The 288358-nt window shown below is 46.5% G+C and overlaps 2 protein-coding genes across 2 annotated transcripts; one reads left to right on the top strand and one right to left on the bottom strand.

Annotated features, from left to right (window-relative positions):
• The first annotated feature begins 87742 nt into the window (after window positions 1-87742).
• LOC135050295 (trefoil factor 3-like) lies at window positions 87743-92289 on the top strand. Its single transcript, XM_063956690.1, has 3 exons — window positions 87743-87871; window positions 89581-89817; window positions 92160-92289. Exons 1-3 carry the CDS (start codon window positions 87790-87792, stop codon window positions 92165-92167), a joined length of 327 nt encoding a protein of 108 aa, XP_063812760.1. The 5' UTR covers window positions 87743-87789; the 3' UTR covers window positions 92168-92289.
• A 12162-nt stretch (window positions 92290-104451) lies between these two features.
• ABCG1 (ATP binding cassette subfamily G member 1) lies at window positions 104452-272604 on the bottom strand. Its single transcript, XM_063956688.1, has 15 exons — window positions 272498-272604; window positions 244237-244480; window positions 148213-148330; window positions 136219-136351; window positions 135866-135916; window positions 134440-134585; window positions 133052-133175; window positions 131541-131655; window positions 128979-129124; window positions 125648-125749; window positions 124057-124225; window positions 122694-122794; window positions 113735-113893; window positions 111538-111656; window positions 104452-109674 (listed from the first exon to the last, which is right to left on the bottom strand). The coding sequence occupies exons 1-15, from the start codon at window positions 272537-272539 to the stop codon at window positions 109446-109448; spliced, it is 1998 nt and encodes a 665-aa protein (XP_063812758.1). The 5' UTR covers window positions 272540-272604; the 3' UTR covers window positions 104452-109445.
• Between the last annotated feature and the right edge of the window lie 15754 nt (window positions 272605-288358).

Here is a 288358-nt window from a genome sequence, read left to right as displayed (position 1 = left end):
CTGTGTCAGCAAACTGCAAAACTAAAATGCACCACAGGTATAGAATGTAGATGGATAGTATACTTAATGAATGACGACACAGAGGTAGGTACAGCAGTGGCCTTCCGTACTGCTATATATAGTATACTGGTGGTCACTGTGTCAGCAAACTGCAAAACTAAAATGCACCACAGGTATAGAATGTAGATGGATAGTATACTTAATGAATGACGACACAGAGGTAGGTACAGCAGTGGCCTTCCGTACCGTACTGCTATATATAGTATACTGGTGGTCACTGTGTCAGAAAACTGCAAAACTAAAATGCACCACAGGTATAGAATGTAGATGGATAGTATACTTAATGAATGACGACACAGAGGTAGGTACAGCAGTGGCCTACCGTACTGCTATATATAGTATACTGGTGGTCACTGTGTCAGCAAACTGCAAAACTGAAATGCACCACAGGTATAGAATGTAGATGGATAGTATACTTAATGAATGACGACACAGAGGTAGGTACAGCAGTGGCCTACCGTACTGCTATATATAGTATACTGGTGGTCACTGTGTCAGCAAACTGCAAAACTAAAATGCACCACAGGTATAGAATGTAGATGGATAGTATACTTAATGAATGACGACACAGAGGTAGGTACAGCAGTGGCCTACCGTACTGCTATATATAGTATACTGGTGGTCACTGTGTCAGCAAACTGCAAAACTAAAATGCACCACAGGTATAGAATGTAGATGGATAGTATACTTAATGAATGACGACACAGAGGTAGGTACAGCAGTGGCCTTCCGTACTGCTATATATAGTATACTGGTGGTCACTGTGTCAGCAAACTGCAAAACTAAAATGCACCACAGGTGTTATGAACCACAGGTAGTGGTTCATTCCTATTTTATGTTATAAAGTTGTCTTGCATGCCAGGATTTCCTGTTGCTCTGTTTTAGAATACTCTTGTCTGCTGCCGCTGGTGAGTCTGTGTAATTGCAGCTTGTTCCCTTGTGTTCAGCCTCACCTGGCTGCTAATTGCATCTGGTCAGTTTGGAATCATGCAACAAGGCAGCTGCATGGGATTATTAATTAGGCCTCTCTGTTATATGCTGGCTGTTTGCAATTTACAGATGCTGGTGATATTCCTGGGTTTTCAGTCTGCTTGAGTTCTGAGCTTGGTTCCTGCTAGTTCCTGAGCTTCCTGTGTCGATTCCTGTGTCAGTCCCTGTGTCGATTCCTATGTCTGATCCCGTGTCCTGCCATGAGGCGTTCCTGTCCTGAGGTCCAGTACCTTTGCCTGTGCAAGTTTCTGGCTTCTTGGTGTCCACCGGTCTGTCGTTTGGGATTCTGCCTGTCCTCCAGTTCTGAGAGTCTGTGTCAGCAGCATTGGGAGTTCCTGTCCATTTGCCAGTATTCGTACCGGTTCCGTGAGTAGCGGCACGGCCGCGTCCGTTGGCTTAGGCCGCTGTATTCCCTTATTATTTCTGTCACTGGTGTTTTACAGAGGGTTCTGCTTATGCTGTCACCGCCGGTACACAAAAGTATTGTGTCGGCGTGTGGTCAGCATTTCCTTTGTTGTTCTTTTCCTTTGGCGGCAAGCCGCACATACTTTGGTTTTAGGTTTGTTAGTAGCCCCTGGCCTTGTTGTTTAGTCAGAGGGCCCCTTGTTATCACCCTGTCTCGGTTCACTCTTTGTCTCTCATTAAGACCTGAGGGGGCATCGAAGTTGGGCAGACGTAATCCGCCCTTCAAACGCGGCTGCCATGGGCTCAAGCAACCATAGTCTCGCAAGAGTGTACTGACAGCACGGGTGAGACAACGGAGATAGGGCGCCAGGGGCTATTCCCTTTCCACTCCCCTTTCCCAGCATTACATCCTGGTGCTCTGGACTCGCTTCATAACATCTCCCTTGTTCTGTGCACCAGGAACCTAACATTATCACCAGCCATACCACAAAAAAGAAATAAAACTTTTTTTTCTTTTTTGGCCCAGTCCAGTGTCTAGTCTAGAATCCAGTCCTGTCTAGATTTCAGTGTGTTAGAATCCAGTCCGGTGTTAGAATCCAGTCCGGTGTTTAGAATCCAGTCTGGTGTTTAGAATCCAGTCCGGTGTTTAGAATCCAGTCCGGTGTTTAGAATCCAGTCCGGTGTTAAAAAAAAAAAAAAAAGTCTTGTTTTGTTTAGCAAAATTTAGCCTTGCCTTGCCTTGCCTTGCCTTGCCTTGTCTTGTCTTGTCTTGTCTAGTTTTAAATCCTCCTATGTCTACTATGCAAGCCCTGCAGGCATCTCTCGCAGCCCTGAACTCTGTATTCAGTGCTTTGAGACCAGAGCGACTAGAAGTTTTGCAGCAATCCCTAAAGCAACTGCAAAACCTTCTGACTAAAATCTTGCTCATTTTGCCAGAAGTCGTTGAGAGTACATCTATCTCTAAAGAGACTCTTGTTCACAGTATGGTGACAAGAGAATCCTCTGGTTTAATTGAAGAGAAAAGGTTTAAAAGTTTTCTGCGGCCCAGGCTCTCAGAAGAGGAGCGTCTGCGTCGCAGAAACTTAAACTTATGCCTATATTGTGGGGGTTTAGGCCATTATCTGCAGACCTGTGAGTTGCGCAAGCCAAAGTGTGGTGACGAGTCTTGCCCTCTGGCCAAGTTGAGTCATGATACAAGACCTACTCCTGTCTCTACTGTGGCAGAGGTACTTGTCACACAACCCACACAAAAAGGCTCTCTGTCCTATAATTGGGGTCCTTGGGCAAGGGAGCCCCATTATAGATTCAGGAATCAAAAGAGAATGTTTCTCTCCTCTCTTGAGGTTCCTGTGGAAGCGGAGTTGCAAGTCCCTGGAGTGGTGCCCGATGCCCAGGGTCCTGGAGTGGTGCCCGATGCCCAGGGTCCTGGAGTGGTGCCCGATGCCCAGGGTCCTGGAGTGGTGCCCGATGCCCAGGGTCCTGGAGTGGTGCCCGATGCCCAGGGTCCTGGAGTGTTGCCCGATGCCCAGGGTCCTGGAGTGGTGCCCGATGCCCAGGGTCCTGGAGTGGTGCCCGTAGCCCAGGGTCCTGGAGTGGTGCCCGTAGCCCAGGTTCCTGGAGCGGTGCCCGTAGCCCAGGTTCCTGGAGCGGTGCCCGATGCCCAGAGTGCTGGAGCGGTACCCGATGCCCAGAGTGCTGGAGCGGTACCCGATGCCCAGAGTGCTGGAGCGGTACCCGATGCCCTAGCTTATAGAGGGACATCAAATATTATAGTTCAGGTGTCCATACCGGAAGGGGTCTCAGAAGCTGTTACCCCAGGTAGGAACTTTAAAAGCGCAACCCTAGAAAGGGTCTCAAAAACCATAGTTCTTGAGGGGAACTCGAGAAGCAAAACCCCAGAAGGGATCTTTGAAGTAATATCCCCAAGTGGGGTCTCGAGAGACGCAGCCCCAAAGAAGGGTCTAGAAGTCGCTTCCCCAGGAAAGAACTTAAGAAGCATAGCATTAGTGGAGGATCTGAACGTTATTGCTTCAGCAAAAGTCCCGGAAGTCATAGTCCCGGGAGAACTTTTGATAATTATCGACTCAGAGAGGGAGGCCGATGGCCCGATCCCAGTCAGGGAGGCCAACGGCCCAGTCCCAGTAAAAGAATCCGAGGTGCTGGCCCCAGCGGGGTTCCCGGAGGCCACTGCCCCAGCGGGGTTCCCGGAGGCCACTGCCCCAGCGGGGTTCCCGGAGGCCACTGCCCCAGCGGGGTTCCCGGAGGCCACTGCCCCGGGTGGGGTTCAGAAAGTCACTGCCCCGGGTGGGGTTCAGAAAGTCACTGCCCCGGGTGGGGTTCAGAAAGTCACTGCCCCGGGTGGGGTTCAGAAAGTCTCAGCCCCGGGTGGGGTTCAGAGAGTCTCAGCCTCGAGTAAGGTCAATAGTGACCAGGTCCTAGCAAAGCACTCCAGTCAGTCAGATGAGAAGGAAACAGATCCTGACTCTGATATCTCAACATCCATAACCTTTGATGGGGACTTCGCCCAATTTCTGGCGCTTTTCAAACACTATTACACTATTATGTTGTCTAGACCATTTCTGGGCATCACTTCAGAAAACCTTGGGCTCTATCTGATTTATTCTTTTAGAGGAGAGCCTTCTGAGTGGGCGACCAGTCTAATGAAAGCTGAAGATCCCATTCTTCAGGATCCCCTAGCATTCTGTGATGCAATTGTTAAAAGATACGGTTCCAAAGAAATTGGTTCAGATTCCTCTAAGTCACCCGTCTTGTCTGCTGAGAGTCCACCAAATACTGTAAACTCTGCACAAGAGTCCCAGCCCGTTGTTTTGACTGCAGGATGTGCTTTTTTGACTTCTTCTTCTAATAATAGTACTTTACCAGAAAGTTCAGCTCCCAAGGGTAAGAGACCTGTCTCTGATTTGAACGCAGCCTTGCTGGGTGGTACCATCAGTTCAGACAATGTTTGGGGAATTACCTTGGTCAGACCTAAAGAGCTTTGTAAAAAGAAGAAGAAGAAAAAGAAATAATTTTTGACTCTTGCCTTGATAAAAAAAAAAAAAAAAAAGATTTTTTTTTTTCTCCCTTGTCTTGTGTCCAGTGGCCACCATCAAGGGGAGGGCACTGTTACAAGTTGTTGCTACAACTTGTTTTTTTTTTTGTTTTCTTGTCTGTTAGACCAGTGTGTCAGGTTTTTTTTTTTTTTTATCCCTTGTTCTGGATAGTCTGAATTTTGGGGTCTTTTGACCCCTCCTCAAGGGGGGGGGGTGATGTTATGAGCCACGGCTGTGGCTCATTCCTGTTTTGCAGTTTTGTTCTGTATTTCATGTTATACTTCTGTTTATGTTCCTCGTAGGTGTCATGGGGTGCTCGGAGCTCACCCTTAAGGAGGGGATACTGTTATGAACCACAGGTAGTGGTTCATTCCTATTTTATGTTATAAAGTTGTCTTGCATGCCAGGATTTCCTGTTGCTCTGTTTTAGAATACTCTTGTCTGCTGCCGCTGGTGAGTCTGTGTAATTGCAGCTTGTTCCCTTGTGTTCAGCCTCACCTGGCTGCTAATTGCATCTGGTCAGTTTGGAATCATGCAACAAGGCAGCTGCATGGGATTATTAATTAGGCCTCTCTGTTATATGCTGGCTGTTTGCAATTTACAGATGCTGGTGATATTCCTGGGTTTTCAGTCTGCTTGAGTTCTGAGCTTGGTTCCTGCTAGTTCCTGAGCTTCCTGTGTCGATTCCTGTGTCAGTCCCTGTGTCGATTCCTATGTCTGATCCCGTGTCCTGCCATGAGGCGTTCCTGTCCTGAGGTCCAGTACCTTTGCCTGTGCAAGTTTCTGGCTTCTTGGTGTCCACCGGTCTGTCGTTTGGGATTCTGCCTGTCCTCCAGTTCTGAGAGTCTGTGTCAGCAGCATTGGGAGTTCCTGTCCGTTTGCCAGTATTCGTACCGGTTCCGTGAGTAGCGGCACGGCCGCGTCCGTTGGCTTAGGCCGCTGTATTCCCTTATTATTTCTGTCACTGGTGTTTTGCAGAGGGTTCTGCTTATGCTGTCACCGCCGGTACACAAAAGTATTGTGTCGGCGTGTGGTCAGCATTTCCTTTGTTGTTCTTTTCCTTTGGCGGCAAGCCGCACATACTTTGGTTTTAGGTTTGTTAGTAGCCCCTGGCCTTGTTGTTTAGTCAGAGGGCCCCTTGTTATCACCCTGTCTCGGTTCACTCTTTGTCTCTCATTAAGACCTGAGGGGGCATCGAAGTTGGGCAGACGTAATCCGCCCTTCAAACGCGGCTGCCATGGGCTCAAGCAACCATAGTCTCGCAAGAGTGTACTGACAGCACGGGTGAGACAACGGAGATAGGGCGCCAGGGGCTATTCCCTTTCCACTCCCCTTTCCCAGCATTACGTCCTGGTGCTCTGGACTCGCTTCATAACATCTCCCTTGTTCTGAGCACCAGGAACCTAACAACAGGTATAGAATGTATATGGATAGTATACTTAATGAATGACGACACAGAGGTAGGTACAGCAGTGGCCTTCCGTACTGTACTGCTATATATAGTATACTGGTGGTCACTGTGTCAGCAAACTGCAAAACTAAAATGCACCACAGGTATAGAATGTAGATGGATAGTATACTTAATGAATGACGACACAGAGGTAGGTACAGCAGTGGCCTACCATACTGCTATATATAGTATACTGGTGGTCACTGTGTCAGCAAACTGCAAAACTAAAATGTACCACAGGTATAGAATGTAGATGGATAGTATACTTAATGAATGACGACACAGAGGTAAGTACAGCAGTGGCCTACCGTACTGCTATATATAGTATACTGGTGGTCACTGTGTCAGAAAACTGCAAAACTAAAATGCACCACAGGTATAGAATGTAGATGGATAGTATACTTAATGAATGACGACACAGAGGTAGGTACAGCAGTGGCCTACCGTACTGCTATATATAGTATACTGGTGGTCACTGTGTCAGCAAACTGCAAAACTAAAATGCACCACAGGTATAGAATGTAGATGGATAGTATACTTAATGAATGACGACACAGAGGTAGGTACAGCAGTGGCCTACCGTACTGCTATATATAGTATACTGGTGGTCACTGTGTCAGCAAACTGCAAACCTAAAATGCACCACAGGTATAGAATGTAGATGGATAGTATACTTAATGAATGACGACACAGAGGTAGGTACAGCAGTGGCCTACCGTACTGCTATATATAGTATACTGGTGGTCACTGTGTCAGCAAACTGCAAAACTAAAATGCACCACAGGTATAGAATGTAAATGGATAGTATACTTAATGAATGACGACACAGAGGTAGGTACAGCAGTGGCCTACTGTACTGCTATATATAGTATACTGGTGGTCACTGTGTCAGCAAACTGCAAAACTAAAATGCACCACAGGTATAGATCGTAGATGGATAGTATACGTAATGAATGACGACACAGAGGTAGGTACAGCAGTGGCCTACCGTACTGCTATATATAGTATACTGGTGGTCACTGTGTCAGCAAACTGCAAAACTAAAATTCACCACAGGTATAGAATGTAGATGGATAGTATACATAATGAATGACGACACAGAGGTAGGTACAGCAGTGGCCTTCCGTACTGCTATATATAGTATACTGGTGGTCACTGTGTCAGCAAACTGCAAAACTAAAATGCACCACAGGTATAGAATGTAGATGGATAGTATACTTAATGAATGACGACACAGAGGTAGGTACAGCAGTGGCCTACCGTACTGCTATATATAGTATACTGGTGGTCACTGTGTCAGAAAACTGCAAAACTAAAATGCACCACAGGTATAGAATGTAGATGGATAGTATACTTAATGAATGACGACACAGAGGTAGGTACAGCAGTGGCCTACCGTACTGCTATATATAGTATACTGGTGGTCACTGTGTCAGCAAACTGCAAAACTAAAATGCACCACAGGTATAGAATGTAGATGGATAGTATACTTAATGAATGACGACACAGAGGTAGGTACAGCAGTGGCCTACTGTACTGCTATATATAGTATACTGGTGGTCACTGTGTCAGCAAACTGCAAAACCTTAAATGCACCACAGGTATAGAATGTAGATGGATAGTATACTTAATGAATGACGACACAGAGGTAGGTACAGCAGTGGCCTACCGTACTGCTATATATAGTATACTGGTGGTCACTGTGTCAGCAAACTGCAAAACTAAAATGCACCACAGGTATAGAATGTAGATGGATAGTATACTTAATGAATGACGACACAGAGGTAGGTACAGCAGTGGCCTTCCGTACTGCTATATATATTATACTGGTGGTCACTGTGTCAGCAAACTGCAAAACTAAAATGCACCACAGGTATAGAATGTATATGGATAGTATACTTAATGAATGACGACACAGAGGTAGGTACAGCAGTGGCCATCCGTACCGTACTGCTATATATAGTATACTGGTGGTCACTGTGTCAGCAAACTGCAAAACTAAATTGCACCACAGGTATAGAATGTAGATGGATAGTATACTTAATGAATGACGACACAGAGGTAGGTACAGCAGTGGCCTACCATACTGCTATATATAGTATACTGGTGGTCACTGTGTCAGCAAACTGCAAAACTAAAATGCACCACAGGTATAGAATGTAGATGGATAGTATACTTAATGAATGACGACACAGAGGTAGGTACAGCAGTGGCCTACCATACTGCTATATATAGTATACTGGTGGTCACTGTGTCAGCAAACTGCAAAACTAAAATGTACCACAGGTATAGAATGTAGATGGATAGTATACTTAATGAATGACGACACAGAGGTAAGTACAGCAGTGGCCTACCGTACTGCTATATATAGTATACTGGTGGTCACTGTGTCAGAAAACTGCAAAACTAAAATGCACCACAGGTATAGAATGTAGATGGATAGTATACTTAATGAATGACGACACAGAGGTAGGTACAGCAGTGGCCTACCGTACTGCTATATATAGTATACTGGTGGTCACTGTGTCAGCAAACTGCAAAACTAAAATGCACCACAGGTATAGAATGTAGATGGATAGTATACTTAATGAATGACGACACAGAGGTAGGTACAGCAGTGGCCTACCGTACTGCTATATATAGTATACTGGTGGTCACTGTGTCAGCAAACTGCAAACCTAAAATGCACCACAGGTATAGAATGTAGATGGATAGTATACTTAATGAATGACGACACAGAGGTAGGTACAGCAGTGGCCTACCGTACTGCTATATATAGTATACTGGTGGTCACTGTGTCAGCAAACTGCAAAACTAAAATGCACCACAGGTATAGAATGTAAATGGATAGTATACTTAATGAATGACGACACAGAGGTAGGTACAGCAGTGGCCTACTGTACTGCTATATATAGTATACTGGTGGTCACTGTGTCAGCAAACTGCAAAACTAAAATGCACCACAGGTATAGATCGTAGATGGATAGTATACGTAATGAATGACGACACAGAGGTAGGTACAGCAGTGGCCTACCGTACTGCTATATATAGTATACTGGTGGTCACTGTGTCAGCAAACTGCAAAACTAAAATTCACCACAGGTATAGAATGTAGATGGATAGTATACATAATGAATGACGACACAGAGGTAGGTACAGCAGTGGCCTACCGTACTGCTATATATAGTATACTGGTGGTCACTGTGTCAGCAAACTGCAAAACTAAAATGCACCACAGGTATAGAATGTAGATGGATAGTATACTTAATGAATGACGACACAGAGGTAGGTACAGCAGTGGCCTACCGTACTGCTATATATAGTATACTGGTGGTCACTGTGTCAGAAAACTGCAAAACTAAAATGCACCACAGGTATAGAATGTAGATGGATAGTATACTTAATGAATGACGACACAGAGGTAGGTACAGCAGTGGCCTACCGTACTGCTATATATAGTATACTGGTGGTCACTGTGTCAGCAAACTGCAAAACTAAAATGCACCACAGGTATAGAATGTAGATGGATAGTATACTTAATGAATGACGACACAGAGGTAGGTACAGCAGTGGCCTACTGTACTGCTATATATAGTATACTGGTGGTCACTGTGTCAGCAAACTGCAAAACCTTAAATGCACCACAGGTATAGAATGTAGATGGATAGTATACTTAATGAATGACGACACAGAGGTAGGTACAGCAGTGGCCTACCGTACTGCTATATATAGTATACTGGTGGTCACTGTGTCAGCAAACTGCAAAACTAAAATGCACCACAGGTATAGAATGTAGATGGATAGTATACTTAATGAATGACGACACAGAGGTAGGTACAGCAGTGGCCTTCCGTACTGCTATATATATTATACTGGTGGTCACTGTGTCAGCAAACTGCAAAACTAAAATGCACCACAGGTATAGAATGTATATGGATAGTATACTTAATGAATGACGACACAGAGGTAGGTACAGCAGTGGCCATCCGTACCGTACTGCTATATATAGTATACTGGTGGTCACTGTGTCAGCAAACTGCAAAACTAAATTGCACCACAGGTATAGAATGTAGATGGATAGTATACTTAATGAATGACGACACAGAGGTAGGTACAGCAGTGGCCTACCATACTGCTATATATAGTATACTGGTGGTCACTGTGTCAGCAAACTGCAAAACTAAAATGCACCACAGGTATAGAATGTAGATGGATAGTATACTTAATGAATGACGACACAGAGGTAGGTACAGCAGTGGCCTACCGTACTGCTATATATAGTATACTGGTGGTCACTGTGTCAGCAAACTGCAAAACTAAAATGCACCACAGGTATAGAATGTAGATGGATAGTATACTTAATGAATGACGACACAGAGGTAGGTACAGCAGTGGCCTTCCGTACTGCTATATATAGTATACTGGTGGTCATTGTGTCAGCAAACTGCAAAACTAAAATGCACCACAGGTATAGAATGTAGATGGATAGTATACTTAATGAATGACGACACAGAGGTAGGTACAGCAGTTGCCTACCGTACTGCTATATATAGTATACTGGTGGTCACTGTGTCAGCAAACTGCAAACCTAAAATGCACCACAGGTATAGAATGTAGATGGATAGTATACTTAATGAATGACGACACAGAGGTAGGTACAGCAGTGGCCTACCGTACTGCTATATATAGTATACTGGTGGTCACTGTGTCAGCAAAACTCTGCACTGTACTCCTCCTATATAATATTAATTATACTGGTGGTCCCCAGTCCCCACAATAAAGCAGCACACTGAGCACAGATATGGAGTGTTTTTCAGGCAGACAACGTATACTGGTGGTCACTGTCAGCAAAACTCTGCACTGTTCTCCTGCTATATAATACAGCTGCTCCCCAGTCCCCACAATTAAGCAGTGTGAGCACAGATATATTATGCAGCACAGATATGGTATGGAGCATTTTTTTCAGGCAGAGAAAGGATAAAACTGGTGGTCACTTATCAGCAAAACTCTGCACTGTTCTCCTCCTAACAGCTGCTCCCCAGTCCTCCCCACAATTAATAATAGATTCAAGGATAAGGGGAAAGGGATATAATCCTCTGCACTGGACTTGTATTTGAGTTGGTAGTACTGATAATCAAATAACAAGAAAAGCCCTTCCATATTATTAATTAATTTATAATATTTTGTGGGGGTGCCGCCATAGACAACTAGTTGAAGAAGAGATACTGAAAGGAAAAGGATTGTCTCTTTGTTGGCGCACCTTATGAGAGAAAGATATGTATACTTAAAATATAACTTTTAATTACGATTTATTAAAAATGCCTGAGAACGTGAAAAATTATAAGACAACAATCACACACAATACATACATTGAAACAAAATGTAATAAAAAATAAGAATATTATCCAATCTTGCCTATGTGTCCATATTATGTTTATACCTTTAATAATTACTTGAATATATCTCACTGCAGTTTAAGATAAACCACAAATTGTCAGTTGCTCAAAACAATTCTTAATTTATTAGAATACTTTTATCAATTCGAATCATGAGCAAGTATGGTTTTATAACCAGTAATCATACCGTGGTTAAATCTTTATTTGGTTTTGCACATATCATGGGACCAAACTGCATCTATCCTGCACCCAGGATCAATGAGCATTCATTGCCACATGTAATTTGACAAATATGGCTCATTAATGGCCCTTTTCTTTCTGGCACACGGGATGCTATAATCTATAATTGTTACAGTACAATCATAAGTGCATAATGATTGTTGGTATTGAAAATTAAAGATTGCTCGTTCTGCACTCCTGTTATTATGTACACTATAACAGTTGTGACTGGAGCTAAGGAGTTCTATAACGTTTGGTAAAAATAAAGTATTATGCCCATTACATTATATTGTGTAGATCTCCGTCCACCAATCATATGCACCATTGAAATGTGTCTATATATTATGCTGATTTAATGGCACAGTATTTATTCGCATATAAAATGTCACTATGCTTATCTCATTGCATTAAACCTTGTGCACACTCCTCTTGTAAATTTTACCTACAGATTATTTTACAGAGGGCATGTGTAAAATGTCCACGGCCTGAATATTATGCTGTTTCAGTGGCGCAGATTAGCTTAATTGTGTCTATCTCATCAACCAGCTGCTCTATTGCTGACTTATAAATAGAGAGCATATGTATTCTAAGCTTTCCGCAACGTATATTCTTTTTGCAAAGCACGTTCAGTCTAAATACTGTGCTGGTTTAATACAGCAAGAATAGCTCATTCACGTCTCCCTCTTGTAACTGTTAAGTTACTTTTTTACAAGTTGCAACCATTCATAGCTTTTATGATGTTGCTACAATCATTGCAACAATTACAACTAGGAGCTGTGGATTCTTCTTTCCCTGATTAGAGATGGACTACTGGGTTCATACTTCATATAAGAAATCCTACAGAGAATGACTATGTATTATTGATTAATTGAATGCTATTCCACCTAATGAGTTTACTGATAATTAGGTAGAAGTGTGCTGTATTACCATATACGTTTTGTTACACATTAATACTACAGTCTGCATTAATTGTGCCTGTGCACTGTGCCGATTTAAATGGACAACAAATGCCAGTAGGCTATATCTGCATAATAAACTGGCTCAATTGATTCAAGTGTGCTGGTACTGATATACTGAGCTACTAGCTATTATTAAGCATGCGAATCCCACTGCAGAACTAATTGATTAAATGCTATTCCACCTAATGAGTTTACTAATAATTAGGAAGAAATAAGCTGTTACCATATACGTTTGTTGCACATTGATACTACAGCCTGCATTAATTGTGCATGTGCACTGTGCCGATTTGGATGGACAAACAGATATCAGTAGGCTATATCTGCATAATGAACTGGCTCAATTGATTCGAGTGTGCTGGTACTGATATACTGAGCTACTAGCTCTAACACATTTTAAGCATGCAAGTCCCACTGCTGAACTAATCTCAATCAGTGCGTTTTATCGCATTGGACCATGGTCTTATTCAACACCCTTAACTGTGGTCATATCCCATGTATTGTGCACGATTTTCACCCAACTACAGTAAGTATAAAACACATTATCATTTGTTCATTTGTTATTGCGGACACATAGTGAATGAGCCGGCGTGCTAACGCCGCTCTAAAACGCCCACGTGCACGTTTCACGTAAGCTTCGTCAGGGCAAACTTTGCCCTGACGAAGCTTACGTGAAACGTGCACGTGGGCGTTTTAGAGCGGCGTTAGCACGCCGGCTCATTCACTATGTGTCCGCAATAACAAATGAACAAATGATAATGTGTTTTATACTTACTGTAGTTGGGTGAAAATCGTGCACAATACATGGGATATGACCACAGTTAAGGGTGTTGAATAAGACCATGGTCCAATGCGATAAAACGCACTGATTGAGATTAGTTCAGCAGTGGGACTTGCATGCTTAAAATGTGTTAGAGCTAGTAGCTCAGTATATCAGTACCAGTACACTCGAATCAATTGAGCCAGTTCATTATGCAGATATAGCCTACTGATATCTGTTTGTCCATCCAAATCGGCACAGTGCACATGCACAATTAATGCAGGCTGTAGTATCAATGTGCAACAAACGTATATGGTAACAGCTTATTTCTTCCTAATTATTAGTAAACTCATTAGGTGGAATAGCATTTAATCAATTAGTTCTGCAGTGGGATTCGCATGCTTAAAAAGAGCTAGTAGCTCAGTATATCAGTACCAGCACACTTGAATCAATTGAGCCAGTTTATTATGCAGATATAGCCTACTGGCATTTGTTGTCCATTTAAATCGGCACAGTGCACAGGCACAATTAATGCAGACTGTAGTATTAATGTGAAACAAAACGTATATGGTAATACATCACACTTCTACCTAATTATCAGTAAACTCATTAGGTGGAATAGCATTCAATTAATCAATAATACATAGTCATTCTCTGTAGGATTTCTTATATGAAGTATGAACCCAGTAGTCCATCTCTAATCAGGGAAAGAAGAATCCACAGCTCCTAGTTGTAATTGTTGCAATGATTGTAGCAACATCATAAAAGCTATGAATGGTTGCAACTTGTAAAAAAGTAACTTAACAGTTACAAGAGGGAGATGTGAATGAGCTATTCTTGCTGTATTAAACCAGCACAGTATTTAGACTGAACGTGCTTTGCAAAAAGAATATACGTTGCGGAAAGCTTAGAATACATATGCTCTCTATTTATAAGTCAGCAATAGAGCAGCTGGTTGATGAGATAGACACAATTAAGCTAATCTGCGCCACTGAAACAGCATAATATTCAGGCCGTGGACATTTTACACATGCCCTCTGTAAAATAATCTGTAGGTAAAATTTACAAGAGGAGTGTGCACAAGGTTTAATGCAATGAGATAAGCATAGTGACATTTTATATGCGAATAAATACTGTGCCATTAAATCAGCATAATATATAGACACATTTCAATGGTGCATATGATTGGTGGACGGAGATCTACACAATATAATGTAATGGGCATAATACTTTATTTTTACCAAACGTTATAGAACTCCTTAGCTCCAGTCACAACTGTTATAGTGTACATAATAACAGGAGTGCAGAACGAGCAATCTTTAATTTTCAATACCAACAATCATTATGCACTTATGATTGTACTGTAACAATTATAGATTATAGCATCCCGTGTGCCAGAAAGAAAAGGGCCATTAATGAGCCATATTTGTCAAATTACATGTGGCAATGAATGCTCATTGATCCTGGGTGCAGGATAGATGCAGTTTGGTCCCATGATATGTGCAAAACCAAATAAAGATTTAACCACGGTATGATTACTGGTTATAAAACCATACTTGCTCATGATTCGAATTGATAAAAGTATTCTAATAAATTAAGAATTGTTTTGAGCAACTGACAATTTGTGGTTTATCTTAAACTGCAGTGAGATATATTCAAGTAATTATTAAAGGTATAAACATAATATGGACACATAGGCAAGATTGGATAATATTCTTATTTTTTATTACATTTTGTTTCAATGTATGTATTGTGTGTGATTGTTGTCTTATAATTTTTCACGTTCTCAGGCATTTTTAATAAATCGTAATTAAAAGTTATATTTTAAGTATACATATCTTTCTCTCATAAGGTGCGCCAACAAAGAGACAATCCTTTTCCTTTCAGTATCTCCTCCCCACAATTAAACAATAAAGCAATCAAGTTCAACAATAAACGGAGAGGACGCCAGCCACGTCCTCTCCCTATCATCTCCAATGCACAAGTGAAAATGGCGGCGACGCGCGGCTGCTTATATAGAATCCGAATCTCGCGAGAATCCGACAGCGGGATGATGACGTTCGGGCGCGCTCGGGTTAGCCGAGCAAGGCGGGACGGTTCGAACCTGCCTCGGACCTGTGTAAAACGGGTGAAGTTCGGGGGGGTTCGGTTTCCGAGAAACCGAACCCGCTCATCACCCCTTCACAACATTTGCCCAGATCAAGAACACTCTCCAGGAGGTAAGTGTATATGTGTCAAAGTCAACAATCAAGAGAAGACTTCAGTCTTGTGAATATAGAGGGTTCACCACAAGATGTAAACCATTGGTGAGCCACAAAAACAGGACGTCCAGATTAGATTTTGCCAAACAACATCTAAAAAAGTCTTTACAGTTCTGGAACAACATCCTATAGACAGATGAGACAAAGATCAACTTGTACCAGAGTGATGGGAAGAGAAGAGTATGGAGAAGGAAAGGAACTGCTGATGATCCAAAACATACCACCTCATCAGAGAAGCATGGTGGTGGTAGTGTCATGGCGTGGGCATGTATGGCTGCCAATGGAACTGGTTCCCTTGTATTTATTGATAATGTGACTGCTGACAAAAGCAGCAGGATGAATTCTGAAGTGTTTCGTGCAATATTATCTGCTCATATTCAGTCAAATGCTTCATAACTCATTGGACGGCGCTTCACAGTACAGATAGACAATGACCCGAAGCATACTGCGAAAGCAACCAAAGAGTTTTTTAAGGCAAATAAGTGGAATGTTATGCAATGGCCAAGTCAATCACATGACCTGAATCCGATTGAACATGCATTTCACTTGGGTGTGGTATGGAAGGTAGATAGTAACTAGGTCGACAGTGTCTTGGTCGACCACTATTGGTCGACAGTAACTAGGTCGACAGGGTCTCTAGGTCGACAGGGTCTTTAGGTTGACATGGTCTAGGTCAACAGGTCAAAAGGTCGACATGAGTTTTTTATGTTTTTTTGGTGTCGTTTTCTTCGTAGAGTGACCGGGAACCCCAATTAGTGAACCGTGTCCCCTCGCATGGCTCGCTTCGCTTGCCATGCTTTGGGCAAGGTGCCTCACTCTGCTACCGCTTCGCTCGGCACAGAATACCGTTCTAATCGTAGTCCACGTGGATCGTTAAGTATGAAAAGGTTCAAAAAAAGAAAAAAAATCGTGAAAAACTCATGTCGACCTTTTGACATGTCGACCTAGAACATGTCGACCTAGAGATCCTGTCGACCTAGAAACCCTGTCGACCTAGTTACTGTCGACCAATAGTGGTCGACCTAGACTAGAGACTGGATTACATTTCACTTGATGAAGACAAAACTGAAGGGAAAATGACCCAAGAACAGGCAGAACTGAAGACATTTGCAGTAGAGGCCTGGCAGAGCATCACCAGGGATGAAACCCAGCGTCTGGTGATGGCTATGCGTTCCAGACTTCAGGCTGTAATTGACTGCAAAGGATTTTCAACAAAGTATTAAAAAGTGAAAGTTTGATTTAGGATTGTTTAGTTTGTTCCATTACTTTTGGTCCCTTAAAAAGTGGGGGGCACATATAGAAACCGTTGTAATTCCTACACCGTTCACCTGATTTGGATGTAAATACCCTCAAATTAAAGCGGAAAGTCTGCAGTTAAAGCACATCTTGTTTGTTTCATTTCAAATCCATTGTGGTGGTGTATAGAGCCCAAAATATGAGAATTGTGTCGATGTCCCAATACTTATGGACCTGACTGTATGTCATACTGTATATAGCTCTAGAACGTTTTTAGACCCTGATGACAATGAACCTACATAAAAGTCCTATCTTTGCTGCTTGGCCACAGGTTACTATTTGGAATGGAACAATGATCACATCTCTTCTTCCTCCAGAGAATCACTGATGGCGAATAAGTAATATTGGTGGTCATTCCGAGTTGTTCGCTCGCAAGCTGCTTTTAGCAGCTTTGCACACGCTAAGCCGCCGCCTACTGGGAGTGAATCTTAGCTTATCAAAATTGCGAACGAAAGATTCGCAATATTGCGAAAAGACTTCTCTGTGCAGTTTCTGAGTAGCTCGAGACTTACTCTGCCAGTGCGATCAGTTCAGTGCTTGTCGTTCCTGGTTTGACGTCACAAACACACCCAGCGTTCGCCCAGACACTCCTCCATTTCTCCAGCCACTCCCGCGTTTTTCCCAGAAACGGTAGCGTTTTTTCACACACTCCCATAAAACGGCCAGTTTCCGCCCAGAAACACCCACTTCCTGTCAATCACACTCCGATCACCAGAACGAAGAAAAAACCTCGTAATGCCGTGAGTAAAATACCTAACTGCATAGCAAATTTACTTGGCGCAGTCGCACTGCGGACATTGCGCATGCGCATTAGCGAATAATCGCTCCGTTGCGAGAAAAAAATAACGAGCGAACAACTCGAAATGACCCCCATTACACGTAGGTGCAATTTGCCAACTCCATACGGTGTAAGCGTTCTAGAGAATGTTGAACAATTACAGCAAATCTTTGATGGTTGATACAGTATCTGGCAAATGTGCTTCTTAATGCAAGTTTAGTAACTACTAACTAATCATCACTGAGGGACTCACCGGACATCTAATGAAGGACTTACTGTATGTAGGACTTTGGTCCTGATTCAGTGTTTGTGCAGTGATTGCGCAGTTGAGTATTTTGTTTTGGTACGGCGCATTCGTGAAAAGTCTAAGAAACCCTTACTGCGCACGTGCTAACCGGTGTGTGCCATGGTGTGAGCATTTGTGTACATCACTATGACATGAGACAGCATCTGAGAGCCATGGGCATTTGAGGCTGGAGACTGGGAGGTGACCTAAAGTCATCGCAAAATGAGGAGGTGTCATGGGCGTGTTAGGGGAGTTTCATGGCTGGGTTTAGTGGAGTGGGATGGACGTGTTTCTGCATGCAGCCGAATCGTGACCGGATTCACAAGTACAGTTGAGCATTGCTCCGATATGCAAAGTGGGTATCGAAGGTTTTGCTTAGTCCGTCGTACTGAAGTACAGTAGATAAACACTGAAGCTGATATTTGCATATTTTCCTACTTGAGAATCCTTGAGAAATTACAGCCACGCATGATGTGCCTCCACTTCTGAATCATGTCCATAAAATGTCTATCATAGACTGTTCTTCATTCATGTGCATACACCAACATCCATAAAGAAATAACTGACACTGACACCAGAATAATGTTTGCCAATAGAATTGTCAGCTTTTATTAAAACAAATGGTATGGTGGCAAGGAGGGACGGCCTATTTAAATAACATCCCTATTTATTCTAACCTTTTAAACCTTTTAACTGTGGCTGACCAAAACACAAGAGGAGGTAAGGGTCCAACTTCAGCCCGGCCTCCATCGCATAACAAGGGGGGTTTTAAGGGCCCAATTTCAGCCCAGCCCCCATCACATCACAAGGGGAGGCTTTTAAGGGGCACAATTTCAGCCCAGCCCCCCACTCATCACAAGGGGCCATAATGGGCCATTTGCCACCCCTTGTGTTACTTGCTCTTTATCGGGAATACCGTGGCCAACTCTCCACTCAAGGTATTCCCCAACTCCCAACCAAAGGTGCTCAGGTGTGTACCAACTCCACAGGAGACCGAAGCCCACCTGGTCCGATGGAACTCCGGCCCCGTAATGTATCAAACTCCACCACCTTCACATCTCCTGAGCACCTATAAAACTCTTTAAATTACAGCCACAATTTCAGGCCGTCCCAACCCGCCACAGTTTCAACGAAACCGCCGCCACCATACCTCTACCTTAAAACTATTCTTACTACTCCTAAAATTCTCCAACCTATCAATAAAATTCCTGAGTAAAAACCGCGAACAACAAATCCTCCATAAAAATTTCCATACCCCTCAAATTCAGATGGACACCATCGGCCATGTAAAGATGAGGTGCAGAAACTGAAATTGAGGGATGTGGGACCACAAACCACCAATTTTCGCTAACAGCTCTGCCCACCACAGAATTGATCCGGCGCCGGATCAACTCTATGGCAGCCGGTCTGTCCGCACCTCTCCACACCAAACGAGGGATAATGTCCGACCATCCCACACTCAGAAAGCACAACCTTTTCTGCAAACTAACTAAGGGCCTAATTCTGAGTTGATTGCAGCATCAAGTGTGTTAACAACTGGGCAAAACCATGAGCACTGCAGGGGGGACAGATATAACATGTGCAGAGAGAGATAGATTTGGGTGGGGTGTATTCAAACTGAAATCTAAATTGCAGTGTAAAAATAAAGCAGCCAGTATTTACCCTGCACAGAAACGAAATAACCCACCCAAATCTAACTCTCTCTGCACATGTTATATCTGCCCCCCTGCAGTGCACATGGTTTTGCCCAATTGCTAACAAACTTGATGCTGCGATCAACTCAGAATTAGGCCCTAAGTCCCTAACTACAGTTTTACGAAGAGCCAGACCAGACCTTCTGGTCAAATCATTTCCAGCAACATGGAACACCACCCTCAGCAGGTATCCCGACCTCTCCAACTGTTGCCAAAAAAGGGGAATGACTCGCTCCCAGCGAAGTCCCCTCACACCGATCCATCTGACCAGATTAGCTTCAGGGGACTGAAGGCACTCCACACCAGATCTTTCACCATAGTAAACGTATGAGTGCCCCATAATCCAAATCGGACACTCATCCAAGCGCAAATCTGAAAATACAAAAGCATTCACAGAAACTTATCGAACAAAAACCCCTAACACAAAAAATCTTGCAACAACATTACCCAAAAACATCCCATTATAAACTTACTAAAATGGTTTTATTTATTTATTTATTAAATAGTTTAATTTGGCCTCTAAGGTGAGAATTTTTGAAGCGGGGATGACTTTTCTTTAAAAGGGGTTGGGTAAGGTGGATCAGACTTGACGAGAGGCGAAAAACACACCTGCCAAGCGGGTATGAACCCCAAGGCTTAAGGCACTTGACAGGATAAAAAATTCCTCAAGACCCCCAAATATGTCGAGTGGCTGAAACCTCAAGTCTGATTTTTTTTTATTTTTTTTAAAAACAGGTCAAAACCTGATATGTTTCCGAAATACATCAGACTTCCACCTTCCCAGAGCTCTAATTTGCCCGCTCGAACAGCCTTTAGCGGCTGCTGCTGTCGCCGCACCTATCCAAAACGAATGGGTACCGTTTCTCGATACCGGCAAACCCAACGTGCAAATACAACGTTCCAACACCCATCTAAATTGAAATTGACTCACCGGCATACCATCCAAATGCTGCAACCATGGACCTGGCATATCAACCCTTGTTCTCACATAAACCCTCGCCAAGGACACAGGACAAATCTCTTTGTCGTCCGCACATCTCAAAACGACCCAACAACCTTTGCCCAATTGGTCCATTTTGGAACATAGTACTTTGCACCATAAGCCTCCATCTTCCAGTGACACATGTTCACGAAGCATAGGTGACATCGCTATTTTCGAAGCTGACACCAGTTTACTGACTCTAAAGGCCCCAAAAAAGGCCATGACGAAACACAATGTAAATAAGAGTGCTTCGTAATCAGATGCACAGACATCATGCAACACGACCGCCATGCGCCGCAATATTGAAATGGTTATTGGCCTTCGTGCATCTTGTACAGGGGGCATAATTCGAGCCCACCCTTTAAGAATCTTTGCTAGAAAGAAAGACTTAGTAAAATCATGCCGGCCATCAAGTCTCAAGAAATAAGAAAGAGCAGACAGTAAACGTGTTACAAACCCTCTTGACCTGCCTGCTCTAAAACATTCCCAAACGTAATCCAATAACATTGCATAATCGGTCTTACCTTGTTCCTGATGCAAACGAACATATCTTTCCCACTCTCCCATAGCATTTCTGTACCCTCGGAGGGTGGAAGGAGCCAAGGATCGCAGAGCTAAGCCCTCCAATCCGGGCGTATCACCTGCCAGGCATAAGACGGGCAAGGGTCACCAGATACATTCGCATCTGGAGCTAGCACCCTAAACCTGCGCCACTCGAAACGCGATAGCGCATCTGCCACACCGTTTTCAATGCCTGGAACATGCTTAGCGCAAAAACTTATATTTGATTGAAGGCAGCGCAACACTATCTGACCCAACAATCACAGTACAGGAAGGCCGGAAGCTCTCTGACTATTAACCGCGTGAACCACACCCAAGTTATCACACCAAAAAACTACTGACAAGTTGGTCAAGACCTCATGCCATAACTCCAGAGCAACCACGATAGGGAATAATTCTAATAGTAACAGGTTGCTAGTGAGTCCCTCTTCAAACCAAGTTTTTGGCCATGGGGAAGCACACCACCTACCCTCCAAGAATGCTCGAAAACCCATAGAACCTGCTGCATCGGTGAATAATTGCAACTCAACATTGGAAATGGGTACGGACTGCCAAATGAGAACACCATTAAAGGTGGCCAGGAACTCTTCCCAAATGTGTAGATCCCTATGAATTTCTTTGGATAATCTTATAAAATGACTGGGTTTTTTAACACCCGCTGTGGCTCTCTCCAACTTCCTGCTGAAAACTTTACCCATGGGTATAACTCGGCAAGCAAAATTGAGAGACCCCAATAATGATTGAGCTTGTTTCAGCATCAACTTGCCGTTTGCCAATGCCACAATTATCTCTCCCTTCAATTTGTCTATTTTTTCCTTGGGTAAACGACAGCAACCCTTCATGGTATCAATTTCGATTCCCAAGAACGTCAACACAGATGTGGGACCTACAGTCTTCTCCTCAGCTACTGGGACCCCAAATTCCTTCAACAATGACAAAGCATTTAATAAAATATTGCCACATATGTCTGATCCGGCTGGACCCATGAACAAAAAATCGTCTAAATAATGAACAATTCCAAACTGACCTGAATTTTTGGAAATGCACCAATGCAAAAAACTGCTGAATTTTTCAAAATATGAACAAGATATGGAGCAACCCATTGGGAGACATCTATCAACATAAAAACCGTCATTCAGACGGAAACCTAGATAACGAAAAAATTCCGGATCAATGGGCAACAGCCGAAAGGCCGACTCTATATCAATTTTACTCATCAAGGCCCCTCTACCGAATGATCTCACCTTGGCTAAAGCATCCTCAAAAGACTGATAAATTACCATGGACAAACTCTCAGGAATTGCATCATTCACTGAAGACCCTCTTGGAAATGATAAGTGCTGAATTAGTCTGAATTTACCCGGAGTCTTTTTTGGAACAACCCCAACTGGGGACAAAATTAAATCAGGCAATGGGGGGCAACTAAAAGAACCTACCATCCTACCCAAAGCAACCTCCTTATCAACTTTTTCTTTTAAAATAACTGGGAACTCTTGAGCCGAACGTAAATTGCAAACCTGACCACATTTAACTTGGCCTTTAATAGGCAACGGAAAACCCTTTGAAAAACATAACCTTATCAACTCGGAATCGTCTCTATTTGGATAATGATCCAACCAATGCAATAATTTGTCCAATTTAACTGGAGTAGGTGCCCTACTTAGGCCCAGCAGTTGCTGGGATTCGTTGTTGCTGCTTGCGCAAACTACCTCTCCCACTAGCCGTTTGCTGGCAGTTTTTAATGGGGTGGGTTCCTTCACAGCGGATACAAACATGCCGAAAACGACACCTGAACCCTAGGGTACATTGACTATTATTGAAGGCATAACATTTGCCTGAACGATTCTTACCCACCATCCATCTGTTACTGAAATTACCTCGCTTCTCAGCCAGACCCTCTGAACCACTTTTAAGAGGTTGAGTAACATCTACAAATATCTCCACATCTTTTTTACCAAAATCTATGATTTCATTGCCATTCTGGTTTCTACGAAACTCCTCATCATAGGACCTCCATGCTGTTCCCCGCCCAGATCTGGCCAATTCGTGGAGCAAATACATATATTTAATTATATTCATGTGCTCCTGAGGCCTGGATTCCAAATAACAAGCTGCAAAGATAAGCATGCCCTTCTGCCAATTAGAGTAAGACTTATAAGCCTCCTCACCTATACCTGATTTCTTTCTAGCCGCCTTTAATGCTTTTTTCCCTTTACTAGTTAAAGCAAACATATTCACAAATTTTCCCTGTCTAATCCGCTCCCTAATTCTGGGCCGTATTCCTCTCAACACTGCAGTATTGGCGCATTGCAGAGAATCCTCGGGACCCTCCTCCGAGGACATGCTGGAGCTACTGTGTCTGCGCCTTCTTTTATGTCTTTCTTTGCAACCACTGCACCTGCTATCAAATGAACATGAGGACTCGGAGGAAGAAGTAGATGAATCCCTATGACTTCTGCGCCTATGCTTTCGCTTTTGTGACGCTTTTTTCTTGCATGATTTTTCTTTAACTGCGCCCATGTTACCTGAGCTAACCACTGCATCATTTTGGCGAGCTGCAGGGTGCACATCCGACTCACCATAAAGACATCCCTCGTCCAGGGCAGACTCTACCACAGCCGCCGATTCCCCAGAATCCTCCTGCACTTCAGGGGCTGCAAAGGACTCCTCTGTAGAAATGCAAGGAGAAACATCTACCAGAAACTCATTAGTATTCATATTGCCCCTATTACTTCCACCCGTTCTGGCCTGTAAAACAGCAGCCCCTAAATCACAAACGCCATTCCTCTGCAAACCGGACGGATTCTGTTCTCCCAAAAAATTCCTTTCAGTGTTATTAGCGGTCAGCACCGGGACCAGTGCTGATATAACCGAGGTGCATATAGACGCTACCCCAGACGAGTTGAACCCAGCGCCATTACGTCCAAAACGCACTGCATCAGCGTATGACCTCCCCGGCACTGTGTCCCTCATACTATGTACCTCAGGGGCTCCTTTTTTACCCCTAATATTACAAGTGGCGGGCCTTCCTTGCTGCCTTCCAGCATTTCTAATACCCGCTGTGCCCGCACCCTGGCCCGCTACAACCGTGTCAACTCCATTATCTATTGCACTAACCGGACCCCTGTTAATTCCTCTGTTAGGTGCTCCCGCTCCTTGCACCAACTCTTGTACCCTTGTTACTCTTCCATTTTGCTCACCTCTAGAAAGAACAGTACTGCGTCGACCACCTCTGGCAGCCACGGACCCCCGCGGGCCCACAGGGCGACCGCGGCGTACCTCCGGCACATGCACTCCTGAGGTAACTCCCCGGGATGTTACTATTCTCCTCAACACCCTGCTCCGCGACTCCACCATAGCCCCGACACTTCGCGACATAGTATTAACGGTAACTGGTTCCGTAGAATCGTTTCCCAAAGCTCGAGTTAAACCGACAGCTCGTGACACAGACGCGCTGCTGACCCAGCCTCTGCGTGACGCAGCTTCACCCGCCAAAAGCCTCTCAGGCGGTCGAGCCCGACCCCTGGCGGCGGCATTACCAACATTGGGGCAGATGTATTAACCTGGAGAATGCATAAGGAAGTGATAAACCAGTGATATGTGAAAGGTGATACACGCACCAGCCAATCAGCTCCTACCTGTTAATTTACATATTGGAGCTGATTGGCTGGTGCATGTATCACCTTGCATTTATCACTGGTTTATCACTTCCTTATGCCTTCTCCAGGTTAATACATCTGCCCCATTATTCCTAGCCTGACTCCGTGTTTGTGCTGACAGCTGCTGCCCCCTCCCTGACACTAAAACAGCAGCGTCCCTTTCCCCGCTTTCAATCAAACGAACAGGGGGGCGCACTGCACGACTAGGCCTCGGCATGTTAGAAGATAGGAAAGATAGATAAGAAAAGTCAAAGAATAAAAGGGGGGTTGAAAAGATTAAAGATTAGTAAAGAGTGAAAGGAAATAAGAAGAAAAATACCACAAATTCACAAATAATACACAGTTCAATACAAAACAAATGCAGAGCACTTCACTGTTCAATTTTCACTGAGGAAAAGAGGGAGAACCTATTCAGTCCTCTCCTTATAAGGGCTAAGCCCCTCCCATCACCAGATTCCTCAGTCAACTCATAGGCCCACTGTTACCATGGATACCTCCACTTATCCAGCTGCTTCATTCAGCCTGCTATTCAGAATTTTATGTCACTACAGCCAGTGGCGGATTTAGGGGTGGGGGGCACCAAGGCACGTGCCCCCCCTGTCATTTTTTGTTGATTTTTGTATTTTTTTTAGTGCGCACGGCGCACCCACCCGACATGAGGCTGCTGCTGCTGGTCCTGGAGGATGATCGTTCATGCTCTGCTCCACTCCAGTGTGTTCCTCCTCCTGATTGGCTCCCTGGAGAAACGTGACATGCAGTCAGTGCATGTCACGTTTCTGTGCAGAGGAGCCGATCAGGAGGAGGAACTTCCTAGCTTCAGGCCGCCGCCGCCGCCGCTGAGGGACAAGGACAACACCCAGCCAGTCACACAGCGCTGCGCATCGGCAACGCACAGCACCAGTGTGACCAGCAGCGCCAGCAGCCCTCCCGTTACCCAGCCGCACATAGCAGAGCAACTAGGGTCCGGGACAGCAGCCGCCGGCGCCGCCAACGAGGGACAGCGCACCCACCAGCCCACCGAGTTACACCGCCGCTGAGGGTCCGGGACATCGCGCGTACTCCCAGCCTGCCAGCCACCAGAGAAAGAAGACACGCTGGTGCTGCGGACCGGACGCCCAGGCCAGCAAGCAAGAAGACGCCAGGCCCTGCTTTCTTCACTGGTGGTCAGGTTAGTCAGTGTCTGGTGAGCGGTGTTTTGCTGGGTGACCAGGGTGAGGGTAGAAGGCCCAGGAATTTAGGAGCCTGCTGCTGAGGTGGGGGCCTGGGGGGTCTCAAGTGGTGAGGCCTGGTGCTGCTGCTTATAGTGCCCCCCCTGTAATTTTTTTCTGGATCCGCCCCTGACTACAGCCATATAAAATGTCCTCCGTTCTCTTTATCTGAAGACTCTAATTAACTTATTCATCGATGTTGAAAAAGACACAGGGGGTCATTCCGACCTGATCGCACACTAGGGTTTTTCGCTGTGGTGCGATCAGGTCAAAATTCTGCAAAACTGCGCATGCGTATGCACCGCAATGCGCAGGCATGTCGTACTGGTACAAAGCGGATCGTTGCTGAGAGATGGATTCAACGAAGAATCCATTTGCACAGCCGATCGCAAGGAGATTGACAGGAAAAGGGTGTTCGTGGGTGGGAACTGACCATTTTCAGGGAGTGTTTGGAAAAACGTAGGCGCGTCCAAGCGTTTGCAGGGCGGGTGTCTGACGTCAATTCCAGGACCGGACAGGCTGAAGTGATCGCAGCGGCTGAGTAAGTTCTGGACAACTCAGAAACTGCAAAAAACTTTTTTGTACCGCTCGGCTGCAAAAGCGTTTGCACACTTGTAAAGCTAAAATACACTCCCCCATAGGCGCTGACTATCTGATCGCAGCGCTGCAAAAAGTAGCTATCGAGCGATCAACTCGGAATGACCCCCACAATCCATTGAGTGTAACTGTTCAGCACCCTGCTCCTGTCACAGTGTCACAAAGGAGTTCGGTCCATAAGGCCATGCCTACTACCCATGAGGCCACACCCTCACCCACGAGACCATGCCCCTTTTCGCCAACGCATGCCTTCGGCATGTGAACATGTCCTTCATGTCAGGTATCACAGAAGGTAGTGGCGCCACTGCATTTAAGCAAGGCGGCCGTAGGCCCAGAAGTGACCCTTCAAGACTTTATTTGCAGTCCAACGTAGAGGAGAAAAAGAGGTATATCGATTGCACTGGGAAGTAATGCTCTAGCTGTATATATTAACCAGGGCCAGTTCTAGCTTCATACAGTGGCGTGGTCAGTTATGCCCCCATTTGTGCCCCCTGTAGAGTTGTGCCCCCATTTGTGCCCCCTGTAGAGTTGTGCCCCCATTTGTGCCCCCAGTAGAGTTGTGCCCCCGTTTGTGCCCCCAGTTGAGTAGCGCCGCTTACAAAAAAAATAAAAAAATAAAAATAATAATAATTAATACTTACTATCCCCGCTCCTGTTTCCCGACCACTGCTGACCTCCGCCGGCGCCACTCCTCGGATCTATGGGAGATCCGCTACTCATATTAACCACTGACCCCCTCAAACATACATATTTTTTTCTGAGATACAGTATCAGAGATGCAGAGGTGCAACCACAGAGGCGTCACTAATTTATGGAGAGAGAAGTCTGTATAGGGCGCACACAAAATGAGTCAAATTGAACTTTTACGAACACATTCAAAAACATTATTTTTATAAAGTGAAACAAAGTACAGTCAAATGTTTCATAAAATAGAATAGAGATACTGGGCGGTATTCAATTCTTTTCACCCGTTCTGTTTCTGCTGATGGGGGTGGTATCATTATTTCAGCTCCCCCCAGGGTAGCAAGGGCATCCAACCCTTTACGCAGCGAAACTTGATTACTATGGGCGTGATATGCGCAATAACGGGGATCACTTTAAAAAGGAGATTGGGTGTGATATATCATTTGAATACCACCCATAAAGTGCTAAAATGTAATAAATAAGTGAGATAAAATTATATTCGGTTTATGGGGGTCATTCTGACCCATTTGCACGCAGCGGTTGTTCGCTGCAGTGCGAACGGGTCAGAACTGCGCGTGCGCATTGCACATGCGTGCTGTTGCCCAGCGACAGATGTCGCCAGGCAATGGAGCGCCTAACGAAAAGAAAAGACGCAGCGCTGGACGGAAAGAAGATTGACAACAGAGAGGCGGTCCAGGGCGGAAACTCACCGTTGGAGGCCGTTTTCGGGGAGTGGTAAGAAGAACGCAGGCAGGTCCAGGCGAACAAAGGGCGGATGTCTGACGTCAGGACCGGGACCTTCATCGCTGGATCTGTCGCACAGGGTAAGTATGTCCAGGACTGGTCTTCTTTTGCAGGAACATTTTTAAGCATAGCAAGGCTGCACAAGCGATCGCAGCCCTGCTATGCTAAAATACACTCCCCCATAGGCGGGGATTAGTTGATCGCAGCAGCAGCAAAAAGTTGCTGGCTGCGATCAACTCGGAATGACCCCCCATATGCGATCTCCTTTGAGGTGTAGTGTGTACTATTTGTTCTAAGGCAACACTTGTATCCAACTGTAACACACAGCAGTGACTGCGAGCTGATTATTACATTATTAATAACTGATCGTTCATTACCTGTTTGCTCAGAGCTGATCTAGCCGTTTACATTGCACACATTCATGTGTATTTAGGCAGCCCAATAACTCCACAGGTCATTTACACGGGTGTGGTTCATCAAATCGACAGTGTCTAGGTCGACAATGTTTAGGTCGACCACTATAGGTCGACAGTCACTAGGTCGACATGGATGGAAGGTCAACAGGGTTTCTAGGTTGACATGTGCTAGGTCGACAGGTCTAAAGGTCGACATGAGGATTTTTTTTTTTTTGGTGTCGTTTTCTTCGTAGAGTGACCGGGATCCCAAATTAGTGCACCGCGTCCCCTCGCATGGCTCGCTTCGCTCGCCATGCTTCGGGCATGGTGCCTTCGCTCCGCTACCGCTTCGCTCGGCACACTTTACCGTTCCAATCGTAGTCCACGTGGATCGTTAAGTATGAAAAAAATCAAAAAAAGAAAAATTTTTTGAAAAACTCATGTCGACCTTTAGACCTGTCGACCTAGCACATGTCGACCTAGAAACCCTGTCGACCTTCCATCCATGTCGACCTAGTGACTGTCGACCCATAGTGGTCGACCTAAACATTGTCGACCTAGACACTGTCGATCTTCAGACCGGATCCCCATTTACACAGTCTCCGTTAATGTATTGGATCTCCTTTAGCTTGGATCGCTAATGAGATAAATTTCACATAATTGCGATGCATATACAGAATTCCGGTTGACCCATGCATACGCAGGCAATATGTGGCTGTAGTCGAAATGGCGCCATTTTTTTTATCACAGCAATTGCAGGTGATGTCAGACACACGCCCCAAATATGGCCATGCCTATGTTTCCCCTATCACTCTCCACAAACACCAAGTTACCTCCCACAAACAATTACTTCCTGGCAAATGCTATGTGGTCGCACCTGGCATGCCCTGCAATTGCATTGCGAGCGCATTTTGGCCTTTGTGAGATGCAGTCGCATCACATGCGCAGTCGTCTGGTAATTGGCCGATTTGCAATTTTGCAAATGAAGTTGAATAAGGCTCATTATACAGAATGTAAATAAATGTAAGGTATGGAGTCAGAAGTTAATCGCTCACTGGGAAGATTCCCTCTACTCGGCAGTCGGGATCCCGGCACTCAGAAAAGTGACACCGGAATCCCTAGGCACCACCGGGGAGGGTTAGGGTTAGGCTGTGGGACCAGTGGGGGAAGGTAAATATACTTTCTCTAGCATCCATAAAGGATAATGGGGACAGATTAGTACAATGGGGTATGGACGGGTCCAAAGGAGTCAGTGCACTTTACATTTCTTCCAGTGGGTGTGCTGGCTCCTCCCCTCTATGCCCCCTCCCACAGGCAGTTTAGAATAAAGTGCCCTCAGGAGAGGATGCACACTCTGCTAGCTCCAGAGTTTTTCTTCAATTTCTTTTAAACTTTTATTTCTTTCAGTATGCTGTTTGGGCAACAGCATACCTGCACTGTGGGAGTTAGGGGAATAGGGGTGGGGCGGTCACCGGCCTCTTGAGGTGCAGAGCCGCTTCCCCGCTGCAGGACCACTGTCCTGAGGGGCTGTTTGTTCAGTGGGGCATGGCGCCTTGGTTGTCACAGCCGCAGCATGCCGCACACCCCTATCGCTGCCTGAAGGTGATCATCCGTAGTGAGTACACAGCGGGGACACCGCTAGGGGGTCCCCAGGTTCACTCTGTGTCCTGGGGGGGACCCGCTGTAGCCCTTGCGTGAGACTGGCTAAATATTCTTGTACCAAGCATTCATGTGAGGCTACAAACACATAGGGAGACATGGCTAGTATAAATATTACACAGTAGCTCCGTTGCCATTACGGTGGGGGGGGGGGGGGGGCAGAGCTACATCAGAGCGGGCTCAGCGGCATTTTGGTGCCTTCCTCTGCATAAGCAGCAGCCTCATACAGCTCCTCCATAACGGTCACACGCTGGATCACTGGTACTGGGTGTAGAGGGGGTGAGACGCTATATTGTGCACAAATATCATTCCTCTGAGGGAATTTTCATAAGACAATCTCACTGTTGGTTATGTATATGTAAAACGCTGACAGCCTCACTGTCGCTGGGTGCGGTGGTGTCCTCTCTCCTGTGTCTCCTCTCACATGGAATAGGCAGGCTTGTCTTGTATTTCAGGCTGTGTTGTATGTGTATTGTACCTGTTTTTCTTCTTCACAATGGTAAAACAGAAGTCTTGCAGTGTATGTAATGCTAAATTCTCCCCTATCTCATCTGGCTCAATATCATGTGATCAGTGTAGTCAGTCATCACAGAATGCCGATAACAAGGGCCCTCATTCCGAGTTGTTCGCTCGGTAAAAATCTTCGCATCGCAGCGATTTTCCGCTTAATGCGCATGCGCAATGTCCGCACTGCGACTGCGCCAAGTAAATTTGCTATGCACTTAGTAATTTTACTCACGGCTTTTTCATCGTTCTGGCGATCGTAATGTGATTGACAGGAAATGGGTGTTACTGGGCGGAAACAGGCCGTTTTATGGGCGTGTGGGAAAAAACGCTACCGTTTCCGGAAAAAACGCAGGAGTGGCCGGAGAAACGGAGGAGTGTCTGGGCGAACGCTGGGAGTGTTTGTGACGTCAAACCAGGAACGACAAGCACTGAACTGATCGCAGATGCCGAGTAAGTCTGAAGCTACTCAGAAACTGCTACGAGGTGTGTAATCGCAATATTGCGAATACATCGTTCGCAATTTTAAGATGCTAAGATTCACTCCCAGTAGGCGGCGGCTTAGCGTGTGCAATACTGCTAAAATCGCCTTGCGAGGGACAACTCGGAATGAGGGCCAATGTGAGGGAGAGTCAAGAGCCCTTCTGGCTGGGGGCTTTCAAAACTATGATGTCATCTCAACTCACTGCAAATGCCAGTAAAACTCATGCAGTGGCAAATCTAGCTGCTAAACATCTCCCCCCCCCCCCCCCCCCCCCTGTCTACTACAGGTGCACAGAAACGTAATTTACCTGCACTACTGTCAGATACTGATGATGATATACGGGATGATGGGGATGATGTGGATCCCATAACCACCCCTGCTCAGGGTATTGAACCCCTCATATTGGCTATTCAGGATGTGTTAAAGCTTTCTCTGGAGGATGCTACTAATCAGTAGAGATGTGCAGCGGGCATTTTTTGGGTTTTGTGTTTTGGTTTTGGATTCAGTTCCGCAGTCGTGTTTTGGATTCGGAAGCGTTTTGGCAAAACCACACTTTCCAATTTTTGTCGGATTCGGATGCATTTTGGATTCGGGTGTTTTTTTTCCAAAAAATCCTCAAAAACAGCATAAATCATAGAATTTGGGGGTAATTTTGATCCTATAGTATTATTAACCTCAATAACCATCATTTCCACTCATTTCCAGTCTATTCTGAATACCTCACACCTCACAATATTATTTTTAGTCCTAAAATTTGCACCAAGGTCGCTGGATGACTAAGCTAAGCGACCAAAGTGGGCGGCACAAACACCTGGCCCATCTAGGAGTGGCACTGCAGTGTCAGACAGGATGGCACTTAAAAAAATAGTCCCCAAACAGCACATGATGCAAAGATAAATAAAAAAAGGTGCAAGATGGAATTGTCCTTGGGCCCTCCCACCCACCCTTATGTTGTATAAACAGGACATGCACACTTTAACCAACCCATCATTTCAGCGACAGGGTCTGCCACACGACTGTGACTGAAATGATGGTTTGGGCCCCCACCAAAAAAGAAGCAATCAATCTCTCCTTGCACAAACTGGCTCTACAGAGGCAAGATGTCCACCTCATCATCATCCTCCGATATATCACCACTTTCACTGTGTACACTCCCCTCCTCACAGAGTATTAATTCGTCCCCACTGGAATCCACCATCTCAGATCCCTGTGTACTATCTGGAGGCAATTGCTGGTAAATGTCTCTACGGAGGAATTTATAATTCATTTTGATGAACATCATCTTCTCCACATTTTCTGGAAGTAACCTTGTACGCCGATTGCTGACAAGGTGAGCGGCTGCACTAAACACTCTTTCGGAGTACACACTTGTGGGAGGGCAACTTAGGTAGAATAAAGCCAGTTTGTGCAAGGGCCTCCAAATTGCCTCTTTTTCCTGCCAGTATACGTACGGACTGTCTGACATGCCTACAATGATGTTGTCCATAGGCGTGCGCACAGGGGGTGCCTGGTGCACACAGACACCCCTAATGACTGGCACCCCCTCACATATGCGGCATGCTTACAGCAACAGTGATGCTGGTCCATCCTCATCCTCTGCCTCCCCCCCCACCCGTGCACTGCAGCCGGAGCAGCTGTGAGGTCCTCCAAACGAAGGGGATGTAGTACCACTGCGGAGGCTGGAGCTCACTCCTTCTGTTTTCCAGCTCCAGCAGTGTGTGAAGGGAGAGACGTCATGACGTTGTGATGTCTCTCACTTGACACACTTACTACTAAGCGCGAGGAGCTGTGGGCGGCGGACAGCGTTGGGGCGGGTCTCATGTAATTATTGTGCTGCAGTGTCGGGATTTGGGACTGTGGGAATGTGTTAGGGGCACTAATACTATTGGTGGGGGGATTGTGTAACTGGCACTACTACTATGGGCATGTGTAACTGGCACTACTACTATGGGCATGTCATGTGTAACTGGCACTACTACAATGGGCATGTCATGTGTAACTGGCACTACTACAATGGGCATGTTTAACGTACTACTACTATGGTCATGTGTAACTGGCATTACTACTATGGGCATTGTGTAACTCGCACTACTACTATGGTCATGTGTAACTGGCACTACTACTATGGTCATGTGTAACTGGCATTACTACTATGGGCATGTGTAACTGGCATTACTACTATGGGCATGTGTAACTGGCACTACTACTGTGGGCATGTGTAACTGGCACTACTACTATGGTCATGTGTAACTGGCATTACTACTATGGGCATGTGTAACTGGCACTACTACTATGGGCATTGTGTAACTGGTACTACTACTATTGGGCATTGTGTAACTGGCACTACTACTATTGGGCATTGTGTAGGGGGCACTACTACTACTGGTTATTGTGTAAGGGGCACAACTACCATGGGCATTGTGTAAGGGGCACCACTACTATGGGCATTGTGTAACTGGCACTACTACTATAGGTATTGTGTAAAGGTCACTACTACTATGGGCATTGTGTAAGGGTCACTACTACTATGGGCATTGTGTAAGGGTCACTACTACTATGGGTGTCATTCTGACCCGTTCGCACACAGCGGTTCTTCGCTGCGGTGCGAACGGGTCAGAAATACTCATGCGTGGCAGACGCATTGCTGCAACCATGCTGCAACGCCGCCAGCAAGAAAAGTGATCGCAGCGGCGATCTCAAGTAGACGGACAGGCGTGAGGCGTTCCAGATGCGGATACTCACCGTTTTCTGGGAGTGGTGAGTCCAACGCAGGCGTGTCCAGGCGTTTGCAGGGCGTGTGTCTGATGTCAACTCCGGGACCAGAAGACATCGCAGCCAGTGAGTATGTCAGGACCTACTTAGAAACTGCACAAACTCTTTTTGCATAGCAGGGCTGCACAAGCATTTGCAGCCTTGCTATGCAAAAAATCCCTCCCCCATAGGCGGCGACTAGTCGATCGCATGGGCTGCAAAAAACAGCTTTGTGCGATTAACTCGCAATGAGGGCCAATGGGCATTGTGAGTGACACTACTACAGGCATTGTGTAAGGGCACTACTACCATGGGCATTGTGTAAGGGGCGCTACCACTGTGGGCATTGTGCAAGGGGCACTACTACTGTGGGCATTGTGTAAGGGGCACTACCACTGGGGGCATTGTGTAAGGGGCACTACTACTATGGGCATTGTGTAAGGGGCACTACCACTGTGGGCGTTGTGCAAGGGGCACTACTACTGTGGGCATTGTGTAAGGGGCACTACCACTGGGGGCATTGTGTAAGGGGCACTACTACTATGGGCATTGTGTAAGGGGCACTACTACTATGGGCATTGTGTAAGGGGCACTACTACTATGGGCATTGTGTAAGGGGCACTACTACTATGGGCATTGTGTAAGGGGCACTACTACTATGGGCATTGTGTAAGGGGCACTACTACTGGGGGCATTTTGTAATAGGCACTACTATTGTGGGCATTGTGTAAGGGGCACTACTACTGTGGGCATTTTGTAATAGGCACTACTATTGTGGGCATTGTGTAAGGGGCACTACTACTGTGGGCATTGAGTAAGGGGCACTACCACTGGGGGCATTGTGTAAGGGGCACTACTACTGGGGGCATTTTGTAATAGGCACTACTATTGTGGGCATTGTGTAAGGGGCACTACTACTGTGGGCATTGAGTAAGGGGCACTACCACTGTGGGCATTGTGTAAGGGGCACTACTACTGTGGGCATTGTGTAAGGGGCACTACTACTGTGGGCATTGTGTAAGTGGCACAACTGCTGTGGGAGTTGTGTAAGGGGCACAACTACTGTGGGCACTGTCAGTAAGCGGCATTAGACACAGAATGAAGGGAGGTGGAGGATGAAAGACAAAGTGAAGGGGGCAGGCTGAGAGACAGTGAAGGGTGGGAGGCTGAGAGGCACACAGTGAAGGGGGCAGACTCAGACACAAAGTGAGGTGGATTGCGAGAGATTCGTGGCAGGGAAATGCAGGCAGATGATGGTGTGGATGAGAGATAACGCAGGGAGGCGATGATGGTTGGGGTGAGAGACGATGCAGGGAGGGGAGGAGATGGTGTGGCTGAGAGATGCAGGTGGGAGATAAGGGTCTGGCTGAGAGACACAGGGCTTAGATGATGGTGTGGCTGAGAAACAGGGAGGAGATGATGGTGTGGCTGAGAGACACAGGGAGGAGGTGATGGTGTGGCCGAGAGACACAGGGAGGAGATGATGGTGTGGCTGAGAGATGCAGAGGGCAGTAGGTGACACAAGTCTGATTGAACCTCTGTGACATGATGATGATATTGGTTATATTCCTACAGAAACAGGCCTCTTCTGGACCATGTGATATCCTACATGAATAGTGATTACCGACTGAAGACGCTGTCTGCCCAGGCAGGACATTTCTTCAGAGGATCCCTATTCTGAGAAACCACCATATAGGTAAGGTCCATATGGAATGGTAGGGAACGCTACCAGAGTGATTAGAAACAGTTGGCGTGTCATGTTGACATGCCCCTGTTTGCAGTGGACACGCCCCTTGTGGTATGTGATTTATATTACATTAAGTGCCAGAAGGTGATGCTAGACACGCCCAATAGGTGGTGCTAGATACGCCCAATAGGTGGTGCCAGACATGCCCAATAGACGGTGCTAGACACGCCCACTAGGTGGCGCTAAACACCCCTTCGATGGTGCACCCCCTAATAAAATGTTCTGCGCGCGCCTATGATGCTGTCACTCATATAATCCTCCACCATTCTTTCAGTGGTGACAGAATCATATGCAGTGACAGTAGACGACATGTCAGTCATCGTTGGCAGGTCCTTCAGTCCGGACCAGATGTCAGCATTTGCTCCTGACTGCCCTGCATCACCACCAGCAGGTGGTTTGGGAAATGTTATCCTTTTCCTGGTAGCTCCAGTGGCGGTACAAAATGAAGGAGGAGCTGTTGGCGGGTCAGGTTCCGCTTGACTTGACAATTGTCTCACCAGCAGGTCTTTGAACATCTGCAGACTTGTGTCTGCTGGAAAGAGAGATTCAACGTAGGCTTCAAACCTAGGATCGAGCACGGTGGCCAAAATGTAGTGCTCTGATTTCAACAGATTGACCAACCGTGAATCCTGGTTAAGCGAATGAAGGGCTCCATCCACAAGTCCCACATGCCTAGCGGAATCGCTCCGTTTTAGCTCCTCCTTCAATCTCTCCAGCTGCTTCTGCAAAAGCCTGATGAGGGGAATCACCGGACTTAGGCTGGCAGTGTCTGAACTAACTTCACGTGTGGCAAGTTCAAAGGGTTGGAGAACCTTGCACAACATAGAAATCATTCTCCACTGCGCTTGAGTCAGGTGCATTCCCCCTCCTTTGCCTATATCGTAGGCAGATGTATAGGCTTGAATGATCTTTTGTTGCTCCTCCATCCTCTGAAGCATATAGAGGGTTGAATTCTACCTCGTTACCACCTCTTGCTTCAGCTGATGGCAGGGTATGTCCATGAGTGTTTGCTGGCGCTCCAGTCTTCGGCACGCGGTGGCTGAATGCCGAAAGTGGCCCGCAATTCTTTGGGCCACCGACAGCATCTCCTGCACGCCCCTGTCCTTTTAAAAAAAATGATGCACCACCAAATTAATTGTATGTGCAAAACAAGGGATGTGCTGGAATTTGCCCACATGTAATGCACGCACAATATTGGTGGCGTTGTCCGATATCACAAATCCCCAGGAGAGTCCAATTAGGGTAAGCCAATCTGCGATGATATTCCTCAGTTTCCGTAAGAGGCTGTCAGCTGTGTTCCTTTTATGGAAAGCGGTGATACAAAACATAGCCTGCCTAAGAACGAGTTGGCGTTTGCGAGATGCTGCTACTGGTGCCGCCGCTGTTGTTGCTGCGGGAGGCAATACATCTACCCAGTGGGCTGTCACAGTCATATAGTCTTTAGTCTGCCCTGCTCCACTTGTCCACATGTCCGTGGTTAAGTGGACATTGGGTACAACTGCATTTTTTAGGACACTGGTGACTCTTTTTCTGACGTCTGTGTACATTCTCGGCATCGCCTGCCTAGAGAAGTGGAACCTAGATGGTATTTGGTACCGAGGACACACTACCTCAAGCAATTCTCTAAGTCCCTGTGAACTAACGGTGGATACCGGACACACGTCTAACACCAACATAGTTGTCAAGGCCTGAGTTATCCGCTTTGCAGCAGGATGACTGTTGTGATGTTTCATCTTCCTCGCAAAGGACTGTTGGACAGTCAATTGCTTACTGGAAGTAGTAGAAGTGGTCTTCTGACTTCCCCTCTGGGATGACGATCGACTCCCAGCAGCAACAACAGCAGCACCAGCAGCAGTAGGCATTCCACTCAAGGATCTGATAAAGCTGATTATCTTTACAGGAATGAAAGCTATACCTTAAACATACCTTAAATACACTTTAAACCTTTAGCCGCTGTGGCTGCTATACTTAATTCACACTCTACGCACCTTTTACGCTATTAGTGTACAGAGTCCCGTACAGTGTACAAAGTACTCACAGCGTGTACAAAGTACTCACAGCGCATACACACCCAGAGATACACTTTAAACCTTTACACTAATGCAATGCAATGCTATTACACTTTAAACCTTATGCAGCAATGCAGTGTGATGCTATTACACTTTAAACATTAGTAGGGAAAGAAATACACCACACCAATTGTGATTTTACCGCTGGGTTCCGACACCACAGTGGATTATTTCTGAAAGGGGGTTTACAATACAAATCATACACTACAATACAAGACAATATAACAGAATAATGGCTACAGTCAATGCACATACGTGAGTATATTCGCGTGCGCTTCCCGGTCCGGTCCTCCGTCATCAAATAGATAACGTTGTGAGTCTTGTGCCTGGCCAGGCTGCAGCAGGCTTTATTTATACAATTCTTCCAAAAGTAATACAGTGGATACTGTAATCCCTTTGTCCATTGGACACAGGAATGCACTTTTATAGCACAGAAGAGGTCATAGGTTGATTTGAAAAGGTAGGCGATGTCTTTCTCAACTGCTCTTGTGGGTGGTCTCCTCTGGATTCTCGCCGCATACATAATATACAGTAAATACAGTTTATCTCTGTATTCTGCTTCTGCACATAACTATCCGCAGGAACATGCGATCTTCCGCAGACCAACACCGGAATGTTACCCTTAAAATACCCTACAGCTGGATACCAAACACCACCTTATAACCTTAGTCTGTCCCCTATTATCCTGTAAAGGTGAATCCCTTTGTTCTGCAACCATTTAAACAGCTATAACTTTCTGATGTGGTGCAAGGAGACTATGTGTACATTGTGCACTATTTGGATTAAATATGTAATGTGTTCTGATGGCCCTCCATGCGCGCACAAACTCTGCCGTAAATACCCATACCACGAGCCGATGCGCAGGACCGCGGGAGCGAACATACGCAAATTGCAGATATGTGCACGCACGGCAGAACAAGTGCACGCGCAGTGGGCATGTGTGTGCAGTTTGTACGTGATGTGTGTTCTGCAATATTTTTCGACTTTGACAGTCCACCCTTTGGCAGTCACAAATAACTGCCACTATCTAATCACTAAACAGAAAAATATCAATACAATACTTACAGAAAATTGGATGGTTGGAGGAGAGTTGTAGGCGGGAAATGTATGACCTAGTGGGATAGTGAAAAGCATGTATGTATGAATCCATGTCTGAGGGGCATGTATCATTGTGCCGTATATGTTCTAGATAAGCTTCGAGGTATTGCGAAGTATACATTAAATCCTTCTTATCCCGTATTAAGGGTCTGTAAGTGGGCCAACAAACACTACCGAGCTCTTTTCGGATTCTTGTTCCAACAAATGGGGTGCACATTTAGTTGATGATACATGGAGGGGGAACATATGTGAGTGCTAGTATATGTGGATATCACCTGTCTACTATGTGTGTCATTAACTGAAGGTTGTAGAGATGAAGATAAGACACATATCTAAAATACATTCACATAACATTTTCATAAACATTCTTGGGTAGGGTTGATGTCTTTTCCGGATGGGTGTATCTGGGCAGAGGGGGAGACAAAGGAAAAACGGGTGAAAGAAACAGGCCATGGAATTCATTTGCAGTCCTTATCATAACACTGTCTCTATGGATGGGTCGTAAATTAAATCTGATGCTATGACAATGCCCTCGCTCCTTAAACTCATCAAATTTGTGCCGTGCTTGCGCCGCGTTAGAATTCGAACACACCTAAATATCAAGCCAATAATTATGACGACTCCCAGGATACAAAGGAGAAACTTCCCTATACTCATAATAACATTTTGAGCCCACTCTCCTAATCCTGAGAACCAATTTCGTGGGTTCAACCATGAGACCCAGCCGGTCAGCTCATTGCCCACAGCAGTCAGGGTAAGGTTGTGTCTCCTCCGGAACTCCCACTTCAACTGCAATATATCATCCATCTTTTGATCGATAATCTCTGTGGGGTCGTCAGTGCTGTTTGTAATATATGTACAGCACTTCACACCATACTGATTTGCCAAAGTGACACAGTACCCACCCGTCACGGCTGTGATATAATTAAGGACCATCCTGTGCTGTATCAGTTCCGTCTTGTAAGCTTGTAACTCCCTTCCCGTATACCTGAAGGTGTCGTCATACATCTCAGTGATATTATCTATCAAGTTCGCTAGCGCATGGATATACCTATAATTTATAATTCCTTTGGCAGTACGGGTGATGTCTAATGCGAGAAGGAATTGAATCCCAGTGGATTTGTGGATCAAATCAGAGGCTACATGCTCTGTCCTCTCTATGAGGTGTCTCTTGACGATGTGTTCATAGTGAGTATGAGTATAAGGAGCCTGAGCACTGCGGTGAACATCTTTCATCTTATCATGGGTTATGGTCATGACCTCTGGCAACACTCTTCCAATATAACACAATCCCTCTGAGCTCGGGGAAAGCCACTTGTACGCCTTCCTCCCACATATGAAATAGGCATCATCGGGGAGAACATAGGGGACAGAATATGACATTACCATATTACAAACTTTCCAAGTGAAAAACCCAATCCCTAGTTCTCCCATCTGCTCAGTACAAGTATTGGGCTGGATGATATGAGCACAGTACCCTGGTGATACTTCTCCAACCCACATGGTCTTGCTTCCTCGAGTATACCTATACCGGAAATACCTTCCACTGTTGGCTATTTGGCGTACAAGTTCAGAGTCTATGGGTATCCTATCAGCTCTGTGCGAAAAGGTCATTGTCTGGTTATTCCACGTCACTTCCCAATTTCCTGGTTTTTGGTAATTGGAAATATTGAAACATAATAAGGATCTATCTATATGATACTGGTGGAGCTTCAAACTAGGGGGCCTAGAAATATTAAATTTCTTGTCCACCGGTCTCCCACCCCGTAATTCGAGTACCTCATCCATTGCTAAAGGGTACGGTACTAATCCTGACTTGCTCTGACCTTGAGGTACTTGTGAGCACACCCAGCATTCTGTCTGGTTTAAAACCTTACCCACTAGTGAGTGGTAATCACTCAACGGATGACGGTCCATGTCGATATTAAGGCTGGACTAACATCTCTGGATGCACCCATCCTCGACTATGTTCTCACAATTCCTACAAATTCAATTTTCCTCAGACAATAACCCTTCACAGTGCCTCCGAGCTCCTTGACTACCAGAGCGCTTTCTGATACTCGCCTTTGCTCGATTAGTGTGTTGCTCTTGAGATTCTACAAATCCATCCTCGCCATCAGAACCCATTCCAGATCCTTTCTCGACCTCTCTGGGACCCTCACCGAAACAGACTGTCCTGGTCAACAACAGGATTAATAGGAAAACCCGGAACGCAGTCTCTTGGGGTAAGTCCATTTTGTTTAAGGGAAGAGAAGGGAAACAAGAAGGGGGAGAAAGAGAAGGAGAGAAGGAGGGTAGTGGGAGATGGAGAAAATAATTAAAAAAAAACTGGTGCGACAACCGCCTCTGGTCTTGTTGTTCTCCGCGCTCAGGTGCCGTCTCAATAGTCCTGCCTCTCAACCTTCCCGGAACAGACACTCCAGTGATACGATTTTCTTTACACTCTACTCTTTGTCACGGGTTCTCTACGGGTCAGCGACCTTTCTGTAGGGAACATAAATCTTACATTTCAATGTGTTTAACTGTTGTGTATTATCAGTTGTGTGAAGTAAACCATCTGTGGAAAGTGAAAAAAGAGGGGAAATAATAAAAAGAAAATTTGTCAGATTTGCGTTCACCATCAGGCTGTCACACCATCATGTATATCGGTATCTATGCACAGTCTCCCTTCACCAGTATTCCCATTCTCCACCCTTTGTGCATGACCAGGCACACTGATACTGGTGTCCCTATGCTGGTGAGATATACTGGGTTTGGGCAGAACTCTGAAAAGACAGAGTAGGCATGTGACGTTTGAACTGTAATCCTGTCGGTGAACGTAAGAGATGAAGAGGAAACTTTGAAGACAAATCACAGAGCTTAGTATCAGATAAGTTTGTAAAGGCAAAGAAGATTTTACAAAGTTTGACATCTGGGTTGGGCACTACGGGGAATGATTCCCTAATCGGTCTGTTCCCCTTAAAAAAAATTCTATGTGTGTGTTATATCTCTACTGGGACTATCCCAGCCATCAATCCAGTGTCCTGTCCATTCTAAGTTCATAGGGAACCCGGTATCTTTGAGATAATTTCCTCTACCTGTGATGGACATGCATCTAAAACAGTGAAATGCATCATTAGTCTTCGTGGGTATCTAACATATTTTGTGCTTCCTGGGTGGGAGCACTCTATATTTATACCATCTCTAACAAAACTCCTGTTAAGTTACTTAGAGGTCACTTCTGCTAGAGAGAGAAGCAGAAGTTTAGAGGCCTCCTCCTAACCCCAGTAAGTTCTGTCAAAAGGGTAAAGTTGCATTTATTCTGTTCTTCACATTAACCGAATCTGTGTTTTTCTATACTGTATCGTGATTCCTTACTATATGTCCCTTGATCCCGTCTATGTGTTTAATAACGTGGCTTGTTTTCTCTGTCTAGGGGTCTAAATTGGCTGTGTGTTCTACTATACCTACAATCTCTGGCAAAATGCCCTTCCTTTTTACAAATTTAACATATTCTCGGCCTTTTCCAAACAGCAGGGGTCTGGGGTTTAGGCTGAGACTTTGGTGTAAGAGCCTGTATACTTTCAATCCTCAGCCTCTCCTCCTCTTGTTTTCTACGCCTAATAATATTCTTGTGGTGTACAATTGCGCACTCTCTAAGGCAAGCTACTGTGACCCCTCTCCAATTAGGCAAAGATGTTTGTACTCTGTCCCTTACTGTCTTATCGAGTCCGTCCATTAGCACAGAGACAGCCACCTCCCTGTAATTCGTATCGTTCCCTGTATCTGATACCCCAATGTATTTTACGCAAAAGCTCGTAAAAAGGATATCACGTTGCGCTATATATCGCACCCACTAACGCGCGGTCCAATCGCACAGCGTATAGGTACTTGTTACTTATCTGCCGTACGACCACTGGAATCGATTTTTCAGGCTGCGAAACCTCAGCCGGAGCATATAAAAAAAAAACTACATGGGTCACACAGTTCATAATTCACAATTCCCTACCACGCTCCTGTGTAAGTCTCCTCACGACTTATGTATTAAACCTTATACTAACGTGAGTCAGCCGCCTCACGCCACCAAGTCTCCACTCACTTGATGTACCACACAACGAGATTCCAAATTCCGGGGTTCAAATTTCCACTCGCTCCTACGTTCGCTCACTCAAATACACTTTGGTTTTTCTGTACAGAAAATTATCATTCATTCAGACAAGCAGCTTTACTCCCAGAGGCAATACAGTAAACAAGAGTTTTATACTAAACTTTGGAAACTGGGCAATTTTGTGCTATTGTAGCGTGGCTACTGTCCCACCTTTAAACTAAATGAACTATCGTGTGGTTTTATTATGCGCACACAACGATACGCAAGCTTGCGTAATTACGCAACCGTGCGTACCTCTATGCCACGTGTGCGGCCTTGCGCTACGTGCACATTTTTGTACGCTGTCCTCACGTTCCGTACCATGTATACCAATATGCGTATGCAATAAAACAGATCACACAACTTCTATAAATGTGAGCAATATTAACTATAATCGCTCACTTAACACGCCACACAGTTTCTTTCTGTATAAACCTTTATGCAGAACTGCATTTGTGTCTTTACGCTTACTTACTCTAGCAATAATTAATAATTTAAATGATATGATTCAGATTGGAGAGCTATCTTGCAGAACATACACTGATATAAATATACACATATTTATAATAATTATATATATACCATTCACTGGTCTCCTGAGACTCTTTTACCCATTCAGTGCTTCTAATTTGCATATGAAAGCTATGTGCTTTTGGCTGCCTGTAAACGTGGTTTTCACTGCTAAGAAAAAGCAGTTACACAGGTTAATTTGCATTTCAATGGCTATCTTATAGCAAGCAGAGTTAACTGAATCCTAGAGGTAGAAGGGAAAAAAACTTTGTTTTTATCTGTGTGTAATTCTTACATCAAGTATTCATCTTACTATTAACTTTTACTAGGCCCCATTGAAACTATTAGTAATTGACTATGGAATGGGTTAAATAATGCATTGGTAACTCATAAATCGTGTTTCACGTGACCAAGGAAAGCTGATTATTCTTGAGCAGACTGAAAATCAGCCATTTAGAAAAATGACCTTGCCAAAATGGCCGCTGCTCCTCCCCCTTCCACATCCATGAGGGTTACACAAAATGGTGGACAGGCCATGTGGAAAGTCCAAAATGGAGGACAGACCATGCGGCTTCCTTTGTCACAAAGAAATCACACACCATGCAAGCACCTGAAGTTATTTTAGGCCTGAGTTAAACATAAAAACTATATCAGTGCTATGCAGCAACTTTTAAATGTACTTTTAACCCTACTTAACAGATAAGCAATCCAGTCTGAATCAAACACAATATGACTTATTTGAACCTTGTTTTGCAACAATGTGAGAGAGTATGCAAAAAGTATGGATGCTGTGTACGCTTTTTTTGGCGCCAAAAAAAATTTCACAGATTTTAAATAGCTTTTTTCCTGCTTACCGTACGAGTTCTACCAGCATCTCTACAAACCATACAGAGCAGACTCCATCTAATCAGCAATTAAGTAGGGTTTTCAGTGCATCCACCGACCAAGAAAAGGATACGTAGGATCCCTGTCCACCCGTATGCTGATAGATTAAGTCTGCTTGTGACCTGTTAAGCAGTGAAAATGTGGAAAACCGAATGATGCCCCCAATTGATAAAGCTGATTATCTTTACAGGAATGAAAGCTATACCTTAAACATACCTTAAATACATTTTAAACCTTTAGCCGCTGCGGCTGCTATACTTAATTCACACTCTACGCACCTTTTACGCTATTAGCGTACAGAGTCCCGTACAGTGTACGGACTTTGCGTACACACGCCGTGCTGACGGTACAAAGTACTCACAGCGCGTACACACCCAGAGATACACTTTAAACCTTTACACTAATGCAATGCAATGCTATTACACTTTAAACCTTATGCAGCAATGCAGTGTGATGCTATTACACTTTAAACCTTAGCAGGGAAAGAAATACACCACACCAATTGTGATTTTACCGCTGGGTTCCGACACCACAGTGGATTATTTCTGAAAGGGGGTTTACAATACAAATCATACACTACAATACAAGACAATATAACAGAATAATGGCTACAGTCAATGTACATACGTGAGTATATTCGCGTGCGCTTCCCGGTCCGGTCCTCCATCATCAAATAGATAACGTTGTGAGTCTTGTGCCTGGCCAGGCTGCAGCAGGCTTTATTTATACAATTCTTCCAAAAGCAATACAATGGATACTGTAATCCCTTTGTCCATTGGACACAGGAATGCACTTTTACAGTACAGGAGAGGTCATAGGTTGATTTGAAAAGGTAGGCGATGTCTTTCTCAACTGCTCTTGTAGGTGGTCTCCCCTGGATTCCCGCCGCATACATAATATACAGTAAATACAGTTTATCTCTATATTCTGCTTCTGCACATAACTATCTGCAGGAACATGCAATCTTCCACAGACCAACACCGGAATGTTACCCTTAAAATACCCTACAGCTGGATACCAAACACCACCTTATAACCTTAGTCTGTCCCCTCTTATACTGTAAAGGTGAGTCCCTTTGTTCTGCAACCATTTAAACAGCTATAACTTTCTGATGTGGTGCAAGGAGACTACAGTATGTGTACATTGTGCACTATTTGGATTAAATATGTAATGTGTTCTGATGGCCCTCCATGTGTGCACAAACTCTGCCGTAAATACCCATACCACGCGCCGATGCGCAGGACCGCGGGAGCGAACATACGCAAATTGCGGATATGTGCACGCACGGCAGAACAAGTGCACGCGCAGTGGGCATGTGTGTGCAGTTTGTACGTGATGTGTGTTCTGCAATATTTTTCGACTTTGACAGATCCATCGGAGGAATCCCAGTTAGTAGAGGACTTGTCGACTTGCCATTGACATGGCCTGCAGGACTATTGGCGTTCCTGTCTAAGGAGGAAATTGACATTGAGGGAGTTGGTGGTGTGGTTTGCAGGAGCTTGGGTACAAGAGGAAGAAGGGATTTAGTTGTCAGTGGACTGCTTCCGCTGTTACCCAAAGTTCTTGAACTTGTCAATGATTTCTGATGAATGCGCTCTAGGTGACGTATAAGGGAGGATGTTCCTAGGTGGTTAACATCCTTACCCCTACTTATTACAGCTTGACAAAGGCAACACACGACTTGACACCTGTTGTCCGCATTTCTGTTGAAATAATTCCACACCGAAGAGGTGATTTTTTTTTTGTATTTTGACCAGGCATGTCAATGGCCTTAATCATCCCACGGACAATAGGTGTCTCTCTGGGTGCCTGACTTAAACAAACCACTTCACCATCAGAATCCTCCTCAGCGCCAGGAACATCCATATCCTTATCCTGGTCTACTTCAACAGTGACATCTTCCATTTGAATATCAGGAACTGGACTGTGGGTGATCCTACCAGCACTTGCAGGGGGCGTGCAAATGGTGGAAGGCGCCACCTCTTCCCGTCCAGTGTTGGGAAGGTCAGGCATCGCACCCGCTGACACATTTGGACTCTCCTTGGGGATTTGTGATTTAGAAGAACGCACAATTCTTTGCTGTGCTTTTGCCATCTTAACTCTTTTCATTTTTCTAGTGGGAGGATGAGTGCTTCCATCGTCATGTGAAGCTGAACCACTAGTCATGAGGAACATAGGAGAGGGCCTTAGCCGTTCCTTGCCACTCCGTGTCGTAAATGGCACATTGGCAAGTTTGCACTTCTCCTCAGATGATTTTAATTTAGATTTTTGGGTAATTTTACTGAACTTTTGCTTTTTGGATTTTACATGCTCTCTACTATGACATTGGGCATCGGCCTTGGCAGACAACGTTGATGACATTTCATCGTCTCTGCCATGACTAGTGGCAGCAGCTTCAGCGCTAAGTGGAAGTGGATCTTGATCTTTCCCTATTTTACCCTCCACATTTTTGTTCTCCATTTTTTAATGTGTGGAATTATATGCCATTAATATATCTGGAATTAGACGGCGGTAATGTCTGGAATTAGATAACACTAGATAGATATCAGATATCACTGTGACTGGAATGATGATGATCTATGCACAGTGACAGGACACTACCACAGCACCCTACAGCAGCAAGATGCAGCACAAGACACTGGACTAATATATTAGTAATGTACTGTAGTATACTGAGCACCACAATGCAGCACAAGACAATGAGCAGTGGTACTGAGCACTGATGATGATAATACTGAGAACTGACACTGAGCAGCAAGATGCAGCACAAGACACTGGACTAGTATATTAGTAATGTACTGTAGTATTACTGAGCACCACAGTGCAGCACAAGACAATGAGCAGTGATACTGAGCACTGATGAGGATAATACTGAGAACTGACACTGAGCAGCAAGATGCAGCACAAGACACTGGACTATTAGTAATGTACTGTAGCAGGGCCGGACTGGGACTAAAAATAGGCCCTGGCATTTTTGAAGCACACAGGCCCACCTCTGTGACTCCTCCCCTTACTATTCCTGACTCCTCCCACTTATTAGTCTATGTTCTTACAAATATAATTAATATTCTAACAACATACAGGCGTACATCATTCTCTATTAAAATATACTCAACCAGTGGTTGAAGTGGAAATTTTTAAGTGGGGGTATGGAAATGTGAGGTTTGTAATTAAGTGCGCGCCGAAGGCGCGCGCGCTCCGGAAAAGGGGGCGTGGTCACTCAAAAGGGCGTGGTCACTCAAAAGGGGGCGTGGTCTTCAGTGTAGTTTACCACACTATACACCCCTTATACGCATTATGCACCACAATAGTAGGACCCCTTATACTATCTAGTACTGCTGCCCCTTTCACATTATACCACACAGTATGAGCCAAAATTCACATTACAGCACCCGGTATGAGCCGAAATTTACATTATATGCCCCCGATAGTGCAGTGCCAGGTATACAAATGCCCCCACAGTGCCAGGTAAACAATTGCCCCCACAGTGCCAGGTAAACAATTGCCCCCACAGTGCCAGGTAAAGAATTGCCCCCACAGTGCCAAGTATACAAATGCCCCCACAGTGCCAGGTATACAAATGCCCCCACAGTGCCAGGTATACAAATGCCCCCACAGTGCCAGATATACAGATGCCCCCACAGTGCCAGGTATACAAATGCCCCCACAGTGCCAGATCCACAAATGCCCCCACAGTGCCAGGTATACAAATGCCCCCACAGTGCAAGGTATACAAGTGCCCCCACAGTGCCAGATATACAGATGCCCCCACAGTGCCAGGTATACAGATGCCCCCACAGTGCCATGTATACAGATGCCCCCACAGTGCCAGGTAAACAATTGCCCCCACAGTGCCAGGTATGCAAATGCCCCACAGTGCCAGCCAATTGCCCCCACAGTGCCAGGTATACAAATGCCCCCACAGTGCCAGGTAAACAATTGCCCCCACAGTGCCAGGTAAACAATTGCCCCCACAGTGCCAGGTATACAAATGCCCCCACAGTGCCAGGTATACAAATGCCCCCACAGTGCAAGGTATACAAATTCCCCCACAGTGCAAGGTATACAAATGCCCCCACAGTGCAAGGTATACAAATGCCCCCACAGTGCCAGATATACAGATGCCCCCACAGTGCAAGGTATACAGATGCCCCCACAGTGCCATGTATACAGATGCCCCCACAGTGCCAGGTAAACAATTGCCCCCACAGTGCCAGGTATACAAATGCCCCACAGTGCCAGCCAATTGCCCTCACAGTGCCAGGTATACAATTGCCCCCACAGCAGCCAGTGCTGCAGCTACTTACCGCTGCTGCACTGCTGGTGCTGCTGCTGCTCCTCCTCCTCCGGGCTGTGAGGGACGGGGGTGAGAGCGCCGGGCGTCCGCCAGCTGCCCGCTGTGTCTGGCGCGGCAGCGTATAGCGTTCAAACCACCCGCCGGTTCGTGAGCCAATCAGAGCTCGCGGACTGGCGGCTTCTGATTGGCTGCCGGTCCGCGAGCTCTGATTGGCTCACGAACCGGCGGCTGCTTTGAAGTCCGCTATACGCGCCACGCCAGACACAGCCGTGCTGGCGGGCGCCCGGCGCTCTCACCCCAGTCCTCACAGCTCTCCAATCCTGACAGCTGAGACGCACTGCCGCCGGACTGAGCGGCAGCGCGTCTCAGTGACCGCTGGACCGGCCCACGTGGCCATCGGCCCTTCTGGCATTTGCCAGAAGTGCCAGATGGCCAGTCCGGCCCTGGGTGTAGCTCAAAGACCGGTCATTGCAGGCTGCTGGATGACAAATGCAATTCATTCCTGGGCTACTCAAATCAGGAAGGTCTCTCGGGTGATATGACCCTAGTTACTACTGTCACTTTCCTAAAACACATTCAGGACATGGCAAGAGTCCTCTGTGACTCCCTTAAAGAGATTGGCAATATTAATACTAGGACCACGTCTATGGCTGTGTCAGATTTTGATATAGAGCCAGGGGGGCCTCCAACACTGCTAGAGGCTCCAGAGGTGAACCTAAGAAACCAGCCGTTGCCCGATCTCAGGACCAGAGCACCAGTTCTGCTTCCACAAAGACTTCAGCATGACGGTGCCCACCCACCCCGAGGGGATCTCGTGGTGGGAGCTCGGTTACGTCACTACAGCCACATCTGGGACGGTTCCTGCCAAAATGCTTTGGTAAGGGACCTTATCTCTCAGTATTACACGCTGGAGTTCGACGGTGCTCCTCCCCAATGATTTTTCAAATCAGGCTTAACAGCTTTCTAAAATATGCGTGGTATGCTACTACTGGCCATAAACAAGTTGGTCCTGTCCCAGGTCATTGTTCCTGTACCCCTACAACAACGAGGACAGAGTTAATACTCCAGCCTGTTCGTAGTACCAAAACCAGACGGGTCTGTGAGACCCATTCTGAATCTGAAGTCCTTGAATTCTTACCTAATGGTTTTCAATTTCAATATGGAATCTTTGAGAGCAGTGATCACAGGCCTGGAACAACAGAAATTGCTAGTGTCCCTCCATATCAAGGACGCTTACCTCCATATCCCAATCTGCGGTTCGCCTTACTGAACGATCGCTACCAGTTTCAGGCATTACCCTTTGGTCTGTCTACAGCTCCGAGGGTGTTCACAAAGGTGATGGCGGAAATAATGTTTCAGCTCAGGGTCCAGGGGGTCAACGTGATTCCATACCTGGACGATCTCCTAATAAAAGTGAGTTCCAGGGAGCTTCTATTGGTCCATATATATCGCACTATCCAACTTCTGTCTCACCACAGGTGGATCCTCAATCTGCAGAAGTCCCAGCTGGAACTGCCTCAGCGGCTCCTGTTTCTGGTGATGCTCCTGGATACTGTAGCACAGAAAGTGTTCCTCCCAGAGGAAAAAGTGAGAACACTTCAAGAAATGATTCGCATGGTGCTGGGACCTGCTTGAGTATCCATTCATCTTTGCATAAAATTGTTGGGAAAGATGGTGGCCTCGTACGAGGTGATACAGTTCGGAAGGTATCATGCCAGACCGTTCCAATTGGATATCCTGAACAAGTGGTCCGGTTCCCATCTTCAGATGCACCAGGTGATTCAGTTGTCACCCCAGGCCAGGATTTCACTCCAACATGCAGGAACGTCGACGCTTTGGGATTCAGGATTGAATCCTCCACACGACGGATGCGAGGCTGAGAGGATGGGGAGCTGTCACCTAGGGGGGCGCAGTTCCAGGGCAGGTGGTCTGCCCAAGAGGCCCTCCTTCTGATCAACTTCCTGGATTTTCAGGCCATCTACAATGCTCTGATTCAGGCCTCCCCGCTACTCCGGGATCGGGCAATCCAGGTTCAATCGGACAACGCCACGGCTGTGCCATACATCAATCGACAAGGAGGGACAAAGAGCAGAGCCTGCATGCGTGAAGTGTCAAGAATACGCTTCTGGGCAGAAAGAAATGCAAGAGCACTGTCTGCAATCTTCATTCCGGGAGTGGACAACTGGGAAGCGGTCTTACTCAGTCGCCACGATCTCCACCCAGGGGAGTGTGGACTACACCCTCAGGTGTTTCAACAGATCATCAACAGATGGGCTGCCCACAGATCGACATGATGGCCTCTCATCTCAACAAGAAGCTTCGTTGCTATTGCTCACGAACCAGAGACCCTCAGGCGAGCGCAGTTGATGCGCTGATAACGCCTTGGCCTTACCAGCTGGTCTACCTATTTCCTCCGATTCCGTTGATCCCCAGGGTACTCAAGAGGATCAGGCATCAAGTAGTGCAGACAATCCTGATTGCCCTGGTTGGGGAAGAACACCTTTGTGAAGTTCTACAAATTTGATACCCTGGCCAAAGAGGATACCCAATTTGGGCAGGCGGTGCTGCAGATGTGTCTGCACGTTCCCGCCCATTCTGGAAGCTTTGGGACATCCCCATCATACTAATCTGTCCCCAATATCCCTAGAGAAAATAGGATTTTAAATACCTACTGGTAAATCCTTTTCTCAAAGTCCATAAGGGATATTGGGCGCCCGCCTCTGTGCAGTGACTTTCTGCAGGTTCTCTGTTAGGTGTTACCTGTTCAGCTGTTGCTGTTAATGTTGCCAGTCATCGCTGGGCTGGTAATGTTATGGTGTGCTGGTGTGTAAATCTCACCACACTTCTCGTTGTTATGTTCCTTCTCTCAAGTATGTCATTCCTCATTTGGGCACTGTTTTACCTATAACTGCCTGTAGGGGGAGGCATAGAGGGGAGGAGCCAGCACACCCAGTTGAAGAAATTTAAAGTGCGCTGGCTCCTTTGGACCCGTCTATACCCCATCGTACTAATCTGTCCCCAATATCTCTTATGGACTACGAGAAAAGGTTTTACCGGTAGGTATTTAAAATCCTATTTACCTTTCCCTGTCGGTATTCTGCTCATCGGTATGCCGCGGTCAGTATTTCAATCCCATCCCGTCACAACAATAGGTATAAACAAAAAACATAATTGATGCTAACTGTGGGTTTTCAATGGTAGTAAAGTTCTTTAAACTGCAGGGGTTAGTGATACATATACAGTATGTTACAAATGTATCATAATATGTTACCATCTTCCCTGCATGTTGATACAAATATACAGTAACAAGGCTGTAGTGGTACCAATTACCAGTTAGAACCCCATAACGGTAATTTCTATAGATCTGTCCCATAATAATTAGTGGGATTCAATCATATGTAGCCCTATTACCATGGCTCAAATGTAATAGGTTGCAATTTGTAACATGCAATAGTTCCACAATACACATGCGAGTTTGCATTCATCGTCTGTAATAGGCTTCGAGAACACGTAAACTCACAGCAAACCACTCTCGCACCAGATGTTGCCCATGTAAAACATACACCTTGCCCTACGTAATAGGGTGTGAGTTGTAAATCTGCACAAAATTATTATAAAAATAGACTAATTTAAGGCTAGCAAGTTAGGGAGGGTACACATCAGGACGATGTCTAGGTCAGTTACTATACCCAATCCTAGTCCACATGAATGGTAAAAAAAATGAAAAAGGTATTAAAAAATGCAAAAAAAACCTTAAAAATGTGTGTCAACATGTGTTGACCATTGCTGTGTTGACCGTTTGAACCTGTAACCATTTTGTACCTGTTGACCTATTTCAGGGTCGACCAATTGGCTGTCAACGTAGACATTGTCTGTCTATACATTGTAACCCAATTAATCAGGCGTATGCCCTTAAGTAAGTATGCAGTTCTAGCATTTCATATGAAAATAATTTTTGGGGGCATAAATGCAATGTACATAACATAATTTCCCCTCCTGATAGGTTCCTTCACACAACGTACAAGTCAGCTGTTACTCCTATTAATGTATGGAGGAACTCTGCAGTTATAATGAATGGGAGACTTGCATGTAATCGGTTCACCTTACTCTGACGCATTTTCTCCCTGACTGATACATATTATGCGCTGAACAGATTTACTGACACAAGGTAGTTTTTACAAATTCATGTCATTATTACAGGTCCATGATGTCAATTGAGCACCAGAAGGGGGTCACGCCAGTCTGAGCGTTGAACCCTATAAATGTTTGATGCACGTTTCATTGAGCTTTTTCAAAAGTATTAAAGCTGTTTTACCTGTAAGTGTACACCATCATTAAACATTAATGTATCTATGTCATTGTGTGTTACTAGGACGAATGCTGTGGTAAAGCCGTGTTGTAAACCTTACCTCTTAAATAACATTGCACTATTAGAGGTAAAATGTAATAAATGTCATAATAAAGTATATTCTGTGTTAGGAACCAAAACACGCATCATTGTATTACAAACACCTTCCAAAAAGTGGAGACCAGATTACACTACTTTTACTGGTTGTCCCATAATTTACTCGAAGACTTAGTCTTACATCTATAGTGGGGAAAGTATTGGAAGGTATTCTAAGAGATAGTATTCAGAAGTTCCTTGAAGTCAATAAGGTCATTAAAAGGAATCAACATGGGTTTATGAAGGACAGATCCTGTCAAACCAACTTACTTGGCTTTTATGAAACAGTAAGCACAAACCTAGATCAGGGTAAAGACGTGGATGTAATCTTTTTAGACTTTGCCAAAGCGTTCAATACTGTACCACACATGAGACTTATCTACAAGCTACAAAAATCAGGGCTAGGAAGCACAATATGCACTTGGGTCAAAAACTGGTTAGATAATAGGGAGCAGCGCGTTGTGGTTAATGGATCTTTTTCAACTTGGACTGAAGTGCTAAGTGGTGTGCCGCAAGGCTCAGTATTAGGACCGCTATTGTTCAATATTTTCATTAACGACCTAACAGAAGGTCTAGAGAGCATGGTGTCAATTTTTGCAGATGATACCAAATTGTGTAAGGCTATAAATACAGAGGAGGATGCCGAGTCTCTACAGAATGACTTAGTTAAATTAGAAGCATGGGCAGCCAAATGGCGAATGCGCTTCAACACAGACAAGTGTAAGGTAATGCACTGTGGTAACAAGAACAAAAATTACACCTACCTACTAAATGGGGTAAAATTAGGGGATTCTGTACTGGAAAAGGACTTAGGTGTCCTCATAGATAGCAAACTAAGCAGTAGTCCCCAAAGTAGGACTGCAGCAAAGAAGGCTAATAAGATATTAGCATGCATAAAACGGGGTATTGATGCTAGGGACGAGAGTATTATACTCCCGTTATATAAATCACTAGTGAGGCCACACCTTGAATACTGTGTACAATTCTGGGCACCGTACTACAAAAAGGATATCCTGGAGCTAGAAAAGGTTCAGAGGAGGGCGACCAAACTAATTAAGGGAATGGAGACGATGGAATACAAGGAAAGGCTTGCAAGACTAGGCATGTTTACACTGGAAAAGCGGAGACTAAGAGGGGATATGATCAACATCTACAAATATATAAGGAGACAATACAAAGAGCTTGCGCAGGACCTGTTTTTGGTTAGATCAACACAGAGGACTCGTGGACACTCGCTCAGGTTAGAGGAGAAGAGATTCCGCACAATATGGCGTAAAGGCTTTTTCACGGTAAGGACAATACGTGTTTGGAATTCCCTGCCTGAGGGAGTTGTAATGGCGGAATCTGTCAACACCTTTAAGAATGGGTTAGATAAATTCCTAATGGATAAGGATATCCAGGGGTATGGTGCATAGTCATGCATTATAGTTACTATAAATAGGGATAAAATGCAACGACTGACAGCAGCATCAGTCAGAAATTTTAGTCAAATCATCATGCATAGGAGACCACAAATAGGTTGAACTCGATGGACAATTGTCTTTTTTCAACCTCAGATACTATGTTACTATGTTACTATGTATAATGCCTAAAAACTATTTTTATATAAGTGTAATACATGGTTTTTGTGTATGGAAACATTACCTTTACAGACAGAAATAACCATTGGTTTTTGCAAAATTGTATTTATGTCAAAAAATCAATGTCTTCATTTTGCTGTACATTGGGGCTGATTCAGACCTGATCACTGGGCTGCAAAGTTTGCAGTCCTGCGTACAGATAGTCACCGCCTCCAGGGGGAGTGTAAATTCGCTGTTGAAGTGTCCAATCCCATGTGTACGCAGAGCTGCAAAAATCCACTTTGTGCAGTCTCTGCGCAGCCCAGGACTTACTCCTACAGTGCAATGTGGTGAAGAGGCTGATCGGGGGACGGAGCTGACGTCAGACCCCCTCCCTGAAAATGCTTGGACACGCCTGCATTTTTACGGACACTCCCTGTAAACAGTCAGTTGCCACCCACACATGGCCTCTTCCTGTCAATCACCTTGCGAACGCCCGTGCGATTGGATTTTTCACACCATCCCATCGCTGACCGGCGATGCGCATTGTTGTTGTCCAACATGTGTGCGCATTGCGGTCCATATGCATTCGCAGTTAGGAACTAATCACCCGCTGAGAAGTGATCAGGTCTGAATCAACCCCATAGTACTGTACATGGTGCAATTTACACGGTACAGCCATAACGACATTTGCCAAATAAACCTTATGTAGAATAATTATCCTAAAAGTGTAATGAACGATACCAGAATTGCGCAGCCAAAAGAACAAGCTTCCTTGGTACACCTCTATATGGGGGAGATCCATTCTTGAAAGAGGTCAATACAAAGACCGAAACGCGTAGCCTGGACGGAGGAGCTGTACATGCAAAGACCTGAGTGACTGTCTGCAGATCAAACAGGTTGCGGTGGTGCCAGGCTAATCAACCTGGGACCATATTTGCTAATCTTACCAGCTAGCCCACCGCATGGATGGAATATGGTGAGAGACATTTTTCCATTTGATGTCACTTTATTTGGAACCGTAGATTTTATTGTGCATAGGATCTATGGAACACTAGCTTTGTGTGATTTTTATTGTGATGTTTTAATAAAATATATTCCCTTTTACCATTTGATTGGCATATGTATTTCTAAGGGATATCCTCTAACCCATGTAAATATGGGTCATCTGTAAGAATTTAGCGCCAGTGGTACCCTCTATCCTTTTGTTGTTTCTATTGAAAGAGAATAATTATGCTAATAACCAAACAGATTTTGCATATTCAAGTCATAAAAATCACTATTTCACTTTTAGCAGGCTGATTAATAAGGGGACCAGCAGGGCTTAGGCCCCTCTTGGTCAGAGGTCATGCCTGGGTTATGTTGTGGCTGCGGATGTAGTGTGTTGATTGCTTGCCAAGGAGGAACTAGCCTGTGTTTCAGGTAAGTGCGTTAATAATTGGCTACCAAGAAAGAACATTACTATTTAGATCACAAATAGCATTACTTTATGGTTCATACAGCCTAAGGCAGGATTCATATATTGGAATCATGCATGCAATTTATGCTTATATTTACTGTACCAACACTTGCACTGAGCCTATTCAGTGCAGTATTTACACCAGAGTGTGACTGTATCCTTATATTTGTGTTAATTTGTTAAAGCTGTGTGATATGTGTGGACATTAGAGATGTGTGGTTCGATTTCCATGGAAACCAAACACACCCAAACTTCCTCATTACGAGTAGATCTGCGTTACGGCTCGGGTCTTCCCACCAGGCTCAGATCCATCAACAAGTCAATACGTCGTCTTCCCGGTGTTGGAAATCACGTGTTTTGGAGTGCATGAAAGTCCCTCCCTCTTGATTCGTGCGCCATTTCCCACAGAGTGCCGGAGGGAAAGGGTGTGGGAAGTGAACTGGGAAGCACTTTCTAAAACCAGTAATGACAGGAGCACTGTGTCATTTAAGAAGGCCATTGGTTACACTGATTAACTTAAAGGTGTACTGTGTCATGAAAAGTAAAATAAACCAACAGAGGCACTGTGGACTGTGGGCTGCAGCACAGTGTTAGAAAATAATGTCCATTAGATGCCACCATTACTACTGTAGATGTGCTGTAAGTCGCAGTGTGTAAAAAAATAAAATGAAACTTGTGTGTGTTCAGGTTCAGGCACTGTGTTTCAAAAAATAACGTTCATTAGGTGCCACCCTAATAAAAGCGCTGTGAGTCAATATGGATCAGTCGATAGAAGAGCAGGAGCAGCAAACCAGTACTAGTGCTGCTGCCAGTCATGCCAGTCAAAGTTTAATAAAGGGCACCTGAAATCTAAATATTTCACAATGTTAAACAAAAATCACCTCTAAAGGGAACATTTACTTCTGAAAACGTTAAAATTGGCAATATATCATACAACACATTCAGTGGCAAGAAACGGCTCAGGCTATGGCGTTGGTTTGTGAGAGGTGCTCTTGCTAGTGCTACTGCTGTTTCTTGCACCAGAAGCATGCCAGAGCTAAATACAGTCAGGCCTCTTCTTCTGTAACCTCATATGATGATACATCACCTGCGCACTCTAGTACAGTTGTTATCTGTAAAACAGGCAAATCAGTGCCCCCCCCCCCGCCCCAAAAAAATAAAAAATCCACGAACAATGAAGAACAAACTGTGGAGAGTCTGGGCGTGTCCAGAAGTGCTATGTGTATCTGATATTTCTGACACTGTACTTGTAGAGAAGCCTCTTTCCACAATTTTCTAGGATGCTATTGTGGAAGTGCAAAGTGGATATTTGTGTTGCTGATGCTAATGAGGTTGTTGAGGATGAGGATGTTGATGATCGGGACAAGGGTAGAGTAAGAACTTTGTGGGCCCCATTGCAACATTATGAAGTGGCTCCTGTTCCAATGTTCTAGAGAGACACCACTCCGCAGCGATTGTTAATTTCATGCCCCATAATACTATTCTCTGCCTTTTTCTGAACTATTGAAGTGCCTTAGTCAATGTTATGCCCCATACTAGCATCATAGTTTATTTCATGAACCATAGTAGCGCCCTTGTTTACATGAGGTCACATTGTAGGGCCACCAGTACACATTATGCCACACTGTACACCCAATTCACATTATGACATACAATGTCCCCAGTTCATATTATGTCACTTTACAGTGCCCACAGTTAATATTTTGTAACATTATAATTAGTGATGAGCGGGTTCGGATCCTCGGAATCCGACCCGCCCGAACTTCACCTTTTTTTTACACGGGTCCAAGCGACTCGGATCCTCCCGCCTTGCTCGGTTAACCCGAGCGCGCCCGAACATCATCATCCCGCTGTCGGATTCTCGCGAGACTCGGATTCTATATAAGGAGCCGCGCGTCGCCGCCATTTTCACACGTGCATTGAGATTGATAGGGAGAGGACGTGGCTGGCGTCCTCTCTGTTATAGTAGAACACAGAGTGACTTAGTTAGTTATAATTGTGGGGAGGATTGGGGACGGGGAGCAGCTGTTAGGGAGTACAGTGCAGGGTTTTGATCATACCACCAGTGAGTTTAATCCTTTGTTTCTCTGCCTGAAAAAAACGCTCCGACCACCATATCTGTGCTCACTCAGTGTGTTGCACTGCTGCATGATATATCTGCGCTGAGTGCACTGCTCTGCTCACACTGCCTAATTGTGGGGACTGGGGAGCAGTTATAGCAGGAGTACAGTGCACAGTTTTGCTGACAGTGACCACCAGTCCAGTATACGTTTGTCTGCCTGAAAAACACTCCTGTGTTTTTTTTTCTTCTTCATACTAGTTTAGCTGTCTGCTGACAGTGTCCACCAGGTCCGTTATACAGTATATTATATATATAAGCAGCAGTACGGTAGGCCACGGCTGTACCTACCTCTGTGTCGTCAGTGCACTCGTCGTCCATAAGTAATATAATACTATACTATCCATCCATCTACATTGTATACCTGTGGTGTTTTTTTTTTCTTCATACTAGTTTAGCGGTCTGCTGACAGTGTCCACCAGGTCCGTTATACAGTATATTATATATACAAGCAGCAGTACGGTAGGCCACGGCTGTACCTACCTCTGTGTCGTCAGTGCACTCGTCGTCCATAAGTAATATAATACTATACTATCCATCCATCTACATTGTATACCTTTGTTGTTGTTTTTTTCTTCATACTAGTTTAGCAGTCTGCTGACAGTGTCCACCAGGTCCGTTATACAGTATATTATATATATAAGCAGCAGTACGGTAGGCCACGGCTGTACCTACCTCTGTGTCGTCACTTGTCGTCCATAAGTAATATAATATAATACTATACTATCCATCCATCTACATTGTATACCTGTGGTGTTTTTTTTTTCTTCATCCTAGTTTAGCAGTCTGCTGACAGTGTCCACCAGGTCCGTTATACAGTATATTATATATATAAGCAGCAGTACGGTAGGCCACGGCTGTACCTACCTCTGTGTCGTCAGTCACTCATCGTCCATAAGTAATATAATACTATACTATCCATCCATCTACATTGTATACCTGTGGTGTTTTTTTTCTTCATACTAGTTTAGCAGTCTGCTGACAGTGTCCACCAGGTCCGTTATACAGTATATTATATATATAAGCAGCAGTACGGTAGGCCACGGCTGTACCTACCTCTGTGTCGTCAGTGCACTAGTCGTCCATAAGTAATATAATACTATACTATCCATCCATCTACATTGTATACCTGTGTTGTTGTTTTTTTTCTTCATACTAGTTTAGCAGTCTGCTGACAGTGTCCACCAGGTCCGTTATACAGTATATTATATATATAAGCAGCAGTACGGTAGGCCACGGCTGTACCTACCTCTGTGTCGTCACTCGTCGTCCATAAGTAATATAATACTATACTATCCATCCATCTACATTGTATACCTGTGGTGTTTTTTTTCCTTCATACTAGTTTAGCAGTCTGCTGACAGTGTCCACCAGGTCCGTTATACAGTATATTATATATATAAGCAGCAGTACGGTAGGCCACGGCTGTACCTACCTCTGTGTCGTCAGTGCACTCGTCGTCCATAAGTAATATAATACTATACTATCCATCCATCTACATTGTATACCTGTGGTGTTTTTTTTTCTTCATACTAGTTTAGCAGTCTGCTGACAGTGTCCACCAGGTCCGTTATACAGTATATTATATATATAAGCAGCAGTACGGTAGGCCACGGCTGTACCTACCTCTGTGTCGTCAGTGCACTCGTCGTCCATAAGTAATATAATACTATACTATCCATCCATCTACATTGTATACCTGTGTTGTTGTTTTTTTCTTCATACTAGTTTAGCAGTCTGCTGACAGTGTCCACCAGGTCCGTTATACCATATATTATATATATAAGCAGCAGTACGGTAGGCCACGGCTGTACCTACCTCTGTGTCGTCAGTGCACTCGTCGTCCATAAGTAATATAATACTATACTATCCATCCATCTACATTGTATACCTGTGTTGTTGTTTTTTTCTTCATACTAGTTTAGCAGTCTGCTGACAGTGTCCACCAGGTCCTTTATACAGTATATTATATATATAAGCAGCAGTACGGTAGGCCACGGCTGTACCTACCTCTGTGTCGTCACTCGTCGTCCATAAGTAATATAATACTATACTATCCACCCATCTACATTGTATACCTGTGGTGGCTTTTAGTTGTGCGCAAAATATGGAGAACAAAAATGTGGAGGTTAAAAAAATAGGGAAAGATCAAGATCCACTTCCACCTCGTGCTGAAGCTGCTGCCACTAGTCATGGCCGAGACGATGAAATGCCATCAACGTCGTCTGCCAAGGCCGATGCCCAATGTCATAGTACAGAGCATGTAAAATCCAAAACACAAAAGATCAGTAAAAAAATGACCCAAAAATCAAAATTAAAAGCGTCTGAGGAGAAGCGTAAACTTGCCAATATGCCATTTACGACACGGAGTGGCAAGGAACGGCTGAGGCCCTGGCCTATGTTCATGGCTAGTGGTTCAGCTTCACATGAGGATGGAAGCACTCATCCTCTCGCTAGAAAAAAGAAAAGACTTGCTGCAAAAGCACAGCAAAGAACTGTGCGTTCTTCGAAATCCCAAATCCCAAAGGAGAGTCCAATTGTGTCGGTTGCGATGCCTGACCTTCCCAAACTGGACGGGAAGAGCTTGCGCCTTCCACCATTTGCACGCCCCCTGCTAGTGTTGAAAGGAGCACCCGCAGTCCAGTTCCTGATAGTGAAATTGAAGATGTCAGTGTTGAAGTACACCAGGATGAGGATATGGGTGTTGCTGGCGCTGGGGAGGAAATTGACAAGGAGGATTCTGATGGTGAGGTGGTTTGTTTAAGTCAGGCACCCGGGGAGACACCTGTTGTCCGTGGGATGAATATGGCCATTGACATGCCTGGTGACAATACCAATAAAATCAGCTCTTCAGTGTGGAAGTATTTCAACAGAAATGCGGACAACAGGTGTCAAGCCGTGTGTTGCCTTTGTCAAGCTGTAATAAGTAGGGGTAAGGACGTTAACCACCTCGGAACATCCTCCCTTATACGTCACCTGCAGCGCATTCATAATAAGTCAGTGACAAGTTCAAAAACTTTGGGCGACAGCAGAAGCAGTCCACTGACCAGTAAATCCCTTCCTCTTGTAACCAAGCTCGCGCAAACCACACCACCAACTCCCTCAGTGTCAATTTCCTCCTTACCCAGGAAAGCCAATAGTCCTGCAGGCCATGTCACTGGCAAGTATGACGAGTCCTCTCCTGCCTGGGATTCCTCCGATGCATCCTTGAGTGTAATGCCTACTGCTGCTGGCGCTGCTGTTGTTGCTGCTGGGAGTCGATCGTCATCCCAGAGGGGAAGTTGGAAGACCACTTGTACTACTTCCAGTAAGCAATTGACTGTCCAACAGTCCTTTGCGAGGAAGATGAAATATCACAGCAGTCATCCTGTTGCAAAGCGGATAACTGAGGCCTTGACAACTATGTTGGTGTTAGACGTGCGTCCGGTATCCACCGTTAGTTCACAGGGAACTAGACAATTTCTTGAGGTAGTGTGCCCCCGTTACCAAATACCATCTAGGTTCCACTTCTCTAGGCAGGCGATACCGAGAATGTACACGGACGTCAGAAAAAGACTCACCAGTGTCCTAAAAAATGCAGTTGTACCCAATGTCCACTTAACCACGGACATGTGGACAAGTGGAGCAGGGCAGACTCAGGACTACATGACTGTGACAGCCCACTGGGTAGATGTATTGCCTCCCGCTGCAAGAACAGCAGCGGCGGCACCAGTAGCAGCATCTCGCAAACGCCAACTCGTTCCTAGGCAGGCTACGCTTTGTATCACCGCTTTCCAGAATAGGCAAAAAGCTGAAAACCTCTTACGGCAACTGAGGAAGATCATCGCAGAATGGCTTACCCCAATTGGACTCTCCTGGGGATTTGTGACATCGGACAACGCCAGCAATATTGTGAGTGCATTACATCTTGCCAAATTCCAGCACGTCCCATGTTTTGCACATACCTTGAATTTGGTGGTGCAGAATTATTTAAAAAACGACAGGGGCATGCAAGAGATGCTGTCGGTGGCCAGAAGAATTGCGGGCCACTTTCGGCGTACAGGCACCGCGTACAGAAGACTGGAGCACCACCAAAAACACCTGAACCTGCCCTGCCATCATCTGAAGCAAGAGGTGGTAACGAGGTGGAATTCAACCCTCTATATGCTTCAGAGAATGGAGGAGCAGCAAAAGGCCATTCAAGCCTATACATCTGGCCACGATATAGGCAAAGGAGGTGGAATGCACCTGTCTCAAGCACAGTGGAGAATGATTTCAACGTTGTGCAAGGTTCTGCAACCTTTTGAACTTGCCACACGTGAAGTCAGTTCAGACACTGCCAGCCTGAGTCAGGTCATTCCCCTCATCAGGCTTTTGCAGAAGAAGCTGGAGGCATTGAAGGAGGAGCTAAAACAGAGCGATTCCGCTAGGCATGTGGGACTTGTGGATAGAGCCCTTCATTCGCTTAACAAGGATTCACGGGTGGTCAATCTGTTGAAATCAGAGCACTACATTTTGGCCACCGTGCTCGATCCTAGATTTAAAACCTACCTTGGATCTCTCTTCACGGCAGACACAAGTCTGCAGAGGTTCAAAGACCTGCTGGTGACAAAATTGTCAAGTCAAGCGGAACGCGACCCGTCAACATCTCCTCCTTCACATTCTCCCGCAACTGGGGGTGCGAGGAAAAGGCTACGAATTCCGAGCCCACCCGCTGGCGGTGATGCAGGGCAGTCTGGAGCGACTGCTGATGCTGACATCTGGTCCGGACTGAAGGACCTGCCAACGATTACTGACAAGTCGTCTACTGTCACTGCATATGATTCTCTCACCTTTGAAAGAATGGTGGAGGATTATATGAGTGACCGCATCAAGTAGGCACGTCAGACAGTCCGTACGTATACTGGCAGGAAAAAGAGGCAATTTGGAGGCCCTTGCACAAACTGGCTTTATTCTACCTAAGTTGCCCTCCCTCCAGTGTGTACTCCGAAAGAGTGTTTAGTGCCGCCGCTCACCTTGTCAGCAATCGGCGTACGAGGTTACTTCCAGAAAATGTGGAGAAGATGATGTTCATTAAAATGAATTATAATCAATTCCTCCATGGAGACATTCACCAGCAGCAATTGCCTCCAGAAAGTACACGGGGACCTGAGATGGTGGATTCCAGTGGGGACGAATTAATAATCTGTGAGGAGGGGGATGTACACAGTGAAAGGGGTGATGAATCGGACGATGATGACGAGAGATTGCTTCTTTTTTGGTGGGGGCCCAAACCAACCAGTCATTTCAGTCACAGTCGTGTGGCAGACCCTGTCGCTGAAATGATGGGTTGGTTAAAGTGTGCATGTCCTGTTTATACAACATAAGGGTGGGTGGGTGGGAGGGCCCAAGGACAATTCCATCTTGCACCTCTTTTTTCTTTCATTTTTCTTTGCGTCATGTGCTGTTTTTGGAGTATTTTTTGGAAGGGCCATCCTGCGTGACACTGCAGTACCACTCCTAGATGGGCCAGGTGTTTGTGTCGGCCACTAGGGTCGCTTAGCTTACTCACACAGCTACCTCATTGCGCCTCTTTTTTTCTTTGCGTCATGTGCTGTTTGGGGAGTATTTTTTGGAAGGGCCATCCTGCCTGACACTGCAGTGCCACTCCTAGATGGGCCAGGTGTTTGTGTCGGCCACTAGGGTCGCTTAGCTTACTCACACAGCTACCTCATTGCGCCTCTTTTTTTCTTTGCGTCATGTGCTGTTTGGGGAGTATTTTTTGGAAGGGCCATCCTGCCTAACACTGCAGTGCCACTCCTAGATGGGCCAGGTGTTTGTGTCGGCCACTAGGGTCGCTTAGCTTACTCACACAGCTACCTCATTGCGCCTCTTTTATTCTTTGCGTCATGTGCTGTTTGGGGAGTATTTTTTGGAAGGGCCATCCTGCGTGACACTGCAGTGCCACTCCTAGATGGGCCAGGTGTTTGTGTCGGCCACTAGGGTCGCTTAGCTTACTCACACAGCTACCTCATGCGCCTCTTTATTTCTTTGCGTCATGTGCTGTTTGGGGAGTATTTTTTGGAAGGGCCATCCTGCCTGACACTGCAGTGCCACTCCTAGATGGGCCAGGTGTTTGTGTCGGCCACTAGGGTCGCTTAGCTTACTCACACAGCTACCTCATTGCGCCTCTTTTTTTCTTTGCGTCATGTGCTGTTTGGGGAGTATTTTTTGGAAGGGCCATCCTGCCTGACACTGCAGTGCCACTCCTAGATGGGCCAGGTGTTTGTGTCGGCCACTTGTGTCGCTTAGCTTAGCCATCCAGCGACCTCGGTGCAAATTTTAGGACTAAAAATAATATTGTCAGGTGTGAGGTGTTCAGAATAGACTGGAAATTAGTGTAAATTATGGTTATTGAGGTTAATAATACTATGGGATCAAAATGACCCCCAAATTCAATGATTTAAGCTGTTTTTAGGGTTTTTTGAAAAAAACACCCGAATCCAAAACACACCCGAATCCGACAAAAAAAAATCGGTGAGGTTTTGCCAAAACGCGTTCGAACCCAAAACACGGCCGCGGAACCGAACCCAAAACCAAAACACAAAACCCGAAAAATTTCCGGTGCACATCACTAATTATAATGGCTCCCAGTTCCTTTTATACCACATTAAAATAAGCAGGTCCAGGGACATACCTAGATATATTATAGGCCCTAAGACAAAAGTTTGTGAGGGTCCCTATGTGCCACCTAAAGTGGGCCCCTCTCAGCTCTGGGCCCCATATCAGCTGGACTCCCTGCACATACGGTAGCTACGCCCTTTGATGAGGATGTTGTTTGTTTCAAAGTAACAAAGTAGTTCTTGCCCGTGATAAAAAGAAGCCATTGTCATTAGTTTAGCCGGCCAGCTGTTGACCAATATTGGTGAACAATATTATGAGCTGTGAGGTGGTCAGAATTGACAGCAAATAACTGGAAATTAATGTTATTGAGGTTAATAATACCGTAGGAACAAAAAAATTGGGCGCTGTGTCGGAGCCACAGCCAGGGCTGGATTAAGACTTGGGGGGGCCCGGGGCACTTAAGACAGGGGGACCCGATGGATGGTGGGGGATGTATATTAAATTGTGCATACCTTCCAACATGTTCCATTCCAGGAGGGATAAAATGCTCTCTATCTGGCCTTCTCACTTAATATATGATTGGTGTCCCTTGTGTTGAACTATTTAATTGATTAGAAAGGTACTTCAACACAGGTGATTGCAATCACAACTTAACCATCAAATACACATAGAAAAAGAAAATAATTTATCTTGTCACATGCAAGAATAGCAGCAGCCTCTGTACTACTTACACACTGGGACAGGACTCAGGAGGACTCTCTGTGTGTGTCTCTATCTCTAGAACCAAATGGTTTAGTTGCATAACAGTTTACACAGGACTCAGACACCCAGGCGGGGAGGAGGAGAAGCCTGCACAAAGGAAGTGATGTCAGCGTGCTCTGGCCGGGGGGCCCCCTGACAAAGGGGGTCTGGGGTACAGTATGCCCTGCATCCCCCCTTAATCTGGCTATGGCCACAGCCGCAGGTCTTTTGGGCGTAGAATATGGTGCGTGGTTGTTAGGTGTTGGGTGGATGTTAGACATGAGTGAATGTGCGTGAACATGAGTTTAGATTTATAATGATTTATTAATTTTTTTGCTGTGTAGAGAAATCTTGTGCATAGAGTGTTCTGAGAGAATGGCTTACTTATTCTAGGCTAATAGGCCCTACAAACTGGCCAATTTTTTTGAAAGATATGAACGATCTCGTTCATAAATGAACGAGAACTCGTTCATATCTTTCAGTGTGGAGGCTCCAGCGATGAACGATGCGCGGCCCTGCGCTCGTTCATCGCTGGTCCCCCGTCGGCTGTGCATGCAGGCCAATATGGACGATCTCGTCCATATTTGTCTGCCACTTCAATGGGGCCGCGTGACGGGGGGAGTGAAGAAACTTCACTCCCCCCGTCACTGCCCCCCCCCCGCCCCCCCGCCGCCGGGTCGCCCGTCGGCCATATCCGCTGTTGGGCAGCTCGGCGGCGGATCGGCCAGTGTGTAGGGCCCCTTAGAGGGGTTGTTGCCGATGGGCAGATGTTACGAGAAGTAGCTCACGTATGGCATGAGATTGACGTTGGTATTTCTCATGAAAGTCAAGTCGATGTACGTGTTTCTACTTCATTCTTTTCTGTATCTATATCCATAGGCTCGACAGGAGCAGTAGACGTACTCGCTTGGCTACTATCTTACGTTGTCTAGAGGCTCTCTTATGCCCAGCCTCGAACATTTTGGGCGTGTTCGATTAATTTTGACTCATTATTTCTTCTTGTTTTGGTTTCAGTAGGTTTGAACCTTCCTTAAATTAAATTATTCAGACATTTCGGAAATTTTCACAAATTTCTCAACTACTTCACAGTTTTTCACACACCTCATCAAGTTTTCTCACAAATATTATTACAGATATCGATAGATCTCGCGTAGATGAAACAAATGACACCTCGCGAAACGTGCTATCACGTGACTGTCCCGAGTTATACTAACTTTACTGCTCTGCCCAGGCCACTCCTGGGTGCTCCCTCTGAAGACAGGTCACCCTAGGCAAGTGCCTAAGTAGCCTATGCTGAGGGATGGCTCTGGCTACCAGCTACCATATTACGAACACCTGTGTATCACATAGATAATATTATCTCCAGCTTAGCATCTTACATTAAGGGGGGAATTCAAATGTTTGAAAAGTCGGTTGGGGGTCTGTTTGTTCCTGTCTATTAGATAGGAAGAAACAGATACCCAACTGACTTTTCAAACAATTGAATTCCCCCATAAGGGTCTTGCTTTGAGTTGTACGTAAACACAAGTTGATGCTTTTTGTCACCTTTCACTTTATTTGTTGTGCGTCTTTTCACATTGCACGTCTGTTTCCACATGCCAGTTGGACTTGTGACTGTGCACAACAAGGGTTCGGACAGTGGTTGGAGTGAGCATTATCTAACATGGTGGAAACATCAGTTGGGAGGTGAATGTTTTTAGCCTGTGTCTGCAGGGATATTTCTACCACACTAACAGGCCTTAATTTGCTACAGGAATGATCTGAATGGATGTACTGTAGCTCAGCAGTGATTCTGCTGGTCGGTCCTCTAAATATTATTATTAATGTATTAGTGTAATACTCAATTCTGCCACAAGATGGAACAATTGTACACAAAAAAGACATTCTAATCTAGACCATCGTCACTATAACAGACGTGTAATATTGTCATTTCAGCCTGTAATATTAAAGTTATTAAACATCAAATTCAATTGCTGTTAGCGAACTGAGGGCTTTATTCAGGTTTTGTTAGCAAACCAAAAAAGTATGCAATTGGGCAAAACTATGTGCACTGCAAGTGGGGCAGATGTAACATGTGCAGAGAGAGTTAGATTTGGGTGGGTTATATTGTTTCTGTGCAGGGTTAATACTGGGGTTCAGTATGATATACCTACAATCAAAATATCGATGGTCAAAATACCGTCAACAATTAACCGATGGTCAAAATAACGACAAGGTCAAAATCCCGACAAGGTCAGAATACAGACATTTTAAATGTCGACAGGTCAAAAATTCTACACGAGTTTGACTGTCGGAATTTTGATTGTAGGTAAATTGACCGCATCCCAAATACTGGCTGCTTTATTTCCGCACTGCAATTTAGATTTCATTGTGAACACAACCCCACGCAAATCTAACGCTCTCTGCACATGTTACATCTGCCCCACCTGCAGTGCATATGGTTTTGCCCAATTGCTTACTCTTTAGGTTTGCTAACAAATGTGAACAACCCTCTGATTTAGGGGCTTATTCAGATTGGATCGCAGTGCGCGATCCAATCGGAATTTTTGCTGAAAAGATGCGGGCGCATGCACCCGCACTTTCTGCAGGGGGGCCACAGAAAAAGCGATCGCCTCTGCCAGGGGCGGTCGCAGGGTGGGGGGGGCGGCAACGCTCCATCTCCATGGAGGAGACGGAGAATTGCGGGGGCGGGGTGACGTGAACTGTGGGTGGGGTGATGTGAATGGGGGCGTGTTGGGGTGTGATTGCGGCGGCTGCGTGACGTCACTCGCAGCTGCCACGATGGGTAAGATGGCACCGGGACCCCTGCGGACGCAGTTAAGCTGTGTCGGCAGGAGCCATCCTTAGTTTCTGCTGACAAGCAGAAATTGCGCAGCGATCATAATTTCTGCTTGTTGAAGGAAGGGAGGCGCCGGTCAGTATGCGATGGGCGGCCCCCAGCATGCGACAAAAAGGATAGCAAATTCTGCTGATTACCACTGCAGACTACGCTATCATTACTGAATTAGCCCCTTAGTTAAGATGAGTGCAGTCATTTAGAAAACGTCACAGTAAGTAGGTCACTGGCACATTCTTACAACAGAACGAGACATATTTTTCCAAATACTACAACATATGTTGTGTGAAACTGCAAATAATCAAACATTGCAATTTTGTTATAAATTATTGATAAATTACTATTATATTTGGGGTTTGTTCTAATGCTTCTGTTATGGCACATTGCAATGTATGAAAACAGTTTAGTCATGGATAATAGATGACAATGTGAAAACAACCGAGCATTAATTATTTAATAAGGTAAGAATACACAAAATCCAGTAGTGCGCAAATATTTTACTATCTAATCAGAATCATAAAGAATAATTAAAAAAAAAAAATGGGCATAGAAATATACAAGCAGTAATAGATTTCCTAATGCGCTCATCTCATATAATGTGCTGTAATGTAACTGGAGACAGCTCCTGTATAACATGTCATATTACAAATAAATGTTTAAAAATAGCCACAACCGTAAATGTGATGATTACAGTAAGTGCCGCCACTGAGATTCCATATGTGCGAATAACATGGAATTATTTCTGTACTGTGTGTCTATGGATGCTCCTGGAAAGGGGTTTGGACGGAATGTTTGCATTGTAGCAGTCACAACACTCAGTGGGGGTAATTCAGACCTGATCGTAGATGTGCTAAATTTAGCACCTCTACAATCAGCCACCCTGACATGCGGGGGCACGCCCAGCACAGGGCTAGTCTGCCCCACATGTCAGGCCTGACACCCTTCCCCCCCCCCCCTCCGCATTGGTACAAAAGCATCGCACAGTGGCAATGATTTTGTACTTGAAGAGTAGCTCCCTACCAGCGCAGCTCCTGCATGTGACATCACGCAGCCGCCGCAGCCTGCCCCCTCCCCCCCAACGGTCTGGGCAAACCTGTGTTGCCCAGACCGTGCCCCTCAATCGGCGGCCAAACGCCGCCAGCCCGCCCCCACCCACCCAGCGACCGCCTCTGCCTGTCAATCAGCAGAGGCGATTGCAGGCCTAAGACAGCAGTCAGCTGTCTGGCATGCGCCGGCTCACTGCGGTGCCGCCACATGCTCAGTTGAGACCTGATCGCTCCTGTGCAAAAACGCACAGCAGCGATCAGCTCTGAAGTAGCCCCAATATCAATGAGTGTTAAAAATCTTTGTGAATGATAACACTCTTTGCTTATGATAAATGGAGTTCCTGCCAATCAGCTCCTAACTGTCATGTGTTCAGCTCCTAACTGTCAAATGTGTTTGAAAAATGACAGTTAGGAACTGATTGGCTACCGCACCAGCACCAGTTTTATCACTTCTTGATAAATAGCCCTATTAATAATATGTAGATCCTCTTCTGCGCTACAGGACCGATATATAGATAGTAGATACTGTATCCTTGTTTTCATGGTCCACTGTAAGGACGGAGACCCGGAATGGTGGAAAATCATTAAAGGCGCTGTGATAGGCGTCAAGCCGGAAAGCGCTCCCTGATGTTGATTGCTTATTCCACGTGTTGTGCAACCGGCAGCAACGTAACAGCAGCTCCCCGGCATGGAATGAGTCCAGAAGCCAGAGTGGACTGATGATTGTCGGCAGAGACAAAACCACTTTTACTAGTTGTGCTGTATTAGGGAAGGATGTATAAATGTTCTAATGAAAATCACAATACATTCCGCCCTCTTCCGTCTGCATACCAGCATCCGTGGTCGCCAATATGCAAGTAGACTTACCTGAAAGTACAGCTCTTCTGATAAAAGCCGTCCCTTGTCATGTGAAGACTTCCAGATTTATGACTCGGGAGTCCTGTTTCACATGCATGACCATCAATCTGCAGAGGTTAGGAGAGGGAGCCCTCAGAGCTCTCTATAGATGGCGATGCCTATCATGCAGAAGCTCCATACTTGGTGCAGAAGATCCCACTAAAATTGGATGGAAGTCTGCATACACACAATAACCCACAGCTCCCTCTCCATGCCCATGGGAAGCTTTGTCTATGTGTGAACCCCCCATTTCCACACAGTAATGGCAATTTGTGTGAAAGGCGAATCGCACAAAATCGCATTAGACTGCATAAGTGGGCTGCAATGCATGCACAGTTTGCTTTAAAAAAATGCAAGAACTGCATTAATAATTGTGTACAACCCCCGAATCTGGTCCATACTGTAGGTGTTGGGTGTGTGAGCAGGCAGGGTACGGAATACTGGCAGTCAGGATGCCAGCAATCAGAAACCTGGAAGCGGCATCCCAACTGCCAAAACCCGACAAGTGGCTGCAACTAAACTAACTGCCCCTCTCTTCCCGCAGCCTACCCCTACCCCTCTCTTACCGCAGCCTAACCCTGCCCCTCTCTTCCCACAGCCTAACCCTACCCATCTCTTACCGCAGCCTAACCCTGCCCCTCTCTTCCCACAGCCTAACCCTACCTCTCCCTTCCATAGCCTAACCCTACCCCTCTCTTTCCACAGCATAACCCTGCCCCTCTCTTCCCCCAGCATAACCCTGCCCCTCTCTTCCCGCAGCCAACCCCTACCCCTCTCTTACCGCAGCCTAACCCTGCCCCTCTCTTCCCACAGCCTAACCCTACCCATCTCTTACCGCAGCCTAACTCTGCCCCTCTCTTCCCACAGCCTAACCCTACCCATCTCTTCCCACAGCCTAACCCTACCCCTCTCTTTCCACAGCATAACCCTGCCCCTCTCTTCCCACAGCCTAACCCTACCCATCTCTTCCCACATCCTAACCCTATCTCTCCCTTCCATAGCCTAACCCTACCCCTCTCTTTCCACAGCATAACCCTGCCCCTCTCTTCCCACAGCCTAACCCTACCCATCTCTTCCCACAGCCTAACCCTACCCCTCTCTTCCCACAGCCTAACCCTACCTCTCCCTTCCATAGCCTAACCCTACCCCTCTCTTTCCACAGCATAACCCTGCCCCTCTCTTCCCACAGCCTAACCCTACCCATCTCTTCCCACAGCCTAACCCTACCTCTCCATTCCATAGCCTAACCCTACCCCTCTCTTTCCACAGCATAACCCTGCCCCTCTCTTCCCACAGCCTAACCCTGCCCCAATCATCCCGCAGCCTAATCCTACCCCTCTCTTACCGCAGCCTAACCCTGCCCCTCTCTTCCCACAGCCTAACCCTACCCTTCTCTTCCCACAGCCTAACCCTACCTCTCCCTTCCATAGCCTAACCCTGCCCCTCTCTTTCCACAGCATAACCCTGCCCCTCTCTTCCCACAGCCTAACCCTGCCCCAATCATCCCGCAGCCTAACCCTACCCCTCTCTTACCGCAGCCTAACCCTACCCCTCTCTTACCGCAGCCTAACCCTACACCTCTCTTACCGCAGCCTAACCCTACCCCTCTCTTACCGCAGCCTAACCCTACCCCTCTCTTACCGCAGCCTAACCCTGCCCCTCTCTTCCCACAGCCTAACCCTGCCCCAATCTTCCCGCAGCCTAACCCTACCCCTCTCTTACCGCAGCCTAACCCTACCCCTCTCTTACCGCAGCCAAACCCTACCCCTCTCTTTCCACAGCCTAACCCTGCCCCAATCTTCCTGCAGCCTAACCCTACCCCTCTCTTCCCGCAGCATAACCCTGCCCATCTCTTCCCACATCCTAACCCTGCCCCTCCCTTCCTGCAGCCTACCCCTACCCCTCTCTTACCGCAGCCTTACCCTGCCCCTCTCTTCCCACAGCCTAACCATGCCCCAATCTTCCCACAGCCTAACCATGCCCCAATCTTCCCGCAGCCTAACCCTACCCCTCTCTTCCCGCAGCATAACCCTGCCCCTACCTTCCCGCAGCCTACCCCTACCCCTCTCTTACCGCAGCCTAACCCTATCCCTCCCTTCCCACAGCCTAACCCTACCTCTCCCTTCCATAGCCTAACCCTGCCCCTCTCTTTCCACAGCATAACCCTGCCCCTCTCTTCCCACAGCCTAACCCTGCCCCAATCATCCCGCAGCCTAACCCTACCCCTCTCTTACCGCAGCCTAACCCTACCTCTCTCTTACCGCAGCCTAACCCTACCCCTCTCTTACCGCAGCCTAACCCTACACCTCTCTTACCGCAGCCTAACCCTACCCCTCTCTTACCGCAGCCTAACCCTGCCCCTCTCTTCCCACAGCCTAACCCTGCCCCAATCTTCCCGCAGCCTAACCCTACCCCTCTCTTACCGCAGCCTAACCCTACCCCTCTCTTACTGCAGCCAAACCCTACCCCTCTCTTCCCACAGCCTAACCCTGCCCCAATCTTCCCGCAGCCTAACCCTACCCCTCTCTTCCCGCAGCATAACCCTGCCCATCTCTTCCCACATCCTAACCCTGCCCCTCCCTTCCCGCAGCCTACCCCTACTCCTCTCTTACCGCAGCCTTACCCTGCCCCTCTCTTCCCACAGCCTAACCATGCCCCAATCTTCCCACAGCCTAACCATGCCCCAATCTTCCCGCAGCCTAACCCTACCCCTCTCTTCCCGCAGCATAACCCTGCCCCTACCTTCCCGCAGCCTACCCCTACCCCTCTCTTACCGCAGCCTAACCCTACCCCTCCCTTCCCACAGCCTAACCATGCCCCAATCTTCCCGCAGTCTAACTCTGCCCCTCTCTTAACGCAGCCTAACCCTACCCCTCTCTTCCCACAGCCTAACCCTACCCCTCTCTTCCTGCAGCCTAAACCTGCCCCAATCTTCCCGCAGCCTAACCCTACCCCTCTCTTCCCGCAGTGTAACCCTACCCCTCTCTTCCCACAGCCTAACCCTGCCCCAATCTTCCCGCAGCCTAACCCTGCCCCTCTCTTCCCACAGCCTAAGCCTAACCTACCCCTCTCTTCCCACAGCATAACCATGCCCCTCTCTTCCTGCAGCCTAACCCTACCCCTCTCTTACCGCAGCCTAACTCTACCCCACTCTTCCCGCAGCCTAACCCTGCCCCAATCTTCCCGCAGCCTAGCCCTGCCCCTCTCTTCCCGCAGCCTAACCCTACCCCTCTCTTCCCGCAGCTTAAACCTACCTCTCTCTTCCCACAGCCTAACACTGCCCCGGCCTTCCCACAGCCTAACCCTACCACTCCCTTCTTGCAGCCTAACCCTGCCCTCTCTTCCAGCAGCCTAACCTTACCCCTCTCTTCCCGCAGCCTACCCCTCTCTTCCCACAGACTAACCCTACCACTCTCTTCCCGCAGCCTAACCTTACCCCTCTCTTCCCCCAGCCTAACCCTACCCCTCTCTTCCCACAGAGTAACCCTACCCCTCTCTTCCCACAGCCTAACCCTGCCCCTCCCTTATTGCAGCCTAACCCCACCTCTCCTTTACCGCAGCCTAACCCTACCCCACTCTTCCCTCAGCCTAAACCTACCCCTCTCTTCCCGTAGTCTAACCCTGCCCCTCCCTTCCCACAGCCTAACCCTACCACTCCCTTCCCGCAGCCTTAACGTGCCCCTCTCTTCCAGCAGCCTAACCCTACCCCTCTCTTACTGCAGCCTAAGCCTACCCCTCTCTTCCCGCAGCCTAACCCTACCCCTCTCTTCCCGCAGCCTACTCCTACCCCTCTCTTCCCGCAGCCTAACCCTCTCTTCCCATAGCCTAACCCTACCCCTCTCTTCCCGCAGCCAAACCCTGCCCCTCTCTACCCGCAGCCTAACCCTACCCCTCTCTTCCCCCATCCTAACCCTTCCCCTCCCTTCCTGTAGCCTAACCCTACCCCTCTTTTCCTGCAGCCTAACTCTACCCCTCTCTTTCCGCAGCCTAACCCTACCCCTCTCTTCCCACAGCCTAACCCTACCCTTCTCTTCCCGCATCCTAAACCTACCCCTCTCTTCCCACAGCCTAACCCTACCCCTCTCTTCTCGCAGCCTAACCCTACCCCTTTCTTCCTGCATCCTAACCCTGCCCCTCCTCCCTGCAGCCTAAGCCTGCCCCTCCCTTCCCGCAGCCTAACCCTGCCCCTCTCTTCCCGCATCCTAACCGTGCCCCTTTCTTCTCGCAGACTAACCCTACCCCTCTCTTCCTGGAGCCTAGCCCTACCCCTCTCTTCCCGCATCCTAACCCTGCCCCTCTCTTCCCGCATCCTAACCCTATCCCTCTCTTCCCACAGCCTAACCCTGCCCCAATCTTCCCGCAGCCTAACCCTACCCCTCTCTTCCCACAGCCTAAGCCTAACCCTACCCCTCTCTTCCCACAGCATAACCATGCCCCTCTCTTCCTGCAGCCTAACCCTACCCCTCTCTTACCGCAGCCTAACCCTACCCCTCTCTTCCCACAGCCTAACCCTGCCCCAATCATCCCGCAGCCTAACCCTACCCCTCTCTTACCGCAGCCTAACCCTACCCCTCTCTTACCGCAGCCTAACCCTACCCCTCTCTTACCGCAGCCTAACCCTACACCTCTATTACCGCAGCCTAACCCTACCCCTCTCTTACCGCAGCCTAACCCTGCCCCTCTCTTCCCACAGCCTAACCCTGCCCCAATCTTCCCGCAGCCTAACCCTACCCCTCTCTTACCGCAGCCTAACCCTACCCCTCTCTTACCGCAGCCAAACCCTACCCCTCTCTTCCCACAGCCTAACCCTGCCCCAATCTTCCCGCAGCCTAACCCTACCCCTCTCTTCCCGCAGCATAACCCTGCCCATCTCTTCCCACATCCTAACCCTGCCCCTCCCTTCCCGCAGCCTACCCCTACCCCTCTCTTACCGCAGCCTTACCCTGCCCCTCTCTTCCCACAGCCTAACCATGCCCCAATCTTCCCACAGCCTAACCATGCCCCAATCTTCCCGCAGCCTAACCCTACCCCTCTCTTCCCGCAGCATAACCCTGCCCCTACCTTCCCGCAGCCTAACCCTACCCCTCTCTTACCGCAGCCTAACCCTACCCCTCCCTTCCCACAGCCTAACCATGCCCCAATCTTCCCGCAGTCTAACTCTGCCCCTCTCTTAACGCAGCCTAACCCTACCCCTCTCTTCCCACAGCCTAACCCTACCCCTCTCTTCCTGCAGCCTAAACCTGCCCCAATCTTCCTGCAGCCTAACCCTACCCTTCTCTTCCCGCAGTGTAACCCTACCCCTCTCTTCCCACAGCCTAACCCTGCCCCAATCTTCCCGCAGCCTAACCCTGCCCCTCTCTTCCCACAGCCTAAGCCTAACCTACCCCTCTCTTCCCACAGCATAACCATGCCCCTCTCTTCCTGCAGCCTAACCCTACCCCTCTCTTACCGCAGCCTAACCCTACCCCACTCTTCCCGCAGCCTAACCCTGCCCCAATCTTCCCGCAGCCTAACCCTGCCCCTCTCTTCCCGCAGCCTAACCCTACCCCTCTCTTCCCGCAGCTTAAACCTACCCCTCTCTTCCCACAGCCTAACACTGCCCCGGCCTTCCCACAGCCTAACCCTACCACTCCCTTCTTGCAGCCTAACCCTGCCCCTCTCTTCCAGCAGCCTAACCTTACCCCTCTCTTCCCGCAGCCTACCCCTCTCTTCCCACAGACTAACCCTACCACTCTCTTCCCGCAGCCTAACCTTACCCCTCTCTTCCCCCAGCCTAACCCTACCCTCTCTTCCCACAGAGTAACCCTACCCCTCTCTTCCCACAGCCTAACCCTGCCCCTCCCTTCCTGCAGCCTAACCCCACCTCTCCCTTACCGCAGCCTAACCCTACCCCACTCTTCCCTCAGCCTAAACCTACCCCTCTCTTCCCGTAGTCTAACCCTGCCCCTCCCTTCCCACAGCCTAACCCTACCACTCCCTTCCCGCAGCCTTAACGTGCCCCTCTCTTCCAGCAGCCTAACCCTACCCCTCTCTTACTGCAGCCTAAGCCTACCCCTCTCTTCCCGCAGCCTAACCCTACCCCTCTCTTCCCGCAGCCTACTCCTACCCCTCTCTTCCCGCAGCCTAACCCTCTCTTCCCATAGCCTAACCCTACCCCTCTCTTCCCGCAGCCTAACCCTGCCCCTCTCTACCCGCAGCCTAACCCTACCCCTCTCTTCCCCCATCCTAACCCTTCCCCTCCCTTCCTGTAGCCTAACCCTACCCCTCTTTTCCTGCAGCCTAACTCTACCCCTCTCTTTCCGCAGCCTAACCCTACCCCTCTCTTCCCGCAGCCTAACCCTACCCTTCTCTTCCCGCATCCTAAACCTACCCCTCTCTTCCCACAGCCTAACCCTACCCCTCTCTTCTCGCAGCCTAACCCTACCCCTTTCTTCCTGCATCCTAACCCTGCCCCTCTCTTCCCGCATCCTAACCGTGCCCCTTTCTTCTCGCAGACTAACCCTACCCCTCTCTTCCTGGAGCCTAGCCCTACCCCTCTCTTCCCGCATCCTAACCCTGCCCCTCTCTTCCCGCATCCTAACCCTATCCCTCTCTTCCCACAGTCTAACCCTACCCCTCTCTTCCCGCAGCCTACTCCTACCCCTCTCTTCCCGCAGCCTAACCCTCTCTTCCCATAGCCTAACCCTACCCCTCTCTTCCCGCAGCCTAACCCTGCCCCTCTCTTCCCGCAGCCTAACCCTACCCCTCTCTTCCCCCATCCTAACCCTTCCCCTCCCTTCCTGTAGCCTAACCCTACCCCTCTTTTCCTGCAGCCTAACTCTACCCCTCTCTTTCCGCAGCCTAACCCTACCCCTCTCTTCCCGCAGCCTAACCCTACCCTTCTCTTCCCGCATCCTAAACCTACCCCTCTCTTCCCACAGCCTAACCCTACCCCTCTCTTCTCGCAGCCTAACCCTACCCCTTTCTTCCTGCATCCTAACCCTGCCCCTCTCTTCCCGCATCCTAACCGTGCCCCTTTCTTCTCGCAGACTAACCCTACCCCTCTCTTCCTGGAGCCTACCCCTACCCCTCTCTTCCCGCATCCTAACCCTGCCCCTCTCTTCCCGCATCCTAACCCTATCCCTCTCTTCCCACAGCCTAACCCTGCCCCAATCTTCCCGCAGCCTAACCCTACCCCTCTCTTCCCACAGCCTAAGCCTAACCCTACCCCTCTCTTCCCACAGCATAACCATGCCCCTCTCTTCCTGCAGCCTAACCCTACCCCTCTCTTACCGCAGCCTAACCCTACCCCTCTCTTCCCGCAGCCTAACCCTGCCCCAATCTTCCCGCAGCCTAACCCTGCCCCTTTCTTCCCGCAGCCTAACCCTACCCCTCTCTTCCCGCAGCTTAAACCTACCCTTCTCTTCCCACAGCCTAACACTGCCCCGGCCTTCCCACAGCCTAACCCTACCCCTGTCTACCCGCAGCTTAACCCTGCCCCTCTCTTCCCACAGCCTAACCCTACCCCTCTCTTCCCACAGACTAACCCTGCCCCTCTCTTCCCACAGCCTAACCCTACCCCTCCTTTCCCGCAGCCTAACCCTGCCCCTCTCTTCCCGCATCCTAACCGTGCTCCTTTCTTCTCGCAGACTAACCCTACCCCTCTCTTCCTGGAGCCTAGCCCTACCCCTCTCTTCCCGCATCCTAACCCTGCCCCTCTCTTCCCGCATCCTAACCCTATCCCTCTCTTCCCACAGCCTAACCCTGCCCCAATCTTCCCGCAGCCTAACCCTACCCCTCTCTTCCCACAGCCTAAGCCTAACCCTACCCCTCTCTTCCCACAGCATAACCATGCCCCTCTCTTCCTGCAGCCTAACCCTACCCCTCTCTTACCGCAGCCTAACCCTACCCCTCTCTTCCCGCAGCCTAACCCTGCCCCAATCTTCCCGCAGCCTAACCCTACCCCTTTCTTCCGGCATCCTAACCCTGCCCCTCCTCCCTTCAGCCTAAGCCTGCCCCTCCCTTCCCGCAGCCTAGCCCTACCCCTCTCTTCCCGCATCCTAACCCTGCCCCTCTCTTCCCGCATCCTAACCCTATCCCTCTCTTCCCGCAGCCTAACCCTACACCTCTCTTCCCGCAGCCTAACCCTACCCCTCTCTTCTCACAGCCTAACCCTGCCCCTCTCTTCCCGCAGCCTAACCCTGCCCCTCTCTTCCTGCAGCCTAAACCTACCCCCCTCTTCTTGCAGCCTAACCCCCACCACCATGGTATTATTACATTTGGGATTCCAGTTGTTAGGATTCGGGTGTCTGTAAAACAGCTGTAGGGATTCCAGTGCCGGTCTTCTGCCCACCGGAATCCCGTACGTCAGGGTGCCAACTACATCCTGTGTGAGCAAGCACAGATGTTAGGTAGACAATTGGATTGCCATTGTTGTAGCTGTGTGACCTAACATTGCGCAAATGGCAAGAACAAGTGGTGATTTCCAATATGTCATGTGTATTAAAATTTGGAAGTGTGGCTGTGAAAAATGATAGCATGCGCTCCTATAGTGAGGGACTGCAGTGCACACACAGATTGTGAAACAGTGAGAGCTCAGAGGAACCACAACAGATAGAGGGTGTGACGTTCTGGATATGTCACATGGAGAAACAGTAAAGAAATTAATATGATGAGCCAGGAGAAAACAGTTCTGCAGAGGCCAAAGCAAAGGGTATGGGACTCAGGGTCGACAGTGTCTAGGTCGACACACATTAGGTCGACACCTATTGGTTGATAGTGAGTAGGTCGACACAGGAAACGGGTCGACATGACCGTTAGGTCGACATGAGTTTATGTTTTTTTGGGTGTCGTTTTCTTCGTAAAGTGATGAGGAACCCCAATTAGTGCACCGTGTCCCCTCGCAAGGCGAGCTTCGCTCGCCATGCTTCGGGTAGCTGTTCCCAAATGTAGACCACGTAGATCGTAAAGTATGAAAATGTAAAAAAAAATTAAGAAGAGCGAAAAACTCACGTCGACCTTGTTGACGTCGACCAAATGGACGTGTTGACCTATTTCCTGTGTCGACCTAATGTGTGTCAACCAATAGGTGTCGACCTAATGTGTGTCATCCTAGACACTGCCGACCTAGAGTCCAGATAACCAAAGCAATGGAGGGTCTTAGAAACATTGTCACCAGATATACACGCCGTGTGTCTGTATATAGGTGAAGAATGCTGTGACCTGTGAAGTGGTCAAAATTGGTTGGAAATGACTGGTAATGAATGTTATCTGGGTTAATAATACCGTAGGAACAAAAAATAAGAATTTACTCACCGGTAATTCTATTTCTCGTAGTTCGTAGTGGATGCTGGGAACTCCGTAAGGACCATTGGGAATAGCGGGCTCCGAAGGAGACTGGGCACTCTAAGAAAGAATTAGGACTACCTGGTGTGCACTGGCTCCTCCCTCTATGCCCCTCCTCCAGACCTCAGTTAGGGAAACTGTGCCCGGAAGAGCTGACACAATAAGGAAAGGATTTGGAATCCCGGGTAAGACTCATACCAGCCACACCAATCACACCGTACAACTCGTGATACTATACCCAGTGAACAGTATGAACAACAACTGAGCCTCTCGAATAGATGGCTCCAAACAATAACCCTTTAGTTAGGCAATAACTATATACAAGTATTGCAGACAATCCGCACTTGGGATGAGCGCCCAGCATCCACTACGGACTACGAGAAATAGAATTACCGGTGAGTAAATTCTTATTTTCTCTGACGTCCTAGTGGATGCTGGGAACTCCGTAAGGACCATGGGGATTATACCAAAGCTCCCAAACGGGCGGGAGAGTGCGGATGACTCTGCAGCACCGAATGAGCAAACTCAAGGTCCTCCTCAGCCAGGGTATCAAACTTGTAGAATATTGCAAACGTGTTTGAACCCGACCAAGTAGCAGCTCGGCAAAGTTGTAATGCCAAGACCACCCGGGCAGCCGCCCAAGAAGAGCCCACCTTCCTTGTGGAATGGGCTTTTACAGATTTAGGATGCGGCAGTCCAGCCGCCGAATGTGCAAGTTGAATCGTGCTACAGATCCAGCGAGCAATAGTCTGCTTTGAAGCAGGAGCACCCAGCTTGTTGGGTGCATACAGGATAAATAGCGAGTCAGTTTTTCTGACTCTAGCCGTCCTGGAAACATATATTTTCAGGGCCCTGACTACGTCCAGCAACTTGGAATCCTCCAAGTCCCAAGTAGCCACAGGCACCACAATAGGTTGGTTCACATGAAAAGCTGATACCACCTTAGGAAGGAATTGGGAACGAGTCCTCAATTCCGCCCTATCCATATGAAAAATCAGATAAGGGCTTTTACATAACAAAACCGCCAATTCTGATACACGCCTGGCCGACGCCAAGGCCAACAGCATGACCACCTTCCACGTGAGGTACTTTATCTCCACGGTTTTAAGTGGCTCAAACCAATGCGACTTTAGGAAATCCAACACCACGTTGAGATCCCAAGGTGCCACTGGGGGCACAAAAGGGGGCTGAATATGCAGCACTCCCTTTACAAAAGTCTGAACTTCAGGCAGTGAAACCAGTTCTTTTTGGAAGAAAATCGACAGAGCCGAAATCTGGACCTTAATGGAACCCAATTTTAGGCCCATAGTCACCCCTGACTGTAGGAAGTGCAGAAATCGACCTAGCTGAAATTCCTCCGTTGGGGCCTTCATGGCCTCACACCAAGCAACATATTTCCGCCATATGCGGTGATAATGTTTTGCGGTCACATCTTTCCTAGCTTTAATCAGTGTAGGAATGACTTCCTCCGGAATGCCCTTTTCTTTTAGTATCCGGTGTTCAACCGCCATGCCGTCAAACGCAGCCGCGGTAAGTCTTGGAACAGACAGGGCCCCTGCTGCAGCAGGTCCTGTCTGAGCGGCAGAGACCATGGGTTCTCTGAGATCATTTCTTGAAGTTCTAGGTACCAAGCCCTTCTTGGCCAATCCGGAACCACAAGTATAGTTCTTACTCCTCTCCTTCTTATTATTCTAAGTACCTTGGGTATGAGAGGCAGAGGAGGGAACACATAAACCGACTGGTACACCCACTGTGTCACTAGAGCGTCCACAGCTATCGCCTGAGGGTCCCTTGACCTGGCGCAATATCTTTTTAGTTTTTTGTTGAGGCGGGACGCCATCATGTCCACCTGTGGCCTTTCCCAACGGTTTACAATCATTTTGCAGACTTCTGGATGAAGTCCCTACTCTCCCGGGTGGAGGTCGTGTCTGCTGAGGAAGTCTGCTTCCCAGTTGTCCACTCCCGGAATGAACACTGCTGACAGTGCTATCACGTGATTTTCCGCCCATCGGAGAATCCTTGTGGCTTCTGCCATCGCCAAACTGCTTCTTGTGCCGCCCTGTCGGTTTACATGGGCTACCGCCGTGATGTTGTCTGACTGGATCAGCACCGGCTGTTGTTGAAGCAGGGGTCTTGCCTGACTTAGGGCATTGTAAATGGCCCTTAGTTCCAGAATATTTATGTGTAGGGAAGTCTCCTGGCTTGACCATAGTCCTTGGAAGTTTCTTCCCTGTGTGACTGCCCCCCAGCCTCGAAGGCTGGCATCCGTGGTCACCAGGACCCAGTCCTGTATGCCAAATCTGCGGCCCTCTAGAAGATGAGCACTCTGCAGCCACCACAGCAGAGACACCCTGGTCCTTGGAGACAGGGTTATCAGCCGATGCATCTGAAGATGCGATCCGGACCACTTGTCCAACAGATCCCACTGAAAGATCCTTGCATGGAACCTGCCAAATGGAATTGCTTCGTAGGAAGCTACCATCTTTCCCAGGACTCGCGTGCAGTGATGCACCGACACCTGTTTTGGTTTCAGGAGGTCTCTGACTAGAGATGACAACTCCTTGGCTTTCTCCTGCAGGAGAAACACTTTTTTCTGGTCTGTGTCCAGAACCATCCCCAGGAACAGTAGACGCGTTGTAGGAACCAGCTGCGACTTTGGAATATTCAGAATCCAGCCGTGCTGTTGTAGCACTTCCCGGGATAGTGCTACGCCGACCAACAACTGCTCCCTGGACCTCGCCTTTATAAGGAGATCGTCCAAGTACGGGATAATTAAAACTCCCTTTTTCCAAAGGAGTATCATAATTTCGGCCATTACCTTGGTAAATACCCTCTGTGCCGTGGACAGACCAAACGGCAACGTCTGGAATTGGTAATGACAGTCCTGTACCACAAATCTGAGGTACTCCTGGTGAGGAGGGTAAATGGGGACATGCAGGTAAGCATCCTTGATGTCCAGTGATACCATGTAATCCCCTTCGTCCAGGCTAGCAATAACCGCCCTGAGCGATTCCATTTTGAACTTGAACCTTCTTATACAAGTGTTCAAGGATTTCAAATTTAAAATGGGTCTCACCGAACCATCCGGTTTCGGTACCACAAACATTGTGGAATAGTAACCCCGTCCTTGTTGAAGGAGGGGTACCTTGATTATCACCTGCTGAGAATACAGCTTGTGAATCGCCTCCAGCACTGCCTCCCTGTCTGGGGGAGCTGTTGGCAAGGCTGATTTGAGGAAACGGCGAGGGGGAGACGTCTCGAATTCCAACTTGTACCCCTGAGATACCACTTGTAGAATCCAGGGATCCACCCGTGAGCGAGCCCACTGGTCGCTGAAGTTCCGGAGATGGGCCCCCACCGCACCTGGCTCCGCCTGTGGAGCCCCAGCGTCATGCGGTGGACTTAGAGGAAGCGGGAGAGGACTTTTGTTCTTGGGAAGTGGCTGTATGGTGCAGCTTTTTCCCTCTACCTCTGCCTCTGGGCAGAAAGGACGCGCCTTTAACCCGCTTGCCTTTCTGGGGCCGAAAGGACTGTACCTGATAATACGGTGCTGTCTTTGGCTGTGAGGGAACATGGGGTAAAAATGTCGACTTCCCAGCTGTTGCCGTGGAAACGAGGTCCGAGAGACCGTCCCCAAACAAGTCCTCACCTTTGTAAGGCAAAACCTCCATGTGCCTTTTAGAATCTGCATCACCTGTCCACTGCCGAGTCCACAATCCTCTCCTGGCAGAAATGGACATTGCATTAATTCTAGATGCCAGCCGGCAAATATCCCTCTGTGCATCTCTCATGTATAAGACTGCGTCTTTAATATGCTCTATGGTTAGCAATATAGTGTCCCTGTCGAGGGTATCAATGTTATCAGACAGGGAATCTGACCATGCAGCAGCAGCACTGCACATCCATGCTGAAGCAATAGCCGGTCTCAGTATAATACCTGAGTGTGTATATACAGACTTCAGGATAGCCTCCTGCTTTCTATCCGCAGGCTCCTTTAAGGCGGCCGTATCCTGAGACGGTAGTGCCACCTTCTTTGACAAGCGTGTGAGCGCTTTATCCACCCTAGGGGATGTCTCCCAACGTATCCTGTCCTCTGGCGGGAAAGGGTACGCCATTAGTAACTTTTTAGAAATCACTAATTTCTTATCGGGGGAAGCCCACGCTTCTTCACACACATCATTCAACTCATCAGATGGGGGAAAAACCACTGGTTGCTTTTTCTCCCCAAACATAATACCCTTTTTTGTGGTACCTGGGTTAATGTCAGAAATGTGCAACACATTTTTCATTGCCGTAATCATGTAACGGGTGGCTCTGTTGGAATGTACACTAGTCTCATCGTCGTCGACACTGGAGTCAGTATCCGTGTCGACATCTGTGTTAGCCATCTGAGGTAGTGGGCGTTTTTGAGCCCCTGATGGCTTTTGAGACGCCTGGGCAGGCACGGGCTGAGAAGCCGGCTGTCCCACATCTGCTATGTCGTCAAACCTTTTATGTAAGGAGTTGACACTGTCGCGTAATTCCTTCCACATATCCATCCACTCAGGTGTCGACCCCGCAGGGGGTGACATCACATTTATCGGCACCTGCTCCGCCTCCACATAAGCCTCCTCATCAAACATGTCGACACAGCCGTACCGACACACCGCACACACACAGGGAATGCTCTGACTAAGGACAGAACCCCACAAAGTCCTTTGGGGAGACAGAGAGAGAGTATGCCAGCACACACCACAGCGCTATATAATGCAGGGAGTTACACTACACAAGTGATTTACCCTATAGCCGCTATATATATAGTATTTGCGCCTAAATTTAGTGCCCCCCCTCTCTTTTTTACCCTATTGAGCCTGGAAACTGCAGGGGAGAGCCTGGGGAGCGTCCTTCCAGCGGAGCTGTGAGAGGAAATGGCGCCAGTGTGCTGAGGGAGATAGCCCCGCCCCTTTTTTGGCGGACTTCTCCCGCTTTTATAATAATAATGTGGCAGGGGTATTTTACACATATATAGCTTCTTAGGCTATATTATGTGTGATTAGCCACTTTAAGGTACTCTAATTGCTGCCCAGGGCGCCCCCCCCCCCCCCCCCCCCCCCCCCCCCCCAGCGCCCTGCACCCATCAGTGACCGGAGTGTGAGGTGTGTACAGGAAGCAATGGCGCACAGCTGCAGTGCTGTGCGCTACCTTAATGAAGACCGGAGTCTTCAGCCGCCGATTTCCGTGAAGATCTTCTTGCTTCTAGCTCTGCAAGGGGGACGGCGGCGTGGCTCCGGGACCAGACGACCGAGGCTGGGCCTGTGTTCGATCCCTCTGGAGCTAATGGTGTCCAGTAGCCTAAGAAGCCCAAGCTAGCTGCAAGCAGGTAGGTTCGCTTCTCTCCCCTTAGTCCCTCGTAGCAGTGAGTCTGTTGCCAGCAGATCTCACTGAAAATAAAAAACCTAATAAATACTTTCTGTACTAGAAGCTCAGGAGAGCCCCTAGTGTGCATCCAGCTCTGGCCGGGCACAGATACTAACTGAGGTCTGGAGGAGGGGCATAGAGGGAGGAGCCAGTGCACACGAGGTAGTCCTAATTCTTTCTTAGAGTGCCCAGTCTCCTTCGGAGCCCGCTATTCCCCATGGTCCTTACGGAGTTCCCAGCATCCACTAGGATGTCAGAGAAACAGGTCCTAATTACATGTTTTGGGCAGTTTTTAGCATTTTGTAAAAAAATACGTATCCAAAACCAAAACACAAAATGATTACAGATCCAAAACCAAAACAGGGGTCGGCGCTCATCTCTAGTTTAAATTACACTGTTGGGATACTGATTGCATTTGTAAGTACATATGCATTTAGTTTGTAGGCAGTAAGTGGTGGGATGCACCACATGAGGATTCAATGCTTAGTACATCCCACCCAAATTCTGTAGCAAGGCATGCTGGGACTGTATTTGCAGTTCCACAGCAGATGGAATCCCTCAGGTCGCCTACCCCTGTTCTAGGCATGTCTTGTTATGACAATTAGGCGCATCAGAGAATGTTTGGTGCTACCTTGTGCATTTATCCATTATGAATTGTCAGCAGTATACCGGTATATTATATATTTTTTTAATTGTCAACATTTTGGCTGTGTAGACATTTTACCTGTTGACCTAATGACCCTGTTGACCTCATGTACATGCCAAATCTTTGGTTGCCTGTATTTCGACAAAGGTCAATATTTGGGGGTCTATTCATGAAGCAGTGAAAAGAATGGAGAAGTGAGCCAGTGGAGAAGTTGCCCATGGCAACCAATCAGTGTTGAGGTAACAAGTGCATTCTATAAAATTATACAGAGTAGCTGATTGGTTGCCATGGGCAATTTCTCCACTGGCTCACTTCTCCACACTTATCACTGCTTCACGAATAAACCCACCTATGTTTGTTGACATTTGGAGTTGAACTTATGATTGTCTAGAATTTGTTGTCTAGATTTTTTGATTACATTCTATTCCAGACACCGGGCCATGATCATATGTGGTATCAGTCACCCTGTTCTCGGACCTTCCCAGGTGGTCACAGTTTCTCAGCTAGTATATACTGTACGTCTCACCTGTACCCTGTTCCAATCTGTTCCTACTGTATAAGCAAAAGCAAACGTTAAATAAGTCTAAACCAGAGCCGTAACTAGGGAGGGCTAAGGGGGCATGTGCCCCTGGTGCAGGATTTGAGGGGGCGCCAAGGAATTACAGAGGAGCAGGGTTTTTAGTTTTTTTTTTTTACCGGCAGTGCTGTGCTGCTCCAGTGAGACAGTAGACAGCTCCCGGGGAAATGTCTCTGACCCACCTGTCTGCCCGCAGCTGGCTCAGTCGCTGTGCGGGTGATCTCCAGTACCTGGGATCTCTCCTATGTCGACTACTGTCTTAAACTCTCTCTTCTTTTCCGTGCAGTGCTGCGACTAGCGCGCAGTGCACTGTACAAGCTATAGAAACGCACTGTGCTCCCAGTTAGCAGTATCAACCTCCGCTTTGCCTCCCAGATGGGGGGATTTGGTGTATCTTATAGGGGGGTGTAGTGCAGTGTTGTAGTGTACTATATAGGGTATGTAGTGTAGTAATTTATTGCAGTATATAGGAACATGTAGTGCACTGATTTGGTGTAGCATATAAGGGCATGTAGTGTAGCATATAGAGTATATAGGCCCTCATTCCGAGTTGTTCGCTCGGTATTTTTCATCGCATCGCAGTGAAAATCCGCTTAGTACGCATGCGCAATGTTCGCACTGCGACTGCGCCAAGTAACTTTACTATGAAGAAAGTATTTTTACTCACGGCTTTTTCTTCGCTCCGGCGATCGTAATGTGATTGACAGGAAATGGGTGTTACTGGGCGGATACACGGCGTTTCAGGGGCGTGTGGCTGAAAACGCTACCGTTTCCGGAAAAAACGCAGGAGTGGCCGGGGAAACGGTGGGAGTGCCTGGGCGAACGCTGGGTGTGTTTGTGACGTCAACCAGGAACGACAAGCACTGAAATGATCGCACAGGCAGAGTAAGTCTGGAGCTACTCTGAAACTGCTAACTCGTTTGTAATCGCAATATTGCGCGTACGTCGGTCGCAATTTTAAGAAGCTAAGATTCACTCCCAGTAGGCGGCGGCTTAGCGTGTGTAACTCTGCTACATTCGCCTTGCGAGCGAACAACTCGGAATGAGGGCCATAGTGCAGTGTATAGGGGCATGTAGTGTAGTGATGTAGTTCAGCATGTAGAAGATGTAGTATAGTTATGTAGTGCAGTGGATATGGGAATGTAGTGCAGTGATATAGTGCAATGTATGGGGGCATGTAGTTGAACACACTGGCGGGGCATTTGAGGCACCTAGGGGAATATTGTCCAATAGTATCCCCTTTTTTCAAAAATTTTGATAATCTGATTATTTTAGTCTGACAGAGTTTGTTTTTTGTTGGTTTTCTTTCTTTTCTTTTTTTTTTCTGGGGGGAGGGGGGGGGGGTTTCGAGCGCCAAATTACTGCCTTTCCACGGGTGACGAAAATCCTGGTTTCAGCCCTGTCTAAACACTGTTTGTAAATACACTAATCTATCTGAAAAGTCTGTGGTTGAAAATCTCAGACAATTTAAGATGAGGATTAGTTGGGAAAATAACATCTCCCTAGGTAAATAGATGCAAATGTCTCGTGTATATATAAAAGCGTGGTGCAGCCAGGAATAACACGGTTTTATTGCAGTGGCCAGAATATCGGACACAATGGCTCTCCGAGTGCTGGCGATCGTCACTTTCATCCTGGCTTCCATGCAGTTCCTGGAGACTGAAGCTAGCCCCGTAATATGTGAGTACAGTATAGGCATTGTATATACTTGTGTGATGGGGTACTTTTATTGATGAATTTGCATACAGAGCATTGTGAATTTGATATGGATATTAGAAGTTCCAGATGTATCAAACCTTGGGGAGAGATAAAGTGGAGAAAGAAAGAGTACCATCCAATCAGCTTCTGTCATTTTACAGACTTAGGGGACTATTTGTCAACGTGTTTTAGCTATTTAAAACTCATTGCATACACTGTCAACTTAATGGATAGGCACACTGGGCAGATGCCTACGTCCCCTCAATTCTAGAACCTTCGAGCAGAGCTGGGCTGGGCCGGGCCAGAGACCATCTGCCTCTTGGGCTGGTGCCTCTGTAGCTTCTTGGGAGGCAGGTAGAGAAGCTGCCAATCCACTTTAATTGTGAATTACAACCAATCGGAGCCACCAGAGCCACCACACAGTAATGTCCCTTGCACCATATGCCCTGCACAGTAAATGCCCCTTGCAACATATACCCCACACAGTAAATGCCCCTTGCACCTTATTATGTCCCACTCTGTAATACCTCTTGCACCATATTATGCCCCTTGTACCATATGCCCCTCACAGTAATGCTCCTTGCACCATATGCCCCTCACAGTAATGCCCCTTACACCACATGCCCCACACAGTAATGCGCCTTGCAAAATATGTCCCACAAAGTAATACCCTTGCACCATGTCCCACACAGTAAATGCCCCTTGCACTGTTGCCAGCCCCACTACCTGCTCGTTGTCAAGGGTTTCACATCACCGCTGCCGCCAACTCCTCCCTCTAGCTTCCTGCAGCTGCAGCCGTCAATTGGTCCTGGCCGGCACATCAGGGGAGCAATGTTCCTCCCAAAATGGCCGCCACCACCTCTAGCATCCTTTAAAACTGTCTCCTCTGTGGCGCTGGCCATTTTGGGATGGACATTTTCAACAGTATTTCATGCAGACGACTAGATCAGCTGCCAACTGCCATGTGTTTGAAATAGCTAAAACTCGTTGATAAATGTGCCCGAGTGAAGCTCAGAAGCTGATTTGTATTTTATCTCTCTCCAAGCTTTGATAAATCCCACCCACCCCACCTAGGATGGTGACGGCAACTTTAATGACCTCCAGCTTTTGGGGAGGACCATAGATTGCCTCTGATGTAAGGGAACAATGCTGCAGGTGACTTCTAATATCCATATACTCAACAGCAGATTGTATCCTAGTACTTATAACTAGAGGTATTCAGTATATTTAGACACTTTGAGATTTTTTGCCAATATTTCCAGCGCTGGCTATTTCCATAGATAAGTGAATACATATGGGTTTGAGCAAAGTACAGCACTTTACCTCTGTTTTACTTCCAACTTCACATCATCAAGCACATTGTATTAAATTAAATTGAATACTAGTTCCCTTGTTAGCCAGTATTGGAAGCAGCCGTGATGTTATCATTTAATCATCTTGATGCCATCAATAAATACTTTATCTCAGTGTTAGAAAGAAAAAGGTAATTTTCTAAAAGTAATAATAGTAGTGGGTAAAATTGTAGGAAAGATTTTTTTTGCATTTTTCAAATAAGTAACTTGTTATATAGGACACTACAGTAATTCTATTTTAGTTTTTAAACAATTCCGCAAATGTAACAGATGACTGATGGTAATAACTAGTGTCAAACACATATTGTGCTGTAAAATAAGACTTATTTCATTTCCCAGCTACGGCCCAGTGCACCCTGACCCCACGCCAGAGGACAGACTGTGGATTCCCGGGGATCAGTAGGGGTGACTGTACCAGCAGAGGCTGCTGCTTTGACTCAAGTATACCAGGAGTAATCTGGTGTTATAATGTTCCAGAACCTGCTGCGGCTCCAGAAATTCAGGTCCAGAAGGCCAAGGCTGTGGATCCCGTGCAAGTAGCAATACAAGAGGCTCAAACGCTACAAGGAGAGGAAGGTCAATAGATACTGCACCTTTATTATCATCTCACTGTCCGCTTACGTTCATTTTCTCTGGTTCCAGATGGTAGCGCAAATCACTTTTTAATGCTACGATTACATAATAAATGCAAAAATATCATACAGCATACTAGACGCCTGTCACTGAGGGGCTAATTAATCATTCATTATGGGCCCGTTATACATGCCTGATCTCACCCGTTATTAGGGGCTCAATAGGGTCACCTAATATCCAGCCAAGGGCGTAGCTACCATAGGTGCAGGGAGTGCAGCTGCTATGGGGCCCAGAGCTGAGTGGGGCCACCTTCCCTGTCACAGTTACATGTGTTATATACAGGGTGTAGCTACCATAGGTGCAGGGAGTGCAGCTGCTATGGAGCCCAGAGCTGAGAGGGGCCACCTTCCCTGTCACAGTTACATGTGTTATATACAGGGTGTAGCTACCATAGGTGCAGGGAGTGCAGCTGCTATGGGGCCCAGAGCTGAGAGGGCCACCTTCCCTGTCACAGTTACATGTGTTATATACAGGGGTGTAGCTACCATAGGTGCAGCGAGTGCAGCTGCTATGGTGCCCAGAGCTGAGAGGGGCCACCTTCCCTGTTACAGTTACATGTGTTATATACAGGGCGTAGCTACCATAGGTGCAGGCAGTGCAGCTGCTATGGGGCCCAGAGCTGAGGGGGGCCACCTTCCCTGTCACAGTTACATATGTTATATACAGGGTGTAGCTACCATAGGTGCAGGGAGTGAAGCTGCTATGGGGCCCAGAGCTGAGAGGGGCCACCTTCTCTGTCACAGTTACATGTGTTATGTACAGGGCGTAGCTACCATAGGTGCAGGCAGTGCAGCTGCTATGGGGCCCAGAGCTGAGAGGGGCCACCTTCCCTGTCAAAGTTACATGTGTTATATACAGGGTGTAGATACCATAGGTGCAGGGAGTGCAGCTGCTATGGGGCCCAGAGCTGAGAGGGGCCACCTTCCCTGTCAAAGTTACATGTGTTATACACATTTTTCGCCATTGGGTGGTACATAGGGATCCTTTCAAACTTTTTCCTTGGGGCCTGCAATATATCTAGGTATGCCCTTGGACCTGCTCATTGTAGTGTGGGTTAAAATGAACTGGAGGGCATTTTAATGCTATATAATATGAACCGGGCCACTGTAATGAGGCACAATATGAATGGGGAGCACTATATATAATAATGTGAATTGGGGGTACTGTACGGCACACTGTGTACTGGCAGCTCTGAAATGTGACATAGAGTGAACTGAAGCACTACTACCATTCATAAAAGAAACTAGGGCACTACTATGGGGCATAACATTAAATAAGACTCTGCTATGGTTCAGAAAATGAACTAGGGCACTATTATAGGGCATACAATTAACGACTGCTGCAGAGAGGTGTCTCTCTAGAAGCATTGGGACGGGGGCCCCTTCAAAATGTTGCTATGGGGCCCACATCTCTGGCTACGCCCCTGTATCCAGCAAATTCTTAACACTGTAAATGTTCACAGTTTGCTTGCCAGAATCAATGTTATCTTCAGATGGCGTTGATTCCAGGAGCCCTGCTCCTTCTTATGGGAAGGAGTTCTGAGGTCACGAAAAGAAGATCCCTCTGCCACTACTAAACAGAGCTGAGATGGCAATACTACTACCAAAGCAAGAGGGATGGGGGGAGGGGGGGGGGGGTATATAATCCATTCTAAACTCCTCTCTCCTGACCCACGGTGCATGAAAAATGTAGACACTGCTAGGGCAATCCTATGTGTGTTCATTGCCATGGGAGATTTCCCATATACAGTTATATCAGCTGCAATACATAAGAGCTAGAAAAGGATTCAACCCCGCTTCAAATAACAATGCACCACCCTTTGTGAATTATAAGTATATAATAAGTAATTGCAGAATCCCATATATACATATATAACAGCAGGAAGCTGCAGAGTTCTTTTATATTTGCCCCAGAACTCCAAGATGACTTCTGGTATCCTTACGTGCCTCACTAATAGGTGCACTATTCTTTATAAAATAATTATTAGGTCTTTAATTACCACTGTTTTAGATTTTGGTATACTGTAAAGCATAGAGTATATTCCGACATGGATGAGAGCTGTTATAACAGTGATAGCTATAGTACAGTATTACTGTATCATCACTGAGGACCAGTGATGTCAAGTTAACATGCGTGTATTATAAACTACTCATGGGTATTCACATATTAGGCAGAGTCATAAATGTGTTTGTTTTAGATATAAATATGTTTCATGTGTTTGCTTTTAAATCGTTCTAGAATCACTTACCTGCAACTAATTTTTCTTGTCTCATTTTTTTTTATAGATTGTTAAATCACACGCAGGACCAAAATTGTAGTGAACGCCCCCGCCCACTGCTAGTTCTTCTTCCACCTATTCTCCACCGCCGGTTCTCTTCCGATTCTAATAAAATCTGACTGTGTTGAATACGCTGATTGTAGAATCTCCTGAATTCTTTTCCTAAATGTTGTCAATAACGATGTTAATTGCAATTATCATCTACATAAGTAAAGGGCAGGTGCAACAATTATACACAGGCGTGATTAGCAGCTGTCCTTTTTACTTGTCACTGCACCTGGGTAATTAACACCTAATCTTGTCTATGAGCACACGTGTCCCTCTTGTGCAGGAAAATGGGAAAGGGGTTGAACTGAGAGGTTGCTGTCATTTGGTGCCTTCCTCAGACCACGGTGATCATGTTGAAGTTTCTGAAACAATATGCTAATTGGGGTTAAACAAATTAATTTATCTAGTAACATAAGAAGAGTAAAGGCGTGATGGAATAACATGAGAATCCTTCAAGTGCATTAAACATAAATTTAATTTCTTGGAGTACACGCTTGGGTGACTACCGTAAAACAAACAAGTACTTAAAATCTGTACCTAGAACAAAAGAAGTGTGGTAGGTAGCCTTGACCTTTATTACACAGCTTATACCCTATATGGGTGCTAACAATAATTTGCGCTGTAGTGTTACACTGTTGCTGTTCTCAAATGAACGTCGTTGTTGGTGACTAGGAGTGTGCTCAGATAAAAGGAACAGCCATGGGGGTAAGACTTGCACTTTTCTCAGCAGTAAGAATAAAACTAGGAATTGTCACCAAGCATAAGAAGGGGACATTTCTATAGGGCCCAAAACATATACTGTTCTCTTATAGCTTTTGCCATTATATGCTGGACTATAACTGAACTTTCTTATTTCACGTTCTCTCATTTTACCATATTACACCGTTCTGCTTATACCAAGAAACAATGGTGGTCATTCCGAGTTGATCAGTCGCTAGCTGTTTTTAGCAGCTGTGCAAACACTTTGCTGCCTCCCACTGGGAGTGTATTTTAGCTTAGCAGAAGTGCGAACGAAAGGATCGCAGAGCGGCTACAAAAACTTTTTGCGCAGTTTTAGAGTAGCTCAATACCTACTCAGCGCTTGCGATGACTACAGACTATTCAGTTCCTGTTTTGATGTCACTAACACGCCCTGCGTTCACCCAGCCATGCCTGCATTTTTCCTGGCACGCCTACGTTTTTTCGAACACTCCCTGAAAACAGTCACTTGACACCCAGAAACGCCCACTTCCTGTCAATCACTCTGCGGCCAGCAGTGCGACTGAAAAGCTTTGCTAGACCCTGTGTGAAACTACATCGGCCGTTGTGAAAGTACGTCGCGTGTGCGCATTGCGCCGCATATGCAGAAGTGCCTTTTTTGGCATCATCGCTGCGCAGCGAACATTTTCATCTCGTGATCAACTCGAAATGACTTGTGTGAGACAAAATGATAACACATGTGCATATATTGTCTTCCGTAAGCTAGTGTACCCTTGGTAAAAGCCATATGGGAGCCCCTTCTGTTACTTTACTTTTCCTGCTTGAATACTTAAACAGAGACCTGTAAGATGATAGAGAGATGTAACCACTGAGTGAGTTCCGTCAGCAAAACGTGTGTACACTGAAGTGGTTTGAGAGTGTAGCTTTGTCATATTTGTCAGTGTCTTTGCAATGTTGTTCTATTGAGTAAACACTCAGACACACCCATGAATGTCAATAAGGGAAACATCCTTTATTGAAATGCCCCACATCCTAACAATTAAATGTACAGTACATTGTTCCAATGAATGGAGAGCAATTACATACATTAACCCATGTTATCTAGAGCAGTGCAAATCTATTACGGCGTGCAAGGAGCAGAAATCCTATATGCCCCCAATGAAACAGTGCAAAGCACTTCACACATAGAAACAAGCTATATATGATCCACTTCTACAATATACAGAAATGCACATTGCCGCACGCTGATTAAAAGTTTCTTGCATTGATTCTTGCTTTGTTAAAAAAAGAGAGAATTCTGAGACATGTTAATATAACATTAAATATCTTACAAGTTTAAAACCTTTTTTTTCCATTGTGACTAAAGGTTAGTTACAGTAGGTTAAAATATAGTTATAAAAAAGCAATCCGTTACTTCCCAAGAGAACTGTACAAACATAGTATATATATTTTTTTTTTTCCATTTGCAATATTTCCATTTATGCTGTGATTAAAAAAATAACTATTTATTTTCATTTTTGGGAAACAATAAAATGGAATATTGTATTTGAAATACAACCTTGGTTTACACATTTACCAAAATGTGCACACTATTCTCTAGGCAAAATATTTATTTCTTAAACTTTTTATGCCCCATACAGGGCAGTAATACTTTCACACATCAGTATTTCAATAGGAATGTCTGTCCAGTAATACAATGCTGTGCTAACACAGAAATTGGGTATGACTGTTATGACTGTGTGGGGAAATGTATCAAGACTTAGGGGGACATGTACTAAGCAGTGATAAAAGTGGAAAAGTGAGCCAGTGGAGAAGTTGCCCATGGCACCCAAGCAGCTACTCTGTATATGTTTATAGTATGCAAATTATAAATGTTATGTCAATGCTGATTGGTTGCCATGGGCAACTTCTCCACTAGCTCACTTCTCCACTTTTATCACTGCTTAGTAAATGTCCCCCTTAGAGTAGAGAAGTTTCCCATAGCAACTAATCAACTTCTAACTTTCATCCTATATAAAGTACTTGGTAAATGCTACCTCAAAACTAATGGGTTGTTATGGGCAACTTCTCCGCTCTTTAGAATTCTTGATACATATCCTCCTTTAAGAATATAAAAATCCCAACCACCAGAAATTTGGTACATGTCCCAATCATTGCTGTTCTGTACATTAGCACAAGGGTGTTTGCAGTAAAGATGTTCAGAGAACCCTATAATTCCAAAGAGGCTAGACACATCCCCATGGACGTACCCAAATCTCCATCATGATGCAGTCACATCCCAGTCCCCATTATAACAATTAGAAAGGTGGAAGGTATGCTATCTTACTAAACAATTCAGGCGAAATACTTCAATAAAAAAAATATATGGCCTAAAAAAGTAATAATGCCTAATAGTCCCTAAACATTTTTGGGATTATTATGTATAGATACATAGGCTTGCAGATACATTAAAATGTGTTTGCATTGTATGTGCGTGTGTTTTGCATGTATAGAAAATGCAACATGTGTAATGAAACAGCTTCCATGTACAACATGTTTTCAGTTCAAGCTTTCAGTTTTTTCTTATCATTGTTTCCTTCAAATAATATACCTTTATGCAAGAAGGAGATTACAAACAAATTTACACTTATTGCACGTACAAAGAAAGAGACAATAGGGATCAGGGTGGTATGAGCATTAAATAATTCAAACTAGCACCAGGTTTTATGCAGGTCATAGTCCCTACTGGCAGATCCACTCTTCTCAACCCAAAATCAGTAGAATGAATAATAATTATCTCTTCAATAGACAGAATGAAATGCATGATGGATAATCACTGTCCTGACACATGGATTTAATGAGCTATTAGGACTATGCATCTATTTGTGTAATTCTGAGAGGCTGGCCTGACAGTCAACCTATCAGAATCCCCAGTTGATGCAGCGGTCTAGTAATATGGTTAAAGTCATTCCAGCATACAGATGGGTCCACGGTTATCTTGACTAGTTTTCTGCGCCTAGGCACAACATGATTTATTAGCGTAAACCATTCATCTATTGTTCTCAGCTGCAATACAATACAGCAGAGGATTAAGTCCTTACAGCAGGGGATTAAGTTCGATTGGCTAGTCTCAGTTAATCCTATTAAAGGTCAAGATAAATGTGGACCCATCTGTATCTCCATATTTGCCAACGGTTTCCAGGGACACTTTCATTTTGTCTCTGTGAATGCTGGAGAACTACAATTCCCATCCTATCATGTTTGCGGAAATGATCACAACATCATTTCAGCATTTTGAAATATACCTCTGTAATAAATATGCATTTATAAAATCCCAGAAAATAATAGCAGATGATAGGAATAGCACCTAAAGCGGCTAAATAAAATGTTATCGTGCAGTTGAGCAATTACTGTTGAGAACTAGGGACATTCCAAGAGAGAATTGTCTAATGCATGGCAGTGTGTTGGAACGAGTGACAGTTGGAGACTATTCCACAACCTCAAATTATATTCCTGGTATTAAAAGTAATGTATTAATAGCTTATACTGAGAATCAGCAGCAGAAGTCATACTGTAACTGTACTATGGACAGGTAAATGTTACTGGGGCTAGAGGAACAAATTGTCGCCGTTGTTGTGAAGGCGCTGTGTAAGACATTTGGGAGTAACATACTTATAGATACAGTGGCCTAACTTCCGACAGTGTGCCTGGAGGCATGGTCTCTAGGTGCCGCCTACTTGCAACCTCATTATGGTCCCCCAGAAACCCAGTCACTCCGTATGTGGAGGAGAAAGATGCGGTGGGGAGCCATGCATGCGCAGAAGGCAAAGGTCGAAGGTCAAGCCTCTGAAAAGCCACTCCAGAGCCTTGCACAGACTGTGCCACCTTCAGTCTGAATGCAGCTGTCTCTTGTTTCTCTCTCCTTGGCAACCCCTATGAAAGCTGGCGGTCAAAGGCCAATGCTTCCATTGCCTCTGGCAGTTACCCCACTGCATAGATACATGCATGTCTAAATAATGCCGCATACCTAGGGTAGTAGCTACAGTGTGTCCCCTCTCCAGAACAGTGATGGATCTTGAATGCTGGTGCCCAGTGATCTCCTAGGCCTCCACTGCCACATGTACCTTTGCCACCGTGGCTTACGTACTAAATTGTAGCGTGGGAAATGGTGAAGCCTGGAGTTGAAGTGCTGGAGGGAGTGGGGTAGAATGACCGCTCACTGTGCCAAGTCTCTAACGCTACAGACCCAGACTTCAGAGACAGTGGATACGGGCCCCCAGTATTCTGTAGGGGTCCTCCTCTCTGCTGGTGCTCCCCCACCAGTGCCCAGGAGGGAACGTTTCTGTTGTCTACAGGAGTTACGCCACTGGTCCTGTACTATACTACACTTGTGAATGTCCCTGATCCACCTCTCAAGATGGCCGCCAGTGTGAAAGATGTCCGGCTGCTAAACTGCCACAAGTTGGGCACATGTACTATAAATGTGGCACATCTGGTGCATAATAACGTTGCACAAATGCACTAGGTCTAAATCAGGCCCATAGTGAGCTTAAGGTGTATATATCACTGGCTTTGCAAATAGGCCCTTTGATTTTTCTGTGTAAATGCATGCGTGTTGCAATCTGACACATGCATTTATATAATATAGATGTCTTTGCTGTACTGTATTAGAAAATAACAGCTATGCTACATTATATTATCAGGCGCAACTAAAGTTATAGCGCGTAATGGCGAAAAAATAAGTTATATCGAGCAGAACATTCTGCACAGTGTGAATTTTACATGGATACAACTAATGTTTGGTAGAACTACAAGTCTCAGCATGTTGTGACTTATAGTTCCAGAACAGATAAAGAGCCACAGGTTGCCTATCCCTGTTGTAACAAGTCAGGAAGTTTTGTCTAATAGTCATTAGTCTAATATATTACTTACCTGGAGGGTCCCCAGTGCCCAGCAATGGTCTCCTCATTTCCACCATGGCAGGATTATATACAGTACAGGCAGAATGTTGCCGATACACAACACTTGCACAGCCAGTAGTGAGTGAGAATAGTATGGCTGGAACATGGGGACTTCAAGCACCCCACAGCCAGAATTCAATGGCCCGGCAGGATCAGGGGGGACAATGGACGATAGGATTCAAATTCAGCTTTACTGCAAAGTTTGCTTTTAGTTTTCTACAGGTGCATGAGTCAAGAGCTTCGAGAGGGTGAGAGACATCAACACTGTGTTCTTGCAGAGCATGTGTACACATTACATTGTGTAATGTGCTACAGGGCCAGATCACCCACTAGGCAAACATAGGGGGGGGGGGGGGGGGTTCCAGTTGCCCGCTAACCGCTTCCCCACAGCCTGGCAAGCATCCATTACATGCAGTATAAATGGTGGATTAGAGTAGCTGAACATGCTCAGTGGCATCAGATTTTCCTACAAATCCGCTGTATATGTGTGTGTCTGTGTATCTGAGTGCTTAATCATCGCACCAGAGAGAATCTGGTAAGTGGCTTACTGTGATCATTGGGCCTGCATATGTCTGATATACTGTATTACATACACTGCACTTTGTTCGTGGGCTGGTAACAATCGCTGTAAAACCAAACATTTGGAAACCCCCCTCCATAAATCCTGCATTTGTCCCTGGTATGTGGGTGATTCGGACGTAGAAAAGGGCCCTAGCTATAAATGGGGCAGCCCCAATGGTACTTTACACCCAGGACCACCCACCAATGTGCTACAGACAGACAGAAGTATACCATAAAGACAGCTAGTGACTATGCAACTGAGACAACTAGGAGGAGTGAAATAGAGACAGCTTGGGGTATGTTACTGACACAGTTAGAGGACACTCCATAGTGACAAACATGGAGGAATGCCATAGAGACACGTCGGAGGAAAGCCAAAGTGACAGACAAGCTTAATGTCAGACAGATAGCTAGGAGGAATGAGACAGACAGCTAGGAATTGTCACTGAGCTGACTCACAAGAATCCCACAGAGAAAGACTGGAAGAATGCCATAGAGACAGCTCGGAGGAAAACTATAGCAACAGGTAAGATCAATTTCACAGAGACAGCTCGGAGGAAAGCCATAGCAACAGGTAGGATTAATACCACAGAGTCAGCTTGGAGGAAAGCCATAGCAACAGGTAAGATTAATACCACAGAGACAGCTTGGTGGAAAGTCATAGTAACAGGTAGGATTAATGCCACAGAGACAGCTCAAAGGAAAGCCATAGTAACAGGTAGGATTAATATCACAGAGAGAGCTTGGAGGAAACCATAGTAACAGGTAGGATTAATGCCACAGAGACAGCTTGGATGAAAGTCATGGTAACAGGTAGAATCAACGCCATAGAGACAGCTCGGAGGAAAGCCATAGCAACATGTAGAATTAATGCCACAGAGGCAGCTTGGAGGAAAGTCATGGTAACAGGTAGAATTAATACCATAGAGACAGCTCGGAGGAAAGCCATAGCAACATGTAGGATTAATGCCACAGAGACATCTTGGAGGAAAGCCATAGCAACAGGTAGGAATAATACCACAGAGATAGCTTGGAGGAAACCCATAGGAGCAGGTAGAAATAATGCCACAGAGACAGCTTGGAGGAAAGTCATGGTAACAGGTAGAATTAACGCCATAGAGACAGCTCGGAGGAAAGCCATAGCAACATGTAGGATTAATGCCACAGAGAGAGCTTGGAGGAAAGCCATAGTAACAGGTAGGATTAATACCACAGAGAGAGCTTGGAGGAAAGCCATAGTAACAGATAGGATTAATACCACAGAGAGAGCTTGGAGGAAAGTCACAGTAACAGGTAGAATAATGGCCACAGAGAGAGCATGGAGGATGAAACAGAGACAGCTTAGAGGAATTCCACAGAGACAGTTTGGAGGATTGTCATAGAGAGACAGAGACACAGCTCGGGGGAATGTATAGAGACAGCTCAGGAGAAAGCCATATAAGTATCTGGAAAGAGAACCATATAGACATCTGGGATAGATGTATAGAGACAGCTTGGAGGAATGTAGAGACAGCTCATTGGGATTTATAGAGACAGCTCGAGTAGTGTATATACAGACTGCTTGAAGGAAAACCTCATAGACACCTGAGTGGTAATGCCAGACAGCTTAGAGAAATTCCACAGAAACAGCTCAGAGGATCGCCATAGAGAGGATTAATACTATAGACACAGCTCTGGGGAATGTATAGAGAGACAGATAGGACTAATGCCACAGACACAGCTCAGGGGAATGTATAGAGAGACAGATAGGACTAATGCCATAGACACAGCTCGGGGAAATGTATAGAGTGACAGCTAGGACTAATGCCACAGATACAGCTCGGAGGAATGTCATTGAGAGACCGATAGGACTAATGCTACAGACACAGCTCGGAGGAATGCCATAAAGATACAGATAGGACTAATGCCACAGACACAGCTCAGAAGAATGTATAGAGAGACAGATAGGACTAACGCCACAGACACAGCTCAGAAGAAGAATGTATAGTAGAGAGTAAGATAGGACTAATGCCACAAACACAGCTCAGAGGAATGTCATAGAGAGACAGATAGGACTAATGCTACAGACACAGCTCGGAGGAATGCCATAAAGAGACAGATAGGACTAATGCTACAGACACAGCTCGGAGGAATGCCATAAAGAGACAGATAGGACTAATGCTACAGACACAGCTCGGAGGAATGCCATAAAGAGACAGATAGGACTAACGCCACAGACACAGCTCAGAAGAAGAATGTATAGTAGAGAGTAAGATAGGACTAATGCCACAAACACAGCTCAGAGGAATGTCATAGAGAGACAGATAGGACTAATGCTACAGACACAGCTCGGAGGAATGCCATAAAGAGACAGATAGGACTAATGCTACAGACACAGCTCGGAGGAATGCCATAAAGAGACAGATAGGACTAATGCCACAGACACAGCTCAGAAGAATGTATAGAGACGGCTAAGCCACAAAGACTGAGGAGGGATGAATCAATCCCTGCAGTCAGATAAAGTTGGGCAACCAGTTAACGTCTAACTTTCACTTCAAATACTGTGCCAGATAAATTACAGACGCTGATTAGCTGCTATCTCTCTCCAAGGCTTGGTACATCTCTCCCTTATAGACATAAAGGACAAATGCTGTATTTTCGTATCATTAACTCATTTTTGTCCTTCTTTTAATAGTTATCAGAATAGTTGCATAGGAGAACGGGGGAAATATATATATATATATATATATATATATATATATATATATAGGAAAGCAAATATGTAGCCAAACATGACTGTACCATCAGCGTGCAGCGTGTTATATTTAGTTTCACACCCATTCTGTGTGCAGAATACGCCGGACCCTGTATATAAACACTCTCCTCTGCACCCTGTGTAACCAGTGGCAGTTCTGGCATGGCGCTGCGTCACACCCTTCAGTGTAAAGATTAGGGAATGCCAGATTTGTGCTCCTTGGGTTATAGCCCTTGGATCACAGCAGCTGACTGATAACAAGCCAACACTTGTGTCACATACCGGGCCGCTGCCTCTACATTTGGCATTAACCCCACAGATGATCATAGTAAATCCTGCACTTGCTCATATAAAGCTAAGTATACAGAATAAATGCCACATACTGTAGCATTCTCAACATAGACAAAACATAGGTTTAAAATGGACAGTAATAGTTACAGTGGTTGCCAACCATGCTGTACATATACATCCTGCATTATATACAGCAGTCTATAACTGTAGTGCGAGTTCTGCTCTAGTATACTCTATCAGTGGGTAAGAGAAAAGCAGCGAGTGCATCGCCACCTGTTGGCAACAAGTGGTACTGCAATCACTATATTTTCACAGCTTGGGTATCTCAGACAAAATGTAACCGTACTAGTTACCAGCCCGTCAAAATGATGGAACAACATAACAGTAATGTCAGCGCCGCCAGCTGTGTGCGCCCGAACGGAGCAACAGTTGAATTTCTCCGTTGGGCCCCATCTAGGGGCAGGGACTTTTTTTTCATATAGGCTCAATGGGCAGTTGCCCAAGGGCCCCAAAAGTTTAAGGGCCCTAGGCTGATAGCTGATGGTCCCCTTTTTCCAGGGGTACCACATTTTTGAAAATCATTCCTGGGGAACCTGAGATATCCGACTTCTAAGCAGTGGTCCCCATCCGAGCCTGTTAATTGTTCTTCCCAGCCAGATATCTCGGGTTCTTTTCGTGGACACTGGCAGCTTGTCTCTACCATGCCCAGAACCAGAGATATCAGCCTTCCAGCAGTTGGTCTCTGCTCCAGCTCCACAAGCCTGGTATGCAGTTTTATATGTTCGTCGGTGGATTGCTCTAGCTCATGAACTGTGATCCCCAAGTCCCCAAGAACCTCCTGAAAGGTGGGACTCTATAGTTTTTCTTCCCATTGAAAGGTAAGAAATCTATTTCCAGGAACTGGAGATAACTGCAGTCAAGAAAGCTGCCCTCCCACCGGAAAATTATGAATATTAAGCCCACTCCACTATCCACCGCTCCCCTGTGTATTAAACCCTACTCTACCACCCTGGAAGTCATGTACCAGGGCCCCTTCATTCTGCCCAATGCCCCCCTCTACAGTTTAATGTTCTCCCTCCCGCCCCATCTGCCACTATCTGTGCAGTAAAGGAGTAATTAGCAGAAATTACTGCTCCAGGTCCTACATGCTGAGCGGAAGCTGGAACACCCCCTACCGCCCGCGGGATATCAAAGCTGCCGCTGATAGCACCTCCCACCCCTACCGATGAAAGATGGGTAGGGACCCAGTGCATTGCTCTGCCCAGGGGCATACACTGCTGTTAAGACGTCCCTGTCTAGTGGCCGCCTTCGCGCAAAACACTTGAATTTCCCCCATAGAGGCGAGGAGCAGCATTAGCTTTTTATTATATAGGATAGCTATATGCAGAGTGCATCATTTTCTATCCATTTGTCGTACAGGAAGTGTTTGTTACACAAGAAGTTTTGTTATGCAGGAAGTGCTCATGCAGCCATTGTTCTGTATATGCCTTGCAGATATTAATTACATATGAAGTTGTACAGCGCACACAGAGAACTTTACAATTACATCTCCCAAAAACACCTAATCTGCAAGCAACGATCGAAACCGGACGTCCAGATGACATGACAAATAAGCTTTATAAAACTTTTACTTATAAGCTTGAATGCTGCAACATCATTAGCAGGGGCTGAGTGCGGGTTCCCCGCACTTAGAATGATGGTGGTCACATGACCGACACCGGCATCCAACACTTTTAGGGTAAGTATTCTAACCTTTCCCCTTCATCACTCCCCCTAACCCACCCTTCCACCCTAACTCTCACCCCTCCTCACGTGCCTAGTGGAATATTCACCACTGAGCCTAACCCTAACCTCCTGTTGATACTTACGTTCGGGATGTCGACGGCTGTCGGGATTCCGGCGCCGCTGGCATCCCGTCCGTCGGAATGCCAACTACTACCCCATTAGCAGACCATTTTGTTGAATATGCATCTACTCAAGTCTTTTTATGGCAGCTGAAAGCCGATACCTACTGTACATGTGCAGATTTGTTTGCTTGGAGTCGGACTGACAGGATTCATGTACAGTTGTAGCGCACATGTAGGAGATCTGGCATAACAGCCATGCTTGGATGTTCAGTTTCACTGAGGTAATAACTTGGGACTCAGTCAGTAAGCCCTAAGTCGTTAGACGTAGTGCGAGATGCATCATCGCTTGGAGGGTGATAAAATGGAGAGAGAAAAGTACCAGCCAATCAGCTCCTAACTGTCATGTTACGGGCTGTGTTTGAAAAATGACAGTTAGGAACTGATGGGCTGGTACTTTTTCTCTCTCCATTTTATCACTCTCCAAGCGATGATGCATATCGCCTTTAGGGAGTCATTCTGACCCGATCGCATGTTGCCGTTTTTTGCAGCATAACGATCAGGTCAGAACCGCGCATGCCTCGCAGTGCGCCGGCGCATGGCCGCCCATTGCTGCGCTACGATCACCTCAGCCTGATTGACAGGCAGAGGCGGTCGATGGGCGGGAGGGGGCGAAACGGCGCAGTTTGGCCGCCGTTTCGTGGGCGTGGTCCGGCCAACGAAGGCGTGGCCGGACCTGCGGGGAGTGGCCCGCAGCGGCTGCATGACGTCACACGCAGCCACTGCGGGCCGGGGAGCAATGAGTAGCTCCCAGCCAGCACGCTAAAAGCGGGAGCTACTCTTGAAGTGCAAAGGCATCGCCGCTGTGTGATGCCTTTGCACTTCTGCGGGGGGCCGGCACAGACAAGCGGGGTGGGATAGCCCTGTGCTGGGCGTCCCCCCGCATGTCAGTGTGAATGATCGTAGCTGTGCTAAATTTAGCACAGCTACGATCACCTCGGAATGACCCCCTTAGTGTTTTCGGCTATCAGATTGTTCAGCCAAGTACACTTACCTTCCCCCACTAACCCCCTAACCCTAATCCTGCCTTCTAGCAGCCTAAACCTAACCCTTCCACCCCTGCAGCTTAACCCTAACCCCGTCCCGCTGGTGCCTATACTTAACCCCCCCCCCCCTGCTGCCTAAACCTAGACCTGCAGCTGGCAGCCCTATGACTGTGCATTGGATGCTAACACATGTGTCTCGTGCTCCCCAGACAAGCACAGGATTAATATGACAAACATTGACTTTTCCCATCCAGAATTTTCCCTTCCTGCTTTAGGCATGAGATTAGCAAAGTGTTCTTTGGACACCTGTCTAGTTACCGCTCACTGTAAAATTCATCTGTCCATCTGCGTTTGCTTATTTTCAAGGTGGTTACAAGAATAATAACCACTCCCGGGTGAGCAGGAACAGGGAGGCAGCTGCCCTTATGCAAAGCACTGGGCAGAAAAGGGAATTACTGTATCTACTCTGAGCAAATGCTGGCAATGGTGAGTCACCTAAACACAGAGGTAGGCAACCTGTGGCACACAGGCTGGCATGACACCAAGTCCCAGCACGCCCATGTGGCATACACAAGGGACTTCTTAAGGACCCGACTTCCCTCTTGTCATTACTACTGTCCCTTTCTATTAGCACCATGTACGGTATGTAAACACATCCTCAATGGTTACATTGTTTGTCTGGATTAATAAATTCAGTATAATGCTATAACTCCATCCCTCCTACATCTCTGACCTCATTCCTTTCCACTCTCCCTACTGCCCTCTCTGCTCCTCCACTGACTGCTGCCACACTCTCACTCAGATCCCCTCTTCTCATTCCTGCACACACGATTTCTCCTGTGCTGCCCCTTTTCTCTGGAACTCACTCCCTTGGTGTTTTAAACTTTCTGCCAACCTCCACTCCTTCAAATGAGCCCTCAATTCTCACTACATCATACAAGTCTATCAGCCCTCATAACTATCAACTCATCCTCTCTAACCAGTGGTGTATCTAATATGGGTGCAGCGGGAGCCGGACACCATGCAGCATCCCCCCTTTCATGTGATCAGTCGGAAAGATGGTGCCAGTGCAGGTAATTGTAGACTCTGGCACTAAGCCAGAGACTTCTCTATCTTCTTTGCATGCGCCGTTTTCCGATCATATCACATGGAACATCTCAGGTGGCACCGCCATCAGACGTAGGAAGGGGGACCGCAGCACAAATAGTGGAGGTGCTGCACATGGACCCCCCTAGACATGGGCCTCTAACCACAGGCCCCACCCTCTTCCTCAATCCACCTTCTGGCTACTTCAATCCCTCTAGACTGTAAGCCCTCAAGGCATGCTTAACTACTCTCCCAGAACAATCCTTGAAAACCTCTCCTAATTCTCAGAGAGTCCCCTCGGGCTCTCGGAAGAGTGGGCAGTCCTCCCGCATACCACCAAATTAATAGTAAAGTGGGGAGGAGGTGGAGCCAATGTGATGTGATTCTATGATAATTGCATTATTTTGGCCCTTCCCCCTCTCCGTTGACTCGCTATTCGCAGCATTTGTCACAAAGGGGGTTGCTTAATAAAACAAACGGTCCACCCCCATCACTGGCCACCTTTATCTCCTCTCTAAGGTTCCTCTCAGAGAGGAGATCACTAAGGTCTGTAAGTTTGCCTCACAGGCAGGGCCCTCTTTCTCCTAGCACTATCACTGCCACTAATGTGCAATTATCCCCTGTGTATATTATTCCCCACTGGTGACTCTGATCCTGCCTGTCCACAAAGTGGGTACAGGATCACCGAGTGCTGTCAGCCCCCTACTCTGTCCCTTTATTGCTTCCTCTACAAGCCTTACCGCGTCTTTCTATCCTTCTCCTCCTTCCCATCATCTTTGGTTGCATTATTGTGGTTTCATTTTATGTTTAACCTTTACATTAATGCTATATTTATGTTGTTGTTGTTTTTTCACTGTACGGCTCTGTGGTGCTCTCTAATTAAAGGTCGATAATAAACTAAGATTATAAAAATAATTTGATCACTGTTTCTGTCTATTTTAGTTGACTTTTTGATCCTAGACTATACTTTTGGCATAGAGGCATTATACGTAGCTATAATGACAGGAGTTTGGGCATCGTTACATGTTTACCGAATGGAAGACACAAAATAAGTGAGAACAGCCACTATCTCCTCAGTGTCTTCACAGAAGGTTATATTATACCTAAGCATTTATACTTTAGAAGGTTCCGAGTTTTCTGTTTTCCAGCTTGGTTGCCCATCACTGAGCTGATGCAACCGGATCTTTCTAAATCTTTTTAAATCTTCATGTATTTTAAAATGATTTGGCTGTAGGGTAAAAGCTAATGTATTATTCTTTTAATTCAAATCACAACTCGAAGACTTTTAGAAAGTATGACCATAGCCTGATTTTCCCACAACTAAACCCTGTGATATTAAAATCTGCCTATCTAAATATACTTAATGCTGCCTTATTTCATGGACGATGGTGGATGAATTGAGGTGTAATGGACATTCACATTTATACTACTGCTTGATTTATTTTAATTTAATGGTTATGTAGACAATTGTCCGAAGAAGCCAGGAATACATCTCATCCCTGCACGGTAATTGCAGCATTCACGTTGCGCTCGATATCAGACTGTCGCTAATTGCACTCAGGTCCTGACAAGGATGCCTTTGGATGCAGCCAGGGTCGGACTGGCCCACAGGGGTACCAGGGAAACCACCGGTAGGCCCAACTGCCTGAGGGCCCACTCCTACCTCTAGAAATCAGGTTCCAGACTATGCACTTGTATTATAGATGGTAGATATGTTGCATTACACTGCACTAAACTATTGTGTATTTCAAGCCTCTGTGGAGGCTGGCCACACCCCCTTTGTTGGCTGGCCACACCACTAAGTACTGGCCCCTATCACTGCATTGCCCCGGTGGGCCCTTCATGTCCCAGTCCGACACTGGACGCAGCTGCTGTACGAAAATATGCAAAAGCAGCAGAAGGCTCCTCCAAGCCAATGCAAACTGCTGCTGAGTCTGAAGATAGAATCACGTACGTGAACATTGGTCATCTGAATAACTTTCAGGTAACACAAGACGGCCGGGCTGTTCACGCTGCTGAGGCCAGAAAATCCCGTCCAAAGACGAAGACTCTGGCCTCGACACTCCCAGAAAACAGGGGCAACGTGGTTTCGGGAGCACTGGCCACTTTCGCCAAACTCCCGCCCCCAAATGCCGGCAGCCTTTCAATCAGGATGCGGCTTGGAACAGAGGCCTCACTAGGGTGCAAGTGAAAGATTCCATGCACGCTCCGCAGGTGCATGCTGCTAAAAGTGGCATGGCTTCACTGGAAAGGGGTGTGGCCTCATGGCCCAACCCCCATTTTTATCATTCCAGGGGTCAGAGAACTTTATCAATTGTTACCAGTATGGAAATGTGATTATGTGAAATGAGTTATCTTTTCATGAGGTCAAATGACAAATGGCAGTAATGACATTTAGGTTTTCAGTACAAATTTATTTCTCTATACAAAATGTTATATGTTCTCCGCAAATCCAAAGTATACACTCAGCAGAATCACTGGAAATATGTTGGACAAATAAAAAGGAAAATTCATTTTAAGTGCATCTTATAATCAATTACTTAAATAATAATAACAATAATAATAATAACAATAATACAAAAAAAAAATCTACTAACAGAATATCATATGCTACTGCAGTATACATGGCTGAGTTAGTGCAATTTCCTAAATGATTGCCACCATGATGGCACATACCCACAATGCACTACATGCTTGTGGTCAAGGTGAACATCGATGAGGCGGTTGGCGTGCATAACGTCTATACATGCAAGTAGCCTTCTAAATATATTCTAGCATGGAACAGCTTTGCCTAACGCGTTTCAGCAAGAACTCAGTTTCAGTGTCTTAGATTTGTGCATATCATTGAGGTAGTTTGTGTCAGTGACTGTGATTCGTACAGCGGGAAGAAGCCACAGGCCAAAGCCAACGTCTAACACGTCTGACAGCATGCTGTGACCTTGATGTTGACCAGGGACTTAATGATGAGATGAATAAAATATCATAATTATGGGTGCGGTCACTGAAAAACTGGGGCATGGCTGGACAGATTGTGGAAACGGCTGGGTGGATGGGTCATGGTGGGGATTGGTTGGCACCCGTTTTTTCTTTCTTGGGAAATAAGGATGCAAGGTGCGTTAAAGGAGTGACCAGTTTTGGAAAATTAACATTTCTGAATCCCATTCAATGCTAACAGAACCCAGTCTGATGACAAGAAACCTCAAGGTGCCATGACATACTGTAGAAAACGGAAAACATTATGTTGTCATTGTTACATAGTTATGGACTGACAGGTGAGGTCACACAACAAGGGAGAGCTGAGGTGTTTCTGGACAAGGTGTCCACTCTAAAACATGAGTATCTTGAAATGTCACCCTTATGGCCATACCATACACATTCCTTATTTGGTACTATTAGTTAATTCATTATTACAGAGACCACCCAACAGTGTTATTTTATGCAAATCTATTCGGTCTGGGACCCCAGAAAAGTTAGTAAAGTTACTTCTGGATTTTTTGTTTTGTAAAACATGAGACCAGCTCTGTGAATAAAACTCTAGATCCTTATACATTAGTGAATAATGGTGGGATTGTCAGGGCAGCATATAGCTTCTTTCAAAACTTGGCAAGAGAAGCAAAAACCTTCTTGAGAGCTATAGCATCCGAGACACTCAAGTAACACTACACATGGATCCGTAAAGAAGTAGACCTCTGCTGTCCCAGGTCCCACTAAAGCCCTATAACATAGCTGTGAGCTTCAATGACATTCTACAGGAGTCATCGGCCAACGTTTATAGAAAGAAAATTGAGTCATCAGTCTCAATGGAATACTAAACAGACTGTTCAAATTCTACAATTCCCTTCTGTTTCTTCCTAGTTAAATCTAGAAAGTATAATGAACAAATGATCCATGGATAATCTCCACAGGATTTATGAAGCTTACCGAACAAATCACCTAACCCAACAAAGTTTCAGAAAGTTGGGTCTTTGTGGTAGCCCCCGATTGGCCAAGTATAGAAGTACAACAACAATCTTCAGCAGAATTCTTCTTGAAAGTAGCACGTCTTTACCTCTCTGCCCGAATTTTGTATCGGAGTACGAAATAGGCTACGAGGCGCAGAATGACGAAGAAGACCCCAAGAATAATGAAGTCGAGGTACAGTTTGGCGTTCTCCACGTCAAGTTCCTTAAGAATAGCCTGTGACTTCTGGAAGTGGCACGTTTCATCTTTGTCGCAGTGTAGATCTTCTCTGTCAAGGCCGTAAATTGATAGAATCACCCCCTCAAATCCATATCTGCAAAAAAGATGCAATATAAGATTAGGGAGCAGTAGAATTGGAGATTTGAGGAAGAGTGCTTTGTGGCACCAACACACACACAATTTTATGCTATACAGTGTAGGCGGTATCACATGGAGGTTCTACACAGGAGGATAAAGTGTAGAATGAATGCTAACTCCCCCGTCACATGGGAGTGATTGAGCTTGGTAGAAGTGGCATGCAATATACAGTAGTCTGAGCATAACCTTCTCAAATGACAGAAGAACAGCATTCTGCCTTCGCTTCAACCTATCTCTGTTGTAGATAATGAGGGCTTTTGAATTCTTAAACTCTCCATCAGCTGAACTTATCTAATATAAAGACAAAGGGGCTTATGGGTTGGGATAAAGGGTCAGCTTTATTTATTCATAAGGGAAAAGTACGGTGGTGAAGAAAAAATGACCCTACATACATTCCCCCGCAAAAAAATAGACCTAAATGGGGACTAACTGCCGGACCATAGCATGTAATTCTCAAAAACCTAGATGAGGGCCAACTGCCAATTCATTGCAAATCACTTAAGGCATTTGGTTCTTAAACTTGATTCTCAGGACCCCAAACAGGTCACGGTTTCCAGGTCACCCGGCAGTTGTACTGTGTATCACCAACTGTCACATTTTAAAAATCAACATGTGACCTGGAAAACATGAACTGTGTGGGGTTCTGAGGACCGAATTTGAGAACCTGTGACTTAGGGTATCCAAACTCCTCTACTAATAAACACACAAGAAGCCCACCTGAACTGGTGGTAAGGGAGAATGAGCCTAACCCGTGTATTGGCGGAGAGAGCACCTCAAGATATAAAACAAGACAGCCACTGCTACCGTTCTTTCCCGCAACAAGAAAGCCATCAACTAACCAAACCATAAAAAAGTAGAGGGTGGGAGGGACCGTCCCAAGTAGCAAGACACCTCCCAGTCTTAGAAACAATAATGCAAAACTCCAAACCGCACCCGCATCTTACCCAACACACCTTGATAGGCCAGGGGACAGAAACATGCCACAACAAAGCCACCAACAACTTCTGTCTCCTTTACTTGTCTAGCTGGAATAGCACTCGTATGCCAACATGACACCACACTAAAAGATTCAATTGCCGAAGATGCGATTGTCCAAGGAGTTTGGTCAGTCCTCAGAGTATCCGATATGTGTATCTGGGCATGCCGGACATAAACTTAATAATAGGGACCCACAGGAAACAGGGTCACCTAGGCAATGGTTGGTGGGCTGGTATTTTTTAAACCAAAAAAGTATGACAAGAACCTCGACTATGTTAGATTGCAGAGTTTATTATAAGTATTATGACTAGCAGCGCTTGCTATTGTACAGTTTGCATAGGCACTATATATTTTTATGCCGTATATTAGTCTGCATTGACCAGCCTTAACAGCTGCAATGGATGTATCCATAGTTACTAGGAAGAGGTCTGGGTAAGGGAAGATTCTGTATGGAACAAGCGAGGCCAAATTCCACCTACATACTATATAGAATCCTGCAGCCCTTTGACAGTAGAATGCATGTAAGCAGTGGCTTTGAAATTCATCTCTACTTTCAACATATACTGTAGAATGAGAGAAACTGTACTGTACGTTTCACCAGCATCGCAACATAGGAACATTCAGAAATTTCAACTGCTGTATAAGTACCACATACCACATATACATCAATTGTAAATGTAAAGGAGAATGGCAGACCCATAAAGTAAATAGTCAGCATTATTAATATTTGAAGTTCTCCTGTTGATACGGATACAGTCTTGGAGGGAAATTAGACTGTAAGCTCCCCTGGGCCAGGGACTGATGTGGCTTATTGAAACATTCTTTCGTCATGCTTCCATACCTGACATATGACATGTAAGACATCCACTGAAGATAGCCAGGAATGGTGTCAAAACTGACAAAGAAGCCAGAGAAGAGGAGAACTGGGATTGCTGTCACCGGACCTACAAATGTTGCCACCTGAAAAAGGAAGTGGTCCATTAAAAACCAGCAAAAGATTCACCCCATTATCTAATTTCAATAGTCATGTTCACAGTACTATGCAAAGGGAACTACCGTATTGCTCCGCAATACTCATGGTGCACCTCCTCCATGGTCTACACGAAGACTGTGACACTCTGCCCAGCTCCTCCCTTCGGCTGGTGCAAGTGTCTGCTCTTCCAAAAACACTGCCACCAACAAACCTATTTGTACCCCTTTTATACTCAATGAGGCAGGTCGCACCAGGGAGCCTGACACAGGTGCTTCCCGGCTGTGATCCGCTTCAGGCCCCTCACCAACGCTGTTCCCAACCCAGCATATTGCTGGATTGGTGACGTCAGCAGTGACGCGGCGGGGTCGGCGCTTGTAGATCACATGATCTCCATGCGCCGCCCGTCCACACAGAGTGAACGGGAAACAGGTCGCATCAACCCGGCTTCCCGTTTACACTGCACAGTGAGCCGACTTGAACCCGTGTTCAACCCTGCAAGCTACTAGAGTTGCAATACCGGGTCACTTGACCCGGATAATTCCAACTGGGCCCTTTTGCACCAACCAACAACATGGATTATGCACGCTCATGTGCAACAACCCGTGTTATATGATGGTTGGTGTAAAAGGGGTATTATTTGTTGGGCACTGGAAATTTTGCTGTCCATACATGACCTTGGCTGAATGTTATGGTACCTGTAGGCGATATCACCCAACAGGAAGGGACATAAATATACAGATCCGGTCCTAGACACAGGCAAACTAGGCAAATGCCTTGGGCATTTGGCATGCCTAGGGGCACAAGCAGCTTCTGATAATGAAAATTATATGCAGCATGCCTATATTCTGTGTGTGACTGCGGCTGTATCTGCATATGAAATGCTATGCTACAGTGTATTCCTGGAAATCACTGTAATGTAGCATTCCGTATGCAGATACAGTCACAGTCACACACAGAATATAGGCATGCTGCATATCATTGTAATTAGCAGAGGCTGCTTGTGCATTCTAGTCACATATTATTGCAAATAAGATGCATTTTCAGCAAAAAAGGTGCCAGAAATTAGCATAGCTGGCCGGGAGCTGCCAGCTGACTCACACCAGGCATCTCCTGCTGCATGGTGTATTGAGGCAAGATTTATGAGGACACATCTGTATCCAAGCAGAGGCAGAGGTCACAGTGTTAGCGGTTGTGTGAGTGCTGCGTGCGGGTGGTTTGGTTGTGCAATAGTGTTCGGCATATGTGTAAGGGGCATTATGTGTGTTGTGTATAAATGCATTAATAATGTGCGGCATATGTGTAAGGGGCATTATGTGTATAAGGGCATTAATAAAGGTTGGCATAATGTGTATGGCGAATTATGTTTATAAGGACACTAATAATGTGTGTACTGTGTAGTATTATGTGTATAAACAAAGGCATTACTAATGAGTGGCAATATGTGTATAAGGTGCTCTACTGTGTGGCATAACATATACAAAGGGCACTACTGTGTGGTGTAATGTGAATAAAGAGCAATATGGTGTGATGTAATGTGAATAAGGGGCACAACTGTGAGGAGTAACATATAAGGTAAATTGGTACTACTGTGTGATGTAACGTGAATAAGGGACACTATTGCATGATATAATGTGAATAAAGTTGCAGTACTGTGTGACATAATTTGAATTGGGGGTACTATTTTGTGGACATGTCCTGTCCCAGCAAAAACACATACCTTTTTGGGCTGCACAGCGAATGTGCGCACTGTTCCTATTTAAAATATAAGGGGTAGAAGCACCAAAATGAGAACTGCTATGGGTGAGGGGTGATGGTGCTGGTAAATGGGTGCAGGGTCAGAGGCGGAACTAGTGGCGGTGCTAGGGGGCACCAGCCAAAATCTTGCCTAGGGCATCATATTGGCTAAGGTCGGCTCTGTAAATATACATGTATAACTTCGTCAGACCCCTGTAATCTATTCAGCTACACAATATGCATAATAGCGGACTAAAGAAATGCCCCACAATATTGTAGCACAGTGTGTGGCACAATCCTACATACTGTAACATATATAACGTGCATGTACCTGTAAGGAATTGGACGCTGCCCCTATTAGGAGCCCTAAAGATTGAGCCACTAATGATGTCATGGTTCCAAGGGCAGAAAATAAGACAAATCGCAGAGGGTCCGAAGGCTGTGCCGTCATCCAGTATACGATACTGCAGTATGCTACCGGGAACATGATCTGAAAAGAAGATACAGTCATTAAGGCGGGAACAGGCGAACGCACACTCTAAACTGCTTTCTGTGCTGTTCATCCTTTTTTCTCACCCTCTTTCTACCACACCCAGTGGCGTCACAAGGGGGGTGCGGCCCGCTCCCGGGTGTCACCCGCCGAGGGGTGACACCAAAATGCCAGCTTCTGCACTGTGACAGGAGCCGAGTGCTGCACTGTTATATTATGTGCAGCACTCGGCTCCTGTCACTGTGTAGGAGCCGGCACTGCAGGGAAAGCACTCCCAGTGAGTCAGCCCTCACCTCCCACACCCCCCCCAAGTGACAATAAAAACGGGTGTCGGGACACGAAGCCCCGCCCATTCCCACAAAGCCCCGCCCCTTTTGGGCCTTCAATGGCCTAACAACGTGTGCCACCCGTGAAGCCCCACCCCTCTAATTAAACCCTGCCCATTTCCACGCAGCCCTGCCCCCTTTTCCCAGCCGCCACCCCGGGTGTTAAGGAGGTGAGTGACGCCTCTGACCACACCCATCACGTTTGCCTACAGTACATGTGATATAAGTCCAGATTTATCAAGCCTTGGGGAGTGATAAATTGCACGGTAGTAAAGTACCAGTCAATCAGCTCCTAACTGCTATGTTACAGGTTGTGTTTGAAAAATGACAGAGAGGAGCTGATTGGTTGGTACTTTATCACTGTGCAATTTATCACCCTCCAAGGCTTAATAAATCTGGACCTAGTAAAGAAAATAGATCCAATAATACATCCGCTCAAGACATGATTCCAGCAAGAGATAGAAGAGAGCTGCAGAATACTCTAGATCAGTGATTTTCAACCTTTTTTAACTCGCGGCACACCGAACAATATTTTAAAATTGCCAAGGCACACCATCAGTTCCCCACAGAAAAAAATAAAAAACACACATTGGCCCTCATAGTAAAAACAAAAATCCATCCATACATTGGCCTACACAGAAAAAACAATCACATTGCTCCCCCCATAAATCCTATTGCTCCCCGCATAAATCCTATTGCTCCCCACATGAATTATTCACATTGTTCCCCCCATAAATCCTTATTCTACCCACATGAATCCTATTGTTCCCCACAGGAGAAATAAAATAACAAATATTAGCCCCTATCGGTCAGCTGTCCTCCTCCCTGTCCCTCAGTGGCGGGGATTGTTCACAGTGGAGTGCTGCAAATACTGAGCAGCGGGTGGTCGGGCAGGTCTGGAAGTGGGTGGGCAAGGAAATCTGTGTATTCAGGCAGGAACTGGAAGATGTGTATTAGAGATGAGCGCCTGAAATTTTTCGGGTTTTGTGTTTTGGTTTTGGGTTCGGTTCCGCGGCCGTGTTTTGGGTTCGACCGCGTTTTGGCAAAACCTCACCGAATTTTTTTTGTCGGATTCGGGTGTGTTTTGGATTCGGGTGTTTTTTTCAAAAAACCCTAAAAAACAGCTTAAATCATAGAATTTGGGGGTCATTTTGATCCCATATTATTATTAACCTCAAAAACCATAATTTCCACTCATTTTCAGTCTATTCTGAATACCTCACACCTCACAATATTATTTTTAGTCCTAAAATTTGCACCGAGGTCGCTGGATGACTAAGCTAAGCGACCCTAGTGGCCGACACAAACACCTGGCCCATCTAGGAGTGGCACTGCAGTGTCACGCAGGATGGCCCTTCCAAAAAACACTCCCCAAACAGCACATGACGCAAAGAAAAAAAGAGGTGCAATGAGGTAGCTGTGTGACTAAGCTCAGCGACCCAAGTGCCCGACACAAACACCTGGCCCATCTAGGAGTGGCACTGCAGTGTCACGCAGGATGTCCCTTCCAAAAAACCCTCCCCAAACAGCACATGACGCAAAGAAAAAAAGAGGCGCAATGAGGTAGCTGTGTGAGTAAGATTAGCGACCCTAGTGGCCGACACAAACACCGGGCCCATCTAGGAGTGGCACTGCAGTGTCACGCAGGATGTCCCTTCCAAAAAACCCTCCCCAAACAGCACATGACGCAAAGAAAAATAAAAGAAAAAAGAGGTGCAAGATGGAATTGTCCTTGGGCCCTCCCACCCACCCTTATGTTGTATAAACAGGACATGCACACTTTAACAGACCCATCATTTCAGTGACAGGGTCTGCCACACGACTGTGACTGATATGACGGGTTGGTTTGGACCCCCACCAAAAAAGAAGCAATTAATCTCTCCTTGCACAAACTGGCTCTACAGAGGCAAGATGTCCACCTCATCATCATCCTCCGATATATCACCGTGTACATCCCCCTCCTCACAAATTATCAATTCGTCCCCACTGGAATCCACCATCTCAGCTCCCTGTGTACTTTGTGGAGGCAATTGCTGCTGGTCAATGTCTCCGCGGAGGAATTGATTATAATTCATTTTAATGAACATCATCTTCTCCACATTTTCTGGATGTAACCTCGTACGCCGATTGCTGACAAGGTGAGCGGCGGCACTAAACACTCTTTCGGAGTACACACTTGTGGGAGGGCAACTTAGGTAGAATAAAGCCAGTTTGTGCAAGGGCCTCCAAATTGCCTCTTTTTCCTGCCAGTATAAGTACGGACTGTGTGACGTGCCTACTTGGATGCGGTCACTCATATAATCCTCCACCATTCTTTCAATGTTGAGAGAATCATATGCAGTGACAGTAGACGACATGTCCGTAATCGTTGTCAGGTCCTTCAGTCCGGACCAGATGTCAGCATCAGCAGTCGCTCCAGACTGCCCTGCATCACCGCCAGCGGGTGGGCTCGGAATTCTGAGCCTTTTCCTCGCACCCCCAGTTGCGGGAGAATGTGAAGGAGGAGATGTTGACAGGTCGCGTTCCGCTTGACTTGACAATTTTGTCACCAGCAGGTCTTTGCACCCCAGCAGACTTGTGTCTGCCGGAAAGAGAGATCCAAGGTAGGTTTTAAATCTAGGATCGAGCACGGTGGCCAAAATGTAGTGCTCTGATTTCAACAGATTGACCACCCGTGAATCCTTGTTAAGCGAATTAAGGGCTGCATCCACAAGTCCCACATGCCTAGCGGAATCGCTCCCTTTTAGCTCCTTCTTCAATGCCTCCAGCTTCTTCTGCAAAAGCCTGATGAGGGGAATGACCTGACTCAGGCTGGCAGTGTCTGAACTGACTTCACGTGTGGCAAGTTCAAAGGGCATCAGAACCTTGCACAACGTTGAAATCATTCTCCACTGCACTTGAGACAGGTGCATTCCACCTCCTATATCGTGCTCAATTGTATAGGCTTGAATGGCCTTTTGCTGCTCCTCCAACCTCTGAAGCATATAGAGGGTTGAATTCCACCTCGTTACCACTTCTTGCTTCAGATGATGGCAGGGCAGGTTCAGTAGTTTTTGGTGGTGCTCCAGTCTTCTGTACGTGGTGCCTGTACGCCGAAAGTGTCCCGCAATTCTTCTGGCCACCGACAGCATCTCTTGCACGCCCCTGTCGTTTTTTAAAAAATTCTGCACCACCAAATTCAAGGTATGTGCAAAACATGGGACGTGCTGGAATTGGCCCAGATTTAATGCACACACAATATTGCTGGCGTTGTCCGATGCCACAAATCCACAGGAGAGTCCAATTGGGGTAAGCCATTCTGCGATGATCTTCCTCAGTTGCCGTAAGAGGATTTCAGCTGTGTGCGTATTCTGGAAAGCGGTGATACAAAGCGTAGCCTGCCTAGGAAAGAGTTGGCGTTTGCGAGATGCTGCTACTGGTGCCGCCGCTGCTGTTCTTGCGGCGGGAGTCCATACATCTACCCAGTGGGCTGTCACAGTCATATAGTCCTGACCCTGCCCTGCTCCACTTGTCCACATGTCCGTGGTTAAGTGGACATTGGGTACAACTGCATTTTTTAGGACACTGGTGAGTCTTTTTCTGACGTCCGTGTACATTCTCGGTATTGCCTGCCTACAGAAGTGGAACCTAGATGGTATTTGGTAACGGGGGCACACTGCCTCAATAAATTGTCTAGTTCCCTGTGAACTAACGGCGGATACCGGACGCACGTCTAACACCAACATAGTTGTCAAGGACTCAGTTATCCGCTTTGCAACAGGATGACTGCTGTGATATTTCATCTTCCTCGCAAAGGACTGTTGGACAGTCAATTGCTTACTGGAAGTAGTACAAGTGGGCTTACGACTTCCCCTCTGGGATGACCATCGACTCCCAGCAGCAACAACAGCAGCGCCAGCAGCAGTAGGCGTTACACGCAAGGATGCATCGGAGGAATCCCAGGCAGGAGAGGACTCGTCAGAATTGCCAGTGACATGGCCTGCAGGACTATTGGCATTCCTGGGGAAGGAGGAAATTGACACTGAGGTAGTTGGTGGGGTGGTTTGCGTGAGCTTGGTTACAAGAGGAAGGGATTTACTGGTCAGTGGACTGCTTCCGCTGTCGGCCCAAGTTTTTGAACTTGTCACTGACTTATTATGAATGCGCTGCAGGTGACGTATAAGGGAGGATGTTCCGAGGTGGTTAACGTCCTTACCCCTACTTATTACAGCTTGACAAAGGGAACACACGGCTTAACACCTGTTGTCCGCATTTCTGGTGAAATACTTCCACACCGAAGAGCTGATTTTTTTGGTATTTTCACCAGGCATGTCAACGGCCCTATTCCTCCCACGGACAACAGGTGTCTCCCCGGGTGCCTGACTTAAACAAACCACCTCACCATCAGAATCCTCCTGGTCAATTTCCTCCCCAGCGCCAGCAACACCCATATCCTCCTCATCCTGGTGTACTTCAACACTGACATCTTCAATCTGACTATCAGGAACTGGACTGCGGGTGCTCCTTCCAGCACTTGCAGGGGGCGTGCAAATGGTGGAATGCGCATGCTCTTCACGTCCAGTGTTGGGAAGGTCAGGCATCGCAACCGACACAATTGGACTCTCCTTGTGGATTTGGGATTTCGAAGAACGCACAGTTCTTTGCGGTGCTACTGCTTTTGCCAGCTTGAGTCTTTTCATTTTTCTAGCGAGAGGCTGAGTGCCTCCATCCTCATGTGAAGCTGAACCACTAGCCATGAACATAGGCCAGGGCCTCAGCCGTTCCTTGCCACTCCGTGTGGTAAATGGCATATTGGCAAGTTTACGCTTCTCCTCCGACAATTTTATTTTAGGTTTTGGAGTCCTTTTTTTACTGATATTTGGTGTTTTGGATTTGACATGCTCTGTACTATGACATTGGGCATCGGCCTTGGCAGACGACGTTGCTGGCATTTCATCGTCTCAGCACGAGGTGGAAGTGGATCTTGATCTTTCCCTAATTTTGGAACCTCAACATTTTTTTTCTCCATATTTTAATAGGCACAACTAAAAGGCACCTCAGGTAAACAATGGAGATGGATGGATACTAGTATACAATTATGGATGGACTGCCGAGTGCCGACACAGAGGTAGCTACAGCCGTGGACTACCGTACTGTACTGTGTCTGCTGCTAATATAGACTGGTTGATAAAGAGATGTAGTAGTAGTATGTATGTATAAAGAAGAAAGAAAAAAAAACCACGGGTAGGTGGTATACAATTATGGACGGACTGCCGAGTGCCGACACAGAGGTAGCTACAGCCGTGGACTACCGTACTGTACTGTGTCTGCTGCTAATATAGACTGGTTGATAAAGAGATGTAGTAGTAGTATGTATGTATAAAGAAGAAAGAAAAAAAAACCACGGGTAGGTGGTATACAATTATGGACGGACTGCCCAGTGCCAACACAGAGGTAGCTACAGCCGTGGACTACCGTACTGTACTGTGTCTGCTGCTAATATAGACTGGTTGATAAAGAGATGTAGTAGTAGTATGTATGTATAAAGAAGAAAGAAAAAAAAACCACGGGTAGGTGGTATACAATTATGGACGGACTGCCGAGTGCCGACACAGAGGTAGCTACAGCCGTGGACTACCGTACTGTACTGTGTCTGCTGCTAATATAGACTGGTTGATAAAGAGATGTAGTAGTAGTATGTATGTATAAAGAAGAAAGAAAAAAAAACCACGGGTAGGTGGTATACAATTATGGACGGACTGCCCAGTGCCGACACAGAGGTAGCTACAGCCGTGGACTACCGTACTGTACTGTGTCTGCTGCTAATATAGACTGGTTGATAAAGAGATGTAGTAGTAGTATGTATGTATAAAGAAGAAAGAAAAAAAAACCACGGGTAGGTGGTATACAATTATGGACGGACTGCCCAGTGCCGACACAGAGGTAGCTACAGCCGTGGACTACCGTACTGTACTGTGTCTGCTGCTAATATAGACTGGTTGATAAAGAGATGTAGTAGTAGTAGTATGTATGTATAAAGAAGAAAGAAAAAAAAACCACGGGTAGGTGGTATACAATTATGGACGGACTGCCCAGTGCCGACACAGAGGTAGCTACAGCCGTGGACTACCGTACTGTACTGTGTCTACTGCTAATATAGACTGGTTGATAAAGAGATGTAGTAGTAGTATGTATGTATAAAGAAGAAAGAAAAAAAAACCACGGGTAGGTGGTATACAATTATGGACGGACTGCCCAGTGCCGACACAGAGGTAGCTACAGCCGTGGACTACCGTACTGTACTGTGTCTGCTGCTAATATAGACTGGTTGATAAAGAGATGTAGTAGTAGTAGTATGTATGTATAAAGAAGAAAGAAAAAAAAAACACGGGTAGGTGGTATACAATTATGGATGGACTGCCGAGTGCCGACACAGAGGTAGCTACAGCCGTGGACTACCGTACTGTACTGTGTCTGCTGCTAATATAGACTGGTTGATAAAGAGATGTAGTAGTAGTATGTATGTATAAAGAAGAAAGAAAAAAAAGCCACGGGTAGGTGGTATACAATTATGGACGGACTGCCGAGTGCCGACACAGAGGTAGCTACAGCCGTGAACTACCGTACTGTGTCTGCTGCGACTGGATGATAAATAATGATATAAAAAATATATATATATCACTACTGCAGCCGGACAGGTATATATTATATAATGACGGACCTGCTGGACACTGTCTGTCAGCAGAATGAGTTTTTATAGAATAAAAAAAAAAACACCACACAAGTGAAGTCACACGACGAGTGTTTAACTTTTTCAGGCAATCACAATATAGTATACTATACTACTAACTATACTGGTGGTCAGTGTGGTCAGGTCACTGGTCAGTCACACTGGCAGTGGCACTCCTGCAGCAAAAGTGTGCACTGTTTAATTTTAATAATAATATGTACTCCTGGCTCCTGCTATAACCTATAACTGGCACTGCAGTGCTCCCCAGTCTCCCCCACAATTATAAGATGTGTGAGCTGAGCACAGTCAGATACGAGTGTTTAACTTTTTCAGGCAATCACAATATAGTATACTATACTACTAACTATACTGGTGGTCAGTGTGGTCAGGTCACTGGTCAGTCACACTGGCAGTGGCACTCCTGCAGCAAAAGTGTGCACTGTTTAATTTTAATAATAATATGTACTCCTGGCTCCTGCTATAACCTATAACTGGCACTGCAGTGCTCCCCAGTCTCCCCCACAATTATAAGATGTGTGAGCTGAGCACAGTCAGATATATACATAGATGATGCAGCACACTGGGCTGAGCAGTGCACACAGATATGGTATGTGACTGAGTCACTGTGTATCGTTTTTTTCAGGCAGAGAACGGATATATTAAATAAAACTGCACTGTCTGGTGGTCACTGTGGTCAGTCACTAGTAAACTCTGCACTCTCTACAGTTCTACAGTACTCCTAAGCTCCAGTAAATCAGGTCAATCTCTCTCTCTCTCTCTTCTAATCTAAATGGAGAGGACGCCAGCCACGTCCTCTCCCTATCAATCTCAATGCACGTGTGAAAATGGCGGCGACGTGCGGCTCCTTATATAGAATCCGAGTCTCGCGAGAATCCGACAGCGTCATGATGACGTTCGGGCGCGCTCGGGTTAACCGAGCAAGGCGGGAAGATCCGAGTCGCTCGGACCCGTGAAAAAAAACATGAAGTTCGTGCGGGTTCGGATTCAGAGAAACCGAACCCGCTCATCTCTAATGTGTATGCAGGCGGGTGGGCTGGCTGGGTGGTGAGATGCGGCGGCGTGACCTATGATATCACACCGCCGCGTTTTCAAAGCATACGTCACGGCCGGATCATGACTGATCCTCTAAGAAGAGCCTGGGCCAACAGTTCACTCTGAAGGTGCAGGAAGCTGCTCTGGCTCCGCGGCACACCTTGCAACTGGTCGCGGCACACTAGTGTGCCACGGCACACTGGTTGAAAAAGCCTGCTCTAGATGGTACATTTCAATGTGAAATGCGTCTTGGGACTTAGGGGTACATGTAATAAGCAGTGATAAAAGTGAAGAAGTGAGCCAGTGGAGAAGTTGCCCGTGGCAACCAATCAGCTGCTCTGTACACTTTTATAGTATGCAAATAATAACTGTTACGTTAATGCTGATTGGTTGCCATGGGCAACTTCTCCGCTGGCTCACTTCTCCACTTTTATCACTGCTTAGTACAGCTCCCCATTAGTCTTTTACAGTACATTTTTAGCTGGAATGATGTCTTGTCTTAGTAAATACTCATTTATTTTATTTTGTCCATTGTCTCATTTTGTTTTGCATTGTTATTTCTTACCAATGAAATGTATCATTGCTGCATATATATACTTTATTGTTTTCATACTGTAATATGGATGACCTCATGTACCAAACATATTTAATGACCTATTAACTTCATTACATCCCGCCCCATGTTTGCATTTGTATGGAATGCATCAATTACCTGGAACGGAACGTCCGCCATTGTCTTGGCTAAGTAGTATGCCTTTAGGCTATACCAGTAGTTGAGATGCTCTCTGAGAAACACTCCCATTTCCAGTGGAACTGGTTATAAACAAGGGGGAAAGAGATTCGTATCAGACAGATATCACTGATTTACATCCATTGTTGCTGCTGATATTCCACAGAAGCTAGACTGCTACAAGCTACCTACCCCGGGTGCTGCATCCACAGAAGCTGCACTGCTACAGGGTGCCTGCCCCGGGTGCTGCATCCACAGAAGCTGGACTGCTACAAGCTGCCTACCCCGGGTGCTGCATCCACAGAAGCTGGACTGCCACAGGGTGCCTGCACCGGGTGCTGCATCCACAGAAGCTGGACTGCTACAGGGTGCCTGCACCGGGTGCTGCATCCACAGAAGCTGGACTGCTACAGGCTGCCTACCCCGGGTGCTGCATCCACAGAAGCTGGACTGCTACAGGGTGCCTGCCCCTGGTGCTGCATATACAAGAAGCTGGACTGCTACAGGATGCCTGCCCCTGGTGCTGCATCCACAGAAGCTGGACTGCTACAGGCTGCCAACCCCGGGTGCTGCATCCACAGAAGCTGGACTGCTACAGGCTGCCAACCCCGGGTGCTGCATCCACAGAAGCTGGACTGCTACAGGCTGCCAACCCCGGGTGCTGCATCCACAGAAGCTGGACTGATACAGGATGCCTGCCCCTGGTGCTGCATCCACAGAAGCTGGACTGCTACAATGTACCTACCCCTGGTGCTACATGTAGATACAGTTTAGGGGAAAGTGAATTGTGAAGTAAGATTCTATTCTTAGCAACCGGAAAATTCACCTTATCATCAGACCCAGGTTTGCTGTTGTGAAACTATACATCCCAGCATGCCCTGGCACAGTTTTTCTATAAAGGGCATTCTGAAATGTGTAGTTCAGCTGCAGCTGGAGGGCCGCTTATTGCCCACCCCTGCTCTAAGTAGTTATCTTAGTAGACTCATCAGTTTACATCTCAAGCTGAATACAATTATTACTCTGCCTGTGACAAGATTTCCATTTGCTGAGTAGCAGAAAGCACATGAAAACTTGACTGGATTTAAAAGTAGGGATCATTGATACCTGCGACAGGCAGAGGAAACTTACATATGGGAGATATAAAAACTAGAAAAATGGTCATTTTCTACAGATGGAACCTTTTCTCTGTTGGTCACACTGTAGATATGTTTTATATTGCCAATGAATGGATCCGTGACATAGGCTCAGAAACCAGAACATCTAGTAAAGCAACTGGAATTCCGCCTGCAGTAGCTTTCTTCCAGACACACAATCCCAAGTGTGACATATGACAGCAGATACTCACAGGTGAGGACAGTCGGCATAAGAGCTGCAAACATCAGGAACAGCATGGAGAAGAAGAGAAAGCCAGAGTTGCTTAAGACTTTTTTAGCCTCGTTACCGATCCCCAGGTAGAGTAATCCTATTAGTATCCCAATTCCTATGTGTGATGTGATACGCAGATGGGTCAGCACCTAGAATGAGAAGGAAATTACAGTTTTTCCAACACCTACGACCTTAGCAGGATCTACTGGTTAAACTGCTTGCAGAGTCTTGTGGGGGTGCAGTTCTGTATCAGTCTATTTTTAGATGCACCATCAGTGCACCACCAAAATGTGCACCAACCCTACTGCAGGTGTAACTTCACCTCTTACTTCCATCAGCTTGATTACAGCACTTACATACATTATACTTTGTTGTTGTTTGTGACATTATAAAAAGCAAATGTTACAATTTACAGTACGGAGTGTGTCTGATGCCTGTATTGTGGTGTTAGCACACAAAGTACTTTGCCCATTCTTTGCAAGCCATTCAGATCAAACATTTCCATAGTCATAGAAACTGTTTTGTCATCACTAGGCAGGTAGTCTAAATCTGCTTACTTGAGTGATCAACGAGGCAGCTCCCATTTCTTATATAACTAGTTAAAAGCCTGTCAAAAATGAAGGACACCAGGGCTGGATTATAGGCGGTTGCTACTCACACGGAAGCTGCCGGGTTTCTGGAAGTCCTGCTACTAGGGGCCGGGGCTCTGTCATGCTGCTGCACTATATACGCCAGTGCTGGCACGTGTAAGCTCACCAGTCCCCACACAGCTCCCGGCCAGTCTGCGGGTAGAGGACACCAGTAGCCACCAGCAGCCGGCAAGAGGGGTCTGTGCATGGCCTGTGTGGGGTGTGGGAGGGCGAGCTCAGGAGCACGCCCCCCCCTGCCGGCATGCAGTATATATATAAAGCAGCTGAGCCGGTTATCTGCCTCCTCCATATCTCTCCCAACCCCTCCCCCTCTCTCTTCTCCCCAGTCCCTATCTGCCCCTATGCCCCCCTCACTATCCCCAGTCTCTATCTGTCCCAACCCACCAGCCCTTTCTTTTTCTCCCCCAGTCCCTATCTGCCCCTACCCCACTCTCCAACCCCCAGTCCCTATCTGCCCCTACCACACTCTCCACACACCCCCAGTCCCTATCTGCCCCTACCCACCCTCTCTCTCTCTCTCTCTCTCTCTCTCTCCTCAGCCACCTCTCTCCATATGCAGCAGGTGTGAAACAGTCAGATCATTATAATCATTAATATTAGCAGCTGTAGGGTAGGAGGCTGTAACATCTCCCTGCAGTATCACTTTCACTTTCAGCTGTGAGTTATTTGGTGCGTGTGGTGGCCTCTAGTGGCCACCGGTGCACATAACAGAGGTGAGGAGCAGCCTTAGCCTTTTATTATATAGAATTTATGCGAGATTAAGCAGGCAAGGATTACTTTTCAAAATACAAACTAATATATGAGATAAACAGAAGATGCACGTTAAGAATGACAAAGGAAAGGGCACTGTCCATAAGAGCTTTCAATCCGTTGTTATAGTATATGGATTATATAATGCTTACGGTGTGAGCAGGAACTCACCGAGTCTCTCATGATGCTGAGACAGGTCCTCTTAAACAGAATACAGAACTGAGTGAGGCAGCTGGCTGAGAAACTGTGGCATCCTTCTGTGGGTGAGGAGTCCTGCAAGTAATACGAGGGGTCAGACTTCCAAACTACAGTACAGAGATGTCAAGTAAATATATCATGTTCATACATTACACATTTATAATGGCAATCAGGGTATTTGCAATGATTACAGTACAACGTCTGTATGAAACATCTACAATTGTAACAGAGAGAGTTTGTACCTTCAGATAACTTCTACATGCACACCTGCAACTTTACTATGGCCTGATTCACATTTGTACATAAATCCGATGGTTACATACAAATCCAATGTTTGGGGAATTGCGTATGCGCAGGACCTGTTCTGTGCAGGAATTCCTATGGCCAGTCTGAGTAAGCTTCGGCTTACGTAAACTGGCCAAGAGCTGTGACCGCCTTCCGATGTAGCACTCAGAACGCAGATGCTGGCAGGAGGCATCTATGTGGGTAATTCAGACCTGGTCGTAGCAGCAAATTTGTTAGCAGTTGGGCAAAACCATGTGCACTGAGGGGGGGGGGGGGGGGGGGGCAGATGTAACATGTGCAGAGAGAGGTAGATTTGGGAGGGTTATATTGTTTCTGTGCAGGGTAAATACTGGCTGCTTTATTTTTACACTGCAATTTAGATTGAACACACCCCACTGTGCTGGATGATGTAATCATATTGCTGAAAAGCACAGATGAAGTCAGACGGGCATTTGGTAAAAGATGAAGAAGTCACTTAATTCAAATTAGTCACGTAGCTTACACATGTGCGCTCACGGGAGCTGGCAGAGATGAACACACTCTGGGGTATGATGATTAACATTCTAATATTCCGATTGGCTACTTGCTGATTCAACCCTTCCTCCCCCACCTACTGCATGTCACCTGCTATAATAAACGACCACCACAAGGACAGAAAAACAAACGGGGGTCTATTTACTAAGCCTTGGAGATAGTTAAGGTGGACGGAGATAAGGTACCAGCCAATCAGCTCTTTACTGCCATGTCACAGGCTGTGTTTGAAAAATGACAGTTATGAGCTGATTGGCTGGTACTTTATCTCCATCCGAGGCTTAGTAAACAGACTCCATGATGTTTGTTCAAACAATATTATGTTTATTATTTAAAATGAAGAAATAAATGGAGTAATAAAATATATATATTTTTTTCTTCTTCAGAAAATGAGTTAATACAATTTAGATTTTATAGAACATGTTGAACTCCACAGTTTTATACATTAAGGATTTCCGTGATTACAGCCCACTACATTGTTTGGGAGAGGGTCTGGGATATAATTGAGAGATGGACGCTAAAGCCACCGCTAGGAATTTCAACAAGGCAGCTGTTCAAAACGATCCAAATGGGATTTGTATTGAGATGTCAAACTGCCAGCTTTACAAATCCAAGCAATGGCTTAGAAAGACCCAGCATCTGAGGGAGAATATCAGAACTCTGAGACAGTGGAGTCATTGGGTCTACTTACGGATTGCAACACATCCTCAAAACACTCGGGACATACTGTACCTGCATTTCAGCAGACACTCCACCATTAACTCCCAGAAATGCTCCCTGACTGTAAATCACGCTGCGGTTAAATCCTCACTACCACCTCTTACCACCCATCAGAGATGGCAGAGGCCAAGGGGTAAATTTACTAAGATCCCGATTTTATTGGAGATTGCATTTTCGGCCGAATTTACCAAACACAAATCTCTGCAGATTTTAACCAATTCTTACTGAGGTTCACGGCTGACCACACATGTACGAATACATAGACCATCGGTCAGACACGGTTCGGTTTTCACATACACCTTACAGAACACGGGAATTTACCAAGGCAAGGATTCGTATTCTTAATCATGCAATAGTCACGTGGTGACCCACAAGTAGAAGACAATATCTGATCTAATTTACACTTGGGCTATCAGCCCAGCATTCACTGCTCCGGAATGCCAGGGACAGCCCCCCAACTAGTCAGCCCTGGCTCTTGGGTGCCTGGAGGTGGGGGACCCCTTTATTGGGTGGTCCCCACTCCCCCTGGGAACCCCAGCCAGGGCTGACTAGTTGTGGGGGGGAATGCCACAGCCACAGGGACCTGTATAAATGTATCCCCCCGATGTGGTATTATCTTTTTGACTAGTAGAGCCCTGTGCTGGTTTCAAAAATACTGGGGACCTCTATATCCTTTTCCCCCCCATATTTTTAGAACCAGTAAGGTCCAATAACCCGGTGCTGGTTCTTAAAATACTGGTGACCCCTTCTTATTGTTTTGCTGGTATTTTAAGAACCAGGCCCGTCTCATAGAGCACGGGGGGAAGGAATAGAGGAAGGGGGACCCCACATAGTTTTTTTTCTGTTTTTTAACTGTTTCAAAACCCAACACAATGAAGCCCTGAACGGATCTCACTGATCCGGCCGGGCTTCATGCCTTCATGTTCGGCAGTGTTTGACTACACTCCCCTGTAAAACACTGCTCTGCATCGACATTGGAAAACTGGAATTGAACAAACACGTGAGCTCACTGTTGTTTATAAAAAGTTGCAATCTAACACGGCCAATATTAGCCAAGATTGATCTCGGTAAAAAAACATCTGGAGCTTAGTAAATGTACCTCTAAGACTGCAGAGCAATTTAAACATCTTTGGGATAGGCATATGAATATCCTTACAAAGAACTAAAGATCAAAAAGGGTTAAGGATAAAAAAAGGGGACGACTAGATGGGCCAAGTGGTTCTTATCTGCAGTTACATTCTAAGTTTCTATGTAACTTGAGGCACGCACAGTGCAACTTGTATTCCCTATGTAGGTTCCAATCCCTTTTGTCCTATGCATAGTGATTAATGCAACAGGTGCTGGGACTCTAATTGAGCACACTTAAAAATTAATAACTACTGAGTGGACCTAAGTTGTTTTTATTGAAAAATGGCAGCAGTATTAGACATCAAGTTAATCAATAGAATATTTGCTTTGTGAATACAAAACATATAATAAAGTCCCAGAGCAAAAAAAAAAAAAAAATCTTGAAAATGCCTGCTTTGATGGTGACCCTGTAACTTGCATTAATGAAAGCCTGAACTATAAAGAATACCTGTAATGAATTCAGTAAACAAGTTTAGATATTGACTGCTATTTGTATATTACTACACTATACTGTATATTGGAACAAATATTTGCACACCATCTAAATAATGAAAATGGTCCACACACCATTTTCCGATGGAGTGTTTCCAGGCATTTCTGTTAAATCTGTAGGATATTTAATTGTTTTTTTTTGTTTTACCTCATCAGATGGTTTGTGCCACATGTATAGGTTGGGTTCATTCTCTCCACAATGGTCCATTTTCTGATCGGACACACGCATGTCTTGTACGGCTCTTACAAGACGAGGGTTCTGGTCTCCGTACTCTCCTGAGGCTACTTCCATTACTACAGGTAGAGGGAGAAAAAAATGGTCTATCATTATCTCCTTTTCCATACCTCTTAGGAGGGAAAACAAATATGGCTGCTACGTTCTCACAGTTCTCAAAATGATGTAATGGCTGAATAGCTAGAAAGATGTGAAGAAAGTCACAGAGTAGATACAAAACATTATCTGACACAGCTAGTGTGTTACACAGACACACGGTTACAGCTCTCATAGTGTCTTGTTATGGCAGAGGGAGGAGAGGGACGGGGAGGATGTCACAGTAAAAATTGGTTCCCAAGGTAGACACACAACACTCAGAAAAAAAACAATTTAATTATAAATGTTTAATAGCAGTCTAAACAAACAAACCAAGGTAACGTCTAAATATTTTATATCAAATAGCCTACAAGTATCACATTTAAAATAGAAGAGACAAGTAGCATGTTATAATTTGCAAAATACAGTACTGTACTGTACATGTAGCAAAACTCTTCTGAAACAAAGTATACAAGCCTGCAGTATGACCATTAACCACCAGGGTGCGATAGCACACCAAGAATAAGCTACAGTAAATTCTAGTCTGCACATCTGTTTTCATTGTCTGCACTCTGCTCATAATTACTGCTTTATAAGTGATATTTGTATTAATTAATTTACAAAACATCCGGAACCTCTTCACTCTCACAGAAGATAAATGTAGGGATTACCAATCATTTCCACAGTGAAACTTGTTTGATAAATGTACTTAAAGTATGCACTGTTGCTTACATTCTAGTTTACAAGGTTTACATGTAAAATCTAGAAGTTACGCTTTTAAAAGAGCTTTTTTAATTAATAGTTACAACAGTTCTTTAGCTGGATCTATGGATATTGCAAAATCTGAACAGCTCCGTTACATACTATGGGATCTATTCATGAAGCAGTGAAAGAGTGGAGAAGTGAGCCTGTGGAGAAGGCAACCAATCAGCTGCTCCGTACAATTGTATAGTATGCAAATTATAAATGTTACGTCAATGCTGATTGGTTGCCATGGGCAACTGCTCCACTGGTTCACTTCTCCACACTTTTCACTGCTTCATGAATAGACCCCTATATATGTAGCAAAGTAATATATCACTATTTATTTCACATACATTACATTTTCACCGCCCAAAAAAATTGTAAATCTGCATATACTACTGATAATAATAATAATAATAATAATAATAATAATTTTAATAATATTAGCAAACAATGAGCTGTTACCTATAATTTTAGAGAATCTACTTTTAAATACTAGCTAGAAGCTGGTTGCTACGGGTAACATCTCTGCTTATACTCTTAATTCATTAGAAACTTTTATACATCAGGTCACACTCTTTTAATCAGGCTCTATGCAGAGCCGGCCTTAGGCATAGGCAAACTAGGCAAATGCCTAGGGCATTTGGTATGCTTAGGGGCACCAGCAGCTTCTTCTGATTAAAATGATATGCGGCATGCCTATATTCTGTGTGTGACTGCAGCTATATCTGCATACGAAATGCTACGTTGCAGTGTATTCCTGGAAACCACTGTAATGTAGCATTTCATATGCAGATACAGCCGCAGTCGCACACAGAATATAGGCATGCTGCATATCATTTTAATCAGCAGAAGCTGCTTGTGCATTCTAGCCACATAGCAATGCAAATAAGATGCATTTTCATAAACAAAAGGCGCCTGACGTTAGCAGAGCTGCCAGCTGACTCATGCCAGGCATCTCCTGCAGAACTAGCGGTGGTGCTAGGGGGCACCAGCCAAAATCTTGCCTAGGGCATCATATTGGTTAGGGCCGGCTCTGGCTCTATGGCTATATACTAAGGTTTGAAGAGAGATAAAGTACCAACCAATCAGCTCCTAACTGTCAAACACAGCCTGTCACATGGCAGTTAGGAGCTGTTTGGCTGGTACTTTATGTCACTCCAAGGTTTGATAAATCTCCCCCATAGACCGGTAATCTTTCAGCTCAGCCTCTTTCATACAGGCTGACAAAGTGTTGATGCCTCTGTCCATTAAATTGACCAATCATGCACACAGTGGTGTTGAGAGGGGGAGGAATGGGTACTAATTAATTACCCAGGCCCAGTCTGCTTGGAGGGGCCCATTAGGGGTCTGGGTCCATAACCCCCTCCTCCTTCTTATCTATCAGCCGGTCTCGCTCCCCAGCTCAGCATACGCTGCTATGTGCTGGGCTGCGGTGGGTCCACGGAGGCCGCTCCCTCCCCTGGACCTCACCATGGCTGAGGGGCGCACGGCCGGTGCAGTTCAACACCTAAAAATAATTTCAATGACCTTTTAAAAGGGGCGTGGCCACACCTTTCAAAAGCAATCCAAGTCGGCTGTTCCTGACCTATCACTACGTATAACGGGGATAATACTGCAGGCTCTTGTACAGAGTGAGAGGAGGTCATTACTTACTGAAATCCGCTGGGTTGTGATACGTCGGGCAGTTTAATCCTAGAACCCGCAAGTAAGGGACAAGGTTTGACACTTTCCCACGGTAGATGCATTGTCCCTGGCTTAGTACATACAGCTGGATATAAAGAGAGAGAGAAGGAATGAGGGAAGTGTAATGTTATCTGTCCACCAGCTAAATTACATAGTAAAACAATAGTGGAAAAAACATTTTAACCACTTTGCGGAGAAGGAACGAGAGCGGCAATAAGGGCAGAGATTTTATTATAACTTCTACAACATGATAATATTCATAGAGACTGAACATAGATTGTTTGTATGTGTGTCTAGTCCTAAACTGCGCTGACATACAGATGTGTACTCATAAACCGATCGTCTATACGCCATACAGTGCAAGACGCCCAGCGTGTCTGAGACGCTCCGGGGCGAGTAGCATACCACAGTGGCGTCACTATGCGGTGCGGGCCACATCCCGGTGTCACCCTCAGAAGGGTTGACACCAAAATGGCGGCTCATCCGCAGTGACAGGAGCCGGGTTCTGCAATGTGGCGTTCTCCTGCAGCACCCGCCTCCTGTCACAGAGGAGAAGCCAACAGTCCAGGGGGCAGCCAATCATTTCTGGGGATGCTGGGCACTGCCCTGGAGTGATGTCATCGGGATTCCCTGTGAGGCCGCCCACCCTTTATGTTAGGTTACGCCCCCATTATGACGGGAAGGGGGGGTATAGAGTGCGCACCGGTATCACCAGACCCGGTGACGCCCACTGAACGGTAGCAGTGTAGTTTTGTCGCCTCCGGTTGTTTTATTTATGTGAATAAGACGCACATTCTGAGCGAGAAAGAGACTTGGCCGAAACGCAAGGACCTGGTGCACTGAGAGGGGCTATTTGGGGCGACGGAAGCCACAGCGTAAAGGACACATTTGTACAACTGGTGCAGTGTTTGGAGTTCTTGTTATTTCAGCAGTGATATAAATAATCCATTTCCTTCTATTTCAATATTATCATTTGATGGTTCAACATCACCAATACGAAATATATAAATAGCAACTTCCGACATCGATAGCCTACAGGAGATGTCTTTAGAATTCTGTCCAAGCAGTCGCTAGAGTACGATGAACCCAGACGCCAGAAGTAGAATTCTACAGATAGGTGATGTGACTGCTGAACATGAGTGATCATCCAATGAATCTATGTTTTCCATCAGTGATCATTAATGAGGACTGCAGTACAATATTTATTATGTTGCTGTCTATTTGTTATACTTGTGTTAACGTCACTTGTTTAACTTTTGTATTTTCAAAACGATGCACAACATGTAAATGGTAAAAATAGGGACGATTTAGAATGTCCCCACACATGACAGGTGAAATGCTTAATACATCCGTTATCTGAGGGGTATAGTAATGGGTATCATTGCAGCCCCCTGTTCCATGGGACCAGAGCACATAACAGAAGGAGCAATGGAATACCATTACTGAGCTGCCTCCAGTGATATCACCTGGGATGAACTCACCTGGTCAAACAGCTCAAACAGTTTGGCACTTGGCTGGTGAATGGTGCAGATTATATTCCGGCCTCCTTGAGCCAAGGATTTCATTAGGGAGACGACTTGGAAACAGGACGAGCTGTCCAGCCCACTGGCACGGGGAAATATAGGATACATTTAGCTGCATGCATAAACTATACTGAATGTCACATATTACATTTCCTAGGTTGTGTTGCACCGAGCCCAAAAGGTGTAAGCATCAGAAAGCATTTCATATGAGAAGCTACAAAAAGATACATTTATTTCAAAGGCCCTGATTCATGTTTGTAAGTAAAGCAAATTATCAAGCAACTGGGCCAAACCATGCTACACTGCAGGTTGGGCAGATGTAACATGTGCAGAGAGAGTTAGATTTGGGTGGGTTATATTGTTTATGTGCCGGGTAAATACTGGCTGCTTTATTTTTACACTGCAATTTAGATTTCAGTTTGAGTACGCCCCAGCCAAATCTAACTCTCTCTGAACATGTTACATCTGCCCCACCTGCAGTGCAGCATGGCTTTGCCCAGTTGCTTGATAATTTGCTTTACTTACAAACATGAATCAGGCCCATCATTCGGGTGCAGCTTAATAACGCTCACTGTATTTTTATTAAATGCTAGGCAGACCAAACCAACAATATGTATGGGGATCCAGTCTCTAGGTCGACAGTAACTAAGTCGACACTATCTAGGTCAACCACTATTGGTCGACAGAGTTTCTAGGTCGACAGGGTTTCTAGGTCGACATGTTGTAGGTCGACAGGTCAAAAGGTCGACATGAGTTTTTCACAAATTTTTCTTTTCTTTTTTTTGAACCTTTTGATACTTAACGATCCACGTGGACTACGATTGCAACGGTAATCTGTCCGAAGCTCGCGAGCCATGTGAGGGGACACGGTGCACTAATTGGGGTTCCTGGTCAGTCAACGAAGAAATTGACACCAAAAAAACATTCAAAACTCATGTCGACCTAGACCATGTTGACCTAAAGACCCTGTCACCTTAGAGACCCCGTCAACCTAGTTCTTGTCGACCAATAGTGATCGACCTAGACACTGTCGACTTAGTTACCATCTACCTTCCTTACCACACTCATATGTATAATTCACGGTCTGACAGGTGTTTAAAACTAAACATATACAGTATATACAGAAACAGCTAATGTTCTTCTGTCCTGTTTTAGGTGTCAAACAAGAAGAAAGCAATGTAATGAGAAGACGGTTTAAACAACCAAGAACGTCATGTGATCCCTGTGATGTCATGTGACCCCGCGATGTCATGCAATTCCTGTGATGTCATGACATCCCCCTGATGCGATGTGATCCCTGTTATGTCACGTAGTACAGGATCAAGACACACATACAGACAACCTACCTAGTAGGTTCATCAAAGAACATCACCGGAGGATTATTCACTAATTCCAGAGCAATGGCCAATCGTTTCCTCTGACCCCCAGAGAGACATCCCGTCCTGGTATCGGCACAAGGCAGCAGGCCCAGAGCCGTCAGTATCTCCTTCACCTGAAATGAAGATCTGTATCATCAGCTACCTGCGAGCCAACGTTGGTTAATGAGGGATTAAAGCAAATTAACAAATAAACTGGGAAAAAAATGCATTTTCACCAGTTGCAGGGACAACATCAATTGTGACTTTACTGCGTTGCGGCCAAACACAGCTCAGCTGTATAGTTGTCATATAATTACTGGGATAATTAAGTAGAAATATTGTTTTGAATTGTCATCAGGGTTATAATCCCTCTAGGTCATAAAACAGGAAGTGTTATATAAAGTATATTAATGGAACAGCAGATAGTGCTCCATTTATAGGACTAGTAAATAGGACTATTAAAATAAACAGCACGGTCAATCGTTTATTATAAGGTCTACAGTAGCTGCTACATAGGGGGTCATTCCGAGTTGTTCGCTCGCTAGCAGATTTTATCAGCATTGCACACGCTAAGCCGCCGCCCTCTGGGAGTGTATCTTAGCTTAGCAGAATTGCGAACGAAAGATTAGCAGAATTCTGAGTAGCTCCAGACTTACTCCTACACTGCGATCAGCTCAGCCCGTTTCGTTCCTGGTTTGACGTCACAAACACGCCCTGCGTTCTGCCAGCCACTCCCCCGTTTCTCCAGACACTCGCGCGTTTTATCCTGGCACGCCTGCGTTTTTCCGCACACTCCCAGAAAACGGTCAGTTTCTGCCCAGAAACACCCACTTCCTGTCAATCACACTCCGATCACTTCAACGATGAAAATTCTTAGTTCAGACGTGAGTAATCTACTAAGTTTTGAGCTAAAATACTTAGCGCATGCGCACTGCGTACCATGCGCATGCGCATTTTCACCTTAATCACTCCGTTGCGAAAATCGGCAACGAGCGAACAACTCGGAATGACCCACATTGTGCGCTCTCTAGGGTGTAGGTATAATAGCAAAAGTCTACACAGTGGGAATCCTTACACAGCTGCTGCGTACCATCGGAGGCGCACTGCAAAGCACAATCCTCCTCCTATAACAGGACCACCTTGCAAGCCTTGGCATTTTTGGCTAGGCTTCCTCCGCTGGGTGCGGGCCAGACATAGGAATGACATTGTCATTACAGAAAGTGGAGACTGCACATTTTGGGAAGCATTCAATGCTAATGGGGGGAGTCACAGGAGACGAGGGGACTGTACTGCGTAAAACGTTCTCACCTTGTCTCACGGGACAGCCGTCCCGGCCAATTATACACTATGGAGAGTGACAGCACACACAATGACAACGACATACAGTGCTATAATCAGCCACCAGGACACTCACCATTTCCCGTCTCCCTTCATCTTTCTCTTGAAGCTTCAGATGGGCAGAAACCTGGGGTGAGACGCAATGTATCAGCGGTGCGGTCAATTCCGTTATACAGTAATTAGCAGGGACCCTGTAATACTATTATAGGGCGCAGGAGGTTATAGAAATAACCTTTTATGAGGAAATTAGTCTAGAACATGCCTGGCTAAGTCATGCTGGGACTTGTAGTTCCCCCTGTGAGGAGATGTATCAAAACTTAGAGAGAGATAAAGCTGATTGGTTGTTTTGGGCCAACTTTTCCACTTTATCTCTCTCTCTCTCTGAGGTTTGAAACATCTCCCCTCTGGAGAGAGACAAAGCTCACTTACCATCATGGCCTCCTGCACGGTGAGGTGCGGCAGAAGCATATCATCTTGCATGATGTAACAGGACACTTTGCGGAACGTCCGTAGGTCGCGGGGCTGGCCGTTAATGAAGATTTCCCCCTTCATGCCGGTCTCTCTGGAACACAAATGATAATGCAGACGTTATGAATATATGTTATATATTGGTAGCTACTGTATGCTGGGACTTGTAGTTCCACCACAGATGAAGTGCCAATGGTTGCACACATCTGAGACATTTCAAATACAAAAAAATCATCATGACGGGTTCCACCATCAAATTGACCATCAACGCCCGCATGCAACTTTTACTAAATTCATCCCTTTGTCTACATAGCTTCCATTTTTATTTGTCAGCCCCAACTAAGGGGGTCATTCCGAGTTGATCGCTAGCTGCCGTTGTTCGCTGCGTAGCGATCAGTAAAAAAAAACCTGTTAATCTGTGCATGCGTATGCTCCGCAATGCGCACACGCATCGTATGGGTACAAAATCCATTGTGGTTTTGCACTGGTTCTAGCGACGATTCCAATCGCACAGACGGCCGCAAGGTGATTGACAGAAAGAGGGCGTTTCTGGGTGTCAACTGACCATTTTCAGGGAGTGCTTAGAAAAACGCAAGCGTGGCTGGGCGTTCACTGGGCGGGTGTGTGACGTCAAAAGCCGTCCCTCCGTCGGTAGAATCAACGCACAGGATAAGTAACTACAGGGCTGCTCTTGTTTTGCACAAAAAGATTTTGCAGGCGCTCTGCTGCACAGGCGTTCGCACTTCTGCAAAGCGAAAATACACTCCCCGGTGGGCGGAGACAATGCGTTTGCTCGGCTGCTAAAAACTGCTAGCGAGCGATCAACTCGGAATGACCCCCAAGTCCTTTACGTTAAACACAATTGTACCAAGAGACCTGCTTTGTGTCATATGCAAGCAGGGTCGGACTGGCCGACAGGGGTACAGGTTAAACCATCTAGGGATCAGGTTCCAGACTGTGCCCTTGTATTATACATGGTAGATATGTTGTATTACACTGCAAAAGACAATCGTGTATTTCAAGCCTCTGTGGAGGCTGGCCACACCCCCTTTGTAGTAGAGATGAGCGGGTTCGGTTCCTCGGAATCCGAACCCCCCCCCGAACTTCAGCCTTTTTACACGGGTCCGAGGCAGACTCGGATCTTCCCGCCTTGCTCGGCTAACCCGAGCGCGCCCGAACGTCATCATCCCGCTGTCGGATTCTCGCGAGACTCGTATTCTATCGCGAGACTCGGATTCTATATAAGGAGCCGCGCGTCGCCGCCATTTTCACACGTGCATTGAGATTGATAGGGAGAGGACGTGGCTGGCGTCCTCTCCGTTAGAATAGATAGAGACACTTGAGTTGATTACTTAGTAATTTTGGGGAGCATTAGGAGTACTCAGAGTGCAGAGTTTTGCTGATAGTTAGTTACTAGTGACTGACCACCACCAGTTTTATTTATTATTTAATATAATCCGTTCTCTGCCTGAAAAAAAACGATACACAGTCACATACCATATCTGTGCTCAGCCTCAGTGTGCTGCATGATAATATCATCTATGTATATCTGACTGTGCTGAGTGCTCACTGCTCACACAGCTGAATTGTGGGGGAGACTGGGGTGCAGTTATAGCAGGAGTACAGTGCACACTTTTGCTGCCAGAGTGCCACTGACCAGTAACCACCAGTATATTGTCTGCCTGAAAAAGTTAAACACTCCTGTGGTGTTTTTTTTTTTTTATTCTATAAACGCATTCTGCTGACAGTGTCCAGCAGGTCCGTCATTCATTATATTATATAAATATTTACCTGCAGTAGTGTTATATTTTTTTTGTTCATCTCTATCATCTTTATCATCTCTATATTAGCAGACGCAGTACGGTAGTCCACGGCTGTGGCTACCTCTGTATCGTCAGTGCTCGTCCATAATTGTATACCTACCTGTGGTGGGTTTTTTTTTTCTATCTTCTTCATCCTAGTAGTTTAGGAGTCTGCTGACAGTGTCCAGCAGGTCCGTCATTATATTATATATACCTGCAGTAGTGATATATATATATTTTTTATATCATTATCATCTCTAAACTAGCAGACGCAGTACGGTAGTCCACGGCTGTAGCTACCTCTGTGTCGTCAGTGCTCGTCCATAATTGTATACCTACCTGTGGTGGGTTTTTTTTCTTCTATCTTCTTCATACTAGTAGTTTAGGAGTCTGCTGACAGTGTCCAGCAGGTCCGTCATTATATTATATATACCTGCAGTAGTGATATATATATATTTTTTATATCATTATCATCTCTATACTAGCAGACGCAGTACGGTAGTCCACGGCTGTGGCTACCTCTGTGTCGTCAGTGCTCGTCCATAATTGTATACCTACCTGTGGTGGGTTTTTTTTTTCTATCTTCTTCATACTAGTAGTTTAGGAGTCTGCTGACAGTGTCCAGCAGGTCCGTCATTATATTATATATACCTGCAGTAGTGATACATATATATTTTTTATATCATTATCATCTCTATACTAGCAGATGCAGTACGGTAGTCCACGGCTGTAGCTACCTCTGTGTCGTCAGTGCTCGTCCATAATTGTATACCTACCTGTGGTGGTTTTTTTTTTCTATCTTCTTCATACTAGTAGTTTAGGAGTCTGCTGACAGTGTCCAGCAGGTCCGTCATTATATTATATATACCTGCAGTAGTGATATATATATATTTTTTATATCATTATCATCTCTATACTAGCAGACGCAGTACGGTAGTCCACGGCTGTGGCTACCTCTGTGTCGTCAGTGCTCGTCCATAATTGTATACCTACCTGTGGTGGGTTTTTTTTCTATCTTCTTCATACTAGTAGTTTAGGAGTCTGCTGACAGTGTCCAGCAGGTCCGTCATTATATTATATATACCTGCAGTAGTGATATATATATATTTTTTATATCATTATCATCTCTATACTAGCAGACGCAGTACGGTAGTCCACGGCTGTGGCTACCTCTGTGTCGTCAGTGCTCGTCCATAATTGTATACCTACCTGTGGTGGGTTTTTTTTTCTATCTTCTTCATACTAGTAGTTTAGGAGTCTGCTGACAGTGTCCAGCAGGTCCGTCATTATATTATATATACCTGCAGTAGTGATATATATATATTTTTTATATCATTATCATCTCTATACTAGCAGACGCAGTATGGTAGTCCACGGCTGTGGCTACCTCTGTGTCGTCAGTGCTCGTCCATAATTGTATACCTACCTGTGGTGGGGTTTTTTTTTCTATCTTCTTCATACTAGTAGTTTAGGAGTCTGCTGACAGTGTCCAGCAGGTCCGTCATTATATTATATATACCTTCAGTAGTAATATATATATATTTTTATATCATTATCATCTCTATACTAGCAGACGCAGTACGGTAGTCCACGGCTGTAGCTACCTCTGTGTCGTCAGTGCTCGTCCATAATTGTATACCTACCTGTGGTGGGGTTTTTTTTTCTATCTTCTTCATACTAGTAGTTTAGGAGTCTGCTGACAGTGTCCAGCAGGTCCGTCATTATATTATATATACCTGCAGTAGTGATATATATATATTTTTATATCATTATCATCTCTATACTAGCAGACGCAGTACGGTAGTCCACGGCTGTAGCTACCTCTGTGTCGTCAGTCACTCGTCATCCATAAGTATACTAGTATCCATCCATCTCCATTGTTTACCTGAGGTGCCTTTTAGTTGTGCCTATTAAAATATGGAGAACAAAAATGTTGAGGTTCCAAAAATAGGGAAAGATCAAGATCCACTTCGTGCTGAAGCTGCTGCCACTAGTCATGGCCGAGACGATGAAATTCCATCAACGTCATCTGCCAAGGCCGATGCCCAATGTCATAGTACAGAGCATGTAAAATCCAAAACACCAAATATCAGTAAAAAAAGGACTCAAAAATCTAAAATAAAATCGTCGGAGGAGAAGCGTAAACTTGCCAATATGCCATTTACCACACGGAGTGGCAAGGAACGGCTGAGGCCCTGGCCTATGTTCATGGCTAGTGGTTCAGCTTCACATGAGGATGGAAGCACTCAGCCTCTCGCTAGAAAAATGAAAAGACTTAAGCTGGCAAAAGCACAGCAAAGAACTGTGCGTTCTTCGAAATCACAAATCCACAAGGAGAGTCCAATTGTGTCGGTTGCGATGCCTGACCTTCCCAACACTTGACGTGAAGAGCATGCGCCTTCCACCATTTGCACACCCCCTGCAAGTGCTGGAAGGAGCACCCGCAGTCCAGTTCCTGATAGTCAGATTGAAGATGTCAGTGTTGAAGTACACCAGGATGAGGAGGATATGGGTGTTGCTGGCGCTGGGGAGGAAATTGACAAGGAGGATTCTGATGGTGAGGTGGTTTGTTTAAGTCAGGCACCCGGGGAGACACCTGTTGTCCGTGGGAGGAATATGGCCATTGACATGCCTGGTCAAAATACAAATTAAATCAGCTCTTCGGTGTGGAAGTATTTCAACAGAAATGCGGACAACAGGTGTCAAGCCATGTGTTGCCTTTGTCAAGCTGTAATAAGTAGGGGTAAGGACGTTAACCACCTCGGAACATCCTCCCTTATACGTCACCTGCAGCGCATTCATCATAAGTCAGTGACAAGTTCAAAAACTTTGGGCGACAGCGGAAGCAGTCCACTGACCAGTAAATCCCTTCCTCTTGTAACCAAGCTCACGCAAACCACCCCACCAACTCCCTCAGTGTCAATTTCCTCCTACCCCAGGAATGCCAATAGTCCTGCAGGCAATGTCACTGGCAATTCTGACGAGTCCTCTCCTGCCTGGGATTCCTCCGATGCATCCTTGAGTGTAACGCCTACTGCTGCTGGCGCTGCTGTTGTTGCTGCTGGGAGTCGATGGTCATCCCAGAGGGGAAGTCGTAAGACCACTTTTACTACTTCCACCAAGCAATTGACTGTCCAACAGTCCTTTGCGAGGAAGATGAAATATCACAGCAGTCATCCTGCTGCAAAGCGGATAACTGAGGCCTTGGCATCCTGGGCGGTGAGAAACGTGGTTCCGGTATCCATCATTACTGCAGAGCCAACTAGAGACTTGATTGAGGTACTGTGTCCCCGGTACCAAATACCATCTAGGTTCCATTTCTCTAGGCAGGCGATACCGAAAATGTACACAGACGTCAGAAAAAGAGTCACCAGTGTCCTAAAAAATGCAGTTGTACCCAATGTCCACTTAACCACGGACATGTGGACAAGTGGAGCAGGGCAGACTCAGGACTATATGACTGTGACAGCCCACTGGGTAGATGTATTGACTCCCGCCGCAAGAACAGCAGCGGCGGCACCAGTAGCAGCATCTCGCAAACGCCAACTCTTTCCTAGGCAGGCTACGCTTTGTATCACCGCTTTCCAGAATACGCACACAGCTAAAAACCTCTTACGGCAACTGAGGAAGATCATCGCAGAATGGCTTACCCCAATTGGACTCTCCTGTGGATTTGTGGCATCGGACAACGCCAGCAATATTGTGTGTGCATTAAATATGGGCAAATTCCAGCACGTCCCATGTTTTGCACATACCTTGAATTTGGTGGTGCAGAATTATTTAAAAAACGAGAGGGGCGTGCAAGAGATGCTGTCGGTGGCCAGAAGAATTGCGGGCCACTTTCGGCGTACAGGCACCACGTACAGAAGACTGGAGCAACACCAAAAACGCCTGAACCTGCCCTGCCATCATCTGAAGCAAGAAGTGGTAACGAGGTGGAATTCAACCCTCTATATCAGGGGTGTCAAAGACAAGGCCCGCGGGCCAAATCCGGCCCGCCAGACCTCGTCTGATGGCCCGCGGTGCCGCCGCCATGAAACCCCCTTCTCCCGAGTGCCCAGCTCGGGGGGGGCGGGGTTTCGCGGAATGACGCGATTGCGTCGTGACGTCACGGCGCAAACGCGTCATTCAACGAAACCCCGTCGGAGGAGGGAGAAGGGAGCCGCGCAGACGAGGAGGGAGAGGCGGCTGAAGAGCGGCGAGAACCGCTTCAAATGTAAGTCAGCCCCTCTCCCTTCCTCTCTTTCTCTCTCTCTCCCTCCTTCCACCACCTGCCGCAATGTGTAAAATGGGGACCTGTGCCTGCCACAATGTGTAAAATGGGGACCTGTGCCTGCCACAATGTGTAAAATGGGGACCTGTACCTGCCGCTATGTGTAAAATGGGGACCTGTGCCTGCCACAATGTGTAAAATGGGGACCTGTACCTGCCGCTATGTGTAAAATGGGGACCTGTGCCTGCCACAATGTGTAAAATGGGGACCTGTGCCTGCCACAATGTGTAAAATGGGGACCTGTACCTGCCGCTATGTGTAAAATGGGGACCTGTGCCTGCCACAATGTGTAAAATGGGGACCTGTGCCTGCCACAATGTGTAAAATGGGGACCTGTACCTGCCGCTATGTGTAAAATGGGGACCTGTGCCTGCCACAATGTGTAAAATGGGGACCTGTACCTGCCGCTATGTGTAAAATGGGGACCTGTGCCTGCCACAATGTGTAAAATGGGGACCTGTGCCTGCCACAATGTGTAAAATGGGGACCTGTACCTGCCGCTATGTGTAAAATGGGGACCTGTGCCTGCCACAATGTGTAAAATGGGGACCTGTGCCTGCCACAATGTGTAAAATGGGGACCTGTACCTGCCGCTATGTGTAAAATGGGGACCTGTGCCTGCCACAATGTGTAAAATGGGGACCTGTACCTGCCGCTATGTGTAAAATGGGGACCTGTGCCTGCCGCAATGTGTAAAATGGGGACCTGTGCCTGCCGCAATGTGTAAAATGGGGACCTGTGCACTATAAAAGGGGGCACATGGCTGGGCACTATAAAAGGGGGCACATGGCTGGGCACTTTAAAAGGGGGCAGATGGCTGGGCACATATAAGGCAGGTGGAGCGGTAAATTTTGGATAGACCTACAGATACAACCGGCCCTTTGATGGGGACCAAACTGCTGATGCGGCCCCCGATGAATTTGAGTTTGACACCCCTGCTCTATATGCTTCAGAGGTTGGAGAAGCAGCAAAAGGCCATTCAAGCCTATACAACTGACCAAGATATAGGAGGTGGAATGCACCTGTCTCAAGCGCAGTGGAGAATGATTTCAACGTTGTGCAAGGTTCTGCAACCTTTTGAACTTGCCACACGTGAAGTCAGTTCAGACACTGCCAGCCTGAGTCAGGTCATTCCCCTCATCAGGCTTTTGCAGAAGAAGCTGGAGACATTGAAGGAGGAGCTAACACTGAGCGATTCCGCTAGGCATGTGGGACTTGTGGATGGAGCCCTTAATTCGCTTAACAAGGATTCACGGGTGGTCAATCTGTTGAAATCAGAGCACTACATTTTGGCCACCGTGCTCGATCCTAGATTTAAAACCTACGTTGTATCTCTCTTTCCGGCAGACACAAGTCTGCAGGGGTTCAAAGAACTGCTGGTGAGAAAATTGTCAAGTCAAGCGGAACGCGACCTGTCAACATCTCCTCCTTCACATTCTCCCGCAACTGGGGGTGCGAGGAAAAGGCTCAGAATTCCGAGCCCACCCGCTGGCGGTGATGCAGGGCAGTCTGGAGCGACTGCTGATGCTGACATCTGGTCCGGACTGAAGGACCTGACAACGATTACGGACATGTCGTCTACTGTCACTGCATATGATTCTCTCACCATTGAAAGAATGGTGGAGGATTATATGAGTGACCGCATCCAAGTAGGCACGTCAGACAGTCCGTACGTATACTGGCAGGAAAAAGAGGCAATTTGGAGGCCCTTGCACAAACTGGCTTTATTCTACCTAAGTTGCCCTCCCACAAGTGTGTACTCCGAAAGAGTGTTTAGTGCCGCCGCTCACCTTGTCAGCAATCGGCGTACGAGGTTACTTCCAGAAAATGTGGAGAAGATGATGTTCATTAAAATGAATTATAATCAATTCCTCCATGGAGACATTCACCAGCAGCAATTGCCTCCACAAAGTACACAGGGAGCTGTGATGGTGGATTCCAGTGGGGACGAATTGATAATCTGTGAGGAGGGGGATGTACACGGTGATGAATCGGAGGATGATGATGAGGTGGACATCTTGCCTCTGTAGAGCCAGTTTGTGCAAGGAGAGATTAATTGCTTCTTTTTTGGTGGGGGTCCAAACCAACCCGTCATTTCAGTCACAGTCATGTGGCAGACCCTGTCACTGAAATGATGGGTTGGTTAAAGTGTGCATGTCCTGTTTATACAACATAAGGGTGGGTGGGAGGGCCCAAGGACAATTCAATCTTGCACCTCTTTTTTCTTTCATTTTTCTTTGCGTCATGTGCTGTTTGGGGAGTGTTTTTTGGAAGGGCCATCCTGCGTGACACTGCAGTGCCACTCCTAGATGGGCCAGGTGTTTGTGTCGGCCACTAGGGTCGCTGAGCTTAGTCACACAGCTACCTCATTGCGCCTCTTTTTTTCTTTGCGTCATGTGCTGTTTGGGGAGTGTTTTTTGGAAGGGCCATCCTGCGTGACACTGCAGTGCCACTCCTAGATGGGCCAGGTGTTTGTGTCGGCCACTTGGGTCGCTGAGCTTAGTCATCCAGCGACCTCGGTGCAAATTTTAGGACTAAAAATAATATTGTGAGGTGTGAGGTGTTCAGAATAGACTGAAAATGAGTGGAAATTATGGTTATTGAGGTTAATAATACTTTGGGATCAAAATGACCCCCAAATTCTATGATTTAAGCTGTTTTTTAGGGTTTTTTAAAAAAAACACCCGAATCCAAAACACACCCGAATCCGACAAAAAAAATTCGGTGAGGTTTTGCCAAAACGCGTTCGAACCCAAAACACGGCCACGGAACCGAAGCCAAAACCAAAACACAAAACCCGAAAAATTTCCGGTGCACATCTCTACTTTGTAGGCTGGCCACTCCCATAAGTATGGGCCCCTATCACTGGATTCCCCCGGTGGGCCCTTCATGCCTCAGTCCGACACTGTATGCAAGTGTCATAAATATAAACAAATCTGGCTGAAGATCGAAGATGGAAAAAAATGGAAAACATTTCCATGTATACACCAAAAAAAAATGAAATGATCCGAAGAAGGAAATGCCTTTTACACAACAGTTTCCTATCATGAATGACTCAGTGAACAGATGTCCGTGATTCCACCAGCATCACCACGGCAGCCGTCCCCACTGATACGTTAGTTCTATTATCATGTGTTTCTTATCATGTTCAATTATCACCATATTCACCTGCTCTCAGATGGATTTATTGCATACGTGACGTCTGGCAGCGCAATGAATTACAAATACCAGTGAATAATACACAGATGGCCTACTTGTGGATCTTGTATACTTTTAGGTCCTGATTCGGATTCATCTGCTCCATCCGCAGCTGAACCGAGAGAATTTTAGGAAAGGCTATTTTGCAATGTTGTGAAACATACTGTAAGTGCATTATATACCTGCCTTCTGCAACAACGCTGGTGACTAATGTATTACATTTGTTTTACAGTACTTATTTAATTCCACCCAAAGAAGGCCTGATTTAGGGATAGGCACTAATGTACAGCGGCTGTGCCATAATATACTGTACTAATGCCGCAGGAGGCCTGTTGTGTAGACAGACGTATAGGGAAATGTTCTCACTGCTGCTACACAAATAATACTAAATATAATAAAACCATGAAACAATTGAAACGGATTGTCCTGCAGCCTGGGAGAATGAGGGGCTTCCCTAAAAGTCCCATGCGGTTAAGAGATACGTTTGTTTGTGTGTTTCTCCGGCGCTGGATGTCACGTCATATTTTCTTTCAAAATAGACCAACAATGTGGAAGCCCTAATAAAAAAAAGTATATTTTGTGAACTCTAGTTGTGAGAAGAATGAATGGGATCAGTACTAAATGCCGCCGGCCGGAATCCCGGCGGTCGAAATACCGACGCCGGAATCCCAACCACACAATCCCGAATACCATATAAGAGGGAAATTCAATTAGCTAGCAGGGGCTTAAAAAAATATTTGGCAATAAAAAAATATTGATGATAAGTCATGAAATAAAAAAAAGTAAAATAAAAAAAACAATAGAAATGGATTCCTCACATGAAAGAAAGTGCTTGTGTGTCTGCAATGAACTGCTCCCTCAGACAGAGTGTGTCTGTAACACATTTTTTGGTGCAAACTGGCTGCTTCCTCAGGCAGTGTGTGTCTGCAGTTCATTTCTTGGTGCAATGGACTGCTTCCTCAGGCAGTGTGTGTCTGCAATTCATTTCTTGGTGCAATGGACTGCTTCCTCAGGCAGTGTGTGTCTGCAATTCATTTCTTGGTGCAATGGACTGCTTCCTCAGGCAGTGTGTGTCTGCAACATGTTTCTTGGTGCAACGGGCCACTTCCTCAGGCAGTTTGTGTCTGCAACGCTTTTTTTGGTGCAATGGGCCACTTCCTCAGGCAGTGTGTGTCTGCAACATGTTTCTTGGTGCAACAGACTGCTTCCTCAGACAGTGTGTGTCTGCAACGCTTTTCTTGGTGCAACGGGCCACTTCCTCAGGCAGTGTGTGTCTGCAACGCATTTCTTGGTGCAATGGACCACTTCCTCAGGCAGTGTGTGTCTGCAACGCGTTTCTTGGTGCAATGGACCACTTCCTCAGGCAGTGTGTGTCTGCAACGCATTTCTTAGTGTAGCAGACCACTTCCTCAGGCAGTGTGTGTCTGCAACGCATTTCTTAGTGCAGCAGACTGCTTCCTCAGGCAGTGTGTGTCTGCAACGCATTTCTTAGTGCAGCAGACTGCTTCCTCAGGCAGCTTGTGTCTGAAATGCAGTGTGTGATTGATCTTTTCCATACTTCAGTTTCTCATTATCATATGAGTAAGAGATAAGATCTCCACTATATGGGAATAATTCTAAACACAATTAGAACCCCCCAAATATTCTTTTTTGTAAATTAGAGCTTGCACATTGTTACTCTATTTTGAAAGAAAATATATGTGACCTCCAGTGTCGGAGAAACACAAACAGAGGTGTACACAGATGCCTCCTGCCGGTTTCTCTGATTTTCTGCCGCCTCTAAAAATGCAGTATGGGTTCATCCGCATGAACATCGGCATACTAAGTAACTGTCATGTTACTCAGGTTGGTCAGTGCTTTGACGGTTCCAGGGCCAGCCGACACGCCCACAACACACTGGCCATTGCCGCCCCTTCCACGCCCCCAAAATGGCAGCAGCAGGCCAGCCATACTGTGGCTTATGTTGCTCTGTTATCATCGCCGATACCTCACCATTGGAACATTGTGACCATCGCAACTTTGATTTCTTCAGTGATTGCCGCCAACAGGTGCACACTAGGTGGCTGAGGGGGATGGGGGGTTAATTAACATTTTCTGGGCAGCTGCTTCTCTGTGCAGCTGCCAGGTGGGGGCTGCAGGAAGATTATCTTCCAGCAGCCAGCCACTATGTGTCTCTGATTGGTTGCATTGTTTGCGACCAGGACATATAACGTACAGTCTGGTGTGGTCACAAACTATGCGGCCACATCAGGCAAGTGCTTAACTACTATAAGACTTACAAACTTCATAACTATTATTGATTTTATATTTTTGAAAGAGCCAGGAGCAAATTACCCATCTTGTGTAACATTTAATGTGTATTAGATGGTTTAGTGACTGGGTCGCGGTCAGGATCCCGACAGTCAGAATATTGATGGATCTTGGGGAAGGGGGAATGCTAGGATTAGGCTGCAGTAGGGGGGGTTGGTTAGGGTTAGACTGCGGGAGGGGCAGTTGGGCTGTGTGAGGGTGGGTTAGGGGTAGGGGTAAGGATAGGGGCAGGGTTTAAATACTGGGATCCATCAGGAGTCCTATTCTAGGCTGCTTCAGGTGATTTGGGTGTCTAATTGTATTGTATTTGGCCTCTGTGATTCTATAAGATAGAGGGTTTATTTGTAACATCAGTCAGTACATATAGCTCACCTATATCCAGCCAGGATGTTCATGAGCGTAGACTTCCCGGCCCCGGAGGGGCCCATTATGGCAACCAGCTCCCCGCAGCCAAAGTTTCCTGAGATTCCTTTCAGCAAAGTTTTGTATCCTGGAATAAAAATAATCTAAATAAATATAAATCCACAGTAAAAGCAAAAATGAAGCTAGAATTCAATTACAAAAGAGAAAATAGGGTAATTTTACTGACAGAATTAAAATCACATACTGTATGTTGGAATTAGTGATGAGCGGGTTCAGTTCCTCGGAAACCGAACCCCCCCGAACTTCACCCATTTTACACGGGTCCGAGGCATACTCGGATTCTCCCGTATGGCTCGGTTAACCCGAGCGCGCCCGAACGTCATCATCCCGTTGTCGGATTCTCGCGAGATTCGGATTCTATATAAGCAGCCGCGCGTCGCCGCCATTTTCACTCGTGCATTGGAAATGTTAGGAAGAGGACGTGGCTGGCGTCCTCTCCGTGTATTGTTGATGCAAATATTTGTGCTTGCTTATTGCTTAATTGTGGGGACTGGGGAGCAGCTGTATATTAATAATATAGGAGGAGTACAGTGCAGAGTTTTGCTGATCAGTGACCACCAGTTTTATCCATTCTCTGCCTGAAAAAAAACGCTCCTAGTCCTTATCTGTGCTCAGTGTGCTGCATATATCTGTGCTCACACTGCTTAATTGTGGGGACTGGGGAGCAGCTGTATTATATAGGAGGAGTACAGTGCAGAGTTTTGCTGACAGTGACCACCAGTATACATTGTCTGCCTGAAAAACACTCCATATCTGTGCTCAGTGTGCTGCATATATCTGTGCTCACACTGCTTTATTGTGGGGACTGGGGACCACCAGTATATTATATAGGAGGAGTACAGTGCAGAGTTTTGCTGACAGTGACCACCAGTATACGTTGTCTGCCTGAAAAACACTCCATATCTGTTCTCAGTGTGCTGCATATATCTGTGCTCACACTGCTTAATTGTGGGGACTGGGGAGCAGCTGTATTATATAGGAGGAGTACAGTGCAGAGTTTTGCTGACAGTGACCACCAGTATACGTTGTCTGCCTGAAAAACACTCCATATCTGTGCTCAGTGTGCTGCATATATCTGTGCTCACACTGCTTTATTGTGGGGACTGGGGACCACCAGTATATTATATAGGAGGAGTACAGTACAGAGTTTTGCTGACCAGTGACCACCAGTATACGTTGTCTGCCTGAAAAACACTCCATATCTGTGCTGCATTGTAGTATATAGTAGGAGTACAGTGCATAATTTTGCTGACCACCAGTATATAATATATAGTAGTACGGTACAGAAGGCCACTGCTGTACCTACCTCTGTGTCGTCAAGTATACTATCCATCCATACCTGTGGTGCATTTAAGTTTTGCACAGTTTGCTGACCACCAGTATATAATATATAGCATTACGGTACAGTAGGCCACTGCTGTACCTACCTCTGTGTCGTCAAGTATACTATCCATCCATACCTACGGTGCATTTAAGTTTTGCACAGTTTGCTGACCACCAGTATATAATATATAGCATTACGGTACAGTAGGCCACTGCTGTACCTACCTCTGTGTCGTCAAGTATACTATCCATCCACACCTGTGGTGCATTTCAGTTTTGCACAGTTTGCTGACCACCAGTATATAATATATAGCATTATGGTACAGTAGGCCACTGCTCTACCTACCTCTGTGTCGTCATTCGTCAAGTATACTATCCATCCATACCTGTGGTGCATTTCAGTTGTGCGCAATATATATAGTAGTAGGCCATTGCTATTGATACTGGCATATAACTCCACACATTAAAAAATGGAGAACAAAAATGTGGAGGTTAAAATAGGGAAAGATCAAGATCCACTTCCACCTCGTGCTGAAGCTGCTGCCACTAGTCATGGCCGAGATGATGAAATGCCATCAACGTCGTCTGCCAAGGCCGATGCCCAATGTCATAGTAGAGAGCATGTAAAATCCAAAAAACAAAAGTTCAGTAAAATGACCCAAAAATCAAAATTGAAAGCGTCTGAGGAGAAGCGTAAACTTGCCAATGTGCCATTTACGACACAGAGTGGCAAGGAACGGCTGAGGCCCTGGCCTATGTTCATGGCTAGTGGTTCAGCTTCACGAGGATGGAAGCACTCATCCTCTCGCTAGAAAAATTAAAAGACTTAAGCTGGCAAATGCACAGCAAAGAACTGTGCATTCTTCTAAATCACAAATCCCCAAGGAGAATCCAATTGTGTCGGTTGTGATGCCTGACCTTCCCAACACTCGACGGGAAGAGCTTGCGCCTTCCACCATTTGCACGTCCCCTACAAGTGCTGGAAGGAGCACCCGCAGTCCAGTTCCTGATAGTCAAATTGAAGATATCACTGTTGAAGTACACCAGGATGAGGATATGGGTGTTGCTGGCGCTGGGGAGAAAATTGACAAGGATGATTCTGATGGTGAGGTGGTTTGTTTAAGTCAGGCACCTGGGGAGACACCTGTTGTCCGTGGGACGAATATGGCCATTGACATGCCTGGTCAAAATACAAAAAAAATCAGCTCTTCGGTGTGGAATTATTTCAACACAAATGCGGACAACAGGTGTCAAGCCGTGTGTTGCCTTTGTCAAGCTGTAATAAGTAGGGGTAAGGACGTTAACCACCTCGGAACATCCTCCCTTATACGTCACCTGCAGCGCATTCATCATAAGTCAGTGACAAGTTCAAAAACTTTAGATGACAGCGGAAGCAGTCCACTGACCACTAAATCCCTTCCTCTTGTAACCAAGCTCCTGCAAACCACACCACCAACTCCCTCAGTGTCAATTTCCTCCTTACCCAGGAAAGCCAATAGTCCTGCAGGCCATGTCACTGGCAAGTCTGACGAGTCCTCTCCTGCCTGGGATTCCTCCGATGCATCCTTGAGTGTAACGCCTACTGCTGCTGGCGCTGCTGTTGTTGCTGCTGGGAGTCGATCGGCATCCCAGAGGGGAAGTCGGAAGACCACTTGTACTACTTCCAGTAAGTAATTGACTGTCCAACAGTCCTTTGCGAGGAAGATGAAATATCACAGCAGTCATCCTGCTGCAAAGCGGATAACTCAGGCCTTTGCAGCCAGGACGGTGAGAAACGTGGTTCCGGTATCCACCGTTAATTCAGAGGCAACTAGAGACTTGATTGAGGTACTGTGCCCCCGGTACCAAATACCACCTAGGTTCCATTTCTCTAGGCAGGCGATACCGAAAATGTACACAGACGTCAGAAAAAGAGTCACCAGTGTCCTAAAAAATGCAGTTGTACCCAATGTCCACTTAACCACGGACATGTGGACAAGTGGAGCAGGGCAGACTCAGGACTATATGACTGTGACAGCCCACTGGGTAGATGTATTGCCTCCCGCAGCAAGAACAGCAGTTACGGCACCAGTAGCAGCATCTCGCAAACGCCAACTCGTTCCTAGGCAGGCTACGCTTTGTATCACCGCTTTCCATAAGAGGCACACAGCTGACAACCTCTTACGGAAACTGAGGAAGATCATCGCAGAATGGCTTACCCCAATTGGACTCTCCTGGGGATTTGTGACATCGGACAACGCCACCAATATTGTGCGTGCATTACATCTGGGCAAATTCCAGCACGTCCCATGTTTTGCACATACATTGAATTTGGTGGTGCAGAATTATTTAAAAAACGACAGGGGCGTGCAAGAGATGCTGTCGGTGGCCCGAAGAATTGTGGGCCACTTTCGGCATTCAGCCACCGCGTGCTGAAGACTGGAGCACCACTAAACACTCCTGAACCTGCCCTGCCATCATCTGAAGCAAGAGGTGGTAACGAGGTGGAATTCAACCCTCTATATGCTTCAGAGGATGGAGGAGCAGCAAAAGGCCATTCAAGCCTATACATCTGCCCACGATATAGGCAAAGGAGGGGGAATGCACCTGACTCAAGCGCAGTGGAGAATGATTTCAACATTGTGCAAGGTTCTGCAACCCTTTGAACTTGCCACACGTGAAGTCAGTTCAATCACTGCCAGCCTGAGTCAGGTCATTCCCCTCATCAGGCTTTTGCAGAATAAGCTGGAGACATTGAAGGAGGAGCTAAAACAGAGCGATTCCGCTAGGCATGTGGGACTTGTGGATAGAGCCCTTAATTCGCTTAACCAGGATTCACGGGTGGTCAATCTGTTGAAATCAGAGCACTACATTTTGACCAACGAGCTCGATCCTAGATTTAAAACCTACGTTGTATCTCTCTTTCCGGCAGACACAAGTCTGCAGAGGTTCAAAGACCTGCTGGTGAGAAAAGTCAAGCGGAACGTGACCCGTCAACAGCTCCTCCTTCACATTCTCCCACAACTGGGGGTGCGAGGCAAAGGCTAAGAATTCCGAGCCCACCCGCTGGCGGTGATGCAGGGCAGTCTGGAGCGAGTGCTGACATCTAGTCCGGACTGAAGGACCTGCCAACGATTACTGACATGTCGTCTACTGTCACTGCATATGTTTCTCTCACCATTGAAAGAATGGTGGCGGATTATATGAGTGATCGCATCCAAGTAGGCACGTCAGACAGTCCGTACGTATACTGGCAGGAAAAATAGGCAATTTGGAGGCCCTTGCAGAAACTGGCTTTATTTTACCTAATTTGCCCACCCTCCAGTGTGTACTCCGAAAGAGTGTTTAGTGCAGCCGCTCACCTTGTCAGCAATCGGCGTACGAGGTTACTTCCAGAAAATGTGGAGAAGATGATGTTCATCAAAATGAATTATAATCAATTCCTCCGTGGAGACATTCACCAGCAGCAATTGCCTCCAGAAAGTACACAGGGACCTGAGATGGTGGATTCCAGTTAGAGATGAGCGCCTGAAATTTTTCGGGTTTTGTGTTTTGGTTTTGGGTTCGGTTCCGCGGCCGTGTTTTGGGTTCGACCGCGTTTTGGCAAAACCTCACCGAATTTTTTTTGTCGGATTCGGGTGTGTTTTGGATTCGGGTGTTTTTTTCCAAAAACACTAAAAAACAGCTTAAATCATAGAATTTGGGGGTCATTTTGATCCCAAAGTATTATTAACCTCAAAAACCATAATTTACACTCATTTTCAGTCTATTCTGAATACCTCACACCTCACAATATTATTTTTAGTCCTAAAATTTGCACCGAGGTCGCTGTGTGAGTAAGATAAGCGACCCTAGTGGCCGACACAAACACCGGGCCCATCTAGGAGTGGCACTGCAGTGTCACGCAGGATGTCCCTTCCAAAAAACCCTCCCCAAACAGCACATGACGCAAAGAAAAAAAGAGGCGCAATGAGGTAGCTGTGTGAGTAAGATTAGCGACCCTAGTGGCCGACACAAACACCGGGCCCATCTAGGAGTGGCACTGCAGTGTCACGCAGGATGTCCCTTCCAAAAAACCCTCCCCAAACAGCACATGACGCAAAGAAAAAAAGAGGCGCAATGAGGTAGCTGTGTGAGTAAGATTAGCGACCCTAGTGGCCGACACAAACACCGGGCCCATCTAGGAGTGGCACTGCAGTGTCACGCAGGATGTCCCTTCCAAAAAACCCTCCCCAAACAGCACATGACGCAAAGAAAAAAAGAGGCGCAATGAGGTAGCTGACTGTGTGAGTAAGATTAGCGACCCTAGTGGCCGACACAAACACCGGGCCCATCTAGGAGTGGCACTGCAGTGTCACGCAGGATGTCCCTTCCAAAAAACCCTCCCCAAACAGCACATGACGCAAAGAAAAAAAGAGGCGCAATGAGGTAGCTGTGTGAGTAAGATTAGCGACCCTAGTGGCCGACACAAACACCGGGCCCATCTAGGAGTGGCACTGCAGTGTCACGCAGGATGTCCCTTCCAAAAAACCCTCCCCAAACAGCACATGACGCAAAGAAAAAAAGAGGCGCAATGAGGTAGCTGTGTGAGTAAGATTAGCGACCCTAGTGGCCGACACAAACACCGGGCCCATCTAGGAGTGGCACTGCAGTGTCACGCAGGATGTCCCTTCCAAAAAACCCTCCCCAAACAGCACATGACGCAAAGAAAAAAAGAGGCGCAATGAGGTAGCTGACTGTGTGAGTAAGATTAGCGACCCTAGTGGCCGACACAAACACCGGGCCCATCTAGGAGTGGCACTGCAGTGTCACGCAGGATGGCCCTTCCAAAAAACCCTCCCCAATCAGCACATGATGCAAAGAAAAAGAAAAGAAAAAAGAGGTGCAAGATGGAATTGTCCTTGGGCCCTCCCACCCACCCTTATGTTGTATAAACAAAACAGGACATGCACACTTTAACCAACCCATCATTTCAGTGACAGGGTCTGCCACACGACTGTGACTGATATGACGGGTTGGTTTGGACCCCCCCCAAAAAAGAAGCAATTAATCTCTCCTTGCACAAACTGGCTCTACAGAGGCAAGATGTCCACCTCATCTTCACCCTCCGATATATCACCGTGTACATCCCCCTCCTCACAGATTATCAATTCGTCCCCACTGGAATCCACCATCTCAGCTCCCTGTGTACTTTGTGGAGGCAATTGCTGCTGGTCAATGTCTCCGCGGAGGAATTGATTATAATTCATTTTAATGAACATCATCTTCTCCACATTTTCTGGATGTAACCTCGTACGCCGATTGCTGACAAGGTGAGCGGCGGCACTAAACACTCTTTCGGAGTACACACTTGTGGGAGGGCAACTTAGGTAGAATAAAGCCAGTTTGTGCAAGGGCCTCCAAATTGCCTCTTTTTCCTGCCAGTATAAGTACGGACTGTGTGACGTGCCTACTTGGATGCGGTCACTCATATAATCCTCCACCATTCTATCAATGTTGAGAGAATCATATGCAGTGACAGTAGACGACATGTCCGTAATCGTTGTCAGGTCCTTCAGTCCGGACCAGATGTCAGCATCAGCAGTCGCTCCAGACTGCCCTGCATCACCGCCAGCGGGTGGGCTCGGAATTCTGAGCCTTTTCCTCGCACCCCCAGTTGCGGGAGAATGTGAAGGAGGAGATGTTGACAGGTCGCGTTCCGCTTGACTTGACAATTTTGTCACCAGCAGGTCTTTCAACCCCAGCAGACCTGTGTCTGCCGGAAAGAGAGATCCAAGGTAGGCTTTAAATCTAGGATCGAGCACGGTGGCCAAAATGTAGTGCTCTGATTTCAACAGATTGACCACCCGTGAATCCTTGTTAAGCGAATTAAGGGCTGCATCCACAAGTCCCACATGCCTAGCGGAATCGCTCCGTGTTAGCTCCTCCTTCAATGCCTCCAGCTTCTTCTGCAAAAGCCTGATGAGGGGAATGACCTGACTCAGGCTGGCAGTGTCTGAACTGACTTCACGTGTGGCAAGTTCAAAGGGCATCAGAACCTTGCACAACGTTGAAATCATTCTCCACTGCACTTGAGACAGGTGCATTCCACCTACTATATCGTGCTCAATTGTATAGGCTTGAATGGCCTTTTGCTGCTCCTCCAACCTCTGAAGCATATAGAGGGTTGAATTCCACCTCGTTACCACTTCTTGCTTCAGATGATGGCAGGGCAGGTTCAGTAGTTTTTGGTGGTGCTCCAGTTTTCTGTACGTGGTGCCTGTACGCCGAAAGTGTCCCGCAATTCTTCTGGCCACCGACAGCATCTCTTGCACGCCCCTGTCGTTTTTTAAAAAATTCTGCACCACCAAATTCAAGGTATGTGCAAAACATGGGACGTGCTGGAATTGGCCCAGATTTAATGCACACACAATATTGCTGGCGTTGTCCGATGCCACAAATCCACAGGAGAGTCCAATTGGGGTAAGCCATTCCGCGATGATCTTCCTCAGTTGCCGTAAGAGGTTTTCAGCTGTGTGCGTATTCTGGAAAGCGGTGATACAAAGCGTAGCCTGCCTAGGAAAGAGTTGGCGTTTGCGAGATGCTGCTACTGGTGCCGCCGCTGCTGTTCTTGCGGCGGGAGTCCATACATCTACCCAGTGGGCTGTCACAGTCATATAGTCCTGACCCTGCCCTGCTCCACTTGTCCACATGTCCGTGGTTAAGTGGACATTGGGTACAGCTGCATTTTTTAGGACACTGGTGACTCTTTTTCTGAGGTCTGTGTACATTTTCGGTATCGCCTGCCTAGAGAAATGGAACCTAGATGGTATTTGGTACCGGGGACACAGTACCTCCAACAAGTCTCTAGTTGGCTCTGCAGTAATGATGGATACCGGAACCACGTTTCTCACCACCCAGGATGCCAAGGCCTCAGTTATCCGCTTTGCAGTAGGATGACTGCTGTGATATTTCATCTTCCTCGCAAAGGACTGTTGAACAGTCAATTGCTTACTGGAAGTAGTACAAGTGGGCTTACGACTTCCCCTCTGGGATGACCATCGACTCCCAGCGGCAACAACAGCAGCGCCAGCAGCAGTAGGCGTTACACGCAAGGATGCATCGGAGGAATCCCAGGCAGGAGAGGACTCGTCAGAATTGCCAGTGACATGGCCTGCAGGACTATTGGCATTCCTGGGGAAGGAGGAAATTGACACTGAGGGAGTTGGTGGGGTGGTTTGCGTGAGCTTGGTTACAAGAGGAAGGGATTTACTGGTCAGTGGACTGCTTCCGCTGTCACCCAAAGTTTTTGAACTTGTCACTGACTTATTATGAATGCGCTGCAGGTGACGTATAAGGGAGGATGTTCCGAGGTGGTTAACGTCCTTACCCCTACTTATTACAGCTTGACAAAGGGAACACACGGCTTGACACCTGTTGTCCGCATTTCTGGTGAAATACCTCCACACCGAAGAGCTGATTTTTTTGGTATTTTCACCTGGCATGTCAACGGCCATATTCCTCCCACGGACAACAGGTGTCTCCCCGGGTGCCTGACTTAAACAAACCACCTCACCATCAGAATCCTCCTGGTCAATTTCCTCCCCAGCGCCAGCAACACCCATATCCTCCTCATCCTGGTGTACTTCAACACTGACATCTTCAATCTGACTATCAGGAACTGGACTGCGGGTGCTCCTTCCAGCACTTGCAGGGGGCGTGCAAATGGTGGAAGGCGCATGCTCTTCACGTCCAGTGTTGGGAAGGTCAGGCATCGCAACCGACACAATTGGACTCTCCTTGTGGATTTGGGATTTCAAAGAACGCACAGTTCTTTGCGGTGCTTTTGCCAGCTTGAGTCTTTTCAGTTTTCTAGCGAGAGGCTGAGTGCTTCCATCCTCATGTGAAGCTGAACCACTAGCCATGAACATAGGCCAGGGCCTCAGCCGTTCCTTGCCACTCCGTGTGGTAAATGGCATATTGGCAAGTTTACGCTTCTCCTCCGACAATTTTATTTTAGGTTTTGGAGTCCTTTTTTTACTGATATTTGGTGTTTTGGTTTTGACATGCTCTGTACTATGCCATTGGGCATCGGCCTTGGCAGACGACGTTGCTGGCATTTCATCGTCTCGGCCATGACTAGTGGCAGCAGCTTCAGCACGAGGTGGAAGTGGATCTTGATCTTTCCCTAATTTTGGAACCTCAACATTTTTGTTCTCCATATTTTAATAGGCACAACTAAAAGGCACCTCAGGTAAACAATGGAGATGGATGGATTGGATACTAGTATACAATTATGGACGGGCTGCCGAGTGCCGACACAGAGGTAGCCACAGCCGTGAACTACCGCACTGTACTGTGTCTGCTGCTAATATATAGACTGGTTGATAAAGAGATAGTATACTCGTAACTAGTATGTATGTATAAAGAAAGAAAAAAAAACCACGGTTAGGTGGTATATACAATTATGGACGGGCTGCCGAGTGCCGACACAGAGGTAGCCACAGCCGTGAACTACCGCACTGTACTGTGTCTGCTGCTAATATATAGACTGGTTGATAAAGAGATAGTATACTCGTAACTAGTATGTATGTATAAAGAAAGAAAAAAAAACCACGGTTAGGTGGTATATACAATTATGGACGGGCTGCCGAGTGCCGACACAGAGGTAGCCACAGCCATGAACTACCGCACTGTACTGTGTCTGCTGCTAATATATAGACTGGTTGATAAAGAGATAGTATACTCGTAACTAGTATGTATGTATAAAGAAAGAAAAAAAAACCACGGTTAGGTGGTATATACAATTATGGACGGGCTGCCGAGTGCCGACACAGAGGTAGCCACAGCCGTGAACTACCGCACTGTACTGTGTCTGCTGCTAATATATAGACTGGTTGATAAAGAGATAGTATACTCGTAACTAGTATGTATGTATAAAGAAAGAAAAAAAAACCACGGTTAGGTGGTATATACAATTATGGACGGGCTGCCGAGTGCCGACACAGAGGTAGCCACAGCCGTGAACTACCGCACTGTACTGTGTCTGCTGCTAATATAGACTGGTTGATAAAGAGATAGTATACTACTAATATTATATACTGGTGGTCAGGTCACTGGTCACTAGTCACACTGGCAGTGGCACTCCTGCAGCAAAAGTGTGCACTGTTTAATTTTAATATAATATTATGTACTCCTGGCTCCTGCTATAACCTATAACTGGCACTGCAGTAGTGCTCCCCAGTCTCCCCCACAATTATAAGCTGTGTGAGCTGAGCAGTCAGACAGATATATAATATATATAGATGATGCAGCACACTGGCCTGAGCCTGAGCAGTGCACACAGATATGGTATGTGACTGAGTCACTGTGTGCTGTGTATCGCTTTTTTCAGGCAGAGAACGGATTATAAATAAAAGTGGTGGTCAGTCACTGGTCACTATCAGCAAAACTCTGCACTGTACACTACTGAGTACTCCTAATGCTCCCCAAAATTAGTAAATCAAGTGTCTAAACGGAGAGGACGCCAGCCACGTCCTCTCCCTATCAATCTCAATGCACGTGTGAAAATGGCGTCGACGCGCGGCTCCTTATATAGAATCCGAGTCTCGCGATAGAATCCGAGCCTCGCGAGAATCCGACAGCGTCATGATGACGTTCGGGCGCGCTCGGGTTAACCGAGCAAGGCGGGAAGATCCGAGTCGCTCGGACCCGTGAAAAAAAACATGAAGTTCTGGCGGGTTCGGATTCAGAGAAACCGAACCCGCTCATCTCTAATTCCAGTGGGGACGAATTAATAATCTGTGAGGAGGGGGATGTACACAATGAAAGGGGTGAGGAATCGGAGGATGATGTCGACCCTGTCGCTGAAATGATGGGTTCGTTAAAGTGTGCATGTCCTGTTTATACAACATAAGGGTGGGTGGGAGGGCCCAAGGACAATTCAATCTTGCACCTCTTTTTTCTTTCATTTTTCTTTGCATCATGTGCTTAGCTTAGTCACACAGCGACCTTGGTGCGCCTCTTTTTTATTTCTTTGCATCATGTGCTGTTTGGGGACTATTTTTTTGAAGTGCCATCCTGTCTGACACTGCAGTGCCACTCCTAGATGGGCCAGGTGTTTGTATCGGCCACTTGTGTCGCTTAGCTTAGCCATCCAGCGACCTTGGTGCAAATTTTAGGACTAAAAATAATATTGTGAGGTGTGAGGTGTTCAGAATAGACTGAAAATGAGTGTAAATTATGGTTATTGAGGTTAATAATACTATGGGATCAAAATGACCCCCACATTCTATGATTTAAGCTGTTTTTGAGGGTTTTTTGTAAAAAAACACCCGAATCCAAAACACACCCGAATCCGACAAAAAAATTTCAGGGAGGTTTTGCCAAAACGCGTCCGAATCCAAAACACGGCCGCAGAACCGAATCCAAAACCAAAACACAAAACCTGAAAAATTTCCGGTGCACATCACTAGTTGGAATTATCAATACTAGGCGAGTAACGACTCGGGATAACTACCATTGATTGCCGCACACATTATATTTGTTATTGGTTGATAATGTAACATGAAAGCTGAAATGTGAAATTTTGGATGTGAAGAATTAAATGGCGGATCCCGCTGTTCAGTACTGAATAATGAAGCTATTGTTAGTCTCAGGAAATTGCATTGTATAAAATGCGCTGCTACTTAGCGGCAAAGACGGTGAATTGAAAACATTGCAAAAATATATAGGAGATCTCATACTAGCTCTAATACGCCCACGTTGGGGGCATCGTTACAAGCAGTGAGGGAAGATACGGGGGCAAATCATGCTTTACAGCGCTCCCTGTCTGTGTAGCAATCTCCCTGACCCCCTGAAGAGTCTGGCAATCTCCCTGATCGCACCTTACCCAGATTATGAAGCTGTTATGAACGGGGGTATGGCCCCGGTAATGAATGGAGGCAGGGCCTAAAAAGGGGGGACACGCCCCCTAAAAATAACACAATGCGCATGCTCCACAGGGGGTGCCATTTCAATCTTGGGGTTGTGCTTCCTACCTTGCTTGTGGGCAGCGAGTCCTTCCTCCTCAGCTGACGCCATTTTCCCAGTGATATCTGGGAAGAAGGCGCATGTGCACTAGAGAGTCTTTGCTTTCAATTTTTCAGGCGCCCTCTTCCCAAAGATATCACTGGAAGATGGTAGCGGCCTTAAGTATAGCTATAATTGGGAGGGGGGGGGGGCAGTAGACCCGGGCCTCTGCCAGGCCCCTCTCAGGCTCCTCCAGCAGCCCAGGCCCGAGTAAGTATAGGCATAACGTCTATTCACTGGGAGACAGAGCACTGGGCATGCCCCCACAGTGACGAAAACGGGAGGTGTGGCTTGCTCATTTGCCTAGGCCACGCCCCTTAATCAGAGGTCCGACATTGACATGCAGAAATTGGGAGGTTTAACAATGCAATCCACTTTAATACCATGCTCTCAGATGTGCATTCACAATCTTCCTGAAATGCTTTTGAGAAAGTAGTTACATATGGAGCAAACTATATAGGTTCCGATTTTACAAAAGTGCGTATTTTTCAGTGAGAAACCTGGTTGAAAAAACAATATCCCATGGCCAAGTCACCAGAAATTCATCACAAATCAGGACCGATTATATTTGCTGCATGCGTTATGTCGCAATGTGCATAGGAGGCCCTATTCAGAATAGAGATGTGCTGTTTGGTTTTTTAGAAATCCGTATTCACTAGGGTTTAGGGGATCCAAGTTGAGTCCCAATCAGAGCTTCCCTCAGTTCGAAACTCTGATTTAAAATAGGCCCCAATTAGGGTTTAGTATGAAATACCTACAATCAACATCCCGACAATCAAAATCTCGGCAAGAATTGACTGACAATCAAAATACCAACAAGGTCAAAATACCAACATTTAAAATGTCGACAGGTCAAAAAGTATGCACAAGTTTTCCATTGTTATTTTTCTGTGTATGTCGACATAGGTCGGTATGGACACCGTATAAGTGTACCTCGCATGGCTCGCGCTGCGCTTGGCACACCATTATATTCCCCCTCCAGGTCCTCTGGGATGGTCAAGTATGAACAAGTCGGTTTCAATGAAAAAAACTCATGTCGAATGATTGACCTGCTGACATTTTAAATGTTGGTATTTTGACCTTGTCAGTATTTTAAATGTTGGTATTTTGGGATATATGTCGGGATATTGACCCTGCCGGTATTTTGACCGCCGGTCAATGGTTGTCAGTATTTTGACGCTCAGGATTTTGATTGCAGATAAATTGACCGCACCCCCAAAACAACAGGCTTAAATGAGGACTAACTGCCAGACCATAGTATGTAATTCTCAAAAACCTACTTGACCTTGTCGGGATTTTGATTGTAGGTAAATTGACCGCATCCCCCCAATTAAATGGTTTTAGCTGTTTTTATTAGAGATTAACGTGTTCGGTTCTCAGAGAACGGGACTTTGCCTTCCGAGTTCGGTTCCGAGCCCGGCTCGGGTTTTCCCGCCTGACTCGGAAACTCGAACGAGGCAAAACGTCATCATTCCACTGTCAGATTCTCGCGGGATTTGGATTCCATATAAAGAGCCGCACGTCGCGGCCATTTTCACTCCAGTCTCGGAGAGGACGTGTCTCCGTCCTCCAGTGTCTGTGTGGGGGCGGGAAAGTGGCGTGGCGAGTCTTGTGCTGTGTTGTGCTGCTCAGTCCAGTCCAGTGTAGTCAGTGTATTGTGCTGCATCAGTCCAGCCGGTCACAGTGTTGGTGTCCTCTGCTGCTAAATGTCCCCAGTGCTGCTGGCTGCTGTATAAGTCCCTTGCAGTTTTGCTGTGTTGTCTTGCATCAGACCAGGGGTAGTGTCTCTCTTGTGCAGCATCAGTCCAGTGACCAGTCACAGTGGTGGTGTCCTCTGCTGCCATATATGCAGTGTAGCTGTATAAAGTGGTGCTGTGTTTTGCTGTCCAGTCCAGGGTAGTCAGTGTATTCAAAAATAATTCAGATCCAAAACACGAAAGTGGAATTAAAACCAAAAACAAAACACAAAACACAAAAATTAAGCGCAGCACATCTCTAGTTTTTATCCATTTTCAAGAAATCCAAAACCAAATCTGAATCTGAACCAAAAACACTTGTGGGTGGTTTCACTAAAGTGAAAAACAAAAACAAAACAATGAGGGTCCGTGTACATCTCTAAGTCAGATGGAGCATCTGACTCTCAGTCCTCGTACAGATGTACTCAAGGGAAAGACTTTGCGTCAAGTTGTAGACGCGTGACCAACAAAACACAGAGACAAGGACACAGCTGCCTTTGCCACAAAATCAGGCCCATTACTGTTACAAAATGAAAATAACGGTCTATCACAAAACTGCAAAACTGTGGGCCTCCAATCCTGCTCTCTGCAGTCACAAGGATTTTGCAGTGTGAATGTGTCAGACCATAAATATAAGAGCATGGATTAGTGTGTCAAGGTGTCAGTGGCTATACCACCAGCTCTCAGGGGTGCCGAGAGGGGATGGCGGGTCCAATCTACTGCCAAGATGGCCACATTCCTTTCAGTGGCCCACAACTATGGACAATAACAAAGCCTGGCTAACTCTCCCTGATTCTGCAGGAGACTCCCTGAAATAGCAGCAATCTCCCTAACTCCCAAAAGAGTCTTGCAATCTCCCTAATTGCACCTTACCTCCATTATGTAGCTGATATATTTTTTGGGGAGAAAAAAATAATTTAAAGATATACATTCAAATGGGATCATTGGTGCCATTTCCCGGCATTGATTCAAGGCACAGTGATCCCTATAGCCATTCTCCCAACTATTAATTTTTCAGATGCGGGACACTTGCAAAATGAGCATGCGCACAGCGTCTATTCTCTGCTGCTCTACAGCAGAGCGGTGAGTGTCAGGAGCCTCCGCACTGCACCCCACCACCACCGCGTGACACTGTGGCCCACAGGTGGGACATCGGGACAGTACCAAACAAAACGGGACTTTCCCGTGAAAATCGGGACAGTTGGGAGGTATGCCTATAGCTACATTTTTAAATAAAGTTTCTCATGGCCACTTATACGGAACCACTTGTAAGACACAATACATGAGCCATCTGTGAAAAATACCAGTGTCTTTTCATCATCAAGTTGGTCTTAAGGGGGGTACTCACGGAGCGGTCGCTGCTTAAAATCTAAGCAATCTGACTAGATTGCTTAGACTTTAAGCACGATCGCTCCGTGTGTAACCCCCTTAGCGATAACGATGCGCAGCCCCGCGCATCGCTATCGCTGCTGCTAGATTGTGCTGAGCGCCGGGAGAGATGTGTGCTGAGCGGTTCGCTCAGCACACATCTCTCTGCCATCGGCCAGTGAGTACTGGCCTTTACTCACTACTTTGGGGATCATTTACATTTGGATGTAAGTCATTGTTATGACACGCCTCTCAGATGTAGCAGTACACGTCCGCACTGATAGGTGTTACTTTCACAGTTTCCCTGAAATGCTTTTTCACGAGATTCACAGCATCAAAATATTTCACTCCAATAAAAAGAGCTAAGAAATGTTCAAAGATAAATTTTAAAAAAGGGACTCAAAACAATTGAAAAAAATAAAGGAAAAAAAAAAACAGAACAATTTCTTAACAAAAGTTTAAAAAAATATTTGGGTTCTTTACATATTTAAACTTCCTTGACCACAACATGGTAACGGACAGTGTGTGGGCCAAAAAACAAATGAAATACACTGATCTCTCAATTTTAAAATTTTTCCTAAAATGTGATAACTAATACAGGTTGAGTATCCCATATCCAAATATTCCAAAATACGGAATATTCCGAAATACGGAATTTTTTGAGTGGGAGTGAGATAGTGAAACCTTTGTTTTCTGATGACCCAGTGTACACAAACTTTGTTTAATACACAAAGTTATTAAAAATATTGTATTAAATGACTTTCAAGCTATGGCCCTCATTCCGAGTTGATCGCTCGCTAGCTGCTTTTAGCAGCATTGCACACGCTAAGCCGCCGCCCTCTGGGAGTGTATCTTATCTTAGCAGAAGTGCGAACGAAAGATTAGCAGAACTGCTACTAAATAATTCCCTGCAGTTTCTGAGTATCTCCAGACCTACTCCTAGATTGCGATCACCTCAGTGAGTTTAGTTCCTGGTTTGACGTCACAAACACGCCTTGCGTTCGGCCAGCCACTCCCCCGTTTCTCCAGCCACTCCTGCGTTTTTGCCAGGCATGCCTGTGTTTTTTAGCACACTCCCAGAAAACGCTCAGTTACCACCCAGAAACACCCACTTCCTGTCAATCACTCACCGATCAGCAGAGCGACTGAAAAGCGTTGCTCGGCCGTGTGTAAAACTGCATAGTTTTGTGTGAAAGTACTTAGCGTGTGCGCCCTGCGGCCCATACGCATGCGCAGAAATGCCATTTTTTAGCCTGAACGCAATTCTGCAAAAAACGGCAGCGAGTGAACAACTTGGAATGACCACCTGTGTGTATAAGGTGTATATGAAACATAAATGAATTGTGTGAATGTACACACACTTTGTTTAATGCATAAAGTTATTAAGAATATTGGCTAAAATGACCTTCAGGCTGTGTGTATAAGGTGTATATGTAACATAAATGCATTCTGTGCTTAGACTTAGGTCCCATCGCCATGAAATCTCATTATGGTATGCAATTATTCCAAAATACGGAAAAATCCGATATCCAAAATACTTCTGGTCCCAAGCATTTTGGATAAGGGATACTCAACCTGTATAGTGATATTATTGTTAAATAAAATTAATTATACAATAAAACTGTCTGATATCCTCGGAAAAAACCTTGAAATATAATGCATTTCAAATCATAAGCAGAGAATTTCATTTACCAGCGCAGCCTGGAGTAAAGCGCTATGCGGCCGGTGGCCACGCTCCAGCATTACGTTTTCATTCTGCGTATTTTTATTTTTCCATTATGCAAATAATGGGATCAATATTCACACATGTAACTCGGCTGCTACAATGGTTCTTTGCCCATTATTGATTGCGTGGGACCAATGTAGGTCACCATTCTTTTTTTGCCTATCCATTAGGCATTGTAATATAAACAGCCAGCACACCAGGCCAGGCCACAGCCTCTGGTAAGTGAATTGAACTCTATGGGTTACATGACTACAAAAGAGCAATCTATAGTATTAACTTTCTATATTATTAAATACCACTTACAGTCAAAGTTCCATTTTGCTAGGGACAAGGTCCAGCGTAACTCAGGGAGACTCTAAGGACAAGGGTGGTCATTCCGAGTTGATCGCTAGCTGCATGTGTTCGCAGCGCAGCGATCAGGCTAAAAAAACGCCACTTCTGGGCATGCGTACGTGGCGCAATGCGCACGCACGACGTACGGGCACAACGAACGATACAGTCTTGCACAGGGTCTAGTGATGCATTTCAGTCGCACTGGTGGCTGCAGAGTGATTGACATGAAGTGGGCATTTCTGGGTGGCAACTGCCCGTTTTCAGGGAGTGTGCGGAAAAACGCAGGCGTGCCAGGGAAAACGCAGGCGTGGTGTGTGACGTCAAATCCGGAACTGAATAGTCTGAAGTGATCGCAAGCGCTGAGTAGGTTTTGAGCTACTTTGAAACTACACAAAAAAATTTGCAGGCGCTCTGCGATAAAAAATGTTCGCACTTCTGCTAAGCTAAAATACACTCCCGGCATAGTGTTTGCACGGCTGCTAAAAACTGCTAGCGAGCGATCAACTCGCAATGACCCCCATGATTCTTAGTTGCACTCAAAAGCAAACTCAGCAGCGCCCATTGGCGGTCGCCTGTCTGTGAGTTTATGCGAATGGCCTACAAACTCCATCCCTTGCATACATTCCTATTGCTGAATGTGCAAGGACTGAGATGCCCACTTTTATTGCCCATGCACACTGTAATTCCAATTGGTGCATCAAAAATGTCACCAGCGCTACGGCAGGTGCAGTTTGTACCCCTGACCTTGGGCGACTACACTTGTGTGTCTGTGGATGCAGCCTCTTGCAAAGACATGCCCATGTTACTCCCAAAATGACCACTTAATGGACTATTTATTTTTGCATGCATTAGTGGCCACTGCTGCCTAGGGATGGACATTGAGAACTGGTGATTGGCAGCCAACAATGGGAATGTTTTATTTCTCGCTGGGATTGTGATGGTTGCCACCCATCTCATGTTTGTTTCCGATGGCTGATAAATTGTTAATTGATTGAGTCAATTCAACTGTGGACATCTGGAAGTTCAGCATCTTTTGGCATTTGTACATTTCCGGCTTTAACTGTACAACCACCAAAGGTTAAACTATCGTCTGGTAACCTAGTAATGGCTATATAACATTGCAAGGCATGTTATAATGGTGACACTCTTCGATGGCCATCCCTACTGCCACCTATCATCTGCAGCTGGTAATGCAACTGATCCTCACAGGTCATCCAAACGTGTCATTAAAAAGGCTCAATTAGTTTTGTAACCCTGGTTACTTCGTTTCCTCTTGTCAAGCATAGTTGAAGAGCATAACTTCCAACATTGAACATGAGAAAGGGAGAACAGAATAAGCCCCACTACCTTCCGTTGAATTCATAACTGTTATCCACCCACTCACAAACTTGACCCACCCAATCTATCCTACATAACAATGGGCCACACTCCTTCGCAGTCCACAATCTATGAATGCTCTCCAAATTCAGGACCAAATAATGGAAGAGTGTTCAATGGGCCAGATTCAAATCATATTGCACACGCTATCTCCCGTCTAAAGTGGCAAGATATAGTGGGGCGACATGCAAATGTGCCCCGTTTTCACGCTGATCGTACTCATTACAGTCTGCCCGACTAAAGTAATGGGCGCGATCGTGAAGAGACCCGTTTGGGCGCCCAAACAGGTCTCTTTACACGCATTTCAGCTCGCTACCTCTGTAGGTAGCGAACTGAAATTAAGTTGTCGCGCCCGTCGACAGTAACATTATATACCACCGGCGGGCACGATAGCGGATGGGAGCGGGACGGAACATTTGAATCCGGCCCAATGTCTCCTATGTGTAGAAGTTAAAAGGAAACGGTGTAATAAATTGTACGCTATCTGCTGGAACTGTAGTCATACAACATCTTGTACAAAAAAACCAAGATGGGTAAAAAGAATTTGAGCCACGTTTAGCGAATCTTAGGCAAAACGAAGACTAGGGAGCGTGTTTTCTTCCATAGGGGTATATGCAATTGCCGGCGAATCGCGGCAATTTTTCGCCCGTTTTTTAATTCGACACAATTCGACCGTCGAATTCCGGCAAGTGGGTGCCGAAATTCAACATATTCAATAGAAAACGGATTCGACAGTCCCGCTGTCGAAAAACGGCCGATTTGACGGATTTTGATCAGATTTTTAAAAAAAGGGAAAAAACGGGAAAAAACCTGAAAAAAAATTGCGTGGGGTCCCCCCTCTAAAGCATAACCAGCCTCGGGCTCTTCGAGCCGGTCCTGGTTCTAAAAATCCGGGGAAAAAACTGACAGGGGATCCCCCGTATTTTTAAAACCAGCACCGGGCTCTGCGCCTGGTGCTGGTGCAAAAAATATGGGGGACAAAAAGAGTAGGGGTCCCCCATATTTTTTACACCAGCATCGGGCTCCACTAGCTGGACAGATAATGCCACAGCCGGGGGTCACTTTTATACAGCGCCCTGCGGCCGTGGCATTAAATATCCAACTAGTCACCCCTGGCCGGGGTACCCTGGGGGAGTGGGGACCCCTTCAATCAAGGGGTCCCCCCCCAGCCACCCAAGGGCCAGGGGTGAAGCCCGAGACTGTCCCTCCCATCCAAGGGCTGCGGATGGGGGGCTGATAGCCTTGAGAAAAATGAAAGAATATTGTTTTTTCCAGTAGTACTACAAGTCCCAGCAAGTCTCCCCGCAAGCTGGTACTTGGAGAACCACAAGTACCAGCATGCGGGAGAAAAACGGGCCCGCTGGTACATGTAGTTCTACTGGAAAAAAAATACCCAAATAAAAACAGGAGACACACACCGTGAAAGTAAAACTTTATTTCACACCTGCCGACACACACATACTTACCTATGTTCACACGCCGACCTCTGTCCACTTGTCCAAGTAGAATCCACGGTGTACCTGTGAATAAAATTATACTCACCTGATCTAGTGTCCAGATTATAATCCACGAATTTGGCAAAAAAAAAAACGAACAACTACAGGTACCAGCGGGCCCGTTTTTCCACCCGCATGCTGGTACTTGTGGTTCTCCAAGTACCAGCTTGCGGGGGAGGCTTGCTGGGACTTGTAGTACTACTGAAAAAAACAATATTCTTTCATTTTTCTCAAGGCTATCAGCCCCCCATCCGCAGCCCTTGGATGGGGGGGGACAGCCTCGGTCTTCACCCCTGGCCCTTGGGTGGCTGGGGGGTACCCCTTGATTGAAGGGGTCCCCACTCCCCCAGGGTACCCCGCCAGGGGTGACTAGTTGGATATTTAAATGCCACGGCCGCAGGGCGCTGTATAAAAGTGACCCCCGGCTGTGGCATTATCTGTCCAGCTAGTGGAGCCCGATGCTGGTGTAAAAAATACGGGGGACCCCTACTCTTTTTGTCCCCGTATTTTTTGCACCAGCACCAGGCGCAGAGCCCGGTGCTGGTTTTAAAAATACGGGGGATCCCCTGTCAGTTTTCCCCCCGGATTTTTAGAACCAGGACCGGCTCGAAGAGCCCGAGGCTGGTTATGCTTTGGAGGGGGGACCCCACGCAATTTTTTTCGGGTTTTTACCATTCCATTTAAAAAAAAAAAAATATATATATATATATATATATATATTTTTTTTTTAAATATATAAATAATACTTGTGCCTCCAAAATAGACAAAGCAAGTACCTAGGCCCTCATTCCGAGTCGTTCGCTCGGTAATTTTCTTCGCATCGCAGCGTTTTTCTGCTTAGTACGCATGCGCAATGTTCGCACTGCGACTGCGCCAAGTAATTTTGCTATGAAGATAGTTTTTTTACTCACGGCTTTTTCTTCGCTCCGGCGAACGTAATGTGATTGACAGGAAATGGGTGTTACTGGGCGGAAACACGGCGTTTTATGGGCGTGTGGATAAAAACGCTACCGTTTCCGGAAAAAACGCGGGAGTGGCTGGAGAAACGGAGGAGTGTCTGGGTGAACGCTGGGTGTGTTTGTGACGTCAAACCAGGAACGACAAGCACTGAACTGATCGCAGATGCCGAGTAAGTCTGAAGCTACTCTGAAACTGCTAAGTAGTTTGTAATCGCAATATTGCGAATACATCGTTCGCAATTTTAAGAAGCTAAGATTCACTCCCAGTAGGCGGCGGCTTAGCATGTGTAACTCTGCTAAAATCGCCTTGCGAGCGAACAACTCGGAATGAGGGCCCTAATCCCTTCTAATATAAATAGATATGCTATTACCAATAAAAAAAACACCAAAACAAACATGTTTTTAAATTTTTTTATTAGATTCCGCCACTGTTGTCGAATTTCCAAACTTCAATTGAATATACTTTTGTCGAATTGCCGCATTTGTACCATTGCAGAAATGTCGAATTTGACAAATGTCGAATTTCAAAAAGTCGAATTTTGAAAGTCCGTTTTTTTGGCGAAAAGTACTGAATTGCATTGTCGAATTATTTTTTTTGGGCGAAAATGTCCCGTTTTTCGACATTTACGGGAATTCGACCGCAATTGCATATACCCCATAAGCCTTTAACAGCATTACCTATACTAGTCATGTTGTCTCTTTTTCTAAATAGATAGTTTTGAATATTTGTGTAACCGACAGCTGTGGTGACGGAGTTGGTTAAATGAAACGTTACCCACACTTTCAAATCTGCGACTAGATCGCTGTTGCACACAGTGATCTCACTTTTTTGCTCTTACGTAACTTGCAAATATTTTTTCAAAAAATGTCTAAAAAATTTACATTTTTTTTTTCAAAGTACTTCATTAGTTAAGATTTATTAATATTACTACTCTACGGATGTTTCTGGCAGCCGCTGTAATATTATGCCCAACCACATGACCCAGTGATCTTTACCGTGTCCTCAACTTCACCTCCAGTGACAAAAGCTTTATCCCTCCCTCCAGTAGCCATAGATCCTGCAGCACTATGCTCCTTCCTCCCGTATATGACGAGCGCAGTGGAGTGTGTCTGTATCTCAGAGGGTACAAAAAAGAAAATGGGATACCACTGGTGTGCAATGGCTACTAAAGTGTTAATAGGTGTAAAAGAGTGTCACCGCACACCCCACTATAGCACATGTGCAGAACTGATTTCGTGATTTCGTCATTACAAACCCAGCTGAAAAATATGTGCCTAAAAAGTATCAACCATTCAGGTTCTGACTGCCATGTTACAGATGGAGGGGAGCAGAAGAGCAAAAAAAAATATAGCACCCATAATCCATAACTGATTTAGGGGGACATTTACTAAGCAGTGATAAGAGAGGAGAAGTGAGCCAGTAGAGAAGTTGCCCCATCAACCAATCAGGTCTGTATAATTTTATAGTGTGCAAATTATAGATTACTTCAGTGCTGATTGGTTGCCATGGACAACTTCTCCACTGGCTCACTTCTCCGCTCTTATCACTGCTTAGTAAATGCCCCCTTAATGAGCTAGTCGCAGTTTTACTGTACCGGCCGTGTGTACCTACACGTGCATGGCTTAATTCTTGGAGAGCCTTAATAGTGTAGCTCTTCAGTCATTATCAATAAACACAGCACACGTCTGACCCGATGCAGTCATTATTCTGTCCATTACATCCACTATGGAGATCTTTTTGAATGCCGCTGGCAGATTCATATTCCTCTTTTTCTTATTATACTCTCTTTAATTTGCATAATGCCACCAGGTGTCCACAGACAGAAATGCAGGGCGGTGTGAATGGGGGAAGTGAGGGTAGGACAACTCATTGGAAGCGATCAATGACTATTTACATGGGAGAGTGCTATTACCACAATAATGGCCAGATTTATCAAGCCTTGGAGAGTGATAAATAGCACGGTGATAAAGAACCAACCAATCAGCTCATTTTTCAAACAAAGCCTGTAACTTGGCAGTTAGGAGCTGACTGACTGGTATTTTCTTACTGTGCCATTTATCACTCTCCAAGGCTTGGTAAATGGACCCTTAAGTGTCATAATGGGCGGGGGTGTAGCCAAGGTAAGTGAAAAAATGTAAGAAGCACCAGGCATTGTATTGGGTGAAGGGGCGCAGTGGGACCACCATTCTAGGGTTAGCACGGGCCGGGCAGTGGCAGAATAGAGACAATCTCCTTTCCACCTGCTCCACCTCCTCCCCGCCACAGCCTTTCTCCCTCCACCTCCAGGCCCCTCCTACGTCCGGCATGTAGCTCCAGCCCGTGGCTATTTACCGTAGGTTGACTCCTCCTTTGGGACCAGCCCTGCGCCCCCCTCAGCTCCCCCTTCACCCTATCTCTTTGCCCAATGCAGCACCCCTCCTACTGTATATACACAGATAGAAAGATATATCAAAAATATATATATAGATATACAGTTTATCTATCTATCTGTGTCAGGTAGGTGGTGTGGCAGATAAGTTCAGATGCCCCTGAGGAGGCGATACTCAGCAATTTAGGGGTGCCAAAATTAAATTATATCTTGACACGCCCAACCTTAAAACGTTATGGTGCCCCTGATTACCGCTGACCATGTAAATGAAAGGTGGGTGACCTGTGGCTCTCTGGGTGTTAGTGAGATAAAAGTCACTGCAAACCCTGACAGCCATAGCTAGGCTGCTTGTTCCAGCCAGGGGAAAGTAGGGATGGCCATCGATGATTCAAAATCATTGATGGTCTATATCCAATGTCAAATACTTTTGCCATCAATGGGGGGAAAACCAAATGGTCTCTTGCCATCCATGGTACAGGGCTCACCTCCACATGACATGTAGCCCCACCCCCAGGCTGTGATTGGCCTGCAGGCCAGTCAGTGAAAGAACAGGGATGACCATTGGTGGGTAAAACCATTGACGGTCTTCCATAGCATGGTTTGTTACCATTGATGGCCACTCATAGCTTCACCATCAATGGTAACTATCGATGGTGAGCATACAATGATGCCAGGATAAGTATAGTGATGTTTAGCTGTCAGTACAGATTGAGAACAACCTGTCAAACCTGCGGAGACTATTTTGGTGACCAGCCCTAATTTTAGGACTATAGAACACTTAACTAGCAGATTTCTGTGACAAAACAGGAAATTCTGAAACATATTACTGTACCTCTCGCTTCTAACAGATATGCTCCAAATATATATCATAATGTATTTTGGAGAAGGAAGACAAGATAAATGGCTAGGACACAGGCTATAGGTGCCAGGAGAGAAGCAAAGCATTGTGGGTAGAACAGGTGAGAGACTGCCTGAGGCATCTTCACATCCCATCACACTGCCTTATAATGAGCTCTGCGTTTTTCCTGTACTTTTACCGGTTTCCATGGAAAATTTAACATTACAATAATACTGGACACAACTGTTCCGATACAGGCGCCTAATACGTATCGGCCTCCCAATCATAAATCTGTAATTTGTACAATAATCATGGGACAAGAAATATCCAAGGGCGTGCGGACACACCAACAAGCAGATGACAATTACATTTGTCAGTAGTATCACCTCGGAATTCCTGTGTCTCCTAGTATCACATGGAGAATGTCCCCCTATATGCATTTAATACGTATACAGCCTACAATAATACCAGTAGTCAAAGAGAAAGAAAGAAAGAAAGAAAGAAAGAAAAAAAGGAAGGAAGGAAGGAAGGAAGGAAGGAAGGAAGGAAGGAAGAAAGAAAGAAAGAAAGAAAGAAAGAAAGAAAGAAAGAAAGAAAGAAAGAAAGAAAGAAAGAAAGAAAGAAACTTATTCAAAGTACAAGAAAACAACTTTTAAGTGGCAACCATCAAGATCCAGTTTTATTGTATTTTTTTTGTATTTAATATTGTGCAGTTCATCGGGGAATGTTATAAAGTGGGTCAGTGGTAGCGGCTTCAATTAACGAGATGTTGAATATTTAATCCCAGCTGCAGATGAATATAGACAAAACATTATGTGGGTGAAAAATGTGCCTAACAACACCAGTAAGTCTCATATGTACGTACAGCTTGTTTTTTGTTTTTTGATTTTTGTATTTTCTTTTTGAAATATTTCCTAAAATCGGAGAGCTTCATCTCTTCATCAGGGTTACTAAATAATTGTCTTTTCATATCGTGGTTTAAATAGTAACCAATTATACATAAAGCGTCTAATGTTAAAACTCTATATATGCGAAATAGTGACATAGTGAGATAGATAGATGTTATGCACACCAGTGCCAGCAGGAATGTACTGGTGTCTGAACGGTGAGGGATGCAAAACAAATGAACTCACAGACAGACTGGGGAATATGACATTACATACACAGAAGGTGATAGGGTAACAAAATAAACACAAAGTGAACAGAGAAGCCCAAAGGCTAAGAAACTGGGTGTCTCCCTAATATTAGGAATGCTCAGATGGAAAGAAGCAAGATGTAGTGATTTAATACGTAGAGAACCCGAAATGTTGTTGCTAAGGGCAACAGCAAAACCCTAAAGGATTACCAACGGGTGTGGCAGTAAACTCCTTGGTCAGAGATGGAATAATAGACACAAGGAGAGTCTCCACAATCCTAGTCCTCACTTGCAGTGCACTGGTTCAGCTTACTGCCACTAAACTGACACCTGAACACCTTGCACAGTGAGAAAGGATTTTGGCAGGCAAGTCTGAGAATACAGCCGCAAACTTGCTAGGTTCACAGAGTAGCAAAAGAACCCCAGCAGGTTAAACGACTGACTCCAGTCTTACTGCTAGGTCTGGATTGGCAGAGTGTAATACCAAATCCCAAGGCCTATTTGCAGTAAGCAACAAACAAATACAAAGTTTACACAGTACTAGCTAGCTTTCAGGAACTGACTAACCAACAAAGATTCAGCAGCATCTGCCTAACCTGAGAAGAGGGTTTATATAGCAGGTGCTGTCCACGCCCCACTCAGACCTCACAGACTGTGAGCACAAAAACCAGCACCGGATCCCCTGCCGTGCACAGAGCCTGTAACCACTGCACAGCAAAAAGACCCGAACCGGAGTATCAGCTATGCTCAGGTTACTCCACTAACACTTGTCTCCCGGTTGCCATGACGACGTGGCAGCACAGAGCAGGAGACCCTAACAGTACCCCCCCTCTGACGAGGGGTCAAAGAAACCCTACCACCGGGTTTATCAGGGAACTGCGAGAAGAAAGAGCGTAACAGTCTGGGGGCATGAAGATCACAACTGCGCACCCACGACCGCTCCTCCGGGCCATACCCCTTCCAGTGCACCAAGAATGACAGCCGACCCCGAACCATCTTGGAGTCAAGAATCCTATCAACAACAAACTCCCTCTGGCCACGTATCAGAAGAGGGGAAGGTCTTCCACTGGAAGAAGGATTACTAACCGCCCGTTTTAAAAGGGAACAATGAAATGTTTTATTGATACCCAAAGAACGGGGTAGATCTAACTGAAATGCCACCGGATTGATAACCCTAGTGATCTTATAAGGACCGATGAACCGGGGGCCTAACTTATGAGATGGCTGTCTCAACTTCAAATTCTTGGTAGACAACCAGACGAAGTCCCCTAATTTGAAGCTGCAGGGTCTTTTCCGCTTATCAAAAACCCTTTTGGTCACTAATGACACAGACACAAGGGCTCTCTTCACTTTCCTCCAAATACCTCTAAGGACCGAAACCACAGAGGAACCACCAGGCGTGGAGTCCAGGGGGTCAAAAGAATTGGCCTTAGGATGATGCCCATACACACAAAGGAAGGGAGAGATACCTGTAGCAGAGTGAGCCGCGTTGTTATAGGCAAACTCCGCCATGGACAGATGAGCAACCCAGTCAGTCTGACACTTGGAGACATAACACCTGAGGAACTGCTCTAAGGACTGGTTTACCCTCTCAGTCTGCCCATTAGACTGCGGATGGTAGCCTGACGACAAGCTGACAGAAATCTGGAGATCGGAACAAAATGCCCTCCAGAATTTGTCCACAAACTGGGATCCGCTGTCAGAGACCACATCAAGTGGCAACCCGTGGAGGCGCACAACATGCAGCATAAATAATTCAGACAGGTGTCTGGCCGATGGCAGCCCAACCAATGGAACGAAGTGCGCCATCTACGAAAACCTGTCAACGACAACCCAGATGGCTGTCATCCCCGAGGATTTGGGCAAGTCCACCACAAAATCCATTGAAATGTGGGTCCATGGCTTAGATGGAATAGAGAGTGGATGTAATGGGCCAACAGGAACCCTTCTAGGAGTCTTATTTCGGGCACAGATGTAACATGCCCGAACCCACTGATCCACATCCCTAGCCACCGAGGGCCACCACACCGCCCTAGATAGAAACTCCCGAGTTCTGGCAATACCCGGGTGACCTGCCGACTTCTTGGCATGGAATTCCAGGAACACTCGCTGTCTTAACCTAGGAGGCACAAACAAAAGACCTACCGGAAGGTCTGGAGGAGCCTGCTCCTGTGCTCTAAGGACTAATGACAAGAGGTCCTGAGTAATGCCCACTTTAATACATGATGGGGACACAATGGGCAATGGCTCCTCGGTGGTCTCCTGGATTGGAGCAAAACTCCGCAAGAGCGCATCAGCCTTGATGTTTTTTGACCCAGGGCGATATGTTATCAAAAAATTAAAGCGAGCAAAAAACAAAGCCCATCGTGCCTGCCTGGCATTGAGGCGCTTCGCTGACTCTAAATATGCCAAATTCTTATGGTCGGTGAGAATTGAGACCACAAACTTAGCCCCCTCAAGCCAGTGTCTCCACTCTTCGAGTGCATCCTTAATAGCCAACAATTCCCGGTTACCCACGTCATAATTCATCTCGGCAGGCGAAAATTTACCGGAAAAGTAAGCACAGGGATGAAGACGATTATCAGACACCCCCATCTGAGAGAGCACTGCCCCAATACCCATCTCAGAGGCATCCACCTCCGCCACAAAAGGACGCTCTGGATCTGGGTGTCGCAGCACCTTGGCCGAGACAAATGCCCTTTTGAGACGGGCAAAAGCCGCTTTGGCCTCACAAGACAAGTGAGCAACATCCGCCCCTTTCTTAGTGAGTGCCACCAAGGGTGCCACTATAGACGAAAATCCAGCGATAAATCGTCTATAAAAATTTGCAAAGCCCAGAAAACGCTGAAGCGCCTTCAAACTAGTGGGCTGCACCCAATCCAGGACTGCCTGTACCTTGGAACCCTCCATTTGGAAACCTTCTGGGGAGATAATATATCCTAGAAATGCGATTTGCTGAACTTCAAATTCGCTCTTCTCCAGCTTCGCCCCAAGCCGGTGGTCTCTGAGTTTCTGGAGGACTAAGCGAACATGCTTCTGATGTTCCTCCAGGGAATGGGAGAAGATTAGGATGTCATCTAAGTATACAACTAAGAATCTATCCAAATATTCCCTGAGCACATTGTTCATGAAGTCCTGGAAGACTTCCGGGGCATTACAGAGCCCAAAAGGCATCACCAAATATTCATAATGCCCTGAGTGGGTATTAAAGGCAGTCTTCCATTCATCCCCCTCTCTTATTCGGATTAGATTGTACGCACCGCGTAGGTCAATCTTAGAAAAAATGGTGGCAGTACGAAGCTGGTCAAACAAGACCGAAATGAGAGGCAGTGGGTATGAGTTTTTAATCGTGATACGGTTCAATTTCCTGAAGTCGATGCAGGGTCACAACGAACCGTCCTTTTTACCCACGAAGAAGAACCCCGACCCAACTGGAGACTGTGAAGGTCTGATAAATCCCTTAGCCAAGTTCTCCTGAATGTACTCTGCCATAGCCTGAGTCTCAGGACGTGACAGGGAGTACAACCTGCTCTTGGGAAGCTTAGCATTCGGCAACAAATCAATGGCACAGTCATAGGGGTGATGGGGAGGTAGTACCTCTGCAACTCTTTTGGAGAACACGTCCGCAAAATCTGCATAACATCCTGGCAATCCTGGCAAACTTAGCTGCGAAAGCCTGACTGGAAGGCTCAAGCAACTCCTGAAACAATCAGTACCCCAACTAAGAATCTCCCCAGAGACCCAGTCAAATTGAGGATTGTGGGCCCTTAACCAGGGTAACCCCAACACCAATGGGGCAAAAGTACAGACAGTCACATAAAAGGACAATTTTTCAGAGTGTGTGGCTCCAATAGACAAAGAAATCTGGCTAGTGCAAGAGGTAATTTTACCCTGGGATAATAGTTCCCCATTTAACCCACAAATCTCAATTTCCGATGCCAAGGGTACTAAGGGAACAGAGTGTTTCAGGGCGAATTGGCGGTCCATAAAAACCCCGTCGGCCCCACTGTCCACAAAGGCCTCACTCTTGACAGTTTGACCGAGGATCTTCAAGGTCACCGGAATGATAAAAGTTTTCTTGGGAAATTCTGACTTCTGGCCTGACAGGATATTTCCCATCACCCTCAGGCCCTGAAGTTTTCCGGCTTTTCTGGGCATGATACTACCACATGACCTTTATTCCCACAGTACAAACATAACCCCTGCTGTCTCCTCCGCGTCTTCTCACGCGAGAAGAGGCGGGTAGCCCCAATCTTCATAGGCTCCTCGGAAAATTCCTCAGAGTCTGAGGTTCCCTTGGGAAAGAAGGAAACCTCGGTCTCCCTTTCAAGCCTGCGCTCTCTCAGCCGTCTATCCACCCGAATGGATAACTGCATGAGCTGATCCAAGCTATCAGGCAAGGGATATTGTACCAGTTGGTCTTTTAACTGGTTAGAAAGACCTCTTCGGTACTGGTGTCTCAGGGCTGGGTCATTCCACTGGGTATCATGGGCCAACCTCCGAAACTCCGTACAATAAACCTCAACTGGCCTTCGCCCTTGCTTAAGGATCGAAATCTGAGCCTCGGCTGAGGCCGTCTTGTCAGGGTCATCATACAACATGCCCAGTGCCGTAAAAAAAGCATCAACACTTTTAAGCGACGGACAGTCAGGCTGCAACCCATATGCCCAGACCTGTGGGTCTCCTTGTAGCAAGGAAATCACTATGCCCACCCGCTGAATTTCCGACCCAGAAGACTGAGGCCTAAGCTGGAAATATAGCTTGCAGCTCTCCTTGAAACAAAAGAACTGCGAGCGATCTCCAGAAAAACGATCCGGGAGATTTACTTTCGGCTCCTTAACCCCTGAAGGTACTGCTGCTGCGGGAGCTCCGCCAGCGGCCTGCGAGGTGTGCATTTTAATGGACAAATCATTAAATTGTCGAGTCAGGACCTGCACCTGATCGACCACCTGTTGCAAAGTATTTTGAGGGGTATGCTCAATATTCCCACAAAATTTCAACAGGAGTATTAGGCTGCTGAATATGTTATGCACACCAGTGCCAGCAGGAATGTACTGGTGTCTGAACGGTGAGGGATGCAAAACAAATGAATCACAGACAGACTGGGGAATATGACATTACTGTCAAAGTAAAAAATATTACATAGAGAGAACATACAAACTGCACACATTTAAGTCGCTATACTTGCAAATATGCGCAGCGAGCACAGCAATATATGGTAACACACGCATTTACACGGACATGGCACAGAGATGGATTCGACACTTATTTCATACAGTACATAATTATAATAATATCAAGCACCAGACATCATGGAGATTTAAAATTAGCTAATGAATTAATGTCATAAATGTGTATTATTTGAACCGAACCAGATAAACCCGTCATGTTTACTATTGAAACAAGCACATTGGTGTGTAGATTAATTTGATACTTGTTGTGAAGTTGTGGGACATTGCAGCGGATAGATATGATTATATGTATAAAAGCTGAAAATCACTTTGTTAGAACAATGAATGATACAGTTCAGGGCTGAACCTGATCAGCATATACAAAGCAAGAGAGACCCCTCCCCCAGGAACTAGTCAAACAGGAAAGTAGCATGGCTAGAGAAGAGGTCAGGGTTCAGTTGCTTGCGATCTCAGAGGACAGATGTACTGTGGCTATACTCAGAACCAAGCTGGCATCCAGAAGCAATGGCTTGTTTATCACCAGGCTCCAAGCGAAAGGCTAAGTATTGAATCCACATGGCTGATTGGCATAGAATAGTTTAAATATGTGTTTGAGGTAGAGTAGTTGTGAAGTGATTGGTATAGAGTGGTTGGTTTGGAGATACAAATGGCTTAAGGTTAATGAGGCTTGTGCAGTTGTGTGATTGTTGGGTGTTTGTGCTGATACTCTATGAAATCTGTAATGAATTGGAACAGTAGACAATCTGTAGCATAGCATCTCTGGTATAATTTTGTGGCTGGTGATTTATAACAGATTGTAGTGGTTTTATATAGAGTGCATCTTGCTGAAATATAGCATGTGTTTGTAGGAATGGCAGGATGATATGTGTGGTTACATTGTGATCAGGTGTAGAAGATGGCTGCTGCTGGGGGTTTTCCCCTCCCCCTTTGAACCATGTGTTGCAGTCTTTGGAATCATGGGAGTTTTCCCAAAATGGAGTCTAGCTTCTGTCCCATGCGGTACCATTGTGTTGTTGCTGGGTGATGTGTATATAGGGACAGCCAGTATGGGTAAGCTCAAGTATTCTCTCCACAAAGATTCTCAGCATTGACTAACTGCGCAGCGATTGTTTCTCACATGTGTAAGTTCCTCTGCAACCATATTGTCTCTTATTTAATGTTATAAGCCAAACTCTCTCTCTCTCTCTCTCTCTCTCCCTCTCCTTCCCCTTAAAAGTACTTGTTGTTTTTATTGTATTTTATGTGTAGTAATTTGGTTAGGAATTCTATGTTATGATGGTAGTGTATTACTTGTAATGTGTATTCTTTTGCAATAGAACGTTCATTTAAGGTGTTAGAATCTAAGATCGGTATCTGTGTGTTCATTATATTTCTAAGTGTTCTCAGAGTGTCACAGTTGCTCATACAGCTTTTAAGCTAACAAGGTTACACTGCACTACATCTACACATTATCACTGCACAAATGTTTACAGTATAAGTACATTGTTTAAGGTATAGTTAAGGGCGTACCCTTGCGGTACTTTTTGCGCCAATTGCGTACTGTGTTCTTTAACCTTTAACGTGTTTTTAATAGGACAAATATTATAGACATTGTCAAGTGAGGGCTCCTCCAGTCTTCACATATCTGCACTAGGTAACTTTAGCAGACATTATCGATCAGCAAAAGGCGGGAAGGTGCTATCCCTCGCAGTGCTGACCAGATAAGCGCCTGCTTCACTTAGTAAGGAGTGCTGAGGGAATTCGGGAACTGGAAGGTAAGAACAGTACGTTATTGTCTCTGAAAATCTGATTTTTTTTTTTTTTTATTTCTATTTGGTGCCAACTACACACGCAGATTGGATGGTTTGTCTGTTTAAATAGGTTTAAAATTATTTTTAATCGCTCTGCATAGCGTGATAACTTTAGGAGTTTGAATGATGACTTTCTTTGTGACAAGAAGCAGCATGGTCTGTCCACCATTTTGTGTGGCCCTCATGGAGGTGAAAGGGGGAGGAGCAGCGGCCATTTTGGGAAGGTAAAAAATTTTTTTTCTAAGCGGCTGATTTTCAGTTGACTCAGGAAATAATCAGCCATCCATTGTCAAAAAGAAATCATCATTTAATGAGTTTTTTTTTATGCATTTATTTAATCTATATCATAGTCAATCATAAGTAATAGTGATTGGTACTTATATGTAATATCTATATGCGTGTGCTTACATTAATGTATGTTATTAGATTAAATTTAGAATTGCATGTTCATTTGTGTAATTTTCACATCTCACTCTCCTGGTTGCCATTTCACAATTGATAACGTGCTAAGAAAGATTTGTTGCTATTGGTAGTTAAAGAGTAAAAGTAATACATTAAGGGGTAATTTGTAAAACACGCACACAGCTTTGACTAAAGATACAAGGAGAGACCTGTGTGGTGTTCGGTAGATGATTACGGTTAAAGATCATCTACATTGATAAACGTGTTAATTGTATTTCGGTGGACATATCTGGCTGGCATACACGTGTCTCTAAAGGGTGAGACTAGTGTACGCAACACAAAGGCCGACGCACGCAGCGTATATTACGCAACGGAGCGTCTGGGTACGCCCACATAATACAAATCGCACAATAGCATTGTTTTAGTGGGGGCGGTATAGTATAGCCACGCGATAATAGCACAAATTGATTTCAGTTTCCAAAACTTAGTTTAAATACCTTACTTTACTGTAATGCCTCTGGGGAGAGCTATCAGATTACGGGAAATGATTTTTCTGATCAGAAAACTATAGAATGATAGTGGGTTGAAAACGGTATGAGTGTATTGAACTCCTCTTGGTGAAATCTTGGTGAAATCTTGGTGAAGTAAATCTTGGTGAATCGCGGTCTAGGTGAATACGTGATGAGCACGGTCTAGGTGAAAACGTGCGTGCACGGTCTTGGTGAAAACGTGCGACGGAGTGTGATAAAGTTTTCGTGGTATTACGCTCTGGCTGTTTTGGAGCACAGTAGGGAGACTCCAATGATCCTACCATTTATGGGCAACAAGTGTCTATAAGTGGTACGATTGGACCACACGGTTGTATGTGTGACCAATAACGCAACGTGATATGAGGTCGTTGCCCTCATACGTGTTGTAGGGAGCACATGCAAGCGTGATTTGTGTAAAGTAAGACATTTTCGCTGGTAGGGCCTGCAACGATTACGTGGGTCTGCTAAAAAGGGGCGGATTCGTTGTACTCGGAGTAGAAGAAGCTGGTGGAAGAGCTTGGGTAACTTCCACCGTAGACTTCTGTGTTTGGTGCATTTTAGGAAGTTGTTCTGTGTTAAAAAGGTCCACAATGGAAGCCAAGTGCACAACACAGGGACGTTTAGCAGTCAGAGTTCAGGCTGCAGAGGCTTGCAGACCCCGAGGGTCTGCTCGGTTAGTAATGTGGGGAAGATGGTCCCCACACTGAGACCTTTTGTGACGAATGGACACGAATGACTGTGGGGGATAAAGCACCATTTCCCGGGATAGGTAGTTTTGACTCAGAGGTACTGCATAATTTAAGGCGAAGGATCTGTCTCATAAAATCCGGGAAGCAACGGATCAGACATTATGATTGTTTACAGTTATGGCAACAAGAAAGTGAAATGCAAAGAAATTTAACTTACATATCTGACCCTCATCTTGGGAAGAGAGACATGGCAATGGAGAGGATTATGGTTGCAGAGAAATGGCACAATGTTGTATGATAAAAATGCACTTAGTAACTGTATTAAGAATGAAAGTAACAAATGTAATAATGTTTATAAAAATGAAAGTGTAAAAATTACAAATGTTAACCCGTGTCAGTTGCAATCCATGTTAAACTTCCCTCAGGATTACAAGCAAGAAAGTGAGCCCAGGAAGATGTCAGCACCTTTTCCAGAGGCCACCATACGAGACACCCAGGTGGGCGCGACCCAATCGGTAAAGGCAGTAGTCAAGCCCCCTTACGGAGGGTCAGGTGAGGTCGTGTACACAGGTAAGTATGATATTGTATATTATACACAGACAATTGCACCTCACATTGTAGAGTATAGAGAAGTAGCGGTTTATGTGTAAATGAAAGGTTTAACAAAAGTGTTGAGAACAAGGGTACAGACCACTCAACCTAACTGGATAAGTATCTCGGTGGCTGCATTAAGAAAGTCCGCTGTTGGGCACGAACGGAGTATCATCAAGCACAGGGAAATAAAGAAGCCCCAGATCCCTGTGGGTAAGTCAAAGGTGAAAAGGTGTTATAATTGCCAGAAGGACGGTCATTTTGCAAGAGATTGTAGATCAAGAAGTAGACCAAATTCATATAAACCCCCTAGACAAAGATATGAGCAGAGTTATGACACACCAAATTGTAATCAGGGATCACATAGGAAGGAGTTTGGGCCGCACCTGTAACATGCAATCAGGAAAGGTGATCATTAGGACTGATAGTAAGCCTGAGGTATAGTTAATAAATTGGGAGGTCATTCCCTGAAGACACAGGAATGACCGGGTAAAACGTTGTAATTTATCTGTAAATGTTCTTTTCCCCATCTCTGATGTTCATCGGCAGGACCCAAATATCACATAGCTATTTGGTCCTTGCAGAAGTCTACCAAACCCCAGTATGACCTACCAGCATCGATGTATCCTGGCCAGATACAGAGTGTAGGTATGGAAATGCTGGTGGGAGAGACTATGCAAGGATACCATTGGACATGTAGATGTGACAGCCTAATGGTGAACGGAAGATCTGACAATGTTTTTTTCTGTTGTTGTTTATTGTTGATATATGTGATGCATATATATGAACGGTTCTCTCTCTCTCGTTGTTTTTTTCTCTCTCTCTCTTCTTTCTTATGTTCTCATAACGTTACAGATGGTATGTCACACATTAGTTGGACAAATGGTAATGCAAGATTTATTCTCCTTCAGAAAGAGCGCTGAGCTAGAAGAAATATTGTATCACCAGAATGTTTAGAAGACTGAGAGACAGCACCTTTGAGATGACAGCAGAACAAGAAGAACAACAAGACTAGAGAACTAATTATCGTAACAAGTTTCTCTCCCCCTCAAACTGTTTTCCTGTACCCCCATTACAAATTTCTCCTTTTCTCCTCCTGTAAGATGGACTCGCCTCAAGAGACTGTGATCCGTGTTTTCATGTTGACCAGAGCAGTCTGTTTCGGTGAGAGTACCAGTGAGGTCGAGAAAGGATCCAGAAAGGTTCTGATGACTGAGACGGAGGTGTAAATTTCCAATAGCAACACAATCACCAAGCAAAGGCGAGTATCCGAAAACGATCCGATAGCATTGACAATAGAAGGAATTGTGAAGGATTGTTAGCTGAAGAAAACTGTATCTGTAGACTCTGTGACAATGTAGTTGAGGATGGGTGCATCAAGAAATGTCAGTCCAGTTTTAATATCCACATGGACCGGCATCCATTGAGTGACTATCACTCCTTAGTGGGTAATGTGTTAAATCAGACAGATTGTTGGGTATGCTCTCAAGTACCTCAAGGCCATAGCAAATCAGGATTAGTACCATTCCCTTTAACGGTAGGGGAGGTACTTGAGCTAAAGGGTGGGAGACCGGTGGACAGGAGGTTTAATATCTCCAGTCCTCCTAGTTTGAAGCTCCACCAATATTATGTGGATAGATCCCTAATATGTTTTAACATTTCCAATCCCCGAAAGCCGGGAAATTGGGAAGTGTCATGGAGTAACCAAACCATGACCTTTTCATATAGAGCAGATAGAATGCCTACAGATACAGAGCTTATACGCCACATAGCCGGTAGGGAAAAATCTTTCCGATATAGGTATACTCTAGGAAATAGGATCATGAGAGTTGGAGAGGTATCACCAGGATACTGTGCACATATCATACAAACAGATACGTGTACTAGACAGATGGGAGAATTAGGGTTAGGAGAGTTCACATGGAAAATGTGTAACATGGTAATGGCATATTCAGTCCCATATGTTCTCCCCGATGATGCATATTTCATATGCGGGAGGAAGGCGTATAAGTGGCTTGCCCCAAACTCTGAAGGATTATGTTATATTGGAAAAGTACTGCCTGAAGTAATGACTGTATCACATGCCAAAATGAAAGATATACACCGTGGTGCCCAAGCTCCTTATACTCACACCCATTACGAACACGTAGTTAAAAGGCAACTGACAGAAAGGACAGAGCGTCCGGCCTCTGATCTGATCCATGAATCCACCGGGATTCAGGTTCTACTCGCGTTAGACTTCACTCGCACCGCCAGAGGAGTGTTGAACTATAGATATATATCTGCGCTTGCAAATTTATTAGACAATATCACTGAAATGTATGACGACACTTTTAGGTATACTGGAAGAGAGCTCCAAGCTTATAAAACAGAACTGGTTCAGCATAGGATGGTTCTTAATTATCTCACGGCAGTGACAGGCGGATATTGTGTCACACTGGCAACACAGTACGGCGTGAAATGCTGCACTTATATTACAAATAGTACCGAGGACCCGGTCGAGGTCATAGACCAAAAGATGGACGACATTCTCCAATTAAAGTGGGAATTTCGCAGGAGACACAATCTCACCCTTGCTGCTGTGGGAAATGAGCTGACTGGTTGGGTGTCATGGTTGAACCCGCGAAATTGGTTCTCTGGTTTAGGAGAATGGGCTCAAGGAGTTATAATGAATGTAGGGAAGTTTCTTCTATGTATCCTGGGTGTTGTCATATCGATTGGCTTGATATTTAGATGCGGTCAAGCTTTAACGAAGTGTAAACGTAGTTCCAGGGTAATGAGTCTAAGGAGTGAGGAAATTGTAATTCCGATGGATTTGATTTATGACCCAACGATAGAGACAATGATGTGATGAAAATGTGATTCTACGGTCCGTTTCTTTCACCTGTTTCTCCTTTGTTTCTCTCCAAGGTGAAAAGACATCCGCTTGGAAGAAGAATTTGACAGCCTTGTATACAGACAACAGACGGACTAAAGAAGAAGTTTGACAACCTTGTACACAGACAACAGATGGACTATGCCATAGACCCCCTTATCCCTAGTCACGTTAATTTTACGCTAGCCCAACACTTTTTGTAAGTCTATGGACATTGACAAAGCTTTTTGCATACCGCTAATAGCAAAAGCCCAAAGGAGACTTCAAACAAGACTTCAGACAAGACTTCAGACAAGACTTAAACCAACAAATGCATATTAACCTCACATAGAATACCACTGCATTTACCATAATTGTTCTTTATCTTCATTTCTACAACCTTCAGGTAATAACACACATAGTCGATAGGGAATACAGGCACAGATACCAGCACTCACATACCTCCCCCATTCATGTATCATCAACTAAAATGTGCTCCCCCATTTTGTTGCAACCAAAAGCCGAAACGAGCTCGGTAAAGTTTGACAGCCCATCCACAGACCCTTAATACGGGATAAGAAGGAATTCAAATGTATACTTCGCAATACCTCGAAGCTTGATTTAAAACACGTACGGCACGATGATACATGACCCCCCAAACACGGATTCATACACACATGCTTCTGCTACCTCACTAGGTCATACCCTTTTCCCACCTTCTTCTCTCCTCCCTTACCCAATCATAGAAATGTATTTACATATGACATATATTTTTCTCTTTTTGAAATGTTTTAGGAAGTGGCAGTTATTGGTGACTGCCAAAGGGTGGACTCTCAAAGTCAAAAATATTACATAGAGAGAACATACAAACTGCACACATTTAAGTCGCTATACTTGCAAATATGCGCAGCGAGCACAGCAATATATGGTAACACACGCATTTACACGGACATGGCACAGAGATGGATTCGACACTTATTTCATACAGTACATAATTATAATAATATCAAGCACCAGACATCATGGAGATTTAAAATTAGCTAATGAATTAATGTCATGAATGTGTATTATTTGAACCGAACCAGATAAACCCGTCATGTTTACTATTGAAACAGGCACATTGGTGTGTAGATTAATTTGATACTTGTTGTGAAGTTGTGGGACATTGCAGCGGATAGATATGATTATATGTATAAAAGCTGAAAATCACTTTGTTAGAACAATGAATGATACAGTTCAGGGCTGAACCTGATCAGCATATACAAAGCAAGAGAGACCCCTCCCCCAGGAACTAGTCAAACAGGAAAGTAGCATGGCTAGAGAAGAGGTCAGGGTTCAGTTGCTTGCGATCTCAGAGGACAGATGTACTGTGGCTATACTCAGAACCAAGCTGGCATCCAGAAGCAATGGCTTGTTTATCACCAGGCTCCAAGCGAAAGGCTAAGTATTGAATCCACATGGCTGATTGGCATAGAATAGTTTAAATATGTGTTTGAGGTAGAGTAGTTGTGAAGTGATTGGTATAGAGTGGTTGGTTTGGAGATACAAATGGCTTAAGGTTAATGAGGCTTGTGCAGTTGTGTGATTGTTGGGTGTTTGTGCTGATACTCTATGAAATCTGTAATGAATTGGAACAGTAGACAATCTGTAGCATAGCATCTCTGGTATAATTTTGTGGATGGTGATTTATAACAGATTGTAGTGGTTTTATATAGAGTGCATCTTGCTGAAATATAGCATGTGTTTGTAGGAATGGCAGGATGATATGTGTGGTTACATTGTGATCAGGTGTAGAAGATGGCTGCTGCTGGGGGTTTTCCCCTCCCCCTTTGAACCATGTGTTGCAGTCTTTGGAATCATGGGAGTTTTCCCAAAATGGAGTCTAGCTTCTGTCCCATGCGGTACCATTGTGTTGTTGCTGGGTGATGTGTATATAGGGACAGCCAGTATGGGTAAGCTCAAGTATTCTCTCCACAAAGATTCTCAGCATTGACTAACTGCGCAGCGATTGTTTCTCACATGTGTAAGTTCCTCTGCAACCATATTGTCTCTTATTTAATGTTATAAGCCACACTCTCTCTCTCCCTCTCCTTCCCCTTAAAAGTACTTGTTGTTTTTATTGTATTTTATGTGTAGTAATTTGGTTAGGAATTCTATGTTATGATGGTAGTGTATTACTTGTAATGTGTATTCTTTTGCAATAGAACGTTCATTTAAGGTGTTAGAATCTAAGATCGGTATCTGTGTGTTCATTATATTTCTAAGTGTTCTCAGAGTGTCACAGTTGCTCATACAGCTTTTAAGCTAACAAGGTTACACTGCACTACATCTACACATTATCACTGCACAAATGTTTACAGTATAAGTACATTGTTTAAGGTATAGTTAAGGGCGTACCCTTGCGGTACTTTTTGCGCCAATTGCGTACTGTGTTCTTTAACCTTTAACGTGTTTTTAATAGGACAAATATTATAGACATTGTCATTACATACACAGAAGGTGATAGGGTAACAAAATAAACACAAAGTGAACAGAGAAGCCCAAAGGCTAAGAAACTGGGTGTCTCCCTAATATTAGGAATGCTCAGATGGAAAGAAGCAAGATGTAGTGATTTAATACGTAGGCAGTGGCGCACCCAGGGGGGGTTTCCGAGTACCCAGAAACCCCCCTCCACAAAAAAAAAAAAAAATTTTTTTTTTTTTTTTAAGCTGCATGAGTATTATTAATGACTGTCTAGCGTCCTCTGCAGCCTGCTGTCTTCCTGGTGGCACTTGCAAGTGCAATAAAAGTTTACTTTATTTTAATTATAGTACATATATATCCATGTGCCTACATATATACACATGTATATACATACATACATATAAACACACACATACACATATGATATATATATACATGTGTATATAAATATGTGTACTGTATGTGTGTGTGTATATATATATATATATATATATATATGTATGCATGTTTAATATGCTATGTATATGGGTTCACTACGATCTCCCGGCGGCCGGCCTCCCGGCGACCAGCATACCGGCGCCGGGAGGCCGGCCGCCGGCTTACCAACAGTGTGGCGAGCGCAAATGAGCCCCTTGCGGGCTCGCTGTGCTCGCCACGCTACGCGCGCCACACTATTCTATTCTCCCTCCAGGGGGGTCGTGGACCCCCACGAGGGAGAATAAGTGTCGGTATGCCGGCGGTCAGGCTCCCGGTGCCGGTATGCTGGTCGCCGGGAGCCCGACTGCTGGCATACTGAAGACCACCCGTGTATATGTGTGTGTGTGTGTGTGTGTGTGTGTATGTATATATATATATATATGTGTGTGTAGATATATATATATATATATATATATATATATGTGTAGATATATATATATATATATATATATACACACACACACACACACACACTAGTTTTACGGACCCAGCATATACTGGGTCACCTCAGTCCCCACCCCCGTGATTGGCTCCGCTCAGTTCTGGAAACCCCCCCATGCAAATCCTGCGTTTGCCACTGGTAGAGAACCCGAAATGCTGTTGCTAAGGGCAACAGCAAAACACTAAAGGGTAACCAACGGGTGTGGCAGTAAACTCCTTGGTCAGAGATGGAATAATAGACACAAGGAGAGTCTCCACAATCCTAGTCCTCACTTGCAGTGCACTGGTTCAGCTTACTGACACCTGAACACCTTGCACAGTGAGAAAGGATTTTGGCAGGCAAGTCTGAGAATACAGCCGCAAACTTGCTAGGTTCACAGAGTAGCAAAAGAACCCCAGCAGGTTAAACGACTGACTCCAGTGTTACTGCTAGGTCTGGATTGGCAGAGTGTAATACCAAATCCCAAGGCCAATTTGCGGTAAGCAACAAACAAATACAAAGTTTACACAGTACTAGCTAGCTTTCAGGAACTGACTAACCAACAAAGATTCAGCAGCATCTGCCTAACCTGAGAAGAGGGTTTATATAGCAGGTGCTGTCCACGCCCCACTCAGACCTCACAGACTGTGAGCACAAAAAACAGCACCGGATCCCCTGCCGTGCACAGAGCCTGTAACCACTGCACAGCAAAAAGACCCGAACCGGAGTATCAGCTACGCTCAGGTTACTCCGCTAGCACTTGTCTCCCGGCTGCCATGACGACGTGGCAGCACAGAGCAGGAGACCCTAACAATAGATAGATAGATAGATAGATAGATAGATAGATAGATAGATAGATAGATGTCGGTAATCTTGGCATTGTATAATGGGTTGCGTGACCACGATAACTAAATAGAAGCCACCATGCTCCCATAACACTTCCTCTACAGTGCCATGCCCCCACCCCGCCCCCTGTGACGCGTTGTGCCCCCTTCCCCATAATGGCGACCTGGTTGCCAGAAGGTTGGCATCTATGAAGTGGTGAGAGATAAAGTGCCAACCAATGATCTCCTAACTGTAACTTTTTAAACACAGCAATTTATCAAGTACGGTTACAGCTTTCACTGAGTGTCACCAGCTTCACCAAGCTAGATTTCAGCAGGTTAAAGGACAGCGAAGAGCGATGCAGGATAAACTGCTTTATTAATAAAATAAATATTTTTTTCTGTCTTTAAATATATATATATATATATATATATATATATAGAGTATACGGGCATCCGCACAAAACTGAATCTCTTAGAAGACAACACGGTGGTGCTCAACTCCAAGGAATTTTAGGTTCCTGTTAATAGTCTTTTGGAAAAAGAGGGCACTCACCAGCAATTTCATAAAAGAAGGTCAGAAGGTCATTTATTGGTACATTAGTAGGTCGACGTTTCGATCACATCCCAGTGATCTTTGTCAGGACAACAAAGCAGTGTTGTATGGTGACAGAGCACCAGAAGCAGAGTGCCAGACATGTTCAACATATACAGGTATTTATACCACCATCAATTTGAGTATCCAGCCCCTCCTACATATGTCACTTCCTGTTTGGCAATACACTGAAAATCAGGAATTAGAAAATAGTATTGTTAGATGCAGCTATTTTAAGGGAAGAGTGTAAACTTCCTTTATGTTGGCACCCTATCAGAGGTAATATGTATTTTAAATAGTGCTAGTTGTTACAAAACCGCGCCAAACATAGAGACCAGGAAGTGGTCCATGCGTTCCAGCTGTTAATGGAACGCACGCGCTAACCGGAAGTGACTTCCGAAAACCGGAAGTCGGGTTTGCAGAGCCGAAAACCAGTAATAGAGGGTGTAAGTGCGTTCCAGCGACACATGGAACGCACAGCAACTAGAGGAAGTGACACACATGCCAATCAGGGATGACAGTAAAGCCATAACACCCGGTTTAGTATGTAATGTAACAACAATACTGTAATCATATCAAGAGGGTAACATTAACAGATGGTTCTCAGTAGGTCGGCAAAAGATATCAAATAGATGGTAGTGCACAATTTCTGCCAAATATTAAATTAAAAATTAAACTAAAACATAACTTTTAATGATTGCATTAAAACAAAACAAGTATAATAATCTAATATAAAAATGATATAAATTGTGCAGGCCTTCGGATACAGAGGGTTTTAGCGAGGCTGCCATAGCAATGGCTGGCCTCAAAAAAACCACACTTTAACCAAAGGTCACAATAATATCAATATGCCTGAATAGAATGAAAATACACCATGACTGTAGATCACCCCAAAAAGATCCCATATGGGTTTGCTTCATTGAGACCTAGTGGAATAAGTGTCTCCAATTCAAAGATCCACCGTGATTCACGCCGTTTCAATTTCAATTCCCTATCACCACCTCGAATCGATGATGGAATATGGTCAATTAACATACATTTTAAACTTGAAACTGAATGCTTGTGTTGTAACCAGTGTTTGGCTACTGGTTTGTCCGTTTTATTGGTCTCCAGAGCCTGTCTGATGGAGTAACGGTGGTTTGCCATGCGTTCGCGAAAGCACCGTGTCGTAAGTCCCACATAGTACAACCCACAGGGGCAGATGATAATGTAAATCACAAAGTCAGACGTACACGACAACTTGTGTTTAATTGAAATTCGTTTCCCACTTTGTGGGTGGACAAAGGAAGATCCACTCATCATTGATCTACACGTTGTACAGTCCGGGCATCGGAAACAGCCCAATTTCCTCCTCGTAAGCCATGTTTGATTTGTAGTACGAGGTTGCAAAGTCGGACGCATCAACAATTGTCGTAAGTTTGGCCCCCTACGATAGGAGTGCATCGGTGGTCTTTGGCTCAGACCCTCCAGTTTGGCATCTGATGCAACTATAGGCCAGTGTTTCCTCATTGTTTTTTCGGCATCCTTGGACTTTGTGTCAAATGTAGAGGTAAAGATGAGTCGACCAGGCTCAAGTCTTGATGTAGGTTTCTGACCAATATTTTTATATTTGACCTTAGCCTTCCTGAGGCATCTGGAGACAGTCTTCGGTGAGTACCCTCTCGCAAGAAATCTCTCAGACATTTCGGAGAGCTGTTGATCAGCAATGTCCATTGAAGAGTTGTTACGTAGCACACGTAGAAATTGAGAGATAGGCATATTTTCTTTTAGGCTTTCTGGATGGTGGCTTGTTGCAAACAGCAGAGTATTCCTATCTGTTTGTTTGCGGAATAGGGTAGATCCTAAGTGGGTACCTTCCCGAAAAATTGTAACATCAAGGAAATTGATACAGTCATGGTGTATTTCATGGGTAAACCGAATAGGGCCATCAATTGTATTCAAATACTGAACCATTCCATGAAATTCAGACTCAGTGCCCCTCCATAAGACAAATATATCGTCAATGTAGCGGCCGAAATACGCCAACTTATCCCCAAATTTGGGGACAATGTGCGTATTTTCATACTGATGCATAAATAGATTGGCGTAGGCTGGCGCCAAGTTGGAACCCATGGCGGTCCCATTACACTGGAGATAAAAATCGGTGCCATAGCAGAAGTGATTTTTGCTTAGAACCAGTTCTGCCAGTGTTAACAAAAATTCAGTGGGGGGACCACCATGGGTGCCACTACTCAACGCCACCCTCAAAGCTTCAAGACCAGCAGAGTGGGGGATCACTGTGTACAGTGAATTGACATCCATTGATGCCAGAAAAACATCCTCATTGATGTCCCCAATCTTATAGATTTTATCAAGGAAATCACCAGTGTCCCTGATGTAGCTCCACATATTGCTCACAAGTGGTTGTAGGAAGCTATCTACAAACCGAGCTATCGGTTGCAGAAGGGAATCGTTGGCTGATATGATGGGGCGTCCAGGGGGGGTGTCGAGGGATTTATGAATTTTTGGCAATGTGTACAGGATTGGGCACACCGGGTGTTCGACAGTGAGATACATTGCAATCTGAGCATCAATCCAGTTGTTCTGGAGACCCATTGAGATAGTAGAGTCTACAAGTTTTTTTATCCCTGGTATGGGGTTCTGAGTAATTTTGCAATAGGTCTGAGTGTCTGACAGCTGTTGCATTATTTCCCTATTGTATTTGGCCCAATCCTGTACCACTATCCCCCCACCCTTATCGGCTGGGCGGATCACAATTTGATCATTGTTCTTAAGTGCCTGTAGTGCTAGCCTCTGTTGTTTATTGAGGTTATCATATATACGATCACGAGGGTTCTCACAGAGCTGATTTTTTTCTAATCAGCTCTGTGAGAACCCTCGTGATCACACTTTTTCAAAACCCAGTAATTTTGACCCTATTTCCCATAATCCTAGTATTAAATCATTCCTTAGACTAACTGAACAAGCAATGAAACAACAGAGGGGTGATCGTATATATGATAACCTCAATAAACAACAGAGGCTAGCACTACAGGCACTTAAGAACAATGATCAAATTGTGATCCGCCCAGCCGATAAGGGTGGGGGGATAGTGGTACAGGATTGGGCCAAATACAATAGGGAAATAATGCAACAGCTGTCAGACACTCAGACCTATTGCAAAATTACTCAGAACCCCATACCAGGGATAAAAAAACTTGTAGACTCTACTATCTCAATGGGTCTCCAGAACAACTGGATTGATGCTCAGATTGCAATGTATCTCACTGTCGAACACCCGGTGTGCCCAATCCTGTACACATTGCCAAAAATTCATAAATCCCTCGACACCCCCCCTGGACGCCCCATCATATCAGCCAACGATTCCCTTCTGCAACCGATAGCTCGGTTTGTAGATAGCTTCCTACAACCACTTGTGAGCAATATGTGGAGCTACATCAGGGACACTGGTGATTTCCTTGATAAAATCTATAAGATTGGGGACATCAATGAGGATGTTTTTCTGGCATCAATGGATGTCAATTCACTGTACACAGTGATCCCCCACTCTGCTGGTCTTGAAGCTTTGAGGGTGGCGTTGAGTAGTGGCACCCATGGTGGTCCCCCCACTGAATTTTTGTTAACACTGGCAGAACTGGTTCTAAGCAAAAATCACTTCTGCTATGGCACCGATTTTTATCTCCAGTGTAATGGGACCGACATGGGTTCCAACTTGGCGCCAGCCTACGCCAATCTATTTATGCATCAGTATGAAAATACGCACATTGTCCCCAAATTTGGGGATAAGTTGGCGTATTTCGGCCGCTACATTGACGATATATTTGTCTTATGGAGGGGCACTGAGTCTGAATTTCATGGAATGGTTCAGTATTTGAATACAATTGATGGCCCTATTCGGTTTACCCATGAAATACACCATGACTGTATCAATTTCCTTGATGTTACAATTTTTCGGGAAGGTACCCACTTAGGATCTACCCTATTCCGCAAACAAACAGATAGGAATACTCTGCTGTTTGCAACAAGCCACCATCCAGAAAGCCTAAAAGAAAATATGCCTATCTCTCAATTTCTACGTGTGCTACGTAACAACTCTTCAATGGACATTGCTGATCAACAGCTCTCCGAAATGTCTGAGAGATTTCTTGCGAGAGGGTACTCACCGAAGACTGTCTCCAGATGCCTCAGGAAGGCTAAGGTCAAATATAAAAATATTGGTCAGAAACCTACATCAAGACTTGAGCCTGGTCGACTCATCTTTACCTCTACATTTGACACAAAGTCCAAGGATGCCGAAAAAACAATGAGGAAACACTGGCCTATAGTTGCATCAGATGCCAAACTGGAGGGTCTGAGCCAAAGACCACCGATGCACTCCTATCGTAGGGGGCCAAACTTACGACAATTGTTGATGCGTCCGACTTTGCAACCTCGTACTACAAATCAAACATGGCTTACGAGGAGGAAATTGGGCTGTTTCCGATGCCCGGACTGTACAACGTGTAGATCAATGATGAGTGGATCTTCCTTTGTCCACCCACAAAGTGGGAAACGAATTTCAATTAAACACAAGTTGTCGTGTACGTCTGACTTTGTGATTTACATTATCATCTGCCCCTGTGGGTTGTACTATGTGGGACTTACGACACGGTGCTTTCGCGAACGCATGGCAAACCACCGTTACTCCATCAGACAGGCTCTGGAGACCAATAAAATGGACAAACCAGTAGCCAAACACTGGTTACAACACAAGCATTCAGTTTCAAGTTTAAAATGTATGTTAATTGACCATATTCCATCATCGATTCGAGGTGGTGATAGGGAATTGAAATTGAAACGGCGTGAATCACGGTGGATCTTTGAATTGGAGACACTTATTCCACTAGGTCTCAATGAAGCAAACCCATATGGGATCTTTTTGGGGTGATCTACAGTCATGGTGTATTTTCATTCTATTCAGGCATATTGATATTATTGTGACCTTTGGTTAAAGTGTGGTTTTTTTGAGGCCAGCCATTGCTATGGCAGCCTCGCTAAAACCCTCTGTATCCGAAGGCCTGCACAATTTATATCATTTTTATATTAGATTATTATACTTGTTTTGTTTTAATGCAATCATTAAAAGTTATGTTTTAGTTTAATTTTTAATTTAATATTTGGCAGAAATTGTGCACTACCATCTATTTGATATCTTTTGCCGACCTACTGAGAACCATCTGTTAATGTTACCCTCTTGATATGATTACAGTATTGTTATTACATTACATACTAAACCGGGTGTTATGGCTTTACTGTCATCCCTGATTGGCATGTGTGTCACTTCCTCTAGTTGCTGTGCGTTCCATGTGTCGCTGGAACGCACTTACACCCTCTATTACTGGTTTTCGGCTCTGCAAACCCGACTTCCGGTTTTCGGAAGTCACTTCCGGTTAGCGCGTGCGTTCCATTAACAGCTGGAACGCATGGACCACTTCCTGGTCTCTATGTTTGGCGCGGTTTTGTAACAACTAGCACTATTTAAAATACATATTACCTCTGATAGGGTGCCAACATAAAGGAAGTTTACACTCTTCCCTTAAAATAGCTGCATCTAACAATACTATTTTCTAATTCCTGATTTTCAGTGTATTGCCAAACAGGAAGTGACATATGTAGGAGGGGCTGGATACTCAAATTGATGGTGGTATAAATACCTGTATATGTTGAACATGTCTGGCACTCTGCTTCTGGTGCTCTGTCACCATACAACACTGCTTTGTTGTCCTGACAAAGATCACTGGGATGTGATCGAAACGTCGACCTACTAATGTACCAATAAATGACCTTCTGACCTTCTTTTATGAAATTGCTGGTGAGTGCCCTCTTTTTCCAAAAGACTATATATATATATATATTTATTCTTTATTGAGCTTTTTTCAAGTGAGTGCCGCCTGTGGACCTTGTATATAGACACCCATTGCTATGCGGGGCGTTGCTTGTAGGGCACCCGGTGAAGTAAGCCCTAGAAGAAATCGAGTGCCGGATCTGGGATATATATATATATATATATATATATAATATATATACAAAGACAAAAGCCGGCACTCCAAAGGCTTAATAATAAGTACTTGCGTCTGGTGCTCTCCAGGTGTATTTGGCCCAGAAAGGTCATTCACCGTAGATACTGCAGATAGGCGGCACTCAAGACGACTTGAAAAAGAAAGACGGACCCCGAAATCAGGAATATCAACGTTTCAATCTCTATTTCAAAATAAGTGCCTCCTATCTGCAGTATGTGTATATATATATAATATGTTTTTTATTATTATTTTTGTACATGTATTCTTATTATGTTTCTGCTTACAGCTGCCTGGGGAACAAGCTCAGCTGCCCGGGTAGTTTACTTTTGCTAAATAGGACAGAAAAATCCATCCTTTAGTGCACAGGCACAATACATTCCCTCTGTGTTTTATACCATTACCTGTGATGGTGAGGAGAAGTCAAGTTTCTCTAAGTCATAACTGTCTTGGGTATGCACAGGGCCGAATTCAGGGCCACATGGGCTTGGGCGTGAAACCTTTCATGGGCCTATTATTGTGAGAAGTGTAGAGGGTGTGACCAGTGCTGTGTGGGTGTGGACAGAGCTATATGGGTGTGGCCAGTGCTGTTTAGCATGTACACCCTGGGAGGCAATCATGAGATCGCCTGTTGGGATCCCGGCGGTCACAATGCCGATGCCAGAATCCCAACAGGTGGTGAAATGCCACCGCCGGAATACCGGCGCCACGGGGTTTTCTCCCTCTGTGGGTGGTTTATGGATGACTGTGAGTACAGCTGGGGAAGGGAGGGCGCTGGTCACTGGCGCAACTACAGCCCCAAGCCACTTGGTGGTGCCAGTCTTGAGGGGCAGATTGTTTAAGCTGATCCCCATGCGGACTAACCATCCATATGTCAATCTGCTAAATGTACCTCCTAAAATGGCCGCCACCTTGGAGGAGACAGATGCTAGAGTATTGAACTTTAACGTCTGACAGGGAGCAGCATTACCCAGAAGTGCTGGAAGCGCTTAGCGCTGGCACCAATGAGCTTTCCACCCCTGGCAACAAGCACTACACCCCTGGCAACAAGCATGACACCCAAAGCATAAAACTCCTGGCAATGAGAATGGAACACAGGGCATGAAACCCCTGGCTACAAGCATGGAACCCAGAGAATGAAACCCCTGGCAACAAGCAGGTATTTTAAAAGTAATTAGGAGCCTCACTGTGGGGCATAATGTGTAATGGCAATTATGTGGTGTGGCATAATGTGTTACGGGCATTATGATGCGTGGCATAATGTGTCTGGGGCATTGTGGTGTGTGGAATAATGTATCACGGGCATAGCGGTGAGGGGCATAATGTGTTAGGGGCATTGTGGTGTGTGGCATTCCTATTAGGAGGAAAAATGACAAACAATGTAAGGGGCATGAATCAGGATTTTTTTCCCCGTGGTGGCCAATGTCTGGGCGTGCAGGTTGTAGAACTGGGGTAAAAGTCTTTTCCTACAACGCCACGCCCCTTGCAGTGAGGCCACATCCCTTTTGGAGCGCAAATTCTTTACTTTTCATATGGCAATGAGGTGGATGCCAGAAACTATTTTGGTGGGGGTAGGGGCCAAAATGTATAGTTACACCACTGGTACTGGTCATTAAAATGCTGCCATGACGATGGGCCTATTTTTATGCTGAGGCCTGGTGCTATAGCCCCGTGCACCCCACTGATGATCCAGCCCTGAGCATGTAGCATAAAGTACAACTTCTGCTGGACTGCTCTTTTTACAGTCTTCGGCCTACTTGCTGTATAATCGGCGTCAGCTGAGGGGATCAAAACTGGTCCTTCTGGTTTTATGAAGACAGATGGTGGGACCGTCTATTCTATGTGCATTACAAAAGCAGCTGCCACCACTTCAGCCTTAACCCTTTCACTCGGGAAATCATGTGTCACTTTGCAGGGAACTTGCTAAATAAATAAAAATACTTTTATGGCCAATCAAAATGATTTTACATTTGAAAAAAAATCTAAAAATTAATAAATAAAATCACTAGAAAAGAATAACTCCACTAAAACTAAAACAGAAGTACATTTATGTTAAATAGTATCATACTTGCCTACTCTCCCGGAATGGCCGGGAGGCTCCCGAAAATCTGGTGACCCTCCCGGCCACCCGGTAGAGCAGGCAAGTCTCCCGATTTCAGGGGTCCCCCCTGCCCGGCTGCCCACTTAGCGAGTAAAATGGGCGGTCCGTGCAGGCGATGACATGATTCTTGTTGAATCGCGTCATCATAGCCATGCCCCCTGCTGTATAATGCCGGTAATAGCGGCATTACACAGTGGGGGGCGTGACTTACATGATGCAATCCCGCAGCCATGCCCCTGTTCCGCCTCCGCCACACCCTCGTTCCGCCTCTGGCCAGCCCCACTCTGCACGGCACGTCACAGCCCGCCCCCCTGCTGAGCCGACCTGGCCCATAAAATCGGCAAGTATTATAGTATGCGTGCCAAACCAACTGGCCCAGTTTTGGTGGGATAGCCCGATTTGTGGATCTTGACAGAGGTAAAAATGTACATGGTAATGGGTGGAGCTACAGTACCACAAAAATGCCATTCGGGTTTGGGCTGGATCTGGATGGGTTTATTTTAGGCAACTATAAATGCAGAGAGGCATGAAAAAACACTGTATGTTTGTCACATTTGCAAAAATTCAGGACTGGCAATACTAGCAAAATAACTGTGTGGAATAATATACCCCTCCCCGCCCTCCCCGCTTGATACACCACACTGGCCATCTTGCAAAGTAAAATTCCTGGATCTATCATCATTGCTGATGCAGGTTCCATTCTATACATAGCGCAGTAACTTTAACAGACATATACATTATGTACAGGGTAGATTTCTATATTACTCAAAACTGGCATGTCTCTGATGAAGTGGGGTGCACCAATGAAACGCATAAGGCAATTTTATTGCTATTCCAGCTTAGATCTGTGCTTCCTGCACACCATGGACCTCTGTCCATACTTGATACACTGGTTCGGCATTCATCATATTCTCCACAGCCGCATCAAGGACGTCATTCAGATCTGCCGCACTGAGCTGTGCTAACACAGGTACTATGATCCTTGCTGGGAAGTACGGGATTAAGAATAGTGAACCACAAGTTGAATTAAAGATACCTTTATATGTGTCCACCCCCCTGTATGGATGTGAGTATGGTATGCACCCCAATATAAAGAGAATAAGGGGAGTAGGAGTCTAGTCTCTTAGAGTCAATATTTACGAGACAAACTTACTACACTATCAGTTGTCCCTCTGTTCTTTTCCCATCCCTGAGGATAAGAATTTATCAAGCTTTTCGTCTAAGGAAGTGAGGAGGAAAAAAGGATCACAGAACATTGATGACTAAAGATACCTTTATGTGAGGAAAACATCACGCTATTGAGTACTGTACGCATCCTAGCCACTTTACGTCCTGTGTTCAGGGCCGGTTCTAGACCTTGTGGCGCCCAGGGCAAAAGTTTCCTGTGGCGTCCCCCCCAGGTAAAATAGAGTTGGTGTGCACCCCATAAATGGGGTCGTGGCTTCTTCATAGGGAAGGGGCATGGCCACAGTTATCCCCCTGTACTTGTCCCCTCCCTGTAGCTGTGCCGCAGTAGCTGTACCCCCAGCAGCTGTGCCCCCTGTAGCTGTGCTTCCAGTAGCTGTGCCCCTAGGAGCTATGCCCCTGTAGCTGTGCACCCTGTAGCTGTGCCCCCAGTAGCTTTGCCACCTGTAGCAGTGCCCCCAGTAGTTGTGATCCCTGTAGTTGTGCCCTCTGTAGCTGTGCCCCTTGTAGCTGTGCCCTCAGTTGATTTGCCCCCAGAAGCTGTGCCCCCAGTTGATTTGCCCCCAGTAGCTGTGCCCACTGTAGCAGTGCCCCCTGTAGTAGTGCCCCCAGTAGTTGTGACCCCTGCAAACACCAAAAAAAACAAAACAGAAAAAAAACCAATACATACCAGCCCCACTCCTGTTTCTGGACCACTGCTGCGCTGTCCTCCGTCTCCGTCCGCTGGCTCCTCGCTATGGGAGAGACGTCATCACGTCTCTCCCATAGCAGCACTGCACAAACACTAGAGGTCAATCATGACCTCTAGTGTCTGTCACTGGAGCCGGCTGCAGCAGGCGCCCACACAGCCCATGGCGCCTGCTGCAGCCGGGGAGAGTGGGGATCAGGAGTAGCGGCTCTTGCCACGGCGGCGGTGGTGCTTTCGGGGCAGCAGCGCCCCGGGCAAAAAGCCTGCTTGCCCGTGGCAAGAGCCGCTACTGCCTGTGTTACTCCTATCAGAAAAAGGATCTAAGAAAAGGATTAGGTGCTTAAGAACTCATCCTAAGATTGTGGATCAAAGACTTTTCATATCCCACACCATTTTTACTCCTTGTACATTCATTTAGTTATTTGATGAGCGCAGAGGTGATGTCTATACTTTTCTTTGTTGTATGTACCATGGTTGTTGAGTGACTACCCTTAGACATCCCCACTGCAGCTCGTAGAGTCGCAGCGGTTCTCTATCACCCCTGTCTTTCGAGACCATGATTAATGACAGAGATGTAGGATGTCGTTAGAGACAAATATAGAATAACCCCTCAAACAATACTAAATAATAATACTGCACCATTTCTATACATTATATCAGTCGCTGACACAGCAAGCAGGCCCGGCGACAGGGGGGGTCAAAGGGGACACCCGTCCCAGGCCCCGCCATTGTTAGGGGCCCCACGGTCCAGGCAGCGGGCAGCAGCGGCTGCAGTTCATCACAACTGTCAAAAAAAACCTGTTTGCTCCCGGTATCGCGGATTCTCGAGCCGGCCGCTGCGCTGTGATTTAAGTGTGTGTGTTTGTTTGCGTGCGCCCCCCCCCCCCCAGAGTCCCGTGTGCTGTTCAACCCCTCAGTGCCCTGTGATTGATGTGTGTATTGCGTGCGCGCGCCCCCGCCCCCCCTCCTTCTCTCCCGAATCCTGTGTGCTGCTCACCCCTTAGTGCCCTGTTCACCCCTCAGTGCCCCCAGGTCACCTGTTATCCTGCCAACCAGTCCCCAGCCAGGAAGCTCGGCCGGACAGGTCACCTGTTATCCTGCCAGCCAGTCCCCAACCAGGACCGCCCCTCTAGCGTCCTCACCGCACGCTGCCTCCCTGTCTCTCTCTGCTGTGTGAGTGAGGAGCCGAACTGAGGCACGGAGCGCACAGCAGGAGCTGCCAGGACAGACAGTCACAGGACAGACAGAGTACTGCGGCCTGTGGGAATTGGGGAGGCGAGCCTGGTGAATTAGCGCGGCTGTGTCAGTGTGTTGCTGCAGCAGCAAGCAGGGTAAGGCTTTTGCATTTCATAAATCATAATACATGTTTATGTATAGGGAATGGGGTTTGGGTTTGGGTTAGGGCTTAGGATTAGTTTGGGGTGGGATGCAGGCAGGCACATTATGCATGCATCTGCATTCTGCACATGGATGCATCTGCATGCATGTGCGTGTCAGATGAGATCAGACTCATCAGAGCAGAATGTCTGTGCTGTGGTAGTGACTGGTCATTCAGGCTCAGTTGCTGCTCAGCACAGACAACAGTATTCCTGACCATTGTGGGTCTGTGAATCTTAATTTTGGAAAGGGATGATCCCATTATATCGGTATTGTATTGTTCCATTAAAGTTTTGTTTTCTAGACGTTAGAGAGTCTATAATTTTGTTTTTAATATACTTGTGTCCTGTAGATAATATGGGTCCCTGTCCTGTTTCCTGGGGGTGGGGATGGTGGGGGATGGTGGGGGGGGGGGGGGGGGCCGCAGAGATATCAGTGTACCGGGCCCCAAAATTTCTGTTGCCGGCCCTGACAGCAAGTGAGCGTGTTCTTATATCAGGGTACTGCTGAAACAGAGCAGGGTGATCTATAGCCCGGCTGCTCCGTCACACTGATGTCTGTGCTATGCGGTGTTTATCTATGTCAGTGTCCCAGCAGTGAGAGCCAGCTGTCTAACACCGACACCTACATACTAAATGGGGTAACATTAGGGGATTCTGTACTGGAAAAAGACTTGTTCACATAGATAGCAAACTAAGCAGCAGTACCCAAAGTAGAATTGCAGAAAAGAAGGCTAACAAGGTATTAGCATGTATAAAGCGGGGAATTGATGCAAGGGATGAGAGTGTTATACTCCCATTATATAAATCACTAGTGAGGCCACATCTCGTATACTGTGTACAACTATGGACACCATACTACAAAAAGGATATCCTGGAACTAGAAAAGGTTCAGAGGCGGGCGACCAAACTGATTAAGGGGATGTAGACACTGGAATACGAGGAAAGACTTGCTAGGCTAGGCATGTTTACACTGGAAAAGAAGAGACTAAGAGGGGACATGATCAACATATACAAATATATAAGGGGACAATACACAGAGCTTGCGGGGGATCTGTTTTTGGTAAGATCAACATAAAGGACACGTGGACACCCGCTTAGGTTAGAGGAGAGGCGATTTCGTACACAGAGGCGAAAAGGGTTTTTCACAGTAAGGACAATACGTACTTGGAATTCCCTGCCTGAGAGAGTAGTAATGGCGGACTCAGTCAATACTTTGAGTACGGGCTAGATAAATTCCTAATGAATAAGGATATGCAGGGTTATGGTGCGTAGTCACGCACTATAGTTACAAAAAAAGAGGAATAAACACAACGGCCGACAGAATTAGTCCTGAAAAATAACACAGCTTAGGAGACCACACATAGGTTGAACTCGATGGACAAATTGTCTTTTTTCAACCTCAGAAACTATGTTACTATGTTACAGACACTCTCTCCTTCTTAAAGGGAATGTCTACTTGGGTGGTATTCAGTATGCCGGCTGTGGGATCCCGGCGCTCATTATACCGGCGCCGGCATACCGACAACTATTCTCCCTCTTGTGGGTCCACGACCCCCCTGGAGGGAGAATAAATAACGTGGCACGCGTATATAACACATGCAAATTCCACTATTCTAATTTAGATGTATGAGAAATGTCCCCTCTACCCTGATTCAGCTCTCCATCTGTGGGTTGTGTTATTACTGAGTCCACTGCAGCTATGACATCAGCGTCTAAGCAGGAGAGACTGGCAGCCAGAGGGCAATCTTGAAGCATTTAAATCTATTTTTAATTTGAGACCAGCCACAATTCACAGCCATTCCGAACAGTGCCGAATGCAAATAATCCCCGGCGCACTATTCAGAATGATCCTGATGTTAAAATGAATATAATGAAAACTCCCCAAAAATATTAAAGCTGCAAAATTCACATGAATTTCTCCTCTGGCGTTTTAGAAATATTACAAATGGCGCGGTACGGATTTGGTAATGTTGTTATTATATACAGCTAGGACTATTGATCTACTGGTACTAAAGGACGATTAAACGACTACTATCTATTAAATTATTGGCAAGCCTCACAACAGTCCCAATTTTTACAGCCCTAATTTTAGGCTGTTAGAGATAGAGATACATACAGGATGCAGTCAAAATGCTGGCCGTCGTAATCCCGACGTTTAGGAGAACGACGCCGGAATTACGACAGCTGGCACTTTGCCGACGGATGGCATACAGACACCTGCCTCTAATTCCCCAATCGGTTGGTGGGTGGCTCCAGAATACTATAGAACCTGTGAAACTCGCCACCGGGCCGGCAGCGTGGAAAGCGGACTCGCTGCCTCGCTGCCGGTATTCTGACAGACGGGATGTTGGTGTCGGTATATCATACCAGACCCATTCATACTACGGGGGACATGTACTAAGCAGTGATAAAAGTGGAGGAGTGAGCCAGTGGAGAAGTTGCCCATGGCAGCCAATCAGCATTGACGTAACATTTATAATTTGCATACTGTTAAAGTATACAGAGCAGCTGATTAGTTGCCATGGGCAACTTCTCCACTGGCTCACTTCTCCCCTTTTATCACTGCTTAGTACATGTTCCCCTAAATCCAGCTATTAACAGGTGCAAATAGGTCACAGCTGGGAGGACCGCCACACAAGGGAAATTTGTGGTGTCAGATACGTGTGTTTGACAACTGTGCCATTCCGGCAGGAATCTTGGTGTTTTTTCTACAAAAACAAATCAAGCCCCTGTGTCCATTCATGTTGCTGTACCAGGTAGCTGTCCCTCTAACAGAGAAAGAACGCATAATTAGAGTGCACCAGTGCCGTAACTAGACATTTTGGCGCCGTGTGCAAGAAACAGCATCAGCGCCCCCCCTTAACGTAAACCGGCGGCAGTGCGCGCCGTAGGCGCGCACAAAAAAATATAGGGAAAGGGGTGTGGCCACAAAATAATACCGATTCATATAATGGTGCACAGTAGTCTCCATTATTCAAATTACGCTGCACAGTAGCGCCACTACACCAGGTAGAGACGCTTTTTCACATTACGGCAGACAGATTCCCCTTTTTGCACATTACGGCAGACAGCGTCCCCTTTTTATACATTACAGCAGACAGCGTCCCCTTTTTTACACATTACGGCAGACAGCGTCCCCTCTTTACACATTACGGCAGACAGCGTCCCCTTATTACACATTCAGGCAGACAGCGTCCCCTTTTTTACACATTACGGCAGACAGCGTCCCCCTTTTACACATTACGGCAGACAGCATCCCCCTTTTTACACATTACGGCAGACAGCGTCTCATATAAACATACGTATATACATACACATATACACACACACACATTACATACATAGACACACACATAAAGCAACACAGAGAGCCAAAAATTAAAATGTTATAAACCGCAGCATAATAAAAAAAACAAAATTATAACAGCAGGATGATTTAAACAAAAAATAAAAAAATACAGCTAGCTTACTTTTTTTCTCTGCAGCTGGCAAGCTGCTTGTGGCACTCTGCTGGCTGGCTCCACAAACTCTTCTTTCCTGCAGCCTGCGTGCCCAGCCAATGACTGAGCCGCAGGCTGCACCTTAACACCATTGGACAGCTGAGCCGTCGCTCAGCTGTCCTGAACTTCTATGCGGCGCTGGAGCCTCTGCTGTTCGGTTGCCAGGGCAACCTACAGAGAGCCGTCGGAGGAGCGCAGTGCCGCAGATCGGAGGCTCTGACCGCGACCGCCGCCTGCCCAATCACTCGCCGATCAGTGAGCCGCCTCCTCAGGGACGGGCAGTGGGAGCGCAGCCAGGGGGAAAATGCGCTCTAACTAGGTGTGCGCTGTGGGCAATGCCCCTTCAGCACACACCTAGTTACGGCGCTGGAGTGCACAGTCTAGAACCTGACATTAAAGGGGAGCGGGCTGTGATGGGATTACCGATACTGAAGTCCCAGGACCGGTGGGACTCCTACCGTTGTGCAATAAAGTTTTTTTTCTTTGTGTAGGGATAACGGGGAATGGGGGGAGCCCTGCCTACAGTATTTTGTCAGTCCCGGCCCTCACAATTTCTGATGGCAACCCTGCCCACAATTTCTGATGGGCTTCCAGGTAGTGGGGCTCACCTGCGATTTCCCCGCCCTCCCTGTACCTCAGTGGGCCAGTCCAACCCTGCCTAGTGGGCTGGAGTATTTTAAGTGTTATGTGTTCTTTTTTGACCAATGGTTTGGATCAGGGTCGGACTGGCCCACAGGGGTACCAGGGAAACCACCGGTACGCCCCACTGCCTGAGTGCCCACTCCTTTCTCTAGGGATCAGGTTCCAGACTGTGCATGGTAGATATGTTGCATTACACTGCACTAAACTATTGTGTATTTCAAGCCTCAGTGGAGGCTGGCCACACCCCTAAGTATGGGCCCCTATAACGGCATCCTCCCGGTGGGCCCTTCATGCCCCAGTCTGACACTGGTTTGGATGAACGGGCTACTCAAACCACTATGTTGTTTGGGGAACCATGACGCCTTGATCAGGTTCTGGGACAATGAAGTAAGTTCTAAATAAATGTATAATATTACATTGGACCCCTCATCAAACAGCAGCAGCGATTCTTATTACTGCATTACTCAGCAGATGGGCAGTAGATTGCAAGCCTTTGAGGCTACTGTAGCTGTCTTTTCCGTCGCACGTCATGCGTTCTCTGGCCAGGGATGTGCGTGTAATGAGGCAGCCTGAGAAGCTGTTTAGTTAGAAGAGGCAAGCAGCAGATTCATTAGGCAGAGCACCACATTTAGTTAATGCCGCGTGAAGTTATTAAACCTTTTCATCCAGACCCGCAAAGCTAATCGCTCATTAGGTTTGTTTTCTACACACTGCCATGTAATATTAACCTGTGATAGAAGAGGATATGGGGTAAGCACGGAGGTAAATCAATATATATATATATATATATATATATATATATATATAAATTATCAGGCCAAGCAGTGCAGTATAGATAGAGTGTAGCGTTTGTGACATTCTATGCATTGATCTTCCTCTTTCCTCCTAGCAACAAGACAGCTACAGCCAATCAGAAAGCTCTCCTTCGCAGTCAGCATCCCCATTTGAGGTTACTGTAGTACAATGACCGAGAGTAGACGGGTAGAGATATTACTCTCACAGTACCTACGCTGCAATGCACCTGCTCAGCGGCACATCTCACTGTCTGCTGGGGATTAGCCGTAATGTAGGGCACATCCGAATTCTGATGATAAAGATGATACAATGAACAGCAGACAAATAGAAACAAACCTGCCCTAGAAACGTAATTAACTGCAGGTGCCAGTAATGGTTACGGGGCTCTGCTGGTGCTGCATGAGTTAATGTGGAGTGGAACTCTGAAAGGCGCTGCCAAAATTCAATGGCTTTTCTGCAGTATTGCAGCAAAAAAACATATCTGTCAGCTTGCAATTCATTAACAGGCTGCTACAGTCAGGAGAATAACAATGTTTCATTGTGACACAATGCGACATGGTTAAGTCACCCCGTCTCTGCCGGTCTTGGGTTGCTACAAGCCTGTGGCTGGCTGGGCATGCTGAGACTTTTAGTCCCACAACACTTAAGATGTGGCTCTCTGGCAACTACTAGTCCCAGCATGTCTTGGCAGTCCAACCCAACTAGATGCGCTCATAGCTTGTTTATTGCATCTTGACTGTAACCTAATAGAGTAGCTAAAATACATGTATTTAGAATAATAGCACACACTACGTCAGGTAAATCAGCCACAGGCTGATCTTTGGTGGTATATAGAATCAGGGCTGCCATCAGAGAGTGTGGGGCCCAAGACTGACAAAAAAGACAGGGCCCCTCCCCCCCTCAAAATAAGATTCTGCCGCACCACTCCACCCCTATGTGATGTCATATATTGTGATATTACATATAGGTGGAGCGTTGCGGACCTACAGGAACAGTTCGCAGAGAGCTGATACACAGTTGAAGGCTTGTTTTCAAAAGTCTTCACTCTGCAGCTCTACATGTATTGGTATTAGGAGCCAGGGGTGGGCCCCCCTCTTTGTAAGGGCCCAGGACACCAGTCCCCACAGGTCCCCCCCCGATGTCTTCCCTTTATAGAATATATGTTACAGGTGAAGTGTAGAATTCCGCCACTACAAAAATGTCTAAGGGGCTATTTATCAAAGCTCGGAGAGAGATAAAATTGTGAGAGATAAAGTACCAAATAATCGGCTCCTAATTTACATGTTACTGGCTGTGTTAGAAAAATTACAGTTTGGAGCTGATTGGTTGGTACTTTATCTCTCACAATGTTATCTCTTACCAGGCTTTGATAACTACCCCCCTAAAAAAACAAATGACTGTGAATTCTCTATGTTACCTGGGCTGTCTTTAACCAAAGATTGAAATACAGTGGATACAGTGGCGTAACTACTGCCCCCGCAGCCCTCGCGGTGGCTTGGGGGCGAAGGGCTGCGGGGGCGCCACTGATTTACAGCAGACTGACATGCGGACGAGCGTCCGCATGTCAGTCTGCAGTCTCCTTCCCTCCGCCGCTTTTTGGAGGGACACAGAGGGCACAGCGCGCCTCCCTGTGTCCCTCCTGCTGCATCATCTCCGGCGGCCGCGGGTCTAATAGGGGAAAGTGCCGTCCGTGAGCTCTAATTGGCTCACGAACCGGCACTTCCCCCTATTAGACCCGCGGCCGCCGGAGATGATGCAGCAGGAGGGACACAGGAGAGGTGAGCTGTGCCCTCCGTGTCCCTCCAAAAAGCGGGGGGGGGGGGGGGGGGAATCTGGCACTGGGGGGAATATCTGGCACTGGGGCATATATGGCACTGGGGGGGAATATCTGGCACTGGGGGCATATATGGCACTGGGGGGGGAATATCTGGCACTGGGGGGAATATCTGGCACTGGGGGCATATATGGCACTGGGGGGGAATATCTGGCACTGGGGGCATATATGGCACTGGGGGGGAATATCTGGCACTGGGGGCATATATGGCACGGGGGGAATATCTGGCACTGGGGGCATATATGGCACTGGGGGCATATATGGCACTGGGGGGGAATATCTGGCACTGGGGGCATATATGGCACTGGGGGGGAATATATGGCACTGGGGGCATATCTGGCACTGGGGGCATATGTGGCACTGGGGGGAATATCTGGCACTGGGGGCATATGTGGCACTGGGGGGGTATATGTGTACCTGGCACATGGGGGGGGGGCTATATTTGGCACTGGGGCATGTGAGTACCTGGCACCGTGGGGGAATATCTGGCACTGGGGACATATGTGGCACTGGGAGCACAGCCCTAGCAAAAAGGACTACCTCCTAGCAATGAGCATGACACCCAGTGCATGAAACACCTGGCAACGAGCATGACACCCAGTGCATGAAACCCCTGGCAACGAGCATGACACCCAGTGCATGAAACCCCTGGCAACGAGCATGACACCCTGAGCATGAAAACCCCTGGCACCGTGCATGGAACCAAGAGCATGAAACCCCTGGCAACGAGCATGACACCCAGTGCATGAAACCCCCGACAACGAGCAGGTAATTGAAAAGTAATTAGAAGCCTTACTGTAGGACTTAATGTGTAATGGGCATTACGGTGTGTGGCATAACGTATCACGGACATTGCGGTGTGTGTCATAATGTGTCACAGGCATTACGGTGTATGGTATACTATATCGCGGGCATTGTGATATGTGGTATAATGTCTCAGGGTCATTGCAGTGTGTGGCATAATGTATCACGGACATTGCGGTGTGTGTCATAATGTGTCACAGACATTGTATGTGCTATAATGTATCAGGGGCATTACAGTGTGTAGCATAATGTATAACGGGCATTGCGATTCCTGTCATAATGTGTCACAGGCATTACGGTGTGTGGCATAATGTGTCACAGGCATTACATTGTGTGGCATAATGTGTCGGGGGCATTACAGTGTGTGCATATTGTGTCATGTGCATTGTTGTGTGTGGCATAATGTCTAAGGGCCATTGCAGTATGTGGCATAATGTATACTGGGAATTACTATAAGGAGGAAAAATGACAAATAATGTAGGGGGCATGAATCAGGATTATTTTTCTTTCCTGTGGTGGCCAACGTATGGGCGTGCAGGTTGCAAAACTGGGGTATAAGGTAGTCTTTTCCTGCAATGCCACGCCCCTTTATGCGAAACCACGCCCATTCTAACGAAACCACGCCCCCTTTTGCCACGCGCTCCGAAGACGCGCGCATATTTATCCCTTTCTTGCTCCCAATTATGGAGCATGGAGGGGGGGGCGCCGAAGAATTTTTTGGCTTGGGGGAGAAAAATTTCTAGTTACGCCACTGAGTGGATACCAATCTTTCATAGAATAAATGTATCACCCCCGCATGTGCGATCCAGAACCCATTCTCCTTACATCTGAGGCCCCTTCATAGCTCATAGGTATACTCAGGGGATAGGCAGAGTTCCAGACAGGGAGCAGGGACAAAGTTCCAAATTCTTGAGAACATGCCCTATTTCTCCACTAGGAAACCCTGCAAGATTGCAAAGGCCCCCTCCTCCAAGGACACTGCAACGTTCTCACCAAGATCCCCACTGTCCTCTGAAGAAAGCAAAGCAGTGGACAGTAATGCTGGGTACACCCTGGACGTTATCAGTGTTTGACTGGTGCATGTAGGGCCCACCGGGGCAATGCAGTGGGCCCATGTTAGGGGTGTGGCCAGTCTGCAGAGGGGGTGTGGCCTGCCACCTCATTGGTTTGACTAACCATTAGAGAGTGCAACGTCTGGGCCCCTTCATAAATATATACAGTAAATTCAGCTGCTGCGTGCATGATAATGTACCAGATTAATAACAGCGATGCACTGTAGAGAATACACCATAGTCCTGTATAAGGTAACACATGTATAATGTATAATTCAAGTGCACAGTCTGGAACCTGATCCTTAGAGCAGGAGGTGGGCCCCCAGGCAGTGGGGCCCACCGGTGGACTCCCCTGTACCCCTGTGCTTATACTGCCCGTTCAGTTGAACAGACAATGGTGGTCATTCCGAGTTGATCACAGCAGCAAATTTGTTAGCAGTTGGGCAAAACCATGCGCACTGCAGGGGGAGCAGATGTAACATGTGCAGAAAGAGTTAAGGGCCCTACACATTTAATGATCCGCTGTCGGATACGTCCGACGAGCGACCCGGCGGCGGGGGGGCAGTGACGGGGGGAGTTAAGTTTCTTCACCCCACCCCCCGTCACACGGTCCATAGAAGTGCAGGCAAATATGGACGAGATCGTCCAAATTGGCCTGCATGCACAGCCGACGGGGCACCAGCGATGAATGAGCGCGGGGCCGCGCATCGTTCATCGCTTGTGCCCCCACACTCAAAGATATGAACGGTATCTAGTTCATTAATGAACGAGATCGTTCATATCTTTGAGAATTATCGCCCAGTGTGTAGGGCGTATTAGATTTGGGTGGGGTGTGTTCAATCTGAAATCTAAATTGAAGTGTAAAAATAAAGCAGCCAGGGTAAATAGTCTGACTATTTACCCTGCACAGAAACTATATAACCCACCCAAATCTAACTCTCTCTGCACATGTTATATCTGCCAAAAGCCCCCCCTTCCACCCCCACCCCTTGAGGTGCACATGGTTTTGCCAAACTGCTAACAAATTTGCCGCAACCATCAGATCTGAATTACCCCCAATATAGATAGTTTACTGGTCGGCAGGTGTAAACAAACAATATAGAGGTGAATTCAATTGTATGCGAGAAACACATAAAAACTGCAACGCAGGGTTTTTCCCACAAATACAAGGTTTTGTTGTTCAATTAAAGTACAGAAAATGGGACGCGGTGAATGCGTCTGTTTACACGCAAATCCAGAGCAGGTCTGATTTTTCCTTAAATTGTTAATTTTAGAGAAAATCACTGGGACTTGCTCTGTCACCCTGGTGCCGCCCCCCTCCCCCCCCCCCTACAAAACTTCCCACCACCATCACCACCTCCCGAGGACTAATTAAGCAATTGGAAGTTTCATTTTGGCTTAATTAGTCATTGCTCACCTTCTGAAGAGGTGGAGGGGAGACCGCTGAACAGGTAAGCATTATTTTTTTTTATATAACTTTTTTTTCTCTCGCCTCGCAGGGTTTCAGCACTGAAAACCCTGTTACCATTTTTTATTAAACTGTGTACCGTGGGTATTGGGAGAGCGCATACCCTGCAGTAATCCAAAACTGGGTGGAGGTACGCAAGGATTTTTATCTCTCTAAACCTCACACCCAAGTGAATTTCCCCCCAAAGTCTGTGAACGATATAGTTTACAGACATATCGCGTCGGCTGTGCAGCACAGCAGCTGGCCAATATATCTACAGATCTACAGATATAGTGGCCGTGTGTCTGCACATACAGTGCACTTGCTGCAGGGACACAAGTCAAAGCTGGGTGGGCAAAACTCAAATGCTCGCCAAGTTGTGACATATCGACATGTGACACATCGAGCAGCCGATTGGTAAGTGTATATGCTTACCTGGGTCAGCAGGTCCATCGACATCTCGGTCAAGTGTGTACCCTGCTTAAGGCGGGGCACACACTGGTCGCTATAGCGTACGTTCTATCACATTGACGATATATCGGCAGCACATTGGTGGGTGTGTACACCCGATATGTCTATGAACAACGTCATTTACAGGAATCTTGTGTCGGCCCTGCAGCAGAGCCAATGTCGATGCAAGTTTGGCTGTGAGTACAGGTCACCCTGTACACTGTTTGCTGGGGCTGACATCACAGCAGGGCGGGCAAATTTAAAGTCCCGCCCAGTTATGACATCAAGACAGACAGGCCAGTCAATTCTTAAGCGTGTATGCTTGCAGCTAACCCATACTTGCCTACCTGACCCTCTCCATGAGGGAGAAAATGCTCTGTTCCTGGACTTTCCTGGTAATGTATGATTGTCATCACCTGTGGTGAAACACCTTTCTTATCAATTAACTAGCTCACCACAGGTGATGGCAATCATACATTACCAGCAAAGTCCAGGAACAGAGCATTTTCTCCCTCATGGAGAGGGTCAGGTAGGCAAGTATGAGTTAACCAAATGAGCCGCTACAGTACATGTCGACAGATCTGTCAGACTAGTTTGTACCCAGCCATAGAGATTGCACATGTACCACAAAACACAGGGACCAGCAATGCACAGCCCCTAGCCCAAGAAACACTAATAATATTAGTGCAACAGACTCTCCAACATGCCCCCCCCCCAGGTTTGAAATCCTCTGTATCTGAACTTAATTTATGATTGCAGTCACCTGTGTTCAAATACCTTACTGACCAGTAAATGACTTCAACACGGGTGATTGCAATCAAATTCAGTTTAAAGTTCAGGAGCAGAACATTTTCTACCTACTGGAAGGGTCTGCAGCAATAAGTAGGATTTTGTTATTGTAGCAAAAACCTACATGAGAGGGCTGTCCCAGTTTCCCCCACTAGACCCAAATAACCATCCCTGATAAAGTAGCACATTTAAGCATAACTCCCAATGGGTTGGGTTCGCGTGACCGGTGGTGGTGGTGGTGAGGGAGGGGGGAATGGGGGGGTGGTACAGATCCTGGCCTTGAGATGCCCAGCAGAGGGGTGAGCGCAACTGCGCTCTCCACGCTGCAGGCTCGGTGATGAGCTGCACTCGCCACAGGTTCTATTCCCACACTATGGATGTCGTAGACCCCCACGAGTGAGAATAGTCCCTGTTAGGCGGCATGCCGACTGACGGAATTGTGAGGGGGTGGTATACCGGCATCGGTATGGTGACCTGCGGTTTCCTGACCGGCGGTCGCATAACTACATTGCCTCCCAACATATAGATATACGAAAAGGGACAAACTGAACCCTGCTCACAGGGTATCCCATCATCTGTTATATCATTATATTTGTTTTGATCATACACTGCATATCCTGAAAATTCTGTAATAGAGTTTCTTGTCACCTGTGGTTAGGCGCCCCCTACTGCTACCACCGAAATTTCTTTATCCAGTTTGCTTGTTTTGGGGATAGGGAGACATCCCCTACATCGGTGGTTACGGTTTAGGCAGCCATCCCTGCGCATTATTCAGGTGTTCCAAATTTTGTTTTTCTGAACCCTGCTCACAATCTATCCAAAAATGATAGACTGTTGGAGGTCCACAAACCGGGACTGTTCTGCGGCCAAAATCAGGACAGCTGAGAACTGTGATTTACGGACCTTCCCGGGAGTGATTCCATATGATTTGGTACTTTTCTGCTAGTTTTGCATAAGATATATTGCATGCGATTGATGAAGCCGCTATATATCGCATGCGATATATCGTACTGCATACAATTGTATAGAGGGCTGCGGGGGCTGGGAGTGTCCTGAGAATGCCAGTCACACTTCCCTGTGATACATCGCATGCGATATATCACATGCACAAAAAACACATTTTTCTCATCCGATTCCATCCAATTCCGATATATCATTAGTGCAGCACCAACGACCTAGGGGCTCCTATCCGACCGCTATGGGGACGCGCATCAGATTGGATACGATGTAAAACACATACGATTGTACACAATTTCATACAATATATCAGACGGATATATCGGAATTGTATGAAAACGTGTAAAATCGTCCTAGTGTATGGGGCCCTTATGATGGCCATATACTTGTGCGATGCCCCACGACGCGACATCGCGGGCATAGCACCAGCAGTTCAGGTGCGATCAAATCGCACCTGAACTGCCAAAGTGGTTGCCATGCAATCATGCAATAGATCGCATGGTAATCACGTAATGGGCACGTCACCGCCGAGTGGGAGCGGCATGCCGGGTGCCCATCGCACATTGCAGTGCGATATATCTCATGTGGGTTTAAAACCACATGCGATCGCACTGCGATGTGAGAAATATTAAGTGCAGCACATAATATCTTGAGATGCGATATTCAACTGGTGTGCCCGCGCATCGCATCTCAAGGTACCTAAAAGGTGCATACAATCCTTCTATTTCTCTCACAGATGTGGTTGAAATCGAAGGATAGCATCGATTATCTCATAAGTGTATGGGCACCATAACTCTCTCTGCACATGGTTTTGCCCAACTGCTAACAAATTTGCTGCTGCGATCAACTCTGAATTACCCCCACTGTTTGGAACTTTGCTTCTTCCATTTCAGTTTCTGCATATTACTGTATTGGAAAGCATTCTCTAACTCTACTAACACTGTCCATTAGAAAGTGCTGTTCCCCTATATGTTGCATTTTACCAGCGTTTTAAACAACGCATCTTAAAAAACACTGATATGTATGTATATGCCCTTATAATGCTGTCTTTGTATCATTATATACACCCTCATGTCTTCTCTCTTTAGCAACAAAGCAGGAAAAATAGACAACCAAAACGGAACCTTTCATTTAGGACAATCAGCAAATATGTTCAACAATTTTAATAATGAATGCAGATTGTCGTCTGTGCATGAAGAGCTGGCACGAGACACAGACGATGTTCTTGAAGCTGCATTTACAAATTGCCACTTTGTATCTTCTCTCCGCAGTATTCGCGGTAAACCCAAGTGATAATCATTTTCTATTTTATTAGTGCCTTGCAGACAAAACGCATCCTATTCTACAGTGAAATGTGTGTGATATTTATTGTTATTCTCACAGGTTAGACGCTGGCAGTTACAGCTCCATTCTCTAAAGCACTCACCAAATTATAAGGCTGCTTATGGGCAAAACGGGCGCCTCATGGTCCCTTCAGGACATGGTGCCCTCTACTAGATGACTAATAATGGATTCTGGGCCTAATACATACCTAATCGCAGAAGCAAATTTGTTAGCTAATAGGCAAATTCATGTGCGCTGCAGGTGGGGCAAATATAACATTTGCAGAGAGAGTTAGATTTGGGTGGGTTATTTTGTTTCTGTGCAGGGTAAATACTGGCTGCTTTATTTTTACACTGCAATTTAGATTTCAGTTTGAACTCACCCCACCCAAATCTAACTCTCTCTGCACAAGTTATATCTGCCCCACCAGCAGTGCACATGGTTTTGCCCATTAGCTAACAAATTTGCTGCTGCAATTAGATCTGAGGGGGTCATTCCAAGTTGGTCGCTCGCTAGCAACTTTTTGCAGCGCTGCGATCAGATGGTCGCCGCCTATGGGGGAGTGTATTTTAGCTTTGCAAGTGTGCAATCACTTTTGCAGACGACGGTCACAAAAACGCCCTCTTTCTGTCAATCTCCTTGCGATCGGCTGTGCGAATGGATTCTTTGTTAAATCCATCGCCCAGCACCGATCCTCTTTGTACCCATACGACGCGGCTGCGCGTTCTGGTGCATACGCATGCACAGTTTTGCCAAGATTTAACCTGATCGCAGCGCTGCAAAAAGTTGCTAGCGAGCGATCAACTCGGAATGACCCCATGAGTTAAGCCCTCTAAGTATTTGTTCAAGCCGTTTAACCACCTTATACTAATGCGAGTATCCATTCAGCGAATGCAGGGTGGTTTGTGCGTGTGCCAGCGAAATCATGATCGTTTATTTTACGACGGCTGCTGCAATGATCGTTATTGCTATGTGCACTTGCACCAGCCCCACGCTAGGTGCAAGAGATCCGGCAGAAACAGTCTTCCCTTCCCCGTACATGCATGGAGATTTACCTACACGGCCAAGATACTCCCATGATACTCCCACCAGTCAGGGCGGTTCTGTGCGATTGCTTTGACACCACCCAGATACCCTAAACAAGCTGCAGAGGCCAGTGAATCTCCAACAGAAGACGCGGTCGCTGGCTTTCCACGCCCCAGAAAACGGCACCAAAACGCCTCTGTTTTCAAAGCTGATCACCGCCGCCGCCCTCAAACACCGGCAGCCTGCCAGTCACGGTGCGGCTAAGACCACACTGCGTGCAAAGCCCCAACACCGTCGCAGCACATGCGCACAACAGAAAGCTGCGGCCACAACTGAATCAGGCCCTTTTGATCCGTACAAATAAATGAGTGGGGGCAAACTTATTGTTGTGCTCCCCCTCACCGGGAAGTAGTCAGGATCCCGGCAGTCAGAATACCGCCGCCGGAATACCGACCCTATTCTGGATGTCGACACTGGCATCCAGAATGGGTGCACCATCCTGCACGGATCCTGAACAAGGAGAGATTGCGCCGGAAGGCAGGAAAGCAGTGTGCGGGGGGGGGGGCTGTGTGTGTGTGTGTGTGGGGGGGGGGGGTGTTAGGTGTAACACAGAAATACAGAATTTGACGGCAGATAAGAACCACTTGGCCCATCTAGTCTGCCCCTTTTTTGTATCCTTTGGGTAATCTCAACCCTTTTTGAACCTTAATTCTTTATAAGGATATTCATATGTCTATCCCAAGCATGTTTAAATTGCTCTACAGTCTTAGCCTCTACCACCTCTGATGGGAGGCTATTCCACTTGTCCACTACCCTTTCTCTGAAGTAATTTTTACTCATATTTCTCCTGAACCTCCCCCCTCCAGTCTCAGTGCATGTCCTCGTGTCCTATTGCTTCTCTTCATTTGGAGAATGTTTCCCTCCTGGACTTTGTTAAAACCCTTTATATATATGAAAGTTTCTATCATGTCCCCCCTTTCCCTTCTCTGCTCCACACTATACATATTGAGATTTCTTAGTCTTTCTGGGTATGTTTTGTGATGTTGGCCATGCACCATTTTAGTTGCCCTCCTTTGTACAGTTTCTAATGTATTAATATCCTTTTGAAGATATGGCCTCCAGAACTGAATACAGTATTCTAGATGGGGCCGCACCAATGACCTATACAGTGGCATTTTCTCTATCGTCCTAGTGGATGCTGGGGTTCCTGAAAGGACCATGGGGAATAGCGGCTCCGCAGGAGACAGGGCACAAAAAGTAAAGCTTTTCCGATCAGGTGGTGTGCACTGGCTCCTCCCCCTATGACCCTCCTCCAGACTCCAGTTAGATTTTTGTGCCCGGCCGAGAAGGGTGCAATCTAGGTGGCTCTCCTAAAGAGCTGCTTAGAAAAAGTTTAGCTAGGTTTTTTATTTTACAGTGATTCCTGCTGGCAACAGGATCACTGCAGCGAGGGACTGAGGGGAGAAGGAGTCAACTCACCTGCGTGCAGGATGGATTGGCTTCTTGGCTACTGGACATCAAGCTCCAGAGGGACGATCACAGGTACAGCCTGGATGGTCACCGGAGCCGCGCCGCCGGCCCCCTTGCAGATGCTGAAGTCAGAAGAGGTCCAGAATCGGCGGCTGAAGACTCCTGCAGTCTTCTAAAGGTAGCGCACAGCACTGCAGCTGTGCGCCATTTTCCTCTCAGCACACTTCACACGGCAGTCACTGAGGGTGCAGGGCGCTGGGAGGGGGGCGCCCTGGGAGGCAAATGAGTACCTATAAAGGCTAAAAATACCTCACATATAGCCCTAGAGGCTATATGGAGATATTTAACCCCTGCCTAATTTTTCTAAATAGCGGGAGACGAGCCCGCCGGAAAAGGGGCGGGGCCTATCTCCTCAGCACACGGCGCCATTTCCTCTCACAGCTCCGCTGGTCAGGACGGCTCCCAAGTCTCTCCCCTGCACTGCACTACAGAAACAGGGTAAAACAGAGAGGGGGGGGCACATTTATGGCGATATTTTGATATAACAAAGCAGCTATAAGGGAGCACTTATTATAAGGCTATCCCTGATATATATATAGCGCTTTTGGTGTGTGCTGGCAAACTCTCCCTCTGTCTCCCCAAAGGGCTAGTGGGTCCTGTCTTCATTAGGAGCATTCCCTGTGTGTCTGCTGTGTGTCGGTACGTGTGTGTCGACATGTATGAGGACGATATTGGTGTGGAGGCGGAGCAATTGCCAAATATGGGGATGTCACCTCCTAGGGGGTCGACACCAGAATGGATGCCTTTATTTATGGAACTACGGGATAGTGTCAACACGCTAAAGCAGTCGTTTGACGACATGAGACGGCCGGACAATCAATTAGTGCCTGTCCAGGCGACTCAAACACCGTCAGGGGCTGTGAAACGCCCTTTGCCTCAGTCGGTCGACACAGACCCAGACACAGGCGATGACTCCAGTGGTGACGGTGACGAATCAACCGTATTTTCCAGTAGGGCCACACGTTATATGATTTTGGCAATGAAGGAGGCGTTACATTTAGCTGATACTACAGGTACCACTAAACAGGGTATTATGTGGGGTATGAAAAAACTACCTATAGTTTTTCCTGAATCAGAAGAACTAAATGACGTGTGTAATGAAGCGTGGGTTGCCCCTGATAAAAAGCTGATAATTTCAAAGAAATTATTGGCATTATACCCTTTCCCGCCAGAGGTTAGGGAGCGCTGGGACACACCTCCTAGGGTGGACAAGGCGCTAACACGCTTATCTAAACAAGTGGCGTTACCCTCTCCTGAGACGGCCGCACTTAAAGATCCATCAGATAGGAGGATGGAAAATATCCAAAAAAGTATATACACACATGCAGGTGTTATACTACGACCAGCTGTAGCAACTGCCTGGATGGGCAGTGCGGGGGTAGTTTGGTCAGAGTCCCTGATTGAAAATATTGATACCCTGGACAGGGACAATATTTTACTGTCGTTAGAACAAATAAAGGATGCATTTCTTTATATGCGTGATGCACAGAGGGATATATGCACACTGGCATCACGGGTAAGTGCTATGTCCATTTCGGCCAGAAGAGCTTTATGGACGCGACAGTGGACAGGCGATGCGGATTCAAAACGGCATATGGAAGTTTTGCCGTATAAGGGGGAGGAGTTATTTGGAGTCGGTCTATCAGATTTGGTGGCCACGGCTACAGCCGGGAAATCCACCTTTCTACCTCAAGTCACTCCCCAACAGAAAAAGGCACCGACTTTTCAACCGCAGCCCTTTCGTTCCTTTAAAAATAAGAGAGCAAAGGGCTATTCATATCTGCCACGAGGCAAAGGTCGAGGGAAGAGACAGCAACACGCAGCTCCTTCCCAGGATCAGAAGCCCTCCCCGGCTTCTACAAAAGCCTCAGCATGACGCTGGGGTTTCTCAAGCGGACTCGGGGACGGTGGGGGGTCGTCTCAAAAATTACAGCGCGCAGTGGGCTCACTCGCAAGTAGATCCCTGGATCCTGCAGATAATATCTCAGGGATACAGGTTGGAATTAGAGACAGATCCACCTCGCCGTTTCCTGAAGTCTGCTTTACCAACGTCCCCCTCCGAAAGGGAGACGGTGTTGGAAGCCATTCACAAGCTGTACTCTCAGCAGGTGATAGTCAAGGTACCTCTTCTGCAACAAGGGAAGGGGTATTATTCCACTCTTTTTGTGGTACCGAAGCCGGATGGCTCGGTAAGGCCTATTCTAAATCTGAAGTCCTTGAACCTGTACATAAAGAAGTTCAAGTTCAAAATGGAGTCACTCAGAGCAGTGATAGCGAACCTGGAAGAGGGGGACTTTATGGTATCCTTGGACATCAAGGATGCGTATCTCCACGTTCCAATTTACCCCTCACACCAGGGGTACCTCAGGTTCGTTGTACAAAACTGTCACTATCAGTTTCAGACGCTGCCGTTCGGATTGTCCACGGCACCTCGGATCTTTACAAAGGTAATGGCCGAGATGATGATTCTTCTTCGAAGAAAAGGCGTATTAATTATCCCATACTTGGACGATCTCCTAATAAGGGCGAGGTCCAGAGAACAGCTAGAGATGGGATTAGCACTGTCTCAAGAAGTGCTAAAACAGCACGGGTGGATTCTGAATATTCCAAAATCCCAGTTAATGCCGACAACTCGTCTGCTGTTCCTAGGGATGATTCTGGACACGGTTCAGAAAAAGGTTTTTCTCCCGGAGGAAAAAGCCAAGGAGTTATCCGAGCTTGTCAGGAACCTCCTAAAACCAGGAAAGGTGTCTGTACATCAATGCACAAGAGTCCTGGGAAAAATGGTGGCTTCTTACGAAGCAATTCCATTCGGCAGATTCCACGCAAGAATTTTCCAAAGGGATCTGTTGGACAAATGGTCAGGGTCGCATCTTCAGATGCACCTACGGATAACCCTGTCTCCAAGGACAAGGGTGTCTCTTCTGTGGTGGTTGCAGAGTGCTCATCTATTGGAGGGCCGCAGATTCGGCATACAGGATTGGATCCTGGTGACCACGGACGCCAGCCTGAGAGGCTGGGGAGCAGTCACACAAGGAAGAAACTTCCAGGGAGTATGGACGAGCCTGGAAACGTCTCTTCACATAAACATTCTGGAACTAAGAGCAATATACAATGCTCTAAGCCAGGCAGAACCTCTGCTTCAGGGAAAACCGGTGTTGATCCAGTTGGACAACATCACGGCAGTCGCCCATGTGAACAGACAGGGCGGCACAAGAAGCAGGAGTGCAATGGCAGAAGCTGCAAGGATTCTTCGCTGGGCAGAGAATCATGTGATAGCACTGTCAGCAGTGTTCATCCCGGGAGTGGACAACTGGGAAGCAGACTTCCTCAGCAGACACGATCTTCACCCGGGAGAGTGGGGTCTTCATCCAGAAGTCTTCCACATGCTGGTAACCCGTTGGGAAAGACCAATGGTGGACATGATGGCGTCTCGCCTCAACAAAAAACTGGACAGGTATTGCGCCAGGTCAAGAGATCCGCAGGCAATAGCTGTGGACGCGCTGGTAACGCCTTGGGTGTACCAGTCGGTGTATGTGTTTCCTCCTCTGCCTCTCATACCAAAAGTATTGAGAATTATACGGCAAAGAGGCGTAAGAACGATACTAGTGGTTCCGGATTGGCCAAGGAGGACTTGGTACCCGGAACTTCAAGAGATGATCACGGAAGATCCGTGGCCTCTACCTCTAAGGAGGGACTTGCTTCAGCAGGGTCCCTGTCTGTTTCAAGACTTACCGCGGCTGCGTTTGACGGCATGGCGGTTGAACGCCGGATCCTAAAGGAAAAAGGCATGCCGGAAGAAGTCATTCCTACTTTGATTAAAGCAAGGAAGGAAGTAACCGTGCAACATTATCACCGAATTTGGAGAAAATATGTTGCGTGGTGCGAAGATCGGAGTGCTCCGACGGAGGAATTTCAACTGGGTCGATTCCTACATTTCCTGCAATCAGGATTGTCAATGGGTCTCAAATTGGGATCTATTAAGGTTCAAATTTCGGCCCTGTCGATTTTCTTTCAAAAAGAATTGGCTTCAGTCCCTGAAGTCCAGACCTTTGTTAAGGGAGTGCTGCATATACAGCCTCCTGTGGTGCCTCCAGTGGCACCGTGGGATCTCAATGTGGTTTTGGACTTCCTAAAATCTCATTGGTTTGAACCACTAAAAAAGGTGGATTTGAAATATCTCACATGGAAAGTGACCATGCTTCTAGCCCTGGCTTCTGCCAGGAGAGTGTCAGAATTGGCAGCTTTATCTTACAAAAGCCCATATCTGATTTTCCATTCGGACAGGGCAGAACTGCGGACTCGTCCGCATTTTCTCCCTAAGGTGGTGTCAGCATTTCATCTGAACCAGCCTATTGTAGTGCCTGCGGCTACAAGTGACTTGGAGGACTCCAAGTTACTGGACGTTGTCAGAGCATTAAAAATATATATTGCAAGGACAGCTGGAGTCAGAAAATCTGACTCGTTGTTTATATTGTATGCACCCAACAAGATGGGTGCTCCTGCGTCTAAGCAGACGATTGCTCGTTGGATCTGTAGCACAATCCAACTTGCACATTCTGTGGCAGGCCTGCCACAGCCTAAATCTGTCAAGGCCCACTCCACAAGGAAGGTGGGCTCATCTTGGGCGGCTGCCCGAGGGGTCTCGGCATTACAACTTTGCCGAGCAGCTACGTGGTCAGGGGAGAACACGTTTGTAAAATTTTACAAATTTGATACTCTGGCTAAGGAGGACCTGGAGTTCTCTCATTCGGTGCTGCAGAGTCATCCGCACTCTCCCGCCCGTTTGGGAGCTTTGGTATAATCCCCATGGTCCTTTCAGGAACCCCAGCATCCACTAGGACGATAGAGAAAATAAGATTTTACTTACCGATAAATCTATTTCTCGGAGTCCGTAGTGGATGCTGGGCGCCCATCCCAAGTGCGGATTATCTGCATAAATTGTACATAGTTATTGTTAACTAATTCGGGTTATTGTTGAAGGAAGCCATCTTTCAGAGGCTCCGCTGTTATCATACTGTTAACTGGGTTTAGATCACAAGTTGTACGGTGTGATTGGTGTGGCTGGTATGAGTCTTACCCGGGATTCAAAATCCTCCCTTATTGTGTACGCTCGTCCGGGCACAGTACCTAACTGGAGTCTGGAGGAGGGTCATAGGGGGAGGAGCCAGTGCACACCACCTGATCGGAAAAGCTTTACTTTTTGTGCCCTGTCTCCTGCGGAGCCGCTATTCCCCATGGTCCTTTCAGGAACCCCAGCATCCACTACGGACTCCGAGAAATAGATTTATCGGTAAGTAAAATCTTATTATTACTTCTTTCTTTCTGCTGCTGATTCCTCTCCCAATGCAGCCATCTACCTAGCCTTCCTCATTGCTTTGTTACATTGCTTACCTGCCTTTTTAAGTCATCTGAAATAGTGACTCCTAGATCCCTTTCCTCCTCAGTAGTTTCCAGTATAGTGCCATTAATACTATATTTATCCTTTATGTCACCTGAAATAGTGACTCCTAGATCCCTTTCCTCCTCAGTAGTTTCCAGTATAGTGCCATTAATACTATATTTAGCCTTTATGTCACCTGAAATAGTGACTCCTAGATCCCTTTCCTCCTCAGTAGTTTCCAGTATAGTGCCATTAATACTATATTTAGCCTTTATGTCACCTGAAATAGTAACTCCTAGATCCCTTTCCTCCTCAGTAGTTTCCAGTATAGTGCCATTAATACTATATTTATCCTTTATGTCACCTGAAATAGTGACTCCTAGATCCCTTTCCTCCTCAGTAGTTTCCAGTATAGTGCCTTAATACTATATTTATCCTTTATGTCACCTGAAATAGTGACTCCTAGATCCCTTTCCTCCTCAGTAGTTCCCAGTATAATGCCATTAATACTATATTTAGCCTTTGGATTTTTGAGAACCAAGTGCATGATTTTGCATTTTTTGGCATTAAACTGTAATTGCCACAGTTTAATGCCACAGTTTAGGCTGTGTCCTAGGGGGTTAGGTTTAGGCTGCGTCCTAGGGGGTTAGGTTTAGGCTGCATCCCAGGTGGTTATGGTTAGGCTGTGGGGAGGGGGGAGTTAGGGTTTGGCACCCCCCTGGCAGGGTTAGGGTTAGGCTGTGTGGGGGGAGGGTGGTTAGGTTTAGGCATCAGGGACAGGGGGTTAGGGTTAGGCACCAAGGGGGGAGGTTAGGGTTAGGCTGCGGGGAGGGAGGGTTAGGGTTAGGGGGTTGGGGAGAAGCAAGAGCACCCTATACTATACCCTGTCTACTTTGTAAAAATCGTGATCCCGGCGTACGTATTTTGAGTGCAGGGATCCCATGTGCAGGTAACTCATACTGCTCCCCCCTCACCACCCCCATATACATATATACATACATATCACCTGTCCTTCCATGTCACTGAGACCCACTGGCATTAAACGCAAGTGACACCTAAGCCATGCGCACAGGGCACTGTTTTGCCACTGCAGATCCCAACTCGTTTACATACCCCTATCTGGTGTTAAGAAACACTAATTAAAGCACGATTTAGGAAACGCAGGTGTTGAGAAACCCCCGTGGCTAACTACCTAAAGGGTACATTTAGTTTTGTCTCCTATTTCTTTGCGCTGATTCTGTATTACCCTTTTTCTATATGCAATGTGCTAGCGTCATCTTTTGTAAAACTTGCACCTGCTGAAGAAGTCCTGCGTGCGCCTATCTCTCCGGCAATGCAGAACCTCTATCCCAGCATCAGCATAAAGCTGGGCTGTACTGAGCATGTGCGAGCCCATAGGGAAGCGCCAGCTTAGTAAAAACTCTACCGTTTCTACGTAATAATTGCATTGGTTTCCTTTCCTCCATGATCCAAAAACATACTGATAAGCAGACTTGCCTACTCTCCCGGAATGGCCGGGAGGCTCCCGAAAATCGGGTGACCCTCCCGGCCCCCCGGAAGAGCAGGCAAGTCTCCCGCAAGTCTCCCGATTACAGGGGTCCCCCGGGCAGGCGATGACGCGATTCTTGTTGAATCGCGTCATCGTAGCCACGCCCCCTGCTGTATAATGCCATAATAGCGGCATTACACAGCGGGGGGCGGGGCTTACACAACATGATCCCCATAGCCACGCCCCCGGCCTGCCTCCGCCACGCCCCCGGACCCCCTCCGGCCCGGCCCCCTCTGCACACACATCGCAGCCCGCCCCCCTGCCGAACCAACCTGGCTGCTCTCTCCCGGAGAGAGCAGCAAAAAAGTCGGTAAGTATGCTGATAAGTTAACTGACTTCTGCCAAAAATTTACCCTAGTGTGTGATGTGTGTGTCTATGTGATAGGGAAAAAAGGCCGGATTAAACACTGATCGTTATTACTACTAAAAGTGCGATTTTTTTTTGCAAACTCGATTGCAAAGAATTGCGCGGGTAGTTGCTTCCCAGAAATGGAAAAAGACACCCACCGCAGTGTTTGTGATACATTGGGGGTGCCTTGAAGATTGAGGGCCTAATTCAGACCTGATCGCAGCAGCAAAATCTTTCTCTAATGGGCAAAACCATGTGCACTGCAGGTGGGGCAGATGTAACATGTGCAGAGAGAGTTAGATTTGGGTGGGTTATATTGTTTCTGTGCAGGGTAAATACTGGCTGCTTTATTTTTACACCGCAATTTAGATTTCAGTTTGAACACACCCCACCCAACTCTAACTCTCTCTGCACATGTTACTTCTGACCCACCTGCAGTGCACACGGTTTTGCCCATTAGAGAAAAATGTTCTTGCTGTAATCAGATCTGAATTAGGCCCTGAGTTTAGGACTCTCTGCTGCATTGTATCATTTATGTTACAGTCAGGCATATAAAGCTATGTATTGCTACATTGTAATAAGGACCTCAGAGGTAAAGGAGTCACAGAAGGATCAGTTAATTGTTACATTGAGTCCATGGTGTATAGTAGAATCCCTAAAGACAGCACTAGAATCTGCTATGGGATATTAATTGAATCAATGGGCCTAATTCAGAGTTGATCGCAGCAGCAAATTTGTTAGCAGTTGGGCAAAACCAAGTGCACTGCAGGGGGAAGGGGGGGTGGGCAGATGTAACATGTACAGAGAGAGATAGATTTGGGTTCAAACTGAAATCTAAATTGCAGTGTAAAAATAAAGCAGCCAGTATTTACCCTGCACAGAAATATATAAGACACCCAAATCTAACTCTCTCTGCACATGTTATATCAATACTTGCCTACCTGACCCTCTCCATGAGGGAGAAAATGCTCTGTTCCTGGACTTTCCTGGTAATGTATGATTGCCATCACCTGTGGTGAAACACCTTTCTTATCAATTAACTAGCTCACCACAGGTGATGGCAATCATACATTACCAGGAAAGTCCAGGAACAGAGCATTTTCTCCCTCATGAAGAGGGTCAGGTAGCCAAGTATGGTTATATCTGCCACACCTGCAGTGCACATGGTTTTGCCCAACTGCTAACAAATTTGCTGCTCCGATCAGATCTGAATTACCCCCAATGTCTTTAAGAGTAAATGCAGACAATACTGTACATTCCTTACTGACACTAATCTCAGCACAGGCTGCTCCGGCGCTGAAACATATCCGATTATTAATATACACACATTGCATGATCCCATATAATAATGTGCCGGCATGTATCTGATCTGAGGTAATCTTACAGCTCGCAGCTCTGCCTTTCAGAATTATCAGGATTAGAGGGTTTAATTACCTGATAAAAGAGAAGGGTAAACCTGGCTCGGGTCATGTCTCACAACCTTACACAATCTCTACTGGGAAAATTAAGGTGAGGTTGACACCAAGGCTGTAATACCCCTTCGGGTTGATGAGCGATGCAAAACAAGTTAGTAACTCGATACCTGGGTAAAACCGTGCTGCACTGCAGGTGGGGTAGTTGTAACATGTGCAGAGAGATTGATATTTAAGCAGGGCGTGTCCAAACATAAATCTAAAAAAAGCATTCTGTGGGTTGCATGAAGAGCAGCCAGTATTTACCCTGCATCATGCTTGCCCCGCCCTCTACCCACAGATCCACGAATCACAGCATTTCAGGGTGGGGCTTAGTGATGTGCAGCCTGGCCCCGCCCCCCCACAGTGTCTCCTATCCGAACTTCTCCCCGACAGGAGATTTTTATTGTATACAAGTATGTCATGCATGCAAGAAATATTAATGTATCTGCACTTCTTCAGGGGCGGTTTAACAGAGGAGAGAGCCCGTGTGCAGGATCCAATCTGGCCCCCTCCTCTCTGGCAGCGGAGGAGTCTCTGTCATTGTTGGTTCAGAGTCTACTGCACATGTGCAGGTCTCCAAGAACATGGCTCCCTCACCTTGTTATTTGGGGGAAAGACAAAGGTCTGAAGGACAATGCACAGGTCAAAAAAAAATTTGAAGTAATTATACAAAACCAACCAATAAAGGGGACTATAGTCGGGGCTGGAGAAAGCCCTGAATTAGTTAGAACTGGGTTGGAGGTGCGCCACTAAGTTGAGTTATAATGTTTTTTTCTAGGCGTTATTAGTGTAAACCACTAGTGGGCTTATCACTAAAGGAAAGGCTTATGCTGCATTCAGATCGCAAATGCCGGATCCTACCCGGTAAGAGAAACGTGTACTTACCGGGTGGGATCCGGCATTTGGGCTCCGTTGCTGGCGTTCCGACCCGGCAATATATTGGGTCGGTTGCCATAGCAGCGGAGGGCGCAGCAGCAGCAGGGGCAGGGGTGGAGGCGGCGCCGGGAAATGAGCTCATCTCCTGCGCCGCCTCTCCCTATGCTGTGAATGGGAACCGTGTCGCATCGGAACGGCTCCCATTCACACTGCGCCTGACCCGGTAATCAACCCGGTAATAACCCTTCTTTTTTACCGGGTTGAATTACCGGGCCAGGCGACCAGCTAATTCTGAAAAGGAGCTTTCACATCGCACACTGACCCGTTTCGACACGGCAATATTCCGTGTCGATACCGGGTTTTTAGTGCGATGTGAAAGGGGTATTAGTGTGTGGCGCACTCTTTTGAAATGTTAATACAGTATTAAAACGCAACTTTTACTCAACATTTAAAATAAATCTGTATAATCAGGCATGGTAATTCATCTGATAGCCCCAGAGTACAAAATCAGCAAATTATTGCCCGGGAATTAGAGTATTAAAATAATGTCTAATTCGTCAATATAATAAGGGCAAGAAAAAAAGGAAATACTAAAAAAGGAGAAAAATCTGTGTTAAGCTACTGTAAGTGATATTCTGCTTGAAGTTATTAGTGTTTCTTGGCTACTAATATACTTTATTAAGGAGACTGGATATATTTGTTGTCTCTGTAATTATTTTGATATTAATTGCTCTCAAGGAAGCTACCAACACTGCGAATCAATGGCGTTCAGTGTGTGTCTGGGATGGCAGTTTTCGTATTACTTCAAAAGGTGAAACAAAAGGGAGAAAGAGACCGTGTTGTGTAAATATTCGGCGATATTCTTAATCCTAAAATATGCTTGAGAGGATAGTGTGAAAGTATTGTAACATATAGCCACCTTTTACACCAGTCTACTGTTCAAGACTGCAGTAAGGGCTAAAACACACTACCCGGCTTTTGCCGGCCAGGAAAAAGCCGGACGGCTTTTTCCCGTGCCGGCATTGTAGTTAACAGTGTGAGGGCTAGGGTCCCTTCACACTGCACGGCCCCGGCCCGGCTGCCGGGTTGCAACCGGGTCTCACCACTGGAAGGTCCGGCTGCCGGGCGGGCGCCGGGCCGTCTTTGTAGCCAGTGAACGCCGGGCCATCTTTGTAGCCAGGGGAGCTTTCACACACAACGGGTTTTTTCCAAGCCGTGTGTGATGCTGCGCATGCGCACAGCATCAGACACGGCTCACAGCCGTCCTGTGTGACAGACTCTGCCGGTTTCTCCCGGATGGCAAAAAGCCGGACAAAGTTTGTCCGGCTTTTTGCCATCCGGGAGAAACCGGCCAGTGTGTTACAGCCCTAACAGTGCAAATGTAATTTTGATACATAGTTATGTCCACCAGTTTGCAACAATGTGTGGCTGACAGAACAATTCATGCAAGAGACCAGATAATACATACACTGTCTCTAGTAATGTTGTATCCAAAAAACGGATAAAGGATTCAGTAAATGAAAAGAAAAAATGGAAGCAATTAATAAATACTCAAACGGTTCTTATTACTGTGAACCACGTACACATAATAACAAAAATACATAAATATGGGTGACTGATCTCCATCCTCTCAAAGGGACAAAAACGATACATACCTTGTTGATAAACAGAGAATAACTTGTAATTCACTCCGTAGTGATGTAATATCTAATACCTTTGAAGTAAAAACTTCTTTCAAAAAGCGCATATGGGTATAAGAGTCATATCCCCAAAACATAGGTTGTTGATGAACGATTAAATTAGACATACAAGTATCTGTGACTATGTCTTAAATTGATTGCAGGGACAGTAGTGTTGTAATTCTCAATTAATCTCTAGTCCTAACATCGAGACCAATTGGTACAGACACACCAGAGTTGAGGTAGAGAGGCCTTATGTTTTATACTCATTCCCAACCAAGGGATAATAGAATGGCCATTCAAATTTCCAATAATGTGATTGAACCTCTCTCAGATTGTCAAATCCCCATGCACGTAGCCCCTTTGATGGCTAAATTAATCCGTGTGGTATATTAAGACATTCAGTTGAAATTCACAGGTAGTTTTATAGTATAAGACTATTATAAGTTTCATATGACATGTCAGAGTTGATACCACCTAAGGAATACGTGAGTTGAGAGATAAAAGGTCCTAGGTGTGTGGAAACGGATTCCCTTTCTACTGTTGCCCCATGTGCCACAGTGGGCAGTGGATACAATGAGAGCGGGGAAGAGCCGTCCACCAAAGGACTGAAAGGAAAGAGCAGTGCGAGCAGCTTCTGCTGTCCACGCTCTATATCCCCCCTTCCCTGTTGCATAAGAGCATTGCAGGGGGGGCCGCAGATGTGATACAGTTGATGAGAGGGCAGCTCTGAATACCTTATTAATGTCACGCCTGCTGTGCCTGTGAGAGAGCAAGGTGAGTTCTCCGTCAATTGCAGAGAACCGCTGCAGTAGCCGGATGCCGGGTCGGGTGTGATTCCCGCACCTCCATACACTATGTGCGCCCACGTCCAGAGCAGAGTCAAGTCTCCGTCACTTGCAGGGAGCCGTTACGGGAGCCGGACGCCGGGTCGGGTGTAATTCTTGCACCTCCGTGAACAATGCACGCCCACGTCCCGCTGATGACGTACGTTTCACATCTAGCTTGTTCACATCAGTTCCCAGAGACTTCTCTACTGCACATGCACAAGTCACTTGGAAACAGCCACTGCTTCATTTTCCAGGTAATTTGTCTGTAGCTGGGGCAATATTTGCTTTACAGCAGTATGGGGACCAACCTGTTCGCAAACCCCACCCCCTCACCCCTATAGTCTGGCCTTGTACATCACTGGCAGCATAGCACCACTAGCAGTGCATCTGTTTGGTGCAAATAAAAGTATCAGTTGAGTCTCAGTTTCCACCAACACCAACATCAAGTCCTTTAAAGGACAGGAAAGACTCTGCGCAGCCACTGACTTTCACCAAACCTTGAATCTCAATTAAATATCCTTTATAATAAAAGGCTAATGCTGCTCCTCACCTCTATGGGGGGAATTCAAATGTTTTGCACACCCGATACCACTAGATAACACCCGACGGAGCAATTCAAATGTTGCTCCGTTTGGGCGCGCACAGCCTCTGGTGCTGACATTCCTGCTATGTTGTTCCGTCATTTTGACGGGATGGTAACTAGTCACAAATAATACAATAACGGTATGTAAATTGATAATTGCAATGGCCATTTTAATTATTCCAATGTTTAACGATTTGTTATAGCCTAAGTAATTGTGTTCTATAAGGAAAACACAAGCCCATGTCCCGGCTACTGCCCCCTAATAAATAACCTGAAATAATATTACAAATCTCTGAGACATGCGGTGATAAGTAATGTAAATCTTGATCGTGTTCTTTTATAGAGGATGAACTTTCACTTATGTGCAGTGTAACTGCAGAGATAATGGATTCCTGTCTGCGAATACAGCATCCTTTAAATGCAGAATGAAGAAGCTGCTGCTACAGAACCACAAAACATCCCTAGAGCTTTTTCTGATTCCACCTGAAAGGCTTGACATTATATAAGCAATTTTTCAGAACTTTACAATTCACAAACGTGAAAAGCTCTATACTGTAGGAAAGGAATGGCTGCAAAGGGTGAACTTTCATGGCTACAGAAATTACACTGACACAGCACAACACAACATATAGGAAAAGCTTTAGGGTGTACTACTGTATAATAAACCTGTTTCCTACCATGCACCTATAGCACTGAGCAACACGCCTACAAAACAAACTGACATGAGGAAACAGACGTTATGGGGTGTATTTACTAAAATGGGAGTTCTATTTAAGATGGGATGTTGCCCGTAGCAACCAATCAGATTCCAGGTATTATCTTCTAGAAGGTGCTAAATAAATGAGAAGTAAAATCTGATTGGTTGCTATGGGCAACATCCCATTTTAAATAGAACTCCCATCTTAGTAAATGTACCCCTATGTGAGGTAACTAGTGTACAAGGACGAATATTTGGCCACTCAGCCTTTCTACCTTATGTCATTCTTAGTGGTGGAATACAATAAGGGGGATATCCAATTACCGGTGAATTAACATCGGTTCCAAAAAAACGTCCGTTTATCTGACTTTTTCCGATGTTTTACTGATTTTTTTTTTACAGGCTATCTAATATGGATTGCCCATTAAAAAAAAAAAAAAAGCTGACCTCCCGAAGGCACACAGGTTCAATGACACCTGTGTGTTTTCGGTAAAAACAGCCCCGTTTTCGCATGTTTCCGGGGGCTTGGTTTCGCCTGCCAAAATCCCCAATATCCGAGGTGAAATGAGTGTCCCTTTCCCACCGCAGCAGCAGCAGGCTAGGACTGCAGAGAGGGCGCCGCAACCCACAGCCGGCTGTGAAGACATGATTCATGGTACCACGAACAGGAACAAAAAGGAACAATGAAGAACAGGGGCAGGAGCAATGAAGAACAGTGGCAGAAACAATGTAGAACAGAGGTAGCAACAATGACGAACAGAGACAGGAGCAATGAAAAACAGGGGCAGTAGCAATGAAGAATAAGGGCAGGAACACTGAATAACAGGGGCAGGAGCAATGAGGAACAGTGGCAGAACCAATGAAGAATAGGTCAAAAACAATGAAGTACATGTGCAGCGATGAAGAATAAGGGCAGTAGCAGTGAAGAACAGGGGCAGGAACAATGAAGAACAGTGGTAGAAACAATGAAGAACATGAGCAGGAACAATAAAGAACAGTGGCAGGAACAATGAAGAACAAGGGCAGGAGCAATAAAGAACAGTAGCTAGAGCAATGAAGAACAGTGGCAGGAACAATGAAGAACATGAGCAGGAACAATAAAGAACAGTGGCAGGAACAATGAAGAACAGCTGCAGGACAGGAACTGAAGAACAGGGGCAGGAACACTGAAGAACAGTGGCAGGAACATTGAAGGCCAGTGACAGAAACAATGAAGAACAGGGGACGGAACAATGAAAACCAGGGGCAGGAACAATGAAGAACAGGGCAGGATCAATGAAGGACAGGGGCAGGAACAATGAAGAACAGGAGCAGGAACAATGAAGAACAGGGGCTGGAACATTGAAGGCCAGTGGCAGAACACAGTGGCCAGAACAATGAAGAACAGTGGCAGGAACAATGAACAACAGAGGAAGGAACAATGAAGACCAGGGCAGGAACAATGAAGAACAGGAGCAGGAACAATGAAGAACAATAAAGGCCAGTGGCAGAAGCAATGTAGAACAGGTTCAGGAGCAATAAAGAACGAGGGCAAGAACAATGAAGTACAGGGTAAGTATCAATTAAGAACAGGGGCAGGAGCAATGAAGAACCGGGCAGGAACAATGTAGAACAAGGGCAGGAGCAAAAAAGAATGGACAAAAGCAATGAAGAACAGGGGCAGGAACAATGAAGAACATGAGCAGGAACAATAAAGAACAGTGGCAGGAACAAAGAAGAACAGGGGCAGGAACACTGAAGAACAGGTTCAGGAGCAATGAAGAACAGTGGCAGGAACACTGAAGAACAGTGGCAGGAACAATGAAGAACAGTGGCAGGAATAATAAAGAACAGAGACAGAAACAATGAAGAACAGAGGTAGCAGCAATGAAGAACAGGGGCAGGCGCAATGAAAAATAAGAGCAGGAACACTGAATAACAGGGGCAGGAGCAATGAGGAACAGTGGCAGAACCAATGAATAACAGGGGCAAAAACAATGAAGAACATGGGCAGCAATGAAGAATTAGGGCAGGAACAATGAAGAACAGCTGCAGGACAGGAACTGAAGAACGGGGGCAGGAACACTGAAGAACAGTGGCAGGAACATTGAAGGCCAGTGACAGAAACAATGAAGAACAGTGGTAGGAACAATGAAGAACAGGGGACGGAACAATGAAAACCAGGGGCAGGAACAATGAAGAACAGGGCAGGATCAATGAAGAACATGGGCAGGAACAATGAAGAACAGGAGCAGGAACAATGAAGAACAGGGGCTGGAACATTGAAGGCCAGTGGCAGAACACAGTGGCCAGAACAATGAAGAACAGTGGCAGGAACAATGAACAACAGAGGAAGGAACAATGAAGACCAGGGCAGGAACAATGAAGAACAGGAGCAGGAACAATGAAGAACAATAAAGGCCAGTGGCAGAAGCAATGTAGAACAGGTTCAGGAGCAATGAAGAACGAGGGCAAGAACAATGAAGTACAGGGAAAGTATCAATTAAGAACAGGGGCAGGAGCAATGAAGAACCTGGCAGGAACAATGTAGAACAAGGGCAGGAGCAAAAAAGAATGGACAAAAGCAATGAAGAACAGGGGCAGGAACAATGAAGAACATGAGCAGGAACAATAAAGAACAGTGGCAGGAACAAAGAAGAACAGGGGCAGGAACACTGAAGAACAGGGTCAGGAGCAATGAAGAACAGTGGCAGGAACACTGAAGAACAGTGGCAGGAACAATGAAGAACAGTGGCAGAAATAATAAAGAACATAGACAGAAACAATGAAGAACAGAGGTAGCAGCAATGAAGAACAGGGGCAGGCGCAATGAAAAATAAGAGCAGGAACACTGAATAACAGGGGCAGGAGCAATGAGGAACAGTGGCAGAACCAATGAATAACAGGGGCAAAAACAATGAAGAACATGGGCAGCAATGAAGAATTAGGGCAGGAACAATGAAGAACAGCTGCAGGACAGGAACTGAAGAACAGGGGCAGGAACACTGATGAACAGTGGCAGGAACATTGAAGGCCAGTGACAGAAACAATGAAGAACAGTGGTAGGAACAATGAAGAACAGGGGACGGAACAATGAAAACCAGGGGCAGGAACAATGAAGAACAGGGGACGGAACAATGAAAACCAGGGGCAGGAACAATGAAGAACAGGGCAGGATCAATGAAGAACAGGGGCAGGAACAATGAAGAACAGGAGCAGGAACAATGAAGAACAGGGGCTGGAACATTGAAGGCCAGTGGCAGAACACAGTGGCCAGAACAACGAAGAACAGTGGCAGGAACAATGAACAACAGAGGAAGGAACAATGAAGACCAGGGCAGGAACAATGAAGAACAGGAGCAGGAACAATGAAGAACAATAAAGGCCAGTGGCAGAAGCAATGTAGAACAGGTTCAGGAGCAATGAAGAACGAGGGCAAGAACAATGAAGTACAGGGAAAGTATCAATTAAGAACAGGGGCAGGAGCAATGAAGAACCGGGCAGGAACAATGTAGAACAAGGGCAGGAGCAAAAAAGAATGGACAAAAGCAATGAAGAACAGGGGCAGGAACAATGAAGAACATGAGCAGGAACAATAAAGAACAGTGGCAGGAACAAAGAAGAACAGGGGCAGGAACACTGAAGAACAGGGTCAGGAGCAATGAAGAACAGTGGCAGGAACACTGAAGAACAGTGGCAGGAACAATGAAGAACAGTGACAGGAATAATAAAGAACAGAGACAGAAACAATGAAGAACAGAGGTAGCAGCAATGAAGAACAGGGGCAGGCGCAATGAAAAATAAGAGCAGGAACACTGAATAACAGGGGCAGGAGCAATGAGGAACAGTGGCAGAACCAATGAATAACAGGGGCAAAAACAATGAAGAACATGGGCAGCAATGAAGAATTAGGGCAGGAACAATGAAGAACAGCTGCAGGACAGGAACTGAAGAACGGGGGCAGGAACACTGAAGAACAGTGGCAGGAACAATTAAGAACAGGGGACGGAACAATGAAAACCAGGGGCAGGAACAATGAAGAACAGGGCAGGATCAATGAAGAACAGGGGCAGGAACAATGAAGAACAGGAGCAGGAACAATGAAGAACAGGGGCTGGAACATTGAAGGCCAGTTGCAGAACACAGTGGCCATAACAATGAAGAACAGTGGCAGGAACAATGAACAACAGAGGAAGGAACAATGAAGACCAGGGCAGGAACAATGAAGAACAGGAGCAGGAACAATGAAGAACAATAAAGGCCAGTGGCAGAAGCAATGTAGAACAGGTTCAGGAGCAATGAAGAACGAGGGCAAGAACAATGAAGTACAGGGAAAGTATCAATTAAGAACAGGGGCAGGAGCAATGAAGAACCGGACAGGAACAATGTAGAACAAGGGCAGGAGCAAAAAAGAATGGACAAAAGCAATGAAGAACAGGGGCAGGAACAATGAAGAACATGAGCAGGAACAATAAAGAACAGTGGCAGGAACAAAGAAGAACAGGGGCAGGAACACTGAAGAACAGGGTGAGGAGCAATGAAGAACAGTGGCAGGAACACTGAAGAACAGTGGCAGGAACAATGAAGAACAGTGACAGGAATAATAAAGAACAGAGATAGAAACAATGAAGAACAGAGGTAGCAGCAATGAAGAACAGGGGCAGGCACAATGAAAAATAAGAGCAGGAACACTGAATAACAGGGGCAGGAGCAATGAGGAACAGTGGCAGAACCAATGAATAACAGGGGCAAAAACAATGAAGAACATGGGCAGCAATGAAGAATTAGGGCAGGAACAATGAAGAACAGCTGCAGGACAGGAACTGAAGAACGGGGGCAGGAACACTGAAGAACAGTGGCAGGAACATTGAAGGCCAGTGACAGAAACAATGAAGAACAGGGGACGGAACAATGAAAACCAGGGGCAGGAACAATGAAGAACAGGGCAGGATCAATGAAGAACAGGGGCAGGAACAATGAAGAACAGGAGGAGGAACAATGAAGAACAGGGGCTGGAACATTGAAGGCCAGTGGCAGAACACAGTGGCCAGAACAATGAAGAACAGTGGCAGGAACAATGAACAACAGAGAAAGGAACAATGAAGACCAGGGCAGGAACAATGAAGAACAGGAGCAGGAACAATGAAGAACAATAAAAGCCAGTGGCAGAAGCAATGTAGAACAGGTTCAGGAGCAATAAAGAACGAGGGCAAGAACAATGAAGTACAGGGTAAGTATCAATTAAGTACAGGGGCAGGAGCAATGAAGAACCGGGCAGGAACAATGTAGAACAAGGGCAGGAGCAAAAAAGAATGGACAAAAGCAATGAAGAACAGGGGCAGGAACAATGAAGAACATGAGCAGGAACAATAAAGAACAGTAGTAGGAACAAAGAAGAACAGGGGCAGGAACACTGAAGAAAAGGGTCAGGAGCAATGAAGAACAGTGGCAGGAACACTGAAGAACAGTGGCAGGAACAATGAAGAACAGTGGCAGGAATAATAAAGAACAGAGACAGACACAATGAAGAACAGAGGTAGCAGCAATGAAGAACAGGGGCAGGCGCAATGAAAAATAAGAGCAGGAACACTGAATAACAGGGGCAGGAGCAATGAGGAACAGTGGCAGAACCAATGAATAACAGGGGCAAAAACAATGAAGAACATGGGCAGCAATGAAGAATTAGGGCAGGAACAATGAAGAACAGCTGCAGGACAGGAACTGAAGAACAGGGGCAGGAACACTGAAGAACAGTGGCAGGAACATTGAAGGCCAGTGACAGAAACAATGAAGAACAGGGGACGGAACAATGAAAAACAGGGGCAGGAACAATGAAGAACAGAGGAAGGAACAATGAAGAACAGGGGCAGGAACAATGAAGAACAGGAGCAGGAACATTGAAGGCCAGTGGCAGAACACAGTGTCCAGAACAATGAAGAATAGTGGCAGGAACAATGAACAACAGAGGAAGGAACAATGAAGACCAGGGCAGGAACAATGAAGAACAGGAGCAGGAACAATGAAGAACAATAAAGGCCAGTGGCAGAAGCAATGTAGAACAGGTTCAGGAGCAATGAAGAACATGGGCAAGAACAATGAAGTACAGGGGAAGTATCAATTAAGAACAGGGGCAGGAGCAATGAAGAACCGGGGTAGGAACAATGTAGAACAAGGGCAGGAGCAAAATAGAATGGACAAAAGCAATGAAGAACAGGGGCAGGAACAATGAATAACATGAGCAGGAACAATAAAGAACAGTGGCAAGAACATTGAAGAACAGTGGCAGGAACAATGAAGAACATGAGCAGGAACAATAAAGAACAGTGGCAGGAACAAAGAAGAACAGGGGCAGGAACACTGAAGAACAGGGTCAGGAGCAATGAAGAACAGTGGCAGGAACAATGAAGAACAGTGGCAGGAATAATAAAGAACAGAGACAGAAACAATGAAGAACATAGGCAGGAGCAATGAAAAACGGGCAGGAGCAATGAAAAATAAGAGCAGGAACACAGAATAACAGGGGCAGGAGCAGGGCCGGACTGGCCATCTGGCACTTCTGGCAGATGCCAGAAGGGCCGATGGCCACGTGGGCCGGTCCAGCGGTCACTGAGACGCGCTGCCGCTCAGTCCGGCGGCAGCGCGTCTCAGCTGTCAGGCTTGGAGAGCTGTGAGGGACGGGGGTGAGAACGCCGGGCGCCCGCCAGCACGGCTGTGTCTGGCGCGGCGCGTATAGCGGACTTCAAAGCAGCCGCCGGTTCGTGAGCCAATCAGAGCTCGCGGACCGGCAGCCAATCAGAAGCCGCCGGTCCGCGAGCTCTGATTGGCTCACGAACCGGCGGCTGGTTTGAACACTATACGCTGCCGCGCCAGACACAGCCGTGCTGGCGGGCGCCTGGCGTTCTCACCCCCGTCCCTCACAGCCCGGAGGAGGAGGAGCAGCAGCAACAGCAGCAGTGCAGCAGCGGTAAGCAGCTGCAGCACTGGCTGCTGTGGGGGCAATTGTATACCTGGCACTGTGGGGTCAATTGGCTGGCACTGTGGGGCAATTGTATACCTGGCACTGTGGGGGCAATTGGCTGGCACTGTGGGGCATTTGTATACCTGGCACTGTGGGGGGCATTTGTGGATCTGGCACTGTGGGGGCATTTGTGTACCTGGCACTGTGGGGGCAATTGTTTACCTGGCACTGTGGGGGCAATTGGTTACCTGGCACTGTGGGGGCATTTGTATACCTGGCACTGTGGGGGCATCTGTATACCTGGCACTGTGGGGGCATCTGTATACCTGGCACTGTGGGGGCATTTGTATACCTGGCACTGTGGGGGCATTTGTATACATGGCACTGTGGGGGCATTTGTATACCTGGCACTGTGGGGGGCATTTGTGGATCTGGCACTGTGGGGGCATTTGTGTACCTGGCACTGTGGGGGCAATTGTTTACCTGGCACTGTGGGGGCAATTGTTTACCTGGCACTGTGGGGGCATCTGTATACCTGGCACTGTGGGGGCATTTGTATACCTGGCACTGCACTATCGGGGGCATATAATGTAAATTTCGACTCATACCGGGTGCTGTAATGTGAATTTTGTCTTATACTGTGTGGTATAATGTGAAAGGGGCAGCAGTACTAGATAGTATAAGGGGTCCTACTATTGTGGTGCATAATGCGTATAAGGGGTGTATGGTGTGGTAAATTACACTGAAGACCACACCCCCTTTTGAGTGACCACGCCCCCTTTGAGTGGCCACACCCCCTTTTCCGGAGCGCGCGCGCTTAATTACAAGCCTCACATTTCCATACCCCCACTTAAAAATTTCCACTTCAACCACTGGTTGTGTATATTTTAATAGAGAATGATGTACGCCTGTATGTTGTTAGAATATTAATTTTATTTGTAAGAACATAGACTAATAAGTGGGAGGAGTCAGGAATAGTAAGGGGAGGAGTCACAGAGGTGGGCCTGTGTGCTTCAAAAATGCCAGGGCCTATTTTTAGTCCCAGTCCGGCCCTGGGCAGGAGCAATGAGGAACAGTGGCAGAACCAATGAAGAACAGGGGCAAAAACAATGAAGAACATGGGCAGCAATGAAGAATTAGTGCAGGAACAATGAAGAACAGGGGTAGGAGCAGTGAAGAACAGGGGCAGCAACAATGAAGAACAGTGGCAGAAACAATGAAGAACATGGGAAGGAACAATAAAGAACAGGGGCAGGAACAATGAAGACCAGGGCAGGAACAATGAGGAACAGTGGCAGAAACAATGAAGAACACTGGTAGGAACAATAAAGCACAGGGGCAGAAACATTGAAGTCCAGTGACAGAAACAATGAAGAACAGTGGTAGGAACAATGAAGAACAGGTGAAAGAACAATGAAAACCAGGGGCAGGAACAATGAAGAACAGGACAGGAGCAATGAAGAACAGGGGCAGGAACAATGAAGCACAGTGGCAGGAACAATGAAGCACAGTGGCAGGAATAATGAAGCACAGTGGCAGAAACAATGAAGAACAGTGGCCGAAACAATGAAGAACAGGAGTAGGAACAATGAAGAACAGTGGCTGGAACAATGAAGAACAGAGGTAGCAGCAATGAAGAAAAGAGGCAGGAACAATGAACAACAGAGGAAGGAACAATGAAGATCAGGGGCAGGAACAATGAAGAACAGGGGCAGGAACAATGAAGAACAGTTGCAGGAACAATGAAGAACAGAGGTAGAATCAATGAAGAACATAGGCAGGAGCAATGAAGAACAGGGGCAGGAGCAATGAAGAACAAGGGCAGGAACAATGAAGAACAGTTGCAGGAACAATGAAGAACAGAGGTAGAATCAATGAAGAACATAGGCAGGAGCAATCAAGAACAGTGGCAAGAGCAATGAAGAACAGGGGCAGGAGCAATGTAGAAAAGGAACAGTAAGAGTGTAGAAAAAGGCCAGGAACAATGAAGAACAGGTACAGGAGCAATGAAGAACAGGTGAAGGAACAATGAAGAACAGGTGCAGGAGCAATAAAAACAGGTGCAGGAACAATGAAGAACAGGTGCAGGAGCAATGAAGAACAGGTGCAGGAGCAATGAAGAACAGGTGCAGGAGCAATGAAGAACAGGTGCAGGAGCAATTAAGAACAGGGGCAGGAGCAATGAAGAACAGGTACAAGAACAGTGAAGACCAGGGGCAGGAGCAAAAGAATATCTAGTTACTGTATGGAATAACCTGTGTTTGGAAATTATACACAGCAAAGTTTTGCACTCTGATTGCAGCACTAGGCACAGGGGTAGTACAGCTGTATAGTATTGCAGTGTGATATTACACACATTGGTGGGTATTCAATTGTTTGAAAAGTCAGTTGTGTGTCTGTTTTCTAATAGACAGGAAAAAACAGACACCCAACCGACTTTTCAAACAATTGAATATCCCCCATTGAATCTTACGCAATAAAAGGCCATCGCCTTGCTTCCAGTTCCTGTGATGCAACTTCCTCTTTTTATTTCCTCTTTTATTAATTAAATGTCACACTTGAGATTTACCCCCCAAATCCCCCAACTACACCCCACGCAGTATGAATGGATGGTCACTGGCTCATCTCTATCTATAGACTGTATACTCCACAAAATGTGGCTTTATGTACACAAATTAGCTACATGTGAAATCTCACCACAATTTTGCTCATCTCGTCTCTACTTATATGAGTAATGGAAACAAGGCTGTTTTTCAGCACGTGTGAGACATGTGAATACGTATCCGGCGAGGTGTCAGAACATTCCCGTGAGTTGGGAGCGATAACACACTGGGAATATAGAACATTCCTGTCTCTGATTCATCTCTCCTATTATAAAGGCCGCTGGCTCTAATCGTAGGAGAGAATACTATACTTAGTGAGATTAGCCGCTGAAGCAAGAATCAGCCTGCAGCTGACTTAATAACCTTCTGCACCAACTTGTAATTTACTTTTCAAGAGATTACTGACTGCCTGTACCAAGTGAAAGTCAGTTTAGAGGTGCTTATAATCCAAAAGTACATAGGATGTACTTGTATTCCAATCTAGTAAGGGGATCTACAGTATACTGATTAAATATGAGCTTTAGGAGACAGTAAGCCCTTTCCCACTTTATATACATTTATTTACTGTTAGCTATTTTGCTGAAGATTCTCATCCAAGTTCCAGGGATGGCTACTAAGGGTTAACGATCCATATGGTGAAATTGGTGCTACGCATTGACGGCACAAAATCATTGACAACAAACTATTGATGGTATGAACATCACATGGTGGGCCAATGAAGGAAGGGGGTGGGGATGGACACAGCAGTGAGGCGGGGCTTAATGATGTGCCCCCTGCATCGGGGAAATAAAAAATTGCCTCTTTGACATGAGTGGTGGAGAACCATCTGACTTCCGCCAAGGATGTCAACCCCCTCCCCCACAAGTGTTGTTAGAGGGGGCAAAAAGAACAATATTTTGTTTCATTTTATGAACCAGTGAAGATGAAGGTTGGTCTTTTAAGACAGATATCTATAGATTGAGAAGATAATATGGAAGGAGACTTGAGAGGCTACAATTAAAGCCAAGTACAGGCAACGCAGGAATCTAGCATCAGAATACATAGGAAGTACACTTCATTGTATAGTCTGCAGCTCTCTGATAATTAGAGATAGTGCATTGTTGTTCCACTACACCAAACTCCAAATAGGAAACTGCACCCTTTTATGATAGCTGGCTGACCAACTCTCAATGTCCTGCCCTGAAATATATACACATACATATATGTTTATAGTAGTGTCATAATCTAATAACAGGACAGAAGGACTGCTAACGGGTTCTTTATTTTATTTTATATTCTTCTTCTTCTTCTTATTATTATTATTTTATTATTATTATTATTATTATGCAATGCAAGGGAACAGGTTACACGGTAGAATGCAGATATGCACAGGATAGAGAAGATATTGGGATGGTAGTGCTAAATAATGTGCATGAAAGGTCATCAGAAGGTCCATTAAGAAGAAGTCATCAGAAGTTCTTCCATAGGAAACAGAATGTGAAAGGAGGCAGTTTGTTTGGCGATGAGGCACCAAATATAACTCTTGTAATTGGTTCAGGTTAGAATATTCCCCATCTCTCTAATAAATATGTCCCACAACAATGGGTGACAATGGAAACACGTCTCAGATGTTCCTGCCACTGTAGGTAAAGCTTTGCATTTCACCTTCAAGTATTTACATAAGTGCCATACTTCAGGGCGCAGCCAGTGGTCTTTGTGTTTGAGTGGAAGCTTTTCATTGTTCCTTTGTCTCGTTTTTCATTGTGAGTAAAGGGATTGATGTGGAAAAAAGGAATGTACTGACACGGCAAACTGTAACTACAACCCGGCGTCCGGTGTGCAGGATGAGATTGCATCTCCGCGCAGGATCATTTTTCTTTTTGTGAGCATGGTAATGATGAGGAAGAAGAGGTCCTGAAGCAGGACAAAGGAACATGCAGTTGCTTGTTGAGATAATTCACATTTCTGGCTGATTTGCTCACAGTGGGGTGGAGATAGGCTAATGAGACTGTGATATTTACATAAAGGTACTGTATGCAACACCAACCAATCAGAATCTAGCTTTCATTTTTTAAATGCAGGTTAGAATATAAAAGTAAACTGTGGTTGGTTACTTTCTATGGGCTACAGCAACTTTATACACATAAAAAAACATTTTAGTAAATACTACCCAATGACTGCAGAACACTTTCATGATGAATAGGAATGTTTATTAACCAATAACATTTTTTTACTTTTTAACTTGGTTCAAAACACCTCAGACAAAATGTCTTTCATGCTGGCCTGAACCTAAAGCATTGCAACGATGAATTGGTCTTACTGTATATAAGGGGATATACAGAGTTGTTAGCAAACAGAAAAGTTAACAACTAGGCAAAACCATGCTGCACGGCAGGTGGGGCAGGTGTAACATGTGCAGAGAGAGTTGGATTTGGGTGGGGTGTGTTCAAACTGAAATCTAAATTGCAGTGTAAAAATAAAGCATCCAGTATTTACCCTGCACAGAAACAAAATAGCCCACCCAAATCTAACTCTCTGCACGTGTTACATCTGCCCCACCTGCAGTGCAGCATGATTTTGCCCAATTGACATCTTTTTTAGTTTGCAAACAACTCGGAAAATAACCCCCACTGGCTTAAATTAGAGCATTGTCCCTACAGACTGCAGGCTTCAAAAGACCACTCTTTAGATCTTACGACTTGTCTCAAAGGGGAGAACTCTCTCACCCTTACTGAGACCTCGCAATGGGCTGAGCTGGCTGGTGGCTTGGCTGCTCGGAAGCATTAATGAGAGCCTGATGACAGGAATACCGAATGCTTCAGCAATATTAAATTATCCACCTATCACTTCATAAAAATGTCATATAAGAAGACGTATACCATTGCATTATTAGGAGCATAGCAAAACATCTTTTTCCTTTTTTTTTTTTTTTTTTTAAAGATAATCAGTCAGCATCATGTCCTTTTAACTCTTTAATTACCTTTCTTTTTCCACCATGGCCCCTCAGGGATAGAAAATGAGAGATCCTTGAATTCAATATTCACAGCCGGCCTCCGGGGTAGGGAGGAGAAGCGCTGGGCCTCTGTGAGGCTGTTGTCGACTTTTTTTAAATGTCCGTTAAGCAGCGGAGTGTCTTGGTTGCCGGCGCAGTTGGAGACCACTTCATCCAGACATACGCAAACGGATTTTGACTCTGACATTGCGGCAGAAGAAATACTGGAACTCTGCAGAAAAAATATAAAGTATGAAATCTTAATTGCAAAATGATACAGTAATATGGGGTGCATTTACTAAGGAATACTACTGTATATTAGACACAAATGTTAAAGAGTGTTACACAGGGGCGTAACCAGAACTTTTGGGGCCCCATAGCAACATACTGAAAGGGCCCCTGCCCAATGATCCTTGAGAGACGTCTCTCTCTGCAGAAGTTATACATTTTATGCCCAATCATAGGGTCCTAGTTTAGCTTCTGAACCCTAGTAGTGCCCTAGTTCATGTTATGCCCCATAGTAGTGCCCTAGTTCATGTTATGCCCCATAGTAGTGCCCTAGTTCATGTTATGCCCCCTAGTAGTGCCCTAGTTCATGTTATGCCCCATAGTAGTGCCCTAGTTCATGTTATGCCCCATAGTAGTGCCCTAGTTCATGTTATGCCCCCTAGTAGTGCCCTAGTTCATGTTATGCCCCATAGTAGTGCCCTAGTTCATGTTATGCCCCATAGTAGTGCCCTAGTTCACGTTATGCCCCATAGTAGTGCCCTAGTTCACGTTATGCCCCATAGTAGTGCCCTAGTTTATGTTATGCCCCATGTACCCCTTTCAGGGTCAGTGTGTGGTGTGAAAGTGCCAAGTCCAAATTCCCAAGTCTCCTGACCCAGTAATTCAACCCGGGTTATAATCAGTGTTATTCCCGTGGCTGCATAAACGGATTCCCGGGTCGATGCAAACCGGGACCCGTTTACTAGATAGGGAGAGGTGGCGCAGAGATGAGCTCATCTCCCAGCACCACCTCCGCCCCGCTGCCAGCTCCACCCCCCGCTGCTATGGCAACCGACCCGGCATATTGCCGGGTCTGGAAGCCAGCGAAAGGGGTAGGAGAGTCTCCAATGCTGGATCCCACCCGGTAAGGACCCGTTTCCAATTCCTGGGTGGGATCCGGCATTGGAGATGTGAAAGGGGTAGTGCCCTAGTTTATTTTATGAACCATCGTACTGTAGTTCTGTAACCTACATGATGTCACACTGTAGGGTTGCCAGTACACATTATGCCACACAGTATCCTCAATTCACATTATAACATACAGTGTCCCCAGTTCATATTATGCCACATTACAGTGCCCTCCAGTTCATACTGTGCCACATTACAGTGCCCTCCAGTTCATACTGTGCCACATTACAGTGCCCTCCAGTTCATATTATGCCACATTACAGTGCCCTCCAGTTCATACTGTGCCACATTACAGTGCCCTCCAGTTTGAATGATGCCACGTTACACTGCCAGTTCATATTATGCCACATTAAAGTGTCCTAGTTCTTACTAAGTAACAATAAATGTGTCAACTGCATTGCAATGAGTAGATCAGATTATGCCACATTACAGTGCCCCCTTACCACTATAACATCCACTACACCCACCTCTCACTGACAATGTAGTGTCGAACAATTCAGGCTGGGCAATTTATTAGACCCAATTGCTTACCAGGCAAATCTGGGAAATTGGTATGCAACTTTATAACCTGGATCCAGGCCCCCTAAGCCTCTATGCCCCATAGCAATGGCAACTCTTGCACCCACTATAGTTACGCCAATGGTGTTACACCAATTACAGCATAGCCTCACATTTTGTAGAATTCATTTGGGTCTGGGTTTACATAGTGAGTCTGTTAAAAGGGTTCTAAACAGACTAACAAGCACAATTCATTAAAGAGTTATAACTAGTACACTAAAAGAGAAGACAAACCACATTTTCGGGAAGCAACATTGAAATTTTGGAAAAACAATTCTGGAAACAATGTAAGTGGACTTTTAAAACTAGAATATGTGAACACTATCTCATACTTGCCTACTTTTATAAAAGCATTTCAGGGAGATGTGAAAGTAACCCCTATAAGTGCGGACGTGTACTGCTATATCAGAGAGGCGTGTCATGAAAATGACTTACATCCAAAGGTAAATTATTATTATTATTATTATCCTTCATTTATATGGCGCCACAAGGGTTCCGCAGCGCCCAATTACAGAGTACATAAACAAATAATCAAACAGGAAAACAGCAACTTACAGTAGATGACAGTATAGGACAAGTACAGGGTAAATAAACATAGTTACATCAGCAGATGACACTGGAATAAGTATCAGGTGGCAGAAGACTGCTGGATGTGGTGCAGTTGAAGATTATTAAAGTAAGAAAGGATAAGCACATGAGGGAAGAGGGCCCTGCTCGTGAGAGCTTACATTCTAAAGGTGAGGGGTAGACAGACAGGGGTGACACAGATGGGGTACATAGAGAGCGTAGAACAGAGGGTTAGGATGAGATTTGGCTGGGTTTGGTGAAGAAGTGGGTCTTGAGAGATCGTTTGAAGTTTTGTAGAGAGGTGGAGAGTCTGAGGGGGAGAGGTAGGGAATTCCAAAGAAGTGGTGCAGCACGTGAAAAATCTTGGAGGTAGGAGTGGGAGGAAGTAATCCGTAGGCAGGAGAGTCGGCGTGCATTAGCAGAGCGAAGAGGACGGGTGGGAGTGTAAAGGGAGATAAGGTCAGAGATGTAGATGGGAGAGGAGTGGGTGAGGGCTTTGTAGGCGAGTGTGAGAAGCTTGAAATGGTCTCTGAAAGGGAAGGGGAGCCAGTGAAGGTCTAGTAAGAGAGGAGAGTGGACGTAGTGCGTTTGGTGAGGAAGATGAGCCGGGCAGCAGCATTGAGGATAGATCAGAGTGGAGAGAGGTATTTGTCAGGAATGCCAGTCAGGAGCAGATTACAGTAGTCCAGTCTGGAGATGACCAGTGAGTGGATAAGAGTCTTAGTAGCATCCTGGATCAGAAAGGGTCTGATCCTGGAAATATTTTTTAGATGAAAATGGCAGGTTTATGAGAGGTGCTGAATGTGTGGTTTGAAAGAGAGGGAGGAGTCAAGGATTACTCCAAGACAGCGCACTTGGGGGCTAGAGGAGATAGTAGTGCCATCAATAGATAATGAGATTGTAGGAGGTGAGGTTATGCGGGAGGGAGGAAAGATGATCAGCTCGGTCTTAGACATGTTAAGTTTAAGAAAGCGCTGGGACATCCAGGAAGAGGTAGCAGAGAGACAGTTGGAGATACGAGTGAGGAGAGCAGGGGAGAGGTCTGGAGAGGAAAGATAGATTTGGGTGTCATCAGCATAGAGATGATATTGGAAACCAAAAGAACTAATGAGCTTACCTAGTGAGGACGTATAGAGAGAGAAGAGAAGAGGACCAAGGACAGAACCTTGGGGTACCCCTACAGTTAGTGGAAGTGAGGGGGAGGTGGAGTCATGAGAGGAGACAGCGAAAGAACGGTCAGAAAGGTAGGAGGATAGCCAAGAGAGGGCAGTGTCACGCAGACCAATGGAGTGAAGAATTTGCAGTAGGAGAGGATGGTCCACAGTGTCAAAAGCAGCAGAGAGATCAAGTAGAATAAGTATAGAGTAGTGTCCCTTAGATTTAGCAGCATGGAGGTCATTGCAAACTTTTGTAAGGGCAGTTTCAGTGGAGTGGAGAGGACGGAAGCCAGACTGGAATGGGTCAAGCAGTGAGTGTGAGGAAAGAAAGGAAGTAAGGCGGTTGTAGACAATACGCTCAAGGAGTTTGGAGGCAAAAGGGAGGAGAGAGATGGGTCAGTAGTTGGAGAGAGTGTTTGGATCAAGTGTAGGTTTTTTAAGAATAGGAGAGATGAGTGCATGCTTGAAGGCAGAGGGGACAGTGCCTGATGAGAGGGATAGATTGAGAAGGTGGGAAAGATGGGAACAAGCAGAAGGAGAGAGGTAGCGGAGGAGGCGGGAGGGGATAGGGTCAAGTGGGGAGGTGGTGAGGGGACAGGAACGAATGAGGGCCATGACTTCCTCTCCAGATGCATGGGAGAAAGATGTCAGAGTACGTGCGAGGGATGGGGAGGGTTGGTAAGGGATGGGAGAAAGCTGGTTACTGATGGTCTGGTGTGGTGTGATGTCCTGACGTATGGAGTCAATTTTGGATGTGAAGTAAGTGGCAAAGTCAAGAGCAGAGAGTGAGGAAGGGAGACGAGGTGGAGGTGGGCAGAGGAGTAAGTTGAGAGTGGAAAAGAGGCGCCGGGGGTTGGAAGACTGGGAGGAGATGAGGTTCTTGAAGCATGACTGTTTAACAAGAGAAAGGGCGGCACTGAAGGATGAGAACATAAGTTTGAAATGGAGGAAGTCTGCCTTAGAGCGTGATTTCCTCCAGTGTCGCTCAGCAGTACGTGAGCATTTTTGCAGATATCTGGTGCATTTGGTGTGCCAGGGTTGAGGTGTTAATTTGCGAGGGTGAATAGTGGTTGGTGGAGCAACAGAGTCAAGAGCAGAAGTAAGGGATGCATTGTATGTGGAAGTGGCTTGTTCAGGGCATGAGAGAGAGAGAATAGGAGAGAGAAGTGAATCAAACAGGGAGGAAAGGAATGTGGTGTCAATAGCTTCAATGTTACGCTTAGTGATGGTAGCCTTAGGAGGTAGAGATGGGGAAGTCGAGAGAGATAGGTTAAAGGAGAGCAGGTGGTGGTCAGAGAGGGGAAATGGGGAGTTGGAAAATCAGAAATATCACAGCGGTGAGTGAAGACCAGATCCAGTGAGCTCCCATTAACATGGGAGAGTGAGGAGGTCCACTGGGAGAGACCAAGTGAAGAGGTGAGGTTAAGGAGTTTAGAGGCAGGGGATTGTGTGGGGATGTCAATAGGGATGTTGAAATCGCCTAGGATAATGGAGGGAATGTCAGAAGAGAGGAAGTGAGGAAGCCAGGAAGCAAAGTTGTCGATGAATTTGGAAGCAGTGCCAGGGGGGGCGGTAAATGACAGCTACTCTAAGATGGACTGGTTGGAAGAGGCGTATGGCATGGACCTCAAATGTAGAGAATGTAAGGGATGGTTCTGGTGGTATGAGTTGGTAGGAGTAACTAGAAGGTAAAAGGACCCCAACACCACCTCCATGGCGACCCCCAGGTCGGGGTGTGTGTGTGTGTGTGAATGTGAGGCCCCCAGCAGAGAGAGCAGCAGGAGAAGTAGTGTCAGAGGGCGTAATCCAAGTTTCAGAAATGGCTAGTAGGTGTAGGGAGTTGGAAATGAAAAGGTCATGAGTGGGGACCAGTTTGTTACAAACAGATCTGGCATTCCAGAGGGCACAGGATAGGGGGTATGAGTTTGTCGGAGAGATGTGAATGAGATTGTCAGGGTTGCTGTAGCGATGAGGTGAGATTAACTTTGAGGGCAGGGATGATGAGAGAATAGTGATGGTGCGGGTGCCTGAGCTAGGAGGGGAAACTGCAGGAGGTGGGCAGGGAGGGAGGTCAGTGTGATGTGGATGGGGGTATGGGGAGGTGACAGGGAAGGGAGAAAGGGAGCAGGGCTGAGTTGTTGGGTAGCAGGACCATGGGGCAGAGGTAAATGAAAGTGGGGTAACAGGAAAGGAGGGGGAAGGAAACAGAGGGATGGAGGGGAGACAGAGGAGGAGGTGTAGGAGACTAGGGGGGAAGGATAAAGATACATGATTAGGTAGACATTGAGTGTTGTGGGGAGTATAAGAAAGCCTTGACATAGTGTGAAGTAGGAAAATAGGTTGAGGGAAAGTGGAAGTAGGAGAGGAGACTGTAAGGGAATCAGAGCAGAAGAATTGCAGAAATGCAGGTGAGAAAAGCAGTGTAGGCTCAATGGGTGTAGCTTTAGTATGAAATGAGTCAAAAGCGTAGATAAAGTGGGTGCAGAAATGTATTTGGGCTGTAAGAAATGAAAGGATTGTGAGAGGGTTAAGAAGCAATGGTAATTCTGTTAGATTTTTTAAGTGTTTGTAGATGAGAAGATGAACTCACAATTGTCCCAAAGAAGATCTTTGTGATCTAAATGAGCCCCAAAGCTAGTAAGATCTACTTGTTGAAGAAAAGACACAGGATTTGTTTGTGTATTGTGTTTTACAAGAGGTTCCATCTACTGTAATGGCCACGAGAAACCTTATTTAAAATGCATGTAGCCATAGAGATCATTGTACCTTATAATCAATGCAGAGAAAAGGCACTGATGAGCTAATTTGAATGTATGTATCTCCAATCCACCCCCCAAAAAATTGTAACCGCTATATAATGGGGGTAAGGTACAATCAGGGAGATTGCTGGACTATTCAGGGAGTGAGGGAGATTGTTACTATCTCAGGGAGTCTCCTGCAGAATGAGAGAGGGTAGGCAACTAAAGGTATGCACTAAACACATTTAGAGAATTTTAGAAAATAATTGAAAACCTCCGCTTACTTACTAATGGGGTATATTTTCATTAAAAAGTTTTATCCCCATTTAGTACTGTACGTCGGTTCATTCTTGCAATGTATAGAAAACCTATGTCCTACACCAGCCTCCAACATTGGGGGTGATTCCGAGTTGATCGCTCTCTGCGGTTTTGCGCAGCGATCATATCACTATTGCGCATGCATATGCACCGCAATGCACAGGTGTGTCGTACGGGTACAAAGCAGATCATTGCTGGGCGATGGATTTAATGAAGAATCCGTTCGCACAGCAGATCGCAAGGAGATTGACAGGAAGAGGGTGTCAACTGACCATTTTCTGGGAGTGTTTTGGAAAACGCAGGCGTGTCCAAGCGTTTGCAGGGCGGGTGTCTGACGTCAATTCTGGCACCAAAAAGACTGAAGTGATCGCAAGGGCTGAGTAAGTCCAGACCTACTCAGAAACTGCACAAAATGTTTTTGCAGAGCTCGGCTGCACAGGCGTTCGCACACTTGCAAAGCAAAAATACACTCCCCCGTAGGCGGCGACTATGCGGCTGCAAAAAATAGCTAGCGAGCGATCAACTCGGAATGACAGCCATTATACAACAGCCAGCTTCATCTTCATAGACAGAAACTCTGTGGTTATGATCTGTGGGACCTGACACCGACCAACTCTGCAAAAAGTTCAAATCTTTCTTGTTCAGTTCCCAGCGATCAAATATCTCCCCAACGGCACACACACAAAACGCAAGGGATCGTATTATCGTGCTGAGAAATAAACAGCGCTCATGTAGAAAATCTGGATCAGGATTCAAGGCTACATCGCTATAAAAGGTTTATATTCCTTTGCCCATTGAAATACAGCATTACTGAGGGCCGCCAAGTCATGAAAGAAAGGGCTTAACTGTTCCTGTACTGTTTCTAAAGGCTACTTATCATAACAAAACCCACAGAAAATCCTTCTTGAACACAGCAGAATACGGGGGGATGGGACTTTCTGAGAAATATAGAGTATACAGAAGAGTTACTTAAGGAGCTTCACTGAGAATCTTCGAAGTCAGCGGCACTGTCACGAATATTGGGTGAGCCAACAAAAAAGCCGTCTTCCCTTTGCGAAGGTGACGGGTACAGGTCAATGAGCATATATACATAGTCTTGCCTTTTAAAAAATATATATATATATATATAAGTATGGTATGTACCTGACGAAGGATAATAAATCCGAAACGTTGTATTCAACCCAGGAGTGTCCGGGTTTCTCATTTGAATTAAGTCCACGAGTGCCGCCTACATACCATACTTATATCAAACTCAGAAGGAAGGCACCGGGCAAGATGTCTACATTTATTTGGCGGAGTGCCGAGTGTATCTTTACTCTATATATATATATATATATTTTTTTTTTTTTTATCGGCATTATCTGAGCTGTGTTTATGTTTCATTGAGCATTAATCCTGTGTTGATGAAAACATGTTCCTGTGATTGGGCTTTGTTATCACCGTTGGGGTCCATAGGGAGAAGGGCAGCCAAAGTGAACCCTGCATAAGATTATTGGATACATTTATTAATGTCTGGCTGCTCTGGCACTAACAATTCATAACCTGTATCGTCACTTGGGGGGTCATTCCGAGTTGATCGTAGCTGTGCTAAATTTAGCACAGCAACGATCAGTCACACTGACATGCGGTGGGACACCGCCCCACATGTCAGTGCCAGCCCCCCCCCCCGTCCGGCAGAAGTGCAAAGGCATTGCACAGCGGTGATGCCTTTGCACTTCAAGAGTAGCTCCCGACCAGCGCAGCTTTAGCGTGCTGGCCAGGTGCTACTTGTCGCTCCCCGGCCCGCAGCGGCTGAGTGGGATGTCATGCAGCTGCTGCGGCCCGCCCCCCTAACGGTCCGGCCATGCCTGCGTTGGCCGGACCGCTCCCCCTAAACGGCGGCTTAACGCCACCGTCCAGCCCCCTCCCGCCCAGCAACCGCCTCTGCCTCAGAGGCGATCGCTAGGCAACGATGGCTGGCATGCGCTACCGCACTGTGGCGCATGCGCAGTACCGACCCGATTGCTGTGCTGCGACAAACTGCAGCGAGCAATCGGGTCGGAATGACCCCTTGGTGCAGAGGTTTAGTTCTGTCACCATTTACTGATCCAGGGTGACAGCCACTCCAAAAAAAAAAATCAGCCGACCGCTTGACTCGCTGGCTGCCAGGGGTCAACCTTAGTTCTGATGTGTCTGCAATCTCACACACGTTGGGCGGGCCTTACCCTGTGCTGGGTGACCCTCAGCGTGTGAAGAGATGGACGCAGATCTGACTGCGTATGCAGCGAACTATGGGGGTCATTCCGAGTTGTTCGCTCGTTATTTTTTTCTCGCAACGGAGCGATTAGTCGCTAATGCGCATGCGCAATGTCCGCACTGCGACTGCGCCAAGTAAATTTGCTATGCAGTTTGGTATTTTACTCACGGCATTACGAGGTTTTTTCTTCGTTCTGGTGATCGTAATGTGATTGACAGGAAGTGGGTGTTTCTGGGCGGAAACTGGCAGTTTTATGGGTGTGTGTGAAAAAACGCTACCGTTTCTGGGAAAAACGCGGGAGTGGCTGGAGAAACGGAGGAGTGTCTGGGCGAACGCTGGGTGTGTTTGTGACGTCAAACCAGGAACGACAAGCACTGAACTGATCGCACTGGAAGAGTAAGTCTCGAGCTACTCAGAAACTGCACAGAGAAGTCTTTTTGCAATATTGCGAATCTTTCGTTCGCAATTTTACTATGCTAAGATTCACTCCCAGTAGGCGGCGGCTTAGCGTGTGCAAAGCTGCTAAAAGCAGCTTGCGAGCGAGCAACTCGGAATGACCCCGTGTCTGTCTCTGAATAAGACCCACAGTACGCAAGTTCCTGTGCGACTCTGATAGTGTTGGGCGTCTTTTTTCCCCCCGAAAATGTGTCTTAGTGGTAACTCAGTGGGACTAGGACGCATGTGGAGACTACGCTGATTAATCTGATATGCAACATTTATATTATGTGTAAATGAGTCTGCATACGGAGCACAGTGGAATTTTTATTGGGAAAAAAAATCTGTAGATGCTACAATGTAACACTTCATATACAGATTCAGAGACTCAGTCGCTCACATATATCAAATCAATCAGCACAGTATCCTGGTGCGTTGCAACTATGATGCATTTTCGACAGAGAAGACGATAGCAGAGTCTCACGGGACCTGACGCGCCTAGAAGGGCTGTTTTGCGCAACTGCAGCAATATATATATATATATATATATATAGTATCCGGTCTTTAGGTCAACCACACTTAGGTCGGCAGTCATTAGTTCGATCACTATTGGTCGACATGGTCACTAGGTTGACATGCACTAGGTAGACATGGAAAAAGGCTGACATGTTTGTTTTTTTATTATTATTTTTGAGCTTTTTCATACTTTACGCTGCACGTGGACTACGATTGGTTATAGTAACCTGTGCTCAGCGCAGCGGTAGAGGAGTGAGTCACGTCGACCGTTTTCCATGTCGACCTAATGCCAGTGTTGATCTATTTCAGGTGTCGACCTAGTCACTGTCGACCAGTAGTGGTCAACCTAATGACTGTCAAGCTAAGTGTGGTCGACCCTGTGATCCACACCCATATATATATCAGTATACAGGTGGTCATTCCGAGTTGATCGCTAGCTGCATTTGTTCGCTGTGCAGCGATGAGGCAAAAAAAGGCACTTCTGCACATGCGTATGCGGCGCAATGCGCACGCGCGTCGTACTCTTACATTGAACGATGTAGTTTCACACAAGGTCTAGCGATGCTTTTCAGTCACAGAGTGATTGACATGAAGTGGGCGTTTCCGGGTGTCAACTGACCGTTTTCAGGGAGTGTTCGAAAAAACGCAGGCGTGCCAGGAAAAACGCAGGCGTGGCTGGGCGAACGCAGGGCGTGTTTGTGACATCAAATCCGGAACTGAATAGTCTGAAGGTATCGCAAGCGCTGAGTAAGTCTGGAGCTACTCTAAAACTGCACAAAAAAACGTTGCCACCGCTCTGCGATCCTTTTGTTCGCACTTCTGCTAAGCTAAAACACACTCCAGTGGGAGGCGGCATAGTGTTTGCACGGCTGCTAAAAACTGCTAGTGAGCGATCAACTCGGAATGATCACCACTGTACACACACACCTGCCATGGCACATTCCGGGTTGCGCTTTTGTAAGGATTCAGCGCCCAGCTGCTAGGACAAATCCGCTTTGTTATTCTGTCACCAAATAAAACCCGTTAGCTGCCGGTAAATCAGAGACAAGGGACAGCTGCCAAATGTCAGTTTTATCAACTGACAGTGACTACAAACAGCAAGCCCTCTCCCTAATGTGATTCCAGTCTCCGTTACTACACTGTAGCATTGTGCAGAGACGAGGGAGCTGGCTGGTGCTATGGAGAAAGTGCACACAGAGGTGAGGTGCTGCAGAGTCACAGTCAGGCTTGGACTGGCCCACAGGGGTACAGGGGAAACCACCGGTGGGCCCTACTAGCTGGGGGCCCTCCTCCTGCTCTAAGGATCATGTTCCAGACTGTGCACTTTAATTATACATTATACATATGTTACCTTATACTGGACTATGGTGTATTTTCTACAGTGCATTGCTGTTAATAATCTGGTACATTATCATGCATGCCGCAGCTGAATTTACTGTATATATATTTATGAAGGGGCCCAGACGTTGCACTCTCTAATCGTTGTTCAAACCAATGAGGTTGCAGGCTCCACCCCCTCTGCAGACTGGCCACACCTCTAAACATGGCCCCCTACCACTGCATTCCCCCGGTGGGCCCTACATGCCCCAGTCCGACACTGGTCACAGTATAACAGGATGGGCTATAATGGGAATACAGATGGTGGGGATGTTCAGAAGAGATGTGTAGTAATTGCAGTTTTGTGGATGGATGTGGAGATAAGTTACTAATGTCCTTATTATATGGGGAAAAAAGATATTTGTGATCTCAGATGGTCTCTGTAACCTGACAGTCGTGGCAAATACACCTAACCCCTGTGTAGTCTTTAGGATCAAACACTTTCCTCTCAATGTTCCCCACAAACCTGTCACTAAGTGCACAGTGGGGGTCATTCCGACCTGATCGCACGCTGCCGTTTTTCGCAGCGCTGCGACCAGGTCACTACTGCGCATGTGTATGCACCGCAACGCGCAGGTGCATCGTACAGGTACAAAGCGGATCGTCGCTGTGTGATGGATTTAATGAAGAATCCATTTATATAGCCGATCGCAAGAAGATTGACAGGAAGAGGGCGTTTGTGGGTGTCAACTGACCGTTTTCAGGGAGTGGTTGGAAAAATGCAGGCGTGTCCAAGCGTTTGCTGGGAGGGTGTCTGACGCCAATTCCGGTCCCGGACAGGCTGAAGTGATCGCAGCGGCTGAGTAAGTCCAGAACTACTCAGAAACTGCACAAACTGTTTTTGTACCGCTCAGCTGCACACGCGTTCGCACACTTGCAAAGCGAAAACACACTCCCCAGTGGGCGGCGACTATGCGTTTGCACGGCTGCAAAAAGTAGCTAGCGAGCGATCAACTCGGAATGACCCCCAGTGTTACTTGGGTGTGGTTCGTTTTATCGACAGTGTCTAGGTCAACAATGTTTAGGTCGACCACTATAGGTCGACAGTCACTAGGTCGACATGGATGGAAGGTCGACAGGGTTTCTAGGTCGACATGTGCTAGGTCGACAGGTCTAAAGGTCGACATGAGGTTGTTGTTTTTTGTGTCGTTTTCTTCGTAAAGTGACCGGGATCCCAAATTAGTGCACCGCGTCCCCTCGCATGGCTCGCTTCGCTCGCCATGCTTCGGGCATGGTGCCTTCGCTCCGCTACCGCTTCGCTCAGCACACTTTACCATTCCAATCGTAGTCCACGTGGATCGTTAAGTATGAAAAAATCCCCCCCCAAAAATTTTTTGAAAAACTCATGTCGACCTTTAGACCTGTCGACCTAGCACATGTCGACCTAGAAACCCTGTCGACCTTCCATCCATGTCGACCTAGTGACTGTCGACCTATAGTGGTCGACCTAAACATTGTCGACCTAGACACTGTCGATCTTCAGACCGGATCCCGTGTTACTTACCTTGTTTTGGCTGCTCCTCTGTCTGTATGATGTTTAGTCATAAAACACCAGGGAATTGCATTAGGATCACGTCTATAGAGCAGAATTCTGTGCAGCGGCCAGATCATGTAGGAAGGACAGGTGCAGTCACATATAATGGGTTACGCCATATTGGGTAGAATAGCTGCTCTTTGTTTCTGTAGACAAAGCCGTATGTACATAATAGTTTCACCTGTTGGCAGTAAGGTAAGACCATTGGCCCTCATTCTGAGTTGTTCGCTCGCTAGCTGCTTTTAGCAGCATTGCACACGCTAGGCCGCCGCCCTCTGGGAGTGTATCTTAGCTTAGCAGATTTGCGAATAGAAAATTCTTAGCAGTTTCTGAGTAGCTCCAGACTTACTCCTACACTGCGATCAGCTCAGGCCGTTTCGTTCCTGGTTTGACGTCACAAACACGCCCTGCGTTCGGCCAGCCACTCCCCCGTTTCTCCAGACACTCCCGTGTTTTATCCTGGCACGCCTGCGTTTTTCCGCACACTCCCAGAAAACGGTCAGTTTCCGCCCAGAAACACCCACTTCCTGTCAATCACACTCCGATCACTTCAACGATGGAAATTCTTCGTTCGGACGTGAGTAATCTACTACGTCTTGTGGTAAAATACTTAGCGTATACGCACTGCGTACCATGGGGGTCATTCCGAGTTGTTCGCTCGTTATTTTTTCTCGCAACGGAGCGATTAGTCGCCAATGTCCGCAGTGCGACTACGCCAAGTAAATTTGCTATGCAGTTAGGTTTTTTACTCACGGCATTACAAGGTTTTTTCTTCGTTCTGGTGATCGTAATGTGATTGACAGGAAGTGGGCGTTTCTGGGCGGAAACTGGCCGTTTTATGGGTGTGTGCGAAAAAACGCTAACGTTTCTGGGAAAAACGCGGGAGTGGCTGGAGAAACGGAGGAGTGTCTGGGCGAACGCTGGGTGTGTTTGTGACGTCAAACCAGGAACGACAAGCACTGAACTGATCGCAGATGCCGAGTAAGTCTTGAGCTACTCAGAAACTGCTAAGAAGTGTCTATTCGCAATTCTGCTAATCTTTCGTTTGCAATTTTGATAAGCTAAGATTCACTCCCAGTAGGCGGCGGCTTAGCGTGTGCAAAGCTGCTAAAAGCAGCTTGCGAGCGAACAACTCGGAATGACCCCCCATGCACATGCGCATTTTCACCTTAATCGCTCCGTTGCGAAAATCGGCAACGAGCGAACAACTCGGAATGACCCCCATTGTACAGATTGGGGCTAAGACAAAGGTGAACGAACATCCGCTGGCATGAATTCTCACTGCACATGCCCGGGAAAAAGGCCTACACAAGTAAAGTAGGTGCAATGCAGAGTCACATGCGTTTTGATGGCACTGACACACATCTGGAGAGTTGGGAGAATGAAGGGAATTGGCATTATTGCGTAGGCACAGTTAAAGAAGGCTGCGTTCATGCAAATGTGGCACAGGCAGACCGGGATGTAGGCTAGTAAGTGCCAGTTAGGAGCAGGGCTTAAAGTGGTCCTGGAGAAGTGGTGGAACTCACTTACACTCATAGGCGTGCGCAGGGGGGGTGCCTGGTGCGCACAGGCACCCCCTAATGTCTGTCACCCCCTCACACACACCTGCTGCAGTATCGGCCATCGCCAAGTGTGCTCATTTCTGTCCTCCCGCCCATTGTGCCCACCACTCCCTCCGCTCAGTCTGGCTGTCATTCATTTGTATGGTGCAGCATCACTGATGTAATCCTACTCCCAGTTCCTCTAAACTGTGGGATGTGTGGTGATGATGTCATGCCGCGTGCATGCCCGCTCATGCTCCTACCCATGCTCTCTCTCTACTCATGTGCCAACACCACAGAATACAGCGTTCCTCTTGGAGGAGGACAAGTTCAAATTCAATAAATATTTCGAGAGATTAGGATATAATCTATGGTAATAAAATATACAAATGTAATATATATATATATATACATATATATATATATATCATCAATTCTCTATATTATTTCATTTGCATTGAGTGCCAATATGTGGTGGTAGACACGCCTGATAGGTGGTGCTAGACACGCCCATTAGGTGGTGTTAGACATGCCCAATAGGCGGTGCTAAACAGGCCCTTCTAATCGTGCACCCCCTAATAAAATGTCCTGCGCACGCCTATGCTTACACTGCCACCTACCACCCGCCCTATCCCCCTCCCCACTCCCCTCACCTTAAGCGTAGCCAGGGCCAGTACTAGTGTTTTCGGCACCCCTCTGCAAACTAAATGAGTGCCCTACTTCTCATCTTTATATGGGACATTGATCTCACAAAGATGCAGCATGGTCACATAATAGTATCCCCAATTCAAATTACACCACACAGTAACACAATCTTATTCATGTTACACCACATGTAGTGACCCTGATTTATATTACACCACAGAGTAATGCCCCATATTCAGGTTACGTCACTCAGTAGTGCCCTTTATTCACATTGTGCTACACAATGGTACTCTTTATACACGGTAGTGCCCCTTACACATGATGACCACAGTTGTAGTGCCCCTCACACATAATGACCATTGTTGTAGTGTCCCTTACACATAATGACCACAGTTGTAGTGCCCCTTACACATTATGACCATAGTTGTAGTGCCCCTTACACATAATGCCCACAGAGTGCCGCTTATACACAAAATGCCCACAGTAGTGCACCTTATACACATCTCTGTCACTCCAGCAGCTCATGCCCTGTATCCCACCAGCAGCTTTCCCACCTCTCTTGTCTCTCCATCCCCCTGTCATCTTGTCTTCAAGATGCACAGAGCCTGCTCCTCTTCATGGCTCTTCTTCACTTCAGCAGCGGTGACAGCATGACATCACATACACCGTGCCAGAAAAGGTACCCACTGGGATCTGAGGAGGGGATGAATGCAGTCTAAAGGTGTGTACACACGGTGAGATCCTTGCTATGTTCGATTTTTACTTGCGATTTCCCTTGAACTCCCCGGAGCCCAGATAGGACAGATTTTGACTAACTTTTCTTGAGATCTGTACTATGTGTGCTTACGATTTTGGCTTATGTGAGATTTTGGCTTATGTGAGATGTCATTGACATGTGAGAAGAACTAGATAGTACACCGATCTAGCAAGGATTGACTTGCCTGCACAGTCTATCTTTTCTTGCGATGCCGACCTGGCGGGACCGCGCATCGGGATCGCAAGGTGACTTTCACCTTGCGATCTGCACTAACTTTTCTTACTATTTTGACTATATAGTCAAAATCTTAAGAAAAAATCTCACCGTGTGTACACACCCTAACAGGCACAGCAAATGTGAGTAACAGGAGGGGTGGGCTGTAGATGGAGGAGGACCATGAAGCCACCAGGACCTGGGGAAGGGGGAGGTGGCTGCAGCTCATCAGTGACACTAGTGTTGCCTGCATCATCGATTGACGTAGGTGATGGGGTGGGCATTTCTGTTGGAGTTACTGTGCAGAGGAATGGAGGAGGTGGAACTAGTTTCTCCTACAATTACAGGTGCTGGAACTCAGTTCCACCTCATTCCTCCCACTTTAACCCTTGGTTATATGGGATGTACAACTTAAGTATTCATTGATGATGATGACTTGGGGTGGAACCAAGCACATATGAGTGCTGGCACATTTCAGTATACATAAATCACAGCCTCAGTTTTCTGTGCATGCATGGCTGTTATGCACCCTGTGCCCCCCATCTGATATGATGTGACAAGGATGATGGACCAAATAGAAGTTGAGAGCATCCTTATGATGCTCTGGCCATCTCTGCAGTGGCTTGCCAACAGGACTATCTGAGCATCCGAAGCATCCTAAGCGTGCTCCATGAGGCTCTGCTGTGTCTTGCCATTGGTGCTAGCAAAAGGCTGAGTGCCCGCAGTGTTCTAAGGACACACCATGCAGTGACTTTCTAGGCCGCATGCCAAATACAGGTGCCACTGGGCAATGATGGTGCGATGGTCGCATCCCTCAATCAGTCTGCATAAGCCGAAGCTTACTCAGTCTGACCACCAGAGCCGCTCCAGAGCCCCTCTGCAAGGTCCAGAAAGTTTGCGTCCAAAGGGAACATCCCCTGTTTTGTAGACCAGTCCCGGTAGCCACATTCGCTCTGCCCCCTATCTGTAGCTAAGGGGGACTGCAAGCGATCATGCAAGAACGTTCTGCACATGCGCAGACCCTAAAGCCCCTTTCACATCGCCAATGCCATATCCCACCCGGGAATTGGAAACGGGTCCTTCCGGCATTGGACCCTATCTGCAGGCTTCCCAACCCAGCAATTTGCCGTGTCGGTTGCCTTAGTGGCGGGCGGTTGAGCCAGAAGTAGGGGGCGGTGCTGGGAGATGAGTTCATCTCCGCACCGCCTCTCCCTATGTAGTTAACGGGTCCCGGGTTGCATCAACCCGGAAAGCCGTTCACGCTGCCACCGGTATTCAACCCGGGAATAACCGACCCCGGAATTCTCATGAGGCCCTTTCACATTGCACAGTGACCCGTGTCAACCCAGCATATTTCCAGGTCGCTACTGGGTTATCTTTGCGATGTGAAAAGGTTATAAACCATCAGATTTCCATACAAATCCAAATCAGGCCGTAAGTGCATTATGCATGCCTTGCCGTTCTGTTATCATATTAGCTTGATACAAAAAATACTTTGTAGCTATAAATAGATTGTGTGAGTTCTTTTAGACAAACACTTGCTTGATAAGATGTATTTTGGGTTACAAAACTGATTTTATGTGCCCAATTAACACAATTATTTAGTCCATAAAAGGTGCACACCTGCTGCAAAATACAGGTATTATTATTATTATTATTATTATTATTATTACCAAGTGAAATAAATATTCTATTATGGAGATTGTGTCACTGAAATGTCTTCCTGGACTGGACAGATGATCTGTTCAGCACCAAGGTGTCCTGGCACCTACAATACACTCAGGAGCGGTTCTAGGCACGAGCAAGCAGGGTGGGCCGCAGTCACCCTGCAGGCGCCCACCACCCACCTACATCCCGAATCCCGCTCCCCGGCTGCAGCCGGCACCACTGTCAGATGCTAGATGTCAAAATTGACCTCTAGTGTCATTGCGGCGCTGCTATGGGAGAGATCTCATGACGTCTCTTCCGTAGAGAGGAGCCGGCGGCCGGAGACGGAGGACAGCGCAGCAGCGGTCGGGAGGCAGGAGTGGGGCTGGTAAGTATGTGTGGGGGTTTTTGTGTGTTTGTAAGCAGTGCTACTGGGGGCACAACTACAAGGGGCACAGCTACAGCGGGCACAACTATAGGGGGCACAACTACAAGGGGCACAGATACAGGAGGCACAACTACTGGGGGCACAACTACAAGGGGCTGGACACTAATGAGCGGATTCGGTTTTACTCGGTTCTCAAAACCGAATCTTATTGGCTATCCAAAACACGTGACATCAGTGAGTCAGTAAGATTCGGTTTTGAGAACCGAGTAAAACCGAGTAAAACCGAATCCGCTCATCACTAGGCACAACTACAGGGGGAACAACTACTGGGGGCACAACTACAGGGGGAACAACTACTGGGGGCACAGCTACAGGGGGAACAACTACTGGGGGCACAGCTACAGGGGGAACAACTACTGGGGGCACAGCTACAGGGGGAACAACTACAAGGGGCACAGCTACAGCGGGCACAACTATAGGGGGCACAACTACAAGGGGTACAGCTACAGCGGGCACAACTATAGGGGGCACAACTACAAGGGGCACAGCTACAGGGGGAACAACTACTGGGGGCACAACTACAGGGGGAACAACTACAGGGGGAACAACTACTGGGGGCACAACTACAGGGGGAACAACTACAGGGGGAACAACTACTGGGGGCACAACTACAGGGGGACACAACTACAGGGGGAACAACTACTGAGGACACAACTACAGGGGGAACAACTACAGGGGGAACAACTACTGGGGGCACAACTACAGGGGGAACAACTACTGGGGGCACAACTACAGGGGGAACAACTACAGGGGAAACAACTACAGGGGGAACAACTACTGGGGGCACAACTACAGGGGGAACAACTACTGAGGACACAACTACAGGGGGAACAACTACAGGGGGAACAACTACTGGGGGCACAACTACAGGGGGAACAACTACTGGGGGCACAACTACAGGGGGAACAACTACTGGGGGCACAACTACAGGGGGAACAACTACTGGGGGAACAACTACTGGGGGAACAACTACAGGGGGAACAACTACTGGGGGCACAACTACAGGGGGAACAACTACTGGGGGCACAACTACAGGGGGAACAACTACTGGGGGAACAACTACAGGGGGAACAACTACTGGGGGCACAACTACTGGGGGAACAACTACAGGGGGAACAACTACAGTGGGAACAACTACAGGGGGCACAGCTACTGGGGGCACAACTACTGGGGGAACAACTACAGGAGGAACAACTACTGGGGGAACAACTACTGGGGGAACAACTACAGGAGGAACAACTACTGGGGGCACAACTACTGGGGGAACAACTACAGGGGGAACAACTACTGGGGGAACAACTACAGGGGGAACAACTACTGGGGGCACAACTACAGGGGGAACAACTACAGGGGGCACAGCTACTGGGGGCACAACTACAGGGGGCACAACTACTGGGGGCAAATCTACTGGGGGCACAGCTGCTGGGGGCACAACTACTGGGGGCATAACTGTGGCCACGCCCCTTACCTATGAAACCACGCCCTATTTTTGGTCATGCGCCCCTTCCCTATGAAGCCATGCCCTATTTTTGGGCACACGCCTCTGGCGTGCACCAACTCTGTTTTACCTGTCGGTGGGGGCGCCAAAGGAAACTTTTGCCCTGGCCACCACAAGGTCTAGAACCGTCCCTGAGTACATCTTGCACCTGACTGATCAGTCTGATCTTGCATAGACCCGGAGCAGAGTCTCCTCTTGTGCTGCGTCGCTCAGTCAGGAAATGTGATGAAATATCGGCTGTATCAGTGAAACGAGAACATTTCATCCTCACTATGACACGGCGTTCGTGCTGATCCTAATTGCTAGCTGCTTCATTTTAGCCAAGTACAAAATTGTCATGTAGAGGAATGCTGAACCCTAGAACCGTACATTCTACATAATCTTTCATTTATTATGTATCCGCCCTGCATTGCAATCGCTGAGGTCAGTATCCTAAAAGTATCTAATATAGGTAGGGTTGGACATCGCATCGGCATGGTTCACAACCATCAATGTTTTTTTTTTGTGATGGCAGTGGTTTTACCATTCGATGGCGGCATTCCGATGTTTGCCGCCATCGAATTTAAACTGCTGTCTACACTTGCTCCGCCCCTGTGTATGAACCCACCAATCCACACAGTGCATTTTGTTCAGAGTGACCCTACAAGCACGATAGAGAATCAGCTCCCTCCTAACTTGCCCGTCTGTTGCCAATGAGTAACCTCATACATATTATTCAGGTCAGTGCTAAACTACTTATAGATCAAACAGACAAATGAGAGAAGCTGCAGAGTTCTGAGTCTGAACCAGCGAGAGTTCCAAGAATCCAGGGCTTACCTAAGTTATACTACTTGCGTAACACTCTGCCAGTGAGAGGTAACCTGAAGCCTTAAGCTGGGTGCACACTGGGCGACGGGCATTTGTTCTACATCGGAACGAATGCCCTTGAGCCCAGATTTTGTATACACATTAGAACGGGTTTTACAGAATGATCATGTTCCTTTCTTCCTAAACATAAACACGGTCACTAGCGATATCACTAGGCTTGATGTGCAGCAAAGCAGACCCAACGACTGTCGCTAGCGACTGCAGGAGCGTACAATCACCCGTACACACTGAGTGATGCAGGTGCTTTGTCTTTACAAAACGGCAAATCAGCCCGACATGGCTTCAGTGTATACCCAGCTTAAGAAGGAGGTTTTGGAACACAGCAAATACAGGAGTTGTGCTAAGTGGCATAATTACAGTATTAAATGATTACATTTTGGGCCTAATTTAGACCTGATCGCTCGCTAGTGTTTTTTGCAGCGCTGCAATCAGTTCAGAACTGCGCATGTGTATGCACCGCAATGCGCAGGTGCGTCATACAGGTTTCAAAGCGGATCGTTGCTGTGCGATGGGTTTTACGAAGAATCCATTTGCACAGCAGAACGCAAGGAGATTGACAGGAAGAAGGCATTTGTGGGTGTCAACTGCCCATTTTCTGTGAGTGGTTGGAAAAACGCAGGCATGTCCAGGCGTTTGCAGAGAGGGATCCTGACGTCAATTCCGGCACCGAACAATCTGAAGTGATCGCAAGGGCTAAGTAAGTTCTGGGCAACTCAGAAACTGCACAAAGTTTTTTTGTACCGCTCGGCTGCACAAGCTTTTGCACACTTACAAAGCAAAAATACACTCCCCTGTGTGTGGCGACTATCTGCTCGCAGCAGTGCAAAGAAACCCTAGCGAGCGATCAGGTCTGAATTAGGCCCTTTGTAAGGTGTAGCCCATTGGCTACAATACTTAACGCTGCCGGGCCAAGCTGTTTGGTAATTCCTGCATTTTTATTTCTCAAAAACGGGATCGGAAAAGTACAGTATCAGAAGTGGTTCCCCAAATGTACATACAGGTGGTACTTAGTATTTGCGGGTACCCACAAAAATCATCTGTTTTGCCAAATATATTTTTTTTATAAATATGCTCCATCCTAAGAGAATGGGTGAAGATCTGAGGTCCAGCCAACCCGAGTGCTGAGATCCTGACCTCTCAGTGAGGTGACAGGACAGAGACATGGATATGGACTCTCTGGGGAAATGACCCTGCTAATGTTGAGACTATGCTAATGACTGTTAATCAGCAAGAGTGCCAGCTCTGGGGACAATAGCGTGACATGATACTATTGTAATTTAGCATCTAATAACTGTGCAGGAGGAAAAGATTCTGAAAATGTGGTTCTTTATCTTATGAGAGAGATGGTCTGGAGTTCATTCATTTATCAACTGTGGTTGTGCTGTGTCATGGCGTCAGATCAACACATATTCACCTTCGTTATCAATCCTACATGTGCGGGGGGCACCTGTCTGGTCAGCTGCTCTCCTGTAGGGTATGGTTCATTGGGTCAACAGTAACAAAGTCGATAGTCATTAGCAGGGCCGGCAACAGAAATCTTGGGGCCCATTACACTGATATCTCTGCGGGCCCCCCCTCTTGCCCCCTGACCCATACACAACCCTCCCTGCATGTGCCAATAAATATGCATGCAGATACATCCATATGTGCCTGCCCGCAGCCCGCCCCAAACCCAAAAGCCCAAACCAAACCCAAGTACACAAACATGCTGGAGTTGGAGAGATCCTTACCAGCAGCACACAACCGCTGGTGCCGCTAATTAACCAGCTCCTCCGAGTGACAATCTGCCAGCAGTCCCAGTCCTGCAGTACTGTCCGAGTCTGTCCTGTGCCGCTCCTGCTTGGCGCTCCGGCTCCTCACACACAGCAGAGACACAGGGCGGAGTGCGGTGAGGACTTGAAGAGGAGAGGGCGGTCTGGACCAGCGTCCTGCTGTGTGACTAGTGGTGCAACGTCAGTGCACTGCACATGGCACGGCCGGGGACTGGCTCAGGCTGACAGCTGACTTGGGGCTAGGGGCAGCGCAGTGCACTGAGGAGCGACCACAGGGCTCGGGCGGCCTGCAGCTTGCGAGATGCCGTGAGTTATATAATTATTTTACATTTATGATTACATGCTGCCGCCGCTGGACCTTGGGGCCCCTCACAATGACGGGGCCCGGGACGAGTGTCCCCTTTGACCCCCCCTGTCACCGGGCCTGGTCATTAGGTCAACCACTGTTGGTCGACAGTGACTAGGTCGACACCTGAAATAGGTCAACACAATCATTAGGCCGATATGGAAAATGTCGACTTGAAAAAAGGTCGACATGAGTTTTTTTTTTTTTAAATGGTGTTATTTTCATCGTAAAGTGACCGGGAACCCCAATTAGTGCACCATGTCTGCCCGCCATGCTTCGGCCAAGGTTACTATGCCCAATCATAGTCCATGGGGATCGTAAAGTATGAAAAAGTTCAAACTTTTTTAAATAAAATGTGAAAAACTCATGTTGATCTTTTCATGTATCGACCTTTCCCATGTCGTCCTAATGCATGTCGACCAATAGTGGTTGACCTAGGTGATGTCAACATATATTCCAGGAAGCGAAGACTCAGAACTTTTGGATGACTAGGAACATAGAAGTAAGGGCTGCAATGTGTGCCCTGACATCACCCCACGGGGATTATAATTATAACACCAGACATCACCAAATGTCAGGAAGTGACACCAGACAAACATCTACTGTACGATGACTGCGTCTACTTTTCCTTCCCACTATATTCTTGTCATTACTGGCTGCCCAATCCTGTACAGCAGGCTCAGGCAGCAACTAAGCAGCTATATATACAATGCTTTGTCTCTGCCTGTTCCGTTCCCTGGATGAGAAATAATATAATATTCATTTGCACACACTCAGCTCCTCTGGAACCAGGAGGAATTTGTTTCTAGCACTTAAAAGCTCTAACTCTCCGGTGCCAGTTCCCAGTTTGGCATGAAATGTGCTGTTTCAGCTGCCAAATAAAAAATCCATGGGCACTTATACCCAACAAAACAAATTAACTGCACTGGAGTTCTGCATAGGCAATTTGTGATGTGTGCTGAGAAGTCACTGTAATCACCCGGTGCTCACTGTTTGGGAAGAAGACATGATGCAATGAAACACCAACAAAACTGAGCAGCCGTTTACCCGCAGCAGAATGGGTTGGCATAGGGTGGTGGATGTTGATATGTATATGAGGGTGGGAGTGGGTCATATGCCACAAATTACAGGACATGGGACCTTAGTCAGCTTGGATCGTTATTGAGACAGAAGTTGCGGATGATCCAGGGTTACTCAGAATAATAAGGGGGAAATTCAAATGTTTGAAAAGTCGGTTGGGTGTCTGTTTTTTCCTGTCTATTAGATAGGAAAAAACAAACTCCCAACTGACTTTTCAAACATTTGAATCTCCCCCTAAGAATGCAGTCGCACCGGGCACCATGTTTTTAATCGCAGGATCGCACCTGTGTCAGATGTAAAACACGGCCATGACACACCTGCCTTTCCACCACCACTCCCTGCAAATGCCATGTGTACGCCCATGAACGCCAACCGCCTGTCAATCAAACTGTGATCGCATCCCAGGAAAGATGCAATCGCATAAGGATTGCAAATCACGGGTGGTACACATGCAAAGCGTTCACAGCACGTGCGCAGTCTTCCGATAATCGCACGATTTGCGATTTAGCAAAATTGCAACTGAAGATGTATCAGGCCCATAATGCAATGAGAGGAAGGGACGGTAGAATATAGGCAGAGACAAAACATAATAGTTAAAAGGTCAACGGTCATGTCTGGGTTACTCTGTAGCGTTTTAAACAGTATATTTAACATTTTCATATAATATGTAGGATTGTGAATAGAAAACAGTGGGGCAGATGTATTAACCTGGAGAAGAGATAAAGAAGTGATAAACCAGTGATAAGCGCAAGGTGATAATTCTCCAGCCAATCATTATGGATTTGAAAAATGACAGTTAGGAGCTGATTGGCTGGTGCGTTATCACCTTGCACTTATCACTGGTTTATCCCTCCTCCAGGCTTCATACATCTGCAGCAGTGTTTTTAGGTGTATTAGTGATGTATGTGCAGGTTTTAGTGTAGGGAGTTGGGGTCTCTGAGAAATATGTGGGGTGTAGGTGTATTTTTTTAGACAATGGGGTGCGTAGTTGACCTTATATATATGTACTGGATGGTTTTGGCCCGGAGTGACCAGATTGTCCACCCAGCGCCCATGTCCACAGACTATAAGGAGGGCAGGGTGCTCCTAAACACTTTGCATGGTCCACTCCAAAATGTTGACATGGGGCCCACAAGCTTCTAGTCATGCCCCTAGACATCGGTCTCAATGACAACTAAAGTACCATTCAAAGTTGATTGTATGATTGCTCATGTGATTCTTTTTTTTTCTATAGTGTATGAGGATTAATTTATTTTTTTATTTGATGAGACTTTTCTAGATATTAGTTTTGTCACCTTGTTTTGGTTTTGTTCAAGATACAATGGCCCTCATTCCGAGTTGTTGCTTTTAGCAGCTTTGCACACGCTAAGCCGCCGCCTACTGGGAGTGAATCTTAGCTTAGCAAAATTGCGAACGAAAGATTCTCTAAATTGCGAATAGAAATTTCTTTGCAGTTTCTGAGTAGCTCGATACTTACGTTGCCACTGCGATCAGTTCAGTCAGTTTCGTTCCTGGTTTGACGTCACAAACACACCCAGCGTTTGCCCAAACACTCCCCCGTTTCTCCAGCCACTCCCGCGTTTTTCCCAGAAACGGCAGCGTTTTTTCACACACACCCATAATACGGCCAGTTTCTGCCCAGAAACACCCACTACCTGTCAATCACACTACGATCACCAGAACGAAGAAAAAACCTTGTAACGCCGTGAGTAAAATACCAAACTTCTTAGCAAATTTACTTGGCGCAGTCGCAGTGCGAACATTGCGCATGCGCAATTAGCGGAAAATCGCTACGATGCGAAGAAAATTACAGAGCGAACAACTCGGAATGTATTTTTACGTTAGTATTATCTTGTATTTGCAAGTTCCTTGCATGTGTTAGTTGTGCTTATCTTCTTTCCACTGTTTTGCGGGTGTTTTCTTTCACTTCTCTTTTTCTGAGCCATTGCACAAATGGAACAAAAATCTTTTTAATTCTTTTACTTGTTGTTTCTCAATGATATTATGGCATTTAAAGTTGGGGCTTCTAAAGTTCATGTGTCTTTTTAAGGAATGTGGGCTCAATTTTCTGGGGTTATTTATGAATGTCTGTTACTTCCTTATACTTTGATAAAGAGGCGTTAACAGGCAGATTCAATCAAGCATGAGGTCTTATTATAGCCACATGTCGTGTTTCTCTGTGGTGTGTTTATGTCTGTAAAGGGGGGTACTCACAGAGCGATTGCTGCTTAAAATCTAAGCAATCTGACTAGATTGCTTAGATTTTAAGCAGTGATCTCTCCGTGTGTACCCCTCACAGCGATAGCGATGCGCAGCCCTGTGCATCGCTAACGCTGGTGCTAGATTGGCCTGCTGGGTGAAATGAGCGCCCCCGCACGCTCAGCACACATTGCGCTGTGCTGAGCGGGGGGAGAGATGTGTGCTGAGCGGTTCGCTCAGCACACATCTCTCCCCACATCTGACAATGAGTACTGGCCTTAAGCAGCACTGCTAATTTTTGCTTGCGCCTACAAAAATAGGTGATGCAGTATGGGGTTCATTCCGAGTTGATTGCTCGCTAGCTACTTTTAGCAGCTGTGCAAACGCATAGTCACCGCCCACGGGGGAGTGTATTTTTGCTTTGCAAGTGTGCAATCGCATGTGCAGCCGAGCACTACAAAAATAGTTTGTGCAGTTTCTGAGTAGGTCTGAATTTATTCAGCCGCTGCGATCACTTCAGCCTGTCCAGTCCCGTGATTAACGTCAGACACCTGCCCTGCAAAAGCCTGGACACGCCTGCATTTTCCCAAACACTCACAGAAAACGGTCAGTTGACACCCATATATGCCCTCTTCCTGTCAATCTCCTTGCGTTCGGCTGTGCGAATGGAATCTTCGCTAAATCCATCGCCCAGCACTGATCCTCTTTGTAGCCGTATGACGCGCCTGTGCACTGCGGTGCATACGCATGCGCAGTTTTGCCATTTTTTTACCTGATCGCTGCACTGCGAAAATCGGCAGCGAGCGATCAACTTGGAATGACCCCATATGTACCATTTTTGCTGTAAATCTGCCCCAAAGCACAAGGTGATAATGGGACCAAAAACCAAGGAAGGCCCCTATCTCAAATATTTTAATTACTATAAACGAATATTAAAAATAATAACAATATGATACAAACATAATGGTACATAGGAAATGTAAGGGTTCATTAACATTACAACAAACAAGCAACTACCATGGGTTAAACTATAAAAGCGTGTGCTTGATGGGTTTCTTGTGACACCATGCAAACTGGGCATCTACTGTAAATACAATGTTAGTAAATAAGCCCAGCTGACTAGATTGCAACAAACAGATACAAGATTAATGTTGCAGTGACCCTGGTACTGTGCAATATTTGCACAAAAATACTGTAAGATGCTAATAAACAAGCCCCTATGCGTACTATAAACCCTTATGTTTCAATATTCTTGTATTATAAATACTATTTTTATAATCCCTGCAGAAGTAAATTTTCCACTGGTGCATTTTACTAAAGTCTCTGATTTCAATAAGCATTTATATAGTCACAGAGCAATGACAGACCTTTACATTTCCATGTCATATTCCAACCTGTGGTTCTGTCCTAAACTGCCCCTCTGCAAAAGCTATTACAGTGTCCTTTATAATGAGCTTGGACGGCTGCATATATTGCAGCCTGGCAGATAACAAGCGGAGAGGATGCATTGATCTGCCACTGCGCATGCTCAGATGATCCTCTAATCCTGAGCTCACCGAGGTAACTATCGGTCAACTGCTAAACTCCTGCCCTAAAAAGCAGGTGCACCCTACCCAAAGCCTCCAGGGAGGGGGCAGCAAGGCACCAATGCAGCCAGAAGCCCCTCACAACCCCCTCTGAAAACATTTTGCATCACACAATAATGATTTTTACCTGGAAACTCCCAGCTGTGCCAAATACCCTTTATTAACCCATAAATAGCCACTTGCTGTCAATCCCCTTAGTAGAAAAACGTTTATACCAGTAGGGAGTTATTTAACCCTTTCCAGGCAAAGCTTGCTGTCATCTGATGCATCAGACTAAATGAAATGGATGTTGCAGGGTAATTAGCATTGCACACAGATAACAACTCAGCCAGTTAAACATTGCTGGCCCACAAGGAGTTAATGACGGTCACGTTGAAGCCACTTCACCTCCTTTAATTACAGTCCAAGCAATTAATTCGCAGCAAACCTGTGATTCATTTCCTAAAAATTCCAGTTGTGCGGATCCAGCTAATCCCTTACATCATGATTGTACCAGCCACCGGGCATAGACCTCATGCCTCTATTACACAGATGATGGCATTCAGTGGGGCTAAAGATGGGGATGCTAGGGGACTTTGCTGCAGTGGTGGCACTACAAGTCCCAGCATGCCCTCCTGTGACTTGTAGTTCCACAGCAGCCACAGGACAGCAAGCTGCCTACTTCCACCCAACATCCACTCAGCACAAGTCTTCAGTTCCCTGGTCACTTGGAATGGATACAGATAACCAGCAAAGTCTATACTTACTGCACTGTGTATACAGAGTAGGCAGCACTGGTATAGCTGGCATTGTCACTCAGTGAAGCCCAGCAGCAGATGCCACACTCCCATACAGAGCAATTCCAGTATGGGAACTCACCAGGGCTTCATTAGGCAGCCAGGGCACCAGGTCTGTGCATTGGGGCTGCTATTGCTCCTAAATGATTTGACCTTGATGCTGCTTAGTGCATACCTGTTATCCCTGCTGCAGAGGGTGAAAGTGGTAATAAATAGGTAAGGTGACAATAGTGCCACATAGGAATGTATGCATTGCACTCACCAGAGTAGTGCCCACACTGAAAGCTGCAGTCAGGCAGGCCATCCCCCGGTTATGTGCTGAGCGCTGTCTATTGCTGGTGGTGCTGAAACAACTCGCGTCCCTCTGCTACCTGCTCACTCTCTGCTCTGCCTCCAGCGCAGCACACAGCTACAGCCCAGGCAGCTGCCAGTCACCGCATCCCCGGCTGCTGATTGGCTGGGAGACAGGGGCTGGGCGGGGCCTCGCTGGGTGCAGATAAACGTGCTCTTGTTTTGCTCACCAGCTGCCAGCCCCCATCCTGGGTCATTATCACCCACACTGTGTGCACTCAGCTTCCTGGCACTACACAGGCAGGGATAGCTTTCAGTGTTGCAATCATGTGTTTGTAAATAGGTATCACAGTGCAAAATCCTTTTGCTGTTAGTGATGTAAGAGAGAAGCTGGAAATCTAGGATTGTTATAATTAACATTTATTTATTAAGCACAGTGCAGGGGAAACACAGAAAACAGTAACAGAATATCAGAGCATAAATACAGTACACAGCCGCTGACTGCAACATGCACTAAAGACATAGCTTAAGAAACAAATATTTATATCACCACATACAGGGTAGCACAGATACAGGTGTAGCACAGATAACGGGGTGTGGGTCATTAGCTCTACAAGCAAAAGGTCTACAGTCATTAGGTTGACCACTAATGGTCAACATCAGCGACGGTTCCTACCTTTGGTGGACAGGGGGTTTGCCGCTGTCCGTGTAGAAGAGAGAGAGGTAAAGCCAACATCCCCATGCGGCCGGGTTCCGGCGCCTGCGCAAATGGAACTAGCAGGCATCGGGACCTGCGCATGCACACAAGCAGTGGCTTGTGTGCACATGTGAATCCCCCGGCTTCTAAGGGCTGCATTAGCTGCAGCCCATAGAAGCCGGGTAGGGCTGACGATGAGGCAGAGAGTGGCTTCCAACAGGAAGCCAGCTCCCTGCTTATTCCAGCCTGGTCTGGCAGTCCTGGAGGGAGGCTACACCTCCCAATGAAACTGCCTATCTTGCAGGTGACTGGCAGGTAGGATTTCCAATAGAAAGTCACTGCCAGTCACAGTGAAGTCAGTGCAGTCGCGTACTGCATCTTGCTTCACTGGCACTGGCGGATTGTTACCTGGGGGGGGGGCTGCAGTCCCATAGGCAAAATCCACCACTGGTCTACATGCATAAGGGTGAGAGAGTCAGGGTTGACAGGGTCAGAGGGTTGACACATGAAAATGTCGACATGACAAAATGTAGATACAAAAAGGTTGACACAGCATTGTAAAAGAAATTGGTGTTTTCGCCATGAAAGCATGTGGAACCCCAGTTAGTGTACCGCGTCCCCTCACATGGCGAGCAAGCTGAGCACAGGTTACTATTCCCAATCGTAGTCCACGTGGATGGTAAAGTATGAAAAAGGTGATAAAACTACTAAAACCACAAAAACAGCTGTGTCGGTCATATGTGTGTCGACCATTTGAATCTGTTGACCTTTTGTAGCTATTATGAAGAATAAAAAGGAAAAACCTCTCTTTTGGGGGCACTCAGTCTATGAAAGAATTAAAACGTAACTTTTAATATGTAAATTAGCGTAAATGAGTGGTTGCCTCAGAGATAAACTGTCACGTGAGGCGTAACAATTATAATCAAACTCTAATATTGGCCAAAATATCAGAAATAATAATCACAAAAAATTTAAGAGTTCAGGGACTCTTAAAAGAGAGCGCCCCAAAAAGAGTTTTTTCCTCTTTTATATTTATATAACTGACACTAATATTTACTCTCTCTCCTCCTAGGAAAATACAACCCTTTGTACCTGTCGACCTTTTGACCATGTCGACCCAATGCATGTCGACCATTAGTGGTTGACCTAATGTATGTCGACCTTTCAACCTATAGTCAAGATACCGATAATGGGCAGGGGTAGGAAAACTTGTATCCATTTGGATGGTCGACCATATTATGGTCGACAGTCATTAGGTCGACCACTATTTGTCTACATTGACATGGTCGACATGGACACATGGTCGACACATGAAAATGGTCGGCGCGTGAAAGGTCGGCACATGAAAAGGTCGACATGATCTTTTATTTTTTTTTTTACTTTTGTGGAACTTTTCCATACTTTACGATCCACGTCGACTACGATTGGGAACGGTAACCTGTGCCAAGCACAGCGGTAGTGGAGCGAGGCACCTTGCCCAAAGCATGGCGAGTGAAGTGAGCCATGCAAGGGGACGCGGTGCGCTAATTGGGGTTCCCCGTCACTTTACGCAGAAAACAACACCCCAAAAAGTAAAAAAAAAACTCATGTCGACATTTTCATGTGTCGACCATTTGTCCATGTCGACCATGCCAATGTTGACCAATAGTGGTCAACCTAATGACTGTCGACCATAACATGGTCGACCATTCATACCAGAACCAGGAAAGCTAGCAGAAGCATACAGAGGGGAGTCGATTCAATACTGCATGGTCCTGTACCCGGGGTGTCGGTGCTGATGCTCCTGCCAGTGTTTATGCAGATTCCATGAGGTCTTGCCGTCCTCAGGGAATCTGTTGAAAAGGTCCCTTCAAAAATGGCCACCGGCTAGGAAGAGAGAGATGCTAGAGGTCCTACTTGACCTCTAGCATCAGTCAGGTAAGCACAACAAAATAGCATTACCCGGAAGTTCCGGGAACGCTAGCGCTGCCGGCAGTAGATGCCTGCATCTTCTGCCATGAAAACCTCTGGCAATGGGCATGAACCCCCTGGCAATGAGGATGGAACCCAGAGCATGAAACAACTGCCAACGAGCATGGACCCCAGAGCATGAAACCCATGAGTATGTGGCATATTGTGTAATGGGCATTATTGTTTGTGGCATATTGTGTCATGGGCATTATGGTGTATGGCATAAAGTGTCATGGGCTTTACGGTGTGTGGTATGATGTGTAATGGGCATTATGGAGTGTGGCATAATGTGTAAGGGGCATTGCGGTGTGTGGCATCATGTGTAATGGGCATTAAGGTGTGTGTGGCATTATGTGTCATGGGCATTATGGTGTGTTATAATGTGTAATTGGCATTACAGTGTGTGGCATAATGTATAAGGGGCATTATTGTGTGTGGCATAATGTGTAATGGGCATTACAGTGTGTAGCATAATGTGTAATGGGCATTACTATAAGGAGGAAAAATGACAAATAATGTAAGGGGCATGAATCAGGATTTTTTTTCCTGTGGTGGCTAATGTCTGGGCGTGCAGGTTGCAAAACTGAGGGACAGTATGAGGTAGTCTTTTCCTGCAATGCCACGCCCCTTGCAACGTGGCCACACATCCTTTATTTTTAAAATGTCTATGGGGGAGGGGGGGTGACGTGCATTTTTAACTGTTCACACTGGGAGCCAGACTGCCTAGAAAACCTTTTGGGCAAAAATGTATGGTTACGCTATTGCCCATAGACCCCTTAATGACGCCTTGATATTATGATTCCTTTCACCTGAAACCCGCAAAAAGTCACAGAGAACATTGTTAAAAGGACAGTCCTAAATAGTAGAACATGGGTGTGCAGCTCTGTGTGTGGTAACCTGGCTAATATTTACATATAATTAAAAGTGCCCTGGGCTGCATTATTCTAGATGACTACATGACACCACTTGTCTGACATGCACTACGTCTATTGATGACAATTAATTCTAAGCAAAGAGGAAGATGACCAATGTGCCCGAGGCCCTGACTGATATCTCAGTGTCAACTCTTCATGACCAGGGATTGGTCATTTTATATCTCTTTGAGCCATGTACTAAATGTGCACTGCTTGGCTTCAGTTACTGGGCCTCATTCAGGAATAGCACTCCATGCACCTTGCAAAATGCTTTGGTTTTACACTATTGTTCCCAGTATATGACCCTCCCCAGGAACTGCTCCGCCCCCTCCACTGGATATCCTCACATCCTGACCACTGCTCCGCCCCCTCCACTGGATATCCTCACATCCTGACCACTGCTCCGCCCCCTCCACTGGATATCCTCACATCCTGACCACTGTTCTCCCCCTCCTTCCCCTCCACTGGATATCCTCACATCCTGACCACTGCTCAGCCCCCTCCACTGGATATCCTCACATCCTGACCACTGCTCCGCCCCCTCCACTGGATATCCTCACATCCTGACCACTGTTCTCCCCCTCCTTCCCCTCCACTGGATATCCTCACATCCTGACCACTGCTCAGCCCCCTCCACTGGATATCCTCACATCCTGACCACTGCTCAGCACCCTCCACTGGATATCCTCACATCCTGACCACTGCTCCGCCCCCTCCACTGGATATCCTCACATCTTGACCACTGTTCTCCCCCTCCTTCCCCTCCACTGGATATCCTCACATCCTGACCACTGCTCCGCCCCCTCCACTGGATATCCTCACATCCTGACCACTGCTCCGCCCCCTCCACTGGATATCCTCACATCCTGACCACTGTTCTCCCCCTCCTTCCCCTCCACTGGATATCCTCACATCCTGACCACTGCTCAGCCCCCTCCACTGGATATCCTCACATCCTGACCACTGCTCCGCCCCCTCCACTGGATATCCTCACATCCTGACCACTGTTCTCCCCCTCCTTCCCCTCCACTGGATATCCTCACATCCTGACCACTGCTCAGCCCCCTCCACTGGATATCCTCACATCCTGACCACTGCTCAGCACCCTCCACTGGATATCCTCACATCCTGACCACTGCTCAGCCCCCTCCACTGGATATCCTCACATCTTGACCACTGTTCTCCCCCTCCTTCCCCTCCACTGGATATCCTCACATCCTGACCATTGCTCAGCCCCCTCCACTGGATAGCCTCACATCCTGACCACTGCTCAGCCCCCTCCACTGGATAGCCTCACATCCTGACCACTGTTTCCCCCCTTCTTCCCCTCCACTGGATATCCTCACATCCTTTCAACTGTTCACCCCTTCCCCTCCACTGGATATCCTCACATCCTGACCACTGCTACGCCCCCTCCACTGGATATCCTCACACCCTAACCACTGCTCCGCCCCCTCCACTGGATATCCTCACATCCTGACCACTGCTCAGCCCCCTCCACTGGATATCCTCACATCCTGACCACTGCTCAGCCCCCTCCACTGGATATCCTCACATCCTGACCACTGCTACGCCCCCTCCACTGGATATTCTCACATCCTGACCACTGTTCCCCCCTTCCCCTCCACTGGATATTCTCACATCCTGATCACTGCTCTGCCCATTGGTCTATTGGTTATTCTTTTATCCTGACCACTGCTCCACCCTTTCCAATAGATATTCTCACATCCTTGCCACTGCTCCCCACCTCCACTGAATAACCTGACATAGTGACCAATGCTCTGCCCTTTGGTTTTCTTGTATCCTGACCTCTGCTTCACCAATTTCCACTGGTTATCCTCTTCCACTGGTGTTGAGGAGGGGGTTGGGGGGGGGGGGGGGAGGGTGCTAATCATCCAGGCCTACTGGAGGGGCCTGGCAGTGGCCCGGTCTGCAGATCCCCCCCTCTGGAGAATACTTCCCTTGTTCCGAGAAGCAGGTCCCTCCTCCTCCGCAGTGCCATCTTCCCAGTGACAACTTCAACGAGTAAAGCAAAGACTGTGCCAGAGTCTTTGCTCTCTAGTGCACATGTGCCATCTTCCTGAATATCACTGGGTAGATGGTGCCAGCCATGGAGGAGGGACCCACTTCCGGGATCAATCAAGGTAAGATTCCTCCACCCCACTCCCCTGATCTGAATGGCTCCCCCTTGTGTGTATTTTCTTTCTAGGGTACATGGACACACCCTTTATTTAAGTCACTCCCCCATGTAGTACCGTCCCTGATCCTGACCTCTGCTTCGCCCACTCCACTGGTTATCCCACACCTCTCAAACTTTGGGAAAGTGTAAAGAGACATTTGCAAATGCCAAATACACTCCCTCACCCCCAAGAAAGGGGCACAGTAAGGGGCATGATTTAGCTACAAGGGCATGACCTTGTGCAAAATGCTTCACTGCTTGCTCTGCTAAGCTAAGCAGCAGGTTAAAGGGGGCCTCCCAACTTTTATCCCCCCAATGTGGGACATAGTGGCCTGTGGGTTGGATGTGGGATAGTGCCCAAAAAGTAGGATTGTCCCTCCAAAATCAAGATATTTGGGAGGTATTTTATCCTCTTATCCTGACCAGGCCTGGCAACAGGGGTGTACTAAGGGTACAGTTGTAGCGGGCCCTGACACTCTGAGGGGCCTCAGCCACTTAGGAGACTGCAGAGACCTACTGTAGGTTCTGGTTGCGTAAGCTGGCCCTACCTTTGCAGCTGCAGTGAACACTGCAGGACGCAGATGTAAAGAGGGACTAGGAGACCGGAAGCTGCGGCATGAAGAGAGGGACTGGGAGACCGGCAGCTGCAGCATGAGGTGAGGGACTGGGAGACTGGCAGCTGCGGCATGAGGTAAGGGACTGGGAGGGAGACCGACAGCTGCGGCATGAGGAGAGGGACTGGGAGACTGGTAGCCGCTGCATGAGGAGAGGGATTGAGAGACCAGCAGCTGCGGCATGAGGTGAGGGACTGTGAGACTAGTAGCAGCGTCATGAGGTAAGGGACTGGGAGGGAGACCGACAGCTGCGGCATGAGGTGAGAGACTGAGAGACCAGCAGCTGTATCATGAGGAGAGGGACTGGGAGACCGGCAGCTGCGGCATGAGGAGAGGGACTGGGAGACTGGTAGCTGCGGCATGAGGAGAGGGACTGAGAGACCAGCAGCTGCGGCATGAGGAGAGGGACTGGGAGACCAGCAGCTGCGGCATGAGGAGAGGGACTGGGAGACTAATAATCGCGGCATGAGGTGAGGGACTGGGAGCCCGGCAGCTGCAGCATGAGGAGTGGGACTGGGAGACCGGTAACTGCAGCATGAGGAGTGGGACTGGGAGACTGGTAGTCGCGGCATGAGGTGAGGGACTGGAAGCCCAGCAGCTGCGGCATGAGGAGAGGGACTGGAAGCCCAGCAGCTGCGGCATGTGGAGTGGGACTTGGAGACCGGTAACTGCAGCATGAGTAGTGGGACTGGGAGACCGGTAGCCATGGCATGAGGAGAGAGACTGGGAGAACGGTAGCCATGGCATGAGGAGAGGGACTGGGAGTCCAGTAGCCGCAGCATGAGGAGTGGGACTGGGAGACCGGTAACTGCAGCATGAGGAGTGGGACTGGGAGACCGATAACTGCAGCATGAGGTGAGGGACTGGGAGACTAGTAGCCGCTGCATGAGGAGAGGGACTGAGAGACCAGCAGCTGCGGCATGAGGAGAGGGACTGGGAGACTGGTAGCCGCTGCATGAGGAGAGGGACTGAGAGACCAGCAGCTGCAGCATGAGGAGAGGGACTGGGAGACTGGTAGCCGCTGCATGAGGAGAGGGACTGGGAGACCGGCAGCTGCAGCATGAGGAGAGGGACTGAGAGACCAGCAGCTGCGGCATGAGGAGAGGGACTGGGAGACTGGTAGCCGCTGCATGAGGAGAGGGACTGGGAGACCGGCAGCTGCGGCATGAGGAGAGGGACTGGGAGACTAATAGTCGCGGCATGAGGAGAGGGACTGAGAGACCAGCAGCTGCTGCATGAGGAGAGGGACTGGGAGACCGGTATCCGCAGCATGAGGAGAGGGACCGGTAACTTCAGCATGAGGAGCGGGACTGGGAGACCGGTAACTGCAGCATGAGGTGAGGGACTGGGAGTCCGGTAGCCGCAGTATGAGGAATGGGACTGGGAAACCAGCAGCTGCTGCATGAGGGGTGTGACTGGGAGACCGGTAGCCTCAGCATGAGGAGTGGGACTGGGAGAAAGGTACTGCAGCATGAGGAGTGGGACTGGGAGACCGGTAGCCGCAGCATGAGGTGAGGGACTGGGAGTCCGGTAGACGCAGCATGAGGAGTGGGACTGGGAAACCAGGAGCTGCGGCATGAGGAGAGGGACTGGGAGCCCGGCAGCTGCGGCTTGAGGAGAGGGACTGAGAGACTAATAGTCGCGGCATGAGGTGAGGGACTGGGAGCCCGGCAGCTGCAGCATGAGGTGAAGGACTGGGAGACCGGCAGCTGCGGCATGAGGAGAGGGACTGGGAGACTGGTAGCCGCTGCATGAGGAGAGGGACTGAGGGACCAGCAGCTGCTGCATGAGGTGAGGGACTGAGAGACCAGCAGCTGCAGCATGAGGTGAGGGACTGGGAGACTGGCAGCTGCGGCATGAGGAGAGGGACTGGGAGACTGGTAGCCACGGCATGAGGAGAGGGACTGAGAGACCAGCAGCTGCATGAGGAGAGGGACTGGGAGACCGGTATCCGCAGCATGAGGAGAGGGACTGAGGGACCGGTAACTGCAGCATGAGGAGTGGGACTGGGAGACCGGTAACTGCAGCATGGGGAGTGGGACTGGGAGACCAGTAACTGCAGCATGAGGAGTGGGACTGGGAGACCGGTAGCCGTGGCATGAGGAGAGAGACTGGGAGAACGGTAGCCATGGCATGAGGAGAGAGACTGGGAGACCGATAGCCACAGCATGAGGTGAGGGACTGGGAGTCCGGTAGCCGCAGCATGAGGAGTGGGACTGGGAAACCAGCAGCTGCGTCATGAGGAGTGGGACTGGGAGACCGGTATCCGCAGCATGAGGTGAGGGACTGGGAGACCGGTATCCGCAGCATGAGGTGAGGGACTGGGAGAACGGTAGCCGGAGCATGAGGAGTGGGACTGAGGGACCGGTAACTGCAGCATGAGGAGTGGGACTGGGAGACCGGTAACTGCAGCATGAATAGTGCGACTGGGAAACCGGTAGCCGTGGCATGAGGAGAGAGACTGGGAGACCAATAGCCACAGTATGAGGTGAGGGACTGGGAGTCCGGTAGCCGCAGCATGAGGAGTGGGACTGGGAGACTGGTAACTGCAGCATGCGGAGTGGGACTGGGAGACTGGTATCCGCAGCATGAGGTGAGGGACTGAGAGACCGGTAGCCACAGCATGAGGAGTGGGACTGAGAGACCGGTAACTGCAGCATGAGGAGTGGGACTGGGAGGCCGGTAGCCGTAGCATGAGGAGAGAGACTGGGAGACTGGTAGCCACGTCATAAGGAGATACTGGGAGACTGGTAGCTGCAGCATGAGGAGGGACTGGGAAACTGGCAGCTGCGGCATAAGGAGAGACTGGGAGACTGGTAGCCGCAGCATGAGGAGGGACTGGGAGACCGGTATCCACGGCATAAGGAGGGACTGGGAGACCGGTTGCCGTGGCATGATGAGAGGGATTGGGAGAACGGTAGCCGCAGCATGAGGAGGGACTGGGAGACCGGTTGCCGAAATAATAATGTTATTTGTTTTTATTGGTGTAGGAGCATGACGTCAAGACGTCACTCAGCTAAATTGCAGTGGAGCCGTGAAGAAGAGCAGCAGGAGCCATAGAAGATACATTTTGCTGGATTCAATGAGATACAGTGGGTGCACTGCTGGGGACAGAGAGCTAAAGGTGAATGAGGCTGGAGCCGGAGAGGGGGATCAGGCTAAAACTCGAGAGAAGGAGAGGAATAATGAGCTGGAGAGACCAGAGCCGGATAAAGTTTTGGGTGCACTTATGACAGGGGGGGCATGGGGGAAGGTGTATATTATATTGTGCATATCTCCCAACCAGGGGTGTATCTACCTATTGGCCAGGATGGCACTCACCAGGGGCGCCAGGCAAGGAGGGGGCGCCATCCGGCCAGGGGGTAGAACCAAGTGGTACTGTTAGACTTGGTGACTGTCTGTTAGTGCTGGCGCCAGTGTCCGGCAGCAGCGCACTGCACCTCGCTTATAATCAGACTTAACATAAACTACATCTCCCAGCAGCCTTTGTTGCTGGGAGCTCCCGGCACCAAGGGCTGCAAGGAGCTGTAGTTTACTTTGAGTCTGATTGATCACTAGTGCTGAGCCGTGCCGCTGGACAGTGGCGCCGGCAGTGACAGACAGTCAGAGACGGATTATTGGGGGGGTGGGGGTCAAGGCACAGGACTGCACTGCCCTGTATTGGGCTAGGGCCATGGATGGCGTGGAAGCACGGGGGTGGGACTACACGGCACTCACTGCCAGGCAGCCCAGCAGCATGGAGGAGAGGGAGAGAGGACAATGAGCTACTAAAGTACATGCAGTCAGCGTGCCCTGTCTGTAATGGGGGGGTGGGGGGGGATACTATATAGAGTGTCTGTATGTGTGTCTGTGACTGAATTTATGTATGTGTGTGACTATGTATAAATGTATGTTTGTGTGTGTATAAGTATCTACTGTATTTATGTGTGTTTTAGTGTGTGACTATGTATGTGAATAAGTGTGTAACTTAGGCCCTCATTCCGAGTTGTTCGCTCGCTAGCTGCTTATAGCAGCATTGCACACGCTAAGCCGCCGCCTACTGGGAGTGAATCTTAGCTTTGCAGAATTGTGAACGAAAGATTAGCAGAATTGCGAATAGAATAGCGAATAGAAATTTCTTTGCAGTTTCCGAGTAGCTCGACTTACTCTGCCACTGCGATCAGTTTAGTCCTTTTCGTTCCTGGTTTGACGTCACAAACACACCCAGCGTTCGCCCAGACACTCCCCCGTTTCTCCAGACACTCCCGCGTTTTTCCCTGAAAGTTAAACGCCTGCGTTTTTTTGCACACAGCCATAAAACGGTCAGTTTCCGCCCAGAAACACCCACTTCCTGTCAATCACACTCCGATCACCAGAACGATGAAAAATCTTCGTTAAGCCGTGAGTAAAATACCAAACTTTTCTGCTAATTTACTTGGCGCAGGCGCACTGCGAACATTGCGCATGCGCAGTTTGCGACTTATCGCACCGATGCGAAGACAAAGAACGAGCGAACAACTCGGAATGAGGGCCTATGTACAGTATGTATGTGACTATTTGTGTGTACTGCATTTGTGACTGGACTGTATATCATATGTATGTGTTTTGTGTGTGACTACGGGCAGGATCAGATATACTAATGGCAAATGTGGTTTGAACGCATTAACCATATAAAATTAGGAATATATTTATTAGCACTGGTCCACATTTCCATTTTCTATTTGCATTCCCCATACGACCTGTATAGGCAGTGTTTTCTATAGGGGTATGACTGTGTGGCGTAATGTGAATAAGACACTACTGTGCGTTGTAATGTTAGTAATGGACACTACTGTGCGGTGTAATGTGATACTGTGTGGCATAATTTGAATTGGAAGTACTATTGTGTGGCCACGCCCCTTCCCCACAAGGCCACATTCCTTTTTTGACACGCCTCCCTTATTTCAAGTGTGTGTGTGTGTGTGTGTGTGTGTGTGTGTGTGTGTGTGTGTGTGTGTGTGTAAGGGGGGAGGGGGTCTGCCCCTGACTTTGCCAGGGGCGCTTGGACCCCTAGATACACCCCTGCTCCCAACAGGACCCATTCAAGGAGGGACTAAATGCTCATTACCTGGACTTCCCTCTCAATATATGATTGGCGTCACCTGTGTTGAACTATAAGAAAAGTATTTCAACACAGGTGATTGCAATCATAAATTAATAGGGAAGTCAGGTAGGGAGCGTTTTGTCCCTCCTGGAGAAGGTCGTGTTGGGAGGTAGGGATTGTGTATATTAAATATAAACCAATGGTGTATATTAGATTTAAACTAATAGTTTAATGATGCCTGGTACTGTTTATAGCTCCACCTCATTGAGAGATAACTATTTTATAAAGTTTTCCTGTAGTGGAACAAAGACAACTTAAATTACCTTAAAATACACATAGAAAAATAAAATCTATCATTTATCTTGTCACATGCAAGAATAACAGCAGCCTCTGTACTACTTACACACTGGGACAGGACTCCAGAGGACTCTCTGTGTGTGTCTCTCTCTAGAGCCGAATGATCTCATTAGATAACAGGTTATACAGGACCTTGACACCCAGGTGAGCAGGAGGAGAAGCTGGGATCCCTGGGTCACTTACAGCTCTCTTCCCCCTCCTACTGTATCCCTCCTCTGGTCAGGAATCTTCATTGTTATCTCCTGAAACCTGACACTCCTGTGTCTCTGCCTGTAATATAGTACATACAGTCCTGCTCACATTCTGGCAGCTTGGTTCCGCTGCTGCACAAGAGGGAGAGTAGTGTCAATAACCTTAAGAGATGGACCATTATGCATAATGGGCTAGTGCTGTGTGCTTGGCCCTAGAGTAATATTTTACAGCCATGAGCTTTTGATTACATGCTACCACTGGCGTATTTATAATGGGCACAGTGTGTACGGTGCACACGGTCCCCCAGGGTCCAGGGGGCCTACACCGCACACCCTGCACATATTATTTTCAATACTTACCCTCAGGAGTCCAGCGGCGCAGCAGCTGCGCTGTAGAAGTCACAGGAAAAATCGCGCTGCGGACATTTTTTCTGGTGTTTCATGCATGCACAGTAGGAAAATCACTGGGAAAATGGCCGCAGCGTCACTTTCCTGGAGACCTGTGCATGCGCGCTAAACTCTAGGACAGTGCTAGGGTCCGCCAGCTGCTGGCTAGAGAGGATGGGGCCTAGATGGATCCTGCACACAGGCATCCTCCTCTCCTCTATGCATGACACCCTTCCTGTGTGCTTCTATGCCCTATTTCAGGCCTGGCCAACCTGTGGCTCTCCAGATGTTGTGAAACGACACATCCCTACACATCCCAGCATGCCCTGCCACAGTTTTAGCATTCCTTAATAGCAAAACTGTGGCAAAGCATGATGGGACTTGTAGTTTTACAACAGCTGGAGAGCCACAGGTTGGCCAGGCCTGCCCTATTTGAACTGGCCATGCTATCTTTAAGCTGGATTCTCCCTGAAGACTCCTCCTAGTTTCAGCGACAGGAGGAACAGTAACTAGCAATTCAAGCATACATACAGATTCATCCTCATACATTTACCCTCAATATGCCATGTAGTGCAAGATGCTTAGCGTGAGTGAGCCACCAGGTCCTGTGCAACTCTGCAAAATGCAACAAAATCTGGTTAGGACACACCAAGAGACAGTGCTGATTAATTTGACCTATTACACTTGTATAACGCATTGCATTTCAAGACACATTTTAGCCAAAAAAGAAGTAAAAAAAGATGCCAGACACTAGAAGATTTTCACGTGACCTGGCATGCTAAGAGGGTCTGTTCGGTGTGACAGCAGCAAAGATGTATGAGGACATACACTATATGGACAAAAGAATTTGGATGCCTGACCATTACACCAACAGGAACTGTAATGACATTTTATTCAAATACATTTACTTTAATATGGAGTTAGCCCCCCATTTGCAGCTATACATGGCGGGATATAGCAAAGATGTGGACACATCTGTATAGCAGCTTCCACTCTTCTTGGCAGGCTTTCCACAAGATTGTTGAGTGTTTCTGTGGGAATTTGTGCCCATTCATTCTGTAGAGCATTTATGAGGTCAGACACTGATGTTGGACGAGTAGTCCTGGCTCGCAATCTCCATTCCAGTTCATCCCAAAGGTGCTCAATGGGGTTGAGGTCAGGGCTCTGTGCGGTCCAGTCAAGTTCTTCCACACCAGACTCATCAAATTATGTCTTTATCTATCTATTTATATGCTTTGTGCACTGGGGCACAGTCATGTTGGATTAGAAAAGGGCCTTTCCAAAACTGTTGCCACAAAGTTGGAAGCACAGCATTGTCTAAAATGTCTTGATATGTTGAAGCATTAAGATTGAACTTCACTGGAGATAAGGGACCTAGCCCAAACCCTAAAAACAGCCCCATACCATTATCCCTCCTCCAGCAAACTTCAAAGTTGGGCATAATGCAGTCAGGCAGGTAACGTTTCCACTGCTCCACAGTCTATTGTCGGTATGCTTTACACCACTCCATCTGACACTTGGCAGTGGACTTGGTGATGTGAGGCTTGCATGCAACTGCTCGGCCATGGAAACCTATTCCATTAAGCTCCTGCAACACAGTTTTAGTGCTTACATTAATGCCAGTAAAAGTTAGGAACTTTGCAGCCACTGAATTTGCAGAGCGTTGATGACTTTTACGTACCATGCGCCAGGTCTAAGTTGCTCTTGTTCCTAAACGCATCCACCTTTTAATAATATCACTTACAGTTGATCGTGGAATATCCAGCAGGGATGAAATTTCATGAATCATCTTATTGCAAAGGAGTCAGTTCAGACACTATCAGCCTGAGTCAGATGATTCACTTAAACTACTGGAGAAGCAGCTAGAGAAGATGAAGAAAGAGATTAAACAGATTTATTCCACTAAGTATGTTGGACTTTTAAATCAAGTTATTTGTTACAGTTTGAGAGGACACAAAGGTTTGCTTGACATTAGATGATTACATTATGGCAACCTTCCTAGAGCATAGGTTAAAGCAACATCTTTCTTTCTAAATGTATAAATGATGACACCAATCTTAAAAACACTGTAGTCAATTGAGAGTGGGCAGCTTAAGTACACCAAAGAGAGTTTGTACAAGAGGCCCCAGTATTCAAAGATCCTGTGTGACATGCTAATTTGTACATTGTCATTAAAATGATCCTCCACCATCCTATTGATGCTTATTGTATCAGATTGAGGGACCTATGTACTAAGCCTTCCAGAGAGATATAGTGTGTGGAGATAATCAACTCCTAACTGCCATGTTACAGGCTGTATTTGAAAATTGACAGGAGCTGGTTGGATGGTACTTTATCTCTGTCAACTATATCTTTCTCCTGGGGGTAAATGTAAAAGTGTCTTAGTTGCCGGGGGCGCAGGACTTCAGGCAAGAATGCCCGTATTTTTAAAGTGGCAATCATTTACAAGGCAAACCAACCCTATTGCATTTACCCCAATACTTTGTTTATAGACCCCAGTCACAGTAGATGTGTGGGGATGAGCTTATATTGTGCGATGATATTAGCACTGATGAGGGTGATGATGAGGATGGTAATGACATCTACGAAGTGTGATGATGATTAACAACACTGTTAGCTGCCTTAAGCCCATTGTTAGCTCTGTTTAAGGGGGCCCAAACAAACCAAGCACTTTAACCACAAAAGTAGAAGTTCCTGTTGCAGGAAGTGCTTGATTTGTTAAACCTGTGCATGTCCTTTTTAACATACAGTACAAAACAAGGATGGGTGGTAGAGCCCAAGGACATGTCCATCTTGCACCACTTTCTTTTCATTGCACTTTACTGTGCTGTTTGACTTATTTCTCTGTTTTTCTTTGTATTATAGTTATAACTGCTTTTCTGTTCATATAATTAACTAGGTGATTCATCGCGCCCTACGGGCACTCTTCACACCGTCATAAGGGGCTACGCCCCCTTAACCCTTGCACACTCTTGTGGTGTGCAATATTTTTATTATATGGAGTATTACCTCCAATCATAATTGTGTGAGTGGCTAGATATTGAACGGACAAAGGTTAAGGGGTCGAAGCCCCTTGCAATGGTGTGAACAGCGCACACAGGGCCTGATGAATCACCTAGTAGGTGCTTTGGTTGGGGGTGCCACGGGAAAGGTGGTTGCGGTGGTGCCGCAGGTGGGAGAGGGGCTGGTGCAATGGTGGGGCAGGAGGGGCGGGTTCGGGGTTGTTGCGGGTGGGAAAGGGGGTCCGGAGCTACCACGGGTGCTGGAGGAGGTGTGTGGGGGTGCCGTGGATGGGGCCCAGAGGTACTGTTAGTGGGGGAGTGGTGGATAATGCTTATCCTGCTTCTCCTCCTGTCAGCAGCTAAGCTGCTGTTCTCCCTTTGGCAGTGGCTCTCCCGGAGACCCGCACAGCAGCCAGTCAGTATTGTTAGTGCCGGTGTCCCAACACGCGCATTACAGGGAAGAATATGCACTCAATAAA

The sequence above is a fragment of the Pseudophryne corroboree genome, chromosome 2, assembly GCF_028390025.1.
Source record: "Pseudophryne corroboree isolate aPseCor3 chromosome 2, aPseCor3.hap2, whole genome shotgun sequence".
NCBI classification, from domain to species: Eukaryota; Metazoa; Chordata; class Amphibia; order Anura; family Myobatrachidae; genus Pseudophryne; species Pseudophryne corroboree.
The sequence above is the reverse complement of the archived record's forward strand: the minus strand, read 5'-3'. Positions and strand labels throughout refer to the sequence as shown.

Bases quoted from the DNA above. Each gene is read 5' to 3' on its own strand.
- LOC135050295 (XM_063956690.1), top strand. From the start codon at position 87,790: ATGGCTCTCCGAGTGCTGGCGATCGTCACTTTCATCCTGGCTTCCATG. The intron at 87,872-89,580 runs GTGAGTACAGTA...TTCATTTCCCAG, and splicing joins TGAAGCTAGCCCCGTAATAT to CTACGGCCCAGTGCACCCTG.
- ABCG1 (XM_063956688.1), bottom strand. From the start codon at position 272,539: ATGGCCTGCCTGACTGCAGCTTTCAGTGTGGGCACTACTCTG. The intron at 129,125-131,540 runs GTAAGTAATGAC...CTCTACCTGTAG, and splicing joins TCACAACCCAGCGGATTTCA to TAATGGAAGTAGCCTCAGGA. The intron at 124,226-125,647 runs GTGAGTTCCTGC...TTCTCATTCTAG, and splicing joins TCAGCATCATGAGAGACTCG to GTGCTGACCCATCTGCGTAT.